At 51.8% G+C, this 281,092-nt stretch overlaps 5 protein-coding genes and 1 long non-coding RNA gene across 12 annotated transcripts; 4 read left to right on the top strand and 2 right to left on the bottom strand.

Annotated features, from left to right (window-relative positions):
* The first annotated feature begins 1,598 nt into the window (after positions 1 to 1,598).
* KIAA0232 lies at positions 1,599 to 85,546 on the top strand. Its single transcript, XM_080797749.1, has 10 exons — positions 1,599 to 1,703; positions 12,759 to 12,883; positions 35,460 to 35,958; positions 50,763 to 50,900; positions 63,377 to 63,443; positions 64,546 to 64,627; positions 66,746 to 70,028; positions 76,217 to 76,325; positions 80,829 to 80,926; positions 83,029 to 85,546. The coding sequence occupies exons 3-10, from the start codon at positions 35,728 to 35,730 to the stop codon at positions 83,206 to 83,208; spliced, it is 4,188 nt and encodes a 1,395-aa protein (XP_080653875.1). The 5' UTR covers positions 1,599 to 1,703; positions 12,759 to 12,883; positions 35,460 to 35,727; the 3' UTR covers positions 83,209 to 85,546.
* A 13,481-nt stretch (positions 85,547 to 99,027) lies between these two features.
* On the top strand, positions 99,028 to 202,703 carry TBC1D14 (TBC1 domain family member 14). 7 transcript variants are annotated; one of them, XM_080795651.1, is made up of 14 exons: positions 99,028 to 99,068; positions 111,190 to 111,928; positions 146,190 to 146,310; positions 171,489 to 171,607; positions 173,358 to 173,440; positions 174,685 to 174,802; positions 176,730 to 176,836; positions 180,050 to 180,130; positions 181,195 to 181,289; positions 184,349 to 184,420; positions 185,086 to 185,214; positions 188,121 to 188,230; positions 196,975 to 197,233; positions 200,350 to 202,703. In XM_080795651.1, exons 2-14 carry the CDS (start codon positions 111,207 to 111,209, stop codon positions 200,413 to 200,415), a joined length of 2,082 nt encoding a protein of 693 aa, XP_080651777.1. In that variant the 5' UTR covers positions 99,028 to 99,068; positions 111,190 to 111,206; the 3' UTR covers positions 200,416 to 202,703. The 7 variants fall into 7 exon arrangements, with proteins under 7 accessions (XP_080651777.1, XP_080651779.1, XP_080651776.1 ...); XM_080795650.1 differs by lacking the exon at positions 99,028 to 99,068 and adding an exon at positions 99,395 to 99,559; XM_080795654.1 differs by lacking the exons at positions 99,028 to 99,068; positions 196,975 to 197,233; positions 200,350 to 202,703 and adding exons at positions 99,395 to 99,559; positions 188,679 to 188,828; positions 189,538 to 189,957.
* Positions 202,704 to 208,384: 5,681 nt separating this feature from the next.
* CFAP184 (cilia and flagella associated protein 184) lies at positions 208,385 to 210,554 on the bottom strand (the record flags this gene model as incomplete). The annotated part of the gene is made up of 2 exons (XM_080796348.1): positions 208,385 to 210,041; positions 210,156 to 210,554. 2 exons carry the CDS (start codon positions 210,552 to 210,554, stop codon positions 208,800 to 208,802), a joined length of 1,641 nt encoding a protein of 546 aa, XP_080652474.1. The 3' UTR covers positions 208,385 to 208,799.
* Positions 210,555 to 211,123: 569 nt separating this feature from the next.
* Positions 211,124 to 225,229, top strand: TADA2B (transcriptional adaptor 2B). The gene is made up of 2 exons (XM_080796272.1): positions 211,124 to 211,412; positions 222,802 to 225,229. The coding sequence occupies exons 1-2, from the start codon at positions 211,143 to 211,145 to the stop codon at positions 223,792 to 223,794; spliced, it is 1,263 nt and encodes a 420-aa protein (XP_080652398.1). The 5' UTR covers positions 211,124 to 211,142; the 3' UTR covers positions 223,795 to 225,229.
* A 1,559-nt stretch (positions 225,230 to 226,788) lies between these two features.
* GRPEL1 (GrpE like 1, mitochondrial) lies at positions 226,789 to 234,964 on the bottom strand (the record flags this gene model as incomplete). Its single annotated transcript, XM_080796183.1, has 4 exons — positions 226,789 to 228,423; positions 230,898 to 230,979; positions 232,205 to 232,367; positions 234,864 to 234,964. The coding sequence occupies 4 exons, from the start codon at positions 234,962 to 234,964 to the stop codon at positions 228,077 to 228,079; spliced, it is 693 nt and encodes a 230-aa protein (XP_080652309.1). The 3' UTR covers positions 226,789 to 228,076.
* A 265-nt stretch (positions 234,965 to 235,229) lies between these two features.
* On the top strand, positions 235,230 to 239,063 carry LOC308338705. Its single transcript, XR_013966426.1, has 5 exons — positions 235,230 to 235,372; positions 237,827 to 237,900; positions 238,078 to 238,218; positions 238,325 to 238,432; positions 238,523 to 239,063. It is a non-coding gene; the product is annotated as an uncharacterized lncRNA (long non-coding RNA).
* Positions 239,064 to 281,092: the final 42,029 nt, after the last annotated feature.

Raw genomic sequence — 281,092 nt, 5'->3', positions numbered from 1 at the left:
CTGGTCATGGGAGATTTCACCCATTTGTGAAATCCCAGGTTTGGGGGCACCTGGCAGCTAAACTTCCAAACTCCTTTACTTGCCTCTGTTCTGCTCAGACCACCCTGGCTTTCCCACACCCTTTCATCCTCTCCCTCCAGTTTTAAAGTGAGCTCCAAGAGGGCAGGGCTACCTCTGCCTGTCATGGAGCCAAACCCAGCACAGGCACTGAGAAGGTGTTGACTGAATGAACACACTGACTTGTGATGAGTAACATTCAACCAAGAGGAACCTCAGAAAATAAAATTGCCAGAAGCTGATGAGAAAGAGCTGCCCAAGGAAAGACCCCAGACTCCAGACTCAGAGTCTGGATGCTAACTCTGCGTCCTCCAAGACCCAGTGTAGTTCCGGGGAGTCAGGAACCTCCCCCCTCCCCCTGCTAGCAGCAAGGCTTAGGAACAATCACTTTCTCTGAGCCTCAGTTTCCTGACCTGTGATATGGGCAGATAATATTCAGGATTCTTCTGAAGAGCAAAAGAAATGTTTGCAGAAAACCACTCTGTAGGTAGCATGTAAATGATAGTTCTCCATGGTCGTCCCTCCAGCAGTCCTCTCGGTATCCAGCTGGCCCCTTCCCAGTCTGTACTTCTGCTTCTCAAGAGCTTGTGAGCTGGTTGCCTTTCAAGTTCTCAACAGAAAAGCCCAGCGCCTGGCACCTGGTGGGTGCTCAATAAATACATCAACGGAACCATGACCCCAGGCAGGGCACTGCCCCTCTGGACAGGTTTCCTCTTTGTAAGTAGGTAATCTCCCGGGCTTCATCCCCTCTGGTGCCAATCATCCTTAGTTATTTGCTTTTTAAGGACGGGACTAGGAATCACATTTAAGGAAGGTGGGTGTGAAGAGAGACGTCGATTAAAAGGTTAGTGCACATTTTTGGTTCCCACTTTCGAATGTTCCAGAATTTATTTTTGCCTACTTAATAAAAAGACCCATGTCACATTTCTTTAGCTTGTCTTCTGGGATTCTTTAAAAAAAAAAAAAAATTAAAGTCTTTATTTTAAACCGCCCACTCCAGCCATCCCAGGACGCGGGTAGGAGGGGGCGCAGACTGGTGGAGCCTGCACCCGGAAAGGCGGGGGCTGCACCGGGCCGCGGGAGTGGCGGTGCAGGGCGAGTCGCGCGACCCCGGTGGTGTCTGGGGTCCGGGGAGGGGCAGCCGCGGAGCTAAGGGGCTCTCGCCTCGTGCCGCCCCGCGCGCCCCTCCGCAGGGGGCGTTTCCCCTCCGACGGCCCTCACGTGGGGTGGACTTCCACCCGCAGCCCTGCACCTCCCGGCGGCCCGCAGCACTCACGCCCCGCCCAGTGGCTCGGCCAGGCCCCGGGCCCCTGCGCGGCCCGCCCAAGGGGCCCGCCGGCCGGAAGGCGGGGCCGGGCGGTCGAAGGGGCGGGCCCGGGCGGGGCGGGCGGGCGCTGATGTAATCCGGCGGCTGGGCGGAAGGATATGGAGCGCGCCCGGCTGGCGGGGCGCTGAGGCCAGTTGCCGGGTAACGGAGCGGAGCGGCCGCGGCGCGCCGCCTCCCGCCCTCCGCCGAGTGGCGCCGGAGCCGCCGCCGCTTTACGTAAGGCGCAGGCCAGGGCCGCCGGCGCTCGGCAGCCGCTCGGAGCCCTCGCCGCGAGAGGAGGCGCCCCCGCCGGCCGCCGCGCCACCCGGCCGCTCGGCAGGTACCGCGGGCCGGGGTCCGGGCGGGTGGGCGCGGGCCGGAGCGGCCGCCGGCGCGGAGGGGGCCGGGGCCGGCCTGAGGGAGGCCGGGCTGCCCCGGCGGGCCCGCGGACTCCGCGGGCACCCCGGCCGGGCCCGGGGCGTGCGGCGGGGCCCGGAGACCCCCCGTCCCGTTCGCCGCGGCCCCGCTCCGCGCCGGGCGCGCCGAGGCCGGACGATGAGTCCGCACAATGGGCCGGTGCAGCCGCGCGGGGAGCGGCTCGCGGCGGGGAGGCGAGGTGGGGCGCGGGCGCGGGGCCCGGGGGCGGCGGGGCTGGCGGCGGGTCTCCCCAGCGGCCGGCGGGTGGGCGCCCGGCGCGCTGCCCTCGGCCCGCGCGTGCCTCCGCCCCTCTCCTCTAGCATTGTCCTTTGGGGGCCCGGGTGGGGAGACCGCCGGCGGGGGAGGGGCCGCGCGGGGCGGGGCGGGCGCTGAGTGACGGGCGCGCGGGCCTGTGGCGCGGGGCGGGCGGGGCGCGGGGTGCCGGGAAGGTTACCGCCGCGGGCGAGAGCTGCGGGCCCGCGGAATCGCCGGCGTCGGCGGGATGCGGCGCTCCCCGCAACTCGCCGGCCCGGGACTCGGGACCGTCGCGTGCGAAGGGCCGTCTGCCGCCCGAGGGGGTAGCGTGCCGCGGGCAGTGCGCAGGTGACAGGCCTGCCGGGCTCCCCGGGATGCGACCCCTGCCCACCCCCTCCACCCGAGTCGTGGCCGAACCCAGTTTTGGTTTCTCAGTTTGGGGCTTCTGGGCGAGGTGTAGAGACAACCTAGAAGAAGGTGTAGGAGATTAGGCGGGGAGGGGACGTGCGCGGTTCCTTGCGATCATTTAATTGTGATTCCTGCTAGTAATGAGCTGGGTGGGATACTTGGATTCATTGTCCCAAGTTTCTAAGAATGGGTTTTACATCTTTGGGCCTTTGCTTGTTTAAAAAAAGAAAAGAAAAAAAAAAAAACAGCCCGGTGGTAGAAGATGGGCGAAGGGGTGCGGGCAGGCAGTTTTGTTAATAGGAGGTGATGTTGTGGATAAAACTAAACAATCAGATCCCCAAGCTAGATTTCTCCTATGCAGTGTGAGACCCGTGCCAGAACTCCTGGACCGTTTCGTAGACTATGCACTTAAAGCTGGGGAAATCTACCAGTCTGCATCCTGAAGGTCAAATATTCTGTCATTGGTTGTTTTGGATGGATCCATTCTTAAATGGGTCTCGGGATCCTTTTTATGCCTTTTCTTTGTGACAAAAACCATTTCCAAAGTTGTGCCTTTGCCTACTTTTAGGTAAGCACTTTGTAATCATGCCTTATTGTATATACTAGATTGAATTGCTGTACGTGCTAAATAACGAATTTTTAATTATTTCAAAAGTGGTTTACTTCTTCAGTTTGGGTACATGGATCAGTTTTCATGTTTGCCCATTTGGCCACTGGAACATTCAGTGGAGGGGAGATTACTACTCTTAAGTATTTAAATCCATGGGAAGTGGAATTAGAGGGTTTTTTGCTTTTTAAAGAATAGTACAGGTCTTTAACATGGCAAAAACAAGAAGCAAATCTGTAATTATTTTAATGGTAATTAGTTTATTTGTTACACAAGCTGACAACATTTCAGAAAATTATGGATTTTTAGCATTTCTCTAATGGTATACCTTTACCTTTGCTTCAGAAGCAGTAGGATTGTTTTTTTTATTTTGCATAGTGTGCCTGCCTTTTCTCCCTGTTTTAGCAGCATTGGATTTGGAGCAGTTAATGGCCTCTGAGTCAGTTTTCTGGTCTGTAATATGGAAGGAATGATGATACCTGTCCCACAGGGTGCTTGGGGTAATCAGGTGAGGGGAGATGTGAAGTAATTCTGTCAAAAGCGCTCTGCTTTTAAAATATAAGATTAGTTAGTGCTAGTTTGTGAAGCCATAGATTCCTCTCTTGGCTGATGCTCTCTTTAGATTCCTCCCCACCCCTTCCTGTGCACACTCTGCCTGGCTGCCAGAGTCCTCTCTCCTAAACACAGATCACATCTTGCCAGTCTCTGGCTCAGAGAGCTAAGACTGCCTTTTGTTTGGAGCCTGGATTCCAGACCCACGAGCATCACATTCAAGGCCCCTCATTCTGGCCCGAATCATCTCTGAACTTTACCTGACCGCTCTGTCACCTTTCTACACTGTCCCACCAAACGGAACTATGCTCCATTCTCTAAGTGTGCCCAGCTACTTCCTTCTTTGCTTATGTCCTTTTCTCTGATGGCAGTGCTCTCAGTCCCGCCCTCTCCCGTTTTTAAAAGTTCACACCCCATTTTATGTCCTCTGGAGCCCTTTAGAAACCCTGTCAAGGGGCGCCTGGGTGGCTCAGTGGGTTAAGCCTCTGCCTTCAGCTCAGGTCATGATCTCAGCGTCCTGGGATCCAGCCCCAGGCTCTGCTCAGCAGGGAGCCTGCTTCCCCCTCTCTTTCTGCCTGCCTCTCTGCCTACTTGTGATCTCTGTCTGTCAAATAAATAAATAAAATCTTTAAAAAAAAAAAAAAAGAAACCCTGTCAATGTGAATTATTCATTGCTGCAGTCATAACCCTCTCTTTTGCTTTCATCATTGCCTGTATCACCTTACATTGTGTATGTGAAACTCTGGCTGTGATGGCCGTACCATTATTTTGCCCCCAACGCCTTGCTCAGGCACTTTAACATAAAAAGTGTTCAAATGTTTGCTAAATAAAGTCAAAGTCTGTCATTCTCCTTATGCAGTATATTATTATTACTAAGTATTTTAATAACAAACATTAGAGTACCAGCCACAATGTTCAAAATAGCTTTATAACAATGAAGATATTTAATAATTAGAATATTTCTTTTCCATTATGTTTGATCTCTCACATAATACCGGATGGGATTTTTATAGAAAGTAGAAACAACCACCTTTCTCTTCTGTGTCTGAACTTCAGGTTCTGTGAGCCTGCACTGCTGACTGGGAAGTAAGTCCCTCTCTTGGGTAGAGGGAACGAGAGCACAAGCCTTAAAATACTTCTTAAGATTTTATTTTTATTTATTTGAGAGAGAGAGAGAGCGCGCGTGCGTGCACAGGAGTGGGGAGAGAGAAGCAGATTCCCGGCTGAGCAGGGAGCCTGACGTGGGACTCAATCCCGGGACCGTGAGACCATGACCTGAGCCTAAGGCAAACGCTTAACCATCTGAGCCACCCAGGTGCCCCCAAAATTTCTTACCTTTGAGATAAAATTGCGCTCCCGGCAGATTAAAGCTCTTTTTTTTTTTTAAGATTTCATTTATTTATTTGACAGAGATCACAAGTAGGCAGAGAGGCAGGCAGAGAGAGAGGAGGAAGCAGGCTCCCTGCTGAGCAGAGAGCCTGATGCAGGGCTTGATCCCAGGACTCTGGGATCATGACCTGACCCAAAGGCAGAGGCTTTAAACCACTGAGCCACCCAAGCGCCCCTAAAGCTCTTTTTTTGAGCATTTTTTGTTTAAAATGCTTTTTTTTTTTTTTTGGACATTTGTTACAATATAAAAACTAACTTGGTTTTTGGGAAGGTTATTTAAAGAACGTTAGGGGACACCTGGGTGGCTCAGTCAGTTGAGTGTCTGCCTTTGGCTCAGGTCCTGATCCCGGCTGGGTTCCTGGGATCGAGTCCCACGTCTGGCTCCTTGCTCAGTGGGGAGCCTGCTTCTCCCTCTGCCTGCTGCTCTTCCTATTTGTGCTTTCTTTCTCTTTGACAAGTAAATAAATAAAATCTTTAAAATAAATAAATTGATTAATTAAATAAAATAAAGAACATTAGGCCTGTATTTGCAAGACTCGGGGTGGTGTCTTGGCTCCTCTTTTTCCCCCTGTGTCATCCTGGGCAAGTCAGTTAAATCTCTCTTGGACCTCAGTGTCTTTATTCTGTGAAATGAGAACAGTCTTGTCTGTACTATTTTTGGTCTGCAGCGTCACTTAAAGTGGCTATACTTTGTGTGTGGCACGTCCTTGTTCAGATAGAAGCTTATAGGATGCCTTTGCCACACATTTGTCTCCCTCATTATCATTCCCAGGCTGGAAACTTGGGTTTTTACGAGGTCTACCCCCCATGTCTCTTTTCTATCAGCGTTTTTCTCAGCAGTTCCCCTAGTGAGCCCTTCCAGTCCTCCTGTAGATTGTAACTGTAGGCCTGCTGATGGCCTCCCTTTCTCTGGTCTCCCTGGTCTTCCTGTGTTCTGTTGCCAGAATTGCTCAGTGGGTAGATCAGATCCCATCATCCCTGCCTCCAGTGTGTGCTGCCGAGGTTCTCAGCACAACCCCCCCACCCCCCGCCATTCTGCCGCACCTGAGATATGGCCTAGTTCTGTTGGTAGGCTTACTTCTACAAAGATTTTCTCCTTAGAGACACTACCACCAGTTGGGTCTTAGTGGTAAAGAAATCACTGTAAGACCAACGCCACCTGGCCTCCTATAACTCTCAGTCCTGTCTCTACTGCCCCTCTCTCACCACCTCCACCTCGTATTTCAGCCCTAGGCTTCTGGCCACTTTTGTGCTTGTTTTGTCCAGTTCCTTTACTCTGGAATGTCCTTTGCGCCTTTCTCTTCCTGTCAGAATCCTTAATACTGGGAGCTTGGCTTAAATGCTTCTGCTTCCATGAAAGAAACTTCTTCCTGGGTTGTCAGAGTTAACTCTTTATCATTCTTCTCCCACACAGTGCTTGACTGATGCCCCCACTCAGTTATTTTTCCTTATGACATTTTGGTGTAGTCTTTACGTGGAGGCCTTTCCTGGATTATAAACTTCTCGAGGGAAGACCGGAAACCTTTTCCACTGCTGATTCCTTCTACTGTGCTGTGTGATCTTTTATGTAGTACCTACTTATTAAATGCTTGTGGGAATTAAGTCAGCCATCCTGCAGTCTCTGATTTCAGCAGAGGGGGAGCAGGGTTGGAATGGTTCTCGGTGAGAGCTTCATGCATGCCCGTGATGCAGAACAGGGCCATCACATAGTAAGTGCTTGGTAAGCAGCAGCTGTTAGCCAGTATTTTAAGCAGGTGTAGAAAACACTAGTGGTTGGCTAAGTTGATAGATTGTATATGCTGGTTTACTGTAACAATGTTCACAGATTGTTCCCAGGGCATCCTTCTAAGTGTGTGTGTAAAGAAAAAGTCCTCTGGGTTTTCCACCTGCAATTCTGTTCTTTCATTAGTTTGATACAAGCAGAAAAGTGAGTACTTCATTGGAGAGGGCTCTTGCACAAGCAGATTAGTGACAGTAGTCCTAAATTATTCTGAGGACAGGCAGACCTATCTGAAGGTGAACCAGGTTTTTTGCTTGTGGCTTAAGAAAGTCAGTGGAAATGGGAATTGTCAAATTTCACACTATGTTATTTTTCAGTAAAGCAAATGTTTTCATTTTAATCTTATATGTCTTGTAATTATTAAGTGATAGAATTTCTCTATTTAGAATTTGGAGTGACTGTTAAAATTCTGATTTTGGTATTCCTTCCAAAGCATAATGGGTCACTAGGCTTTCCCCATAGCTCTGTGTCTCTTCCTTTGTCTGGTCATCACTGTTACCCCTGGCTGGAGAGGGAGAAACTAGGTAAGGAAAACCAGCTATAATTTTGAAACTTTTTTTTAAAGATTTTTTTTTTTTTAAATTTTTGAGACAGAGAAAGAGAAAGCATGTGTGCACAAGCATGGGGGAGGGGCAGAGGGAGAGGGAGAAGCTCACTCCCCACTGAGCAGGGAGCCTGATGTGGGGCTCAGTCGCAGGACCCTGGGGTCATGACCTGAGCCAAAGGCATACGCTTAACCAACTGAGCCACTCAGATGCTCCAATTTTGAAACTTTTTTTTTTTTGTGAAAGATTTTATATATTTATTTGACAGAAAGCACGAGAGTGGGGAGGGTCAGAGGGAGAAGTGGACTGTCCACCTAGCGGGGAGCCTGCCACAGGACTCCAGGATCATGACCCGAGCCGAAGGTAGATGCTTAACTGGTGTCCCGGAAATCTATATATTCCTAATAAATCTCTCTTAAAACCTGCCTCAAAGAATTGTGGATGATAGGGCCATCCCAGTGGATGAACTAGTGTCTGTATTAGAAATAATGGCAGGAAGACGGTAGTTTAATCATTACAGTATGCCTGAGAATGTGCGGCTTTTGTTTCTAGCTAGAAGTGGGAGTTCTGTGAATACAGGCACTGTGGGTGTGTGTTTGTGCGTGCACGCGTGTGCATTTGCTCCTCTCGTGACTGGAAGTGAGCTGGGCACTGTCTGCAGTCTTCATGGTACCTGGCACAGGGGAGTGGTTGCTCAGTACAGAGTGAAATGAGCCCATTATCTGTGGAGAAAAAATTCATGGAGCTAAATAAGTATCAGCAAATGTGGCTTAGTGCATTTTCAGACTTCATTTTTGGTGATGCAGTTATTACCATAGTTCATATGGGGAGGTGGAAAGTGAGGAGGGACTTCTTTTCCTTTTCAACCAGGAGCTAGTTTCTAGTTCAGTTCCATTTTCCAGAGTACCTTTGGAATCTTAATAGCTAGTACACAGCTGTTTCAAAAATTGTTGGCCCAGTTTGGGGATTTATTCAAACCCTTAATTTATTCAGTCACTAGCTTTTTCTTAGGTGTCTGATTAACATTTTGTTTCTTAGCATCTTCTGTGAAGATTTTACTGAAGAGAAAGCTGAAATAGAATAGATGCTTTTTAAAAAATTTAAAAAAAATTTTTAATAAACATATAATGTATTATTAGCCCCAGGGGTATAGGTCTGTTAATCGCCAGGTTTACACACTTCACAGCAATCACCATAGCACATACCCTCCCCAGTGTCCATAACCCCACCACCCTCTCCTGACCCCCCTCCCCCCAGCAACCCTCAGTTTGTTTTGTGAGATTAAGAGTCTCTTACGGGGGGCACCTGGGTGGCTCAGTGGGTTAGAGCCTCTGCCTTCGGCTCGGGTTATGATCCCAGAGTGCTGGGATCGAGCCCCACAATGGGCTCTCTGCTCAGCGGGGAGCCTGCTTCCCTTCCTCTCTCTCTGCCTGCCTTTCTGCCTAATTGTGATCTCTGTCTGTCAAATAAGTAAATAAAATCTTAAAAAAAAAAAAAAAAGAGTCTCTTACGGTTTGTCTCCCTCCCGATCCCATCTTGTTTCATTTATTCTTTACCCACCCCCAAGCCCCCCACATTGCAGCTCCCCTTCCTCATATCAGGGAGATCATATGATAGTTGTCTTTCTCCGATTGACTTACTTTGCTAAGCATAATACCCTCTAGTTCCAACCACATCGTCGCAAATGGCAAGATTTCATTTCTTTTGATGGCTGCATAGTATTCCATTCTGTGTGTGTGTGTGTGTGTGTGTGTGTGTGTGTGTGTGTGTGTGTGTACCATATCTTCTTCATCCATTCATCTGCTGATGGACATCTAGGTTCTTTCCATAGTTTGGCTATTAGAATAGATGCTTTTTTTTTTTTTTTTTTTTTTTTTTTTTTAGAATAGATGCTTTTTTAATTCTTTTTTTGTTGGTGGTGGTTTGCTACCCCTTTATTTGGTTACCACCGTAAATAATTGTGTACTGATTGCATTTTTATTTATTTATTTTTTTTTTGCTGGTACCAGCAAAGGAGTTTTTTGTTTTTATAAATTTAAAAGCTTTATTTAAAACTGTTAAAGTAGGAGTGCATGGCTGGCTCAGTCAGAAGAACATGCGACTCTTGATTGTGCAGCTTGAGTTCAAGCCCCATGTTGGGTGTGGAGATTACTTAAGTGAATAAATATTTTTTAAAAATTAAAAAACTGTTAAAGTGTATTTTGTATGATTCATCAAAACATTGTTCTAAAACAGCAGCAGATTATAAGATGAAAAGTAAGTCGACTTTCACACTCCTACCCTTCCTGTACTCATTCTGTACTGAAGAAAACATTGATAAGTTTCTTGGGTGTCCTAGGCAAAAAATACGCCTATGTTTCTTAAAATGGAGTCCTTGTCGAGAGTGTTTTGTGTTTAAGCAAACCTTGAACTTTGTGTCTTGGGGTGCTCTCCATATCCCCACACACAGGTCTTTATGTTCACGTCTGATTCACTGTGGCTTTTTTATGTGCCTAGTATGCCATTGTATGAATGTGCCAGAATTTATTGAGCTAGTTGATGGGACGGGCTTCTGGGTTGCTGAACACTTTTTTTTTTTTAAGATTTTATTTATTTGACACAGAGAAAGAGATCACAAGTAGGCAGAGAGGCAGGCAGCGGGGCGGGGGAAGCAAGCTCCCTGCTGAGCAGAGAGACGGATGAGGGGCTCAATCTCAGGACCCTGAGATCATGACCTGAGCAGAAGGCAGAGGCTTAACCCACTGAGCCACCCAGGCGCCCTGAACACTTTTTTTTTTTTTTTTAAGATTTTATTTATTTGTCAGGGAGAGAGAGAGCAAGAGAGTACAAGCAGGAGGAGCTGCAGGCAGAGGGAGAAGCAGACTCCCCGCTGAGCAGGGAGACTGATGCAGGACTTGATCCCAGGATCCTGGGATCATGACCTGGGCTGAAGGCAGATGCTTAACTGATTGAGACACCCAGGTGTCCCTGAACATATATATTTTTTTAAGGAATTCTTAAAAAAATATTTATTTGTCAGAGGACATACGCAGGGGGAGCTGCCTTAATGTTTAATAATTTGTTTGTTTAATAATTTTGATAAAGGGGCCTACATTTGCACTTTGCACTGGACCCTGCCAATTATGTCAGTCCTATAAAGGCTTTTTTTTTTTTTTTTTTTAATGGGGATGTGTGTGTGTGGAGGGAGAGGGGAGGAAGAGAGAGAGAATTTTTTTTTTTTTTTTTTAATAAAGACTTCTATTTATTTGACAGAGAGATAGCACAAGTAGAGCAGCAGGGAGAGGGAGAAACAGGCACTCTGTTGATCAGGGAGCCCAATGCAGGGCTTGATCACAGGAGCCTGGGATCATGACCTGAGCTGAAGGCAGATCCTTAACGGGCTGAGCCACCTGGGTGCCCCAGGGAGAGAGAATCTTAAGCAGGTTCCAGAGCCATTGTGGAGCCCGACACAGGGCTTGATCACACAACCCTGAGATCATGACCTGAGCTGAAATCAAGAGTGAGATGCTTAGCCAGCTGACCCCCCTGCCCCCCGCCCCATGCCCTAGTCCGGTAAACACTATTTAAAAGAAGCACCCCTCACCTGCCTCCTTAGCGCAGTAGGCAGCGCGTCAGTCTCATAAAAGAAGCACCCCTCATCCTCATGCCTTCTTATGCTGCTCCCTGTGAGTGACCACCACTAACAGTTTGGTTACCAACTTGGAGACTTTCGGGAATGCATTATATAAATGCACCTACAGCATTCTTTAGTCTTCTTGAAAACTAATTAAGACTATGTGAACTCAGTGTGTATTTTGTTGAAAAACCTCTAATCTAGAATGCTACAAACTGAAAAAGTCTTTAAAGGAGCTGTGAAAACAGCAGTAGGAAGTTGGTACTGAACTGCAGTTTTAGATTTTGTATTGGTTTGTTTTTTTAAGGTGTACTTTACTGAAGCTTTAGGGAAACAGTTTAAGTTTCAGACCTATCCCTGGGATTTCATTTTCTAAAATCTAGTAAAATGAATCCTAAGCCCATCACAGGCAAGTCAGTAATGAAAATAAAATCGAACCATCAGTCAGGCTCAGTTGAACAGAGCACCACTAGTGGGTGTGTAGGATTACTTGGGGCTTTATTTACTTAAAAAGTGGGCACTGTGAGGACTCTGAATGTGCAGCAGCGGGTGGCTGTGGGTCCGCTGGCCCTGCACCAGGTTCTCCTGAGGGCCCCTGTTCCCCGCACACACGCAGCCCTGTTCTGTCCTGACCATATGAGTAAGCGAATGGGTACAACTGTCAAGCGACAGCTCCAGCTAAGAGGAAAAATAAAGTAGGAGACGAGGGTCGTGTTGTATGGGGCGGACAGGGAAGGGCTCTCTGATCAGATGCCACTTGAGCTGAGACCCGAAGGACGTGAGGGGGAGAGATAGGAGCTCTCTGAGGAGCTGAGCATCGTCCAGAGGGAGAGCAGAACAGGCGAAGGACCCTGATTCTGGATGTGTTAGTAAGGGAGAACTAGGGATTTGCTGGTGGGTTGGGTATGGGATTTGAGAGGAGGATGAGGGGTCTGGATGATGCCAAAGTTTTTGCCTCGAGCAGAGGAAGCAGGAGGTCACCTTGGCTGACATTGGGAAGGTCTCAGCAAGATTGTTGGTGGTGAGAATTCAGTTTTTGTGTTTTTTTTAAAAGACCTATTACAAGTTCAGAAGCCAGTTAGACACCTAACTGTGTTGTAGCTTGATGGCTCTAGAATTCCTGGATCTTGAGAGAAAGAGTACAGTTTGGAGTAATTGCTACATAGATGGTATTAAATTCATAGGACTGGAGATCAGCGAGGACTGTGCTGTTCAGTTAGCTAGCCGTGAGCCACATATGGCTTTTGAGTGCTTGAATTGTGGCTAGTTTGATTTGAGATGTGCTGTGTCAAAAATATACCAGATTTCCAAGACTCAATGTGGGGGAAAAATATAAAATATTTTTATGTTTTTATATATTTTAATATATTTATATATTTATGTTTGGATTGATAATATTTTGAATCTGTTGAGTTAAAATAGAAATATAAATAAAATATATTACTAAATTATTACTAAAATTAATTTTACCCATTTCCTTTTTACTGTGGCTACTGGGAAATTTGAAATTGCATACTGGTGACTTCCATCTTGCAGCTGGGTGGTGCTAATGGAGGAAGCGAGTGTTGGTAGGGAAGTCCAAGGACAGTCTGGAGAACTGGCGGAAGAGGGGAGCTGGAGAAGAGAGGGGGTGATAACAGTTGTGGTCTGTGGGCAAGTGAGCCTCACTAAAATTTCTCTAGAACTCATGGAAAAGAATCAGAGCAGCTAGGCCTGGCCACTGTATGGTAGGTGGGCCGGACTCTTTAGACAGGAACAGCTCTCAGAGATAGTCGGGAGGATCAGGATCTTTCCCTGTAACTTCTCTTGTTTTTGGTTTTGTTTTAAAGTGAGTTCCATCCAGACGGGGATGCAGCCTGTTCGGTGAGAGCTGTGCTGTAACGTGGCCTTTGCCAAAGAACCACAGTCGGAGAAGGTGCACGTGTAAGAGCTTTGACGCAGTTAACGCCGGCAGGTGACTCCCGTGACCCTCAGAACCTCGGTCTCAGGCACCCTCCCACCTGCAGCCTTTGCCTGCTGCAACACCTATAAGAATGTCTTCCCTTCCTTCTCCTTCCAAACTGCGCAGAGTACCTGTCAACACTCACTTAGGCCCCGGGAGTGGGCTCAGCTACACGGAGGGAGGACTTTGTTATCATCCCTCTTGTCATTCAGTTCCTTCCGTCAGTGCGATCTCGTGCCCAGGCCGCGCCTGCCCTGAGTGCCTCCTGGAGACCAGGAGCTGGGCCCAGGTGGTACCACTGGCAGGATGTTGCTCGCCTCGCTGGGGCTGCATCGATCAGCGTCAGGCAAACATTCCGCCCCTTACACGGTATCCTTGCTGCCCCTGCGTTTCGTGCGCCCATTTCCAAACACACATGTGCACATTGAGGAACTGTGTTTGTAACCATTTTTCCCCTAGCTGTGGGGTTGAAACTGTCATGGAAATGGCAACTCCTCCAGTAGACGTGCCCAAGCCTTGCCAGGGCAGGCAGGGGGAAGCTTCGAGAGGGATCGGGTAGCACCCTGCAGTCCGCCCTTGGCTGAAGTGGGGTCAGAGCTGGTCTCACTCTCCCTCTGACGCACAGTTTAGGTCCGTCGGCTTCTCAAAGTGTCTCTAGGGCTGTGGGGCTGGTGAACACTCGTGGCCAAACCGAAAGGTTTGATTAAGAAAGATAGGCTTAATGCAAAGTAAAAAGGTTTTGCCTTGATCCTTCAGAACTGTATGACAGCAAGGCTGCAGGTTAGGTGAGGGGTGGACGGTGTGGTGGAAGCAGCAGCAGCTTCCCAGCTGGACCACGGGGGCCCTGGGCTGCACCCACTGCGGGCCCCGGGGATGCATCTGTAAAATGCAGAGGTTTGGTTTAGCTCCGTGTTTTTCCATGCTGTGAAAGCCATGCTTGGCACAGAGCAGGTGCTCAGATGTTCATTGAATGAACAGATGAATAAAAGGATTCTAGGCGTGAGGCAGGGGTGGATGGGGAGAGGGGACTTTCAGCACTTCCCGTGCTCCTCACCTGTGCCCGCATAAGCTGTTTCAGGTGTAGATTGGGGTTTGCTTCTTTGAGAGAGTTTGAGCAGCCCTAGGTCAGGCCATGTCTTGGAGTAAAAGTCAGCATGCTCCTGACACTGACGCCTGCCTGTTCCTTTCTCCTCCTGTCCCATCCTGTACACTTTCCAGGAGGCAGGATCGCAGGAGCGGAAATGTGCCTTCGGCCAGTGTCAGGTAGGAAGTGCTGCAGGAGTTTCCCAGGGCTGCTGTGAGGAGTGCCAGGGCTTGGGCGGTGGACAGAGATCCTTGCAGTTCTGGAGGCTGTGGGTCTAAAGGCTGGCGTCAGGAGGCTGGGGTCCTGAGGAGGTGCTGTGGAAAGGCCTGTCTGTGCCTCTGTCTCAGCTTCTGGTGTTCCTCAGCTTGTATGCATCTCATTCCTGTCCACCTCTGGCTGCCCGTGGCCGCCTCCTCGGGTCTCTGTCCCCGTTTCCCTCATCTTGTAAGGGCATCAGTCATTGGGTTAGGGGCTGAACAGAGGTAGCTTGACCAGTGTTTAGAAGAGAGTGGAAAGGAGCTACTAGTTGGAAGTGACTCTCGTTCCTCAGACTTGGATCAGCATATCCACGTTCCTAAACCTGGAACATAGAGTTTCCACGGAGTGGAAATGTGGATTCTGGGTCATCGCAGAGCAGATGGATGACGTGGGCCATTGAGGATGATTTTTTTGAGCATGCAATGAAATGACATTCTCCTAGCTTTAAAATTACTAGAGAACACTGCCCCCCCCCAGATTAAACTGCTTTGTCACCCCCACTGTGTCTTGCAGAGTCACCAAATGGTGGTGGCTTCTGATATTTAGATACAATTAAGGGTCACTTGAATCTGATGGGGCAGCCAGTTCCTTTCTTAGTGTCACAAGGTGGGGTCTTTGGAAAATGGGTTCTTTGGAAAACAGTCGTAGACTGTTCAGCATGCTGATATTGATTAAGGACCCACAGGGGCGGTGCCTGGTGGTGCTGTCAGTTAAGTGTCTGAGCACAGTTTGCCTCAGGTCATGAGATCAAGCCCCATGTCAGGCTCTGCATTTATGATTCTCTCTCCCTCTGCTCCGCACCCCCCTCCCGTCACTGGCATGTTCTCTCTTTCTTTTTCCTTATAAAACATTTTGAAACTTCTTTGTTTCTTTCTTTTTCTTTTTTTTTTTTTAAGATTTTTTATTTATTTGACAGAGAGACATCGAGAGAGGGAATACAAGTAGGGCAGAGGGAGAGGCAGAAGCCGGCTCCCCGCTGACAAGGGACCCCGACATAGGACTCCATCCCAGGACCCTGAGATCATGACCTGAGCTGAAGGCAGACGCTTAATGACTGAGCCACCCACGTGCCCCATCTTTCTCTCTTAAAAAGGGTCCCTGGAACAATAGCTCAGTCTCCAAATTTTGGGACCTATTTCATGTGAATTTAAAATTCTTTAAAATTTAATCCTACCTTCCTTTCCCCCCTGTTTTTTTTTTTTTTAAAGGTTTTATTTATTTATTTGACAGAGAGAGAGATCACAAGCAGACAGAGAGAGGGGGGAGCAGGCTCCCCGCTGAGCAGAGAGCCCAATGTGGGGCTCGATCCCGGGACACTGAGACCATGACCTGAGCCGAAGGCAGAGGCTTTAACCCACTGAGCCACCCAGGTGCCCCTCCCCCCTGTTTGATGTCCTGCTTTGTTGATTTGAAGGACTCCTGAAGGCGGATCCTTGGTCAGGTGGGACTGCTCGCAGAACGTACCTCCTGGACAGCCCGAGTTAGGTGCAGACCATTGCTGTGCACGTCCTGCCCTCTGGGGCTGGAAGGACCCTTGGGGTAGCTGCAGGTTATTACCAGACAGTCTGCAGCGGTGAGGAGCTTCACTCTAGGGTTAGCTTAGTCTGCTTTCAGATCCCAGCTCTTCCTCTTACTTGCTGTTTGGAGAAATGAAGTTTCTGTTCTAAGTTTCTGTGTCATCATCTGTACAAAGGGAATAATTACATGTCTTCCTCATGGGGTGTTGGAATGCAGTGAGCATGCATGTAGAACCACTTTGGTAGTAAATTCCAGAAACATAATCCGCTTCTGCTGTTGCTGAAGGAAAACCACATTTATGCTATGAGAAAGGAAGTACCTTTAGTTCACTGACTCTAGACACGGGTGACTGAGCAGCTATAGCTACGATCTTAGCAAACTGCAAGTAGAAGGCAGTGTTCCTAGCCTAGTAAAGGATGTCTACAGAAAACCTACGGACGACATCAGTTTTAATGAGGAAGAGTGGACCCATTTCCTGTATAGCCGGGTACAGGACAGAGGACACCCTGCTGAGGCCGTTTCTCTTCATTGTCCCACCGAGGTGACAGTGGGCCAGCACAGCCAGAGGATGGCCTTGCCCTCTCCAAGGATTGCTGCACTAGAAACAGAAAATTGTTGTCATCTGCAGGTGATGATTCTGTATAAAACCTAGGAGAGTCTGTGGCCTAGCATCTAGGAATAAATGTGTGTGCTGAACATGGGCACTTACTTGAAAGATCTAGGGGGAGACCTAGATAAATGGAGAAATGGTCCTTGTTCATAAATGGGAAGACTCCGTAGTATAAAGTGGTCTGTTTTCCTCAAATTGATCTATATATTTAATGTATCTCTAATTAAAACCCCAGCAGGGTTTCTCACAGAATGTGGTGGTAGATCCTAAAATTGTAAGAGTGAACACAGGGCCAGGCACAGAGAAGACACTCCCAAGGAGGAGTCTCGACACTCGTGTAGAAGTCCAGTAGCTCCAACGGTGTGGTGTAGGCATGGGGGTGGGTGTGCTGAGCACAGAAGAGAGCCCCTGAGAGATGTGTGGTTATGCTGAGCTTGCATCTGGGAGAAAAGTGCAGTTACCGATGGGGATGGAGGGCTGATCCGTCAGGGACACAGGTGCAGCTGGGTTTCCACGTAGAAAAACATGCAATTAGGGGCCTCCTTCACTAATCCTAGATACAGGTAACTCACAGGTGGATTAAGAATGTGATTGTGTTACTAGATTTTACAGGGTTGCACTGCGGTGACTGAACCCCCGAATCTCAGTGGCTTAAGCACCGGACAGTTCTTCAAGGCTCACATTACGCATTGGCAGCTGCCAGTTATAGCTATGGTGCCCTTCCAGGTGTCTGTCCCCTTGTCTTGAGACCCATGCTGAGGAAGCAGTCTCATCTGGGACATGTTCTTCCTTTCATAGCAGAAGAAGCCAGTCCTAATCCCATGATCACTTTTAAAACTGCTTGGACATGGTGTAGGTCATGTCCACTGTGGTCCACTGGCTGCACCAGTCACAGGGGGCAATGCAGGGACATGTTCTCAGCCTGAGGGAGGCACTGCCAGTCCATCCCATGGCAACAATGGTGGGGACTTGCTGTGGAATGGGATGAATGGAACACAAAGGGTTGGTTGGAAACAATGATTCAATTTGCTACAATATGAGAAGAAAAACTTGAATACTTTAGAAGAAAGTACAGACTAGCCTCTTTCTGACCTTGAGGTAGGGAAAGAGGTCTAAGGACTGTGTTCTCAAATTTTAAAGTACATGGCGGGGGTGGGGGAGTCGGGTTGGTGGGAAGGCGCCTTGGTGGCTCAGTCGTTAAGTGGCTGCCTTCCGCTCGGGTCATGATCTCTGAGTCCTGGGATCCAGCCCTGGGCTCCCTGCTCCGCCGGAAGCCTGCTTCTCCCTCTCCCACTCCCCCTGCTTTTGTTCCCTCTTCCACTGTGTCTTTTTCTTTCTCTGTCAAGTAAATAAATAAAATCTTTTTTAAAAATAAAAAAAAAATTAAGTACATTTGGAAGTGCCTGGGTGGCTTGGTCCGTACACATGTGACTCTTGTTCTCAGGGTCATGAGTTCAAGCCCCGCATTGGGCCTAGAGCTTACTTAAAGAAAATGAGTACATTTGTCACTTGGGGAACTTGGTAAAACGGAGATTCTGATTCACTGGGTCTGAGCAAGATCTAACAAAGTCTACCACCACAGTGACCATCTCTTCTCTTAAACCCTACCCTCAATTGCTCTTATAGTAAAGTTCTCAGACCCTTGGGTAGGGAGTGGGGTGGAGAACGGGTCTGTAGGTAGTGAGTTCTGCATAAACTACACAGGTCTTTGACTTTCAGTGAGGGGTTGAAACAGGGATCTATAACACAGCTCTGCCCAAATCACTCCTGTGGTTCTAGTTACTGGTCCTTAGGTAGCACCTGAAAGATGCATCTGGATAAGATTACCCTTATTTATCAAATATTTCTAGGGATTATTACCTTTTTTTCCAGAGGTGTCTGATTTCATATTCACCAGAGTAGAAAACTTACTGCCAATCCCCGAATTAAATATTTCACGTGATAGAAAACTTGACCAGAATCTATACAAAAAGCGTAATCAACTTCATATGTAACAGGAGTCATTTGAAAGGTGACTTTATGTTCAGTGTTTGGATACTTAACCGTTCTTGTTTATATCCTTTTCATAGCTGTGCATGTATATTGCTGTTGTGTTTGTGAGTATACATGTCTGCTACTTTTTATTTTACAGTTAATCTTTGTAATGTTTATGATTTGAACATATCAGTGAAATTTAAAAAACATTTTTAAAAAGATTTTATATATTTTTTTAACAGTGAGACAATGAGAGAGGGAATACAAGCAGGGGGAATGGGAGGGGGAGAAGCAGGCTTCTTGCTAGCAGGGAGCCCAATGTGGGGCTAACATGACCTGAGCAGAAGGCAGACAGTTAACCAACTGAGTCACCCAGGTACCATCAGTGAAATTTTAGAGTTTTGACATCTCTAGAGCTCTACAGATGGTCATGCCCAGTCTGTTCTTTGAGGAGAAGGGTCTTTTCTTTTTTCTAAGATTTTAAAATTTGAGGGCACCTGGGTGGCTCAGTTGGTTGAGCGTCTGCCTTCAGCTCATTTCATGGTCTCAGGATCCTGGGATTGAGCTTCACTTCGGGCTCTCTGCTCAGTAGAGAGCCTGCTTCTCCCTCTTCCTCTGCTGCTCCCCCTGCTTGTACTTGCTCTCACTCTCTGTCAAATGAATGAATAAAATCTTAAAAACACTTTTTTTAAAATTTAAAATTTATATTTATTTGGGGGAGCGGTGGAGAGAGACCAGCAGACTCCTCACCCTGAGCGTGGAGCCCAGCATGGAGCTCAGTCTCACGACCCTGAGATCATGACCTGAGCTGAAACCCAGGAGTTGGATGCTTAATGGGCTGAACCACCTAGGTGCCCTCAAAAGGTTGTTTTTTGTTTGTTTGTTTAAGATTTATTTATTTCATTTGAGAGAGAGAGTGTGAGCACGAGTGGGAGGGGCGGGGGGAGAGGGAGAGAATCCCAAGCAGACTCCCCACTGAGTGTGGAGCCTGATGCAGGGCTCGATTCCACAACCTCGAGGTCATGACCTGAGGTGAAACCAAGAGTTGGACACTTAACCAACTGTGCCACTGAGGCACCCTGAGAAGGGTTTTAATTAGTGTAAAATTCCAACCCCAAATCTTTCACTCTTGTGTCTTACATTGCTGTGCATTTTATTTTATTTTATTTTTTGAAACTGTCATTATTGTTAAGGGATCCACTTCTGTGACTGTCATGAAACCGAGGCCTGATTAACAGTCAGGAATCCTGGAGGTAACTGCACCTGACTCTGAACTTCCCGCTGTGAGCACCGTCTTCTCTAACTCAACTGAAACCCAGGCTCCTGAGCTCTCAACCCCTGCCTCCCTATTCCTGGAAGGTGCTAAAGCCAGCTCTGTAGGAGTCTTTCTCAGAGGAGAAGACAAACCCTCTCCTTTGCTTTACGAGGCAGAAACCCCAGACCGCAGGCAGGTTGGGACCTGTGCAGGCTGCTGGGTATTTTAAAGATTTTGTTTATTTTTAGAGAGCCAGGGAGTATGGGCGTGGGGGAGGTGGGGAGGGTAGAGGGAGAGAGAGGCCCTAGCAGACTCTGTGCTGAGTGTGGGGTTCGATTTCATGGCCTCAAGATCATGACCTGAGTGGAAATCAGAAAGTAGATACCTAACTAACTGTGCCACCCAGGTGTCCCGGCCACTGGCCATTTTAAATATATTTTCGATGATATGGCATTGTCTGTAAAGTATTTTCTGTTTTAGGTCTTAAGAATTATCACTGATGGATGGAGAATTCCAGAGATAAACAGTCATATTAATGCCAGTCCACTGGGCCTCCCAGAGTAGTGGAGCTTCTCAGCATCTTTCCCAGATTCAGGGATGCCTCAGAATACACTAAAAATTGGTAGCATTTCTTTTTTTTTTTTTTTTTTAAGATTTATTTATTTATTTATTTGACAGAGAGAGATCACAGTAGACAGAGGCAGGCAGAGAGAGAGAGGGAAGCAGCTCCCGGCTGAGCAGAGAGCCCGATGCGGGACTCGATCCCAGGACCCTGAGATCATGACCTGAGCCGAAGGCAGCGGCTTAACCCACTGAGCCACCCAGGCGCCCCAAATTGGTAGCATTTCTAAATTCTTTAGCAGCTGTACTTGACCCCAGCAAATGTTTATGAATGACAGGTGCTTCTCCATCATCTTGCCCTTCCACCAGCCCCTGGAGCGTGGCCTCTGCACTGCACTTGGCCTTCGGTGTTGCAGAGCCACTGGCCAGTTGAGCTCCGTCCTAGTGGTGGCTCTGCCATGAGCATCCTATTGCACCTCTGTCTTTAGAGCCACGAAAACCCAACTTGGTGGCTCTGTGCAGTGGAAATAAACCCAGGATCATTTCAGGGGCTGTAAGTACCCCGACATGTCAGGTGCCTGCTTTGCTGCTGGGCCTGGAGTGTGTGCTGCAGGGAAGTGCTGTGTGTGGAAGGCATTGAACGTAGGCCCAGCTCATTTAGTGTGGGTATTCCAAGATTGCAAATGAGGACTGAGTCGTGCCTGGGGGAGAGGGAGGGATTGGGAAATTTCGATCCCATGGAGTTCTGATTGATTTACTGTATAGCACAATATAATTTATGTGATTCTTATTTTTTAAAAAATATTTTTATTTATGTATTTATTTATTTTAAGAGTTTTTATTTATCTGACGGAGATAGAGAGCACCAGTAGGCAGAGCAGCAGACAGAGGGAAAGGGAGAAGCAGGCTCTTGGCTGAGCAGGGAGCCTGACGTGGCGCTCGATCCCACAGGATAGGAGCCAAAGGATGCTGCTTAACCAACTGAGCCACCCAGGTGCCCCTTTATGCAGATTTTTAAAGGATAATAAATATACTCATTTATATACTTAAAATCTTATTTCTAAATGGTATCTTCAGTTTAACTTTTCAACCCTAGGAAATTAAGGATATAAGGACCCTGGATGGTCTAGGTCTACCTGATACCTTGGCCCTTAGGGAAAATGGTAAGTCTATTTTAAAAGGTCATATTTCCCAAAGTGTGTTCTCAGGAACACAGAAGAAATCTATAATTAAGTGAATATGGAAAACGCTGTCTACTTTGTTTTCTTCCTGGAGGGTCCAGATGCACATTACCTACCATATTAAAAGTTATAATAATAATAAGTAAACCTACTTTTGTTTCAGCTCTGGTATTTCCCTAATTCATGCAAGAGGAAGAATTTCTACAGCAAAATAATAAATATTATATCACCTAGAATAAATACACTTTAGGGGGACTGTAGCAGCTTTTACTTTAAATGATGACACTATTCATTTAAATAGCTTCCTAGGGACTGTAGCTACATAGTTATCCTCAGAGTCACAGCTAAAGACTTGATTTAATCTTTGAAGCATGTAATTAATGGATAAAAAATACAGGTACTTTGAACCTATTCTGAGTTCTCAAATGTATATCTTTTTGCAAAATCAAAGAATTTTATTCTGATCTTTTAAAATTTCTAATAGGATATGTATCAGATAATCATCTAAAATTTTTTATTGAATTAGGTATCTCTTATTGAGAGATGCCAAATCTTACCAAAATATTGCTTATTACCCAGTTTCATTTTGGAGAACTGTCATATGTATCACTTAGCTTATGGCTTTATTTTAGTATTTTTTTAAAATGCACAGTCTTACCGGTGAGCCTCAGAATTTCACACCACTTCACCCCCCCACCTACTGAAACTCAGAAGACAGATCACTGTAATTTTGAGGTCAGTAGTTGAAAGCTGTAGAGTTTAAAAAAATTTTTTGAAAGAGTGTGTGCGCGGGGCTGGGGGTAGGGTGAGGGGGTGCAGAGTGAGAGGGAGGGAATCTCGAGGCTCCACTCTGAGCAAGGAACCCAGTGACACAGGGCTTGATCTCACAACTCTGAGATCATGACCTGAGCTGAAATCAAGAGTTGGATGCTTAACAGACTGAGCCCCCCCCCCCCCAGGCGCCCCAGGAGCTGTAGAATTTTTATGCACAGATAGATGTTGGACAAGCAACAGTATCGCTCAGAGAAACTATTTTGATACACCGTCGTGATCTAGTATTTGATAAATGTTTCATCCTTGACTAAATGGTTTTCATCATGGTAGAGCCTTTTGTATTTTCGGAATTCTAAAAATCTGCTTGTTTAGATTTTTTGTTTCTAAAAAAGTTGTTTAGTGTTGAAAATTTTTCTTGGAGTTGAAGGTCCATATAGTTTCTCCTAATTGAAATTTCTAAATTTCTGAAATTTAGTTTCATTACTTTCCAGCAGTTTTTAGGATTTCATAATGATGAACTTTGTTTTAACGTTTGGCTTTTGTTTGGTAGCTGTATTGTCGTTCACAGGAGGATGCTTTCAGATGTCAGTGTGTGCACTTAACTGCCTGCCCTCTGACCCAAAGGGCTTTCTGCATGGTTTTTCATTCTGTAAAGTGCCTGACATGTGGTTTGCCCTTTCTAGGGAAAAACGACATTTTTGTAAGTCTCCAATAAGGACTTTTTTGAAGGTACAAAAGCTGCCATTTTGCAGCCCTGCTGATGAATTCTGGTGTCTAATAGCTCTAGATGAGTGATAAATGCTGGTTATTGTAATGAAACTTGCAAAGAGATTTCAGTCTGGGAAAATCAGCCCAGCTTTCAAACCAGAAATATTAACAGATGAGAATGAATCATCTAATAACTGGCCTCGGAGTAAAAGTTAGAAATAAAACAATGTTACTTTGCATAAGTAGTTTATCTCCCTCTGGTTAGCCCCTTTAGGACTCTAAGAACTTAGAGGCTGGCCCAGACTTTGGGTTCTGTAAGCACTGGCCAGCAGCACACCAGGGGGAGAGTTTCTCCAGGCTGGACTGAAAAGCTCTTCCCTTTTATTTAGTCTCATTACACACGTGGTACAGTTCCCGTTTGTTTTGCTTTTGGAAGTCTATCTTGTGCTTCTGATTCTCTGTGCGACCAGGTCCTTTCATTTCACCTGCCCTCATTATCTAGCTGTTCTTCCTTTTTCTTATCTTTTCAGCTTAGAGATTAACCAGGTCTGTTATGTGTGTGCAATTTAGTAAGACCTTTGCTATTTCCTGTTACTCTGGAGTAATACTTTCAGCGATAAGAACAACCCTACGTTCATGAAAATAATTCATTTTCGTTGTCACTGGAGAATATATATTGGTCAGTGTATTTCTGATAGCCTGGCTAGTAAAAATGGAATTTAATCTTTATGCAGTTCTTCCTATTTGCGTGGAAAGCGCTCATGTCCCACACTAGTCTCATTGCTTATATTGTCTTAGAAGCCTTATTCACTTCCTAGGACTTGGCACGTTTCTAAATGGGGAAGCAGTTGTAGGTCCGACTCTCCCTGTCTCCATAGTTTTTCAGATACAGAAGCTTAACCAGGTGCATATGACCAGCTTTTAGCCTGTCATTTTTTCAGTGATAAGAGTTCTGGTTTAGGCTGATTTCTATGGATTTTCTCTTCTGGCCATAGATTAGCTCTGAAGGCCTGCTACCTACTAAAGAAAATGAGTGATCCCTTATGTTCCAAATCGATGCACTGAGATTATGTACATGTGTGTAATTAGCTCATTATAAATGTGCACTCTCTGATATGCCGGGCAAATATTTAGGATCTTTGTGAAAAGTAGTAGAATCTAAAAGCTTAGTTCAAACATCTACTTTCTTTGTTCTGTTTTCTTCTACTTATATTTTTTATATCCTTTATTCTTCCCCTTCAAAGGCTTTTGTGTGTGTGTGAAAGTTGTATTGATACAGAAATTGGGGAATTATGAAAAGACCATTTCAGGTAATTCAGGCCCTTGAATATTGAGCACTTTGTCAAATTTATTGTGAAATTTGTAGTGTAGAAGACCAGGTAAAATATGAAGGCATAAATTGCAAAAGTACCAAACTAGATCAAGGAAGGTGGAAGACAGTGGGTTTCAGCAGGAAGAAGTACAAGTTGATTACCTCAGGATGAAGCCCAAAGCCCATTAACATAGGATGGTAAATACAGAAGGAACGAATCTGAGGGTCGTTGATTTTTTATCACTAACAGCGTGCCCTGTACCTGGCGTATGCAAAGCCTCTAGCACACGTGTGAGTGGTGGAAGAGTGAACTAGGGCTCTTGGGCTAGAGTTGTTCCCCACCTGGCAGCTGAGAACTTGACTGGGGCCCAGTAGTTTCCCATACATGCTAGCATTAGGAATATTGTATTTTTCAAGGCTGTCTCTCAGAATTTATTCCCCTATTTAGATGTGGAAAGTGTTTAGTTTGACAGTTTTGCTCACCTGCCAAGGCCTAAGTATTTTGCTAATTAGCATGTGGAACATCTCACAGTTTGGCTTTGGGGAGCTTTCAGCCTTGCTTGTGAAGGAACCCACATGCAGGAGGCCGTTGGGAGAATAGTGTGAATGCGTGTCATTGAGAAGCAGAGAGCAGGGAGGACAGCGAGTGCCCCCAGTGTCACAGAAAGTGAGTAGTGTGGCCTTAAGTAGTCAGGGATGGCTTCTTAGAGGAGATAGGGCAGGGGTTGGCTGTTGCCATTTAAGTGTTAATGTTTCAGCAGTGCTCACGCCTTCAGAAACTTTCCTGAGCATGTTACTTTAGTCTCTTTTGTGGGGTGTTTTTGTTTTGTTTTGTTTTGTTTTTGCAGTGTTTTAATTTATCTCCTTCAGACAGTCCAGCCAAGTTGACCGGAAGCTAGTTTTCAATAGTGTTAGACTTTAGAGTTGTTTCCTATCAAGAGTCCCATATTTTGGGGCGCCTGGGTGGCTCAGTTGGTTAAGCGGCTGCCTTTGGCTCGGGTCATGATCCCAGCATCCCTGGGATCGAGTCCCACATTGGGCTCCTTGCTCAGCAGGGAGCCTGCTTCTCCCTCCTCCTCTGCCTGCAACTCTGTCTGCCTGTGCTCGCTCTCTCGCTCCTCGCTCTCTCTCTCTCTGACAAATAAATAAATACAATCTTAAAAAAAAAAAAAGAGTCCCATATTTTGCCCCTTAAAGTAGTCCTTAGGGCTGTCGACACCTGTTACTGCTCTCCCCTCCTCCCCGGCATGGGAGAGGCGAGCTCTCCCTGAGCCCTGCTTGGAATGATGCCATGAGACTTGCTTTAACTGGGGAGATGGGGACTCACTCCCAGGAGGGAGTTTCCAAAGCACTGGTGCATGCTTTGACATAGATTTTCTTTGCCCCTGGTTTCTGAACTAGCAGGGTTCAAGGTTGGTGACCGCGCTGTCATCTTGTGTGCGGAGTCCCAGGTTGTGCTGTGATTATGCTGAGCGTTCCTGCCAGTCCAGTATGGACCTGACTACTGTGATTTGGGGATTGCTTGTTTCTGCAGCATAATCCACCCTGTTTTGACTAAATAACCTTTCTTCCTGAATTTTGAACCTTGAAATTTGGCCCCCAGGGTTAGTGTTAGTTTTCTTTTTGCTTTGTCAGTAAGCATCGTGGTCCTTGCTGTTCTGTATACAGTTTGACATTGTCTCTGAATCTTCCATGATTACTTTCTGCTGCAATGCCATTTGACCTGATGACATTTGAGACCCACCAAACACAAAGGCAGGTGTTTTCCACTTCCCTCAGACCATCCCTCTGGTACTCTGTGCTGTCTCAAGAGTGGCTCTGCTTAGCATCCCATCTTGCAGGTGTAAAGGGGAGTGTCTCGTACAGTCCATAGGTACAGGGAGGAGGGGGTGTGGGTTCTGCTGAGCCTGTGACTCTGCTTAGTCCAACGTAGGAGAGAATCTAAGCCAGTATTGTTTAGCAGAACTTCTGCAGTGACAGAAATGTCCTATATTTGCACAACAGCCACTAGCTACACATGGCCTTGAGCTCTTGAAATGTGACTGGTGTGGCCGATTTTTTTTTTTTTTTAAGATTTTATTTGTTTATTTGACAGAGATCACAAGTAGGCAGAGAGGCAGGCAGAGAGAGAGGGGGAAGCAGGTTCTCCGCCAAGCAGAGAGCCTGATGCGGGACTGGATCCCAGGATCCTGGGATCACAACCTGAGCCGAAGGCAGAGGCTTAACCCACTGAGCCACCCAGGCGCCCACGTGTGGCCGATTTTTAATTAAAATGTTAAATAGCCATATTGGACCCTACCACAGCACTGGGAAGATGTAATGTTAGGTGAAAAGCAGAGAATACAGAAGTATGTATTAGTATTTAACCTGTTGAAATAAGAAAACATTTTAAGTTCTATGAAAAGGAAAAATAACCACTGAAAATGACCACATGGAAATAGTGTGAATTATATTAAGGTGGAGAAATTGTGTATGGGTGTCCTTCTGTTTTCATATTTAGAAAAATACTTTAACCAACTTTTGTAATGAAAGTAGATGTGATCCACTTGAGCAGAAAAGCAGAAGTGCTTGGAGAGTAAAAGAGCGAGGCCATCGGTTAAACATATTTCCATGTACAAGACCTGCGCTTTGCACTATGTGCTGAGAAGCACCGTTTGGAATGGTTGACGGGTGTTCTGTGACTGGTTGTGCTGCCATACAAGCCAGTGGAGACTGTGCCACAGATGATAGCTGTGAGCCATGTCAGAAAGGGATGATGCTTTTGAAATAGTCGTAATGTGTTTTCAGCAGATCTAAAAATACATGGGCCCTACTACAAAAGAAGAAGGAAACCCTTTGACATTTAAATTCCACTGGTCACTTGTCCTCTTGGCTTGAGCTCTAAGGAATGGACTACAGGATGTCTGTTTCTTCGAGCTTCTAGGAGTCACTGCTGCTTGCACCCGAGATGACTCTGTAGGCACACAAATGGAGCTGTAATTTGAATTACTTCTAGGAATGTGTGTGGTGTTACAGAGAGGACAGAAAGACACCATTTTATTTCTTGAAACTTTGTTACACAAGGAAAGAGATTTTGGAAGATCAGTTAACTCCTTCAGAATGACCCTTTATCCCACTGTAAAAAAGAGCCTTCATTATTCTGTCACTCATTTGAAACTTGTGGCCTTACCATGTCTTAATTATTTGTTGAAAAAGTACTTAGTAATAACTTAAGTTCTAAATCTGTTTTCTTTTTTTCTTAGTGGACAGATCATTTGGGACTAATTATATGACTCAGAAAACATATAGACTAGATAGTTAAAGAATTAAATGCTTTTATTTTATTTTTTAATTAACACATAATGTATTATTTGTTTCAGGGGAACAGGTCTGTGATTCATCAGTCTTTTTTTTTTTTTTATAGATTTTATTTATTCATCTGACAGACAGATCACAAGCAGGCAGAGAGGCAGGCAGAGAGAGAGGACGAAAAGCCGGCCTCCCGCTGAGCAGAGAGCCCGATGTGGGGCTCAGATTCATCAGTCTTATACAACACCCAGTGCTCACCACCACACATACCTCCCCAGCATCCATCACCTGGCCACCCCATCACCCCACCCTCCTCCCCTCGGTGCTTTTATTTTTAAAATTCAGTTTGTTATGCTAGTCCCAGATCTAATCCTAAATGTCCCAGGCCCCAGGGCCCTGACTCCTGGAGACCCAGCATGGTGTGAGGTTTCCGGTGGTGGTGGTGGGGTATCTTGAGAGGGAGCAGGGGGCATGATGTGTATTCCTCCTGCCCTCTGCACTTTGACTTCCAGGCTCAGACTAATATTAAGCCTGGAGGCTTTGCTTGATCCCCAAGCCTGCACAGAGTTGCCCCAGTCTTGGGGGAAGATTTTCATTCATCACCAGGGCTATTTTTGTTTTATTTTATTTTTTTTTTAATTTTTATTTATTTATTTGACAGACAGAGACCACAAGTAGACAGAGAGGCAGGCAGAGAGAGAGGAGGAAGCAGGCTCCCCAGTGAGCAGAGAGCCTGATGCGGGGCTCGATCCCAGGACCCTGAGATCATGACCCGAGCCGAAGGCAGAGGCTTTAACCCACTGAGCCACCCAGGCACCCCAGAGCTATTTTTAATCCGTGATTAGAAATAGCATTTCTAGAAGTTGTACACTGGGCTGCAGAAAAAGCACCCAGGGTGTGCTGAGGTCCTCTGGATCTGTGCTGTTTGGGGCTGGTGTGGCTTCTCTGCAGAGACGGCTCTGCAGGTGTGCACATTTCAAAACAAATAGAAAACTGGGCAGCAAAGGGGGTCATTGTATTTCTGTGTACATCCTCTGCACCTTAACCACCTTCAGTTCTTTGCAGTGTCACATTTGAATTTGTAGCAGAGAATAACATGTTAACAAGAGGGAAGACTAGAAACTAGGTTCTTATCAGTGAAGGAGATTGCATAGTTTTTTGTTTGTTTTAAGGATAGTAAGGAAGTCGAGAATTTTTTGTTCCAGAAGAGTAGTATTTTTTACACACATACTGTTCTCATAATCTGGTCACTGAAGGGACGTGTAAAATAAAGCAGGTATAAACAGTTTGAGGGGTGCAGTTTGTAACAATACCTTCCATTTGTGTGACAGTTTATGAAATGCAAAGGCCACAAAAACATAAATGTGCTTCTCCTTTGCTCTTGGCAACGACCTTATGAGACATTAAAGTGTAGAGAGAGCTTGTATTTATTATTCTGTTTTACAGATGAGAAAACAAAGACCCCAAGAAGTCATGGGCACAAAACCAGCTATTAAGTAGCAGAGATGAGACTGACTACAAAAACCTAGATGTTATGACTGCTAGGCTCGTGAACTTTCCACTCTCCCGTGCTACCTGCAAGAATTAAAGAAGACCTAAGTGGTATAGAAACTTCCATAGGCATTTAATTATACCTGTATATATTTTTTGCATCCTTAATGGAAACCATTTAAAGTTTGATGTAAAAAAGACAGAAAAATCTAAAATAAGTGTGTTATAATGGGACTTTTTTTTTTTAAAGACTATTTGAGAGAGCGACTGAGCGAGAGCAAGAGTGGCGGGGAGGAGCAGAGGGAGAGGGAGAAACAGACTCCCCGCTGAGCTGGGAGCCAGATGCGGGGCTTGTTCCCAGGTCTCTGGGATCATGATCTGAGCCAAAGGCAGACACCTAACGAACTGAGACACCCAGGCCCCCCCCTTATTGTGAGAACTTTTAAATTGTCATTTATGCAGCCCGGTCTTTAGGATAATTTGGGTTAGTTTTGTGTGGAAGAAAGATACTCAAGATGATCCAAAGGTCCTCTTTTTTCTGTAAACCTCTGGAGAATCAGATGTTGAAAAATGAAGTGAAGCAAGACAAAAAGCCTTTGATTATATACAGTGGTGCTCTTCCTTTAAAACTCTTCTGGAGGAGCACCTGGGTGACCCAGTCTGTTATACATACGACTGTGGCTCAGGTCATGATCTCAGGGTCCTAAGATGGAGCCCTTATCAGGCTTCCCGCTCAGTGGGGAGTCTGCTTATCCCTTTGCCTCTACCCCCACTTGTTCTCTCTCTCTCTCTCATTAAAAAAAAGTCTTGAAAAACTTTTGGAGAATTTAGTTAAACCCAAATGAAATTTAACTTCATACTGACTAAATTTCACATTTAGAATGAGCGTAACAGTTTGAAATTTGGGTGTTTGCCAGCTGTGTTCTTGAACTTGTCAGGCAGACGTTAGATGGGTTTTGCCTCGGTTTCTCAGACCCTTCCACTGTTTTGACCATGTGGTAGATTGTAACCCAAAATAAATTTTAATTAAGAATCATGAGCCAACATACCTAGGAGTCTCCTTTCAGTTCAGAACTGGAAATAGAGTCTCTCATTTAGTCAAATGTTCATCCCTCTATCAGAGGCTTGCTTCTTAGGGAGAAGTGGCTTAGTTATGGCCCAGTATTCTGTACCGGGGTCCTCTGGTTACAGTTGTTCAAAATACAAAGAATGGACACTGGCTCCAAAAATATTTAGACCTGCCATTACAGTGCAGGGAGAGCCATCTTGTACTATTTCTGTCTCAGACCCTGTTACTGGGATCCACTCAGAGTTCTTGCACAGACAGCTGCCAGATAGCCTGTCAGCAGCAGACTTACCAGTGTCCGCTCTTCTCCGTGGTCCTCTGCAGTCTGAACTAGAGAGAGTGAAAAAAAAGATCATAACTGCTAGTGACTCTAGGGATCTGGCCCATTATTTAAAAATGATAGATCAGCTATTGGACAGGTTCGAGGAAGAGTTCTCATAGGGTTTTAACCAGCTCTGAGGAGAGCTTGGGAGTTTAGTGTACTTCATTTTGCATTTGTATGCTGATTTTTTTTCTCACTCACTTCTTGAATCCTTGCACTTGGCTAAAGAAGTGTGAAATCTCTTAGTGACAACAGAGAGAATCCTGTGGTTGGTTGGGTTGAAACCTTTTTTTTTCTTTTTTTCTTTTAGAGAGAGAGAGCTGGGAAGATGCGAGGTACAGAGGGAGAGAGAAAATCTCAAGCAGGTTCCATGCCTGTCATGGAGCCTGACACGGGGCTCGATCTCACAACCCTGAGATCATGACCTGAACTGAAATCAAGAGTTGGGCACCCAACAGACTGAGCCACCCAGGTGCCTCTGATTAGTTTATAATTTAGTTCCATGTGGTTAGGGAATGTATTTTCTATGATTTGAATCCTTTTAAGTTTGTTGCAACCTTCTTTAGAGCCCAGAATTCGGTCTTCTGTCTGATTGATGATAATGTTGCTCTAGTTTTCTAAATCCTTATTGATTTTCTGTTTACTTTCAGTGATTGAGAGAGGGATTTTGAAATCTAGTACAGTCATGGATTTGTTTATTTCTCCTGTCAGTTTTCACGCATTTGGAAACTCTGCAACCAGGTATATAATAAATAGGACTGTTACATCCTCTTGGTAATTGACCTCTTTATCATTACAAAATGACCTTTACTTCTGTTAATGCTCTGTTCTGAAATCTGCCAGATATTAATGTGGACATTCCACCCTGTACTTGTTCTAAAAAAAAAAGATGTACTTATTTATTTGAGAGAGAGTGTTTGAGAGGGCCAGCTAGAGGAAGGGCAGAGAGAGAGGGAGAGGGAATCCCCAAGCCGACCCCCTGCCAAACACAGAGCCCAACGCAGAGCCCTAGCCCAGGATCCCAAGATCCCAACCTGAGACAACATCAAGAGTCAGCTGCCATCTGACTGAGCCACTGGGACCCATTCCACCTTGCTTTTGTCAGTGTTGGCATGGTGTATCATTTTCCATCCTTTTACTCTGAACCTATCCATGCCTTTATATTTAATGTGGGTATTTTTATAAGCAGCATGTATCTGGGTCTTGCAGTTTTAAAGTCCGTTCTGATTTTCTCTGCTTTTTAATTGGTTGGTTCGACCGTTTACATTTGTTATGATTATTAATCTCTATCATATCACAGCCTATCTCCAAGTGGTGTTCTACCATTGCGGGTAGTAGTAGTAGATTTCCCCCCTCCAGCCTTTGTGCTCTGTTGCTCTCCATTTTGCTTCTACAGATATTGCAGACCTCATAAGAAATTGTTACTATTTTTGTTTCAATAGTGGAATTATCTTTGAAAGGTACTGAAATAATAAGAAGAATGTAGTTATACTGTTTCCGCTACTCTTTGTTCCTTTGAGTGGATGCACCTTTTGTTCTGGTGTCATTTTACTTCTGCTCCAACATTTCTGATGGCTGTCTGCTGCTGCTGCTGCTGCTGGAACCCTCCAGCTTTGGCAAGTCTGAAAAAGTTTGTTTTACCTTTGTTTTGGAAGATTTTGTGATGAGTATAGAATTCTAAGTTGATGGGTTTTTCTTCCAGTCCTTAAACTTTTTTTGCCTAATTATCTTCTCCTTTGCATGTTTCTGACAAGAAGGTTGGTGTCCTTATTCATCCTTTTCTGTGTTCTATGTAGTGTGTCTCTTCCCAGCAGTTTTGAGCTTCTTCCCTTTACTATTTGTTTGGACAGTTTTGCTGCAGGAAGCCTAGGTGTCAATTTCTTTATGTTTCTTGTGTTTAGATTTTAGTGAACTTCTTGGATCTGTGCTTTTAGTTGTCATCAATTTTGGGGAAAATGTTGGTCATTATTTTCTCAAATATTTCTTGACCCCTTCTCTTTCTCTTTCAACTAAACATATGTTAGATTTCTGAAAATTGTCACCCAGCTTGCTGAAGCTGTGTTATTTTATTCCTTTTCTCTCTGTGTTTCACATTGTATGGTTTCTTTTGCAGTTTAAGACTCTGGACTCTTGGGGCGCCTGGGTGGCTCAGTGGGTTAAAGCCTCTGCCTTCGGCTCAGGTCATCATCTCAGGGTCCTGGGATTGAGGCCCACATCTGGCTCTCTGCTCAGCAGGGAGCCTGCTTCCTCCTCTCTCTCTCTGCCTACCTCTCTGCCTACTTGTGATCTCTGTCAAATAAATAAATAAAATCTTAAAAAAAAAAAAAAGACTCTGGACTCTTTCCTTCTGAAGTGACTGATCTGCCATTACCCCATGCTGCCTTCTTTTCCTCTCTGATATTGTAGTTTTCATTTGTAGATGTTTGACTTTCAATCTTCTATATTTTCTGTTCATCACATGTATGGCTTTTTGTCATAGTAACTGCTTCAGAGTCCTTCTTAGTCCTTTCTGCTAATCTGACATTTGTATCAGTTCTTAGTTGGTTTTAGTGAGTTTATTTTTCTCTTAATTTCTGCTTCTGCTTTGCATGTCTGCTAATTTTTTATTAGGTGCCAACCATTATAAATTTTACTTTTTAAAAAAAGATTTTACTTGTTTGAAAGAGCACGAATGAGGAGAGGAGTAGAGGGGGAAGGAGAAAGAGGGGGAAAAAATCTCCAAGCTTGGAGCCCGATGTGGGGCTCGATCCCATGACCCTGAGATCGGGACCTGAGCCAAAACCAAGAGGCAGACACTAAACCGACTGAGCCATCCAGGCACCTCTAAATTTCACTTTGTTAGGTGCTAGGTATTTTTGTGTTCCTATAAACTTCTTGAGGTTTTTTCTGGGACCATAGTGAAATTAGAAATAGTTTGGTCCTTTCAGGTCTTTCTTTCAGGATGTTAGGCACACACTGTTTTCTGTCTAGGGCTAGTTGCTTCCCCTTTTAAAATTAGGAGCCTTCCGAGTACCCAGTGTCCCTGAACTTAGGAGGTTTTCTGGTCTGGCTGGTGGGAAACGGCGCTGTTCCTGGCGATGCTGAGCATCAAGTCCTGTTTCCTCCCAGGCTTCGTGATGACCTTTCCTGTGCTCAGGGAGTTTCCTCCCGTGCATGCCCTGATTAAATGATGAGTTCTTGAGGGCTGCCCTCTGCTGAGCTCTGGTGCTGTGTGCTGTGAGCTCAGGCTGCTGTTTGTCTTTGACCCAGCTGCTTTGGCTGTTGCTTCGTCTGCCCTCAGTCTTGTTTGATCTTCACTGAATGAGTACCAGCTTGTCACCTTGCTTTAGGGGATGTCCCCAGAATTCAGTGTATTGTTTAATTGATAATCTGTATGGCATCCCAAGATTCAAACATATTAAAGAATTAATGAAAAATGTTTTAATTTTGAGAGTCAGCTGGAAAATTTCAGCAGGTGAAAATTATAGAAAAATATTTGCTTTATCTATTTTCCATAATTCAAGCTTTTTAAAGTTTTTATTTATTTATTTATTTGACAGAGAGAGAGAGAGGGAGAATAAGAGTGTGTACACAAGCAGGGGGCAGTGGTAGGCAAGGGAGAGGAAGAAACAGGCTCCTGGCTGAGCAGGGAGCCTGATGTGGGGCTCAATCCTCGGGACCCTGAGATCATGACCCAAGCTGAAGGCAGATACTTCACTGACTGAGCCACCCAGGCACCTGTGTTTTCCATAATTCAGGAAAGACAGTACGGTGGAGAAAATTTTTAAAAATAGTATATATACTAATGACAACTTAATGTAATAACTTAGTCATATGGTAGATATAAACATTTTTTCTTTATATTTAATGTAGATAAAACTTACTGTGTAGTTATCATGAAATGCAAGAAATGAAGTCTTAAATCTTTGGTGAAGAGTCTTTCAGACTTCATGTTTTACTAACAATTCTCTTTTAAAGTCACTCTATTTTTTTTTTAAGATTTGTTTATTTGTCAGAGAGAGAGAACGAGCGAGCGTGCGCACAAGAGCACAGCACACACAGGGGGAGCAGCAGGCCGAGGGAGAAGCAGGATCCCCACAGAGCAAGCAGCCTGATGTGAGGCTCGATCCCAGGACCAGGGGTCATGACCTGAGCTGAAGGCAGACGCTTGCTTAACCAACTGAACCACCCAGGCACCCCTAAAATCATTTTTTTAAGGAAAGATTTATTTTATTTTTTAGAGAGGAAGTGCATGAGTGGGGTGAGTGGCAGAGGGAAGGGAAGGGATCTCAACCAGACTCCCTGCTGAGCAGGGAGGGAGCCTGACAAAGGACTGAATCTCATGACCTTGAGACCATGACTGGAGCCTAAATCAGGAGTTGGATGCTTAATGGACTGAGCCACCCAAGTGCCCCTAAAAGTCACTTTTGGTAGCCCTCCTATTGTCTGCTAAAATTCATGCACAATCGATCTGAGATGATGAGATTTCCTGTCGCTGTGGTAGTTTCCATCTTCTTCTGGCATGAATGATTTAACAAGGCCGTTAGATTAGTTTGACATACGAAAGTAGGTTAACTTAAGGGAAAAAGCTATTAAGAGCATGGCATCCTTCATGCAAGTAGGCAGACCGTCATCCGAGGTATAGTAGAATAAAGCAGGTCTAACCATCCAGCCCGGCGTGGCTCTGAGCCAAATCCGTGGTTTACCTTAACTTTTATGAAGTAAGTAGCAAGAAGCCATGCAAATCTTTTAGCCGTATGAGATAATTGACTACAATTATGAGACCTTCAAGTTAAAGGACTACTTTTTAACGATTGTTTAAATGGAATTACTATGCAGCTGCTTGTGCCCGTGAACACTCAAAAATGAACTAGTGATTTGTTACCACGCAAATTCTTTCAGCATTACGGGTGAACAAAATTTTGTTAGCTCAGTCTCTTGAGATAGCAAAATAAGCGTTGGTATGATGGAGCACAAGGACAACAATGTAGATTTTGGAGTTTCCCTTTCTTTTAAATGATATTAAGCTTAAAATTTTGAGATGTCACTTACTTTAAAATGTTAAACATTATAATAAAAAAGAAATCCGTGTTCTAAGACACCAAATTTCAAAAAACAGTTCATTTGTTTTTTTTTCCCCCAAAAGATTGGTAATTTATATCTATATATAATGCATACCTTTTTTTCTCTCTCTCTCATTTTCGTAGGTTCTGCCGGAGACTTCCATTTGGCCTCAATGTGAAAGTAGAGTAGAAAATCACATCTACATGTGTATTGCTATCAGAATGTTGATTCATTGGTCATGCCTGAAGAGGGAAATTCTGTCCTAATGGCTGACTGCCAGCGAAAATAGATGCTTATCCTAGATGTCAAGCATCTCTCCTTTTTACTGGAGTGAAAATCCCCTCCAGATACCAACAGAACATCAACTGCAGAAAATGCTTCACATTTTAAGGATGTCAGCAACCTAAATTCATGCGCCCTGTCTGCACAGTAGCTGTGGATGGTTTACCATCTGAAAGCTCCTCAAGCTCTTATCCAGGCCCCGTATCTGTTTCTGAAATGTCTCTGCTTCATGCTCTGGGCCCAGTGCAGACCTGGCTGGGGCAGGAGCTGGAGAAATGTGGCATCGATGCCATGATTTATACCCGCTATGTCCTCAGTCTTCTGCTGCATGACAGCTACGATTACGACCTGCAGGAACAGGTACTTCCCCCTTGTTGTGCTTTGGGACAATTCCCGGTTGTGTCTGCATGTTTGCATTTCTTTTCCTGGAGTGCTTTTATGCTGTAGGACAGGCTTGTCGGTGTGCCGGCCACACACTTCTGTCCTGTCAGGGGCTTAGGGAAGTGGTCCCAGCGGTTAGTCCAGCTGCTTGCTCTGGGGGGAGACCTCCTCCATGTGGACTGCACCCTGGCTCAGCTCTGGTTGTGGGCAGGGCAGGTTTGGGGACCTGCCTTGGAGAAGCACTGCTCTCTGCTGGTTAGGTGCCTCATATGGGACCGCTGGGCCTGGTGACCCTTGTGTCTGTGATCCTTAACATGCTAGGGGTGAGTATTTCCTTTTCATGTTAAATTGCTGGTTAACCAAAGTGTGCGTTATAAACCAGTGGACTTAGAAAGCTGAGTAAAGCACGTAAGGGTGTAAGTCATTGTAGGTCACCTGTGAGTGGGCCATTATGCGTTTTATCTGATGGCGGGCCGAGTGGAAAGTGAGGAAGTAAGTAAATCTAGGTTCTTGAGAAAAAAGAAAAACCAGTACTAGTCCCACCCTCTGAGAGTTGCTTCTGAAAGTGAGGCCTGCCCAGAGGGCAGCACAGTTGTCACCAGTGACCACAGGGGCTCTGGGTGGCTTTTGTGTACAGAGTTCACGTGAAACCAAGTGGTTTGTGGCTGTTTTTGTTGTTTATGTTGTAAACCATTGTTACTAATGCTGAAAGCAGGAATAAAGTTCCACTGACGGTACAAGTGGCTTCACCTTTCCAAACCACAGCAAAGCCTCCAAGTACTATAAATACATTGTTTCCCCACTGTGTTTAGCGTTCATCACGCCGCATCAGCTATATGGAGTGTGTCCTCTTCTGCTGGTGCTCCTTACCCATCCTAGCTGGACGCGGAGGTGTGTTCCCTGCTTACGGGGTGCTTACTGCCTTGACTGCTGAGAATGAGGTTCGCATTTTCCGGGGGGTTGACTTGTAACCCAATAATCAGAAAACATGTGTTGGTAATCACTATTTTGTATAATTTCCTTACTAAGACTCTACTATTTCCTATCATCTTCCCAGTAAATGTAAAAAACATATATGTTTTTAGGGGCAATAAAATGTTAAACCTACAAACATTAGAATTTTTTATTTCCAGGAATGAGGAAAATACCTCTCTTAACTCAAAAGTCGTGTACTCTTAGGACTGTGTGTTAACAGTATCCGCCTGGAATATTTTATCACCACCAGTAAGTTTATTAACACAAAGTATTGACGTACTGCATGCTGTAGGCATTGAGAAGGGAACAAAACATGGGCCTACCGTACGGGTTATAGTTGACACCTCTCTGATGAGACGTATTTGTGATTCCTCTGGTTCCTTTCTTAGGAGAGCCTGGGGGTCAGGGGCAAGGCAGCTCTCCGTGCCCAACTTGATCCTCCTTCCAGAGTGCTGCTTCATCTTTAGGGAGCAGGACAGATAAAGGTTAGCGAAAACACAATGTGTCTGGAGTTGCAAGGAGAATCCAAAGGGAAATAAAGGCTCCTAAAATACTCTTAACCTCAGCCCAGTGCCGAGTCCCGTGCGGATGGGGAAGGTCGAATTGAAAACAATACTTGTTTTAGTAAGAGGTGGCCTAGGAGGTCAGTTAGCCCTGATGATCTTTTCCCATGACTCTGGGGGAGGATGGGCTCACTGTACCCCCAGAAGGAGAGTTTAGGCTCAGGATCGAGGCCAGTCTCCGGGCCTCACCCACTTCCGTGGTTCAGATGCCAGCCAGTTGTAGTTCTTGATCCCTGGGTCAGACTGGGGGTCAGTAGCCTCGCTCCTCATGTGGAGGCCAGAAGACTCCCCTTTGGGGGTCTGTTTCCTTGAGAGTTTCACACCCTCCGTCCATGAATGAGTCTAATCTTGACTTGCACATGACCAGTTTTAGGGCTATTGGTGCTGCTACGAGCCTTATCTGCCACATTTAATCCCTCATTTTTTCTGATCTTGGTTAAAACAACCCTACAAATTGCTCCTGAGTCCTAAGAAACAGATTATGCACAGGACTTTGGTCTCCGCAGCCCTTGCCCCAGATGATAGGATAGGAGAAAGGCTAACCCGCCGTGGTCCCGTGAAGTGGGATGCCCAGCAGAGTTGCACAGGGTCGTAATCGCAGCAGTGGCATTGCTGGTTCCCGGGCGGCCCTGGAGAGGAGCACCTCTGACGGGTGGACGCTGGGGATGCCCCTCAGTTATTCATTTTTTGTTCTTGTTTTGTTTTTAAGATTTTATTGATTTATTCAATAGAGAGAAAGAGGGAGAGAGAGGATAAGCGGGGGGAGCGGCAGGCAGAGGGGGAAGCAGACTCCCCGCTGAGCAGGGAGCCTGATATGGGGCTTGATCCCAGGACCCTGGGACCATGACCTGAGCTGAAGGCATATGCTTCACCGATTGAGCCCCCCAAGTACCCCTGCAGCCACTTTGTTTCCACAAATTCTTCTTTCTCTTTCTCCTTCCTTCCTTTCTCCTTTGGCTCACGATTACCATGCTCTGGTAAGGGCACTCGCAGCCCCTTAGGAGCTCGCTCCTTGTCACTTTCAGATGTAGGTAGGAACCCCAGTTCTAACCTGCCCTGTGGGGCGAGGCCCCTGCAGCTGCGCCCTGTGAGGCCTCTGCTTGCTCCCCACGTGACTGTGTCCTCTGCTTCCAGACTCAGTGTTTCTGCTGGAGAGTTCGTCTTCACAGCTGTTAGAAAGTATTGTCTTTCCCAGGGGTTTATAAGGTCTTTGAGCACAGAAATCAGATTTTCATCTTCTTCTTTTTTTCAAGGTTTTATTTATTTTGGGAGAGGGAGGGAGAGGGAGAAAAAGCACAAGCAAGGAGTTGGGGGAAGGCAGAGGGAGAAGCAGACTCCCCCACGGAGCAGAGAACCCAACGTGGGGTGATCCCTGGACCCTGAGATCATGACCTGAGCCTAAGGTGGATGCCTCACCAACGGAGCCCCCCAGGCGCCCCCAGATACTCATCTTCTTAAACATTTTTGACTTCTTGTGAAAGAATTCCAAACATCCGAGTGACAAAGCAGGACGAGGAACTCTTGTGTACTCTTTACTCAGTCACCTGTTGCCCATATTTTCCTGCTTTTGCTTTATTTCTCTCATTTTGATACTCACCTTAAATAAATCAGCATATGTTTCTTAAGACTGGACTTTCTCTTAGATAGCCGCGATAGAAAATTCAGGAAAATTAACACCAGTGCGTTAGTATATAACATATGTCCTTGTTCCCATTTTATCCGTTGTCCCATTAATTTCCTGCATCATGGCGTTCCCCTAGTCCAGGATCCAGTTGAAGACCACACACAGACTTCGCTGGTTGCTGGTCTTGACTCCTTTAATCTGGAATAGTTCTGTGTCTTCCTTTAGGGCTCACAGCTTTGACATTTGTGAAGATAGCAGGCCATCTGTTTTGCGGCCTGTCCTTTAACCTTGGGTTCGCCTGATGCTTGCTCCCATTTAGCGTCAGTTTGTGCTGATGGCAGTGACGTTTCATGAGCCTGGGGTTCCCTTCTTTCCCCTGCGCCACAGTGGACGCAGACATTGGTCTGCTTCGTGGTGGCAGTGCTGGCTTTGGTGACGTCTGCCAGGTCTCCAGTGTGAAGCTGACCACTCTTCTCTGTGTAACCATCCGGTGGCCCGGGCGGGAGACTGGCACTTGGGCTGTGCCTGGGTGATTCTGCCAGAATCACTTGTACCTGGTGATTTTTCTAGCTCCATGGTCCCCTCTGCATTCAGTAGCTGGCCTTCCTGGACGAGGGGAACGCTGGCCCCATCATGCAGAGAGCGCTGCAGCAGGCCCAGGGCAGTGCCAGCCGTGTGCCCTGGGGACTGTCGTAGCCTTCGCTCCATAGCTTGCAGGTGAGTAGTAGTATGTTCCTCTCATGTGGACACGGACGTTCAGAGGAGTTTTGGTGATCTGCCTGAGTCCACACAGTACTGAGTCAGAGTGTAGACTTGTGTCTGCCAGACCCAGATCATGTGCCCACTTTTATGTCAGGGAGTGTTTTGTTTTTGTTTGTTTTCATATATTGTTATATAATTATTGAACACTTTCTCATAAAGGCAAGCTTTAGAAACCACGTGGAATTGGTTTAATTTTTTTCTAACATGCTCATGATTTGTAGAGGTGGGGAAAAATCCATTTGTATTAGTTCACATTTGAATTAGGAGTTGAGTCCGTGCAAAGTAAAAGTGAGAGCCATGGCAGCGTGCACTGCCAGGAAACTTGGAGCATCAGGTCTCTGAGTGTTAAACTGGATTTAAGTTAAGTTCTTTAAAAATACACACAAACACACACATTTTAAGTATAAGCAAGTTTCACGCCCAGTGCGCAGCCCAGTGCAGGCTTGAAGCCATGACCCTTAGATCAGGACCTGAGCTGAAATCCAGAGTTGGACGTCTAGCTGACTGAGCCACTCACCTGCCCCTCAGAAATACCAGATAGTCTTACTTAAAATTGGCTAAAAGGGAAGCTTACAGTAAAAACTGTAATTTAAAGGGAGTGGGAATTTCCTTTTCTTGCCTCAAGGTTATGCTGGGTTGATGGTCAACGACAAGTTCCCCATAATCTTTTGTGAGTAGGAAGAGTTATTTTAGGAAGATAGGACTGCCTTTCACTACCCCATTTCTTAGAACTCCACATCTTCTGAATTTTCTTCTATAATTAGTAAATTAAAACTATCATCCAAGAGTTCACTGAAACATTTTTCGTGTCTGTAATATTAATGTTCTCAGCATCATGAAATCTGTATCCGGAGCATGTGATGAGCACAGAGAGCCCAGCTCGCTTGTGCTCACACGGAAGTGGTGGTCTAGACAAGCGTACACGCCCCGCGAGCAGTGAGCCAGCTTCAAGGCGGCACTCACCCTCTGCCTCACCATTGGCGCACAGGAGGGATTTTGACGTGGTGGTGAAGCCACTTGCCTAACATCACAAAGCCAGTCAGTTGGGAGCCTTTATTAATTAAAAACTTGAAATGTCCAGGGATGCCTGGCTGGCTCAGTGAGCCTGCAATTCTTTTTTTTTTTTTTTTTTTAAAGATTTTATTTATTTATCTGTCAGAGAGCGAGAGGGAGAGAGAGTGAGCGAGCACAGGCAGAGGCAGAGGGAGAAGCAGGCTCCCTGCCATCAAGGAGCCCGATGTGGGACTCGATCCCAGGACGCCGGGATCATGACCCGAGCCAAAGGCAGCTTCTTAACCAACTGAGCCACCCAGGCGTCCCGAGCCTGCAATTCTTGATCTCAGGGTTGTAGGTTTGAGCCCCATGTTAGATGTAGAAGTTACTTAAAAATAAAATCTTAAGGGGCGCCTGGGTGGCTCAGGGGGTTAAAGCCTCTGCCTTCGGCTCAGGTTATGGTCCCAGGATCCTGGGATCGAGCCCCGCATTGGGCTCCCTGCTCCGCGGGGAGCCTGCTTCCTCCTCTCTCTCTCTGCCTGCTTCTCTAACTACTTCTGATCTCTGTCTGTCAAATAAATAAATAAAATCTTTAAAAAAATAAAAATAAAATAAAATCTTAAAAAATAAAAAAAAAAAAATAAGAACTTGGAATGTCCAGAGGCTAGGGCTGGCCTCAGTGGCAGCTTGACTCAGAGCCTTCCACAGAATCTGTGCCCACCCCCCCCCCCAGCTGTGAAGCTTGCCTTATCTATTGCCTTTATTCCGAGCCACACCCCTGGCCCTCCCACTCCCCTCTCCACTGACTCCCTCTTCCTGGTAGGGCAGCTTGGTCATGGCACAACTCCTCACCCAGTTACTGGGACGAGGAGACTTTGGCTGAGCTACAAACACCTGGAGCCATAGAAACTAAGAATTGGAGAAGGTTGTGCCCCACAGGTAGTCTGGGGTGATTAGGGTGCTGAGCTGGAAAAACACAGTTCTCCGGGCACCTGGGTGGCACTGTCAGTTAAGTGTGCAGCTCTTGCTTTTAGCTCAATTCTTGATCTCAGGGTGGTGAGTTCAAGCCCCACACTGGGCTCTGTGCTGGGTGTGAGCCTACTTAAAAAGAAAGGAAGAAAGAAAGTAGTCCTCTCAAGAGTACCTGCATACAAATGCTCGTAGGTTTGGGGAGTGCTCACTGGTGGTACTGCATTCTGACATTTGTGTTTCAGATAAATCAACTCTTTGCCGTGTTATCCACTCTTCATGAGTTTGTTCTCCTTGTTTCTTTGAGGGGTTTTACCTTGCATGCCTCCTCTGAGACTGTCCTCCCGTGGTCGTCCCTCCGTCTGTGTGGTTGCTTCAGGCGCTCTTACGATGTTAGACTTTTTGTAGATTCCAGATCGGGAAAAACCAGAGATTCTGTGCAGAAACGTAAGAGGGTTTTTTTCCTTACGCTTTATATTGAGGCCTAAGGTCTGTACTGACCAGGATAGTAATGGGTGGATGGTCACGGAGTTCCCATCTACGGAATGACACACAGACAGACAGCCCATTACCATCAATACAGAAGCCCCTGGGTACCCTGCAGCCTCCCTGCACACCTCGTGTCCAGAGGAGAAGCTGGCAGTGTGGCCCGTTCTCCACTCCCTCTGGGCTACTGGCCCCTGCCTCGCTGATGTGTTCTGTCCAGGCCTGAGAAGCCGCCCCCAGCTCCCCTGGTTTCTCTGTCTCTTAAAGGGCCACCTTTTTCTCTGCCTCTTGCCCTGTGCCTAGAACGGGTACATTTCCCAGAGGAGAAAACAGGCTCAGATGTCCGGCTCAGATGAACCGCCCTTGCCTGGGATGGTCCCCTCACCTGTCTGTTATCAAGGCCTGGATGTTTCAGCACAGGTGTTCATGTTGCTTTGGTTTTGTATTTTATCTAGCTTTTCTGGATAGTCTGGGCAGGGGAGTTGGTCTGCTGCCACTTACCTTTCTTTCTTTTCTTTTTTTTTTTTTTTAGAGTCGTTTTGATTCGCAGTAAATTAAGAAAAAGAGATTTCCTACATACTCCCTGCCGCACACATGCAGAGCCTCCCCCGTTATCAACACCCCGACCCAAGCAGCACCTTTGTTAGTGAACCCGCATTGGTACATAATTGCCCAAAGTCCGTAACTTACGTTAGGATTCACTCTCTGTGTTGAACAGTCTCTGGATTTGGACAGATGCAGAGTGAATGACATGCATCCATCATCACAGTATCCTGCAGGCTAGTTTCCCTGCCCCAAACATCCCCCGTGCTCCACCTGTTCATCTCTCTCTCCCCCAAGCCCTGGCAACCATTGGGCTTTTTACTGCCTCCACAGTTTCACCCTTTACAGAATGTCAGGGAATTGGGATCACACAGTATGTGGCCTTTTCAGACTGGCTTCCTTCACCACTAGGTGAATATGCATTTAAGTTTCTGCATGTTGCAGAATCTCTTCCTTTTAATATTCCATGGTAGGAAAATGTATAATATTCCACAGTAGGAAAATGCCACATTTTGCGTATCCAGCTGTCAGTGGACACTTGGGTTTCTTCCATGTCCTAGCTATTGTGAATGACACTGCCATGAATGGGAAACAGTATCTTTGAGATCCTGCTTTCAATTTGGGGGGTGTGGTTTACATACTCAGAAGTGGAATTGCTGGGTCATATGGTAATTCTGTTTAAAAAAATTTTTAAGGATTTTATTTGAGTGAGAGAATGCATAAATGGGGTAGGGGAAGAGGGAAAGGGTGAAGCAGTCTCTTCTGCTGAACAGGGAGCCCTACTTGAGGTCATGACCTGAGCTGAAGGCAGACACTTAACTGACTAAGCCAGCCAGTCACCCTTCTGTTTTAAATTTTTGGGGGAACTTCCAGCAGCTACACCATTTTACATTCCCACCAATTTCTCTGTAAAGTCACTCACACCTTTTTTTTCTGGTGTTTTGATAGTAGCCATCCTGATGGGTATGAGGTGGTATCTCGCTGTGGCGCCAGGAATCCAGGGCTGACTAGGGACAGTCCTCCAGAGACAGCCGCTAGTTTTGGGATCTGTGAAACACTGGCTGTGCAGAGCTGGGGACACTGGATGGGGGACGGTGGCAGTGGGAGTGACAGAGGAGAGACCTTTGAGCAGTTGAAGGAAGGAGGAAGGGAGAGTGCATGCGAGGTCACAGAAATAGGAAGGGCTGTGCTGGGAGGCCGCAGAAGAGTAGGGTGGAGGTGGGGGAGAGGGGGGAATGAGACTGGGCAGGTGGGCAGACCCATCCTGATGAACTGGTGCTGTAGGGGGGAGTTGCTCGCCAGACCCATTGCTGGAGATGGCCGGCACTGCAGGATGTCGTGTGTGCTGCTGGGTAGACCGGTTTGGCCTCTGAGTGCAGGGAGGCCAGTGAGGAATTGTTCCTGTTGACTGAGGACCTAGCCGGAATTAACCCGAAGTTATGCTTATTTTTTAGAGGCAAGTCTCCATTCTTTTGAGCAACAAGAAGAGGATTTATTATTTAGGCCTTTCCTCAAATTCTAGCTATATCTTCTACTCACAAGCAACCAAAAATTTAGCCTAAGTTGGCTTACGAGGGGGAAAAGTCTCCTATAACTGAATTTCCAGAAGTAGGGCTGGCCCAAGCCTGGTTCAGTTCAGAGCTTTTCCGGTGTCATTAGAGCTGCCCTGCCTCCCTATGGCAGCTTGCTGTTCCCTCCAGCTCCCAGGGGCATGGAGGGCGCGTGAAAGTGAGCATAGGTCTGGCATCTGAGGATGTGTTCCCCTTTTCTTTTTTTTTTGCTCATTTTCAAGTGCCCACGTCTGATTGGTCGCATGCCGGTATGAGCCAATCTTTATGGCCAAAGGAATGAAACACGCGGATTTGTATTAAGTTAGGGCCTGAAGATGGGGGTGGCACCAGTCCCATTCAGACACTTCACGGTTTGGGTTTTTCAGGGTGCTGTTAACAGGAAGGTGTGGGAGGCAGGGGTGGGTGCCGAGCAGCCAGCAGCAGACGTCATCACCCCAGCTGTATTTCAGAATGGCGTGTTCTTTTTCTTCCTCCAGTTCCTAGTGTTTCCGTTTTGACAGAAGGCAGCCAGAGAAAGTCAATCAAAACCCTTGCCTTATGTCACCTCACAGTAGCGTCTGGAAAAGTACTTGGTAATAGATTTCTAAGCCGAGAATGTTCTTTAGCCGTATCTTCTTTTGGTACTTGGTAATGTTTTCTGTTTTTAAGATTACGACTTTGAGAAATCATCCTTGATTTTACTGAGTTTATCAAGGAGATATTTGGCACACAGTCAATATTTTATGTTTGTGCCTGAGTAGATCTGTAATGAGTATAGCATCAGGGACTAAAAATAATAACCTAGAAATATCTTGAAGTGTCTTTTTATACTGTGTTCTTTTAAAAGCTGATTATTAGCTCAGTGCTATTGTTTAAGAAGTCCTAATACATTCACACAGTACAGGAAGCCAGAAAAAAGAGGGAGCTCTCGGATACAGTAAGTGGAAGAGCCAGAAGGCCTGGTGTGTCTGCTACGCTGCTTGTTCACATAGGTTTTTCTACACGCTTGATGATGTTTCTGTGACATCACCCTAAAGTTATAAGGCAAAACAGCACATTATCTGCAAAATGTCTAAAGCCATCCTCACAGCTAACATTGTTTGACTCACAAATAATGGCAAGCTGCTTTGTGCATTTTCATTCTGTCAGAAGGGAAAACAAGAAGCAAGCTCCCCACTCTGGCCCGGCTCAGTGGTGGGACGTTGTGTAGAGTCACACTGCAGTGCAGCTGTGCTTTCCCACTGGCCATGGTGCACGGGGACCGTCTGTATCTTCACATCTGTGTCACTGTTCAGCTGAGAAGCTCCTACCAAACTTTGACTTAGGGGCGACTGGTCTGCACTACAGGGACATGTGGAAAAGCAAATAGGAAGGGAAGAATCTAACAGATTTCATAAATGTCTTCTAGTCGATTAACATGTTTAATTAAACGCATGCCTGTGGTTCATATCAGTATTTGGCAGTATCTGTGTGAAAAGACATTTTCAAAGACAAAATACACCAAGTCTTATTATAGATCAGCATTAGCAGGGCGGCTGGGGAAGGAGAAGAAAAGACTGCCAGCTTGGAAGTGATGGTTCACAGGTACCACAATCTTGTATAGAGAAAACCTTAAGGAATGGAATTAAGAAAAGTCCATTTATAGCAGTATTAAAAAGGATGAAATAACTTTGGAATAAATCTAACAAAAGAAGTGTAAGACTTCCACACTGAAAACGTCACTGAGAGAAACGAAGGAAGACCTCGTACATGGAAGGACCTCCCGTGTTCATGACCAGAAGACTCCATGTTGGTAAGGCAGCGGCATCCCCCGCATTGACCCACACACAGTGCAGCCCCGCCAAAGTCCCCACTGCCTGTGTTGCTGAGATTTTGGCAAGCTTATCCTAAAATCTGTATAGACCTCTAAAGGGACTCAGAGTAGCCAGTGAAATCTTGAAAAGAAGAACAAAGTTGGAGGACTCACACATCTCAGTTTCAGAACTTGCACAAGGCTCTGGTAACCACGGCCACTTGGTCCTGGTGTACGTATGGCTGTAGGAAATGAAACTGAGCATTCAGAAACGAACCTGTGTGTTTATGGTCTAACAAGACCATGTGAGGGGAAAGAATGGTCTTTTCAATGAAAGCTGCCGAAACAGCAGAGTAGCCGCCTGTAAAGGAAGTTGGACTCCTACTTCGTACCACGTGCAAGTATTAACTCCAACTGGTTTCGAGTCATCAGTGAAAGGAACTGAACTATAAAGCTCTTGGAAGAAAACATAGGAGTGAATTGTCACAACTTGGAGGAGGCAGTGATTTCTCAGGACACTAAAAGCAAGCAGTCAAAGACCCCAGTGGATGAGACTTTATCACAATGAGAAACTTCTGTGCCCCAAAGGACATCATCAAGAAAGTGAAGAAGAAAAAAATATATAGAATTGGAGAAAATGTTCCCAAATCCTGTATTTAGTGAGAGATTTGTGTTCAGAATATTAAAAATTTAAAAATATAAAAAATTAAAGAATATTTAAAACGGGCCACTATTTGAATGGCCTGTTGGTGTATCTTTCCTGAACAGAAGACAGCAAGACCATGAGAGGGCATCCCATGTTGTTAGTTGTTAGTCATTCGGGACATAAAGACCGCGATGAGACACCACTTCGTGCTGAGACAGCTAAGATAAAAACCCAGGGGATGGTGAGTGTCAGGATGTGGGGGAGGCAGAACCCTGAGATGCTGCTGGTGTGATGGTGAACGAGAGCTGCTTTGGAAATCGTCTGTTGGTTCTTCAAAGGGTTGAACACACAGATGCCATGTGACCCCACCATTCTACTCCTGAGTGTTCAGTCAGGAGAATGAAAACTGTATGTCCATACGAAAACCTGTATGTGAATGTTGAGAATAGCCAGGAGGTAAAATGATCCAAATGCTCGTTAGTGCGTTCATGGAAGAAACGCGGTGGAGTATTCCTCGGTCAGAAAAGGGAGTGGAGCCCTGGTGCGTGCCACAGCCTGTACGAAGGATGAGCCTTCAAAACCTTGCCCCGAGGGGAAGAAGCCAGATGCAAAAGGAGGTTGATCATATCACTCCATTTATATGAAATTTCCAGAATAGTCGGGTGCATAGAGACAGCAGGCCAGGAGTTCCCAGTGACTTAGGAGAGAGCAGAGTAGTGATGGGAAGGGACTGCTAATGGTATAGGGTCTCCTTTGGGGGCGAGGAATAGGTTTTTAAAAAAATTTTATTTATTTACATACACACACACACACACACACACAGATATATATTTAAAATTTTATTTATTTGACAGACAGCGAGAAAGGGAGCACAAGCAGGGGGAGTAGGAGAGGGAGAAGCAGGCTTCCCGCGGAGCAGGGAGCCCGATGCGGGGCTCGATTCCAGGATGCTGGAATCATGACCTGAGCCAAAGGCAGCCGTTTAACAACTGAGCCACCCAGGTGCACCTACTTATTTATATTTTTAAAATATTTTATTTACTTGTCAGAGATTGAGAGAGCACTAGTTGGGGAGAGGGGCAGGCAGAGGGAAAAGCCTGGTCAACCCGGCCAAGAAAAAGAACATGCCCCTTTTAGGCTTCCTGAATGTGTTCTGCAGACCTTTATAGCAGCAACAGCCATTCTCAGGTGTTGGCCTTTGAGTCTGTATTTCATACCAGACTGGGCACCTCTGGCAGGCAGGGCCTCTGCTGTGTTCATTCTTATGATCCCTAGTGCCCCAGAGCAGACACTGAAGTCACTGCTGGATGAATGGGGGAGTCCACATTCATGGGTAGACCTAGGATGCCAGGTAGGAAACGTGAAGCCCATGCCAGATAACCTATCCTAAATGAAGAGTGGCAGATGCTCTTCCAAGTTTCTCCATTTTTGACTTAGTAAATTTTCTATTAAAACAATATCACAACTTTTTTTATTTAAAAGATTTTACTTATTCAAGAGAGAAAGAGCAAGCGAGAGATCACAAGCAGGAGGTAGCACCAGAGGGAGAGGGAGGAGCAGGCTCTCCACGAGCAGGGAGCCCGATGTGGGGCTTGATCCCCGGACTTCGGGATCATGACCTGAGCCAAAGGCAGACCCTTCATGACTGAGCCACCCAGGTGCCCCAACAACTTTTGACTATTAAACAGTATGACCTAATTATAAGAAAAATCAGAAAATAATATTAGTGTGCTTCTCCTGCTCACTGAGAAATAAGTTCCTCAGTGACCTCTTAGGTCTTTTCTCTGAGACCTTCTAGTGCACGGTAACGTGTGCGCACACGCACAGTCACACGAAATGAGGTTGTACTGCTGTGTAGACTGTTTCTCCTAGTGTATTGCAGATAGTTTTCTTTGTCAGTAAGTGCACTGCATAATCTCCTTAATGGCTGTCATACATATCTCATCGCCTGGATAAACTATAACTTATTTAACCAAGTCTTCCTTATTTGGCATTTAGGTTTCTGGCTGTTTGCCTTGGTTGACAGCATTGTGATCAGTACCACAGCAGCTAAGCCTGTGTGCACAGAGGTGATTATTTTGTTAGGATAAATTCTCAGAAATAGAACTATTAGATTGAAAGTACACGCCTGTGTTTAAGATGTTTGAGATGTTTTGTCAGACTGCCTCCAGAAAGAGCACCTGACCACGTGAACTGAATTTTGAAAGCCCGTTCTGTCTGTGTAATAAAACTTCGTTAGTTTTAGTGTGTGTTGAATGTGTGTTACCTCTGCTGAGCTGTAATATAGCTTCAGTACAGAAACATGTTGATAATCTCAAGAAGGAGAAAGAGCCAGGCTCAGCAGCTCACACAAAAAGGAGTCCTGTGTTCTTCATTACAGAAATAGCTTTTCTACTTTCTTTGTTTTATATACTACGGACAGTAGAATTACAACGTTTCTTTCTGCCTTTGGAAGCTTTGAGTCTGTGTTGTTATGGGTCTGTCTGCTGCTCCTCGTAGAGGACAAACCTGATCACCAGAAGATATCACTGATAAGGAATGTCAGGTTTCAGGTGTTGTCCAGCCAAACCCATCAGATAAATGGAAACATACTGATAGTACTTAACTTGGCCATTAAACACATTTTCCCTTGGAAAATGGGAATTGACACCACTCAGCCAGAAAATATGTTTTTCAGGTTCATGAGATCTGCAGACATGCCCAAGAAATTAAGAAAAGTATGCTAATGATGAGGGGTGTAGAGGGAGGGACTGTTCTCCCACTCTTATCTGGTGACATTAAAGTAATTTTTATGTATTGAATCAAAGTAAAAATTGGGTTACACAGTTGATGGTGTATGATTTGATTTTTAAAATCTTTTTATTATTATGCTTTTCCATCTTTATCTCCTCTTGTACATATATTCGTAGCCATGTCCTGAGGGTCTGCTGTAGGCCACGTCATCTTCTAAGTAATTTTTTAAAATTTTGCCATTGTCTTTTTGGTCCTTTTTTTTTCTTATTGTCTGTTCACTGGTTTTAATCATAATTTATCTAACAGAATGCTTTTTATTTACTTATGTTTAAATTGGGTGAGACAAAGTAGCAAAACAATTAAAAATATTACTTTAAAGTCCTAGCTCAGGGAAATAGCTATAAACTTACATCTTAGAATATTCTATAGCCAAAGAATTTGTGGTAATGTTGAGGTGATGCTTACGGTTTAGTAAGTTAAGTCAAATACAATATTCTATAACTAGCATGAATTCAAGTCTGTGATTTTTAAAGCATACAGAAAAGGCCAAATGAAGCAGACCAAATAATTCAAGTTCTCACTGGGTGGTAGTACCATGAATGATTTTTTGCTTTCTTCCCACTTTCCAAATTTTCTTCAGATTTTGATTATGGGCCTGTGTAACCAAGGGGAAAAATAAACTTATAATGCCAACATAAAATATTTTATATCTGTTGTTTTTTAGACTACAAGGTAAAGAAATAGGAATTGAACCATTTAACTGTTAAATGTTAAAATCTCATAGTAATATATACACTCATTATCAAAGAGTGGGAAGTACAGAAGACATTTAATTGTGTATGCAGTCTGGAATTCATTTATGCTGAACTTGATTTACATACAAATGTCTGAGTTTATTACCACTTCATGTCAGTGGGTCATATTCCTTAAGATCATAAATAAATCATAATATAATGCAAATCTGGGTAATAGGTACCAAACGAATGATTATTCCAAAGCGCTCAGACTGACTGTGTCTGTGGTCTCTGAACTTACTAGCGATGAATGCACTTGGGAGGGGAATATGTTTGAGCATGTGGGAAGGAACAGTGTTTGAAACTTGCTTCTTAGTTCACTGTTCATTGAACTCTGTCTAATCTTATTTTAGGAGAATGACATCTTCCTGGGCTGGGAAAGAGGAGCTTACAAGAAATGGGGAAAGAGTAAGAAAAAGTGCTCAGACCTGACTCTAGAAGAAATGAAAAAACAGGCTGCAGTCCAGTGTCTTCGCTCTGCTTCTGACGAAGTAGGTTCACATTTTATTTCTAATGCTTAAGAGAAGAAAAAAGAGGTGGGGGGGGTGTTTTTTTAAAAGTACACAATTACAACATCTTCACCAAAGAAACTTAGACAAATAAACTGCTCATTATCTTAATGCTGTAATGTGAACAGTATCACTCTTTCCTCTAGGACATTTTTTTTTTAAAGATTTTATTTATTTATTTGACAGACAGAGATCACAAGTAGGCAGAGAGGCAGGCAGAGAGAGAGGAAGGGAAGCAGGCTCCCTTCTGAGCAGAGAGCCCAATGCGGGGCTCGATCCCAGGACCCTGGGATCATGACCTGAGCCGAAGGTAGAGGCTTTAGCCCACTGAGCCACCCAGGCGCCCCCCTCTAGGACATTTTAATGCATGAATGAAGTGGCGTTAAAATATATTCATTTAAAGTACTGTTACAATTAGAGTATACACCAAATTCTATATCCTTGTTTCCCATTAAACATGTTCCATCTTTTTACTACATTATCTTATTCTTTGTAGTGGCTAAGTTCTATTTCATCAAATAATATTCCAACAGCAATATAATACACTCTTTATTAGTGGATATTTACTTAGCTTGCTTTTTTTTTCTTTTTTTAAGTAATTTCTGTGCTCAGTCTCATGACTCCTGAGATCCAGAGTCGCATGCTCTCCTGACTGAGCCAGCCACTCTTTATTTTCTGTTATATTCTCCTGAATATTTTCATATGTGGCTTTTCCATATTCTAGATTATTTCTTTTGGATCCATTCCTAGAAGTGGGATAGTAGTTTAGTATTTTGAGGACACTACATTTGCTTATGATTCATAATTTTTTGTTGGTTTTTACAAAATATTACAAGATTTTTTTTCAAGTAAGTTCTATGCCCAACATGGAGCTTGAACTCATGACCCTGAGATCAAGAGTCACATGCTGTACTGACTGAGCCAGCCAGGCACCCCATATAAGATTATTTTATTATATCAGTCTTCTAATACTTCATATAAAATATTTGTCATGTCCTTTAACATCCTGAAAAAACATGGTTTTAGATATAATCACCCATTTAATTAATACTGTGCAGTTCTTTTCTTTTTCTTTATTTATTTGAGAGAGCGAGCAAGAGAGCACAAGCAGGGGGTAGTGGGAGAGAGAGGGGGAGAAGCAGACTCCCCTCTGAGCAGGGAGCCCAGTGCAGGGCTCAATCCCAGGACCCTGGGGTCATGACATGAAGGCAGACGCTTAACTCACTGAGCCACCCAAGAGCCCCAGTACTATGCAATTTTTATTACTCACTATAAGACGTACTCTCTGAGATCCTACTACTTAGAAAATTATTTTATTTTGCTTTTAGCAGTTATTTGAGATGGTGTGGTTTAAGTACCTTTTATAAAGCAGAGTTGAATTGAAAGGATATTGTCCTCTAGAAACTTTTTAATTTAAATGGGTGATTATATTCTAAAACCATTTTGTTCTTTCAGGATGCTAAGGGACGTAACAAATATTTTATGTAATATTAGAAGATAAAACAGTTACAGGAGTTACCTGATGGCTGATGTTGGGATAACCAGGTTTGCTGCATTGGGTGATCTGTGGAGGAGTCTTCTTTGTGGCCACCGTGTACGCACGGCTCCCCAGGCTTGTTCAGGCCGCCTCCGCTCTGTGTTCTCCCCCTGCCCAGCGCTGTCTCTGAGAGCCAAGCCCTGGCACCATCTTGTTTTGCTTGTGCACACCTTGTGTCCGCTATTGCCGTTGTTCACTTCTGCCTTCCCTTTGTGACTGTGTGCCTTGGGGACTGACACCATGACCTCCCTGGGTGCTGGTCTCCTGGTGCTTGATAGCGTGAGTGCGGTCTTAGGGCAGTCCCCCCTTGTCTTCCCGACCCTTCCTGTCCTCTCCCACTGGGTTACTCTCCCTACCCCTCTGATCTTTGACTTTTGATCTCATGAAAGTGCTGCTTCTTAGACTGTAGGATAGGGATTTGGAAGTTACTGCTCATGTGGCCGTCTTCGGAACTGTTGCGTTACAACAAGGGGGACCATCAGGAACCTAGTTTAAGAAAGAGGGGGAATATACATGAAGGATGTAGGGATAGCTCACTGAAACCAGGTCTGGGAATGCAGGGCCTGAGGAGCGGCCTCAACTGGGAACAAAATAACTGGCAGCCAAAGTCATTTACTCTAATGATCCACATTCTCTCATTTGCTTCTCTCTCTGCTTCTGGGTCGTTTCACCTCTCTCTGAAGTCTGGCTTTCTCTGCTTTAGCCAGCATGCTGAGAAAACCACGCTGCCAGCCCCAGCCCAGCACCACTGCTGAAGGCTGGTATCCAGCACTGTTCAGCTAGGGAGAACTGTAATTGGTCAGACTGGGCCAGACATCGTCCATCCCCCAACCCCTGGTTGGGCGAGCTGCAGGGAGGGGGCAGAGTTGCCTGGGGGTCCACTCCTGGAGCAGGGGCAGTGCTCAGAGAGAAGGGGGTGGTTGGATAGTTTTGCAAAAGGTATTTTCTACCTGACACTGAAGGAAAAATAATTTGGAGTTGAAAAATGGCAGGTGGTTTTTTTAAGGAGAGTTTAGTTCAGGTAAATTCTTTGAGTAAAATCCAAAGCTGCTGAGTCATGCTTGAAAGGAAAATGTGAGTTAGGAGTTTCAGTCTGGGAGAGGATCTTATTTCTGCTTTGGACCAAAAGTTTGGACCAAAGTTGCTGAGAAATGACTCTTGCCTTCGACTCATGGTGAAGGGAAGCCAAGTAGAAAACCAGGGTGCAGGGCGCCTGAGTGGCTCAGTGGGTTAAGCCTCTGCCTTTGGCTCAGGTCATGATCTCATGGTCCTGGGATTGAGCCCCACATTGGGCTCTCTGCTCAGCAGGGAGCCTGCTTCCTCCTTTCTCTCTGCCTGCCTCTCTGCCTGCTTGTGATCTCTCTCTGTGTGTCAAATAAATAAATAAAATACTTAAAAAAAAAAAAAAAAAGGAAAAGAAAACCAGGGTGCCCAACGTGAACCGTGAAAGAGTGAGGAGTACAGGTGCCTTCTCCTAGCCTAACACAAGACCCTGCTCCCCTGCCTCGTGGTGCTCACATCTGGTTCATCCTCGCTGAGTGTGGTGTGTGCTGGAAAGGATTTGGTGTGAAGCAGGAACAGTGCAGGCAGAGGAGAGTGGTTCTTTCCTTTGTTGCTTTGGAAAAAATGCTTTCCTTTGCTGGGAAGTCAAAGGGGGGTTTTTGTTTTCAAGCCCAGTGAAGTCGTCCGATTTGTTCTTCTCATTTTATAAAAAATTGTTGCATTGCTTTTTCCTAATGATGGCTTTTAATCTTACCAAATGAAAATGAGCCAGGTAAGTGAATGTGCAAGGCATGTACCAGGAGCTGCGGTCATGCTTGGGAATGGAGGAAGAGGAAGTAGGACATTCTGGAGCCCCGTGGCCTTTCTCGGAGTGCCTGCTGCTGTGTGTGCATCAGCGCAGAGTCCTTCAGCCAGCGCTCTGGCTTCAGGGAGTCCATGGAAAGAACTGGAAAAAAAATCCCTCTTTCCTTATGGCCTATAACTATAGAAAGAGATTACTGTTGATGTTCATAAACTGTAGGCTCTGCGTCCCTAGGCTTTTCTTTCTAGAATCTGTCTGGCAGCTTCAGTGGAAATAAAGGTACAAAGAGGTCCTATCTAGGAAATTAGAATGCAGAAGTTTTGTTTTTTGTTTTGGTCACAGTGAATGTTCGCATATGGGTATGGTGTTCATTCCCTAAATACTGAGGATGGTGACATCCGTGGTGCTGGGCTTTGCTTTCCCACCCAGTCACTGCCACCTGACCAGAATCCAAGAAGTCTACAATCCAGTTAAAATGTTCCTGACGTAACTACACGACAGCGACATAAATGGGGCTCTTGTATTAGGTGGGTAGGTAGGGGTGCTGGTACGTGTTCTGCATGGGTTCTTCTCTCCTGACGTCCGTGTGTGTGTGTGCATGTGTGACTGTGCCAGGGACAGGGCTAGTTGTTTCTGTATAAGCGTCCACAGCCTCAGACTTCCCTGGGTCGTTTCAGGAGGATGGCCGACTTCCCTGACTCCACTTTACACACTTGGGAAGTGACACTGTGTTTCCTCCCGCTCTCTCCCTGCAGCAGATTGTGCCCCCACATCACAGCACATCTCTTTGACCTGCTCAGCCCAATATTTTGTCTAAGAGATGTCACCAAAACAGTAGGAAACTCCGTTATGTCAAATTTCATGTTAGACATTGAATTAAGTTTGGCAACCTCCGCGAAGACTGTGGGCACTTGGTATCGAGACACATATACACATGCACCCCCGAGGAGTTTGTGACCCTTGTGGGCTTTGCTGTTGGTGAGGCCTGGCCCAAGCTGCCTTTGCGTATGGCCTTCATTTGTACCCACGAGTGACCCGCACTTCCCCGGGCATCTGTCTTCTCCAGCGTGTTTGCATTGTCTCTGCTTGGGTTGTGCCAGGCGTGGCCCCCATGCCCCCCAGGTGGCTAGTTTCGTCAAGGGATGCTCTCCTGAGCAGTTTCATCCGAGGACGGGGCGTGTGCCTGATGTCCCCTATATCCAGACCTTGTCTTGTCCTGTTTTAGTGTTGGAGTTTGCTGACTTGTATTTCGGAATCCTCAAGTTTCCTTGGTTCCGTTTTCTCAGTCCCCGGAGTTGGAGCTTTTTATATTGTTTGGGGTTTTTTTTTTTTTTTTTTCATTTTAATGAGTGATATTTCTGCTTATTCTAATGGGGCTACTGAAAGCTGCTCCGCAGTTGGTGTGTCGTCGCCTAGTTTGGGCGTTCGTGGAAGGCGAGGTGCCGCACCGGGGCCCTGTCTAGAGAGTGAGTTAGGCTCAAGGTGATAACTTGGTGGTGTTTGGGAAGTAGAGCTGCTGGTCATCCTGGGTAGTCGCCTGGCCTGAGGCTGTCACGGAGCCTCACAGGGGCTTGTGGCCATGGCTCGTGTGCCTGCAGTGCCCGCAGCCCCCCAGCAAAAGCGCATTGCGCATCCTTGTATCTGAGTTGGTGTTGTTTCCGTGCTGTCCAGGGCCACACGTACCAAAGCTGTTTTCCCTGGTGGTCTACTGTGGAAGTCAGCTTTGACAATTTGACGATTGTGTCTTTGCGTGCTGACTTTTGACCGTAACTCATTCTGGATGATAATAGCATTGAAACTGTGATAAGTAACACTTAGGGGGGTTCTGAACATTGTAAGCGGTGAGGCTGTGCTGAGTCTGTAGGCCAGACCCCCGAGAAGCTGGTCAGTGTCTAAAGCTGAGTGTGCTCCCGGTGGCTGTGCTGTCACAACCAGCCCGGCCCCGCCCACGCGGCCTCCGCCTTACCCCAGGTTCCATGGAGGGGAGGCATTCAAGGACACCTGTAGGCCTTTGGGAGGATTTTGGCTTTTCAAAACTCTGGGAAGTGGTGAAGTGTTGGTGGGTCTGGAGCAGAGACTAGTGTAACCTGACGTCTCTGCTGCTAGGACCCTGTGGACTGCTGCGCTGACAGGGGGCCAACTCTGAGAAAGTGGCAGTCTGGAAGGGAGAGGACTGCGAGAATTAGTGGGATTCTAAATGCATTTTGAAGGTAGAGCCGACAGGACTCGATTTGGGGTGGAGAAAAGGGAGGAATTGGGGAGGATAGCTATGGTGTTTGGTCTGAGCCACTGCAAGAATACAGTTTTCAGGGATGCCTGGCTGGGAGGTTCAGTCGCTTGAGCATCTGACTCTTGATTTCAGCTCAGGCCATGATCTCAAGGTTGGGACATCAAGCCCTGCATGGGGCTCTGCGCTCAGCAGGGAGTCTGCTGGGGCTCCTCTCCCTCTGCCACTCCCCGTGCTCACGTGCTCACTCTCTCAGATCTTTTTATTTTAAAGATTTTATGTATTTGCCAGAGAGCACACAAGCAGGGAGAGAGTGAGAAGGAGAGGCAGTCTCCCTGCTGAGCAGGGAGCCTGACCACTGGCCTTGGTCCCAGAACCCCGAGTTCGTGACCTGAGCCAGAGGCAGGTGCTTCGCCATCTGAGCCACCCAGGTGCCCCTCAAATAAATCTTCAAAAAAAATAATGCGATTTTTATTTCTGAGGACAGGAAATTAGGGAAAAGACACAAATCTGTGGGTGGAGGTATGAATAGAGCTTTGAACGTGAGCTTGGTGGGAAGAAGGCCACGTGGAGACTGGGAAAGGACAGTTGGGTGTGAGGGGGTTGCTGCTGGGGCCGCATGGTTTGGGGGGAGGTGGAGTAACAGACCGGTGGCTTGACTGTGTGTCTCGCCCAGACCCAGAGAGCTCGTGTCTCTAGGGCCAGGGGGGAAGCTGAGTGAGTAGGACAGTAGAGCGCATGAGGCCTGCCAGGCACAGGCTTGTCTCCACGCTCACTGGTTGTGACTATGGCAGGTGCAGGCCTGATGGGGCTGAGTCTTCTGATCTCTCTTTAGAAAAGGTAGGAAATTGTGGTTTTATAAGAGAGTCCTGAATATCAAATGTCGAGAAGTGAGGGTATGGGAAAGGGAAGAAATGGGAGCTGCTATAAATCTGTGGCAGGGGTGGGGGGCGGGAGGGCCAGCAGGCGACCTGTGAGGGTGGTGGCGTGGGTCGTGAATCCGACTGGGTGCTCGAGGGGGCTGTCGCCCCCCCCCCCCAGCCATAGATGAGGCAGAGTGGAGTTACCTTTTTCGAAGCTTTTGTGAATCACGTTATTCGATTGTTACTTGTAACAGACGCTGCCATCCTCTACTTCTTAGGCCAAATTTTAACTGCTTTTTGTCCATCGTTCTAAGAGGATGTGGGTCTTGTCCTCCCTGGCATGTGATAGGCATTTGGTAGTACCCAGTGGGTATTTCTCTGCTCCCCTCTGCCGTATTCTGGAGAGCAGTTGTAACGAGCTGGAGGCAGCCAGTGGGTGGCTTCTTGTAGCTCGTCCTGTGGTCAAAGTTGGGAGTTGCAGCCCTTGTGCATGTGCCTTGGCAGAAACAACTTTTTGTTTGGGTTGTTTTGTTGTTTTTTTTTTTTGTTGTTTTTTTTTTTTTTAATCTTTGAATGGCTGTAGGCCAGAGATGTCTGTTCTGTCTGCATAGCGCGTGCCCCATCCTCCACTTCCTAATGCATCACAGCTAGCCACGGCATGTGTTTCTGTTCCTTCCCTGGCCACTGAGGCATGAGCCTGGGAACCCTGGTATTGACTCTCCGTTGTCTCACTTGGTGCCCTTTTGTTTATTGGCTTAATGTTAACTTAGTTCTGCATTTTAAAAAGGCTTTTAAAATGGAAGTGATTCTTTACAGTTTATCATCACCAGTAGGTTTCCTGCCACTTATCTTACAACTCTGCTTTAGAAATTCCAAGTCTGAGGGGTGCCTGGGTGGCTCAGTCAGTTAAGTGTCCGTCTCTTGACTTCAGCTCAGGTCGTGATCTCAGGGCTGTGAGACTGAGGCCTTCATGGGGCTGGCTCTGCTCTGGGCATGGAACCTGTTTAAGATTCTCCCTCTCAAAAAAAAAAAAAAAAAAGATTCTCCCTCTCTCCACCACCCCCAGCCCCCCAGCTTGTGAGTGCACTCTCTCACTGTCTCTCTAAAAAAAGGGGGGGGGGCGCCTGGGTGGCTCGGTGGGTTAAGCTTCTGCCTTCGGCTCAGGTCGTGATCCCAGCGTCCTGGGATCGAGCCCCATATCGGGCTCCCTGCTCTGCAGAAAGCCTGCTTCTCTCTCTCCCATTCCCTCTCTCGCTGTGTCTCTCTCTGTCTAATAAATAAATAAAATCTTAAAAAAAAATGAAAATCTGAGATCTGAAAAATTACAAATGAGTTCTATCCATGTGCAGGGTATGGGTATTTGGAAGTGTGTACTTTGGTTATTGGTGCCTGACCAAGTACCCCAAAACTTAATGACTTACACTGATAGCTGTTTTTACTTGCTCACAGCAGTGTGGGTCAGCTAGGGCTCAGCTGGGAGGTTCTGTTTCTGGTCTTGTGCGGGGTCTTATGCTCTTGCAATCATATGGCAGCTGGGACTGGAAGATCCAAGATTGCTCTCCTCACTTGTCTCGTGTTTCTGTGGGGGTCGCTAGCTGTGACCTCCGTGTGGCTAGTACAGGCCTCTGTACAGGCAGGTGGAGCCCAGGAGGTAGCATTCCAGGAGCCCGTGCATCACACCTGCTGTGTCTCACTGTGGGCAGAACCTCCGGTGGGCGGGGTGCCAGGAGATGTGGCCCGTCGGTGTCCCCAAAGTGCTAGGCTTTCCCTGTCCTGATAGGTACTTTCTGGAGTGATGGAACCAGGCAGGACACCAGGCACCCAAGATGAGATGAGATGCCTTAATGGAAATTGCAGAGTAAAAGTCAACAAATTGACGGGTGAATGAATCCCTGTCCCTTTCTTCTGTCCAGCTGCCGTGGTGCCGAAGGTCAGGGGTGCTGTGAAGAAGAGACGTTCAGGGGACAAAATAATGTCTTCAGTTCTAAACATGTAACAGAAATGAAGACGCTCAGTAGAAGGGTTGGCAGGAAGAGAGGAGGGACACCCCCAGTAAGTAGGACAGGAGCATTGCGGGAGTGGTGGGCAGGAGAGAAGTTGGGGCTGGTGTAGGAGATGCAGTAACAGCCTACAGGACGTGCATCAGCCCTGGTGTCATCATTTTCCGGGTGTGGAAAGCCACGGTCACGTGGTGAGCCCTGGGATGACGTGCAGACCAGGTCTTTTTGACTCCTGTGTTCCTGCGTGTGAATGGAACACTTGTGTGTCCTTTTGGTTAGTGACCACAGGGTTGGGGTGGGAGTGCCTGCCCAGCAGTTAGGGAGTATCTGGTTCAAATGATCTCTCCATAGAAGATGAAGCTTTGAGATAGTGATAGAAAGCTTTGAATGTGGAGAGGAGAGATAATGGACTGGGCGTGATTGCCTTTTGTTTCCCTCTTCCCTCATGTTGTGAAGGATGTGCACTGTAGAGAGGATGGAGAAGGACTGAGCATGTTGTGGGAAGGGAGCACATAAAAGAATTTCTCAGAAGCAGTAGGACAGTAGCTGCTGCATCCGACCGAGGCTTGGACTCCAGGGGCACGGCTGTGTCTGCTGCTCCACCTATGGGCTCGGTGAGGGAATGTGGTCGTGCCGGGGTCCTGGAGTTCTGGCAGAATCCAGGGGACTTGGGGTGACCTGGGTCAGGTTAATTATCTTTCTTACTCCTCCAACGTCCAACTCAAAGCAGAGCAAAATTTAAAGGCATTTTAGAAACAGTGAATCCAGTCCATTAATGAGATTTTGGAAAATGGAAAACATACACAAAATCTAGAAATGGCACCAACATTGGTGCCTCACAGGCACGTCCTCCTAATTTGCCCTTGCAGGCCTCGAGGGGAAGGTGTAGTGTCCTCGGCGTCGCAGGTAGAGAGGCACCCACCCTGCCACCCAGTGGGTACAAGGCAGGGTGGGAATTCAGACCCAGCCCCTGGGACCCCAGGGCCAAATACATGCCACTCGGCCCTCTTGTCTGAGCGGCAGGCACTGTTCCAGTGTCTGCTCTGGTAGGACAGGGCCCTGTCTCTCCCGGGGTCACACCTGGCCCCGTGCTCATGACCGTCTGTTGACCAAGTGAGCGCTGACCCTGTGGGTGCCCGTGCATGTGGACACTAGCCAGTCTTCGTGTGTGCTCCCCTGGGTGTGGATCTGGAGGACAGTTGCTTACTGTCCTCCAAATTGCTTGGCATGCTCTTGTTTTTTGGCAGGGTGGGGGTGGGGGTGGCATTTTTACGTGTTCGTTTTATGCTGGGCAGTGACCGTAGGTGATACTGCTCGAAAAAGCAGTTCATGAGTTCAGTGCTAGAAAGGTAACAGTGTTTTCACCTGCAGCATGTTGTTCCTTACAGGTGTCGCTGCTGCTTTATTCCCTTTTTTCTTTTAAGATTTTATTTATTTATTTATTTAGTTAGTTAGTTAGTTAGTTAGTTAATTTGGTGGGGGGAGAGAGAGAGGAGCAGAAGGAGAGGGACAAGCAGACGCAGGGCTTGATCTCACGATCCTGAGATCACGACCCAAGCCAAAACTAAGAGTCAGATGCTTAACTGACCGAGCCACCCAGATGCCCCTGATTTACTTTATTTCTTAAGATCCGGTAGGCTCGGGGCGCCTGGGTGGCTCAGTGGGTTAAACCTCTGCCTTCGGCTCAGTTCATGATCTCAGGGTCCTGGGATCAAGTCCCACATGGGGCTCTCTGCTCAGCAGGGAACCTGTTTCCCCCTCTCTCTCTCTGCCTGCCTCTCTGCCTACTTGTGCGTGCGCGCTCTCTCTCTCTATCAAATAGATAAATAAAATCTTTAAAAAAAAAAAAAACTTAAAAAAAATTTAAAAGATCCAGTAGGCTCTCGGTGTTCTTGAGTGTCCTCGGGATATGCTATACTATGGAAATATTAAAATATCTAATGGTTTATAGCATAATTGGGAAAGTAAATGGCATTTCTCATTCACAGCACCAGATTAACCCAGCAGAATGCCTGCTGGGAGATGACCAGGTACAGTGCTGCTTGGGGTGTACCCCTTTTTGTGTCTCAGTTCTCAGTTATAGCCCCGCCGTCAGATGATTATGTGTAATCTAAGTAGGCTGCTGCAGGAGTCCGGGAAGAAAGGCGGAAGCCCTGGTGGGGAGAACTGGCCTTTCTGTGCAGAGTTAAGGAGTAAACTCACTGGGGGTTTTTTTGCCCTTCACATACGAGAGCAAATAGATTACTTCCATACTGCATTACCGCCCAGAAACAACTCAGCTGGAGAGACGTGTGGATGCAATTTCTGAGACAAATCATGAAACATAGTATCTCATCCCTTGGTTCTCATGATTTTTCCCAGACACTGTGGAACAGCCGGCACCGCAGGGCCCCAAACGGGGCTGAGCAGCGATCCCTGGAGGCTCGGCCTTCCGCGCCGGAGCCTGGCACCAGGTTTAGAAACATGGTGACATAGGCTTGCTGTACTGAGCAGTGTGCAGCAGGTGGCGTGTCAGCTGACTCCGGACTAGGTTCGTGGTCGGGAGGGAATGCAATAAAACAGCCACGTCGAGCACACCTTGCGCGCCATGGTAAGCGGAGGCTTTCTGATGGGATTGTGGCGGCTGAGCAGGGTCTGTGACTAACATTTGCTGCAGGGTTTCTGAGTAGTTTTAAGGGCAGGATGGCTCTTCTGTGGCCCGTTTCCCTGTCACCCTATGGCCTGTTCCCCGCTAAAAGCTGTGGTCTGCCGTGGATAGGGTATAACTGTCCGTGTCTTCCGTTAACCATTCCTTCTGTGCTCCGTTTCTTGCTGTTCAAATTGGAGCTGTGCGCTTTCTTGTTTAGGATATCTCTGAGACTTGTGCTGAGTCATTTTGAGTTGAGTGAATGGGGAAAAGTTCTATTTTTAGCCCCTCCAGGCCCCAGGAGGGCAGCTGCTTGAGCAGAGTCATGGGCACCTGTCTGGGTCGGCCACCTAAGACAGACTCACTTCCAGTTTAAACACGACTTTGACCACTGAATGAAGGGCCTCAGAAATGCATTTGCTCCTCTCGTACCCTGTGAAGGAATTTTCTTTCTTCCTTGAGAAAGGGAAAATTGTTGAAGTTGGAAAGTCTGCATAGTGGAGGATTATTTGATCCTGCCTGTTTCCAGCATTCATTTTTCTTTCAACTTTGGCTCTTTTGGTCATCCTCCCCATTTCAGGCTCTTGCGCGTGGTGTCCTCAGCTGCCCACCCCCCCACCCCGTGTGGAGCCTAATACCCTGTTCGTGACCTTTCAGAGAAAGCAAAGCTTTCACGCTCATGCACGGCTATGAATGCTGTGCACTGCTCTTTCTGTTGCCGTCACCAGTGTTCGCTTCAAAAAAGAAAACACTGGCCTTCTTTTCTCTAGACTGTAAGCTCCTAGAGGAACCACATGAGATTTCTGTGATTTTTCCTCCTGTGTGTTGTGTCTGGTACAGGACCTTGCTCACATAGGTACCGAGTATTGTTCTGGCTGGTGACTGATTTCTAGCCACGCGATGGGTACGAGGGTATGTCGGCTGTACGGCCAGCGAGATGCTAACCCCCCAGGAAGACCGGCCGTCCTGGGAGCCATATTAATGTTTGCACGTTGTATCAGTAAGCCATTGACTGTACTCGGTTAATAAAATATGTATGCTCGAACAGAGCAGCAAACCTGGAGTGTTTCAGCTCTCATATGGTTTATTTATTTATTTTAAAGATTTTATTTATTTGACAGAGAGAGAGCACAGCGGGGGGAGCAGCAGGCAGTGGGAGAGGGAGAATCAGGCTCTCCAAGCAGGGAGCCTGATGTGGGGCCCGATCCCAGGACCCAGGGATCACGACCCGAGCTGAAGCAGATACTTAACAACTGAGCCACCCAGGCAACCCTCTCGTGGGGTTTAAATATTACTAACATATTTCACTTAGAACATGGGAGATTGGTCAAACCTTTATATGAAAATAAGCATGTCCAAGGGCCTGGCAATGAAGTAATGTGTATTTTTGTTGTCACGCAGAGCTCTGGCATCGAGACTTTAGTGGAGGAGCTCTGCTCCAGACTGAAGGACCTTCAGAGCAAGCAAGGTGAGTCCTGTCCACACGCAGTGGGCTGCAGGCCCCGAGGGGTTTGATTCCAGAGGCTCTATAGTCGGCCAGAGACAGACAGCAGGAAGCATGTCTTCGTGTTCAATGTGTTACCTTGCCAGCGTCGCGCTGTGCCTTCAGCTGTTAGGGCTTCCTGGTCACCCTTAGCAGTCACTTATGGATAGATCCCCGCTCTCAAAGGAGTATATTAATTCATAGGTGCCCTCGCTGGGGTCGGGGGCTGGGGAGCACGTTTTGTTTCCCCTTCACATGGAAGCACGGGGATCAGGAGCAATATTTTCTCTTTCCCATCCTGGCCTCCCTGTTGGGATCTGCCTGTTGACATCAAGGCCTCCAGAGGTGTCGTCTCTATTTCAGGTTCTGAAAGGAACTTATGCCTTGACTCGGGTTTTTTTGGAAAGGCAGTCTTGAAGCTCATGAAAGTTATTTTGACGCATGAAGCCTCATAGCTTTTTGTGGATACTTTTCTGCAAGCACTTGGAATGAGAGCTGCATATTGAGGTCAAGGGTCTTGGTTTCGTTGTCCTCTTCATGGCCATTTTTGCTGCCTGCCAAGCCTTGAACCTTGCTGAAGAGTTTGTTTGTAATTGAAGGGCTTCCCAAGGGCTGAGCTAAGAGCTTAGCCTTTTGTTTTAGTTGACTCCATAGCCCTTGCTTACCTAAATGTTGGAACAGAGAGCTGATTATAATGGGCTTTCTTTACAGAGTAGTGTCAGTCCAACATGAGTCCATACAGAATCCATGGGTGCAGAATTTGTGAGGATCTCAACAGATGTTCTCTCCATCTGGCAAAATTAATAGAGGATTTCAGTCTTTAATCTGGTGCCTCTGGGGCACTCAGAGATGAGACAGACAGCTGTCCCCTTACAGCCCACTGTTAGTGTGGTTAAGCTGGAGAATTCCCTCTGGGGCTGTGAAAAAAATGGATTTTTATTAGAAAGACAGATGGGTATAGAGTTCTTTTCCAGCCATAAAGTCTATATAAGTTCTGATTAAAGTTACTTGAGAAACTTAAAAAAAAACAGGAGCATTTATTAACTAGATATAAGACATATTTTTCTGAATTTTTGTTTCATAACAGAAGAGAAGATTCACAAAAAGTTAGAGGGGTCTCCCTCTCCAGAGGCAGAATTATCCCCTACAGCAAAGGATCAAGTGGAAATGTATGTAAGATTGTATTCAGTAATAAAGTGTGCATTTGTTAAAATTAGACTATAACTGCTGCATGGTTTACAGTTTTTGTTCATTGTCTTGTATTTGGTTCCGTATTTGATAATTCAGGAAACACTCATTGAGCGTTTACTATGTGCTTGACACAGAATTCAGATGTGAATAAAATGGTCCTGTGCTTAGCACAGAATCAGTACTTGTGAGATGAATGAATGGAACAAGCAAGGTTATTATTTACAGTCCATTTGCATGCTGTCACTCCAATGCCTGGAGGTGGCTGTGAGAAAATACCCGCATCTTTGTTTTACATACAAGGAGACCACGTTTCTCCGGCTGATTACAGAGGAATGTGGGCAAGTCATTGACCTTTTCAAGCTTGTTTCCTGAAGATACTCTTTGCTGTTTTTTGTAAATAGTTAGTAAAATTGGCTGCACTATAAGCAGAACTTCCTTCTTATACATTTTATTGAATCTTCTGAACTTCTCAAACTTAAGGTGGACATAGCTTTTACTGGCTGGTGGGGACCTGTGCTGTCCCGCGTAGTCTCCGTAAACTGCGTGTGGCTGTGTAGCACTGATATGTGGCTACTACAAATTGAGATGTGTTTTAGGTGTAAGATTCTCACCAGATTTCAAAGACTTGGTTTAAAAAAAAAAAAAAAGAATGTAAAATACTGTGTTAATATTTTTAAGTATCCTATGATTGCTGTGAAGTGTGTAAGCCTGATGTTTCACAGATGTGTAACCCCAGGGCTAATAGTACATTATATGTTAATATAAAAAAATACTTTTAAATATCAATTACATGCTGAAATAATGTTATGGATGTATTTGGTTAAGTAAAATACATAATTGAATTCAGTTTCACCTTTTCTTCTTACACTTTTAATGTGACTCCTAGGACATTAAGAATTCCATGTGAGGCTCACCATGTATATCTGTTAGACAGCTCTGGTAGAGGCTGAAAAGGAGAATCAAGTATAGGCTCTTTGAAAACATGGCCTTTTATCACTTGGTGTATGACCTTGACTGTTGCCTCCAGAATGACAGTCCCATTGGTAGGCAGCCTGACTCCAGGTTCTTGCTTTGGCAGTCTGTCTTGTTCTGAAATCTGCGATGGCTACCAGCTTCTTGGCAGATTGGAAACAAGTTCTTGTTTTCAGTCCTTCTAAAAGCAGCCTCCCCGGCTTTTCCTGCAGTCACTGGTCTCCTCGGATCTTGTGTCCAAACACGGGCGCCCATGCCTCACGAGTAGTGGCCCTAAGCTCCGTTTCCGGAGCGTCCAGGCTGTGCTGTGGGCCACTTGTCCTCAGGATTCTCAGCTACACCAGCATCCTCTTTTTTGACCACTTGAACGCCCTGCATAATCCCTCCTGTTTTCTAAGGGCCTCATGAGAACACGTGGGGACCGACAACCACGTAATATTCCAGCTCCTCTTGTACATTAATTCCTTCACTCCTCCCAGCTCTGTGAGGCAGCTAATAGTATTCCCTGTGTCTCACAGGCCACAGAGAGGTCGTGTCATGGGCCTGAGGTCACACAGCTGGTCAGGGTGGAGTCAGGGTTCACAGTCGGGGAGTGCGGCTTCAGAGCGCATGCTCTCAGCTCTCAGCTCCTTCTGTTTCCCCTGCTCCCAGTGGCCTGGGGAGGTAAGTCCTGTCCTCACCAGTGTGCAGCTGAGAATGTGGACCAACACATCAGATAATGAGCTGAAAGTCACATGTGTAGTAAGTGACGTGAGCTGAGATGCAAGTGCAGGCATTTCTTCTCGAGGTGACGTTCTTTCCACCATATTGCATTTGTCCTTTGTGATTCCTTAATTAAAATGACAACTTGAAAGATAAGAACTGTCCTCTTCCCTATTTTCTAAATATTTCTAAATTAGTGGCGACCTCAGGGATGAACATAAAGGTGCTTGATACACGGGACTAAACATAAAGTATATTTTACTGTATTATTCAATTTTTTTTTTTAAGTTTTAGTCTGTGGATGACATAAATGTTGACTGTTAAAGTGAAATACCCTGTCGCCCCACCTGGGAGGGAATGTTGTTTTGCCCTATCTTGTACATCTAAATGCCTTCTTTTGAACTCTGTCCTCTGTTTTTCAGGTACTATGAAGCATTTCCGCCACTATCTGAGAAACCAGTTTGCCTGCAGGAAATCATGACTGTGTGGAACAAGTCTAAAGTCTGTTCTTACTCTAGCCCTTCTTCATCATCCACAGCCCCAGCAGCTAGCACAGACACATCCTCCCCCAAGGACTGTAACAGCGAGGGCGAAGTCAGCAAGGAAAGAAGCATCGAAGCGCCCGGCACTGTACACACAAAAATCCAGAGCAGAAGTAAAAGTGAGAAGGAGAACAAATTCAGTAATGGTACAATGGAAGAAAAGCCTGCTTTGTACAAAAAGCAGATCCGACATAAACCTGAAGGAAAGATTCGCCCTCGCTCTTGGTCTTCCGGCTCAAGTGAAGCAGGCTCAAGTTCAAGTGGTCATCAGGGAGAACTAAAAGCATCCGTGAAGTGTGTGAAAGTCAGACACAAGACCCGAGAGATTCGCAACAAGAAAGGACGGAACGGGCCAAGCAGGCTCTCGCTGAAGGCTGGCGACAAGGCTGAGAGGGGCGTGCATGCGGGGGGAAGCGGCGGTGGGGGGGCCCCCATCAAGCCGCTGTGCCGGCGTGGGAAGAGGCCCTTGAAGGACCTGGGGAGAAGAGACGCCGGCAGCGCGGAGGGAAGAGATCTGTCCCTGGAGAGCAGAAACGACAGAGAATATAAAGAGGAACCACTGTGGTACACTGAACCGATTGCTGAGTATTTCGTTCCTTTGAGCAGAAAAAGTAAACTGGAGACCACGTACCGAAACCGACAGGATACAAGCGATCTGACATCAGAGGCGGTGGAAGAGTTGTCAGAATCTGTGCACGGTCTTTGTATCAGCAACAATAATATTCATAAAACATACCTCGCAGCAGGTACTTTCATTGATGGTCATTTTGTAGAAATGCCTGCGGTTATCAATGAGGATATTGACCTCACTGGGACCTCGTTCTGTTCTCTCCCAGAGGACAACAAGTATCTGGATGATATTCATCTATCAGAATTAACCCACTTCTATGAAGTGGATATTGATCAATCCATGTTGGATCCTGGTGCCTCAGAAACAATGCAAGGAGAAAGTCGGATTTTGAATATGATTCGACAAAAAAGCAAAGAGAAAACGGATTTTGAGGCAGAATGTTGCATAGTGTTAGATGGAATGGAGTTGCAAGGGGAACGTGCAATATGGACAGATTCCACCAGCACTGTGGGTGCCGAGGGATTCTTCCTGCAAGACCTGGGCAACCTGGCTCAGTTTTGGGAGTGCTGTTCATCCAGCTCGGGCGATGCCGATGGAGAGAGTTTTGGCGGAGACTCTCCAGTTAGACTCTCTCCGATCTTGGACAGCACAGCACTCAGTCCGCATTTGCTTGCTGGCAATCAGGAGCTCTTTTCAGATATTAATGAAGGATCTGGCATAAACTCGTGTTTTTCAGTGTTTGAAGTGCAATGCAGTAATTCTGTTCTACCATTTTCGTTTGAAACTCTCAACTTGGGAAATGAAAATACGGATTCTAGTGCTAATATGCTTGGGAAAACCCAGTCTAGATTGCTAATATGGACCAAAAATAGTGCCTTTGAAGAAAATGAACACTGTTCTAATCTTTCAACAAGAACTTGTAGCCCATGGTCCCATTCAGAAGAAACACGTTCAGACAACGAGACATTAAATATTCAGTTTGAAGAGTCCACTCAGTTTAATGCAGAAGATATTAATTATGTAGTTCCTAGAGTCTCGTCAAATTATGTAGATGAAGAACTTCTAGATTTTTTGCAAGATGAAACTTGCCAGCAAAACAGTAGAACGTTAGGAGAAATTCCTACCTTAGTTTTCAAAAAAAAATCGAAACTAGAATCTGTCTGTGGTATTCAGCTCGAACAAAAGACGGAACACAAAACCGTGGAAACTGCCCGAGGGGGTGGTGAGAGCGGTCCACGTGGCGGCGGCTACAGCTCAGGGGTTATTAAAGACATTTGGACAAAGATGGCAGACGGGGGATCGGCCGCACCGGTGGATGTGGATAGAGTTGATGAGGAGTTGTTCCCAACAGACGTCGGTAACTACTGCTGCTGCCTGGACACCGAGGCTGAGGCCGAGAGCCTGCGGGAGCCCCACAAGGCCGTGCAGAGGTCCGAGTATCGTCTGTGGGAGGGGCAGAAGGAGAGCCTGGAGAAGAGAGCGTTCGTTTCCGGGGCGCTCTCAAAGGTGGATGGGGGCGACTACACTACACCCTCTAAACCCTGGGACGTGGCCCCAGACAAAGAGAACACGTTCATTCTTGGCGGAGTTTACGGAGAGCTCAAGACCTTCAGCAGTGACGGGGAGTGGGCAGTCGTGCCGCCCAGTCACACCAAGGGAAGCCTGTTACAGTGTGCGGCTTCCGACGTCGTGACCATAGCTGGTACAGACGTCTTCATGACCCCAGGAAACAGCTTCGCTCCTGGTCACAGGCAGCTGTGGAAGCCCTTCGTGTCACTCGAACAGAGCGATCAGCCAAGGAGTGGGGAAAATGGATTAAATAAGGGATTTTCTTTTATCTTCCATGAAGACTTACTAGGAGCTTGTGGTAACTTTCAGGTTGAGGATCCTGGGCTGGAATATTCCTTCTCGTCCTTTGACTTAAGCAATCCATTCTCGCAAGTTCTTCACGTGGAGTGTTCGTTTGAACCCGAGGGGATTGCCTCTTTCAGCCCTAGTTTCAAACCGAAGTCAATCCTCTGCTCTGATTCAGACAGCGAAGTTTTTCACCCCAGAATCTGTGGCGTCGACAGAACACAGTACCGGGCGATTCGGATCTCTCCTCGGACTCACTTCCGCCCCATTTCTGCATCCGAGCTGTCCCCGGGAGGAGGAAGTGAGTCAGAATTTGAATCTGAGAAAGATGAAGCAAATATTCCCATTCCTTCTCAGGTTGATACATTTGAAGACCCACAGGCAGATCTCCAACCACTGGAAGAAGATGCCGAGAAAGAAGGCCATTACTACGGAAAATCAGAGCTGGAGTCTGGAAAATTCCTCCCCAGGTTAAAAAAATCTGGCATGGAAAAGAGTGCTCAAACATCACTGGATTCTCAGGAGGAATCAGCTGGGATTCTGCCAGTGGGGAAGCAGGATCAGTGTTTGGAATGTAGCATGAATGAATCTCTGGAAATTGCTTTAGAAAGTTCAGAAGCTAATTGTAAAATAATGGCACAATGTGAGGAAGAAATTAATAATTTTTGCAGTTGCAAAGCAGGTTGTCAGTTTCCTGCTTACGAAGATAATCCAGTTTCTTCGGGACAGCTAGAAGAGGTAGGTGGTTGTCTGTGTGTGCTGGTGCTTGATAGAAGTTGTTAACTAGACTTGAATGCAGGAGCAGCCGGATCAGGCAATGGAAGATAGGGTGAAATTATTGGGAAATTAACTTCAGTGTCTTAAAGCTTACATGCTTACGATTTTACGTCAGGACTTAAAATGGGTTTGATATTTATAAATTGGAACTAGACCGTAGACCTCTTCTGCAGATAAAAGACATTTTTGAATTATAAGATAGTAAGAGTCTGTCTTAATACGCACGTACTGTGCTTCAAACCGAGTACCCTGGCATTCCGGCCTTCGAAGCGGACGGATCACGAAGTGGCTGTTTACCCCGAGGAAGGCCCCATGCTCTTCGGAAGCAGAGACAGAGGGCCTCTTTGAGGTAGCAACCCATCTCACAGTCCCCGAAACACGGATTGGTTTAGGACTTAGCTTTTACAGGTTAAATAAGTTACATCTGTATGGAATTCCCTCAGACAGATGACGGTATATGTAAAAACCCCCAGTCCCTGTGCATCAGAGGAGCCGCTATGGGACCTACAGAGCTGAGACCCGCTGTGTACCAAGGGCACCGTCCTAAAGCACTGTAACTCACACGTTAAAATGAGGCTAATGGTGGTAGTTTTGTGAATGGGAGTCATTGTACCCTCTGATGACTTCTGAGACGTGGTTTGAGGTTAAATTGGGTGTGCAGGAACTATCACTGAAGGTGCTAACCTGTTTCACAGAAAAGCAATCTGCCCATTTCTCGGCCCATACTGTATCAGCAGTGCCTGGCCTCTGTCCAGGAGCAGCTTAGTGAGAAGACAGTTGGAGGTGCTTGAAAGTCGTGCTGCCTGTGGCCGGAGAGCAGCTGAATGTCGTCTCTCCTCTCCACCCCGGTGCTCGTTCCCCCCACCTCTGCTGCTGCTAACTGCTCCCCAGACAGCGAGGCTCTCTTCAGTCCGCCTCCCCTTCTGACCCGCATCCTAATTCTCCTCTCTCCCCTTCCCCGCCCCCTCCCATATCAGAACTAATGCCTCCCTTCTCTTTTCATGCACTGTGCCTCTTTTCCTGTTGCAGTGCCTGTTTCATGAGTCATCACGTACTTTCTCTCGTTGGGTTATAAGCGCCTAATGGAAACGGACTGTGCCTTCGTCGCTTGCAGGGCCAAGTGCCTGGGGGTCCTGAGTGCGTGTGGTGGGAGGAAGCCCCACAGACGACTCGAGGGTCGCTGCTCCGAGGAGCCTGCCCAGAGACCCTTCGGGGGGGTGTCATGCACTGGGTCCCACTGAAACACTGAAGCCGAGCTGCCAGAAATGGGAAGCAATCATGTTGTTATCCTTCACCTGTTTATTGTCCCTGCTTTGTACCCTTGAATATTCCTTTGTGTACCTTTGTATTTCACCTGGTTCCAGATTGGGAAGAAGGAAAAAGAGGGAAGAAGCGAGATTCTACATCATACCACTGCCATATTCCTTCACTTTCTAGTGTGTTGATGGATTTATGTGTTATCAGAATTCCAGGTTGTCTTGGAAGGTCTCAGCGGCTAGAACGGGACGCAGGGACGTTGTGGGGTTGTCAGCCAGCGGCCTCCTCCCATCAGCCCCAGGCTCTGGGCGTCAGTGCTCCGGTGTAGAGCCGGGTGAAGCTCACGTCCTGAGGGACGGGAAGGCTGAGAGCCTGAGCCGGAAGGGGCAGCGTGGGGGCCGGGCGGGGACCAGAGTGACGGTGGTGTCTGCCTTAACACTCTCACACCGCCTGGGCAGTCCAGGCGAGCTCCAGCCAGAGTCGTCTTCCCCCTTTTCCTGAGAGAGGGTCGGTCTGGGAGCCCTGTGGTAAAGGTCACTAGTGCAAGGCCACCTGGCTCAGAGCAAGTGGACCAAAATGTAGGAACTCTAGGGGCGCCTGGCGGGTTCAGTTGGCAGAGCCTTGACCCTTGATTGCAGGGTGGTGAGTTACCAAGCCCCGTTAGGTGTGGAGTTTACTTGAAAAGAGAAAACTTAGAATGTAGGAATTTTAATAGAATTGGTGTCCAGAAGCATGGATTCTTTTCAAAAACTTAGTTCAGTCAGTACAATGAACATTTTCTGAATACCCATTACATGCTCATCATTAAGGTAGGTGTCGTGTACAAACCGGTCCCCGTCCTTACGCTGGAAGAAGTCAGTCTAGTTTCAGAGACTGCTTTGGAAGTAGTCATTTACTTCAACTGAAGTAGGTCATTTATTCACTTGGTTCGAATGCAGATGTTACGGGAGGGTGTGTGTACCGTGAACAGGGCATTCCCATGGCAGCTGCAGGCTTGCGTCCCAGCACGGCTTTCCAAGGCTGTTTATGTGTGTAAAGGCAAAGATACATCCACATACGTTTCCTCTTCTGTTTCTCTTCTCGGAGAAATGGCACTTTATTATAATCAGCCTTTTTGATTTTCTGTGTCCTGTTCCACCGTATGGACAGATGTACTAGGTTTATCGAGCCAGTTCCTTAAATTTCAGGACATCTGGGCAGATGTAGTTGGAGGGAGCAGGGGAGGTGGCGTGGTGGAGGTGACCGCAGAAGGCCTCGGGAGCCCAAGGAAGCCATCTCAGCAGTGAGCATGAGTGTGAGCGCAAGCGTGGAGGGATGCTTGTGGCGCACACCTGGGTGGCTCTCACCTGGGGTTGCGCACATCTGAGCGTCCCGGGGCAGGAGGGTGAGGAGGTGGCAGGGCACTCGAGGCAGAGGGAACAGCATCAGTAAAGGCAAGGGGACATCTGCCAGCGGTCAGTTCTTGGCTTCTGAAATACAAAATGGGAGGTGAGGAGCAGCACTGTGTGCCTCCAGTGTCTATCTGTGTGTGAGTTCGTGGTGTAAGGGTTCTCCTCGTCACTGACCTGTTGCCACTATAGCGGCACGTGTCCAGGAGCACAGAATAGCAGCAGAAAGCTTGGGCTGCCCTCCGGAGTTTGCAGTCTGGTCCCAGGGAGAAGGCCATTTTGCCCACAGATGAAGTGCGGTGGCATCAGAAGGCTCTGATGAGTGGAGGGGCCCATTCTCGGGGTATGGCACCTGGCCCCCCATGCCAAGCGCTGTGCCCATTCTGCCCTGGCACCGTTATCCTGCTGAATGCCCACAGTGACCTTCTGTGATGGGTTTCTGTCCCCCTCCCCGGACTATGAAGGCCACATAGGCCCAGAGGGGTGGAGTCCCTGCCCCTGAGCCCAGCTTCAGGGACAGAGCCTGAGCTCTTTGCTCTGCTTTGCCATGCAGGGTCTCTCATTGGTCTCAGTGGCCCTCTGCAGCTCTTCATCTACACGGGCTGGCTTTTCCTTTTGTGACCCAGGTGGGTGGGAGCGGACCATGGGTGAGGGGCACTTCTCTGTGCTGTTCCCAGAGTAGAACTCGAAGAGGAACAGCAGGGACTTTTGTCTTCCCAAACCCAGGGAAGACCGGGTTACTAAGAGTGCAAGGAGGTGCCCCCTACCCAGCTTCCAGCTTCTAAAGACTTTCTAGTATCCCGTCTTCGCTAGAAAACATTTCTGGTCAGGCTTTCTGGCTTAAATTGTTGTCTTCTCTGTTACTTCACGGTTTCATTCATCATTGAGTATTTTTGGGGAGCATGCCCTGTCTGAGCGCTGGCCTGGGTGTGGGGGACCAGCACAGAGCACCACCCTGGCTGGGTCACATTCAGCGACAGCCCGTGGCCTGTCACTCAGTGCATCGGTGTGCTCGCATCGTGGAGAGGGCAGAGAGCTGGCTCAGGGCTGCAGCACAGTGGGGCACCTGGAGGACTGGGCGCAAGAAGCCGGAGCTCGGGGCTGGCTTCTCGGTGAAGGTGCTGTCTGAAGACAGGCTGGCAGGTGAGAAAGCTAGCCAAGCAGCTGTCGGGGGAGAGGGGGAGCGGCACAGGGACAGCGGAGCCCAGCCCACCCATGGCTGTGGCCTCGTCTGGTTTCCCTGCCTCCATTCCCTGTCAGCCAGAAATGGAATCCGTGCGTCCAGAAGAGGCTATTTAAGCAAAGCATGGTCATTGCTGCTGTGCATCGATGTCCTAAGATGATGCATGTTCATCAGGGGGGTACTCAGTGTAGCACAAAACAGGACAGAGAACTCTGCCTTGGGAACTGACTTTCAAGGGGAGGATCCACAAAATTTCCTAAAGCTAGAGCAGAAACTGGCATGACTTGAACAGGTTGGGGGTAGGGGGTGGTGGAGGATGGTGGGCCACATAATCAGGGACCTGCGTTGGGGGAGAGCCTTTCCTTCAGGCTAGCGGACTCGAGCGTCCACTTTGTGCAGGCCCTGTGCTGGAGACACAGACAATCAAGGCATGGGCTCTGCCCTAACAGGCTTCCTGCCTCTCCCGCTCTGCTCTTGTCTAGCCTCCTCTCCTTTATGCTGACCTCTCCAGCCTGCTCTCCCAGCTGTCTCCCACACCCTGCCATGAGTTCTCTCTCCCTCCCTTTCTTACCCTTGCCCCGACTCCCACGGTCTTGGGACAGGGTCACACGAGTAAACACTAATTGTTGCACAGCTGCTGGGGACATTTTCTTTTTCAGGTGGAAACTTGCTGCCTCCAAAACCACCTGCCTGCAGTGGTGCCTTGGGGAGGAGGGCAGCTCTTCTGTCCAGGGAGCCTTCTTGTTCCTCCCAGATAGTGAGAGTAGGTGCGCCTTGGAGAGAAGGCCTTTCTGGAAAGGTCTAGGGGTTTTGTGAATTATGTGCCAAATGCGGTTAATGTCCTTGAACTAGCCATAGACCTTGGCTGTTGTGGCTTTGCATGAAGCTGAGTCTTGTCCTGCTTACGTAACAGAGGGGTGCTGACTACTGGTTGGAGGAAGCTGGGAGAGAACGTAGTGAAGTTAACTGGCCACGCTGGGTACACGGTACCGTTTTCCTTCAGTGTCTCACTTAAGAATATTTCTTTTTGCAAAATTATGTGAAGTGAAAAAAAATGAAGGTTTGAGGAGTTTCCCATTAGTTAAATAATAAACTCATTGAATCAAAAAATCTTTGACCTGTAAGACAGTTCACATGTAAGAGAAGAGCAAAATCCTGTCAGAGGACTGACAGTCATTGTTTGCTAAGAGCACTCAGGTTTTAAGCTTGAACACATGGTGAGAATGTCTTCTGAAGCAGGGGGCGCAGACAGGGTCCACAGGCCTTCTTTGGCTTGAGTCCCAGCGTCCTCTGGTTCTCAGCAAAGCACATAGTGGAGTTAAAAAGACATGGAGGTTGGTAATTCTGCCTCTTCAGTTTCTTTCATCCCGTGCTGTCGTCTTTGACTCCCTCCTGCCGAGTGTGTGAAGAGGGTCTTCTCTCTTCCCTGGAGCGTCTCATACCAGTGGACACTTAGGGCCGCCCTATTATTTCTCTGCATTTCCCAGATCTAGAAATTTGCCTTGTCTGGGATATTAATCGGAAGGGTTTTGCCTTGGAAGGGTTTTGTCAAGTCTTTTTTTTTTTTTTAAACATTTTTTTTTAGATTTTATTTATTTATTTGACAGAAATCACAGGTGGGCAGAGAGGAGGAAGCAGGCTCCCCACTGAGCAGAGAGCCTGATGCAGGGCTCAATCCCAGGACCCTGGGATCACAACCTGAGCCAAAGGCAGAGGCTTTAGCCCACTGAGCCACCCAGGCTCCCCTTGTCCTCTTTTTTAAAGAGATCTTCATTAAAAAATTAATTAATTAATTAATTAATTAATTAAATAAAGAGATCTTCATTCTCACTTCTACCATAAGTCTTTCTTAAGAAAAACTTCCTTTATATGTTATGAACACTTTTTTTTTTTTTAAGATCTTATTTGAGAGAGAGAGAGAGAGCATGAGTGTGGGGTAGGGGCAGAGGGAGGAGCAGACTCCCCGCTGAGCAGGGAGCCCAGTGCGGGGCTTAATCCTGGGACTCTGGGATTGTGACCTGAGCCACCCAGGTGCCCCAACCGTGAGGCCTTTTGAATTTACCTCGTTGGAGCACCCAGCTGGCTCAGTCAGTGGAGGATGTGACTCTTGATCTCAGGGTTGTGAGTGTGAGACCCACATTGGGTATAGAGATTACTTAAAAGTAACATCTAAAAATAAATTCACCTTGTCTAGAACAATATTAAAAATGAAATTCATCAGTTTAAAAATCCTGGATTTGTAGTTCCTAGTTAATAATTGAATTTTCTCCTTTATTCTGTAAGTTTATAAACTTTTTTTCATATTTGTTTAACCTAAACAGTTTCCCGTATTGAACACTGATGTTCAAGGAATGAATAGGAGTCAAGAAAAGCAGACCTGGTGGGAAAAAGCCTTGTACTCTCCTCTCTTTCCTGCGTCAGAGTGTGAAGGTAAGGAGGCCTATGTTAGGTCATTGGTTCATCATTTGGATTTCTCATCATTAAGAACAATACATTCTTTCACTATGAATAGCAGTCCACCAGGCACTTACCAGGAGCCTTCTGAGTGGTGGCATTGTCAGGCCCCGGAGACGCAGAGATGAGTGAGGACTGGAGCCCGCCCTTAGCCTAATGTGGGGAAAGGCATGGAAATGCATAAAAGCAGGACTGGCCTTTGCCAAGGCCTGTTCAAGATCTCTGTGAATCCTGGGGGAATCACCTGTGGGGGGGGATCTTCAGGAAGCCGCCCAGGTGGGGAAGGTTGGGGAGGGCAGACCCCGTGAAAGGGACAGCTTGCAGGAGGGTAAGAGGGTCTCTGGGCCCAGTGGTCCCAAGTGGGCCCAGCTGGGTGGTAGCTGAGGCCAGAAGGGCAGGCAGGGAAGAAGCCTGGCTGGAGGTGCAGAGTACCACTGGTATGGGTGGAGTGTGGTGTGCAGGAAGGGACGGCCACTGAGAAGACAGCAAATTGGAGGCTGTCAGGTCCATGTGTGTTTTAGGACAGTACTTGCAGCAGAGTGGAGAAGGGGTAGAACAGCTCTGGTACCAGCTGGGGTTCTGGGCCCCTGGCACAGGCTGTCTGGGAGGCCCAGGGTCAAGGCCTGGCCTCAGGCCCTGCAGGGGGTGTATGGGAGGACAGCACGGAGAGGTCTCAGTTGAGGACACCTCGGGGCCTTGGGAGTGACTCTGAGACGTGAGCAGGAGGAGGGGGTGGAGGGGCAGCACCTGCAGGGGGCAGACGGAGCAGGAGCACATTGGGTGAAGGGGATTTGGGTCTGGGAGCCTCCTGGGAGGACATGCCTGGCAGCTATGAAAACTCTGCAAGCCTGGAGGGGAGTGAGGGCTGCGGAGGGCGTGCCGCTGGCCCCGGGCTGCCGTGGGCTGTGCCATCCGACAGTCTCTGCCATCGGAGCTGGAAGGGGCACATACCCCGTTGGTTAGTATTCACACGTGCACATATCCGTCGTGTCTCCCGGTTCACGTAATGACCGTGGAGCCTGTGGCGCCGCTAACTACCTGCCGTGCCTGGCTCGGTCCCGCGCTCGGGCCGCCAGCACTGGCCTCCCTCTGCAGCCTGGCCTTCACCAATGGTGGGGGTGCTGTTTGCTTCTCTCTGTGCTGTGAGCCCCTGAACGCCCTCGCCAGAGCCTGCCTTCCTCCTTTCCAGAGGTTCGCTGGGTCAGAAAGAGCCCAAGGCGGAGTCTTCATTTTTAGCGTCTTTGTTTATTTAACTGCATTTATTAGAGAGCGGTCATTCCGCTTCTGAGCTAGTATCTGGGCTGCCTTCTCTGGTTTACAGTGCTCCCAGGCTTTCCTTTGATGTAGGCCCCACCGTAGCCTTGGGAGGCGGCAGCGCTAGTTCACAGATGAGGAGGCGCTGAGACTCAGGTCTGACGATTTGTCCAGAATCCTGCACTAACTGGCAGGCTCAGGCTCGCATCCAGACCGTCTTCCCTCGGTGCCCAGGGAGGCGCCAGAGTCAGGGGAGCCCAGATCTGGCCGTGGTAGATCCATTCCGTGCACCCGGTGAGTGTCCAGTCGCCGGTGAGTTTAACAGGAATGCAACTAAGGGAGCCCCAGTGTCCCAGAGTGGTGCAGCCAGACGGGCAGAGGGAAGTGGCAGTAGGCAGCGCTGGGGGTCCAGAAGACCAGTCCCTGTGGGGGTTTAGGATGGCTCTCAGATGCTGAGTTCAAGCTTCATTAGTGTGTCAAGGGCGTCTTGGCAGCTTTAGTTTGGTTTCTTGTCGTTAGTTAGGAGTCAGTCCTGACCTTTAGCCTGGGTCCTTAAGGGATGGTTAGTGCACGGCGCTTGTTTTAATGTGAAGTGACAGACAGAGACTCTCAGTGGGTAGGTAATGGCCACCAGGCTTTGGAATGACCTTCGCCTCACAGCTATGCATTAAATGCCTGCACAGGTGCCTTGTCACCGTGACATGACCAGCCTCACTCTTGCAGCCTGTGGGAGTGGGGCGAGCTGTCTGAGGAGCAGGTTGGCCAGGAAAATGGGGAGCCTCTTGCCCTCTCAGCAGGAGTGACTGGAGTCTCTTGTAGTCTGGCTGGGGGTTAATAACAAGCCCCCCGAGTCAGGGGTGATCTGGCAGCTCCCAGCCTCCCTGGAGAGGAGGGGGACCATCTGTTTTTACGGTAAAGCAGGAGGTGGAGACTCGGAGTGAGCCGGCTGGTCCAGGCACCCTGCTGCCGGGGCACCAGTCACCTGTGCCTTCACGGATGTAGCCACATGCCGGTGTGGCTTACGGGCCTGCCTTGTGCCAGGCCATGGGGGCCCTCCTGATGAGCTGATGTCCCAGCATCAGCGGAGGGAGTGAGGACATGAGTCCTGTGACGGTGGGGGCCATCTGCAGTGGGAGGTGCCCGGGCAGCAGCGATGGCTGGTGCTGGAGCAGGATGCGCTTGGTGTACCCTGGTGTGCCTGGCAGAGGGGAGCAATGCGAGAGTGCGGTAGGGACATGGTCTGCCGGAAGCCAGCAGCCAGAGCACGAGGGCCTTGCACACCCCAAGTCATGACGGGTCTGTCCTGAGTGGCGGTTTCCAGAGCTCGTGCGCTGAATTCTGAACCTTTGGAAGGCTCACTCATTGTAAGTGTGTGGGTGTTAGTTCAGTCTTATGGAGAAAGCCCTGCAGGGAAACCATACAGATAACAGTTAAGGGTTCAGGAGACAGAATGGAGTTGGAGCCCAGGGCCTCCATGGCCAGCTGGTAGACCTGGGGCAGTGACCAGACCTCCTGTGTCTCCGTTGTTTGTGTTTGTAGAAAGAGGCTAAAGATAGTTCCTCCCCGAAGGGGTACTTCTGACAAGTAACGTGCGTAGCACAGGCCTGGCATATGGTCCTAACCTGGATCATGGGAGCCATCCATGGGCAGATCACAGAGAACATTGTCCACAGTCACCACTGCCCATTCCTGACGCCTGTGGTGTCACGAGCTCCTTTTGTACATACAGAATGCTAACAGCAGGGCCGGGAAGGGCAGGAGTCAGGGAGGGCTGGCTCCGGCTCCACCCAGGGCATATCCTAGTCCAGGAGACCGTTACTGTCCGTGTGGTGATGAGCTGGTGGGGCGCATGGGGCCCATGGTGCTTGGTCAACCGAGCTGAGTGGGTGAGCCAGCCGGGGTCTTGGTTCAGCAGCCGGCATGCCAGCACTGTTCTTGAGGCTGCCCGCACGTCACCTCTTCTACCGTGCACAGGACCCCAGGCAGGCAGATGGTGACCCTGTTTTCGAGCTGAGGGAGCCGGGGCTCAAAGAGAGCCAGTTACATCGCAGGTGAGTGCAGAAGCAGGGGTCCACTCACATGTGTGTGGTCCTGGTGTCCGGGTTATATTCATGAACCTGAGCTGGTGACTTCGAGGTCCTGAGGCAGGCAGAGAGAGCTAAAGGTCATGGAGAACATGATGTGGCCAACTCCCAATGGTACGAGGGCACAGTGGTCACTGAGCATCAGTCCTGTCCGCTCCCATGTCACGCATGGGGAGCATGTCATTTCCTTGAACTCCTCGTGGTAACTGGACCACAGTCAACAGGAAACGTGCTCCACTGGGGGCATTATAGGACTTACACACGGTGATTTCAAGCCAGGGTCTGCCCTGGGCCTACCAGCTGTCTCCTCTCTCGTCACTGTGTCTCCGCAGCTGTATGGGGGCGCTGGTCTGGATTGAGACCGGCAGCGGTCAGCCATGGCTGCGCATCAGAACCACCTGGCCCCGACCAGATCCGTCAGGATCTCAGGTGGGCGCCTGGGCTGGCGGGCTGGGCTTCAAGCTCCCAGGGCTGAGAACCTTTGCACTAAATGATCTATTTGATTCCTTCTAATTCCATCTTCCAGTTCCATCCCCTTCTGTGGGCTGCTTGCCTACTCAGACCACAAGCCTTCTTTCTCTTCCCTGTCCTGCAGATACAGGGCAGATGAGCTTTAGCGTGATGTTGGCTTGAGAGGGAACAGACAAGGTGGTTGCCGTTCTGTCTTTCCCACTGCACTCCTCCTGTCGGAAGCCCCTTTGTTCATTTGTTAGATGAACACACATGCACTGCATTGTCTGTCTCCCTCTGCACTCCGTATGCTCGTGAGAGCTCAGGCCTTGTTGGTCTTTATCCTGTGTTCCCAGGGCTTACCATAGTACAGGTGTGACTATGTGCTTTGTTGAATGACTGTCTCATGCTGGGATAATAGACATGTCTGGTTATGCCAGCCTGTCTTTTAAAAACTCGATAAACAATTTATTAGAATTTTTAAAGGGACATAGCATTTTGCTCGTGCATACCTGGCTGGCTGGTGTGCGCGTGTCTGCTTTTAGTGACTGCTTAAACTCTCCAGAGGGTTGGTAAACCTAACTGATCTGACTTCAGCAAAAAATGAAACAAAAATGTATGTTTCATAACTGTGTCTTAATGAAATTTCCCCCCTTTCCCTCTTTTCCCTTCTCCATTCAAAATGATTAAGACTGTTATACAAATGCCAAGGGAGAGAATGGTATAGAAGAGTGTCCAGATGGTAAAGACATACCCAGTAACGAAGAGCGTCTGTTAGATTTTAATAGGGTAAGTGGACTGTCCTCCTCCTTACTAACTTACTAACAGCCACATCTCCTTGCCACTCAGGCTGGAGCCTGGGAGCCCTGGGAGCTCCCCCGCCTCCCCCGCCAGTCCCAGGTGACCCAGCTCCCAGGCCCTCAGTCCCCGCCTCCATCTCCTCCCACTTTGTCCGCTTACTACCAAGGCTTCCCACACTCCTGCCCTCGCTACCCCCAGTCTGTCATTCCCAGTGCTGCCACTGGTAATTCCTGTCTACCAGTTGGACCTTGGCACTCCCCCAGATGCCCTTGGGTGGGCAGCACCGGGAGACCCTTCTGGTGAGCTCCAGGGTTGGACCCCACCTTCCTCTGCCCTCACCATGCCCTGTGTGGCACTCTGGCCTCAGCCCTGACCCTGGGCTGCTTTTGGTTTCTATAGCACTGCCTCCCCATCAGGCCTGTGAGCTCTCGCTAGGCAGGCAGGTGGGTGAATAAGGACATGAGTCTCTTTTCTGTGTCAGCGCTGGTCCTGCGAGGACTTTTCCCCCAGGGCACCCTAGGGTATTGGCACCCATGGTCCTATCTTTCCCACCTCTGTGGGGGGTGCCCTGTGGCACCCCCGCTGCCACACCCATGCCTGGGAGCCGCTCTCTGGCCCCTGGCCCTGATCACCCCGCCCTCCCCTTCTCCCACCTCCTGCACCCTGTCCAGGCTGAGCACCCCCTCGATGCTCCTCACGACACCTGATTGGGAGGCTGTCCCTGTGCCATTCTGCACAGACTCGGGACGTCCTGTCTGAGGCCGTGCAGCCTCACCGCAAAGTGCGGACCTGAGCCTCGAGCGTCCGCTGGGACTCAGCCACTCCCGCTCCTAACCAGAATGGCCTTCTATCCCTGCGCCTTGCCCAGAAAGGCCCTGTTGTGCTCTGCCCTCGTGTGCCTCTGGCCTCACATCCTCTCTTCTCTTGTCCTTCCTTGTGGCTGTCTTCTGCTGCTGCCTCGGGGGTCCCAACCAGGGACAGTGCTGCCATTTGGAAATGGGGGAATGCCGGCTACTCTGAGGAGGGGGGTGGTCCTGGGTTCTGTGATGGGGGCTCTTGTGACTGGGGAAGGGGTACTGCTAGCTAGTATGATGGTGGGGTGGTTACTGTTGGAGAAGGGCATTGCTAGCTACCGTGACTGGGGGTGTGCTGGTTACTGTGGGGGAGGGGGGTGGGCGTTGCTCGTTACTGTGACTTGGAGAGGCGGCGGAATGTCGCTGGTTACTATAACTGGCCGGTGGGGGCGGCTTGGTTCCGGCCACTGAGGGACTGGAGCTTTGCTGATCACCTTGGGGCGGGGTGGGGGGGAGCGGCATTGCAGGTGGCCATGGAGGGGGAGGGTGGTGTCACTCATTGTCTGACGGGGTTCGGGGAGCATTGGTAGTTGCTGTGACTAGGGAGGGGCTGCCATTTGCAGTCAGTGTCCTGGGGGACAGAGATGCTGACCATCTGGTGTGTGGGGGACAGTCCCACACAATAGAGAGTTTTTAGAACTCCGGTTTCTGAAGCCCGGCCCCCAGGCAAGCTCTGGCTGTTCCTTACACAAGGCTTGCTTCTCGGCCTTCAGGTGAGGACACTTTTCAGAAGGGCCTCCCCTGTCGCAGCTGTCAGAGAGAGAGAGAGTCTCTGTGTGTGTGTGTGTCCCCTGCCTGTGCCTCCCCTGTTGGCCGCAGCACCCCATTTACAAAAACCGTGGCGTGCCATGCTGTTGCTTGGTCGGCTTGCTGTGGGCTCTCCGGAATGTGAGCCCGGGGACGACACGGCTGTGCCGACCTCCCCGGGTTCCCAGTGCTTGGCCCAGCCCCCAGCGGGGCGGCCCTCAGACCTTGGCTCGTGCCGTCAGTCCTCACACTTGGAATGTTTTGTCCCAGGGACTCAACACACAGAATCAGCCTTTTGTCCGCTTTCCGGATCGCAGAGAAGAGTGTGGTGGTTTTGCCCCAAAGCAGTGCACCTCTTTGTCACCCGTGGGTCTCCCCAGGAAGCCAGCGATTTGCTGTTTGCCCTCTGTATGTCGGGAGTGTTTCATGTAGCCCTTTGGGAAAAAAGTCTGGCTTTTGATCTGTTGAAAACTGTTTCTTTCATCCCAGGTGTCTTCTGTTTATGAAGCAAGATGTGCAGGAGAGAGAGGTGCCGGAGCAAAACCCAGCGGCTTCCGCAGAAAGATCTACTCCAGCGCCAGCTCCGGCTCGGAGGGCTCCGGCTCAGAGGGCGAAGGCGAGTGGGTGGACCCTGGCGAAGAAGAGCTCTTTTCTCGAACTCATCTCTAATCCTGCAGCGTAGTACAAATTATTTTTTGAGAGCGATATGTGATGGCAAATTACCCTTTTGTGAGGCCTGTTAATCTAAAGCAACAACTTAGGTTTCTTCTTCAATTAACTGATTCAGATCAGCAATTATCTTTCTCTTCTTGCTTATTTTAGAGTTGAGGACAGCTATCCTGTTGAAGATTTTTTGTTTTCCAAGCTGTTGAATTCTTGGCTATCTGAAATAGACTAGATTGTGTTGTCAAATCAAGAATGGGTGTGCATGTGCTTGTCTAGAAGCAACCCTGCTTTCCACATCTTGACCGCAGTTGCTGTCTGTCCTTCCAGCTGCAGCCCGGTCACTGTCACCTTAGCGCCGCGGTGTCTGTGGCCACTGCCGCTCTCCAGAGACTTGAGCTTTGAAACCTTTAGCTTTGTTCTCTCAGAACTGGGATATAACACCCACCCCTGCCATGGATCGGGGTCTTTCTCAAGGCAAGAGGGAAGCATGGGTGACTCGTCCACGGGCTTCACAAGGTCAGCTCTCGTGTACATTTGCCGTAGGAGCCACAAGGGTGTGCTTTTAGAGACTTACAAAATACTGTTTTCTCTCTTAGGATTCTCCCCCCTCGAGTATCATGGAAGATACTATGGTTTGTGACTTTCTTGCTAACTGGAGGAGCCAAGGCTTTGAGGTGCGGGGTAGCAGCGGAGGCAGAGCAGGGCAAGGGCGTACCCCCGGCCTGTTTGACGTTGTGGTGACTTTTGCGCCAAACGCCCTTCAGGGTTATTTGTGGTGAGAGTCTTAGTTGCAGATCATGATTTTCTGGTGACCTCCATTGAATCGAAGCCTCCAGAACTCCAAATTATAAACGTCTGACATGCAGTACAGGCCGCCTCGTCACCCCAGAGAAGCCCTGGCTGCTGCAGCTAGCCGCTGTCATGGCTGTGATCGAGTAGAGCTTAGATTTCATTTTGTGTTGGCGAGAATGTTCTGGGCAAGTTCTGTGTGGTGGGTTGGGGGCGGGCAGAGACGTCCTTTCTCCCAGACCTTTGTGATGGCTTCATGGGACTCACTTCCCGCTCTCCGTGGGGGCTGAGCCATCGGTCCGTCTCCTCCAAGTCCTGTCCACTCAGGATGGCCGCCACCTCAAGTTTTCACGCTGGTGGGCAGCAGGTGAAGCTATGAGGAGCAGTGTTTGTAAAACCAAATTGTTTTTCTATTTAAAAAACAAACAAACAAAACCTAATGTGTAAAATCAGTTTAGTGTGTCCGTAACACCAGGAATGGCAGAGAAGTCTGGCGTGGACGAGACTGCTTCACCGCGAGTCTCGGCAGGCAGTGCACACATGCACTTCGCTAGCTGGGAGCTGGAGTGGCTGGGAGACCCCTGGTTTGCTCCGAGCCGCGGGTGCGGTTGCCTGGCTTGTAATTGAGGACACAGATGACTCCAGGGCTGCAGAGCCGCCCTGGCTTCGGTGTCCTCGCTGGGAGAAACCCAGCGGACGGCGGGCTGGGGTCTCACCACACGCCAGGGCTTGTTCGTACTCGGCACATCTTATGACACTTTAAAGAGTGTGTGTGTGTGTGTGCGTGCGCGCGCACGCGTGTGTGTGCGCATGTGTGTGTGTACGTGTGCAGGTGTGTGTGTGTGTGTGTGTGCATGTAAGGTTTATGTTGCTGTTATTTATTTACAGACTTTATAAGGTTTTATGTATTTTTCTTTCTTCCAGAGCTTCCTAAAAAGTGATTAGCATCTGCACTGAAATATAATTTAACAGCAAAGGCAAAAAAGAATTGGAAGTTGTAAATTCCTAAAATCACTACAGTGACGATCATTCTAGAAATCGTTGCTTATGTAGCAGAGACCAAATAAATATATTTCAGATACAACTTTTAGCTCAGTTGATTTTGGACAGCTGCTTTTTATCAAGACAGGGCTCCAGGTGGCCGAGGTGCCGACTTCCTCATGCACTGGCGGGAAGTCAGTGCACCTTCCACGGGGGAACAGGGATGGATTATAAAATGGGCAAGGGGATTAACAGATTATGTAGTTATTTGTTTTCATAGCTAAATGGCTGAAGTCCAGAGGCTTTCAGCGACAGAGTTGAAAGTGTGGTTTTTAGTTTTGTGAATGGATGATCACAAAGAAAAAGCATTTTTTAAAAAGTTGGCAAAACGCTGAGACTCACTGTGGTATGACGCGCATTTGCATATCCATAGCACTGAAGTACCCGTGTTCCATTCCTGGGCTGAGATTTTTTTCCCCGTGGTTGTATTGTTCTGATTTCACGTACACCAGAGTAACTGATTTTTTTGTTTTCTTGTGGAGTTAACACCAAATAAAAATTTCGAAAAACAGTTGGTTGTCTTTGTTTATCGTAGCAGAGGATCTTTTGTAGAGATCCGCAGCCTTAGTGACCTGCGTCAAGAGAAAATAGAAAGCGTCCAGGTCACATCGTTCCAGATGAAGGGCATGCAGCTCTTATGGGCATTTGCTCAGAATGCTGGCGCACTGCTTTGCTGGAAAAGGAGGGTGGGGGGCCTTCTGGTAAACGAGTCGCCCCCTCCCCCCCCCCAAACCCCAGCTCCTACCTGAATCCTGCAAGAAACATGGGATTTTTGTCCGGAGGTGTAGACAAAAGTTCCATCTTTTTGTTATGGGAAAAAAAAATCTCTGTTGACACGATCAACGTTCATTGTAGGAAAATAAATCAGTGCATTTTTAAAGTATAAGAGAAATCTCTGCACTTCCACTGCCAGGCACTGGAAGCTGCTCCCATTTGTGCCCAAAGCCTCTCCAGACAGCTGAGCACCTACAGGGCTGCAGAGAATGTGTGATGTGGCGGGATGGTGCTGTCCCTGCTTCTGCGGACTTCATTTTTTATTTACTTATTTGACAGATAGAAATGACAAGTAGGCAGAGAGGCTGGCAGAGAGAGAGGAGGAAGCAGGCTCCCCGCTGAGCAGAGAGCCCGATGCAGGGCTTGATTCCAGGACCCTAGTGTCATGACCTGAGCCTAAGGCAGAGGCTTTAACCCACTGAGCCACCCAGGCGCCCCTTCTTTGGACATCAGAAGTGGGTTTTCACTCAGACGTCATCCCGTGACTGTGATTGCAGGTGTATGTGGGAGGTTTGGTTTTGGTTTTGGGTTTGTTTTTTTTTTTAAGATTTTACTTACTTGAAAGCGGGACAGCACTAGTGAGGGTTAGAGCAAGAGGGAGAAGCAGGCTCCCTGCTGAGCAGGGAGCTGACTAGGGACTAATTCTGGGGCCCTGGGATCATGACCTGAGCTGAAGGCAGACGCCTAGCTGCCTGAGCCACCCAGGCGCCCTGTACGTAAGTTTTTATAGCTGTGTTATTTTGTTCCAAAGATTTAATAGGTCCCTCACTGATCATCATATGGAATGTTCCATCATGTAGAGTGCTCCGTATTTTGGATAGCACTTCTGCGGATGCCTGGAAACGTGGGTGTCCTTGTACAGTCACTCCTAAGGGGAGAGTCTGGCCTGTGGAGTGCCTGCTGTCCCTGTGGTGTTCCAGCAGCACGTGGGACAGGACATCCTTCAGGCCTCTGCTGGAAGTTGGACAGCCTTTCCCCACCATCTGAAAGCTGAGGATCAGCTTGGGTGATTTGAGGCAAGTACTTTCTCCGGTTCGCATTTGTCTTTCATCTGGGGCAAAGGACAAGATGATTCCATACAGAAGCATTTCAGGGTTGTTTTATCCTTTTTTTTTTTCCAAGATTTTATTTATTTGAGAGAGAGAGCATGAAAAGGGCGAGGGGCAGAGGGAGAAGCTGGCTCCCTGATGAGCAGAGGGCCTGATGTGGGACTTGATCCTGGGACTCCAGGATCATGACCTGAGCCGAAGGCAGTTGCTTAACCAACTGAGCCACCCAGGTGCCCGTTTTATCCTTTTTTTAAAGATTTATTTCTAATGGTTTCTGGGATATGTGGGCATGTTTTTAAATGCTTTCTTCACCTTAAAAGAGTATAGAGATACACTTCTGTGGTTTTTCTAGAACCCATATACCTTATGTAGAGCTGATTTTTTTTTTTTTTTTTTTTAAGTAAGCTGTACACCCAATGTGGGGCCTGAACTCATGGCCTGGAGATCAAGAGTCACCTGCGCTTCCGACTGAGCCAGCCAGGTGGTTTTGGAAGCATGTAAATTACATACAAGGAGTGAGGCTTACGGATTCAGTCTCCATTTTTTTTTCCGGCTTGTTGGCCAGCTACTGCAACTCCGTTTGTTATCGTCACTGACCTGGTGTGGCCCAAGTCTCCCCAGGAATGGCGGCAGTGCCTGGTTGCACTCCCCTCCAGAGGCTGGGCTGGAGGGTGTTTGTGGGGCGAGGTGGCAGTCATCTGTTCCCCTTCGGGAGGTTGTCCGTGGGAAGTGTGCCCTGTGGCCGCCTTGGACTGTCTTCAGCCTGCTTCACCGGGGCCCACACCTGCAAGACCAGCATGCAGGGTCAGGGCTAGACCACTGCTCTGTGCTCATGCTCACCTGGAGATGGGCTGCTCTCCCCAGGAATTGGGACATCTCAGCTAAGTGCTTCTCAACCAAAGGGGTATAAAGCCCTTTAATTTTTTTTTTTTTTAAGATTTTCTTTATTTACCAGAGAGAGAGAGAGTACACACAAGCAGGCAGAGAGGCAGGCAGAGGCAGCGAGAGAAGCAGGCTCCCTGCCGAGCAAGGAACCTGATGCGGGACTCGATCCCAGGACCCTGGGATCATGACCTGAGCCAAAGGCAGCGGCCCAACCAACTGAGCCACCCAGGCGTCCCATCCCTTTAATTTTTTTAAAAAGACTTTAATTTGGAGAGGGGCAGAGGCACAGAGTCTTAGCAGTCTCCCCTCTGAGCACAGAGCCCAGCATGAGGCTCCATGTCACACCCTGAGATCGTGACCTGAGCCGAAATCAAGAGCTGGATGGACACTCAGCCCACTGAGCCACCCAGGCCCCCTGCAGCCCTCTCTCCACATGAAATGTCCTACATGTTCAGCCACTGGCCTTGTGGCTGTGCATGCTGGGGGGGCCTGTGTCTGCTTGGCTGTCCAGGAACAGAAAGGAGGGCCCAGCCCCAGGTTTCTCTTGAAAGCAGGCAGTGGCTGGATGGTATCACAGGCAGGGCACTGTCATGGGCACAGAGGCCAGGAAAGGCACTCCCACTTGAGAGCCCATCACTGGTGTGGGGAAGGAGGTTCGCCAGGGACAGTTGCATCACTTGACCGAACTAGCAGGGACCAGCAGTGACCTCCCCACCGAACCCTTGGATGGGGTCCACGTGTGTGCTAGTAACAGGAACAGCGGGCATCTTTCCAGGCATTGGTTGTGTTAACCGACAATGCTGTGACGTAGGTGCCTTTGCCCCATTTGATGGGTGAGAAGACTGAGGCCTCGCACCTGCCGCATGGTGCAGCCAGGATCCGAAGTCCGCTAGGCAGAGATCTTAGCAGTGCGTCCCGTGGGTAGTTTGTAAGGTTAAAACAACACAGTGGGGCAGCCAGAAGGCGGAGTCGGGGGGACACTGTCCCGTCCTGGAGGTGCGGCCAGGAAAGAAGCCGGGAGCTTAGAGAAGAAGCTGCTGCACCCCGGTCTGGTAACTTTTGAGGAAATCACATCCTCGGGCTGCCCCTTCCTTCCCTCTTCTCCTCCCTCCGGCCCCCAGGGGGCTGGTGAGCGGTGGGTAGCAGGTAGCAAGGCCCTTGCCTAGGGAGCCGGCCCTGCAGAGGCCATGTGGCTTCGTGTCATATGTGATGGCAGTCAGCCTGCTCTCCCCCTGCTGCTGTCTCAGCCGGAGCACATCTGCCGCGAGCCCGTCTCCGGGTCCTCCCGCTGTCTGGCCTCAGACCCCAGGCCAAGTCTAGGGCCCACCTTCCCACCACTGTGGCTTCTCCCTCGCTCAGGCCCCCCGGGCAGAGGGAAGAGCCCCCACAGGACCTCTGGCTCACTGTGGGCCCAGCCTGCTGAGAGAGGCCACTAGCCCAGCCCCGGGGTAGCTTCGTGGTGCCTTCTCCCCTTGCTGAGGGGACCCAGCCTGGAAGGATTCTCATTCCGAGTGCCCTAAACCCCAGGCTCAAGCGACCCCAGGGTTCCTGAGGGCCTTGAGCAAGTCCTGGCCCCCTCCTGGGCTTGACTCTAGCTCTTCTCCCAGGCCTGGGGCCCCAGTTCCTGCTAGGCACAAAGGTCAAGCATGTCCCCGGCATCCTCCCACAGACTGCAAGCTGCAAGCCGGCGATAACAGACAGCCCAGGGGGTGGCTCCCCTGCCGGGCCACGGGTCATGCCAAAGCTCTCAGGCCCCACTCCCACCCGGCGATCACAGACCTGGGAACTGCTCAGAGACATAAGGGACCTCAGCTGACAGCTTGGCGGGGGCAGACCTGGCCCTTGGCTCCTGCTGCCGGTCCCTCCCCAACACCTGCACCTGGCTCAATGCCCCACCCGTGGGAACCTGCCTTTGCTTGGCAGCTCCCCCACTACACAGGGCCCCAGCCAGGATGCAGGGTGAGCCTCTTCCCGCTTAGTCCAGTGGTCCCGGGCTCCTCCCGCCCCGCCTCTCCCTCCAACCCCACCGGCGCTTTCCCTTCCTGAGGAGGGGAGGAAGTGAGAGGCCCCGGGCCTCCAGGTTACTTTCCCCACTCGCACCTGCTTCCCACAGCCTTACTGCCGTCACATGTGACGGTGTTGTCTGGACAAGGCGGCGAGCTGCGGGGCTTCATTACCTACCGATCTGTTATGCCTCAACCTGACTGAGTTCTCACGGTGGAAACGGCGGCTGCATGTTGAGGTCTTTTGGGTGCTGGGGTGTCTTTCTGTTGGCACGAAGCTGACAATTAGGGAGAAAAGAGGTCTCTGGGCCTTGGTCATAAGTAGGGCTTGGAAACGTTCGTTCATTCAACAGACAGTATCCAGATCCTACTATGTACTAGGCCTGAACCCCGATGTTGGTCATAAGCTTAATTTTTCTCTTATCAGTAAAACTCCCGCAGCCCTGGTTCTGGTTAGAAACCTCTCTCAACATCCCCTTCCATCTCTCCAGCCTGCCTGAGCCACGACCATTCTCCGGGGCTCAGAAGGAAGGCGTGCAGATGCCTTTCCTCGTCTTAGCTCTCGGATTTCCCTGCCTTGCGGGCCCTCAGCCCTCAGGCCCTCACCCAACTTGGGGAGCCACGGGAAGACCACAGGCTGGGGGGAGGGGCAAGGTGAAGTGGCCTTGCCAAGGTCATGGGCATCTCTGGGCAGGGCACAGGGAGGAGGGAGGCGCACAGTCAGGGGTCGTGGCCCTTTCTGCAGAACAGTTAACTCATTTCATCCCGGAGAGAACTCAGAGCCTCTGTCTCCACCCATCACCACAGATGGGCCGCTGGCGACAGTGTGGTTTCTTCCAGGGTACGGTCTGGCTTTCTGGCCTGGCTACAGACCCCAGGAAGCTGGGGCAAGCCGCTGTCCAGGCACGGCCTCCTGGGGCCTGAAAAGCCAGATGGAGTGTGCCGTGGGGAGCCTCTACCTCCTAGGCCTGTGCAGGGAGGCTGCGTGGGCAGCTGGGGGGGCCAAGGGCGGGGGAACGAGGGCCAGACTGCCTGGCTCTCCAGTAGTTATGACTTCCGCCATGTGGCCTTCCACAAATCATTCACCCTCTCGAGCCTCAGTTTCCTCCCCCCTACAACTGGCAAAGTGAGGCCGACTGCTAGGCTGAGCAGGAAGAATGTGCCTGCATGAATGGGGTGAGGGATAGGGGCTGATTCCCTCCGCAGTGGCCACCCAAGCCACCTGGTCAGACCACCCCAGAATCTCTGGTTAGTCTGTCAGAGAGTCTAGTCTGACAGAGTTAGTCCGTCAGAGTCTGGGTGAGTGTGGCTGGGGTGGGCACGTTCGTTCGGGAGGAGATGGAAGTAGGGAGGTGGAAGGGGTCAGTCTGTGAGGGACCTTGAGTGTCTCTTGGGAAAGGTTGGTCTTGGAGGTAGCAGGGAGCGTCGAGGGGTATGAACAGGGCAAGGTTTGTGTCGTTCAACAGTGGTCTCCAAGGCTGGATAGGGATTTCAGAATCAGCTGGTGCACAGTACTCTTCTAGAACATTTATAGCTTTTCAGAGGGGCTCACCGTGGCATATCCTCCCTTCCTCACCCCTGGGTGAGCCCCGTATACTCCTGTGAATGGGGCTCTGGGCAGGTGACCATGCCTGGGCTTAGCCAGGTGCTGTTGCTGACCTCGGGGTCTTATGCAGGCCACTTCCCCGCTCTGACCCATCTCCTTGTCTGCGGAAAATCATTCCGAGATTGCCCAGCCTGCCTCCAGCACAGCGGTGAGTTTGGGTAGTCCATCCTGGATAGAAAAGGGCTTTTCTATCTACCTTTGTAAACAGTGTGTGATGAAGCATTAAGGTCATAACTGCGTTATGCTAAAAATAGTGGGTCTCACCATTCTGTGGCCCTAGTGATGACATAAGCCAGCAAGGTGACCTTGTTCAAGGTGAGGCGAGCCACCCTCCTGATGGAACCTGGAGGAAGTAAACATTTGGACTCTGGAAGTGACCCCGAGATGGGCCCCTGCCTCCATCCCCCACTCAGAGCTTCCTAAGGATTCCGTTCAGAGGACTTGGCCACATGTCCCCTGGAGGCAAAGTTGTCCTTGGCTGAGAACCACTGCTTGAGTTTATAGGAAATAGGGGTTGGGGGAGAGCTCGTCTAACCGCCAGGCTACAGCCAGCCAAATCCATGATGTGGAAATTTCTACAAGATAAGCAATTCCGGGTCACCCACAAGTATACAGCACAGGAAAAAGAGAGGGGGAACTATTTCGATTAGAAGAGGTGTAAGAGATTGGTCTACCAAGTGCAGTTTGGTATGATAAACTGTATGATAAAAAGAAATTTTTATTTTTTAAAGTTTTTTTTTTTTTAATTAGAGAGAACAAGCAGTGGTGAGGGGTGGAGGGAGAGAGAGAAGGGGGAGAAGCAGGCTTCCCACAGAGCAGGGCACCCAACATGGAGCTCCATCCTAGGACCCTGAGATCATGACCTGAGCCGACAGCAGACACTTCCCTGACTGAGCCACCCAGGCACCCCAAAAAGACATTTTTAAAGATAATAGGGGGGCACCTAGGTGGCTCAGTCGTTAGGCCTCTGCCTTCAGCTCAGGTCACAATCCCAGAGTCCTGGGATAGAGCCCCGCGTCGGGCTCCCCACTTGGTGGGAAGCCTGCTTCTCCCTCTCCCACTCCCCTTGCTTATGTTCCCTCTTTCGCTGTGTCTCACTGTCAAATAAATAAATAAAATCTTAAAAAAGAAATAATTGGGGATACCGAGGAATTCTTATTCATTGTGTCCGGTCTGCACCCATTATGGTACTTTGTTTTTTTGTTTTGTTTTGTTTTTTGTTTTTAAGATTTTATTTATCTATTTGACACAGGAAGAGAGATCACAAGTAGGCAGAGAGGCAGGCAAAGAGAGGAGGAAGCAGGCTCCCTGCTGAGCAGAGAGCCTGATGCAGGGCTTGATCCCAGGACCCTGAGACCATGGCATGAGCTGAAGGCAGAGGCTTAACCTGCTGAGCCACCCAGGCGCCCCCATTACGGTACTTTGGCTTCAGAAAGGATCGACCAGGCCATCTCTGGTCACGCAGGCCCTGTCAGCAGGGTGACACAGATGGGGACCATGCTGGGGTTCCCTGTCCCTCCACCGACCTCCACCATTGGCTACGCAGGGACTGAAACAGAGGGATGACGGGGAGAACAGTGCCAGAGATGGGCACCAGATAGGCTGGATGGGAGCCACACCTGACCCAGAGGTGGGACTGGGGAGCAGCAAGACACCAACCATGCCTACCCCCGGTGCTCTGCTTTGTACACATTTGATATTTTTCATCATTAAAACTGTTTGAAAGATGAAAGCCAGGTTTTTGCCCCGCAGTGGGGCCTCATTCTGCAGGGCCTGACAGGTCAGAAGGGAAGGAGGTGGCACAGCCTGGGGCCTTGCCCACTACCAGGAGCAGGCTCCCTTCTGGACACAGCAGACCCCAGAGAGCAAGGCTCCCGTGCTCCCTCCACTCCAGGTTAGGGTTAGGGTTCCAGGCCTTGCTAAGCTTCATTCCCCGGGGCCAGGTGGATGCAGGGGAGATGGGGGACATTTCCACCCCTCAGATCTGGGGCCTCCCACCGGGCGTGTTCAGTGCACCACCCCCATCATCACTCAGTGTCCTGAATCTCTTCCCTCACCTGTTTCCAGCTCAGACATCCACTTGGAGCCCTGACAGGGAGATGAGCAAGCTGGGGGGCCTCTGTGTCCCCCAGAATATGGACCTGAGTCCATGCGCCCTCGGAGTGATGCTGCAGGAGCCCCCTTCTACACCTACACTCCCGCCTGTTCCTCCCAGATCCCACTGCAGCACCCCCTCTCTCCAGGGGCCGCATCTCCCCAAGTCCTCCCAAGAGCCCAAGGACGCGGCGAGCGATCCGTGGGCATCTCCATTTTACAGATGAACAAACTAAGGCTCAGGGGTTGGGGGTGAGTCCTGTGGGTGGGGCCTCCTCCCCCTACCCGCCCCCAACCACCACAAGGGACAGGAGGTGAATCCACCACACAGTAGAGCAGCCCAGAACAGGGCTCTGGAGCTGGAGGGCCTGGGTTCAAATCCTGCCTGTGTACTTGGTTGGAAGGTCCCACTGCCTGAGCCTCAGTTTCCTCGAGGCCACACGGGCAGGTGCTAGGATGAAGGGCATGGACACATCCATGGTGCACTCCTCAGTGTGGGTCCCACGCTGTCTGCTAGGGATCCGAGGACTGTGCAGAGACCCTACAAGGCAAAAGGTTATCTGGGAGGGTGGCCCGGAGATCATAATGGGGAGCATAAACGGGGTGGGGGTGGAGTGGGTCTGGTAGCCGCTGGGGCAATGTTGGGAGGAATTCGAGCAAGAAGGGAGTCTGGGAGTTCCGGGTAGAGGGCAGGGCAGGGACCAAGGCTGATTTGTGAGGACAACCCCGGTAGTTCTGTGAACTCAGAGAGACCTCAGGCGCAGTGACAGAGCCTCACGGGTGGCCGGGAGGGGTGCCCTGCAGAGGATCGTTGCATGTGGAAAGGAGCTGCCCTCCTGCCCCCTTCTGCCCTCTGCACCCTCCTCGTGCAGCTCCCATGTGGGACCTGACCCCACAGCTTCTGAACCAGGCTTTGTTTTCTGAGGGTGACAGTAGCAGGCAACAGGATGATGCCTTTAAAAAAACGAGGTTATTTGGAAAATTCCACTGGGGTGTTCAGGAACGGGGAGCCCCGCCCCCAGGAACTCTGCTTCCCTCACACCCAGACCCTTCCAGGCCTCTTGCTCCTCTGAATATTCAGGAAGCCAAGGCCACAGGGGGTCCCCCTGCGTCTCCCCCACTCCCCCAGCAAGGCCATGCATTCCCTAATTCGGAGGGTCTGTTGGTTTCATTATAACTCTTTTTTTTTTTTTTTTCCAGGCAATTACTTGTGATGCTCTGGGAAGGGATGAGCTTTGATTCTGGGCCAGATCCACCTGGATTCAAGTGTTCCCGTGAAAAGGGGCAATGGGTATGGCATCACAGGGTCACTAGGGCAGCTAGAGACACTGTGACAGAGGGTGGGCCACACAGACCAGTCTTGGGGCTCTGTTGCGCTACCTGGTTGTGCATAGATCCCTAACCTCTTGGGGCGTGAGCACGGAATGGGGCTTGCTTTGCTTAAAGTTCTTGGTAAGGAGGGCTCTGGACACAGAGCTCTCACAGGACTGTTTACGATGCTTCTCGAAGTCTGCTGGTCACCCATCAGCGAGCATCCTTGCCCATCTTTAAAAACAGCATATACTTTCCGTGGGGAATTCTGAGTTTCAAAACATAGGGACAGACCATCAAGTGTGTTCTGAGACTCATTTCAGTGTTTCTGCCTGTTCATGCCTGTGAATGATGCATATTCTGTTTTCTTTGCTTATACTTTATTTAAAATGCAATATTACTCTTAAGACTTAAGGATATCTTCTGTCTTATAATAAACATTTTCTTAACGGCTGCATATGAGTCTCTCCATTTAATCTCCCCTGTGATCAGACATCTACATCATGTCCATTTCACTATTGCAAATAACACTGGTGAACATCTTTTTACACTAGTCTTTGCCTGAATTTGGGGGTAACTAAGGATAGCTCCTTTCAAGCGTATGCACAGACCGGAGAGATCCTGTGTGTTACACTTTCTTCTTTCCCTTCCTTCTCTGCTGGAGCCATGGCTTCTCTCATTGATGAAAGTCTTGCTACTAGGACATCTGCCTCCCTGCATTCATCGAGTTTAACCTAGTGCAGGTAGAAAACCAGTAAGTGCACCTGCTAAGACTGGAAGGAAAATGCCAGTTGATGGCCCTGGTGTGAGGGTCTGAGGGCCACTTCTTGCAGCCAAGTGCAGAGGCTGTGGTGTCTTCTCTGCTGGTTCTGACACTCTTCCATCTCTGTGTCTCTGGCTGTCTTCTTTGGACTGAGGTTGTGGGAAGACTGACCTGCAGCTCTCCCTGCCCCTGTTTTTATTTTTTTTTATTTGTTACTTTTATGATATTGCTCAATTTCCAGGAGCAGCAAGAGAACCCCAAATTCCAGGCATTGTTTCTGAAAAGTAAGCACTCCCGTGTCCTTGGGGAAGGAGGTAACCCTCCCGGGACTCAAGGCAGAAAGGATGAGTTTTCTGGTGGATTCTGGAAAATGCTTGGGCTGAGGGGAAGCTCTTTTGAGATCAGTGAGGGCTGTGCAATCTGCCTCTGCCCCGTGGGAATGGTCTGGCCCTGGGGGCTCAAACAGAGGCTGGGGACAAGGAGGATGAGCAGGAGGATGGCAAATGGGTGAGGGCTTCCAGACCGTGGAAAGCATGCTGTGAGCCCTGGACCCGGGAGCCTCACTGCCCGGTGCCTATCTCCTTACCTGCAAAATTCAAGTCACTGTGCGAGCTCGGCAGGTTTTGGGGACAGATGTAGCTGTGAGCAGCATTTATTCATCCATTCAACAGAAATTTATGGAGCTCCCATTGGGGGCTGGGTGGGGGAGGGTTGGGGCAGAATGGGTGTTTGGGAGACTAGATCCTCATATCTCCTGAGAAGAGATGCGAAGGGGTTTTGCAGGGCAAGAGGCCTCTGGCCTCATCCTGTGCCCACTGCCTATACCCCCTACTCTTTGGGCCTGTTTCCCCTCTGAGGAATGGGCTGGAGGATCCTGATGCTGTGCTTATGACCCTCCTGAGGTCTGCCTCTGGTCAGTGAACCATTTTCCTTGCAAGGAGATGGGGCTGAATTGGTGAATGTCCACCTGTCTCTCGAGACTGGGGATCTGTGAGGGCAGGAATTGTCAGAGGGGCTGTCAGTCCCTCAGGTGTGGCCAAGGCCCAGCATGGGGCTGGCACCGGAGTGGTTCCCATGGGTACCAGGCGCCCACTCCTGCTTGTAAGCCCATCGAGGCTCAGGGGTCAGGCCTGAGGTCCCTCTGTGGGCTCTCTGAGGAGGCCCACATTCCCCCTCCCCTCGGCAGGCTGACCAACACACTTTTTCTATGCCGTATTACTGGGGGGGGGGGTGCCAAGAGCTTCCCAAACAGGCCTGAAAATGACAAAGCCAGACAGTTTTTTACATTTAACTTCTCTGCCACTTACTTGGTCTCTAATCCTTGCACAACTTGGGAGGTGGAGGTGTTGGGAGTCTGGTAGACAGGGAAAGCCTTATGGACACAGTCTAGGATGGGTCAGCCAGTCCTGGGCCCGGAACTGAGCCACGGGAGCTGACAGCCCATGCCTGTCTTCCTCTAGCAACAGCTTTGCAGCCAGCCCTCAAAGGAACAACTTGGATGAGAACCATTCTGGGGGGCTCGGGGTTCGGTCTGCGTGGGGGAGGCTGGATGGCTTTGCCAAGGCAGTCAGCAGTGAGCAGCAGAGCTCACTGGCATGAGCACAGGCCCCCCTTACAGAGTTGTCTCCCTATTACAGAGGGGTGCTGGGAGGCGCCGAGGTTCTCAAACAGGTGATGGGAGTACAAACGCCCACATAGCTTATCTCACTCTTCTTATTTTTAATTGTTAGGCTCACTGAGGCTGTAAGTGACTGATGGGCCCCGAGGAAGGGCTCTTGGCTGGGGCAGAGAGCTGGGCGTGGGTGGCAGGATGGGGGAGAGGGTGAGGAAAAGGCAGATAGAGGGCGCCATGTGTAAATCTGAGGGCCAAAAAATATATATATATATTTTTTGGTTCTGGATTCAGAACAATGGCTCCTAGTCATTATGGGGTTTTAAAACCCTAAGACTCAGAATGACGGCGGGAGGGGATTTGGGGGAGTGGCCAGGAGCACTGGGAAGGTGGACTTATTAATCCTATTTATTACATTGCTGATTAAGTAAGCAAGTCTGCATTTTCCTGTTAGTGTTTTCTTAAAATAAGCAGGGGGAAGGCATGCTGGGGTTTGAAGGAGGGTCAGCATTTTTCCTTAAAACCACCCAGAAGTGTAAGCATTTGTAAAACTTCTATTATGCACCAAGCACCATAAGGGGTGTTAATATATTCTCTTAAGAGACTGCTTTTAAAAAATTTCTCACCCTTCCTGTCATCATAACGAATAGGTGTTAGGAGTTTTTTTTTTGTTTGTTTTTTGTTTAAGATTTTATTTGACACAGAGAGAGCACAAGTAGGGGAAGAGGAAGAAGGAGAAGCAGGGAGCCAGAAGCAGGGACTATCCCAGGACCCTGGGCAGACCCTGAATCAACGGAACCACCCAGGCGGCCCATGGGAGTTTTTATTTTTTTATTTTTATTTTTTAAAGATTTTATTTATTTATTTGACAAAGAGCACAAGTAGGCAGAGAGGCAAGCAGAGAGAGAGAGGGAGAAGCAGGCTCCCTGCCGAGCAGAGAGCCCAATGCGGGGCTCGATCCCAGGACCCTGGGATCGTGACCTGAGCTGAAAGCAGAGGCTTTAACCCGCTGAGCCACCCAGGTGCCCCAGCCATGGGAGTTTTTAGACCTAGGACGCAGACAGTAGAAACAAGCCAGGGGTTCCTTGGCCCAACACTAAAGACCATGGCTCGGACAAGTTCATCTTCCGCGGCAGGCTTCCGGATACTCTGTGAAGGAGACATTCCCCTTCCCTGACTGCTCTGCCAATTCGCAGCGGACCCGACTCTCTGACGTCTCCTCTCTGGTCATTCTGGCCAGGGACAGCCCCAAGGGCTCCAAGCCTTGTGTGGACCCCAGGCCTCCGGGGGTCCCAGCCACTGAACTCTTTCCTCTGCCCTGATGTCCCCAGAATAGAACAGTTCAGCGACTACTGAAGTGCCGACTCCCTGCCAGGACCAGGGAACAGACACAGCAGCACACAAGTTAAATTCGCGTTGGCCCCGGGAGCCTGGATCCCCCAATGAAGCTTCGCCTCGTCTCAGAAGGCGGCTCCCCGCGGGGCACCTGGCTTCTGACCCGTCTCTGCTCCGGCTGGTCCTGGGATCCGGGCCAGCGACCTCATCCCCCACTCCGCAGGGCGGCTTTTACCGACCAGACTGTATCCCCCTGCGGAGGCTGTGATTTAACAGGGCTGGGGCGCGGCACGGGCGTCCGAATTTCCAAAAACCCTCCAGCGCGGCTCAGTGCGGGAACCACGGCGCTGGCCCCGCGGAACACCTCGGCAAAGGACTCCTAGCAGAGCCCGTTTTACAGATCAAGAGACTTAGGCCGGACCGGACTGACGGCCACTGGACGTCCCGGGGCGCATTCGCCCCGCACACCTGCCGGGAGGCAGGGGCGCCTATCGATGCGCTCCGCCGCTCGGCTCCCCACGCCTGGTCCCTGCCCGCGCGCGCCCCTTCCCCCTCCCGGCCGCTTCCCACTTCCAAGATGGCCGCGGGTGGAGCTGACCAGGTACGGAGGCCCCTGGCGGGTGTCCACGGGGGCCGGGCGCACCCGAAGATCCCCTCAGGACTCCCCTCGCGGTCCCACTGGGCCCTCGGAAGAGAAAAGGGCCAGCGACGCCGCTTCGAAGCCCGCGGCGGGCGGGCGAGCGGCCGAGGAGTGGTAGCGGGGCGAGCGTCTAGCTCCAGGAGCTGCGGCGGCGCGGCGGGGGGCGGCAGCCGGGCGGAAGAGCAGCGGCAGCCGGCAGGGGGCGGGGCGAGGGCGCGCGGGGCGGGGCGGGGCAGGGGGCGGGGTAGGGGCTCGCTGGGCGGGGGCAGGGCGCATGGGGCGGGGCGAGGGCGCGCGCCGCTGTTGGCCGCGGGCGGCTCGCGCGCACCTGCCCGCCCGGCCCACCGCCTGCGGCGCGCCCAGCGTCCTCGCAGCGCAAGTTGCGGCTCCCGGGGGGCCTGGGCTGCGGGCCCGCGGGCCCCGGGGATGGCGTCGGAGCCGCGCTGACTCCGGTACTGAGGGGCTCCGGCGGGGGTCGGGCCGCGAGGGAGGGAGGGGGGCCGGGGCGCGCGGGGCCGCTGCCACCTGCTGCTGCGTCGGCGGGCGCGGGAGGCGGGCCGGGCTGGGGCGCGCCGATTAGGGACTGGCCTGTGTACCTTCGGGGCCGCGCGGCCGCTGCTTCCCCCCGCACCCGGGGAGCGCGTGAGGCCCGGGTGACCTCGCGGGGCCGGGGGCGCTCACTCCTCCGCCTCTTGGAGACGCGCGCGCTGACACGCTTCTTTTCCGGAACTTGACGAAAAGTTTTGTTCTTGAGGCGCTGGGCTCCTCAGCCCGAGAGGAGCTAGCTCGGCGCGCGCAGCCGCCCCGCGGGGTCCCCGCCACCTCCGGGGTCTCTGACCCCCGACCCCCAGGACCATAGAACCCCCCCATCCCCCTCCACTTTGGGGCCCCGACCACCGGAACCCTCTCCACCTTGGGATCACCTCCATCTCTGCTCCCTCCCCCACAGGTTCTTGTCCACCTGGGGGGAGGGCGACCCCTGGCCCCTACCACCCCAGGAATCATTGAAAGTGGCCTCCACTTAGGGGCCACTGGCATCTGGGGTCTCCGACTCCCGGGACTCCCCTCTACCTTGGAGTTACCGACCCCTTTTCTTTTTGGAACCGCTGTCGCCAGACCGCAGAACCCCACATTCTCAGACCTCCTGTCCCGGAGCTAGGGGCTCCGGTAACCTCAGGGACCCCCCCTTTCCTGGGCCACAAAACTCCTCTGTGCAGGAGAGACCAGAGAGAGTGGGCTTGGGGATCCTTCCCACCGGGCTGACAGAGGGGCTAGAGCTGGGGTGTTGGCGCATAGGTGGCCTCCCTGGGCACAGAGCTGCCAGGAGGAAGCTTGGGGGTGAGGCCATGATGTGGAAGCCTCAGGAAGCTGCAGGACTGGCCACACAGACTCCAGGCTCCTGGCTTGGGCAGTGGGCATTTAGTGGCCAGAGCCCTCCTGGGCTACCCCCCACCCCTTTGTTTTTTTGTTTTGTTTTATCTTGAAATTGCACAGCACCGTTTTCCCCAGTAGAGAATTGAAAGCTTTGCTTTGGGAAGTTCAGTATGCAGGAGGGTCCTGAGCATTCACTTATTTTATTTCCTGAGGCTAGTTGAGGAGGGTGGTGTCTTTGGGACCCTATCAGCAGATGTTTGTACCTCTTTGTTGTCTTGACTTCCTTTATTTTTTGTTTTTTAAAGATTTTATTTATTTATTTATTTGAGAGAGAGAGGGATGGAGAGTGCGGGACAGAACACACGCAGGCACACGGGCACCGCCGGGCAGAGGGAGAGATAGAATCTCAAGCAGACCCCACTGAGTGTGGAGCCAGGTGGGGCTCGATCCCAGGACCCTGAGATCATGTTCTGAGCCGAAGCTAAGAGGCAGGTGCTCAACCAGCTGAACCACCCCTTTCCCCCCTTTTACAGCTGGGTTACATCTGCACACTATTAGGTGCTTTGCCTGGACCCAGCTGGTCTTACAGCGGTGTTGGAACACTGCCTGTGGCCCAGTTTCCCTGGCCAGTACCACCCCTGCCTCAAGTGTGGCAATGACTTCTTCCTGACTCCTTCTTAACTCCCTGTCCAGCCCGGGTTGCTCTTTCCCCCTCCACCGCCTGCAGGCTGTCTTAGTTGTATATATTTGATCCCTGTAGATTGTGGGCTCCACCTGATCCCCAGCCCGAATGAGAACATGGTTATTGAGTGAGTATTTTCTTTGGGAAACATTGAAGGAGGTAACGTAACTGATCCACGGTCCCCCAGCGGGGTGAGAGGCATGGGTGGGATTCAGATGGCCTTGGGTCGCTCGGCCAGGTTTACCTCACCTTGGTTTTCAGCCCGGTCCCAGTTCCTGTCCCAGTTCCTGCTTAGCACTTTGCTATGTGCTGAGCTGGGCTTGCTTCCTCCTGTTGAAACAGTTTTCACAGTGTGCCCCCAGTCCACCCTCTCACATTCAGCATCAGTGCTGCCCTGCCTGGCCTCCGTTGATCCTGCCGTTCCTCTCCACTCCTCTGTCACTCCTCTGGCCCACTGCCCTAGTCCCCTCTGTCCAGTGGGCCAAGTTCTGTCTTTCAGGCCTGCACTTCCTCTCATCTGTGCTCTGATGAAGTCCTCTCTAACCCTGAGGACCTGCTTATCAGAGCAGCTTAGTTTGGAATCTGTCTCCCTGTTGGTCAGAGCTTCTGACCGTCATGTCCCCAGCCTTAACACAGGGGTTGCCTGCCCAGCCTATAGTGGGTGCTTGTGGAGCTCTGGGACCTTGGAGAAGATTTGCTATGAAAATAGGCATTTATACATAATATGGAAGAGAAGGTTTTAGGAAAATGAGTGGGTGTCATCTGTTAATGTTTGTTTTAGGACGGTTATGAAATTTCTAGGGCCTGAATTGTTAAGAATTCTAGGTTGCCCAGCTGGAAGGACCTCAGGTAGATCAGCTGGACTTATCACTTCATTTGACAGATGGGTAGTTGAGGCCCAGAGCTTAGTGCCACAGAGCAGGTGTGAGGAGAGATGTCAGTGACAGGAAGAAACCAGAGGGTGAGGCTTGCCAGCACAAAGTGGCTGAGTCTGGGCTTTGTTTATGCAAATGAGTTGCTAAAATGGTGGGCCAGAGCTGGCTGGCCCTATCTGCCCAGGAAGAAGTAACACCAGCATCTGAGGTTTAACTCGTGCCAGGCATGATCTAAACGTTTTATATTTGGGGGTGCCTGGCTGGCTCAGTTGCTGGGCGTCTATCTTAGGCTCAGGTCATGGCCCCGGGGTCCTGGGATCGAGCCCCGCCTCGGGCTCCCCGCTCAGCGGGAAGCCTGTTTCTCCCTCTCATACTCCCCCTGCTTGTGTTCCTTCTCTTGCTGTGTCTCTCTCTGTCAAATAAATAAATAAAATCTTAAAAAAAAAAATCGAAATGCTTTATTTGCCTAAGGAGATAGGAGCTATTATTGTTCCCATTTTACTACATGGAAATTTGGGCACAGGGGTGTTAAACGAGTTCAAGGTCACACAGCTTGTAAGTGGAGGAGCTAGGCTTTGAACCCCAGGCAGCCTGCCTCCCGAGCCTGCATTATTTTTCCCCCTTGTGTGTTTCGTTTTTAAAGGCCCTTTCCCTGAATTCTAACATACAGAGGCCTGTAAAAATTGTTAAGCATTTAGTTTATCGAGCATTGCAAAACTTCAGCAAGCTGGTGTGTGCTTTGATGTCAGACCTGGTGTGAATCCAGTTTCTGTCACCGTGTGACCTTAGGTGACTTACTCAGCCTCAGTTTCTCCACCGAGCTTGGCAGCCTTGTGATGAGTGGAGTGTGTGATTACATGTAGCAGGTTTGCTGCCTGGCGAGTGTTTAATCAATGGTTTTCTCTTCTTAATAATTAAGACTGTAAGTTGTGCTGGTTTTGCTAAGTGGTCTAAATACCTTCCTCTTCTGTCAGTTACATGTCGGTCATCTTGAGATACTTAAGCTGAGTCACTTTGCTAAGTCACTGTATGTAGCTGAAACATTTGGGGGTAGTGGGGGGGACAAAGCCCCCGCCCCCTCTGCCCGCCCCCTCTGCCCGTGCAGTGAAAGTCCTTAATTTAAAATGTCCCACCTGTGCCTTTTTTTTTTTTTTTTTAAAACATAACTGCTTTGGGGCAGTGAAAGTTACATGTCTTCTCCTTTGGGTTGTGAAGGAGCCTTTGGGGACCCTCAACAGCTTACCCCCAGTTTCTGCCTGGCTTGCTGATGGGCCTAAACTTATTTAAACAACATTCTGTTACGTTCTAGGCACCTGAAAGCTGCTGTTCACCTCCCAGAGGAATATATTGAACTTCTAGGAAATCCTTTTTTGGGATTGTTTTTATCCTGAAGAAGAACCCATTTAAAAATCAAAGTACTTTTATGGTTGAAGTTTCCATTCTGCATAATGCAAATTGAGCCATTATTCTTGGCCCTGGTGCAGTGGGAAGAGCGAGCCTATGGGAGCCCTCCCCAGGTTGGACCATGCACAGAGCGCATCATTACACAAGCCCCTTGAGCCTTGCCTCCTTGTCTGCGAGGTGGTAATGATGGTGCCGGGAACTCCCGGGGTTGTCATGAAGGTTACAGAGATGGCGGGTATGAACTTTGAACACTGTGCCAAACATACAAGGCAGACCCGGGGAGCAGAGGCAGCTGCTCATGTTAATTGTTGACGCCAAAGCACCCGAGTTCCAGAACGGCCTGTGCCTTTCTCTCCCGGGTCCTTTTTGTCTCGGCCACAACCTTAGAGAAAGTGACTCAGCATGGTTGGTGTCGTGGAGCCCTCTACAAAGCCAGCTGATTCATGTGGGCGATGCCCCGGATATCAGGGGGCTTTCCTGGATGGTAGGACCTTATTTCAGAGGCTTAACTAGCCGGTTTCTCCTGACTGGTCCTGTCCTCCAGGGTCAAGATGAAGGCCTGCCAGGAGGCTGGTGGTCTCACCAGAATTCTCCCCAGGAGGCATGAAGGACCCCGAGGGGCTTCGTGAGGAATGACATGGGTGTTGGAGAGAGAGAACAGGTAGGGCCTCGCCTGTACCATCATGGGCAGGTCACTGTACCGGGCTCAAGCCGGCTTTGTTCCCATCTGGGAAATGGCAGAAGACAGTCTGCTTTTTCACAGGAAGAATGAGGATTTAGGGAGGTTCTTGATGTCTGTTAGGGCTGCGTGAATAGCCCAGTTGTCCGAGGGGCCTTGGAGTCACGAACTTGGGTTCAGGCCCCCGTTGCTGCCACATAAAAGTGGAGCCCTTGGGTAAGCCATGGACATCAGTGTCCTCCTCTGTACAGTGCGGACAATACCTAGCATGTAGAGCTGTGAGGGCTGTAAAGCAGGAGACCATTTTAGGAGCTTAGCACAGGGCCTGGTACTTATTAAATTGTAGCTTTATGGTGATGTTCTGGGGTCTTTGGTGTTGCAGACCTCGTCCTATCCTCTTGAAGCTTTGGCTCTGTGACAGGTGGCTTCTGAGGCTGTGGCTGACAGAAAGGAGCAGTATCTGTCTTCTCTTAAGATTAAGGGTACGGGGGCGCCTGGGTGGCTCAGTGGGTTAAAGCCTCTGCCTTCGGCTCGTGTCATGATCCCAGGGTCCTGGCATCGAACCCCGCATCAGGCTCTCTGCTCAGCGGGGAGCCTGCTTTCTCCTCTCTCTCTGCCTCTCTGCCTACTTGTGATTTCTGTCTGTCGAATAAATAAATAAAATCTTAAAAAAAAAAAAGATTAAGGGTACGGAGGGGCGCCTGGTGGCTCAGGTGTTGAAGCATCCGACTCTTGGTTTCAGTTCATGTCATGATCTCAGGGTCTTGGGATCGAGCCTCGTGGTGGGCTCCACACTCAGTGTGGAATCTGCTGGAGATTCTCTCTCCACGCGTTTGCGTGTGCGCTCTCTCACTATCCCTTTCTCTCTCTTACTCTCTCTAAAATAAATCTGTTAAAAAAAAAAAGATTAAGGGGGTACGGAAATCAGTGGCAGAGCTGGGCTGATGGGATGCTTGGCAGCAAAGGCAGGCGCATCCTCTGTGGAGGCTCGGGGAGAGGCACGGTGTCACTGGTGCTCGTGGGGGTGTGAGGAAGCAGCCCCCAGCAGCAGCCAGTGAGGACCCTGGATGGGGAGGGCCCCGGGGAGTGAATGCCCATAGGCAGGAAGCAGCTGCAAGCAGGTGAGCACCAGAGGATGTCTGCATGGGTGGGCAGCACCCTTTCTCCCCGAAGCTGCCCGCGAGTGGAGGTGTGCCAGCTGGGGACATAACTAAGTCATTTGGGTTTGGCCTTATAAACTGTTTGTTTGCAAAGGCATGGTCAAGACCTTGTCACTGCTTTTTAAAGAGAAGCAAATTAAACTGTTGTTCAGGACGGACTTGTTTTCCAAAGTCTCATTCAGAGTCACTGTCAGAGCTGCCATGGGCTTTCTGACTTGTCTGGAAGGCCTAGCCCCGGTGGGGTGAGAGGTGCAGGTCTGGCCCCGGGCGGGGTAAGAGGTGTGCTGTCTCTTGGGGCAGTAAATAAGATGCAGATTCGTCTTGCTGCCTGGAGGGAAAAAGCCTTCCTCTGATCTGTACTTGATGTCTTATATGTTTTTCCTTTGTCTGGGAGGTGACGGCTAGTCATCCTTGAACTTGTATCCCATGGCTGGCCACCTGGGTCTAGAGGAGATGGAGGGCCTGCGGGGGCTGCCGTGGCCCTGCTGGGGGGGATTGTCCCAGGCTTCGGGAAGCCAGTGTAGAGGGAGGAACTCTCTCACTTTGACCGTTCCTCCCAGAGTGGTGGGCAGCCAATGGGGCATGGGATGGTCATGCCCGGCTTGCTGCCAGGAACTTGATGGTGGGGGGGGCATTTCTTTCTCATCTCCTTATGTCCAGGGCTCACCTTGTTCTTGAAGCAGAACCCACTCGCCATAGATGTTTCTTGGACGGACTGTCCCGGAAACCTGCCCTCTTAGAACCTAGTTGTTAGTAATAATTAACTTAGCAAATAGATTTTTGAATCCTTAATCCATGCAAGGCACTTGGCCAGACCATGGTTTCTGGAACCTGTTAGCCCTGTGCCTGCCTGAGCTTAGAAACCCTCGGAGGACCAGGGTGGCAGCGGAGGGCCAAGGGGAGCAGTGGACGGGGAGCAGCAGAGGTCCAGGGAAGCAGCGGGATAGACAGTTGTCTCAGGTGTGGCCAAAAGGAGCCTCAGAGAAGGGAGGACCTGCAGCCTCTTGGGAGAGCAGGGGAAAGCTTCTCAGGGGAGGTGGCCTTGGGAATGTGCTGTGTCTTCTTGTGGCACCTGCTGCCACATCCCCAGGGATGCTGGTGGCCCAGGCCGTGGGGTTTTGAGAGAGGCAAGGGTGACCATGTGAGGCTGCCGAGGCTGTCAAGGCCAGGGTGGGAGGGCTCTGTGCCAGCTCAGGGAATTTAGGCTGATCCTGTCTTTAGAAAACGTGTGACTTGGAGGCAGGCCATCTGCATCTGGCCTCCTGGCAGGCGTCCAACAGTCACCCTGCAGCCTCTCTGAGAAGCGAGCGCTTTGTGCATGCAGCCCCCTTTGGGGCATGCTTGGAAGGCAGGTGCTCTGGCCAGGGGCTTCTGGTTTCCTAGGACTGGTGGCCCCAGGCGGAGGGGTTTGAGGACAGGTGGCCTGGGCCCTTGCGGGATTTGGTTTGTGAGTCTGCTGCAAGCAGAAGGACATGTTTGCTTTTTTTTTTTTTTTTTTTTTTTTTTTTTTTTTTTAAAGATTTTATTTATTTTATTTGACAGAGAGAGAGATCACAAGTAGGCAGAGAAGCAGGCAGAGAGAAGGGGGAAGCAGGCTCCCTGCTGAGCAGAGAGCCCGATGCGGGGCTCGATCCCAGGACTCTGAGATCATGACCTGAGCCGAAGGCAGAGGCTTAACCCACTGAGCCACCCAGGCGCCCCGACATGTTTGCTTTTAAGCTTATTTCCCTGCAGGCTGCCAGCCTTGTTTGTGGGGTTTAAGGAACTTCACTTGGACTTGGACCGAGGGAGGTGTCAAAGGTCATTCATCTTCTCCCTGGAAGAGGCCCTTGTTCTGCAGGCCAGGGCCCCAGCAGAGAGGAGAGAGGGGTGCAGAGGAGGCCATGGCCAGGCGGCTTTGGACCCTGTCACCCCAGGTTCGGCGCCCTCGTGCTCTTGTGGTGGTGGTTCTGGGAAGGGCTCCCTGCATTCACTCGGCATACGTTTTGTGTTCCGAGACTTCTCGTCTCAGAATTGCTGTCTGTGGGCACCTGTGCAGGTCCTGCAGCTCCTCGCACGACTGCGGGGGAGGGAATTCCTGTCTACTGGGCCTAGACTGTGGCTGGACGGGGGAGAGCAGGTGCCCCCCTGAGCCCTCTCGTTGTCTGTATCCCTGTATCCCTGTATCGCCCGCTTTCCTGCCGGCTGGGAGGGAAGCTGAGGCCCAGCCTTCCTGTAACCAGGAAGGTTACACTTTCTCCCTGTGGTAAGCGGCAGAACCAGAATGTCAGCCGGTCCAGGCACCCAGGTTCCAGCGCCATGTGTGGTGAGGGTTTCCTTCGGCGTTTCTGGCTTTTTGCCAGTTTGACCTGTCAGACTATTGATGGCTTTTTGATGATTCTAATAACTCTCAACATTGCAAGAGATTAGCTCTTCACTGTGTGCTAGAAATGTTTCTTGCTGTATTTTCCTTTTAATTAAAAAAATGTCGAAGTCTCGGGCGCCTGGGTGGCTCAGTGGTTTAAGCCTCTGCCTTCGGCTCAGGTCATGGTCTCAGGGTCCTGAGATGGAGCCCCGCATTGGGCTCTCTGCTCAGCGGGGAGCCTGCTTTCCCCTCTCTCTCTCTGCCTGCCTCTCTGCCTGCTTGTGATCTCTGTCTGTCAAATAAATAAATAAAACCTTAAAAAAAAAAGTCGAAGTCTCAAGTGTATGTGCATTTGACTCTCCCCGTGTCTCCCTGTTGGGACTCCTGTTGTTCCACTTCATGGCTGGGTTCAGGGATTTCCTAGGGCAGGGGCCCCGATATTGGCAGCGGCTTTGGCTGGAGGAGCCCAGGCCTGGGGACTCGGGGTGGTGGCTGCAGCCCAGGAAACCAAGGGCAGTGGGAACTGGGGCCTGAAAATGTGTTCATGTGTGCTGAGGTGGTGCCCAGAGTCTTCCGGAGGACAAACTGAGGTTTTGCTCAGTAGGTTAGAGAAGCAATTGATGGAATACATTTATAATTTTGTTTCTGTATTTAATCCTAATTTTGTGTTTTTGTTTTGGTGTAGTGCAGTGTGGTTCTACCTTGTAAGAAAAAAATCGATAATGGATCAGTGCAACATCATGGTTTAATAACCCTCCCTCAGTCACCGGGTCATATTTCAAGTTTTTATTTATTTATTTATTTATTTAAAGATTTTATTCATTTATTTGACAGAGAGAGATCACAAGTAGGTAGAGAGGCAGGCTGAGAGAGAGAGAGGGAAGCAGGCTCCCCACTGAGCAGAGAGCCCGATGTGGGACTCGATCCCAGGACCCCAAGATCTTGACCTGAGCCGAAGGCTTAACCCACTGAGCCACCCAGGTGCCCCTATTTCAAGTTTTTATACTTAGTTCTGTCTGTTTCTGAATTCTGCATTTTGATTCATTCCTTCATATTTTTTTATTTTTTATTTTAAAGATTTTATTTATTTGAGAGACAGAGAGAGAGAATGAACCAGGGGGAGGGGCAGAGGGAGAGGGAGAATCAGACTCCCCGCTGAGCAGGGAGCCTGATGTGGGGCTCGATCCCAGGATCCTGAGATGATGACCTGAGCCGAAGGCAGATGCTTAACAGACTGAGCCACCCAGGCGCCCACATTCCTTCATATTTTTATTTTCCTTCAGTGCTGCACTGTCTGGCTGGTTGCTTCGAATTCTGGGAGGGAGGGAAATGACTCCCTCCCTGGTTCTTCTAATGAATTTGCTTTTGCTGTGTTGACTGGAGAAGGGCCAGGCTTCCTGAAGGGGAGTGGGAAGGCTCAGTGACACCCGAAAGGGAGTGGCTATCATTGTTCCCAGTGTGCTTCAGAACCTTCCCCCACTGACTCTTTGATGATGGCGGCCACCAGCGGAGCGCTTACTGGGGCCTCTGCCTTTAGATGCTTTTCTCATGGTAGTGGACTTAATTCTCCCTGGGCAGTCAGTACAGTGCCCAGGAAAAGTCCCATTAAAACCCAAGAAAGTGGGGTGACTGGTGGCTTAGTTGATTAAGTGTCTGACTTCAGCTCAGGTCATGATCTCTGGGTCGTGAGATCAAGCCGTGCACTAGTGTCCATGCTGGGTGTGGAGCTTACTTAAAAAACAAAAAACCAAAAAACAACCCAAAGTACCATTCTTTATGTTGTTCTACACTGTGGATCAGATTTCTTTTTTCTTTTTTAAGATGATTTATTTGTCATCGAGAGAGCACAAGCAGGGGAGCGGCAGGCAGAGGGAGAAGCAGGCTCCCCACTGAGCAGAGAGCCCGATGCAGGACTCGATTCCAGGACCTGAGATCATGACCTGAGCCGAAGGCTGCTGCCTAACAGACTGAGCCACCCAGGCGTCCCCATGGAGCAGATTTCAATAACCCCACCAGATTTCTTTAGTTTTGATGTTTTGAAGGACAGTGGAAGGTGGCTTAACCTACTCCAGGGTTCTCTGTCTGCTGGGGGCTGTGCTGTCCAGGCTGTGTGCTTCCTACGCCATCAAGTCCACCCGTGTCTTAGGCCAGAGAACCATAGGCAGGGGGGTGTGTGTGTGTGTGTGTCACTGACAGCTTTGAGTCTTGTCACTCAAGTCTTTATTGTAGGTTTATGGTCTTTATTTTTCCTTTTTAAATTTTATTTATTTATTTACTTATTTGGAAAGAATGAATAGGGAGCAGCAGGCAGAGGGAGAAGCAGACTCCCTGTTGAGCAGGGAGCCTGACACGGGGCTGGATCCCAGGACCCCAGGTTCATGACCTGAGCCCAAGGCAGATGCTTAACTGATTGAGCCACCCAGGTGACCCATTATTTTTCCTTTATTATTTGCCTTCCTGAGGCAGCCTTCTACCTGGATTTTTATGATTCCACACTAAGCTGTTTATCCACCGGGGATGGCCTGTTTTTGGGGTCAGTCCCATACATCCTGGCTGTGCTGCTAAATAACACTATGATCTTGGGGCTATTTCTTGACCTCTCTGAGGTTTCCTCCACGGTAATAGGGGTGATATGCCCCGCCTTGTGGACATGTGGGGGGCCGTGGCTGACTTGGATGTGGTTGGGGCCATCTCACGGCACATGGCATACACAATGTATCTTAAAACACCTGGGTTTTAATGCTTTCTTGGAACAGGTAGCACTTGACTTACATGTGGGTTATAAATTGACGTACTTTTGACAGAGGTGTTCGGTTATTTATTTATTTTTAAGATTTTATTTATTTGACAGAGAGAGAGATCACAAGTAGGCAGAGAGGCAGGCAGAGAGAGACAGGGAAGCAGGCTCCCCACTGAGCAGAGAGCCTGATGCGGGGCTCGATCCCAGGACCCTGAGACCATGACCTGAGCTGAAGGCAGAGGCTCAACCCACTGAGCCACCCAGGCGCCCCAGGTGTTCTGTTATTTTATTTTATTTTATTTTTTAAGTAGGCTCCACGCCCAGCGCGGAGCCCAGTGTGGGACCCAAACTCACCACCGTGAGCTCAAGACCCGAGCTCAGATCAAGAGTTGGCTGCTCAACCCACTGAGCCACCGTGGTGCTCCTTCTGTTTATCATTTTTCAAAAACCGTGAAAAACAACCCTTTCTCTCCCTGGGTCTGTCCTCACACCCGCTGTACCAGCCCAGGGGGTCAGACACGTGACTGGTGGGGTGCTGGTGATGAAGAGCAAGGTGATTGTTGAAGTACTGTTTTACCCTACCTGTAGCCTTTGTTGGGGTTATTGTCCCATTATTTTTTATTTTTTAAAAGATTATATTTCATATTGTGGTGATACATGCTAGAACTGTAGCTTCTGGTTCTGCATTAAAACTTGGCTATGTAGGACTTTTTTCAAGGATTTGTCCCTAAAAGGCATCAGAACATTCGAGCTCTATGGCAGAGGAGTGTGTCTTAGGCTTTTATAGCTACTGTCTTAATTTCCATCTTTGTGTTTTTTTCTAGTTCCTCCTCGGACCAAGATGACTGATGGAAACCTGTCCACCTCTACAAATGGCATAGCCTTGATGGGCGTTCTGGGTGGTCGGCCGGGAAACCATATTCAGAACCTGCAGCACTTGACTCTCAAGGCCCCCCGATCCCTCTCGTTGCCAGAGTATGGGCCCAGGCTGAAGCTTGGTCCTGTAGACGATCGGCACAGCCTCAAGTCTGTGGACTCCGGCATTCCCACCCTCGAGATCAGTAACCCGGAACCCGTCCCCTGCAGCGCGGTCCACGTGAAGAGGAAGCCATCGGAGCCGGAGATTGTCCCTGAGCGAGCTTGCCAGAGTGCTTGCCCACTGCCATCCTACACGCCCCCGGCTACTGGCAGTGCCGAGTGGGAGCAGAGTGTGCGGAAGTCGTCCACATTCCCCAGGACAGGCTATGACTCGGTGAAGCTCTACAGCCCCGCCTCCAAAGCCCTGAGCCGCAGCGATGATGTGTCCGTGTGCAGCGTGTCCAGTCTCGGCACGGAGCTGTCAACCACGCTGTCCATCAGCAATGAGGACATCTTGGACCTCGTGGTCACGAGCAGCTCCAGTGCCATCGTGACCCTGGAGAGCGACGATGACCCGCAGTTCACGGATGTCACCTTGAGCTCCGTCAAAGAAACCCGTGAGCTGTGCCAGCAGGACTGTGCAGATGGAACCGAGGATGGGAGTAAACTGAAAATTTTGGGACCACTTAGCAGCTTCTTTACCAGGTAACGCCGTCTTTGTCTCTGCGAGAGTTAGGTTCTCCGAACCGGCTGCTCTGTTCTCGTCTGAAATGTGCTGTGTGCTTCCTGCCTTGCCAAGCAGGCCCTAAGTCCTACGGGCGACCGTGATTTCTGCCCGGAGCCTGGAGTCAGGTGCAGTGGTGGGTAGGACTGGTTTGGAGGTGACCCTACTGTCTGAGCCCTCACCGCTCGTCGTCACCTCTGTGTCCTTCCCTGGCTCCCTCATACACTTTGTTGTAATTTCCCGGCTTCTGAGTGGCTGTGGTGGAGGGCGACCCATAAGTGGCCAGTGCTGACAGATCGGCAGCCTTACTCTGTCAGCCTTGTCCTCTGAAGGGCCCTTTATGCTCAGGGTTAAGCTCAGGGTTAGGAACCGACGTCCCACCTCCGGACCCTGCCGGCCTAACATAGTTCTGGTGTTGCCAGGCAGCCCTGGCCCCATGCCCCCACAGGGCTGTGTCCCGGGCCCGTGTTCTGATGCTGGCGCTGCCCTGCGGCTTCTGCTGTCCCTCCGGGCTGGCACCAGGCCACTCGGTTGCCAAACCAGGGCCTGTGGGGCCCCTGTGTCTCACCTTTAGCCCTGGGGTGCACAGCTACCCCAGGGCCTGCTTCTTACCTGTGCTCTTGTGCTTTCATTCAACAAGTGTGTGTGTCCCCGGCTCTGCTCTTAGCAAGGGACTGTGGGAGGGGTGTGTGCATCGAAGTGTTACAGGAACTGACTTTGGGTCGGGCGCATGGGTGGGGGACACATCAGTCAGTCATATAAGCAGCCGAGGATCTCTGGGCCGTGCCATGCTGTGGGGAGGGGCACAGGGGGTGTGAGTCGCTGTGCAGGAAAGTGGTGACCTGTCCCTAACTGCTTGTTGGGGGACCCACTGCTGTGGTCGGCGCAGCTGTCCCCGCATGTGTGTACTGTAGCAAAGCCCAGGGAGGGCACTTTGTGGTACTGGGTGTCCCCATTTTCCTTTTTAAAGATTTATTTATTTATTTGGGAGAGAGAGAGCACAAGTGAGGGAAGGGGCAAAGGGACGAGGAGAATCTCCAGCAGACTCCCTGTTGAGTGTGGAGCCTGAACTGGGGCTTGATCCCACAACCCTGAGCTGAAATCAAGAGTCAGATGCTTAACTGACCGAGCCAGCCAGGTGCACCCGGTTGTCCATTAGAGGTGGTGTGCTGCGCTGGTGGGCATCCACTGGAGACATCTGTAGCTGTGGGCTTGAAGCCTAACTCACCACAGCCCCAGCTGCTTCACCGTCTGAATGTGGACATTGTCCCGAGTGAGCCTGAGACCAGTTTTGAGTGAAAAGATGTCCAGTGCAGGCTGTGGTTCGTGGGGGATCTCTTCTCTCCAATGTGCTGACAGTGTGAGGCCTCTGTGGTACCGGAGCTCTGTAACCCAGGACGGCCTTCAGTGGGGGGCGCCCAGGAGCTCTGGGGGTAACAGTCACTGTCCCTTCTGCGGCCATAGCCCCAGAATAGGTGGTTATGGTTCTGATTAGCATGGCTGAGCTGTTCTCTTTTTTCAGGTCAGTGTTTTCAGCATTCTGGGTCTGTAGATCCCACCTGGGTGCCTAGGACACGTGGTTCTGATTAGCATGGCTGAGCTGTTCTCTTTTTTCAGGTCAGTGTTTTCAGCATTCTGGGTCTGTAGATCCCACCTGGGTGCCTAGGACACGTGGGGTCCTCAGGATCCGTCCCAGAACTCCAGAATCCGAATCTCAGGGGAAGGGCTGGGGAGGCCCTGTGGGGGTTCTTGGCAAATTTGGAAACGTGGCTCAGAGTGGGAGTGGATGGGAAGCAGCCTAGAGGAAAGAGCTGAGCTTTGGACTGAACACACCTGCACCTGAGTCCTCGCTGTGTGACCTTGAACAGATCACTTCACCTGAGTTGGCTCTCTCACCTCTCAGATCGCATTGAGTAAGTGCCAAGCCCAAGGTGCCCATTACGTTGTTGATATACAAGGTCCGCTTCTGGGACCTACTTCGTGTGGCAGTCACGGGAATGAAGTGGGTCCACGTGTGTGACTGTCACGGCTGCGCCTGGCTCTGGCCGCTGCCTTGTCTCACCGGGATGGAGCCTTCTCTCCCTTTGGAAGGAAACACCGCCAGTTACTTGGATCGTTGTTGAGCCTATTGTTCTTTTTTAATTGACACGTAGTGGACTACGCTGTTATGCTGGTTTCAGGTGTAAGACAGTGTGACTGGACTTTCACATGTGTTCCTAAATGATCTTCGAGCTGGATCTCAGTACCGTCTGTTACCATTCAAAGCTGTTACCTGGTGTCGACTACATTGTGTTCCCTGTGTTGTGCACTGTGTTCTTTTGTCTTATTTAGTTTATAACTGGAAGTTTGTACCTCTAGATCCCCCTCCCCTATTCGGCCCGTCCTCCTTTGCTCTTCATTTTGCAGTCTGTTCTTGTGTTGTTCTGTATTTTAGAGTCTGCATGTAAGGAAAATTATATAGTATGGTAAAGCTTCTGTTTCTTGAAAATCTTTCGTAGCTTTGTGCCGCAGAAATGAAACGTCTCCTCTTTGTTTTATTCTCTGGTTCTTGTCTCCTTAGCCCTTTCATAAAACATTTAAAAAAATTTTTTTTTAATTCTATTTATTTATTTAAGGAATCTCTACACCCAACATGGGGCTGGAACTCCCGACCCTGGGATCAACAGTTGCGTGCTCCACTGACTGAGCTGGTCAGACACCCCCTCGTTTACCCTTTTAATGGCTATGACATTATTGTGAGCCATAATTAAGCACTTTGGGGAAGCAGGTGGAATGTTAATGGCAAGTGGATCAAAGTTTGTGATCTCATGGGCTGAGTCTTTTTGAGTTTTTTGTCCTAGAGTCTTAAAGTGTTAGAGGAGCTTTCCATCTCAAATTCCTTTGAGGGGGAAGAGGGTTCTGTGGCAAGGGTGTTTGGAACCCACTACATGTTTTACAGGTGAGTCACACAGGGGACCCTGCTCACAGTAAGGCCTGTATGAGTTTTGTCGAGGGCAGGGCTGGGGCTAGAGCTGGGCTCTGGGGTTTCTGGCCCAGCCTTCTGAGTCCTCCTATTTCTCTGCTTCATCCCCTGACCCAGGCGACTTCCTTTACCCTTGTGCTTCTCTGTTCTCCTTGTCCTCACTGAGTCAATTTCTAGGAAATTGTAGGAGGAAGTGTGGGCAGTAGTGGAAGGCTCATCTGGGAGAATGGGGCTCAGAGGAGGGGCTGGACACAGTCACGAAACGAACTTGTGGCCCGAGGGGGCAGACTGGTTCGTGGCCCTGGCTGCTTGATGACGGTGGTCTGGGAGAGACAGGAGCAGAGAAGGGACAGGATGGCAGGCTGGGCCTGACCACTGTGGACCCAGCTCCCTCTGTCCCTTTGACCTGCTCTCCATCTGGGCTGTCGGAAGCCCTGTGGTACTGATGCTGCCTTGAGCTGAGAGGTGGTCCTGGGCCTTCAGGGACTCACGGCTGGTGTGGGGAACAGAGCAGGCATGGCGAGGGTTGGGGGCATGAGTGCAGTCATGGGGGTGTGAGCCTATGAGCCTTTGGCTCTCCTGCTTAGTAGCTGTGTGACTTTGGGCAAGTCATTTTACTCTCCTCTGAGCTGTTAAATGGGGGCATGAAACTATAAGGTTAGAGATCAAATCAGTAAGCCTTTAGCACACTCCCTGAGAAGTAGTAAGTAGTGGCTCTCTGTGATGCTAACAGAAATGTTACCATTTCTAGGAAATAAGTTTTTCTGAAGCTTTCTCTGGTTCTTATCCTAATATGGTGCTTACTTTGATCAAAAGTTGTGATGGAAAAAGTTAAATCAGGATGTCTGCACTGTTGACATTTTGGGGTGGATGAATCTTTGTGGTGGGGGCCGTCCTGTCTAACAGCCTCCCTGGTTTACGTCCCCAAGATGCCAGGAGCCCTTCACAGGGGCGTACTGGGTGCCGCCTTCTGTCCCGGGCAGGGAGGGCTGGGAGGGTTGGGAGGGGCGGGCAGGATCACCCAGCCTGTGAGAACCACCCCGCTGGCAGGTGTAGACGTTGGTGTCTGTTTCCCTGAAGGAAATATATTGATGTCACATAATTGGAGCAGGATCCCCTCTTGTTTGGAGAGAGAGCCTGCGTTGAGGGATTCTGTTTCACCCGTGTAGTTGAACAGTGTTTACGTAGACAAGAGGAATCCAGTAACACACATGTTTTCCACAGGAGACTGCTTGTTTCTGCAAAGCCAGGGTTTCCCGGCTGCTAATCTGCACGGGCCTGGGGGCCTGGAAGGTGATAATCCGCTTTGCCCACTTATGGCTTTTTCAGGCAGCTCTGTATGCCGCTCTCAGCAGAGACTGGGTGTCCTTGCTGAGGAGCCATGCTTGGGCTGTAGTGGAAGCTGATGAAGGAGCTTGCAGGGGGAGGGAGGATGGAGAGCTGCCGGGGCGGGGGAGGCTGGGAGATGTGGTGCCCCGGCTGTGTTCTGAACTGCTCCCACCCCCCAATCACCTCCCCCCACCCTGGTTGAGAGCCCCTGGGGACACAGTCTGCATGGGGCTCACCCCAGCGGCGGGGGCCTGTGACACAGTGAGCAGGGTGCTGGGTGAGCTGGAGCTGCTCCGACCCAGGTTCGAACCTCGGCTCTGCCATTTTTGGCCTGTGTGACCCCAAGAACTCCCCTCTGGTCTGTGGTCCCCCATGTGTACGGCGTGGTGGGGGTTCACTGCCCCTCTGGTAAGGATCGCATGGAGTCTTCAGAGAGAAGCCGCGGGACAAAGTCCAGGCCGAGTGCATCCCCAGTTTGCGGCTTGGCTTTGTGGGCCTGCTGTCTGCTTTTGTTGGGGATTCACATAAGATTCCACTGTTTCATGGGTCTGTGTAAGGACAAAGGTGAAACCGTTGTTTTTTTTTTTTTTTTTTTTAAGATTTTATTTATTTATTTGACAGAGAGAGAGAGAGAGATCACAAGTAGGCAGAGAGGCAGGCAGAGAGAGTGAGAGAGGGAAGCAGGCTCCCCGCCGAGCAGAGAGCCCGATGTGGGACTCGATCCCAGAACCCTGAGATCAGGACCCTGAGATCCCAGGACCCTGAGGCAGCGGCTTAAACCACTGAGCCACCCAGGTGCCCCGAAACCGTTGTTTTGAGAAAATCTTTAAGGCATTTTGACTTGGTGTGAATGCGTTCAACTACAATTCCTCGGCTTTGGGGGTTTGATAACTTGGAAGGAGCTATGGACAGTGCTGAGGAGGAAATGTGCTCCTTGCTTTCTTTTTTCTTTCCTTTTCTTTTTTTTAAAAAGAAACTAATTTTTTTAAGGGGAGAGAGAGGGGCGGGAGGAGGGGCAGAAGGAGAGAGAGAACCCGAAGCTCTGAAGCAGGCTCCCTGCCCCGCGCAGGGCTCGGCCTCACCATCCTGAGATCATGACCTGAACCCAAACCAAGAGTTGGACGCTTAACTGACTGGGCCCCCCAGACCTCCCCCACCGCACTTTCTCTTTGGAGAGGTGGCCATGGCAGCCTTGCTTGATCTTCAGTCCCGTGGGAGACAGCGTGTGTGGGTAGGTGGACTCTGCAGGCGGGCTTGCGCCTCATGCGGGCCACTCTCCTTCCTGTGTGTGCCGTCGGGGTCTCTCAGAGCTGGGGTTCTGGATAGGAGTTGGGTGCTGTCAGCTTCTCCTGGGAGGAGCCAACCGCGGCAGGAGGAGGAGGAGGCAGTTAGGCGGTGTTGTTCCGTAGGGTGGTGTCAGGGCCGTGCGGCTCTCCAGTGTCGGCCCTCCAGTGTCGGCCCTGTGCTTGTCCCCTGGCTAGTGCCAGGCCACTGCGGCGGGGGTGGGGTGGGGCGGGAGGGTCCTGACCCTGACTTCTGAGGGTCGGGGGGCGGCTCTGATGCAGCAGAGGGCCTAGAGGCCCAGGGTAGAGCCCAAGACTTTGGCCCTCACTGGGAGTGTGAAATCACCTCAGTCCTTGCGTTGTTAGATCCTTTCTGCTTAAACTTTTTCGGGTGGTTTCTATAACCTGTGCCGAAAGCTGATGGATTCAGGTAAGTCCTGTGAGTAATTCTTACTCATAGGTGGGGAGACTGAGGCAGGGGGTGATTAAGTAGCCTGCAAGGGATATAGCCGGCACTGGGCACGGGACTCCGAACTTAGGGTTCTCATCTGGAGAACAGGAACAAGTTCGGGTGTCAAAGGGAGGAGGTGTGCATGGGTGTGAAGCACCAGGCACACAGGAGGCACACCGTCTACGTTACTGACTTTTGCCCAGATACGTGTGTGTGGGCGTGCGTGTGTGCGTGCACACACACCTGGGGCACGCACGTGCATGCGCCACATGATACCCGGGAAACAGCCCTGGTGGGTGTTCCCTGGACCTAGCTGTCTGCTGCTGTGTGGGCACGGGTAAGGCAGGCACTCAGCCTCTCTGGGGGCTTCCTGTCCTTGTTTGCAGAAGGGGCTCAGGGCACCTGCCTTATGAAGCTGTGAAAAGAAAAAGCAGCCGTGTGACCCCGGTGCTGGGCTCCAAGCGCCAGGCAGCAAGGGAGGCCCGGTGGCGTGTGAGGATGGTTCCTAGATAGACTTAGAAGTCCAGAAAGAAATACGGACACTCAGAGGCTGGCAGGTCTTTGAGTGTCTTCCGCGTGGACAAGGTCGACACAGTGTCCCGCAGGCGGAAGGATCAGCATGCGTGAAGTCATAGGAGCAGGAGAAAGCCCAGTGTTTCTGGGAAAGTGCTGTGGCCCGAGGTGCCCAGGATGGAGAGCCAACAGGCTCACGTGCCCAACTCCACAGTCCCTGCTCTTTCTACCGGAGACACCACACTACCTCTTTTTAAAAAATTTATTCTTATTTTTAAGTAATCTCTGTGCCGAAGGTGGGGCTCAGATTCAGCACCTGAGCTCCAGAGTCACCTGCTGTATGGACCGAGCCAGTGGGGCAGCCCTGCATGGCCTTTGGGGACATGCATGCCGTGATCAGCTGTGGGGGGGTTGCTGGGAGAGCAAGAGGAGATGTGCTGTGCTTGGGCCAGGCAGGGTCTGCAAGTGTGTGGCTGGGGCCGATGGGGGCACTGCTTGCAGGTCAGGGGGTCTGCTCTGCGGCACCCCCTTGGGGCACAGAAGCGTCTCGGTGCGAAGAGGGCATGGTGTGTGAGCAGGTTGAGAAGGCTGTCCTCACTCACTGAGTCCTGAGGCCTTCCTGGGCTGGCTGTGGGGAGGGGGTGCAGAGCAGAATCAGTGACAGGCCAGGGCGGCCAGGAGCAGGAGAAGCAGAGAAGATTTTGGCAAGGACACCAGGAGGGCAGCTGCTATTGTATTAAGTACACATCCGTGAGGTGTCTCGACTATTCCGAGTACTGTCCTTTGTGCGAGGAGAGTTTTCCCTGGCCCTGTTTGGATGACCCCACTCCCGGGCTTTCAGGCCCTCTAGGACTTCTCGTGCCAGGTGGTTTTTCAGCAGCTCAGCCCCAGTGCTATGGAATGCCTGCCTTTTCCGAGCACCGGCTGACCCGTGAGCTGCCACTGGCCCTTGTTACAGCCCCTGCCAGGTCCTTGATGCCCTGACTCCACCTGACCTTCATTTCCAGGGGTTCTTCCGGGGCGGGGGGTGGAGGGAGCGGCGCGAGGATGGTCCAGCAGCCACAGGCGGCTGGTGTCCATGAGGGGTCCGTTCCAGGAGCTCACTCTGAACAGCCGAGCTAAGGGCGTGCTGCCTGCCCAAGCTTTGCTTCCTGGTGATGGCGGGCCCCGGCATGGTTCCCTGCAGGCCTGGGGGGGTGCTGTGCACTGTGCTCTGCCCTTCACCATGTTTCTCATCAGGGCTTTTTTTTTTTTTTTTTTTTTTTTTAAAGAAACATTTACCAAGGGGCTGCCTGGGTGGCTCAGTGGGTTAAAGCCTCTGCCTTCAGCTCAGGTCATGATCCCAGGGTCCTGGGATTGAGCCCCGCATCGGGCTGTCTGCTCCGCAGGGAGCCTGCTTCCTCTTCTCTCTCTCTCTGCTTGCCTTTCTGCCTACTTGTGATCTCTGTCTGTCAAATAAATAAATAAAATCTTTAAAAAAAAAAAAAAGAAACATTTACCGAGGGGCACCTGGGGGGCTCAGTCTTTAAGCAAGACTTCTGCTGCCTTCCGCTCAGGTCATGATCCCAAGGATGTGCCCCACATCCAGCTCTTTGCTCCATGGGGAGCCTGCATTTCCCTCTCTCTGCTGTTCCCCTGCTTGTGTGCTTGCTCTCTCTCTTTCACAAATAAGTAAATAAAAAACATTAAAAAAAAAAATACTTACCAAGCATTTGCCAAGGCACCATGCTAGGTGCTTGGGATTTGGCTGTGGACAAGACAAAGATCTTTGTCCCTGAGGAGCTTCTGTTCTAGTGGGAGGAGAGGATAATACCCGAAGTAAGTACGGGGAGCACAGATGTTGATGGTGATGGGTCGTGCCATGGGGAGAACAAGGCAGCGGAGGCAGGAGGAGAGACCTGGCCAGGGCGGGCTCTAAAACACACTGGTCAGCAGGGCCCACGGAAGCAGGTCCTGCCTGGTGCACGAGCGGGAGACACTTCAGCAGAGATGAAGGAGGCGGGGAAGTTGACCCCGCAGACTCCTGGTGAAGCTGAGACAGGCTGGGAAGGGCCCGGGTAGGCCTGGTGACTAGAGAAGAGGACGGAAGCTGAGGGGACAGAGTGAGCCATGATGGGGGTGGAGATGAGGTCAGTGGGACCAGGTGCTCTGCGGGCCTACAGGCCGTCAAGAGCTGCCTTTGGCCGAGAGCGAGGGGAAGAACTGCAGAACATGGGGCAGAGGAGGCGTGCTAGTTGTCTACTAGTTTGCCACACAGCAGATGAAAAGTAACCAGATAGCAGATTAAAACATCAGTGGCCCCTGGTCACACGGCCACATTCTCTCTGAGGGTCTCACAAGGATGGAACCCAGGCACTGAGCAGCAGAGAGCAAGGAGCTGTCGCCTTCCTGGCTCAGTTAGATCATTGGCAGTGCTTGGTTTCCCATGGTCTTCGGTTCCTCGATGGCCATCAGCTGGGGCTGCTTCCAGTCCCTAGCTGCTTCTGCTGTGCCTTGTCGTCTGTCCCCGCTGTCTTCAGTGCAGCAACAGGGAACCCCCCTTGTGTACAGTCCTTCTCCCACTTTGACTCTCTCTTGCCAGGGAGAGCCCTGGTTCTTAAGGGCTCACTGATGAGATGAGGCCAACCAAGAATAACCTCCCTTTCCTGAAATTTCTGTGCCATACGACAGCTGACCATGGGAGTGACTGTCCGACACAGTCATGGTTTATACCCACACTGAGGGTTGCTGGAGAGGTGGGGACAGCGGTGTACCCTGGAAACCAGTGTGGGGTGAGTTTGAGAAAGAGTTAGAGGAGGGGACTTGCTATTAGCAAAGGCAGGTGGGAGCAAACACGTGAGGTGACAGCCGGATGAAGACGTGGTATGAGGGGTCTTTCTTTTCTCTAGGGCTGGAGAAACAGGGGTTTCTGTTTACTGTTAAGAATAGCCTAGCAAAAGAGCAGACGCAGATGTAACCAGAGAGAGGAGGCCTTGCAGAGAGGTGTCCTTCAGTGGTCTCCAAAGGAGCCGGGTCTGGTGCTCCCGGGACACATTGGCTTCCGCTGCATGGAATCGTCTAGATTAAGAAGTGGTGAAGCAGAGGATGTTGGCGCCGGGGCCGGAGGACAGATGTGGCCGTGGGGGTCTGTGGGAGTCCTCGCCTTCCTTATTTAGCGAATGTGAACTACTTTATTGTCTTTAGTGCTGTGTCATTGTTTTTCTGTGTGTGAATATAGATTTTTAATTTCAGCATATTTCCTTTTTTAACTGTTTTAGAGCAGTTTTATATCACAGCAAAATTAAGCAGAAAGTGCAGAGTTGGGGCACCTGGGTGGCTCAGTGGTTTAAGCCTCTGCCTTCGGCTCAGGTCATGATCTCAGGGTCCTGGGATGGAGCCCCGAATCGGTCTCTCTGCTCAGCAGGGAGCCTGCTTCCCTCTCTCTCTCTCTCTGCCTGCCTCTCTGCCTTCTTGTGATATCTGTCTGTCAAATAAATAAATAAATAAAATCTTTAAAAAAAAAAGTGCAGAGTTGGGGTGTCTGGCTGGCTCAGTTGGTAGGGCATGCGACTCTTGATCTTGGGGTTGTGAGTTCAAGCCCCAGGTTGGGCGTGGAGCCCACTTAAGAAAAGAGAGAGTGCAGAGTTCCCATAGAATGCCCAGCTGCCAGTCGAGGCACTGCCTCCCCCATCTCAACGTCCTGACCAGAGCGAAACCTTCTTACAGTCAGTAGACACGTCATCGTCTGGGTACCCAGAGTCCACAGTTAGTGGCAAGGTCACGTTCCATGCGGAGTGACCTGTATCCATTGTTACCATGGCACATGAGGTGCTGCCCTGCCCTAGACAGCCTGCTCCCCTCCCTCCCCACACACCCCTGGCGACCACCCATCTTCTTCCTGCCTCCATAATTTCGTCTTTTCCAGAATGTCAGGGAGCTGGAATCCTAACAGTGCAGCCTGTTCAGACTGGCTTCTCTGGCTTGGTAATGTGCATTTAAGGTTCTTCCCTGTCTTTTCATGCCTCGATGAAGCTCATTTCTTCTTAGCACTGAATATTATCTCATTGTCTGGAACGGACCATTTATTTTTTCGTTCATCTCCTGAAGGACATCTTGGTTGCTTCCAAGCTTTGGCAGTTGTGGATAATGTGGCTGTAAATATCCCCATGCGGGTTTTTGTGTCGACAGGAGTTTTCAACTCCTTCGGGAGCCTGATGCTGGATTGAATGTAAGAGTGTGTTTAAGTTCAGCAGAAACTGCCAAACCGCCTTGTGGAGCAGCCATCCTGTTTCTGTGCCCACCCACAGTGAGTGAGGGCTCCTGCGGCTCTAGGAAGCCTGCTTCCTTCTGCCCTAGGAAGGAAGCAGGGTTCTCTGCGGACGGGATGGGCCCCTGGGGTGAAGGAGGGAGTGTGATGAAAGGAGAAGGTGCGAGAGTCATCGTGGGGCATGGGATTGCAGGATCTGGCTTTGTAAGAGAGTGGGCAGCCTGCCCCGGGGGGGTACGTGTGCTGGGCCCAGGCGTGTGTGTGAGCCATGGTTGTGATTATGCTGAGTTGGGATGAAAGGGGAGGCAGGCAAGGGAGTTGAGCGAGCGTGGAAGCTGGGGAAGGGGTGGGGGATGTCAGGAGGGCAAGTGGCAGCAAAGGAGGATGGACCAGTGGGATCTTGGTGGGTGGAGGAATCGGAGGAGCCGGTTGAGGGATCCGGGCCTGAGGGTAGTGGGGAGCCTTCATGGTGTGGATAAATGGGCTTAGGGCAATAGCTAGCTGGCCATGGAGCTTGGAGGGCTCAGCCGCCACCTGGACCCCTGCCCTGCTCAGTCTGACGGTAAGGCTCAACCCCGGAAAGTCACGTGCTGTTCGAGGTGTCTCCTCCATGGGGTTGGAAGGAGGCAGAGCGCCTTCATGGGACCCCTTTCTGGTGCTCAGTGGGGGGAGGGAGGTAGCAGTTCCCTCCCGGGGGGAATGTTGGGATGGGTGCTCCTTCGCTGGGCTGGCCATGGGTTCATGGAAGCTCCCGTTTGTGAGCAGCATCTCCTCCTGCCAGAAAGGCTGGCATGGGGCGCCCTGCTCTGGGTGCTATGATCCTCTGGAGTGGCCCAGGCCAGGATGGCGTGAGGGGAAGGAAATGCCAAGAGGAAATGTCCAGGAGGAGCACGGACCATTGTCATGCAGGGGCCCTCACTTCCTCTTCTTCAGTCCTTGGCCTTCTCTAGGGGACCCTGTCCTCCCTCCAGCTGGCTGCTCACAGCCGATGTCTCTTTGGCATTCCCCACCAGGCACTAGCCTCCCGAGGGCCAGGCCTGCGGAGGTGGGGGCTCGCTCACTCAGGAACACCTCCATGATTCTCTGAGGCTCTGCATCCTTGCATTGTTGCTGTAAATGCTTACCCACCGTTGGAACGGTTCGCTCCAGCCTCCATGTGAGGACCAGCCTCATGGGCCTTCTGTGTCTCCAGGGTGCCCTTGTTCCACCAGAGGGGCACAGAGAAGATGCTGGGGGTGGGTTTGTGTGTGTCCCAGAAGTTGCCTTGCTGCTGTGGCTTTGGCTGCTGTCCTTCTGATGGGCCCGATCTCCCGGGTGTTCAGGTCCTTGGGTCCCTTTCCTGCATCCGTGTCCCCAAGCGACTCTTGGAGCAGGAGCCCCTTGAGGTTAGTGTGGAGTGTGCACAGGGAGGTCCTAGTGGCTGCCGTTGCATCGTGGCTACAGCCCTGTGTGGGGAGGGCTGTGGAGGCCACAGTGAAGCCACAGTGAAGTCGCAGGGGTAAATATCATCTCAGCTCTGCCACTTACTTCCCCCCTGCACTGGCAGCAAGTTGCTGTATCCCACGGGTCAAACGGAGAATTGGGCTGGTGGTCTTCTCCAGCAGGAGGAACATTTCCCGGCTTGGCGCCTCATCTGCCTGCAGCCCTCCTTCCCTCCTCCGCCAGGCTCAGCAACCCCCTTTTGGAGCAGGTGGCACTTCTGCCCTTTGCTGCTGCCCACACTGCGTGAGAGGAGCCCACTGAAGATTCCCAGCAGAGTGGAGTCCCCAGCTCCCCACTCAAGCAGCCCCCCTTGTTCGGTGCCATTGGTGGGTCCCCCTCGAGGGCCTACATCATACCCCCACACTCACACCTAGGAATTCAGTAAACATTTGTCAGATGGGTGAGTGGAGATGGCTTCCATGTCCTTGGTGAACACCTCCCCAGGACTGAGTGCTGAGGACACGGCTGCCACCAGCCCCGTCCCCCCAGTAAATGTAACAGATGCCCCTTGTAGTCTGGTGCGGGCGCACAGCTGCTGGAGATGCTCCAGCTCAGGCTTTCGGTGCCAGTGCTGGGGAGAGATAAACCACAGGGTGTTTGGAGAGGGACGAGGGATGCGGGGGAACCCAACCTCTGTGAGAAGCAGAAACCAGTGGGTTCAGGTCCCTGGTCCCATGATGCCTTGCATGCACTTTGTCTCGCCTCTTCTATCATCTGGGGTCTTTCGTTGGGGTGCTGTTGTCGCCTGAGCTGTCCGGTGTGTCTGCCACTAGCCACACGAAGCAGTTGAGACTGGATTGAAGTTGGTGCTCTGACTCTGCAGCTGCCTGAGCCACATTCCGGGGCCTTTCCATCCCCATGGGAAGCTCCGTTGTTCAGCGCTAGTCTGGTTGGTCTAGGTGTCGAGCTGGCGCTTTACTTTTGGACTTTGTTCTTGTGAAAGAAGCGAATCTGGAGGGAAGTTAATGGAGCCCAGGGAAGCGTGCAGCAGAAAGCACCGGAGGCTAGGACCCCTGGGGGAAGGCAGAGGCTGAGGGAAGGTGGCCTGCTGCTGGGAAGGCTGGCTGGGGTGGGGGGAGGGCCGACCTGCCCTCTGGTCCGGCCTGGGGACAGCAGCTGCCTTGCAGGGTGTTGGGTATCTCACTCAAGGTCCTGTTCAACACTGCCCCTGAGCTCTGGGGCACATTCTAGCATCTGGGGAGCTGCATGCAGGGAGATGGAGGGGTGAGCACCTCGGACTTGCCCTGCGGTGCCTCCAGCCCAGAGACCGGAGAACCCAGAGGGCCTTCAGGGAGTGTGGTCTCAGAGCCAGAGACGGGAGTATCTGTTCTGCCCATCCTGTAGAGTTCTGGGCACCCAGCTGTGTTCTCCTGAACCTTGGTTTCTTTTCTCCCAAATGGCAATAACAAGGCTGAGCATACAGCGTGCTTGGCGTAGTGATTGGTGTTTGCACCCCACCAGAATTCATTGGGGGCCTCTATGTACCCCTGTGGTTGAATGAGTGAATGTTAGCAAGGGCCAACCTGCCCAGGAGGTGAGCACTAGAAAAGGGAGAATGGAGAAAAGAAGGATTTGATCTGTTCCAAAGGGTGAACAGGCTTGACTTCCTCTGTGTGATTGATTGGTGACAGGTCAGAGCGGGCCACCTGCTGGCTTTCCCGTGATCCCGCCAGCTCGAGACCGCATGTTGAACTCCAGGGAACTCGAACAGGTTCTGTGTTCCAGGTTGAGTCTGATGATCTGTTGTCCTTCCCTTGGGGGTTAGGAAACTTCTGTTTGAGGAAGAAACCTTTCAAGTTCAGCCACTTTTTGTTGGATGCAGACCTTGAAATCCCCCTTTGTCTCAGGTGGGGCGGGCAGGCACCTTCGCTGTGGCGTGTCAAGGCAGTGGCGTTCAGGAGTGGTGTGGACTGAACCAGGAAGGGACTTCGCCGGCCTACACATCTGCTTACCCGTCCTGTTCAGGAGCCAGATCCTGTCCTGGTGGACCTCGCAGGCTACACTGATTTCTCTGCAGTGCTTCTGCCCTGGCTTCTGGGAGCTGCGCTGTCCTTAGAAATCTCACAGCCATGAGGCGCTTGGGTGGCTCAATCGGTTACGCGTCTGACTCAGGTCATGATCTCAGGGCTGTTAGTTGGAGCCCTATGTCAGGCTCCCTGCTTGGTGCGGAGTCTGCTTAAGTCATCCTCTCTCTCTCTCTCTCTCAGGTAAATATTTTTTAAAAAAGGAATTTCAGGGGCACTTGGATGGCTCAGTCGGTTGGGCGTCTGCCTTTGGCTGAGGTCATGATCCCAGGGTTCTGGAATCAAGCCCCACGTCTGGCTCTGTGCTCAGCAGGAGGCCTGCTTCTCTCTCTCCCTCTGCCTCTCCCCATTTGTGATTTTTCTGTCTGTCAAATAAATAAATAAAATCTTAAAAAAAAAAAACTTTCATACCTATAAGCAAGATAGGTTTGGGCAGTGGACGAAAGGGGGATGTATTTGTTCCTTGCGAGAGTCATCTGGCTTTCCGCGTGTGTGTGCCACCCTCTGTGCGCTGGCACTATTGGGAAATCACACACTGGGTCTTTATGGGAAGTCCCAGATTTCTGTGTTTAGAGACTTTCCAGTCTGCCTTCTTTCTGTGTGGTGAGGTTATGGTCAGCCTGGGAGGGGGGGATCAGCAGGAAACGCAGGACACTGTGGCGGCATGGCAGTTTGTGGAGTTCGGAGAAACCCAGAGGCCGCCCTGTTCCTACGAAGTGGTTCTCTCGCCACCGGCTGCTTTCTGCTCGCACATTGATCTCCCTTTGCCCGCTTAAGAAAATGTTCACAGAATACCCAAGCAATTAAAGCTGTCCTGCTCTATGTTCTACCCATCAGCGCCCATTCTAAAGTGTTTACGGATTTATTTTGTTTGGAGGACCCTGAATATTTGGCATAGAGAACATCAAATTCTCTTATGCCCTCTGTATTTTTTGTGTGTGCAAGGACCTACCAGATTGCCACATCCAGTCTGCTAGTTCCTGTTGCTGTTAAGTGAGCTGAGTTTGTAACCGAGAGTTGTTTTGATTTCAGTTTTGCTGATTCTTTGTTGTGAGTAGTTGTGGTTTATCTCAGGATTCGTGTAACGTTCTTTAAATGGGAGAGTGATGAGTCATCCAGATTTGCCTAATAGCTGTCCGGGCCTGCAACATCCCGTTTTCCTGTTAATTCCCCTTTGCTTCCAGCTAGAGGCTTTTCAAATCCAGGCTCTGTGTGCACAGTGTTACAGAAATAGTACATGTCTGCAGGACTTGGAAAACTGGGTTTGAATTTTAGTCCTAATTTCTTTCAGGTTTCAGATTAGCATGTGAGACCCGTCTCCCTCCAGGAAGGGAGATTTGGGCAAAGTGGTGCAGAGGTAGAAGGGGCCTGGCCTTGGAGTGGGGGTGGGGGTACTGAGAGGCCAGGTGGACGAGGACACCAGCTTGCTGGGTCAGCCCTTGTCCTAGCTCCTAAGGGGTCTATCCCAGAACGAGCAGGTTTTATTCCTTTTAGTAGTTCCTTTGAAAACAGGTATTTTTAAAGCAGAAGAAATTGACTGGTGGGGAAGATCCATGAATGTACGTTTACTCCTGTGAATGTCAGCTGCTGTAACAAACTTGACACCTGTGTGGTGGCCCAGGTGGATGGAAGTTCATTTGCGGCTGGTGCTCTCCCAGGGTCTTGCCATCTGGTGGCTCTGGAGATTGCTCCCTGAGTTCTGTGGGCTTCTCTGCATCAAGCCAGGAAGGGGCTGGTGGGGGTGCAGTTTCAGGGCCCAGCTGGAACTTTATTGGTTGGAACTTGGTCACGTGAAGCCCACCTGAAAGGGAGGTCGGGAAGTGGGACCAGTACCCAGCACCGGGAGGAGATGGGTTTAGCAATAGCCGGGAGCCTGGGCCCTTTTGGGGATCGTTATTTTTTTTTTCCAAGCCCCCTTCCTCTTTCTCCTTCACTAGGATTAAATGCTTGGAGTTGATAAGGTGAATGCATTGTTATTCTCTTGCCTAAACGGTGGATCCCACCAGTTGTGGGCGGGATTCCAAACTGTGGTGCGACACAAGGAACATTCTGGATCCACCCCTGCGCCCCTCAGACCTCCAGTTCAGTTTGTGCTCTAGCCATACTTGGAGCTCTCCGAACCTGTGTCTTGTCTCTGCATCTCAGCCCATTTTGTTGCCTCTGCCTGGCAAACTCCTGTTTGTCCTTTAGGATTTCACTTAAGGTCACCTCCCCTGGGAGGCCTTCTGTGATCTCTGTAACCCCTTCCAGGGCCTTCATTTGGATCCCGCAGCCCCTGGACTTCTGACACAGCATGGACACCCTTCCCACCCCTGGACCGTGAGCTTCTTGAAGGCAGGGGCCACATCTTACTCCTTGTTTTCCTAGCCGGTGCAGAACCTTAGTAGATGTTTAGTAAATAATCTGAAGTGAAAAGTAGTAAATTTGGCATACTTTAAAATACTTTAAAACCTGAATATTTTCCTTTTCAATTTTATTACTATTCTAGATGCAGAGAGAAGTCTCTTCCCAGCAGTTTGGTCTGCCATGCCAGGTCACCCAGCTTCTGTAGCTTTTGGGTCACATGTACTGCCTCCATACCTGTGCTGTCTGCAGAGCTGGAATGTTCTTCTGAGTTTTTTATTTTAATTTTAATTTAATTTAAATTTTTTTTACTGAGATCTTTGATGTGTTTTGTTATGGTTTTTTTTTTTGGACAATAAATTTTTTTTAATGTTTTTTTTTTTTTAAGATTTTATTTATTTATTTGACAGACAGATCACAAGTAGGCAGAGAGGCAGGCAGAGAGAGAAGGGAGGAAGCAGGCTCCCTGCTGAGCAGAGAACCCGATGCGATGCGGAGCTCCATCCCAGGACGCTGGGATCATGACCTGAGCCGAAGGCAGCGGCTTTAACCCACTGAGCCACCCAGGCGCCCCTTAACATGTGTTTTCTTAATGCTTCTCTTTGTTTAAAAATACACAGGAAAATTGTTTTTTTATGTTCATCCTTCTGTTTTTGTCCTTTCCACTTTTATACCTACTACCGATTTTTCCCTCTTGCCGTATTTCCTTAAAGACTTTTTATGAATTTTAAACTTAAAACTGTGTCTTTTGTAGTTTGGTACCCTCCTTTTCACTTCTAGAAGACATTTCCGCACGTAATTAGACCTTGTTCACCCATTTATTAATGGCCTTGTGGTATTCCGTCCTGTGAATCATTTACTGATCCAACAGTAAGGAAGTAGATTTTGTTCCTGCTTTTGGATAAAATTACCTGTGTGCAAGTCAGCATGCATTATCCACCATTCCCATGATTTCCTGGGACAGGGTTCCAGGTGACCACCGTCCCACTTCCTGCTTCCGTGACCATGTCCCGACCGCTGGTCTGCTTTCCCGTGAGCATGGATGGTGAGGCCGCTGGAGCTGTCTGACCATGGTGTGATTTTACTGGCAGTGAAAATCCAGCCTCTGTTTTATGAATGAGGCTGAGGGACTGTTAGAGTTTGTCATAGCTCCTGCCGCAGGTTACCGTGAACGGCTGTTGGGAGGATATGTCCTTCTGGGGACTCCAGTCTGCACAATGAAGAGATGCCTGTGGTTTTCTTCTCTTCTCCTGCTGGGCCCTTGTTTGGGCTCATGAGACTGACCCTGAGCCCAGCAGTGCTGGGCCACACTTCCCTGCCTTTGCCTGAGATGCCCCCCTCCCCTCTGCCCCATGTCGCCTTGGCCCATTTCTGCACGTGTTTAAGGCCTGTTCTTGCTGACACCTCTTTTCTGCAGCCTTCCTGGCGTCCCCAGGACAGAGGGGACCTCCTCCAGGGGCACTCTCACCGGGCCTACTCTCCTGTGGCCTTACTATAGTCTAGTCTAGCTTTGTATGTCTCGGGGTTACCATGAGCCCCTCAAGGGCAGGGTCTGAATGTGAGTCGTCCCTGATCCCCAGCTCCTGCCCTGCTCAGGTTCCTGATCGGCACTGGCAGATTGGCTGGACGTGCTTCTTCTGTGCACTTGTGTAGCGTGGACTCCTTCCTGGACCCGCGTGTGAGTGGCTTTTTAAATCCACACAGGGCTGGCCTGCTTCGTGCTGCGCTCTGTGCTACGCATATTCTGTATTTGAGAAAACAGGGATCTGCTGGCTTCATGGAGCATGGTCTAGATTTGCTGCATGGAGGGAGAGGGCACACTCCTGGGTTAGGAGTCTCCCCACTGCCTAGATCAGTGGAAAAAGACAGGAAGATACTAGAAGAACTCACACTGTAAGGCAGGTGTTCACAGTGTGGTTTTGCTTTAGTGAGTACGGTTGTTGTAGTAGTTTAAAGCAAAATCTAAAAGGTAGTAATGTGCTGTTCACGGAAGCTGCTGGAAAGGAGTTAATCTCAAATTAACTCCTTTGAGAGTATCAGCTAAAGTATCAGCTAAAGAAACAAGGAAGGGAAACATTTATTAATTAAAGAGCATAGTTTTTGCCACTTTTGCTGCACAATAGAATTGTCCGGAAAACATAAAAAAGAAATTAGCGTCCAGGCCCCACCCTCAGAGATGAGTGGGGTGAGACTTGGGCACTAGGAATTTTTTTCGAAGCTCCCCAGGTTGTTCTCGTGTGCAGTGAGGACTGAGAACCGCCAGTAGAAGGTAGAGATCTCAGGTCGAATCCAAGCCCTGCGGTGTGTCTGGTGACCGTAGGCAAGGGGATGGCTCTGAATTCCCTGTCTGTTAAGATAAGGAAGACCGTGTGAGCCCCTCAGGGGTGAAGTCCTGTGTCTGGTCATCAGGTGACTGCAGTCCGTGTCTTTGGTGCCCGGGGTATAGTGGGTGTCCCGTGTGTACTTGTCAAATGAAAGAAACCAGTGTGTGTGCATGGGATTAGGGTTAGATGAGATGAGATAGTTGGCCCTGTGTGGTGAGTGAATTGGTGCTGGTGGGATTAATAAGCGCACTTTCCGGTCCCAAACCTCACTGAGGGGCGGGGACTCTGTTCCGCAGGTGGGAAAGGGAGAGGTGGTTCGTTTCTTACCCACAGTCAGGCAGCTTGCCATGAAGTTGTCCCTTGAGCCCAGGTCTGCCTGACACTAAATCCCCCGCACACTGTCTGTGCCTTAGGTCAGATCTTACTCCTTCAGGTTCCTAAAACAGGAAGGAAGTCATTCATGCGGCCTCTCCCCTGTCTCCAGTCCCTGGTGGGCTCTTGCTTTGTGATGCTTACACGCCTTCGCTAACCAGCAACTCTTCTTTCCTTCTTTTCCTTTACATTTGGAGATTAATAATAAATTTGTATTTTCCTCCTTACAGGCATTTTCGCCCTGCCTTTTCTCTCCTAAGCGGATGCTAGAGAATGCGTCCTGTCCCTGTGTCACTTCTGCTTCTGTTTGACGGTTGGAGAGCATTTGAAGGAGGTCTCAAGGAGGCTGTGGTGACGCAGGAGAGCCCTGGGGCTTGTTTTGGGCTCGGTGACTTAGTGGTGAGAGGCACACAGTTTCGTGCAGGTCAGGCTTAGTTAATGTTAGGTTAGGTGTCTACCATCCAGATTCGATGCCAGGCCCTGGGGGTATGAAGGCCCAGGAGGCCGTGTCTTCCCCACCCCCCAGCACGGCGGGAAGTGATCCCTGAGCTAGGATTCTCCAGGCCTCCACCCAAGATGATGTACGGGTGCCCAGAGCCCCAAGGACAGACATGGTGGGGATGGGCTTGTCCGCCGGAGAGGCCCCAGGAGTGGTTGAGCTGAGCTGCTGGTGACCGGAGGGAACGCAAAGTTGCGTGTACAGAGGAAGCACATTCAAGCGCTGGCCCCATGGAGAGTGTTGCCCACACCCCCGCAGTCACCGTCCCATGCTGTCCCTGTCAGGACCTCACTCAGCTAGGGCGACCACTGTTCCGAATTCTGTTATTGTAGATCGGTGTGTTGGTTTTTTTTTAGCTTTAGATAGCTGAAGTCCTACAGTATGGCCTTTTGTGTCTGGCTTGCTTTGGTCCCCTTCCAGGGTGGCAGTATTCATTTGCTTTCATCATGTGTGTTTCGGATGTACACATACACCAGCGCGTGTTCTCCACGGGGGGGACACATGACTTGTTTTCGGTTTTGATAACTCAGGAGAACGCTCATCACAGTCCTCTCGCACACGTGTTGTGGTGCACGGGTCCCGGTGGTGGGAGGCTCCCACCGTCAGTCTGCGTCAGTCGCTACCACTGGGTGGTTTCCGGTGCACTGGGCAGGCAGCGTGGTTGTACAGACTTGTAGCGGCGGGTGGGCATTCTGGATGCAGGGTCCTCTCCAAAATCCGCTAGCTTTTTGTTTTTGCCATTCCGGTGATAGATGGAGTAAAGGGTATTGGGTTTTCATTTGCATTTCCCTGATGGCTAATGATTTGGTACATTTTTTCAAATTGTACTGACCATGTGGAATCTGTTGGAGTGTCTGTGGTTGTCTCACTGACTTGTGGGCACCCTTCATGTACTCAGGAGGAGAGGCCTTTGTGAGATGGACATACTGTAAATATATACGACACTGTGGCTTGTCTTTTCACTGTCTCAGTGTTTTTTGTTTTCCAAACGAACAGAAGTTCTTAGCTGTAATGAATTTTAGTTTTTTAGAATCTTTTTTTTATGGTTAGTGCCTTTTGTATCCTGTTTAAGAAATTCTTCGTTCTCTTCCAGAAGCTTTGTTTTGCCAACTATATCCCTGACCCATCGGAATTAATTTTCTGTATGGTGTGAGGTGGTGGTTCATGTTTATTTACTGTGAAGACCATCCTGCTCACTGAACCTTTGAAATAAATCAGGTGACCATATATGTTCCATTTTTCACCAATAATAGCTTATACAATAAGTCTTGATATCTCATAGAGTAAGCCCTTCTATTTCTTTGTTCTTCTTTAGGATTATTTTGACTATTCTAGGTACTTTTCATATCCGTATAAATTTTATTTTATTTTTTAAAATTTATTTTATTTTATTTTAAAAATTTATTCTGTTCTTTTCTATTTTAAGATTTTATTTATTTGACAGAGAGAGAAAAAGCGAGAGAGGGAACACAACCAGGGAAAGTGGGAGAGGGCGAGGGAGAAACATGCTCCCCACTGAGCAGGAAGCCCGATGTGGTGCCGACCCCAGGACCCTGGGATCACAACCTGAGCTGAAGGCAGATGCCTAATGACTGAACCACCCAGGCGCCCCTCCATCTAAATTTTAAAATCACCTTGGCAATTACCACAAAAACATCTGCGGTTTTCTTTGCAATTACATTGAATCCTTTGATCATTTTTTACTATATGAAGACTTCTGATCTCTGAATGTGGTATTTTTTCCATTTATTTAGGTTTCCTATAATTTCTCCACAATATTTTTTAGTTTTTAATGTAAGGTCTTTGTGTGTCTTTCATTATAACTTATTCCAAGATAATTGTTAATTTGATGGTTTTATGGATGCCATTCTATAAATGTTTGCTGGAAATGCAATTACGTTGTGTAGAGAACTTGAATCCTGTAATCTTGCTAAATTCAGTTATTCTAATAGTTTATCTTTGGATTCTTTGGGTTTTCTTTATAGAAGATATGTTGTCTGTGGATGAGCTTTACGTCCTCCATTTCTTACACCTTTCATTTCGTTTTCTCGCCTTATTGCATGGCCAGGAACTCCCAGACGGTGCTGCTCTGAAATGGTGTGGGCAGAAACCCTTGTCTGGCTCCTGGTCTCTGGGAGAGATTTACCATTTCCCCATTAACTGTGGTGTTTGCCCTAGGATCCCTCTTATGAGACACATTACTTTTTGTGAGATACCTGTTATCAGATTAAGGAAGTTCCCTTTGATTCCTGGTTCTATGATTTAAAAAAAAAAAATGACTGTGTTGCATTTTATCAAATGCTTTTTTTTTTCCCTGCATCTGTTGATGTTGCATGTGTGTTCTTCTTTATTTTGCATAGTAAAAACAGTGTATTTTTCTAATGTTAAGTAACTAACTTTGTATTCTTAGGAAAAAATCCCAAAGTTTGTGTTACATCACTCTTTTATACCTATTGTTGGGTTGGTTTGGTAATACTTTATGAATTTCTGTCCATATTTATAAGCATGTGACCTGTAATTTTCCTTAGGTTTTGGTACCAGGATTATGCTGGCTTTCTAAAATGGGTTGAGTGTTCTGCTTTCTGTTTCTCAAAGTTTCTATAAGATTTTTCTCTGGTGGTTGAATGATCCTACCGATATGTTATAACTTACAGAACCAAACACCAAAAGACTCAATTTTATTGTATTTGAATTTTATTTACTTGTGTATGTATTTTTTACTCTTTTTTTTTAAAGATTTTATTTATTTATTTGACAGAGAGAGCTCACAAGTAGGCAGAGAGGCAGGCAGAGAGAGAGGGGGAAGCAGGCTCCCTGCTGAGCAGAGAGCCCAATGCAGGGCTGGATCCCGGGACCCTGAGCTCATGACCTGAGCCCAAGGCAGATCCTTAACCCACTGAGCCACCCAGGCATCCCTATTTTTTACTCTTTAAAGGTAGGCTCCATGCCCATCATGGAGCCCAACGCAGGGCTTGAAATCATGACCCTAAGGTCAAGAGTCATGTGTTTAACCTGAGCCACTCAGGCACCGCTATTGTAGATGAACTTAAAAAATAATAAAAAGGCTTCACAGGAGGGGCGCCTGGGTGGCTCAGTGGGTTAAGCCTCTTCCTTCTGCTCAGGTCATGATCTCTGGGTCCTGGGCTCGAGTCCTGCATCAGGCTGTCTGCTCAGCAAGGAGCCCGCTTCCCCCTCTCCTCCCTGCTCCTCCGCCCTCTCTCTTGCTATCTCCATCACCGTCTCTGCCTCTCAAATAAAGGACTGTTCTGACTAAATGCATGCACTTACAAATTCCTGCTGTGCTGCTGGAGGAGACCTGGTCTGGCACAGCAGCAGGTCTGGGAGGGGGAGTGAGGCCGGGATAGAGCAGGCAAGCCCTCCGGCCCCTCTCCCTGTCACTCTTCTCATGCTGCGCTCTCCTGCACTAGCCACCTGCAGCTTCATGTGCCTGCGTCCCTCCAAATAGTTCCTCAACCTGCGATATGTGGGTTTCTCCACTATACGTCAGCAAAAAAAAAAAAAAAAAAATCCAAAAATATCTGTATTTTAAAAACCCACAAAGAATACTCAGGTCCAAATGGCCTCACTAGTGAATTCTTCCAAATCTTTAAGGAAGAAGTACACAAACTCAGAGAACAAACCTCTTATATTTCCCCCAAGGAAATATAGTAGATCATTCAATAAAAACATTTATAGGCATTATTCACCAAGAAAAATGTATTCAACTAGGACTTTTTGCTGCCCCCGCAAGGACCATTTAACATTGTGGGCGTATGTGTGTCTATCTATATTTTAAAAATTCCACTGTGAAAACCTTTTTTAAAAAATATTTTTAGTCAGAGCAGTCCTTCTCAAACCTGAGTGAGCATCACAGCCACTCGGAGGGGAGGGCTCATTCGGAGCCTGCTGGCCTTATCCCCAAGTTTGATTCAGTCGGTCTGGGCAGGGCTCAAGAATCTGTGTTTCTTGCCCCTTCCCAGGTAATGCGTCCTCCAGTCCAGGTTCCCCACTTTGGGATCCGTGCTGCCAGAGAACATGGGTTAGTTGGCACCTGTCCGTCATCGGCTGCGCTGGGGTCGGTGTGTTGTTTGCCATCCCAGAGCCCGTTCCTGTGCCGTGCTGTCTCGCACATTTGATTGTTTTTGTTTTTTTTTTTTTTCTTTTGGATAGCGAAAGTAATACATGCTCATTTATTGCTGCTGTTGTTTCTCTTTTCTTTTTTAAGCAGTACAGAAATTTGTAAAAGGAGAATTTCTCTCTTTGGCCCTCACTCTCTTCTCCTGCCAGAGCTGGCCACCTGCTGGCTCTCTGCAGTCAGATGTTTCCTGTGCCGTTGTGAACACACACACACACACCCCCCACCCGGGCTGGGGAGTATGGAGGAACTAATTGTTGACACATGACTGAGGGATGCCCTCGTGACGCCCCAGGGAGGCCCGACCTAGAACAACTTCTTGTGGGTTTACATTAGGACATTTTTCCTGACCTTGAAGTTGTTCGTTAGATCTTGTCCTTTTTTTATACCTTGTGGTACTTGAAGTCATGAAGGTGGAAGGAAGCACCCTCTAGTGAGGGTTCTTATGCAAGTTTGTGCCAGGGATTTACGTGAGAGCATTTGGGACCCACCTGCATACCTGATTGTTTTTTCACAAAGGGTGCTGTCTGGCATTCGGGACACCTTGTGCCCAGTGGGATTCTGCTTTTGTCCTTAGTCAGAAGAAGTGGTTGTTGCTGTTGTGGCTGGTTAGCCCACCATGGCTGGCAGGCTGTGGCTCTGGGTCACTGCAGAGATGTGAGGGAAGAGCTGTGTTGGGAACCCGGTCACACAGACTTTGGTTCCCAGACCGCCTACCCTCCCTCCCTCCCTGTGACTAGTTAGGAGTCAGAACCCTGCCCGCCCCACCCCTGCCTTTCCAGCTGGGCCACCCCATCCCTGTGCCTTAACCTTCCAGACTGTGGAGCAGGGCCCCGAATGGTGCCTCCCCAGGACGGGGAGAGTCCGCGCATCTGGGGCTGGCCTTTCAGAGCTGCGTGGCCACTGTCGACACCATGGCAGTCTCCCCGGTGTTCCTGTTGATGGACAGGTTTGTGGTTGCTGTCTTGCCTTTCTTGATTTTGTAAATGGAGGTGTCACTGGAGCTTGGTTCTTGCCTGTGTGTAGGTTTTTGCAGGATTTAGCCATCCCTTCCCTCCCACCCCCCGGGGGGGCAGAGCTGTGTCTTTGGTGTTCCTCAGTTTAAGCTGGTGTGGTCCTGTGTCTCCAGGAGGGTTCCCGTGGGCCAGGAGCTCCCGGGCCCGCCTGTGTATGCAGGCGGTTTCCAGTGCTCACTACATGCCTTTGTGTTGACTGTTGCCTCTGGTTTTAGGGATCGGCTTTTTAGCATCAGATGCTACTTGGGTAACGTTTTCTGAAGGAGGAGAGACGCCAAGTGTTTCTGGCTCTTGGGTACTTTTAATTGTGTGTGGAACTAGGAAGTTTGAGCCCCCTCTTTGGTCACAGTAATAACAACCCCTCAGTGTGTGTCTGACTCACCTTCTATTTCCTGTGTAGGGGGGGTTGTCACACAGAGGCTGCCTTTGTAGAGTGCGGTTTTGTGTTTTGTGTTTCCGTGACAGTGGAGTGGGCTGGTCTTCTCCCCCAGGGCTCTCAGAGCGGAGTCAGAGGCCCTGTGTGAGTGTCTGTAGCAGTGGAGTGTGCCAGTTTTTGAGGGCTGGAGATCTGGAAGAAACACCTAAAAAATGGGCTTTAGAGGAATTGTTGAAGATTTTTGCCTTCTCTTCTCCCCAAAGGAGTGCCAGGATTTCTGTTTCCCTTCAGGAGCAAGCTCCTTGACCTCACAGAGACTCAGTTTCCCATCTGTACCACGTCGACTCTAATACCTCTCCGGTAGGGTTCAAGCCCTGGTGGTGCTTCTGGGTGAGGATGACACGCCAGCAGGGGTGCTAAGTTCCGTCTCTGGCGTGGAACACGTGTGACGTGCCTGGTGCAGCACGAGGCCCCTGACAGGTGCTCTGTGAAAGGTGAGTGTGGCTCAGAAGATGGCGGAGAAGACACCTGTCTGCTGTCCTGGGAACGGAATGCTACACGTGTCAGCTATTTGTGATGACTGTGGAATGAGCTTTGGAATGTCTCTTGTCAGCGGGACAAAAGAGGGAAAGGACCCCCAGGGAACTATTACTGAATTAGAACCAAGAGTTCAAATGTACAGTCTCAGAGGAGAAGGACTTTGGAGGTTTATTTTCCAAAATTCTGAGAGAAGTTTTGAGAAACCCGATGAGTGTTTGTGGCTTGTGGAACCGGCTCCACCGGGTCAGGGCGGACTGCAGCCTTGCACTCCAGCTGCTTTGGCCTTCTGGGCCGGTGCTGCCAGCTGCCAGGGAGCAGCCTCAGAGCTTCAGGTCCAAGGCTTGGCCCTGTGTTGCTCAGCTATGTGTCTCTGGGCGGGACTCCCCCGCCTCCGAATCCTGGCTTCCTCTGTTTTAAGTGGAGAGGAATAGTTCTTGTGTGATCGTTCTGATAATTCCTCCAAAAAGCACACATTCAGTATATGTGTTCTCCTGTGTGCCGGCAACCGTTCTGGACCCTAGAGGCACTGCGGTGAATAGAGACAGAATTCTTGCATCATGGGCTTTACCTTCTGGTGATGAAAGCACAGAAAGTAACAAGTTGATCATTCTCAGCTGGAAATACACTGGAGGCCTTGCTGTCTGTAGGGCGCTGGCTCTAAGTGCTGCCCTTGGCACACACATCAGGAGCTTTGAAATACACGGGTGTGGGGACCCAGAGCCAGCCCCTCATGTCCATCGACAACTGTCATTTTCGATTGCTCCCGGAGTCACCCTGTTTTGACCTCAGTCACGTCTGGAAGTGAAGTTCATGGGGGCAGGGCTGACAGTAACAGCCTCACCACATAGCATCTAGGAAGAAAGGGAGTTGCTCCTTGGATTCTACTGTCTCTTGTCGGAAAACGGAGAGATGGAGCTTTGGGTAGAAGTCCTTGCTGCAGTCCCGTCATGTGGAAGCACGTGGTTTTGGTTTTAAAAGTCAAAACACGACAATGTTGGATTTGTGATGTTAATGACTCTTAGCCTTTAGGACTCCTCACCTGTGCTTAATTTTGTGTTCATAGTTAAAGATAATTTTCTTTCTCAAGAGGATTCCCCGGGGTGCCTGGGTGGCTCAGTCGGTGAAGTGTCTGCCTTCGACTCCAGTCATGATCTCAGGATCCTAGGATCGAGCCCCACATCGGGATCCCTGCTCAGTGGGGAGTCAGCTTCTCCCTCTGCCACCCCCCCCCCCTTATGTTCTCTCGCTTGCACTCTTGGTCTCAAATAAATAAATAAAATCTTTAAAAAAAAAAAAAAAAGGATTCCCCAAAGTGAATGAGCTTCAAGGCCCACTAAAACCCGGATCTGGCCCTGCAGATAGGTGGAGGGCACGCTGCACTGGCCGGTCCTCTGAAGCGAGGACAGCGGAAGGACCAGGTACAGCGTGACCCGCCAGGGATCTGTGGCTTCCCTCTGGCTGGTGGTCGTGCAAGAGCACGTGCCCTGGGGGCCAGATCCTGCAGCCCTTCAGGAGAAGACAGAAACCTAGGTTGTTCTTTGATTTCTTGATCAACACAAAATGTTGACAGATGTTTCAAACTGGAAAACACCGTGTAGGCAGCAAACACAGGCTACGGCATGACCTCTTCCCTGGGAACCCCCGCACACACACCCGGCTTCACCCTCACCGTGGTCCCAGGAAGGTTTGTCCTCTCTGCTTACAGATGAAGAACAGCAGGCCCAGGGCTGCCACCGCTTCCGTGGGGGGAGTGGGTGGGAAGCCCTGATTGGAACCCCGTGGGTTCAGATTTGGGGGCCACTCACTAGGAAGGCCCTGTTCTGCCTCTGCCTGAAGCTGCTGGAGCAAGGGGGTGCCAGCATTGTGAGGGGATAGCAAGGAGCCTGGGCCACTTGGTGGAGCTTTGGAATGTCTCTTTTGGCTATCGTTGCCTTATTGCCTATGCTGGCTCGCAGGAGGCTTGGGAGCGGGACGGGAATGCGTGTGCGCTGCCCCATTAACCACAGTGCAGGCTCGCTGCTCTTCTGGCCGGTGGTTGCCCGCCCGTCTCCTCGGTCTGGGAGGAGGGGACACTGCTGGGAGGCCTGCAAGAGCCGGGTTTTGATTCCCTGGTGGGTGATCTTGAGAACTTGCCTAACCTGTAGGCCATTTTCCGTGGCGCACTGTCCCCAGTCTCTCACTGCCCCCGCTCCCAGCTCAGTGGCCTGAAGTGCCGTGGGGGGAGGCCCGTGCCCCAGCTGCGCTGTCATGTAGGCCATGCGGGCTGAGTGCCCGGATGCCTTCACGGGTGTGTTCTCCGTAGCTCTCCACTTCTCTCTCCCAGAAGGTTTTCATTTTTATACCAGTAGAGCTGAACATTTTCATTTTCTCTTCAGCTTTTTGGTCGTATAAGTCACTTCCCACCTGATGCAGGTGCCCTGTCAATACGGTTTCCTTCTTCTCCCAGGGGCGGTCTGTGCTCTATACTTTTACACAGCTCGCTTTTCTCCTTCAGCAACAGGTAGCTCACAGTCTTTCGAAAGAGTGCCCCCGTATGGGAGTTTCATGAACCCTTGGGCTGTTTTCAGTGTTTTTGTGACATCTTTAAACCCTGCTTTGTTCCAGCTGGCATCTTTGGGCAGGGTGACTTGGGTGACGAGCACATTTCTCACATATTCAGCAGCATCTGTGGCTGGTGGCCCCATCCTGGGTGGCGTAGGCCTGACTCTTTTGTCAGGGGATGAGGGCTGTTGAGGTCACTGGGTTGTGTGCTTCCTCACTCCCTCAGCCCCACTCGGCCCCTTGTCAGGCTTCTGTGTGTGTCCTGCCTACGGGGCTGCACTGGACAAGCGGGGTCTCACAGCTGGAGGAGGTGGGGGAAAGGGAGCTGTGGTCAGGGTCTGAGCAAACCCGTGCTTAGCTATTCTTGGTGAGGACCGGGTCCTGCTGGGCCATTTTGTCCTGGTGAAATGTGTCTGTGCTTGATCTTGCTGCTAGTTGTGATGTGGCACTTTTCTTGAGAGCTGGTGGGCAGAAATTAACACGCCATTATTTTTAGCATGACTTTGTCACTGGTGGCCCATATCTCTTCCTCTGAGTTGTTGCCTCTTGAAATGAAAAGAATTATATTGTAAGCCAGGGGTAAGGACCCCAGTGAAACCCTGCTTCCTTTTTTCCTGCCTAAGGGTATTTTGCCCCCACAGGATGGGAGGGTTAGTCTCTGTCCTTGTAGTTGGGCGTGGCTTAGTCCTCAACCACCCATGTGTTTCCCAAGGACTCTTCAGCATTGTTGTAAAGTGCATCCAGATAGGCCTCACCGACAGATCCCTGGTGGGGCTGGCCCTGCAGGGTCACCTCCCTTCAGCCCACTATTCCCGTAAACCTGGCCTGTGCCCCCCAATCCCTCTGATGCCTCTAGGGTGCAGAGTGCTGGCCCAGCTGCAGGGGATTGAGTGGGGGGCAGGGCTGGCAGTCCTTTAGAAGAGAAGCCCTCCCATGGCAATGGGAATGACGGCGACTGTTCCTATGAACTGAGTTTGTGTGTGAGGCAGCAGGCCAGACCTGTGAGGTCCCTTGCCTCATTTGATCCTCAAAATGTGCCTGTGATCAGGAGCACACTGAGGGTAGGGGGTGAGGCATGTGTGGCGTTGAAGCCGGTGAGAGGATTTGGGGGACAGGGCTGGTGGGATCCGTGTGTGTTCTCAGAAGACCACCCTGTCCGCCGTGTGGAGGAGACTTCTGGGCATCGTGGCAGATACAGGGGGCATTCTGCAAGGCCCCAGGGTCTGCCGGGTCATGTCCTGTGCCTGAGGGACACTTGAAGGAAGCCTGGGGTAGGCATATGTGGGCTGTGACAGGCTGGCTGCAGGCCTGTTGTGTAGGCCCCAAAAAGACACAAGGAGGAGGGCTGGGAAGGGTGGCCAGACCCCTGTCAGATCAGGTGAGAGCTTTGGAGCTAACCTGAGGAGAGATGGAAGGTTTCTGAGCAAATCAGACTGGCTCGTTTGTTGTTCCGTAGAGCTGAGGCCCTCAGAACAATTCCCTGGATGAATGCAGCCTGGTGGGTTGTTGAGCGAGCCTCCTGCCTGAGGGTGCTCCCAGGGCCAGCTCCTGAGGGATTGTGAGGACGCCTCTGGAAGAGTCCTCAGGTGCTTCCCCATCATTACTCACCCCTGCCAGCTGCAGGAGGGTGGACCTGAGCGGGCATCGCAGAAGGGGCAGTAGTCAGGAGGAAAGCCAGGCCCACTCCCAGGTGGGGTGCATGCAGGTCAGAGGTGCCAAGTAGGTTGGCTTGTGGGTGCAGCTGGGTGGGGCCGCCGTCCCATTACGCACCTCACAGCCCTGCACCTGCGTCCCCTGCAGACATGTGCGGTGTCTGCTCCGTTTGCTGGCTAACAGGTGTGGCACACCTGCTGCGTGCTGGCTGGGATTGTGGGGATGCAGAGGCGACTCTGCCCTGCCCTCCTGGCAGCCCCACCCCAAGGAGGAGCTGTGTGGAGAGGAGCCAGGGGCCCTCTAGCAAGTGCAGGGTAACTGGCTGCATGCTGTGGGAGCTGAGGCCCAGCTAGGGCTGGTGGTAGCCGGTGGGCAAAGGCTTTGCAGAACCTGGGCAGATGTGAGGGCTTCCTGGAACTGCTGGTGGCACGGGTGCATTTGAAACAGTTGATGAAACAGGAAGCTTGAATCAAGTGGTCCCTATGTTCTGCCCCTGGTGAAATGTCACAGATGGTAGCAATGGCGGCAGGGGGTGCTAACTTGCTGAGGACCCATAGCTGTGGCTCTGGTCTCTCCTGGACTGGGGAGAGTGGCACCAGTGTGTAACTCTCATCCAGGATGACCCCAAGAGTGCCTCCGGGCCAGCCAGACAGCACAGGGTTTAAAGGGCGAAGTCAGGGCTCCTGGGCTCTCCCCGCCCCTTGGCGCACCTGGCCCCGGGTATGGGGCTTGGGCACGTCAGGGCCAGAGGCAGGGGCTTGGCTCCAGCTGGCCTCCTGGGCTCAGCGGCCAGCTCTGTGCCAGGCTTCCAGGGACCCACCAACCTGAAAGGGAAGCCGGAGGCCGGAACCTCTATGGCCAGCTCCCTGTTCCCTGTGCTGAGGACACAAAGAGCTCGGGTGGGATTTCCTGTTCTTTCAGAGCTCCTCGGCCTCTCATCCATGACAAATAACTCAACCAAGGATACGTTTCAGAAGTCGTGGCCTATCATGTATCGTGATTTTTTTTTAAAGATTTTTTTTTAAGATTTTATTTATTTATTTGACAGACAGAGATCACAAGTAGGCAGAGAGGCAGGCAGAGAGAGAGGGGGAGGCAGGCTCCCCGCTGAGCAGAGAGCCTCATGCGGGGCTCGATCCCAGGACCCTGGGATCATGACCTGAGCCTAAGGCAGAGGCTTTAACCCATTGAGCCACCCAGGCGCCCCATAAAGATTTTTTATTTATTTACTGGACAGAGAGAGATCATAAGCAGGCAGAGAGAGAGGGGGAAGCAGGCTCCCCACTGAGCAGGGAGCCCAGTGCAGGGCTCGATCCCAGGACCCGGAGGTCATGACCTGAGCCGAAGGCAGAGGTTTAACCCACTGAGCCACCCAGGTGTCCCTTGTATGGTGAATTTTGGTAAGTTCTCTCTGTACTATGTTTGTACAGACTTACAGAGCCTTCGCAGGGGATGGAGAAAACAAGGTTTCTGTTCCTCCTGCTGCTTTTGCTGGGTGTCTGTGCGACTAGCTCCACCGGTCTAGTCTGGCTCCCGGATCCCAGTCACCGGTCGCTTCTGTGTGGTTCTCTGTCCCAGTCCTTACTACTCCAGACCCTCGGCGACCCGCATCTGTCTAGAATAGGGTAAGGTTTCATCACCAGGTGTATACCTCACTCCCGGCCTCTCCCCTTCCAGGAGCATTTGGGTTCCTCACTATTTGTACCTTGTGCCCTGATCCCTTCTCCAGAGGCAATGCCTCTTTAGCAAAATGTAGACTGTTAGTGAGCTGAGAGTTCTGGAAGCTGAGGTTTTCGCTCCGTTTGAATCGTGTGTCCTCCACTGTTGGCCGAATCTTCGATGTTAAACAGGTTGGACCTGGGGACAGCTCAGAGTTTGTTTCTTACAAAGGTGTATAGAATTGCCTTGGCCTATGAAGTGGTTTCTATTATAACCACAATAGAAAAGCAAGGAAGAGTACGTGAAACCGTTTGTTTCCTTTTGGGAAGTTTTTATAACTTTATTTTGATTGATTTCGAATTTGTTGAAAAGTTGCAAGAAAAATAAGGAACTTCCAAGTATCCTTTACCCAGATTCACTATTTGTGTCTCACTTCGTGTGTTGTTTGTGTGTGTTGTTTTGTTTTGTTTTATTTTAAGATTTTATGTATTTATATGAGTGAGAGAGCAGGAACAGGGAGAGAGGGAGATGCAGGCTCCCCACTGAGCAGGGAGCCCAGCCAGGGGCTTGATCCCAGAACCTGGAGATCATGACCTGAGCCAAAGGCAGATGCTTAACTGGCAGAGCCACCCAGCTGCCCCTCACTTCATGTGTTTTATCTGGTCTGTGACTGTGGTATCTATGCCATATAAGCAAGTAAGTATTTCTTGGAAGCATTAGAAGAACCCGTGGGGAGTACGAGTACCTTCCCTAAGAGCAAGGGCACTGTCTTACATAAGTGCTGTGCGGTTACAAGATCAGCAAATTTAACATAAATCTTGCGCTCTTTCCTAGTCCACAGTGTGTATTCACTTCCCGTTAGTTGTTTCAGGAATCTTCTCCGATAGTCGGTCGGCCCGTCGCCATCATCTGCGTGGTGGGCTGTTGTTGGGGCCCTGGAGCAGGAGGCATGTGCCAGCTCCTCTGTGCTGGGAACGCAGGCTCTGAGCACCTGCCCAAGCAGGCTTGCCTTTGTACTGACAAGGAATTTGTGGGAGATGCTTTCAGAATCGGTGGAAACCATCATTGTCAGCTGTCAGCTGCCAGGCTGAGCGCCCACTGGTCCTTTCCCATGTCCACGCGCCCGCCTGTGCTTCTGAGGCTGCATCCCTCCTCCTCTGCTTCTTTGTGCTTGCTCAGATCCATGTGGGCTCTTGGATTCTTGTTTTATTCAGTGGATTATAATCCCTTGCCCTCATTATTTATTTCAACGGCTAGATTGTTCCCGATTTAGCCAGGGGGAGTCTGTGTTTCACATTGGCTTCTGTTTCCTTTAGATGCGTCCCCGTATTTCTCTGAGCACTTTCTTCCTTTCTGGCATAGGAGATGCTGCGGGGTCATTTTACACTTTCCAGTGAGCCCTGGAAACCGTTTGTTTTGAATGAATGCACCAGCATGTACATTCCAAAATGTAGTTTATTTTGTACTACCAGTGGGGGCTGATCTGTGGTCTTCGGGACTTTTGTTTACATGTTGTTGGGAGGCAAGACCTCATGACTGCTGGCTGAGTGGCTTTCTTTTCATGGCCGTGGAGACGATTTCTGAAGAGATAATGCAGATTTACCTTATAGATAACTTCAACTAAACTAGAGGTTAATTATTAAAGCAACTTCTATTTTTTTTAAGATTTTATTTCTTTATTTAGAGAGCACATGAGAGTGGGGGAGGGGGAGAGGGAGAGAATCTCAAGGACGCTTCACACTGAGCACAAAGCCTGACACGGGGCTCGATCTCTCGGCCCTGAGATGATAACCTGAGCCGAAACCAAGAGTCCTACGCTCAGCCCACTGAGCCCCCAGCGCCTAGCAGCTCTTATTTATTAAGCACTATGTACCTGTCATTTTTTTCCAACAAAGACCCTTGTTAAACATAAGGAAACTGAGGCTCAGAGAGATGAATATACTGGTCAAAGTCACACAGTAGTGAGTAATTGGGCCAGGGTTTCAATTCACTTCAGTCTGACTTTAAAACTCACTTTTTCTGGGGGCGCCTGGGTGGCTCAGTGGGTTGAGACTCAGCCTTTGGCTCGGGTCGTGATCTTAGGGTCCTGGGATCGAGCCCCGCATCGGGCTCTCTGCTTGGCGGGGAGCCTGCTTCCCCCACTCTCTGCCTACTTGTGATCTCTCTCTCTCAAATAAATTAAAAAAAAAAAAACAAACCCTCACTTTTTCTGAGATATTTTGTTGTGATACAAGGTATTTCCTTACTCCAAATTATAGAATTTGTACATGTCACAGTTGAGCAACAAAAAGCTTATTTGTGGTTATGGGACTTTTTCCCAGTTGCATAATCCTGTGTCTTCTCTGATGACAGGTCTGCAGAATTAAAACTTGTGGTTCCTCATGGTGTTCTCTCAAAGGAAGGTCTACTTGTTTTCATTAGAGAGTGACTTGGCGGTCTTGGTGTTTCTGTGAATACCCAGAAGTTCCCTAACCCTCTTATTTTCTTCCTATAGGAATTTGCTTGCTAGAAAACAGAATGCAAGACTTGACAAACAAAATGACTTGGGATGGAAGTTATTTGGAAAAGTACCACTTCGAGAGAATGCTCAGAAAGATTCAAAGAAAATACAAAAGGTATACGAGACCCAAAAACGCAGAAATATGCTGTGCAGCGCTATTTATGAACCTTGCGAAAATGACCTTTCTGGAGGCTTTGAAATTGGAAAACTTTGTGTTGATCTGCATGCCCACTTCCTAAAATCTGAGTCTGTCATCAGAAAGTTGATGCCTTTAACCTTTTCCATTCCTCGTCGCTTCCTGCATGAGCACAGGGGAGAGCTGGCTTCGCTCTGTGTAATGTCACTTGATTGGTTTTTCCAGTACTAGTTGCAGATGTGTTTATTGTCAAACTTTTATTAATTGTGTTCCTTATTAAAGCACTCTCCCCTCCGGTCCCATGGGTTTCTTGGAGTGTAATCCTTCCGTTGCTGATTTGGCCAGGAATGCAGGGGCCATCACTCATCCGCCTCATCCCCCCTGTAGGAGGACCCCTTCCCCTTGCTGGCTTGGGAACTGCTCCCTTTTCTGAGCAGGGGGAGGGAGTGGGGTACAAGGGCCGGGCCAGGCCTGTCGTATCTCATCACTGGGATGCCGACAGCTGGAGGCATGTGCTCATCTTTTCAAAGAAGGCTCGTGCACAGACTCTGCGAGGCCAGGGGTGTCTGTGGCTTGGACTTTGACTGTTACCGGCTGCGTCCTCCCCTGGACTCTGAGTTCCAGCCATCCTCACAGACTGCCATTTGCCCAATACCGTGACACTGCCCCCCAGCAGGCTGCCTCCTTCCACCTCAGTTTTGTATTCACTGACAGTTGTTCAGTGAATACTTTTGAGGACCTACTAAGTGCCTGGCCTCAGGTGTGGCGCTGGGCTGAGAGAAGTGACCGCAGCATTTGCTCTAGAGCGCCCCTCTGATAAGGAGAGGACTCCAGGGCAGGTAGGAGGAGGAGAACCGTAGGTGTGTGTGGGGGCGGCCCAGCAGGCCCAGGCCTCATACATGGTTGAGTTCAGAGGTGTGGCAGAGTTACTAAGACGGGGGAATCCTGAATTGAGTGCTTCCTCTGTGCCAGTTTCAGATGAGTCAGCACTTGGGTTTCTAGTTCATTTAAAGCTTGTAACTGCCTTCTGCAGAAGGTACCATTATTATCTTACCAAAGAAGCACTTAAGAGACGGGCTGAGTGACTTGGGCAGAGCTAGACCCTACCCTAGGGCTCTTGCTGCTCCTCTGAGTCTCTGCAAGGAAGGGGCGGGAGAAAGTGGGGGCGGCCTGTGCCAGGGCTGAGGGGCCGGGGCTGTGTGTGGCCTGCACCCGGGGAGCAGTGGGAGGGGCTGTCCCTGGGGCCTGTGTCATGTGCAGGGCCTGGAACCTGTCTCTGACCTGAAGGTTTGGGGGAGTCCCAGAGGATTTTACTTACCTAAGGTGTGAAAAGGCCTCCTGGCAAGAATGTGGCTCTTGGACTAGTCCAGAGGAGTAAAGTGGGGTCTGGCCCAGCACTGTGGTTCTTGTGGGTTGAGGGTACCAGATGTGCTGGGTAGAGGGGCATGGCATGTGTGGGAGGCAGTGAGGGCATGCCGGGGCTCTGGCTTGAACAGCATGGGGGATCTGCACGCATTTCATGTGTTTCTGCCTCAGCAAACTGAAGGTCTGAAGGTGTTCTGAAGGTTGTCTGACATTCCTTATCGCGATTGTCTGGGCCCAGGGAACTTACCAAATACACCGGTGTTGGAATTCGTTTTTATAGATTGTTATATTTTGAATTGGAATCAATTTTTGTGTAGGCTTAGTATAATAGCATACAATTAAAAGGTGAGGCATTTATATGCAAAGCTCAGGTATAAATTTCTTAGAAACTAAATAGCCAAGCTGAATTTTTAAAGAAATCCACACTTTGAAAAAAAGTAACCATTGTCCTTCTATAGATTTTCCCATGACTCTTAGTATCACTTGCATCATGTTTGAATTTCTTTGTTATCTTTGTTGAACCTTTTTTTTTTTTTAAGGTGAACATGGATTATGTTCTTGAACCTAAAGGATTTTTGTGAACTGAAATGTCTAGGTCTGCTAATCATGTGGTAACACAGTACTGCAGAGAAGAGGGCCAACTGGCTTCAAGCATCAATAATAAAGGATGTAATTGTACCTGCATGAGTCACACAATCTGGCCTGCCTCCTATTCGCTCCTGCTTTGTGTCTCTGGCCCTCGATCCCATGCCTCCCTCCTGGGGCTGGCAAGGCACGTGGGGGATCCCAGGCCGGGGACCTGGTGCGGTGGAGAGGCCCCCGGGCATCGGGCTGGAGCTGGCTGCCATCACAGGTGTCAGCTCCCACTCTCTAGAGAGCCTGGAGCGGGGGCTTAGTTTCGGGGCCTGTGAGCCCAAGCAGTGTCAACAACTCCCATTAGAGCCGGAGCAGCAAGAAGGGCTTAGGAGACTCGAGTTCCTTTTCCTGCTCTTTTTGGAATGTGTTTATCGCACAGTGATTTAAGAGCATGGACTTTGGAGTCAGAGTGCAGGAGTCGGTATCTCGGCTCTGCCACAGCCAGCTAGGTGGGCAACTCCCATAACCCTTTTGAGCCTCATTCCCTCCTCTCCAGAATCTGGAGAGCCATAGGATCAGCCTTGGAGGGGCAAGGATTCAGTGTGTGAGTGGACATCACATGCTCGGAACAGCGCAGAATGTCTTAAGTGCTGGCAGATGTTTGCTGTTATTATTGTCCCCTTCTTGTGACATGCAAGAAACAGAACACAGTGTGAGAGGATGAGCCTGACGCCTCCATGCATCCCTTCACTTACACGTTCAGGAAACACCGCCCTTTGCCGAGGCCAGGCCTGTGGCTGGGTCGGGACACCTCAAGGAGCCTGCGGTGCAGCCGAGGGGACAGGTGCGCACACCAGCCAAGGTCTTTGGACTTGCCGACCTGCGTGTGATTTCCAGCCTCACCTCCCCTTATCTGTATAACCTTGGGCCAGTTACTCCTGGGCAAGGGTATTCTGAGTCCTACTCACTAGATTGTTATAAGAGATCACATATGTGGAATATTTTTGTCCCATGTTTTCCACAGCCCATGGCCCAGAGTTAGTACTCAAGGAGGGGCGGTTGTGACTTTTCATTAATAGGTCCAGCAAGTGGCAGGTGCTACCTCTGATTTGCCCAGGGCGCCCTGGGACGCATTGGACTTCCTCGTAACTGGGCCAGAGTCTCTTAACATGAGACGTATGGGTACATGGCTGCCATTTTTAGGAAATGTTACTTTCAGATATCTTTTCAAATTTCATAAAGGTTTTGAAAAGTAATTTTCTCTCTGCTTACATTATTTCAGAGAGATTTTCTAAACAGGGGAAACAAAAATGACCAAGGATAGCTATAAGAATGACCCTAAAGCATGGTTCTCAAAGTATGGTCCGCAGACTAATATTGTCACCATCTGGGTGTTTGTTAGAAACCCACGTTCTCAGGCCTCATCTCAGACCCACTGAAAAAACTGTGGGGCTGGGGGCACCCCAAGTAGTGTTCTAGCAAATGTTCCAGGTAATGGTCACACGCACTCATATTGCAGAAACACTGCTGTTAGAGAAGGGGTTGTTGGGTATAGGAGGCAAATAGCCATCTTTGCCCACAGCAGGTTAAATAAGTGGTCCTGAATATACCAGATGCCCATCGTGGCAGCTGCTGGTGAACTGGAGAGGCCCCTGAGAATAAAGGTGTGGAGAATGCATTTGAACACAGCTGTCTTGGGGTCTCCTATCCTTGAGTTTGTACGGGGCAGGGCTCTGGCCACATTGGCCCCTCGGGGCGGCGCATCCTTTGCCTTGTGAAGAAAGAGAAACCTTGCTTCTTGGATTCAGTGGTCCTTTGCCCCGTAAAGTTGAGCCACCGTGGGGGTCCCTCCTGGGATTACAGTGAAGGGCAAGACTAACATGGCCCCTGTCTTCGTTGGACCTTACCGTAGATTGGGGACACACAGCTTGAAGCACAATAACTCTGCAGGTCATTGCAGCTGTGATAAGCCTGTGAAGAGAAGTGGCGTGCAGAAACGGTGTGATGGAAACCCATCCTAGGGTTTCCGCACCACTGGTTTTTCAAGTGACCCCCATTCCCAGGTCCAGGGGTCATTCCTCAGCCCACGTCTTATGAAACTCTCTTCTGCTCCTTGCGAGCCTTTTGACCTTGACTTCCGGGTCACTGCACTCTCCTCTGCGGGGTGCCCTTTGGATTTTAGAGGGACTCTCAGGTGCTTCTCTGTCTGTGGTCACCCCCTAGGGGACCTCAGTGGGACTCAAGGCTCCACCAGCGCCCCCACATTTGTTCCCAGCCAGGACCTCATCCTTGAACTGTAGACCTTGCCTGCGTGTTCCACTGGGTATCCACCAGCCACTTCCTGTCTGACTCTTACTTTGCTTTTTCTGTACCATGGGGCCTGTTCCCTTTGCATCTTTCCCCATTTTGGAAAGTGATAGCCTTCTTTTTCAGGCCTAAGACTTGAGAGTTGTTCTTGACTTCTCTCTTCCCATAGCCCCCTTCCAGCCTGACTGGTGTTTTGCTTTTGTTTGCGTTCTGCCCCTGACTCTGATGTGTAGCCGGGTTTGAGAAGCAGTGACTTGCTGGGGAATTTGGGTACTCTGGTGAAGTTGTGCAGATGAAATCTTATTAAAAGATCTCACTGCCATCGCCTGGCATGCCGGAGTTGTGGTTTACTGTCTCTCAGTTGCTCGAACTATCAGAAACGGGGGTTGGATTTATAAAGATAAATTAGCAATACTTACTATCCTGGTTCTGTTAATTGGTAGAAGATGTATAAGATGTTAACCTATTAAGGAAAAGAATACACCTGGGCATCTTATCGCCCCAAAATAACCACTGTTTGCATTTTGGTATTGTTCCTTTCAATAATTTCCTCATGCGCAGTCTTTTGATTTTTATTTATTTACTTATTTATTTTGAGGAAAAGACCACTTAAAAAGTCAAAGCGAGTCTCTGTAATCTGAGCTCAGGGCTGCCCACATTTAGAGAGATGCTTCCAAGCAGAGTTTGTAAATCCTTGAGACCTTACAGCAGGTACATAGACTCGGGGATTCAGACAGCGTCCTGTTTGAGCTCCAAGGCAGCTGCCGACGGGTAGGGACTGCCACGGGCAGTGTGGGCTTGTGGGCTCTCATGTCCTGGATAAGACATGTCATTTGAGCAGAGAAGCATACACGTGTTTGGGCATGTGTAACCTGGAACGACTTGGATGGCCTTCTGGAATTTCCAGTCAGCTCTTAGATGTGAAAGAGAGAATCCCAGAAGGTGGCAAATCCAGAACAGCTGAAAGCAATATTCATTCTCCTCACTTCTGGGTTCTGTGAAGTCTGGGTGGTCAGAAAAACATAAACCATCACAAACTGCAGAAAAGACAAAGCCTGGATGGTCAGTGCAGGGGGCTGGTGATGGGCCTGCAGGTAATTCTAAAACAACTTGAGAAAACTTCCTTTATCTTCAAAATAGGGTTGAACCCATTTACAAAAAAGAGCAGGTCCTAGTTGTGGGTAAGGAGTAAACACACTCTAACCTGTCTACTAATGAGCACAGCTGTAAAACTGGAACATAATATGTCATACGTAGAGTAGCTTTTCGAGCCTTCTGGAAAGTAAACGGTAGCAGGTGGACCGCGGGAAAAGACCACAGCTCAGAGTACTGCTGACTCCATTGACCCTACCATTTTTTTCTCCTCTGATATTCCACAGCTCAAACTCAAGGTATCCTAAGACCCAGAGATGGGTGTTAATAAGCACTAGGTATTAGAGACGGGTTAGATCAGAGTTAGCACTAGGAAAGCCTTTCTAGTTCTGGATGAGGAGTGGTACTCTCACACTCAGAATGCAGAAACCCTACTTTTCATTTTTTCCTTTTTTCTGTTTTCTCACACCCCGTGCAGTCTCCCGACAGTAGAAACGGGCCAGCAGGAGCCTGAAACTCTCAGGAAGAGGACCTGATAAGAGGAGGTTTATTCCCAAGATGGTGGGGGAGACCCCTGATGCCCTCTTTTCTCTCCTCCTACCACTTGGCCCAAGGTTGTGGGAGGTGCGTGTGTGGCTAGAGAACCAGAGAAGGGGTGACCCAGGGAATCTGTAAGTTCTGGAGACATTGTGGAGAGGAGGAGCTCAGGAAAGTGGCTTTGAAGGTTATTCTGAACTCCTGGGCTGACTCCCAAGTTGTGGATACATGGAAATGACCGTAACTAGCAACAGTAGACTTGAGAACTGGACTTCAGGAACAGACCGGCACCTGGGTCCCATGCTGGCCACTGGGCGATGCACATGGTGGGGATTGTAGCCAACAGGCGCCGTAAAGGCTTTGAAAAGTCAGCTGACTTTGGAGCCACAACCCAGGAGCCCCTACACAGAACTTTTAAATGAAAAATAACAATAACATGTTATTTTTTATTTATTATATTGCCTAGGTGGCTCAGTAGGTTAAGTGTCTGCCTTCAGCTCGGGTCATGATCTCAGGGTGCTGGGATGGAGACCCGCATCAGGCTTCCTGCTTAGCGGGAAGCCTGCTTCTCTCTCTGTCTCTGCCTATGCTCTCTCTCTGACAGATGGATGAGTAATATCTTTAAAAAGAAAAAAAAATAACCGTAACAATAAAAAGCTAATAAACAACAAAAAGCTAACTGGATAGTCTTAGTAGCAGAGCAAAGATGATAGCAGAAAGAGTGCGTAAACTTTGAGATCGGTCCATAGAAACCATTCCATCTGAACAATACAGAGAAAAAAGATTGGAGAAAGTGACTAAGCTTTAGGGACATGTAGGACAGTACTGACAGGCTGAACAGTGGTGCTTTTGGGGTTTTGGAAAGAGAGGAGAAAGACGGGGTGCAGAAAACATATTGGACTAGATAGTGTCTGAATATGGCTTAAATCCGACAAAAGGTCTAAGCTTATAGACTTGGGGAGGGGGGCTCGGTGAACTCCGGACAGGAGGAAGCCACAGAGGACCATGCTGAGACAAATCATAATCGAACTGCTGAAAATAAAGACAAAAACTATCTTACAAGCAGCCGGAGAAAATGGATTATTTACTGGGGAATGACAATTTGAATGACTTTGATTGTTCACATCAGAAACCAGGTTTTTAAAAAGTACTGGAGGAAAAGAGCCATCAGTTCCAAATTCTGTGTCGGGCACAAAACCCTGCAGGATTGCAGGTGAAACACGGGTCGCAGATGAAGGAAGCATGGGAGAATTTGTTGCCAGCAGATCTGAGTTGCTGAAGGACGTTTTTCAGATGGAAGGGTCATTATACCTGAAGGAGACTTGGAACATTCGGAAGGAAGAGGAGGGGAAGAGTGAGGCTCTAGGTAGGTACAACAGACCCCTGTTCTCTTCATGAGCTCTTTCTAACGTGTTCCATTGAAGCAAAGACTAGAACATCATCGGGGTTCTCAGTGTCTGTAGATGTCACATAAAGGGATATGGTGGCAAGAGGCTAAAACAATTAAATGTGCATTATAATCCCTAGGTCAACTGCCAAATTATAACAAAGAGAGAGTGAAAAACACAAGACATTAAAATGAAATTCTAAGAAGTTAAAAAAATGAAACCAAGGCAGGAAGGAGGAAATAGAGGAAGGAAAAACAAAACAGACAAGATAATAAACTGAAACATATCAGTTATTATATTAATATAAATGGTCTGAACACACCAGTTGTGTGTCTGAGGGCCTAATCCTGACAGATTGTCAGAATGGGTGAGAAAATTAAAAAGACTCAAAGAAACTAAAAGAAACTCACTTCACATGTAAAATACGTAGGTTAAAATGAAAGGATGGGAAAAGATATACCAGGAAAGCACTAATTGGAATGAAGATGGAGTAGATAGAGTAGCATAAGAAAAATTAGATTTCAGAGGATGGGAAGTTCCCAGGGACGAGGCAGAATGTCACCTGATGAAGACAGAATGACTCTGAATGTGTGTGTACCCACGAGAGCTGTGGAATGCATGAAGCAGAGACGGGCAGAGCTGGAACACGTGTACAAGTCCACAGTTATTACTGGGTTGTCGACTCTAAACGGTGACCCATAGACCACTGACAGAATCAGCCAGGACTCTGAAGGACTGACTATGGGCCGGCTGGACTGATGGGTGTTTGGAGAACGCTCCGGCCTCCCGCAGGAGCACAGCACACATTCTTGACAAGCACGCATACAGCGTGCACCAGGATAGACTATAACCTGTGTTATAAAAGCAACCATAAAGCTGATTAAAATGACACAAAATAGGTTCTCTAACCACAATGGAATTAGATCACAAAGCCGTGACACAAAGATAGCAAGAACCCACCCCGAAACTTGGAAATTAAATAAGTAACACACTCCTAGATAAATCATGGGACAATGAGGAGGTCACAAAGAAAGTTAGAGAATATTTTGGACTGAATGAAAATAGAACATACCAAAATTTGTGGGATATAATGCTTAGAAGGAAATGTAAAGTGTTAAAAGGCTCATGTTAGAAAAGAACAAAGTTCTCTGATTAGTAATCTGATTTTCTACACTAAGAACCATAAAAGAAGCAAATAAACCCAGAGCAAGCCAAGGGGAGGGGAATAATAAACATAAGAGCAGAAATCAGTGAAACTGAAAATGAAAAATAACAGTGAAACCAAAAGCTGATTCTTTGAAATGATGAAGAACATTGATCAAACGCTAGCAAAATTGACAAAAGAAGAGGTAATCAATAAGAGTGAGAGAGGGGATACCACAGAAATTAAAACAACAATGAGAATGTCACGGATAACTCCACATTCATAAGTTTGAGAATTTAGATGAAATGGTCCATTTCTTCGAAAATCACAAGTCACCAAATCTCATCCAAGATGACTAGATGACCTGAATCACCCTCTAATTATTAAAGAAATGGAAATCTGCAAGCCCAGGGAGTGTCCTTCGTGAGTTCTGCCAGTATTTAAAGAAAAATAACACCAGTTTTAGAAGCGAGCCCAGCTCCTGACACATTTTACGAGGCCTCTATTACCCTGATAAGGAGACAAGTGCAGTACAGAAAAATCTGGTTGCAGACCTGTCTCTCTTATGAAGAAGCATGTAATCCCCAATAGAATACTGGCAAGTTGAATCCATTAATACTTTAAAAAAAAAAAAGAAAGGTCATACCCCACAACTAAGTGGCGTTTTTGCCAGGAATGCAAGGCTGGTTTAGCATTTGAAGATCGGTCGGTGTAATCCACCATACTAACAATCTTGGGTGAGCCTCGGGGGTTTTATCTGAGTGTAGGAACCTAGTTTCAAAAGTTGACAGGCTATACGATTCCGTACATGTGACATATTGGAAATGACAGCCATAGTTCCAGGGATGGCGTGGGGTGTGAGGAGCAGGGAGGAGGTCTTGGGGCTGGTAGAATTTCTCCGCATCTTGGTTGTGATGGTGATGGCTGGAAGAAAGATGTAGAACTTTCTGTTCTGTGGTGGCGGTGGCTGTTAGAAGTCATAGAACTATGTATATCAAAAATATTTTAATTTAAAAAAATAACAAACAATGAATGAATCCATCAGGGCACCTTTGACCCACGTTTCCATTTCTAGGGATTCATCCTAGAGATGAATCAGTATATAAGTAATCAGTATGTAAGTAAAATGATGGTTGCTAAGGGTATCGATTCCAGCGCCAAAGGTTGGAAGCAAGCTCAATGCCTGGCAGTAGGGAATTGGTTAAATCCCTAAGTGGAATAAAGTGCAGATCCTAAAAAGCAAAATGAATAACCATTCTCTGAGTGTGCTCTGTACATGTAAAGATACGTGCATATCTTTGTAGATGCAGTGACTCTGCTGGAAGGACAGTTACACAGCTGATCATGATCGAATTGCTTTGGAGAGGGGAATGCACTGGATATGTGGGAGATAGGGAGGAGGGTGACCTGCTTTCTCTGTATATCCTTTTGTATCTTTTGAATTTTGTTCTGTGTGCATGTCTACTCTAAAAAATATATTTTTAAAGATTTTATTTATTGGGGTGCCTGGGTGGCTCAGTGGGTTAAAGCCTCTGCCTTCAGCTCAGATCATGGTCCCAGGGTCCTGGGATCGAGCCCCGCATCAGGCTCTCTGCTTGGCAGGGAGCCTGCTTCCTCTTCTCTCCCTGCCTGCCTCTCTGCCTACTTGTGATCTTTGTCTGTCAAATAAATAAATAAAATCTTTTTAAAAAAAGAAAAAGATTTTATTTATTTATTTAAGAGAGAGAGAACAAGAGAGATAGAGGGTGAGCTCAGGCAGGGAACGGGGCAGAAGCAGAGGGAGAAGCAGGCTCCTCCCTGAGCAGGGAGCCTGATGCAGGACTTGATCCCAGGACCCCAGGGATCATGACCCGAGCTGAAGGCAGATGCTTAATAGACTGAGCCCCCCAGCCATCCCAGTCTAAGAAATAATTTTTTTTAAAGAAGTCTTTTTTTTTAAGATTTTTTTTAGTTATTTATTTGACAGAGATCACAAGTAGGCAAAGAGGCAGGCACAGAGCCAGAGGGGGAAGCAGGCTCCCCGCTGAGCAGAGAGCCCGATGCAGCCTCGATCCCAGGACCCTGGGGTCATGACCTGAGCCGAAGTTAGAGGCTTTAACTCACTGAGCCACCCAGGTGCCCCTAAGAAATATTTTTTTAAAAAAAGATTTTATTTATTTATTTGACAGACAGAGATCACAAGTAGGCAGAGAGGCAGGCAGAGAGAGAGGAGAGAGGAGGAAGCAGGCTCCCTGCTGAGAAGAGAGCCCAAGGCGGGGCTCGATCCCAGGACATGACCTGAGCTGAAGGCAGAGGCCTCAACCCACTGAGCCACCCAGGTGTCCCCCTAAGAAATATTTTTTAAAAAATCTGTGTAGGGGGCATCTGGCTGGCTCCTTTGGTAGAACATACAACTCTTGATCTTGAGGTTGTCTGTTCGAGCCCTACATTGGTGGAGAGATTACTTAAGAATTTAAAAAAATTTAAAAAAAAAGAATTAAAAAAATCTTTTTTTAAAAAAGAAACAGTTAAAACAATATAAAAAGGGGCACCTGGGGGGCTCAGTTGGTTAGGCAACTGCATTAGGCTTGGGTCACGATCCCGGGGTCCTGGGATCAATCCCCTTATCGGGCTCCCTGCTCAGTGGGGAGCCTGTTTATTCCTCTCCCTCTGCTGCTCTGCCTGCTTGTGCTTTTTCGCTCTCTCTGTCAAATAAATAAATAAAATCTTTAAAAAAACAAAAAACAAAACAAAACAAAAAATGCGTGCAGAATGAGAGAGGAAAAATTTGAGGAGTTTTGGGTCCAGGATAGCAAGATGAAGCCAGAGGTGGATGGGTGTCCCCAAACACAACCCATGTCCCTCCAGAGGGATGCTGCAGATTGGACACTGAGCTGCCCAGTGGCCAGAGCAAAGAGGGCTACGTTCAACAGCTGTGGCGGTACCTTATCGGAAGCTGAACTTGTTCTGGAAGTTCGGGCTTGTCAAGGTGCTAGGCAGCGTGTGTTTGTGTGCAATAGGGACCTTTCGGTAGAGTCTCAGGAGGCGATCGCACAAAATTTCCAGTCCCACTTAATTTGGGTTTTTGGAGAAGGAGCAGGTTAATTATTTATCAGACTTGTACATGAGGCCTTTCTGGAGGAGAAGGGAGAGCAGTGATGGGAAGTTTCTGTAGGGAAAATGACAAGGTTATTGAATTTGACCTCTGTGTTTATTCTTTGGATAGATTGTCTCCCACTGTTGTGGTAATGGTTAATTTATTCTGAGAAGTATAGCTCTTGTACTTCAAGTGCCTTTCAGGGATATAAACTGAAATTCCAGTACATAGTACCTCTTATGGTTTGCTTATTTTTCCTGATGTGGAAGTGATAAATTCCCCATCTGTCTGCCCATGTGGCTCCCAGGAAGAGAGAGGGATTTGGGAACAGAAGCTCACATATTAGTTCCCTCAGATCTTCCTGGGGGCCTCTGACAGGGCAGGGGTGAGAGGTCTGCAGTTTGGGAAGGCAGGGGGGCCACGAGAGGATTCTGACTAGAATCAGGCCCCAAGTCTTGTCTTGGTTCTGTCATCCACAGTCAGTTGTGTGGCCCTGGGCCAGCGACTTTATCTGCCCTAACTGCAGTGTCCCACTCTCCAAAGGTCCTATGCACCTTGCCTGTGCTTGGGAGGGTCAAGTAGGCTGAAAGCACTCCCGGGGCAGCGGCTGGCGTCCAGTGGGAGCTCAGTAAAGGTCAGTGGCTCCTCCTGTTCCAGTCTAACCTCATGGCTAGTACTTCGCTGTCGTGGGTGGGTAAATTTAAAAAAGACCAAAACAGGGGCGCCTGGGTGGCTCAGTGGGTTAAGGCCTCTGCCTTCGGCTCAAGTCATGATCCCAGGGTCCTGGGATCGAGCCCCGCATCGGGCTCTCTGCTCAGGAGGGAGCCTGCTTCCTCCTCTCTCTCTGCCTGCCTCTCTGCCTACTTGTGATCTCTGTCTGTCAAATAAATAAATAAAATCTTAAAAAAAAAAAAGGGCCAAAACACGTAAAAACCAAAAACCAAACACCAAACCAGCTTTGCTGCAGGAATGTTCAGTGTGGTTTGGAAATTGCAATTGGCAAATCAGCCTTGGATTCCATCTGAAATGGCTTAAAAAATGTTTTGTTTTGTTTCAAATTCAAAATAATTTATGAAAAAAGACACAAATGATCGATGTAGGTAGGGTAAAACAGGAACGCCCTCTTCACCCCAAGACTTCTGAGCCCCTCCTGGTAGGAGTCTCTGACAGATTAGTGCTCACCCGCCCACACTGCTTGCATACACATTTCGACCACATAAATACAGTCGTTGTGGAATCGTAGTCTGTGTGAGCTGCGCACACTCTCTTTGGCATGCGCATGCCAGGTATTGGGGAAACTGGAACAAAGAAACGACTCAAAGCTACAGTAGGCTTGTGCTGAGCCAGAGAGGGCCACTCATGTTTTGCAGTCAAATGCTCTACCCCTGAGCTATATACCCCCAACCACTCACATTCTGAAGCTGGTTTCCCACTGACCTTGGGCTCTGGCAATGGTGTCTGCATTCTGGTGGCCCGTCCTGTCACTAGAACCAGAAAGATGCATTTCATGGTAGCAGCAGAATGGAGGCAGCTTCCTAGGAAGACTCGGACAGATGGCCGTTGGGAGCTTTCAAATGCTTTTGCCCTTGTCTGGGCAGTTTAATGTGTTGACATGGAAAGAGTGACAGCCGAAGAACACCACTTTTCCATTGATCTAATTCGCAGTGGAAGACTGAAATTCTCAGGTATTTTATAGTCTCTCAAACACTATTGGAGCAGCGGGAAGACACTTCCAGTGAGCGAGGGTCCTAGGGCTGGCTGGCTTGTCTTGCGTGTCCAGCCTGGAGTGCAGGGCCCAATGCACGGCAGGCGGCCTGAGGAGGCCTGATCAGCCGGCTGGGGGGGGGGGGGGGATTTTCCCTTCTCCCCTCTAGGTTCCATTGCCCGTCCTGTAATGAAACATAAGACAGATTAACAGGAGAAAAACTAATTTTGTATGTATGGGAGACTTGGGTTTGGACTTGGGGTAGTAGATTAGTGAAGACATAATAAGGTTTTTTGACGCAGCCTTCTTGGCCCTGAGTTCTCAGTCTCTGGTGGCAAGGACACCTCTGTCCCTCCTGATGCAGGGAGGGTACCTCTCACACAGGAGACTTATTCCTGCTTTCAGGGGGACAGAGGAAGGTCAGAGTGTCCTTGCACTTACTGTTTATTGAGAAACTTTAACTCAGAATAGTGTGCCAAAGTGGCATGTTTGCAGTGTTATATTCTGTGCTCCTTCATAGGCGACTGCGTAGGACTCTGAGAAACCTCAGATTGGTGGAGAGTGAGGCATTTTCCACACCTCTCTGTGACTTGTCTAACTTGAACTCAGAGTGTTACTTTTAAAAAAACGCTCGTCGGCGTGGAAGCACTTTGGATGGGGCCTTTGCATTGTAGAAGGTAGTGGAAACTACCCATGGTGTTTCCGGAAGTAATAGGCAAGTGCTCTGTTTGTTCCTTGGTCTCATGGCTGAGTCTAATCGTTAATGTGGCTGTGGGCGCGTGAAGGGAGCGCCAGTGTAGGAAACTGAAATCTTAGTTCAAGGGCAGACCCCCAGAGAATTCGGCTCTGGAGTTGGACAGCCTGGGTTCAGATTGGACCTTGCCACCTCCCATCTGCTGCTTTTCCGAGGAGGCCACTCAGAGCCTCAGGTGCCATGTTTGGGGACAGAGAGGTGGGGGAGGGGACACTGGCATTGCCTGTGTTAGTATCCTGGGGCCACTGTGACAGTGCCATGGACTTGGGGGTTGAAAACAGCCCACATTTATTCTCCTACAGCTTTGGAGGTCAGAAATCTGAAATGTGTCTTCCAGGCCAAAATCAAGGTGTTGGCCAGGCTGGTCTTTCTAGAGGCTCTAGGAGGGAGTCCCTTCTTTCCCTTCCAGCTTCTGGAGGCTGCTAGCATTCCTTGGCATGTGGCTACCTCACTCCAACCTCTGATCCTTTTGTCTCCCTCTCTTCCATAGTCACATCCCCCTCTGCCTCCCCCTTTTAAGGATACCTATGGTTATTTTGGGTCCCTGCAGATAATCCAGGATAATCTCCCCCATCTCAGGGTCCATAACCTTAATCACATCTGCAAAGCCCCTTCTTCCATAGAAGGTCACATTCACAGGTGCTGGGGATTCCAACATAGTTTTAAGTGGGGGCCATGACTCAGCCTAACACAGTCTCTACCTCATGGGATCATTAGGACTGAATGAGACTCACTGGGTCTCAGCCCAGTGCTCCCTCCTAGATAGTGTTCCGAGAGGTCTCCCCTGCCCTCCCTGTCTGGATGACCTTCCTGGCCCCCATCAGTCAGCACGGTCACAGACTTCGCTATTTCCCATCTAAGTTCTTGCTCGGTTGTTTCTTTACAGCCTGCCTCTCAACCCCTGCTAGACTTCGAGCCCACGGAAGCAAGGTCTAGAACTTGTTTGCTCAACTCTTCTTTATCTCCAGGATCTGGAACTGCGCCAAGATTTAGTGGGTAGTTAATACATATTTGTTAAGTGGATGAATGAGTGTCAAAATTCAAAACATACCACTTTGTGGGTGTTTTTCTTCTTATTTTTATGACAACATAGGCATTTTCCCGTATCCTTAGGTATTCTTTCATAATCTCATTTTTTACTAAGTAGTGGCATTCTGTGTAACATGATTTACTTAACCAAATCTCCAGGACTGAAAGTTGTTCCTTCAGTAATCTTTTGATCCCTGTGAGATCCAGGGTCTGGTTTCTAAAGTGTATGCAGCCCTGGGTGTTGTAGGAGGCGTGGAAGGCTGAGAACCCATTTGTCTGTGGGAAGGGAACTTGACAGTGTTAGCCCTTTCTGGCTCCAGGAAGTCCTTCCAGAAAGCCCGCAGTTAGCCCGAAGGCCAGTCAGCTGCCTCCGGGGGCTCTGGAAATCTGGGAGGTGTCTTGGGCACGCCTGTGGTTTAGCAGTCGTCTCCTTGCTGGTCTGGGATGATATGAGGGCAGGGACTGTGCTCTTCTGTGTTCGTCTGTGTTCCTGGGGCCAGTCCCCAGAAGTGCGTGGATGGAGGGATGGAAGGGAGGGAGGGGAAATGACTGCCACTGCTCTCAGAAGTTTTATGGTCCCCTGAGGGAAACACATCTTTTTTTTTTTCCCCCAAAGATTTTATTCATTCATTTGAGAGGGAGGGAAAGAGAGCACAAGCAGGGGGAGATGCAGGCAGAGGGAGAGGGAGAAGCAGGCTCCCTACTGAGCTGGGACCCTAATGCGGGGCTCGATCCCAGGATCTGGGATCATGACCTGAGCCAAAGGCAGATGCTTAACCCACTGAGCTCCCCAGGCACCCCAAGGGAAATACATTTTAAATAAACATGTAATTACAAGTGTGATCAGTGCTGTGAGCAACAGAAGCTGATGCTGGGAGAGAATGATGGGCCTTGTTCTGGTCCTGGAGGGCAGGACAGGGGGTGCATTTCTGCTGTTTGTGACAAGATCTGAAGGACAGTCACCAGACATTGCATAGTCCCTTTCACTTGTGAAGAAAAACTCTAAACCTACAGAAGGATTCCAGGAATAATTCAGTAAGCACCATATATGGTCCGCTGAGATGGAACAGTCGCTGACATTAGGATATTCATATTATCGTGCCTCTATTTTTTTTTTTTAATGGAACCATTTGAAAGTAAGTTGCAGGTATCGTGACATCTTACCCCTTAATATGCCAGCTTACAGGTCTACAGAGTGGAAGCTGTCCTTCGGTCAGCATGAGGCTGTTATCACACCTAGGGGTATGGTCAGTAATTCCATGTGACTGTGACCATGTTCACGACCAGACCACGTTCTGCTTTTCCCCAGTTGCACCACACTGTTCTTGTGAACCAGAATCCAGTCAGGCTTGTGTATTGCCCTTAGCTTGTTTGTCCCTTTATTCTCTTGGTATAAAACAGTTATTCTGCGGTTTTCTTGTGACATTTACCTTTTCTTTTTTCCCTTCCCTCCTCCCTCCCTCCCTCCTCTCCCTCCTTCCTTCCCTCTTCCTTTCTTTCTTTCATTCATTCATTCATGACCATAGGTCAAAAATTCATTTAAAACATGGAGAAGTTGAGTGAGATGGTAAAATTGATAAGGGCATTTGAAGAACTAGGTATTTATTGGCATAAAAACAAAAGAAGAATTAGAACAAGATTATTAGGTTGGATTTAAACCTACAGACTGGTGGGAACAAGAAAATATACAACCTCTGGGGTTCTTTCTACTGGACATCAGTCTACAAGTTAGTGTGTCTGTCACATTTTCTGGGCTCTAATAAAGTAATAAATAGCAAGGGCACACCCTCCTGAAGGACTGAATAAACTGGCTGATATGTTAAAAGTGCCCAGGGATGAAGTGAAAGGACACCCCACCCTCCAATGCTTTTGTCTTCCAAATTTCAAGTAATTTCTCTTAAGGCTTTCCCTAATCCTTCTTCCAGAATCACCCTCTCTCCCTTGATCCTCCTGTTACTTTTTGAAACAGCTTTATTGAAGTATAATTACTATACAATTTCTTACTGTCCATGTTCAGTGATTTTTAGGGAATTTATGCAGCTGTGCAGCTATCAGTGCACTCCAGTAGTAGGATGTTTTCCTCATTCCAGAAAGTTCCCTCAGGCCTGTTGTCAGTTCCCTCCTCATGCTCCAGGTAAACAGTAATTTGCTTTCTCTCTAGAGATTTGTCTTTTAAAGAAACTTCATAGAAACGGAATCTTGCAGATGACCTTAGGTCATGTTTTGGGGTTCGCCTGTCCAGTAGCCTGTGTGCACCAAGCCTTCCTGCCCATCCCATGTCCTCAGTTAATGTGAGTTCATGTTGTGAGTATTTGCATCAGGTCTCTTTGTGGAGGGACGTTTTGTTTCTCTTGGGCAGGTTCCCAGGGGTGTGGTCGGTGTATTGGCCTCTGAGGGATGCCAGACTGCCCTCCAAAATGGCTGCACCTGCCAGTGACCTGTGGCAATTCCCGTGTCTGCACGTGCTCCCCGTTACTCCTCCATCTTCTTGAGTACAGCTGGGTGGAAGTCCTAGGCTTCTTCCCAGTGAAGAAGTTTCTGGTGGCAATTTGGGAATGCTGGTCTCCAGCAAGTCAGCTGGGGAAACCTCGTTGTCCTAGTCCCGAGACTTGTGCATTTCCATTCCGGGGAGTCTTGGCATTGGCCCAGATCCAGTCTGTCCACCCCTGGACATTGGACCCATGGGCTGCCGGGAAGGAATTTTGCCCCTGCACCGATTTTAAAGATTCCTGTAAGCTGGGGTATGGTTTGTAGTGAGATGCTCCCATCTGAGATGCACTGTGCGGCTGGCTTCAGTGAGTGCGTAAGGGCAGGGCAGTGGTGTTGCCCGCTCAGATCCTAACGCCCCTCCCAGCTGCCCCCCTCGGGAGCAGTCGTCCGTCAGGTTCCCATCGGGATGGGCTTCGCTGTGCACCCTGACCTTGGACTGGACGCACCTTCCTGCGGAAGAAAGATGTGCAACCGTGTGCTCTCAGCCCGCTACGCAGAGTGGAGGCGCACGGACACGTTCTGCAGCTCCGTTCGGTGACACGTTTCTTATTCCAGGACGCGCTAGGGAGCGGAGCTCCGCGTGCTCGGGGTCTCGCCGCTGCCTATGGGGAGCGCGCGTTTCCCAGTGCTGTGCCGCTCTGCTGAGGGAGCGGGCCGCCGTCCGGGGGGGCGGGGGGCGGACCCCAGGGAGGTGGAGGGAGCTGGGAGCCCCGCCCCTCCCCTCCCCTCGCCCCGCCCACCGCCCGCGAGTCAGGCCTGACGCGCCGACGCGGAGCGCGCGATCCCATCGGCGGCGCGGCATCTGCGCGCCACTGAGCGGCCTGCTGCCCCCGCCCGCGCGCGCGCGCGCGCCGAGCCGCCGCCCGAGGTCCCCGGAGCCGTCCGCCGGAGCCCGCCCGGGCATGGAGCCGCCGGCCGCGCTCCCCTAAGCCCCGCGGTGTTCATGGTGAGTGCGGCCGGCCCGCCCACCGGCCGGGCGCCTAGCGTGGGTGCGCCCGGGTGCGTGTGCATGTGTGTGTGTTGCACACGACTGCTCCAGTGAGCCGAGGCTTGCACGCGGCCGCCGTGTTCCCCGTGCGCCTCCCCGCAGGCTTTGTGTGTGCGGCTCCGCGAGATTTTCCCCCAGGGGTCGGCCTCGGCGGAGGCAGTGAGAGATTTTCCTCCGGGGGTCGGCCTCGGCGGAGGCAGTGAGAGACCGAAGGGTGAGCCGCCGCGTCCTGATTGTTGTCGCCCCGCGGGGGACTGCAGCCTGTTCTCCGATCCGGGCCAGGCCCGGCCCCCTCTCCCCGGCCAGGGGGCCTTGCCCGGGATGCTGGGGGAAGCCTGCGCCCTGTTGGGTCAGACGGCAGCAGCGGCCAGGCTTGCTGGAAGCCCCGGTTCGTCTTTAAGACATTGCATTACCCAGGCCGCCTATTAACTCGGTGTTCTGCGTGTTTTGTAAGGAGCACGGCCTTGAACGGAGGTTCCCCATAGTTGCTTTCCCAAATGCCATTTCCGGTGAGGAGGGGGATGCTCTTCTGGGAACCGCGCTGCGGGCAAGCAGCCCCGGAGGTCCTCAGGGGGCCTTCTCGCTGTGAGGTCAGGCGGGTGGTCACCAGGACAGCCTCCCGGAACGCTGAGCCCTTGGGAGACCTGGACAGGCCACTGAACGTCCCAACAGACCAGAGCCGCCCCCCCCCCCAACTGCGTGTCACCGATGGCAAGGTGTGAAGCCAGCTGTGGCTTTCCAGGCTCTTCCTTGCTCTGCGTTTTCCCACGGCCCTGCTGGGGAAATATACTGAAAACGGTGATTTTGTAGTGACCCGGCAATGGAAAGAACTTCTGGCCATTTTCTGGACACCTGCGGTGGCTGTCGTCTGGTAATCCATTCTCAGGGGAAGGGCGAAGGAATGCGCTCAAGGTCACCACGCTGCTGGTGGTGGTCATTGAGGAGGTTGAGATTGAAACCTGGGCCTGCTGGCCCCCTGGTGCTTTCCCTGCAGGCTGCCTGGGCTTTTGGCCTGTGAAGGTGTGGCCATTGTGGTGCCCTGGACAGTGGGTCTTCTGGGGACCACGCGTGATGACCCGCCTTGCTTTGTTGCCGAGGTCCCTGCAGCACTAGCTCTCTTGTGGGAAGAGGCTGATCTTGCCACAGTGTAGAGTTGAGTCAGGGACTGGAGCACAGGTCTTGTCTCTTTCCAGCCTGAGGAGTTTTCCAGGCAGCCTGGGGGCCTCCCCTGCTGCTGTCCTGCCCGGAATGCTTTCTTTTCATCATTCAAGAAGCTTGATCTTTTTTTCCTCCTCTCAGACAAATGTTTGTCCCGCTGTCTTTTGTTTTTCCTTTTTAATGGCAAGTTAAAGGCGTACCTGAGGAGTCTGTCACCCTTATCCTCGCCCTCAGCGCTGTCCCGATCACACGACCACATGGGGACTGTGGCTCCTGTGGTGGGGCGCATCAGACGGGCTTCTCTCACAGTTCACTTTCCAGCTCGCCCCAAGTCCAGCTCCTCTCTCGAGACTCATCCCTCCGTCTCCAGGGAGCTTGCTGTTGGCACTTGGACTCAGCACCATTCCCCACGTAACGCGCTGGTCCTGACCCGCGGACGAGCCTGCTCCTGTGTGTCCCTTGGCTGTGGCTGGTGCCGGCAGGATGCCCCTCCAGTGTCCAGCCCCGATCTGCCCTGTCCTGTGTCCTCTCGGGTGGCACCCTCGATGAGATGCTGTCCTGGATTCCCGCTGCTGTAGACACCCAGTCCTCCAGCCTTGCTCTCTTGCGGCAGTTTTCATGATCTGCATGCACTCCTCGGCTCTGCGGCTTACTGCCCCTCCCAGAGCCCTTCAGGGCTGAGGTCTGGGTCTCCTCCAGGGCTGGCCCCGTGTGGTCCCTTTGCAGATGAGGGCCCTTTCCATTTTCTTCCTGCCTGCTACAGCTGTTTGTCTCTCGGCCCCTGCATGGAGTTGGGACCCTGCTCCGTTGTCCTGGCTTTTAACCCTGACCCTTTGCTGGGTCATTAGACCACACCGACAGCTCAGCCCCTGGTTTGTTTGTTGCTGCTCTTGGTCTGGTCTTCCCAGCAGGATGTGGGGTAAACTCCTCAGGGCAGGGGCTGGGACCTCCCATGCTGACTAATGAGTGGCCTGTAAACCTTTTTGACAATCCCCTGCACCCCCATCCCCCATGCCTTGCACAATTTAAGTTGAGACTCTGGACGGAGATAAAACTAGGTATAGAACTGAAAAAAGCTGTCCTTATTATGTGGACTCTGCTTTTTTTTTTTTTTTTCTTATTGTTTGATTTTAAAGAAAATGTTGCCATGACCACTTAAACTGATTTATCCCTGGAACTTTGAAGAACCCCGTTCTCTGTTTTCCTCTGGGGCTGGGCAGTGTTGGGCAGGGTGATCTGTACTGAGCAGCCTGAGAGCTAATCAAAACTTGATCCCCCCCACCCCCCAAAAAAACTTGATCCCATAGGGGTCCCAGCAAGAGAAGAAACTTTGTGAGGAGAGACTGGCCTAAGGTGGGCCTGGCCCCCAGAAGGGGCTCACGCTCTAGTAGCTCTGGAACGGGCCTCACCTCCCCTCCTCCTTGGGTGCCTTCCCGGAGATGAGGAGGTGGGTTGAGTGAGGACAAAGAGGACTTGCCCGGGTAAAAACCAGGCTTCCGACTCACTGTTTGCTTCTCACTGTCCCCGTCCCCATGGCGTGCCTAACACTGGTAAGTCATGGCAGAACATTGTTTCTTCAGGGATTTTTTTTGTAGCCCTCCTCCCTCTGTGCCCCCCAAGGAGCCTTGGAGTGAATAGTTGCCTTTTTTTTTTTCTGGTTAAACAATAATTTTATTGCTGAGTGCTTAGACAAATTTATGCAATCAGGGCAAACAGAGGCTGAGGGTGACTCGGATTTCCAACTGAGGGGAGGGGACAAGACTTTCTTGGTCTTAGGAATATGGAGCCAACTGGTAAACCCGGCTCTGGGTCAGAGTGGGCAGAATTCGGCATCCTTATCTTTTCTGTTCCCAGGATGCTTTCAGACAGCCACAGCTTTCTCAGTTAAATGGTTGGGATCCTCAGGAGGATCAGGAGCAAGTCCTTTGGACTTTAGAATTCTCCAGGTTTTATGTGTCTGTCACAGAATCCACTTGGGCAAGGTCACATGAGCCTCTCGGGACCACCCTGGTTCCTGAGGGAGTCAGGCCCTTCTTGGCCAGTGTGTACATCTGTCCCTCTGTACCCTCAGCCAGGTGGGGACACTGGGCAGTGAGCAGGGTGGGTGGGGACGGGCCCTTCTCAGGAGCAGGCGTGTGGCCCGTGGTGGTGACGGTCAGGCGGCAGAAAAGGGCAGTTAGTCCTTTCTGGTTTCTAAAGTCAGTTTGTCACATTGGGAAAATGAGCTAATTGTTGACACCTCCGTGTGATGCTTGGAAGAATTAGATGTGGAGCAAGACCTGTGACCGTCCAACGTTCCAACGACATTCACACCGGCAGTGCTGTTTGGAGTTCTGGAAAGGCTTTCCCTGCAATTTCAAGTATGGGCAGGACAAGCCACCTCTTTTTTTTTTTTTTTTCCTTAAATTATGCAGTGCTTTATGTGGTTAAAACAAAAGTATTTGCCCTACCTCTGCCCTTAATTCAGTATTACAGGTTTCTGTCATGGTTGAAAGCTTTTCTTAGACAGAATGTGAATGACTGAATTACTTCTGCATGGTGTCTGTGAGCGGCTCTCGTGCATTCTAGAGTCCTGGAAAGTGTTGCTGCTTGCGTGTCTCCTGACCCCAGGTCCCCTGCTCCCCAGCAGGCTGGTCACTGACAGCTGGGCCTGCACCTTCCATCTGCGACGTGGGGACAGAGGCGGCTCCTGGCTCAGAGGGCTGGCGGGAAGGCGAAGTCACGCTGACGTGTGTGTCAGGTTCTCGCAAAGCTCTCGGCTCGTTCGTGGTGCGGTGGTGCGTGTTGTGACAGTTTCTGAGCGCTAACTGAAGGGATCTGATATTTTTGGTTACGAATTAAGGCATTTGATTACTTTTACCCCTTTCTGTATTTGTGCTGTTTGCAGACTTTGCAGGGCTCCAGATTGTTTGGCCCTAGGGCTGGTGGCCTGCTTGCTTTCTCTTTCATTCTGTTTCCTTTTCTTTTTCTTTTTTTATACGCTTGTTTCAGGCCTAAGGGTAATGGCATTCAGCAGCCAGGGCTACCCTTTATTGAGAACTTTCTGTGCCCAAAGCTTCTCCCTGTTCCTTAGATAGTCCCCTCTGGTTTGTACGGCTTCCTTCCCGTTCTGCACGTGTGGACATGAAGCTCAGAGATTCCGAGTAAGGGCTTTGCTGGAGGCCACAGCTGGTTCTTGGTGGATCTGAATTTGTTCCCACCCCCATCTGGCTCCAGTGGCTGCAGTTAACCCGTGTAGAACTGGGCCTTTTCCCTCTAAAACTGCATACCTGTTTGAGTGTAATCACAAAGAGATTGGGCTGGTGCAGAGTGGCGGAATGGCCAACCCCACCCCCTTGTTGGCTGTGTACTTGGGGGTAAGGCACTTCACTCTAAGCCTCAGTTACCCTGTCTGTAGAGTGGGGTGAGACTTGCCATGGAGATTGCCACAGAGCTAGAATGAGACTGTGTGTGTAAAGCGCACAAAAGCAAATGGAAATGGGTGTCCATGTTTTGGGACATTTAACTTGGGCTTGCCGTCTTCGGCCTCTGTGGTCAGCAGGTGAGTAACACCTCACAGGGCATTCGGGACTAATTCTTGTTAAAATCCAGCATGTCTCAGAATCTTTCTTAACACACAGCTTTGGGTAGATTGTCTCTAAAATTCAAGACTCTGACATCCTGGTGCTAGATGTGAAGCTTCCAGTGGCTCGATGGCCATGTGAAGTTACAGCTGAGTGCCTGAAACTGTGTGTGCTCGGATGTTGACTCCATGAAGGAGGGAGTCTGTTTTCTCAGTTTCAGGTAGGTAGGAGTCATTTTGGTGTTTTAGTGGGACCATTTCAGGGTAGACGGTGATGGCAGGTAATCTGCACACCCAGATGCACAGAAACTGCCCCACCCCCCTGCTTCTTGGAGTGCCCCGTCTTGCAGCCTGTGTATTTTGAGGAAACAAATGCGCCTTTCTACTTTTTAGAGGCTTCTATAGGCTCTTCTGGCTGAGGGAATAATTGCTGGCCAAATAATGTTACCAGTAACAGCCCCTTGGCAGCTAGTGTCGATTTAATTCCTTTAGCAGTTAATGGCTTTCCGCTTGTGATATTGCTTCTATTATCTGGAATGGTTATTTAAATCGTGGGTTAACTGTTCATTTGTTTGTCCTTTCTTGGCAGTTAGATGGTCTTACCTTGAGCAGGAGAGTCCCAAGAGCCTTCTCTGTAACATAGGCAATAAAAAAGTATTGTTTTGTTTTTCTCTTTGTCAGAGGGCTAAGGGCACGCACATACGTGCGTGTGCGCACACATGCACGTTACACACACGCATGGGCACACAACGCACATGCTCTTGCAGAAGCCAGACTCTTTGGTGCCAACTTGCTTGACTCCCCGAACTCCTCTGGTTGGGCATTGGGAATGTGGGTCACCAGGTGTGACCAAACCTTTGGCTACAGTCTGTGGAACACATCAGTGACCCAGTGCTAGTGAGTCTGCTTGTAGCACCAGCATTTACATAACCACTTGCAGTGACAGCTTCATACAAAGATGTTAAAGAATTTTTTTTTTATGTTCCTGCTCTTAAGAAAATGGAACCGCATTTGCAACATCATGGATGGACCTGGAGTGTGTTATGCTGAGTGAAATAAATCAGACTGAGAAAGACAAATACCATCTGATCTCATTGAGATGTGGAATGTAAAAACCAAAACAAATGAATAAACAAAAAGCAGAATCAGACCCATAAGTACAGAGAACTCACTGATACTTGCCATGGGGGAGGTGGAGGCGGAGGGACTGAGTGGGAGACACATGCTCCCAGTTAGGGCACGAGTAAGTCATGGGAACAAAAGACCCAGCACAGGGAACATCGTGATGTTGTTGTAGCATTCATGGTGAGACGTGGCAACCACACTGGCTGAATCACTATGTAGTGCACCTGACACTAACGTAACATTGAGTCAGCTGTACTTAAAAAATACATCTACGAAAAGAAACACTTCTAATCATTTTCTGCAAAAAACGAAAAAATACATCTACGAAAAGAAACACTTCTAATCATTTTCTGCAAAAAACGTTTAACCTTTTCCTCATGTCGGAAACTGTTGGAAGGGCTAACAAAAATATATAAAATGCCATGAGATAAAAGGAAAGGGGTTTGAAATTTGGGTTAGAAGCGTGTAGGGGATGAAGCCAGGGGTCAGATGAATGCTATGGCTCTGAGTTTCCCAGTGGCCACTGCAATAACCAGTAGAAGTTGGCATCATCCAGAAGCCAGAAAACAGCTCTTATCCCAGAGAAGCACAGAGCCTGAGGGGGGGCTGCTGGGATGGCGGTCCTCAGTGACTGCCCCCCCAAGCCCCCAGCAGCAGGGGCAGCCGCAGTCCTCACCGCAGAGCTATACGACCGACCCCTCTAGTTGGCAGTATTTCCTTCCAAAAAGGAAATATTTTCAATGTGCTACCCTCAAAATGACTTAAAGGACCTCATTACAAAACAGCTCTCTTGTGCTTGGAAGGGCTTCATAATATCAGAACTGGCTAGGCCCAGAGTTATCCATTGTTTCTTTGTCCCAGGAATATGAAGACAAGGCTGGACGACCTAGCAAGCCACCCTCTCCAAAGCAGAATGTGAGGAAGAATCTTGATTTTGAGCCACTGTCCACTACCGCTCTCATCCTGGAAGACAGACCAGCGTGAGTCTTCAAAAGATTCTTAGAATCTCTAGAACGTTTGCTTTAGTAGATAAGCACAATTTGTTGATCACATTTGTGTTAGAATAAGAGCTCGGGTCACTCGAGGGAAGAAGAGTAATCTCTGATACATATTAAAATCCTCAGTTCCTCGTTATTCCCTATGTTAATGTGTGTTCTATGATAATAATAATAACCAGTTTGCAAAACTGTCCTTTAACACAGAAGTTTTGACTGAGGTTTTCCATTCAGGTGGTTTTTCATTGTAATTTAGCATTTAGAAATACTTCAGTAGCCACTGTAAATTATGGGCTGACTGGTAATGGCAAGAAACACAGGGAAGTGTTCTGCAAAGGGGGTGTTGCAGGGACACCCCAGCATGGTGGGTCAGCTCCTGGCCTGGCCTGCTGGCTTCTTGGAGGTCTGCTGTACACGGGCCCACCTCTGGTGTCCCGGGGCCTCTAGTGTCCGTCGGCAGATGAGATGGGCTTTGATGACTGGTTTACAGATCACGTTTGGAGGCATCAGTGAGGTAGAGACTGCTGCATTGTCCCAGGCCACAGCCAGTCTCCTTTTAAGTACTGAGCTTCTGTGAACATTGTGTTTGAATACGATGATCCCGCAGCTTTAGAAAGAGGGAGAAAGCGAGCTTGTTAAGACAGTGGTCTCTTAGGTCCCTGCCCACCCTAAAATCTGCAGAAGTGGGTCATAGTCTTTTGGGGGGGGTAAGATTTTATTTTTCTATTTATTTACTTATTTAGATAGTGTGCACACGTGTGAGTGGGGGGGAGAGAGGGAGAGAAAGGATCCCAAGCAGACTCCATGCCAAGAGCAGTGCCCAATGTGAGGCTCAATCTCATGACCCCGAGATCACGTCCTTGAGCCGAAATCAAGAGTCGGATGCCCAGCTAACTGAGCCACCCAGAAATGGGTCTTGTAATGTTAACTTTTGGGCCTTGGGCCTGGTGAATGTGTGGTGGTTGGGGAGAGAGTCCCTTCAGTGCCGGGTTAGAAGGATGGAGAGGGACCTGGGAAGAGCCCATTCGGGACCACCCTCCCAGCACTGTCAGAAACGGGGCCTGTGGGAGAAGGTGCCATGCCTTCTGGCAGAAAGGTGGGCAGTCATTCAGAATATACCAGAACACAGGCTGTGCTGTGTGGGGAGCATACCAGCCCGACCTTGCTGCCCCCAGCTGTCAAGCGCCTGCAGATTGACCTGAAGGAGCCCGTGCGTTTGAGGTTTTCACCCAGGATTCGAAGTTGCACACCCCATTTACATGCTCAGAACTGTAACACACATTTTATGTAAAAGAACACAGATGAGCCAGTAGCTGATAGGAAGCTTGCGCCCTGGAGAAACTGGTCGGAGAGCGGATTCGTCCGTATGTGCAACACCTGCCCTTGGGGTCCCTGCTTCTCAGAAAGTGTGACAGCTGTCTGGGTGATGTGCTCAGCTCGCAGTTGTTCTGGAGACTGGGGTGAAAAATACCAGAAGATCAAGTGTTTATGGGCAGCTGTTCCTTTCCTTCTACTAACTTTGTACTTCAGATTTTTTAAAATAATGAGCTTGTTTTACTTCTGTAATTAAATCTTTTTAGTTTAAGAAGTTGCTGTGCCTTGGGTCATCTTAACAAATGTAGTTTTTTGGTCTTTTGAGTTTTTCATTTTTTTTAGTAAGTAATTCTCAAATTTTGTTTTTCAAAGACTTTTATTTGATGTTTGTAATAGTAGAAATCCTTTGTTTTCTGTCAAGAAATCTCCCAGCAAAGCCAGCTGAAGAAGCCCAGAAACACAGGCAGCAGTACGAGGAAATGGTGGTTCAGGCCAAGAAACGAGGTAACGGCTCTCATGCGTGTTGCTTATGTCAGACGCCACGAGATTGCGTGTCTTTCCGGAGATTTTTTTACCCCCTGGAGCCCTAGATCCTGAACTTTGGTGAATGCCTAAATATTTTGAAATTTAATATTTTTCATCAAAAGTATATGTTTCCACTGACTGTGCATTCCCAGTAGCTTTCTCCAAGGTGATAACACCATGAATTTACATGAGAAAAGAGACCCTTTAGGACAGAAGTGCTAGGCTGGGGAAAGCTTCAGTCCGAGGTGATGAGCAAACTTCCTCCCCTCTCTGGCCTCCACTTTCCTCATTTACAAGACAATGTCATTGGATTTGATGAAATCCCCAGCAGCACTTAAAAACCCTAAGACACCAGCATGTTTAAAAAAGTATATCTAGTAAACACAGTGTGGCCCATCCCACAACGAGTATTAATTCAACGTAAACTGGAAGGATGTTCTGCCACCTACTAGAGCATGGACAGACCTGGAGGGCTCAGCGACATAAGCTACTCACTAAAGGATGCGTATTGTAAGATTTTGCTGACCTGAAGCCCCAGAGCAGTGAGAATCATAGAGGTGGAGAGTAGAGCGGTGGTGAGTTTCTGTCAGGGAAGGTGAGAAAGTTCTGGAGGGGCGGGTGGTGCACAACCATGTGAACGTACCCCATGCTGCCGGTTGTACATGCAGAATGGCTAAGATGCTGCATGTTGTTTTAGTAAAAGAAATAGCACGATAAATTGCCAAATAGTGCGATAAACTGCCAAATAGTGCAGTAAAAGAAATAGCAAGAAGCACGTGTAGTTTAAGATGCGTGAGATTTCTCCAAGTTGCTCCTCCCACGCTATGACTTGTGCCTGAGCTGTGAGAGGTGAGGCTAGAGGCTCAATGGGGAAGGGGACCGGGCAGGGGGCCCCAGGGGCGTCTGGTGGTCAGCAGTGTTCCAGGTTGGCTGGGCAGGGAGTTTCTTGGGTTTCTCTCCTGGGGTAGCTGAACCCTGTTCTCACTTGCATGCCCTTCCGTCTGCGCATTCTCCTTAAAAAGCTTAGTGAGAGGTGGACAAGGCCTAAATGTTCCGCACCCCGAGAGGCCCAGAACGGAAGTTGGGAGGGTGGCGTCACGGCTCCACTTCGGTGGCGTCTTCTGGGTGTTTCGCAGCGTGACTCTGAGCCAAGTCACCCTGTGTGCGAGCGGCAGGTGTCAGTTAACCGATGCTCTGTCCTCGTTTGCCATCGCGGTTTGCAGAGCTGAAGGAGGCCCAGCGGAAGAGAAGGCAGCTGGAGGAGAGGTGCCGCCTGGAGGAGAGCATCGGCAACGCCGTCCTCACCTGGAACAACGAGATTTTGCCTAACTGGGAAACAATGTAAGCTGTCGTGTGGCGGGTACTGCTAGATGGCTTGGCAGTTCCCTCTAGAACCTGCCATTAGCAGCAGTGTGAACTGGAGCTCCCATCACAGCCTTCGGTGAATTTACCCTTTACATTTATGTGGTGTGGGGTCTCCCTCCCCACCTCAGTTCACCCCTGCTGTTCCCTGCCGGGACACTGGGACTGCCCTCATCTGACCCCCAGGTTGACTTTGCTTCATATCCTGAGGAACCTTCTAAAGCCCAGGTCTGTGTCATCTCCTGCCCCTTAGTGTAGAATGTCCGTGACTTCCTGCTGCTCTGTATACAGTGTGAGTTCCTTTGCTTACCTGGTGGGAACTTTTGTGAGATAACCCTTCCCATCTAGGCTCACCTTCTAGCTCTCCCGCCTTGATGACCCCTCTTTTTAGGCAGCCGCAGGACCTTTGCATGTTCCATGCCCTCTGCTTAGAGTGCCCTTGTCCTGTAACACCTCCTCCAGCTAACTCTTCGTTCTTTAAAGCTCGTACTTCCTTGGGGAAGACATTCCTGCCCAGGGGACTGTGACTGGCCCCTGGGTACACTGCACCCATCTGCTCCAGCATCTGATGTCTTCTGTCTAGGGCTGGGGCTGGGGTCTTTGATGACATTTCCCAGTGGCCAGTACCCAGCAGAGCCTGACACCTGCTGTCATCTTAACACCCGTGGACAGCGAGAGATCTGTCTTCCTTGCACGTTCAGAATGGGGAGGGCAGTGTGCAGACAGTGGTCCCTAGGGCCACGCGCAGAGGCGGGTGGCTTTTTCTGGGTCTCGGTCCGTTAGCGGGCGCCACCGGGGAGCCTGGATGGGAGTTTCCCTGCAGGCTTGTCCCTTTCCACCTAAACCGGATGTCAGGATGTTGGGGACTTGCTTCTGGCACTTTCCTCGCTCTGGTGTTCCCCGCTCTCGTTACAGGGGTCAGATGGCCCTGTTGAGGATCTCTGCGGGAAAACAAGCTATTCCTGAAGCCCACTTTTCTAGGTGTCTTTAATAGGCTGGACATGCTAGGGAAATATTTTCTCTCAAAGGGGACCCAGGAAGAGAATGGGGGTGCTCAGAACCCCTGGGCTGTCTCCCTGTGTCGCTGCAAAATGCCTCCTGCCCCTCCACTCCTGGTGCCTCCTGCCCTGCCCGACCCTTGGTGTGAGCTAGATGTGGGCACTTACATAGCAGCCCATGTTCAGGGCTCCGGCCAGGCGCCCCTGTGCTCTGTCCCACTTGACCTTCATAATACCTCCTGGGGGAGGGTCTCAGCAGCTGCAGGGCAGAGGGGAGAAGGAATCTGCTCTGGGTTCCATAGGTAAGGGCAGAATCAGGATACAGCCCTGGTTTCTGCCGTAGCAGCCTGTGCTCTTCCCCCCGCACTGTGCCGAGAAGCCCCAGCCGAGCCTGGGCCCCTTTACGTTAGCCTCGGCTGGCGGCGGTCCCTGCTGTGGGCTGTGCATGTGCCTCGTGGTCCACAGGCCTCCGCAGCTCCACTGCTGGTGGGGCTCATTTTCCAGTGACCAGCCTGCGTGCAGAGTGTGGTGGCCAGCCACTGCGCTCTTGGGGCTCCCTGCGCTGTGCCCAGCTGTCTATAGTTCCTGCGGCAGCCCAGGCTATTTCTCATTCCCTGCCTTCTGCTCAGAAAGCCTTTCCCTTTACCTTCTTAAACTGGGGCCAGTCACACAGGATTCAGCTTCAGAACAGCGCCCTCCCTGCTCACACGGGGCCCTTGGTGTCCCTGTTAAGCTGCTGTCGTTGATCTCCTGGCCTCTGGAGTGCGGGGCTGCGGCTCCCTGAGGGTGGGGACTGTACGTGCAAGACTCTGTCCCCTGATTTTCTGGTCTGGGGCTAGGCGCACAGGTGGTCGGATGTTTCTTCACTGAGAACAAACTCATAAATCCATGCTTCTGTTTTTGTGCAGGTGGTGCTCTAGGAAAGTTCGAGATCTCTGGTGGCAGGGGATCCCTCCCAGTGTGAGAGGCAAAGTCTGGAGCTTAGCCATTGGCAATGAGTTAAACATCACCCATGGTGAGTAGCTTGCCTGATTCCAGGCTTGGAGAATGGATCCTTTCCCCCTGCCACCTTCCAGCCCCTGTCCTCTGGCTTCCCCCATACCCTCTGCCCTGTGAGGAAGAGAGGCAGCCGTTGCCCTGAAGTTGTGTCTTTGAGAGGCCTGGTCACTGGGTCCTCCAGGAGGGAGAGACAGCGGGGCAGCCAGGGTCACTCCTCCCTGCTTCTGTTAACCGGGAGTTCCGAGCAGACGCCTGCCTTCCTCCTGATACCTGTCCTCTTCCCAGAACAGACAAGGGGGCACAGAGAGGTTTCAGAGCAGCGGTGGGCTGGGTCATGTCAGGATCTCTCCTCCAGGTGCTGTGGAAAGCCAGCTTGGTGGGGACGTGGGAGTGGAAGAAAGGCAGGTGTTCTTTCTGGAGGCCTCATGGTTGGGGTGCGGTGGGGTTTTTGGTGGCGTTTTGTTCCAGGTGGTTGATCTGTAAGCGCCGTAGAAGGACAGCTCCCATGCCAGGCCGGGGTCCCTGAGTCCTGGTAGCTGCCGTCCAGGGGGAGGTGGAGATATGTAGGTATTCCTCTTTCTTTGGGCTCTTGGTCTCCCCGGATGCCCTGTGCGGCGTGCCGGTGGTCATACCCTAGTAGCTGTGCACCCCGGACTGGCTTCCTACTCCACGCCCCACAGCCCACGAGGCTGTGTGCCCAGAGGGAGCAGGACACCAGGAGCTGAGACACTTCTCTGCCCGGCCGTGGTCTCGGCTGCTGAGACAGGAGCCTCTTCCTCCCGCCCTTCATGCTCCTGCCATGGGTAGGGGCAGTTTTCCCCCCACGGAAGGCATTCAAGTGGAAAACTGATTTGTATCTTCTCTTTGTAGGTAGGATTCGTGTTTTTATTACTGTTACTTTTTTTTTTTCCTTAATTTTACAAGACTTTGACCTTACCCCACAATGGCGGCCTTGTCCAGGCAGCGTTCTCTGTCTTGAGTAAGGTCAGCTGGTTGTGTGGATGGTTTCTGGTTTCTGTTTCTAGTGACTGCCTCCAGGCTCCATTTTAGTTTCTGTACCTTAGAGGATTATATGTAACATTTAACTTTTGAAATCGTTTGTAGAAGTTTGAAGAAATCGCCGAGTATTTACCTCAGTCCTTGTTCTTGAAAATGTTCTAAACTCTAGCAGCAGCTGAACATCGTGCTGAGTACTGTGTATGTCTGTGTGGTTCTCACTGATGCCTGCGTTGATTTTAGGGGAATTAGAATCTTCTGTGAACTATGTCAGAGAAGATGGGGCTCAACAGCCCCGATTACATATCTTGAAAGTTTGTCTTGATGCTGATATCGGTTCATTTTACTTACGTCGCATCGTTCTTGTATGATTGTCTGCCTGGAGTCCATTTCCCCCACGAGAGCACGTGTCCTGGAGGCTGTGGTCCCAGCTGTCCTGCTCTCCGCTCCGTCACTGGGCCCAGCCCAGCCCTCTGCACGTGGCAGGCTCTCAGGAAGTATCCATGGGATGCATGCCTGTGCCACCTTCTTGGGTTCTCCTTAATCTCAGTTTTACTGAATATTTAAGCCAGCATAAGAACGTGAGGCCGGGCATTGTGTTCTGTTGCTTACTTAGATGTCTTTAACATCGACAACCCTCCTGAGAAGGTTCGGGACTGCCCCACACCCTGGTGCGGGCTGGAGTCAGGATTCTTTGCTACCCCTGGCTGGGTCGGAAGCCTGTGTTCCAACTTGGGAACCCCTGGAGATTAGCTCTTGAAGGTTGTGCTTGTAAGATTGGAAACTTCTAGAAAGTCGGTGTAGTACATTACTGAGCCTTCGTTCTCAGGGAAGTTCTCAGGGAACCCCGGTCTGGGAGGAAGGTGTGTTTGCTGCCCCCTCATCACTGCAGACACCACAGTAAAGCACAGAGACACCTGTGGGACTTGACGCTTCAACTCGTTTTTGTCTGAGGCTGCTGGCTTCTGTGCTTGAACCATCGTGTACCTTTTCTGGCCAGTGGTTCCCAGTGGTTGGGGGTCAGGCGGTGCTTTCCTTCCATCTTCAAGCCAAGCCCACCTCCTGCAAAGAGAGCGGGCAGAGGTTCCCCAGACCCTCTTGTTCAGAGATAATAGTATGAAGTTACATTTCACAGTCATACCCTCTTCTGCCCCGGCTGACCCGCGTGTTGTGACTCAGATCTTTAACAAGGCTGGAAAAGGTAATTAATCAAGATTTCCCTTGTTGGATCATAATACGGTGCCCACAACTTGGCTGTTGTTTTAATAAAACAGAGTGAACTCTCTGGAAGGCAGGGTGCTCTGTTGTATATTCCAGAAGTAATGGTGGGAAAAATACAGTGACAGAAATTCTCTGGGTAGCTGCAGTTAAAGTCCTCGTGATTCGTCGGTGCTCGTCAGCGACGCCGATGTGGATGAGGGACCCAGGGCTGGGGTGAACGGCCAGGGGGCTGGGGAGGTCTCCGTGGGTGGAGCCCTCATGGGGGTTCCTTCAGGAATGAGGCATGGACATACCCACACAGGGCTGGCTATGACAGCAGAATTTGTGAGCGTGAGCTCTTACTTCACTGTTCTAAGCTCCTCAAAGAGAAGACTTACTGAAAAAAAAAGTTGTAGGGGTGGGGGAGGTTGGGAGCCAGCCTTCTGGGGGCTCCTCCCGGGAATTGGCGGCCAGCAAGAGCCCCAGTGTCGTGAAGCCTCTGCCCGCTGTGCTTGGCCCCCTTCCTGTGTCTGGCAGCGAGCTGAGGGAGGCTGGGCCCCTGTGGTAGCAGCCACCTCCTGTCTTTCTCTGGAGCCACATGGGTCTGTGCTGGGCTCTGCTTCCCTCCATCATCCATCATCTGGTGTTCATCGATTGTGTCGTTCTGTGTTGTCCCTGTGCCGATCACCCTCGCTGCGTAGGCGAGGGAGAAACCTTTACGTCTCACCCCCCCAGGGGCTCACAGTCTAGTGAGGCAGTAAACTCAGACACGAGTCAGAACAGAAGTGTGGTAGGGGCATGTTGTGTTGTTGAAGCATGCACCCAGCATCGTGCTAATACTTTGTGACTTCTTCCTTAGTATGTGCTGACATCCTCGGAAGCCGCGTTGGGGGACTTGCTCACGTGGCTTCCTGAGTGTGCAGTCTGAGGCCAATCTATAAGCATTGGAACGAGTTGGTCGTGTGCTCGCCGGGGCTTTGGGGACACAGACTCCCATGTGCCCATGGTACTCACCCTGAGGTTTTTCTTCCAGAGCTCTTTGACATCTGTCTTGCCCGAGCCAAGGAGAGGTGGCGGTCCTTCAGCACAGGAGGCTCTGAGGCGGAAAACGAAGGTACACACCATGCTAAACCTGGGAGGCTACGTGGGTCCGTCGTGTGTCACTGTTTATGACACAGCCAACTTTCTGGCACTGAAATAGTGGTTGGTGCTCATTTATAAAAAGGTTCATGAGAAAAGGGATTTTTTTTCTTTTTTTTAAAAGAGTTTATTTATTATTTGACAGAGAGAACGTGGGCAAAGGAGCATCAGGCAGAGGGAAAGGGAGTGGAAGAGGGAGAAGCAGACTACCTCCTGAACAGGGAGCCCGATGCGGGACTCGATCCCGGTATCCTGAGAATCATGACCCAAGCTGAAGGCAGATGCTTAATGGCTGAGCCACCAAGGCACGCCGGATTTTTTTTTCTTAGAAGAAACCAGTTGAAGAGAAGCTTATGAGAAAAACCAATTCCTGAGATGCATTTGTGTGCAGACAGGCCGGAGGGCCAGTCGTAACTGCTGTGGTTTCACGGTTCCTGTGATTTTAGCGGCCTAGCCCCCAGGACTGGTCGAGTGTTGGCTCTGACAGGAGCTTGGGAACTTCTGTAGGGAGACAGGAGCCCCACACATTTGCTATGTGATGCTTTTAGAATGCCCCACAATGCCCAGGAATGATTATTGCTGGTGCTTAATGGTGTTGTGTTTGCTGATCTGTGTTTAAACTGTCCGTGTCATATTGGAATTCCAAAATTCAAAACCAGTTATTTGTGAAAATTAGTCAGAAATAGTATGCAGGACTGTTTCCCTGCGGTAACTACCACACATTCTGAGTTCACACCGCTAATGTTTCGTAGCCAAGGAAGGTGTGTTTCATATATATTCCCTTCCTTGTCCATCCTTCCACGGACTCTTGCTGCTGTCCGGTAACATCGGGTGACATTTGAACTTTAGATGCTGGGAAATCCCTGACGACGGTCCGGCCTCAGCTGTGCCGTGCGGTTTTGCTCTTCAGAAGCCCACGGTGCGCCGTGTTGGCTCCCATGTAATTGGGCCTGTGACCACCCCTGTCACACTTAGAGCCTTGGTGTGGTTGTGCGTGCCTGCCTCTGAGACGTGTCCCGATTCCCCACCTTTTGATAGATGCCGGGTTTTCCGCCGCAGACCGAGAAGCCAGCTTGGAGCTTATTAAACTGGACATCTCTAGGACCTTTCCTAATCTCTGCATTTTCCAGCAGGTAGGTGGCGGTCCTTTGTTGCTTTAAGTGTGTTTTGTCTAAACATCATAGATGCCAAGCTGCCTGTGTTTGTAACCAAGTTTGAAAAGCACTGGAGTTTGGGGGTTGTGGGTGGGAGAGGGCAGTCTTCTGTCATCACATTTAGACGTTTACGGATGAGGGTATCTCACACTTCTGCTCTCAGGCAGCTCTGGCTCCTCTTACGGTGCATATAGCCAGGCCCCAGTAGGTCTGGCCCAGGAAGGGCCTCGTGTGCTGCTCCACCCGACTGGGCGTCCCTGGCCACGGCTTCGTGTTCAGGGCTGCACACACAGCCCTCCCTCAGAAGACGATCTGGGTGGGGAGCCTGGGGCACTGGAGGGGGCGTGCGGAAGTCCTTGGCAGCTGTGGGCTGGAATGAGAGTGGGCTTCTGAGCAGATGGCCCAGGAGAGAGTGGTGACACCCCTGGGTGCAGAACCAGCCATGGGAGATGGGATGGAGTAGCCTCTTGGATGGCAGTAAAGAGAAATGTGGCCTCTCCTGTGGGACTCTGAGCTGGCCCAGGAGGGGCTCAGGGCTGCTGGCCGTGGATTTTGGAGTCATCAGAGCAGAGGGGTGTGGAGACCTCTTCTTCTGGCAGCAGACGTTTACCCCGGGGGTCTTGTTTGACCCCTCCTGCACCCAGTCTGTAATGGTTTTTGCCAGGTCTGCTTGTGAAGAAGTGCCCTTAAGCCTGTCCTTGCCCTGTTCCCACTGCCCTTACTTGGTTCAGATTCCCATCTTTTTGTGGATCGCTGTGCCAGCCCCCGCACAGGTCCCCGGCCTCCTCCGTGCACTCACCTCGGTGCTTGCCAAGCAACCTTGGGATCCCCGACCTGATTCTGTCAGGCCCGTGTTTCTGGTGTCACGCTGTGCGCACACTGGATAACCAGTAAAAGGATAGTGGAATGAACCAGAACGGAGAGTTCACCGGCCACGTGGAAGGACCCAGGCACGCAGATGCACCTGTTAGACGCACGTGGGCTTGGCAGAAATATAGGTGTGTCCCAGCACAGAGGAGCTGCAGCCACTGTGCTGGGCTTCCAGCGGGGGTTGGGGGGTGTCAGGAATGGGGTCACTAAGGAAGGGGCCCTCAAGCTGCACTTGGACTGGGTTTGAATGACAGTCTGACCAGACAATGGGAAAAACCCTCCAGGCGGAAGGAGGACTGGAACAGAAGCATCAGATGGTGGGTGGTGCGGGGGATCCCCCTTCCCTCTGAAGGAATGAGCAGAGAGCGTGGAATTCAGTACTGTGGCCCCGCTTACCACCCCCAGGCCACGGTGGCTGCCCTGGGAGCCTGTGTGCTTCAGCCATGCTCTAGAGGAAGGACAATATCAGGACGTGCTTCGAGGCACACCTGCCGTGTAGCTGACCAGGGCAGTCTGGGAACTGCAACGTGGCCCGAAAGGGTGCTGGCCTCTTCCCAACGCTGACGACCAGTGTTCCCAAACCAGGGACCCAGAGGGGTCTCTGTACTGTCTCTCCCAGGGACTCAGCCTCGTTGACTTCGAGATTCACTGGGCAGTTATCTCGGCGCAGGGAGATGTGTTCAGAAGAGGAGGGCTCTTGGGGTCTCTTGGGTGCGGTTTGAGACAGATGGCAGAGAAGTTGGCTTTTCTTCTTCCCTCTAGGTTCCTCTGGGTGTGTCCCTCAGTCCGTGGTGCCCTCAGCGCTGACTTCCTAAGTGGGTAGTACCAAGAAACAGCACAGCGGGAGGGGAGAATGTGGGGAGATGTCCGAAGCAAGAGTTCTGAAACGGGGCCGCCATCCACTGGCACCGTCTTTTCTTCAGAGAAAAGACATTTAGCGTGTAGAAGGCTGGAGCATCTTTGGAGTTAAAAGCATTTACCGTTAAGAGAAGTTGAGCATGATGCTCTTGTCTTTCCCATTGTGTGACGGTCAGCGGTAGTGTTCAGGCAGGCCTCTGGCACTCTGCCCCCGAGCTCCTTGCCCATCCTCCTTCTCCTACCCTCGTGGCACTGGATCCTGTCTCTTTTACTTTCCTATGTGGGGTTTCTTTCTTTTTTCCCTCTGATGTAGAGTGTCTCTTCTTTCTCTTCTCGGACATACCAGAACGTGACGGTTTGGGCCGTGGCGTTCTTTCATAAGCCACACATGGTCACCTGCAGAGTGACTTCCTCATCACACACCATGTACGCTTTTCATTTCCTAAGTTGGCTGTGGCCACACAGTAGCTGTGGCTGGGGACTATGGGGTCTGGACCCTGATGGTCCTTTCACAGTGTCTCTAGACATGCTGACATGGCGGGAGGCCCTGTGTGCCTGCCACTGTGCCCACTTAGAAAACAGGAAATTCCAGGGGCGCCTGGGTGGCTCAGTGGGTTAAGCCTCTGCCTTCGGCTCAGGTCATGATCCTAGGGTCCTGGGATCGAGCCCCGCATCGGACTCTCTGCTCAGCAGGGAGCCTGCTTCCGCCTCTCTCTCTCTGCCTGCCTCTCTGCCTACTTGTGCTCTTTGTCAAATAAATAAATAAAATCTTAAAAAAAAAAAAAAGAAAAGAAAACAGGAAATTCCAGCTCAGGTCTTGGGTGGACAGGACTGGGAGAGCGTCAATTAAATGATTCCTCCCAGGACTCGACGCTCACGGGGTATTTCTTAAACCCACCATGCTGAAACGCATAGAAGAAACAGACGATCATTGGGGCGGGGGCAGGGGGGACGGGTGGGTCACCTGCTCTGAAGAGCCCAGGGGTGGCTGGCTGGCTTGTGGGACCTTGAAGGGGAGACAGTCACACAGCAGAGCCAGACAGGATGCTTTCCGAGCAGGGTGTTAACGCCTGACCCATCCGCTTTTTCCCAAGCAGCTTTGTGGGTTGAGCTGCAGGCTCTGATTAACCGTGCATTGGCCGTTAACTCGTCGAACCATGCAGGACGTGTAGAGCTGCAAGAGTAATGCTTGGTCCCTGGTCTGCCCCCCAAGAGCAGCTGATGTGGCTGGCGGTGGCAGCATCCTGTGTCATCCTGAGTACTAACCAGACTTACACACATGTTGTTTTTTGGTGTGTTGATCCTTTTAGGGTGGTCCGTATCATGACATGTTGCACAGTATTTTGGGCGCTTATACTTGTTACCGACCGGATGTGGGTTATGTAAGTGAATCTTCAATATTTTATAATGTTACCATTTAAAGAGAAAGTCAGAATATTGCCCAGCACAACTTAGCTGCAAATGTCAGGTTGAGTGCCTTCATTTTTTTGTTGTTGTTGTCAGGGGTGGGGTGTGGTTCAGGGCTTCGTGGTCCGTGAGTCGCCTCCGCTTTCTCTTAAAGGGGCTGAGCTGACATGGCCGCTCTGTGGCACTAATCACATTGTAACCGATTTGACTTTCATTTTTTTGCATGTGATTTTTTTTTCTTAGCATTAAATCAGAAAAGCCTTTAAGCATAACCGTTGATGCACTGTGCTGCTGTCCCCATGGCTTACAGCTGTGTGCACGTGACAGTAGACTAATGGGGTTAGACCCCAGCTCCGCAGCCCCGACACTGTCCGTGCTGGAGGGCGGGCCGTCAGGTGCCAGATGTGCTCATGGTTTTCCATGCAGCGGGTTGGAGGGGGGTGGGCCGCCGGGCTGCGAGGGAGAGCAGGCAGGGATGGCCCATGTGGCCGAGCAGCCTGAGGGAGTGGGTGGGGGTGGGTGGGGGGGTGTGTGGGCCCTGTGAGCTTGGGGGTGTCTTGGTGCCTCTTTGAACCCGTGAAAGAGCAGTTCGGACCACAGTGGCTGCTGTGAGTTTAACCCCCCTTCTCTCCTCCCTCAGGTCCAGGGCATGTCATTTATCGCGGCCGTGCTGATCTTGAACCTAGATACTGCAGATGCCTTCATTGCTTTTTCTAATCTTTTGAATAAACCCTGCCAGATGGCGTTTTTCCGAGTGGACCATGGCCTTGTGAGTATCCCCAGGATGTGTGTTTTTACACAGTCAGGTTGCTGATCGTTCTGTCTTTTCAGAGGGAAAAGGAGTCTGTTTTCCAAATACACGGTTCAGAGCCATTTGTATGTATTTCTTAACACATTCTTTCAGAAGTATTTCTGAACACTTTTTCAAGGAGGAAGGAGGCGGAGGGCCGGCTGCTACCCGAGCATGCACGCCCTGTGTCCCAGCAAAAGCTCAGGGGGACTGTCCACGTTTGGGTCCATCGTGGAGAGCTTGGTATCACCCACCTCTATGGCTGCTCACTGTCACCCTGGGGCTCTGCCTCACGTGTTGCGCCCCACACAGGACAGGGGACGTGGTTAGACACAGACCGGATGCAAGGAGCAGACAGGAGTTGCCGTGGGGCAGCCCCTCACGTGCTCCCAGAGGTGGGTCTCCTGCAGGGCACCAATGAAGAACCAAGGCCCAGATAATGTGACCCATCCAGGCACATAGCTGGTGCATGGAAGAGCAGGGAGCCTAACCTATTCGGCTCCCTAAGCCCATGGGCTCCCTACACCCTGAGAGCCATCCACCCAGGGGCCCAGTGGCTGGATTTGCTGATGATTTGCTGATAAGGGTCACTGGTACTATAGGATCTCGGGCATGTTTCTTCCCGAATGTCCTAAGGCCTCCAGAGTATGTCTTGCTCAGGTAGTACTTATATTTAAAAAAAAAAAAAAAAAAAGGAAGTATTTTAACACTGCCCGTGAACATGGTGGCTGTTGGGGGGCTGTAATAACTTAAAATTATTTTTCATTGTGAAGATGAAAACATTTTAAAATGAGTGTTTCAGGGAGGCAGATGGTTACTTAAAATCCAGTGGTAGAAACAACAGGTGTTGGCGAGGTTGTGGAGAGAAAGGGGAACCGTCTTCCACTGCTGGTGGGAATGCAGGCTGGTGCAGCCACTCTGGAGAACAGTGTGGAGGTTCCTCAAGGTCCTGAAAATAGAGCTGCCCTATGACCCAGTAATTGTGCTACAGGGTATTTACCCAGAGAACGAGACGGCGCTGATTCAGAAGACCGTGTGTGCGCCGGTATTCACAGGGTCATTAGCTACAGCAGCTGAACTGTGGAAGCAGCCCACATGTCCATCCACTGATGAACGGTTAAGGAAGGGGGTGTGTGTGTGTGTGTGTGACACGTACAGTGGGATATTACTCAGCTGTGAAAAGGAATGAAATCTTGCCATTTGCAACAACATGGATGAAGTTAGGGAGTATTGTGCGAGGTGAGATAAGTCAGTCAGAGGAAGACAGCAACCATATGATTTTTCTTATATGTGGACTTGAAAAAACAAACGATGAAAGGGAAAAAAGAGACAAATCAACAGACAAACTCCTGATTCTAGAAAACAAGATGGTGTTTCCCCAGGGGAGGTGGGCCGGGGGCTGGGGGTTAGGAGCACACTGAGCACCAAGCAATGAGTGGAACTGCTGAATCCCTCACAACATCATACATCTGGAAATATAGGTCTGAAAATAAGGTTATCGCTGCGTGCTAATGTACTGCAGTTAAAATAAGAAAAAATAATAATGTCTGGCAGCATAGCTGATGCAGTCCTGAGGTTTGCAAAGCATCGTATCCTGGAAAAGTATTTAAGATTAAAAAGTTGATTATTTTTTCAAAAGTGTCTGAAACAGACCACTTTCCGTAACAGCTACCATATTTAACAATAAAAGGAAGTGAACAGTATTAGTAGTATTTACAGACGACCTGTTTTGTTTCTGTACTACTTAAGTGTTCTATAGGCAACATCTACAGGCTTCCAGAGTCAGGAAAGTACCTGTTGTATATAATAAAATGATCATCATCTCCATATCTCCTATTGGTGAAGATAAGACCCCCTCTTTCTCTTTAGATGCCTGTGATAAAAACCGAGCTTAGGCGTTTCTGTGTATATTTTTAAGGAGAGATCAGAGAATCACGGTGTGAAACAGGGCCTTCTTGACAGTGGGGTCTTCCGGCAGTAGCACTATGGATGTGGGGGGCCGATAGCCTCAGGGGAGGCCCGCAGTGCCCACTGCCTCTAACTCCCTGAATGCGAGTAGCACCGCCCCATTAGCAGACCCATCAGAAACGTCCTCTGAGGTGGTCAGGTGTCCCCCTAAGGAGCGGAGTCCTCCCCACACCCCCGCCGAGACCCCCTGGTTTATAGTACGTCCCTTTGTTGGGTCGGAGAGTGGCTGGTTGCCCGCGTGTAGCTAGGGGTGGATGGCCCAGAAGCGAGCCACCTCTCTGATGCACATCATGGTTAATCCCGCCCTCGCTATTGGTCCCCTTCCATAAGTGCTCCCCCTCTCATGGCGTGCTGTTGTCCCATAAACCCTCCAGGAGGTGGAAATACATGCCGAGGGACAAGGCTCTGACTGCTTGCTTTTCCTTGACGTCTTCTCCCTTGGCTGCATTAAAAGGGCTGCATTCTTGAGCCAGCCTGGTGTGCCTGTGCCCCACCCGTCAGTGTCACACTCCCTCCTGTCGGGCCAGGGTTGTGCATGGGGGTGGGGGTGGGGCATGCTTTCTCAGGTTCTTCTTTCCTGGTTCTTGGAGTAGAGCCAGCCCACAAACACTCAGCCTTTGCTGAGGGGGTCAGGCATGGTTCCTCTCCCAGCCTTGCCGCACTCCTGTGGGCCTCTGCTGTCTTCCTTATAAGCTGGGGAAATAGGACGATGGAGCTGGTGATGCTGGTATGGGGAGCAGAGAAAGGGCTTTGGTAGAAAGTGCCTGAGCCAAGCGAGGGGTGCTGGTCAGGACATATTAGCAACTACGGACAACGATTGTCCTGTCCTACAAGTATCCATATGTGGCCTTTCTTCTGGAGAATGGAAACCTGTGCTGATAATTGCTTTATTGGTCTGTCTCACATTATCTCCCCAGATGTTGACCTATTTTGCTGCATTTGAGGTATTCTTTGAAGAAAATTTGCCAAAATTATTTGCTCATTTCAAGAAAAACAACTTAACCCCAGACATCTACCTAATTGATTGGTAAGACTGAATTTTCTATGTGTTTTCTCCTCTCCCTGCCTCTTTTTCCACTGTCCTCACTGCCGGCTTCTTTCTGGGCTCAGCCAAACTCCATCCTACGTCTTGTCTTACCATCTTCCCCACTGCCCTGTGTCGGAGGTGCCTTCAGCTTTTCGAGCTCTGTGTCTGCCGGGTGCTGGGAGATCTGTTTGGTTACTGTGACTCTAATTGTCCTTCTTCATTCCCTTGAGGAAAGAAATGGCGTCTTGGACCTACTTGTTTTCAGAGTGCCATTTATCCGTGCACTGAGCAAGAGGTCACTAAGCACCGGGTCTGTGCGGGGCTCTCTGCTAGGGTCTTGTGACGCATGGTGTGCAGGACACGGTGCCTGCCTGTCCAGAGCTCTGTCCCAAGGGAAGAGCTGCATCCATGGACAGCTGTACGGTGTGTCATACGTGTTGTCTCTTAGGAAGGGAAGATGGACAGAGCCCTGGACCCCGGCTCAGGGGTCAGAGTATGCAGAGTTGATCCTCGAGTTTGAGCCGAGACATGATGTGAGCACGTGGAGGCCCAGAATTGGCGGGCTGTAGTCGTCGGCCTGGGGATGCTGGAGCCTTTGGTGAGGGGGTGAGAGGTTGTGTGGGACTTCGGTCCCATGCCAGGGAGCTTGGGCAGGATTGCAGGACGCAGAGGGAGTGGTTGCAGGCTTCTGCTCAGGGTGCCGAGGGAGATGCGCTCTATCCAGAAGTGAGCTTTAGGTTCTGTGGGAGCCCGGGGAGCCTGGGGGCAGGGACATGTGAAGGCCAAAAGACCAGGGCTTGAACTGAGGTGTGGGGAGCTGGTGGGCGGGCGGGGGCTGGGAGGCCCAGGGAGAGGAGAGCTGCGGGTCCCTGAAGGAGTTTGTGGGTGTGTGAGGGAAGGCCGAGAATCATCTGCACTCCACCATCTAGCTAGTGAGGGGCTCGTGGGTACCCCTGGCTGGGATCAGATTTGGTGGCGTGCTTAAGGGACTTGGTTTTGGACACTGCTTTGGAAGTACCTACTAGACATCTAAGTAGACATACATACGGGGGGCTCCAGAGAGTTCTGGGTGGAGTGGAGCAGCAAGCCAGGCAGATCTTTATGCAGAGGTGGATGTGGTCGTCGGAGCAAGGGGTGGGATGTCACCTCTGAGAACACGGTGTTTGGGGGCAGGAGAGCAGACGGTGGCAGGAGGAGTGTGGTTCTGGAACCCTCAGACCTGGTCTGGCCTCTCTGCTACTTGTTTCATGGCTTCGGGGAAGGGTATTAACCCTCTCTCCATACGTTTTCTCCTCTGTCACCTGCAGTGATGAACCTTGTTGGGCCTTAAGAGGTGATGCCCCCAGTGCCTGCCACCCGGCTCACAGAGGGACTCTGCAGAGAAAAAAGATGTCATTCAGCCAGAAGCCCCGTTTGGGCTTCAGCACAGTGCCGACCGTGACTTTGCATGGGGTAGGGGAGGGTCAGACTGCACCACAGTCTGCTTCTGCCTCACCCGTATTAGGCCTCCAACTCCAATTCTTAGGTTTTTGGCCTAAAGCTGAGGGTGGAGAACACTGTCTGGAATGGCGTCTTTGACACTCTTTCCCCGGCTCATAAAAGAAAAGGGATTCTGTGTTGTGATCGGTGTGTGGCTGTATGTGCAGAAACTTCCTCTGCGTACCTGACCGGAGCAAGTTTCAGACAATACCTAGCACTTGCTTTGTGGTAAAGCATTCTGAAATTTCCTGTTCTGTTCTGTTTATTTAAAAACCACTGGTGGTCCTCCACTCGGATTGATTTCACAGTGCCATCGTCTTGACTGGGTCGTGAGGGGCAGCACCGAGAGCACCGTCCTAGAGGACCAGCTCGTCTCTGTTCTCGTCTGGAGACAGTTTCCGTCCAGATGAGGTTAGAGGCCAAGGGCACCTGTGTTTATTGACTCCAGTGCTGCTCACACAGGACCTCCTGTAACCTCAGAGCAATCCCTTGGCGTGAACCCTCACACCTCCGTCTCATAGATGGTGAGACTGAGGCTCGGGGAGGCCGCGAGTGGCTCTCCCGAGGTCACAGGGCTCACGTGTCCTGCCCACGGAGCCCTTCTGGGGGAGTAGGTGAGACAGTGTAACCCGGGAGCTGCCTCCCAGAACTCGGGCTTCAAAGGTCGCGTCTGCACGCCGATGGTGCTCCTGGGAGCTTGAACCCCGGACCAGACTTGTCCGTGATGGAAACTGACGCAGCATACAGGGTGTCTACGGGACAAGGAAGCTCCAGGGGTCGTGGCTGGTCCCCGATGCCTCGTGGACGCTGCCCCCTGCGCTCTGGGGAGGCCTCTGTTGTCTGGAGTAAGGACTGAGGAGAACATCATCTCCATTTACAGTAGCAGTGGGCAGCCGGCGAAGACGCCTCGGGCCCAGCCAAGCCCCATGATCCCGACGTACTCCTTGCAGTTGTGTTTAGGGACGCTACATTGACTTGGATTCTTGGTGGGGTGCTCCCGGGGAACAGCTCCGGTGGGGAGCAGGTCGGGTGGCAGGGAGGAAGCCGGGAAAGAGCCTGGAAGCCGACCACGCAGAGTTTTGTCTTCACTGAGGAGCCAATTGCCCGGTCACACCCGGAGCCAGCGGCTGGGGCCCGTCAGACACCAGAGCCCTGGCTTTCTTGCTGGGCTTCCCCACCTCCCCAAAGCCGTGTCCACACCCTCAGCAGGGCGCTGCCGCAGAGGGGCTGTGTGCCGGGAGACGAGGCAGATCTTGGCGGCCTCCGGATGAAGTCTCGTTCCTGCCCCCTGTCCTCTCCGAGGGTCGACGGGCGCCCTGTGGCTTGGCTGGCTGAGTGTCCTGGGTGACCTCCGTGGGCACAAAGATGACAACATCTCCTTTCCGGCTGCGCCGTCTGTCCACCGGAGGCCGGCTGGGAATGGTTCCTGCTTCGTTCCCAGGATGGTTCCCCTGCCCCATGGAGGATGACAGGGTGCGCTGTCAGTCCTTACCTAGCACAGTCGGAGAGAGATTCCTGGCTGATGTGCTTGTCCTTCTCCGCCTTGGGGCGCGAGCTTGTCTTCGTCACAGCACTGATCCGCTCCCAGGGCATCTCTGTTTCTTACTGTCCCTGGTGTCCAGCCCCATGGGTGGCTTTGAATCCTAGAGCAGGGCTTACGTCTACTCCCAAGGGGCCCGTGCCAGAACCCGATGTGGGGCTTGTCAGTCCACGTGCACTCGGGACACTGGCGCAGGAGCTCACGGTGCAGAGTCAGATTCACCTGCCACTGCTGCCTTCCTGGAAAGAGGGGGTCTTCTCTGGGGTGGCATGTCGCCCTTCTCTGTACGCATGGACACATGAGGGCCAGAACATGGTTCGCCGGCAGCGTTGGTCTGCCTGCAGAGTTTTGGGTGCTCAGTTGGGTATCATGTCCTGTGGGAGGATCAGTGCGCTCGCTGGACTCCTTGGACTCCTGCCCGATGCCGTGGAATGGCAGAATTGTCTGGAGGCGTAAACGAATGTTGTAATAAACAGTCTGGGATTAGTAAAAGAATCCGGCAGGATGTTCCCTGGCATGAGTGGTATTTGTTGAAGTGAGGTTGGAGGTCCTTGGGATCCCACCGCTTCGCTGAATCTCCACCTTGGAGGAGAGGTTCAGGGTGAGGTTGTTGGCAGATTTCAGTTTCTGTTGCATCCTGTGCTCATTCCATTTGTGGGTTTTAATGTCGGGGTGACAGGTCCGCCTATGAGCTACTCAGGAGCAGGGGCTTGTCCTGCCGAGCTCCCACGCACCTGGGCTAGTGGCTGGCATGCCCTGGGGCCCTCGTTTTTTGCAGGGGGACAGGGAGGGTTGCAAGCCCCCTTGCAGGAAGGGCCTGCTCAGCTTGGCTGCACCTGGGGCCTACCCTGCAGTGCTGGGGCCCTGAGCTGTCCCTGCCACCTGCCGGCCCTGCTGTGGGCTGTGGCACGAGGGCCCAGTGAGAAGGAGCTCTGAGGGCATAGAGCGGGATCTGACTGCTTCCAGGCCTGGGGCAGGGGCTAGACTTGGGAACTGAGTTGGAACTGAGTCTTATAACTACCTCCCTGTCTTTTGTCTTTTTTTTTTTTTTTTAAGGTTTTATTTGTTTGAAAGAACAAGCAAGCACGAGTTGGGAGGGAGGGGCAGAGGGAGAAGCAGACTCCCCGCTGAGCAGGGAGCTGGATGTAGGACTCCATCCCAGGACCCCGAGATCATGACCTGAGCTGAAGGCAAACGCTTTGCCGACTGAGCCCCCAAGGTGTCCCACTACCTCCCAGTCTTTGCACACATGCAGTTTGTGTTTGACATTTAATGTTTCCATAGCTCTTACGAAATCTGATCATCTCATTTAGCAGCATCTATTCTAATGGCTCATCTCAGTTTGTGGGGAACACGGGGAGCACCTGGTGAGGTTGAGGGCTCGGGGACACTTCCTGAACCAGCTCTGGGGGACAGAGGCTTGCAACCTTGGGAAAGTGGGTCATGGCTGGGGGTCGGTGGCATCGGGCCTCGAAGGTCCCATCCGAAAATCTGACTGTGGCTTCTCTACGGGGGCCTGCTGGATGGCACCTGCACCCCAGGCTCAAACCCACTTCCCACAGCCTCCCTGTGTTTGCACCTTCCTCGCTTATAAAGCGGAGATGAGTGTACATGCTCGTGGAGTTGCAGTGGGGAGAAATGGGATAAGCTGGGCAGGTGGCAGGAAGCGGTGCTCAGCATGGAGCCGGTGCTCCCTGCAGCCCTGTTACCTGCTCAGGGAGTGGACTGGGGAAGGGTTGGCTTCTGAGAGTGAGCCTTGGCCTCCGTGGAGGCTTTGGGAGCCGTGGAGCCCCCTTCTCCCCCTGCCTGTACCCCCCATGTGTCTGCAAGCCAAGACCAGCGGTTAGAGCAGACATTGCTGGTTGGGATATTTTCTGGAAGTTGGGGGCGCTTGGCGGGAAGAATCCGACCTGCTCTTCCCATACACATCACGAGGGGAGCAGAGGCACACTAAGGTGTGTGTGATGCCTTCTATAAGCCCATGGCTGCCTCTTTAGTTATGCAGTGTGGAAATAGAGTATTTTGCATTAGTTGAATGTGTACCTGAAGTGACCTTTTTTTTTTAATTTTTTTTTTAAATTTATTTATTTGTTAGCGAGAGAGAGCGAGCGAGCACAGGCAGACAGAGTGGTAGGCAGAGGCAGAGGGAGAAGCAGGCTCCCCACCAAGCAAGGAGCCCGATGTGGGACTCGATCCCAGGACGCTGGGATCATGACCTGAGCCGAAGGCAGCTGCTTAACCAACTGAGCCACCCAGGCGTCCCTGAAGTGACCATTTTTGACGTCCAGTGCAATAACGTGCAGCGGTACGGGGAAGAGCGGCCTGGAATTCTGTCTTGCTGCCATGGGGAGAAACCTGTAGCATCCTGGGCAGGCCTTGGGGCCCTGCTACTCCCACACTCACGGGCCAAGCAGGAGGCAGCCGAGTGCACTGGGCGCGGTGAGAGCGCCTGAAGGGCTGGAAACAGGAAAGGACAGAGCTCTCTAGTTCTGCTGCTCCAGCGGGAGCCGCCCCCATCCCCATCCCCGGGGATGAAGTACGTGTTGGTAATCCAGTCAGCATTTGCCTCTCTCCCTCTCTGATCCTGGGATACGGCCTCTGTTCGGTACCATCCACACTGTCGCCAGCCCAGAGCCCTCCCTGATCTCCGGGTCACATGCAAGTGATGAGTTCATGCAGCCACTTGGACGTCTGGCTCTCAGACAGCAGGTCTTCGCACTCAACTCTGGACTTCTCTGTCCCAACCAGAGATGCCACATGTCTTTACGTGACCACTGTATCCAACCTAGTGTCCCTGAGATCAGTCCACCACGGAGTCCAGGGTCCCTCTCCGGCTGCCTCCACTGGCCTCCCTGCTCCGACCTTGCCTGGGCTGTTGCAGTGGCCAACCAGGGAAGCCTGTGTCTGCGAGGTGGGCAGGACACCCCACTGGTTTTCCACCACACGTAGAATAAAACCTAGAGACCTGACAGCCTGTGAGGCCCGCCTTTGTGGGGACCCGGTCCCCACAGGCACGTTTGTGTGTTCTGTCCTTCACTCTTCTTATCTTTAGCTTGGTGACCTCCTTGTTCCTCCTTGGCTGTGTCCCGTTCACTCCTGCCTTGGAGCTTGGGAACTCCTTGCCTCCTCTGTCTGGATGCTGTTCCGACCCCTTCTCTTGGCCTGCAGCCTCTTTTCGGGGCCTTAATGCCACTTCACAGTGTTCCATTCCTAGACTGTCCTTTTAGAAGTATGTGTGTGCACGTGCATATGCTTGCATGCCCAGGCTCGCAGGCCCTGCCTCCTACCCCTGCTCGTGGTCTGTCACCCTCTGACCTACCGTGCACATTGTCCCGGAGGGCAGGGACTCTGTCTCACCACACAGCGCTGGTAAGCCCATGGCGGTGGGCTTCCGCAGGTGGTTTTGGTGGGACTGACCTGTGGGCCATCGGAGGGACTCCAGCCTGGGCAGTTGTCTCACGGAGAAGTGGTAGGTGCCTCGATGGCTGTGAGGGCCGAGCAGGGGTATGTCACAGGCACAGACTGACACTCTTTTTTAATTTTACAAAGCTCAGGACATCTAGAGTGATTTGTGGAGACACACATGTGAGTCTGAACGCAGGAGCTTCACGTCACAGACATTTCTTCTGTCATTTCTCTCCCTTTTCTTTGCCTGTAGCTGGGTCTGTTTTCTGGGTTTGCAGGGCACTGGATTGGCCCATTCAGTTATGCGTCCAACTCTTGGTTTTGGCTCAGATCGTGATCTCAGGGTCGGGAGTTTGAGCCCCAAGCTGGGCGTAGAGATTACAAATAAATAAAAATAAACTTTTAAGAAAAATCCCTCAGATCCCTTGAACTGTGTTTTCTAGGCCGAATAATGACATAAATGGTTTTCCATCTATGAGATAACAAGCGGCTCGGGCCGAAGGCTTGTTGTGACTTGTAGAGATAAAGTGTCTAACAGGGTCAGAGTGGTGGGTCCCCCAACTCCTCAGAGCGGGCCTACATTTGGGGCCTGAGCTTTGGAGTCAGGGTCACAGCCTGGCTCTGCCTCTTGCGGGTGGCAGGACCTGGGGCTCAGTTCCCTTGGTTCCCATTTATGTCAAAGTGAGTTAGAGGAAACACCTCCCACAGCTGCCCTGGCTCCTGGCGTGCCCGGCCGATGGGGGCGGGGGGGCATGCAGAGTGCATAGTAGGGCCCTAGTTGAAGCGCAGCTGTCGTCTTCATGACGTAGGGGCATTCTGTGACGCTCATCTCCCCATGTCATCATCTGAGCTGAATGGAATCTAAGTTGGCTTGCCTTCCTAAAGTCTCTCGCATGGGTGGGGGTCTCAGCCTGCTGCTGTGATCAGTATGTGCCCTTGACTGCGTGACCCATTCCTCTGCATCCCGGATGGAAGGCTGGGGCAGGGCACACTGCCTGGTGAGCATTTGGAGTTCACAGCAAACAGAAAAGCCCGTGCGCTGGACCCTCGTGAGCACATCGGCCTTCATGGCGGGCACTCTGGTAGCATCTCTTCTAGGAAGCTGGGAGTCCCGCTGTTGAAGGCGGGAGGACACTCAGCCCTGTAGTCGGGGTCTGACAGCTGAGGCTGGGTGCCATCACACCTGTCTGTAGAGCTGGGACCGGCCCTAGGCAGTGCTGGAACTGGACAGGTGATTTTCCAGGAGGGAGGGGGCTGTCCCCCAGCTGCTGAGAATCCCCACTTCTCATGAACGCTGCCACCGGTGCGGAGGTGGTGAGAACTGCCAATGTCCAGGACTCCTGGAGCAGCTCTGCGGGGCGTCTGCCCATCTCCTTCCTCAGCAGAGATCTCCAGGTGCTGTGCTAGGTGCCGAGGGGGCAGGTGGGAGGGAATCAGGCAGGGTCCCAGCTCTCGGGCCTCTCTGTGGGGAGGACTGAAGCAAACACGTGCTCTGAGAGGAATCAGGGTCTGGGGAGCATCTGGCTGGTCCTGGGGGTCAGCAGATGCCCAGGGATGGCACCCAGGCTGTGTCTCTGAGCCGAGGAAGGAGGATGGGGTCACAGAGAATCCGCTCGGCCTGCGGCCCAAACTGGCTTTGCTCGCTCTGCAGCACAGACACGTTCCAGATCAGAAACGCTTCAACCTGGTAATGTAGTCGATCACCCAAGGTTGTGTTTGTTGGATAGTTTGGATGGCGATTATCACGTCATTTTAAGATCGTGCATATCTGCATTTCACTTTTTCATCCGATCGTTTGCATTAAGTATAAGTTCCATTTCTTACCTACATTCAGATTATTTCGAAAGTTTTTCTTTGTTCCTGTGCAGACCTCTAGTGGGAGAAAAGGATGCAGTGTTTATCAGAAGTGGGGAGTATGTGTGTACACGGATTATATTGTTGACTGTTACTGTTCGCCTCAGACTCTGAGCTCTGTCCACCTTACTAACCTTGTGTCCAGCGCCTCCTACAGAGGAAGCACGTAGTGGATTCTCGATAAATATTTGTCCCGTATGGATGTAATCAGAATCAGCGATTCAGAAACTGTATAGTGTTTAGGATTCTGCGTGAAAGCTGAGATGTTTTCTTATAAAATTGGCCTTTGGAATCAACGCATGCCTTGGGCCTGTCGCACCCCCCCCACCACCACCACCGATCCCCAATCGTGTCTTAAGTATGAAAGTGACCGAGTCAGGGAGCATTTTAGCGGATTTGACCTGAATTCAGAGCTGTTTCTTTGTGCCATCCAAAATCTGAAAAACTCAAAACTTTTTTCCCCCAGGATTTTTACCTTGTATAGTAAATCTTTGCCCCTGGACCTGGCCTGTCGTGTCTGGGATGTGTTCTGTCGTGACGGGGAAGGGTTTCTGTTCCGGACGGCCCTGGGCATCCTGAAGCTATTTGAGGACATCCTGACCAAGATGGACTTCATTCACATAGCCCAGTTCCTGACGAGGCTGCCGGACGACCTGCCTGCAGAGGAGGTGTTTGCGTCCATAGCTACGATTCAGATGCAGAGTCGGAACAGGAAGTGGGCTCAGGTAAGCAGATCTGTTCTCTTCTTTCCTGCAGGTAGCCTGGCTCAGCAGCCTCCCCGAGGAAGTCGTTACTCCAGCTGCCTTCTGAGAAAATGGCCCTCTCTAAATAAAGTTCTTCTTGGACTGGACCTGAGGAGCCTGGGTTTGAGGCTTGGCTCTGCTGCGCAGGGTCTGGGACAGTCCTTCGGTCCCTGAGAGTCTGTCAGACGGAGGGTGGATAACAGAAGCCTCCTGCCCATTCCTCGGGCGGTCTGGGGCCTGGGTGGTGGGATTGTCTCCCATTGCTGGTAAACAGAAGTGAGGAGGGGCAGACAGGAGGGCTGAGGGATGGTTCCCCTGGGACGGGTCACGCTGGCCCTCTGGTGGCTGAGTCAGGCGAGTCCAGCCTGGACCTCCTTCTGGATTTCTCTAGGCCCTCTGGGTGTCCTGCCTAGCTAGGCCTTGGCCCCTGTGGGACTGGCCGGTATTAGCTGGCTCTGAGTGCTGCTAGTACGAGAAAGGAAAAATAAAGCCTTGCTTCTTGACCCTCTATGGGCTCCTAGCTTGTCCAAGCAACAGACCATGGTTGGAGACTATCTGTGGAGGTTCGTACTCTCCTGTGACCCTTTGTATTAGTGGGAGATTGCAAATGCATACTAAAATAGAGTAAGTAGTTAACGGATCCTGTGCCCTTGTTAAATATGAAGGTGTTTTTATATTTCTAACTGTCTCAGCTGTCGGCAGCTTTCTAGCTTGTTTGAACCAAGGTCCAAATAAGGTTCACACCGTCGTTAGTTGAAAGATCTTTTTACTGTCTTTTTAATACGTAGGTCACCCCTCCTCTCTTTGTATCCCTCGATCTCTGTCAGCTGAAGAAACGAGCTTAAGTGTACTGCAGCGTCTCCCAGAGTCTGGATCTTGCCGGGTATATCCTGGTGGTGGTGTTCGGCCCGACCCTCAAAGCTGTATTTCCCATGAGGTGACTGTTAGAGCTAAAGGTTACTTCACGGGCAACCAGGCTGTCTGCCTTTGTTTTTATAGCAGTAATAGTTTTATTGAGATGTAATTCATATACCATAAAATTCATCCCTTTGAAAGTGTACAGTTCTGTGCATTTATTAACTGGAGCATTTACTAATCACCTGGGTCCTTCATCCTGGCCTTCAAGCTGGTCCTTCCTGGCCTTCCTGGCCTGTTACACGATGCTCTCTTTGGCTGGCAGACTCCCTCCCTGTGTGTGTCTTTCGGGAAGAAGCACGACTGCAGTGTGGACCTGGGGTAATACTGGCGGGGTGGGGAGGGCACTGTTTTGTGCTTGGGTGATAGGATTTGCATTTCTGAAATATTATTAAATACATTCTGTTGATAAAAAGGAATGACGTCCTGACACACACTACAGCTTGTGTGATCCTTGAGAATGTCACGTGAAGGGACAAAGCCAGACCCTAAGGATGGCACGCTCTGTGATTCTGCTTATAGGCAAGTCCAGAACAGGGTCCCCTGTGGAGACAGGAAGTCAGTGACTGGGCGCCCAGCAGTGGGCGGGGGTAGCTGGAGGATACGGGGTTCCCTGACACAGACCATGGTAGTATCGCACACATCCACAGATACACTAAAAACCCTTGAACTGTATACTCTAAAGGGACAAATTATATGGTAAGGAATCATATCTCAGGAAAACTTAGAGAATACCCTCAGCTCATGCACGAGCAGGACTGGCTGTGTGATTATCCGGGATCTGCCAGGAGGGAGAAAGAGACTTTTTCTGGTTAGGATGTCAGTGGACAGTGCACAGTGGAAATCTGCAACCACTGTTCAGAATTACTGAGAGTTTCAGGAAGGGAACTGCAGACCGTCCGGCTATGTAGGCCTTTCTGATTGGGGCCCAGTGTGGCTGGTGTGGGAGGGCACACTGTGGTCTCCATGGCTCACTGGCTGGCGGGGTTCCTCAGGTCCCTGCGGAGAGCCCAGGTCTTTCCTGATGGTCTTTGTCCCACACGTAGTTCGGTTAGGCCTGACTTCACGCCCCACCTGCCCCATGCAGCCCCCATGCAGGCACTCAGAGGGCAGGGGTAAACCCGCGTCTGTTGTTTCCCTTTTTGTGTTGTAGAGACAAAGTAAAAAGGTTTGCTCAAAACTAGGTCAGTTGTTTGATACTAGGGCATTTTCTAATCACGGGATCACGATGGGAGTCCACCTGATGGGGAACTCGGGGGGCATCGTCAAGTTCGTATGGTGCTAGGCTCCACGGGAACTGTGGTCTGTACACATCCTCTTACATGCTCCACTTTAGGCCCTGGAGAGCTCGCAAACACGTAAACATGTCTGTCTGCTCAGCGGTCCTATCGACTTAGAGGTAGAGAGGGGAAGCTTTTTTCTGTGCAATTCATTTGAAACCTACGCAAAGTGTTTCTGCTTAGCTCCTCGTCATTTGTAATTCAGTTCAATGACATAGTGCCTGACCAGTCGATTAGGCCCTGGTTTTGAATTCCCACCAGTCTAGGTCTGAATGGGTACAGGCTATTTGAATGGCCGCTCTTGTGAGTGTCTGTGCCCAACCATGGGGGTCTGACCTTCCCGAGCTGCTTGTTTGTCCTTACAACTGCTGTGCGGGAGGTCCCCGGAGACGTGCCCCACTCGGGTGGCCAGTAAATGGGGCCTCTGTTAGCCCTGCGGCTGGTACTAAGCGGTCAGAATGGAATGTGGTGTCTCTGAAAATGAAGGTGTTAACCAGGAGCTGGGAGAGCATGGAGTTGGGAGCTCAGTCACTTTGGGAAAGCCCGGGAGGGTGTTGAGAGCCCAGGCGTGCTTGTTAGTGTCCGGGAGCGGGGAGCCTGGCTTGGGGGTGGAGCGCGCCAGGGCCGGAGCCAGATGGTGGAAGGAGAGCCCTGTAACTGGGTCCTGACAGTACTGTGGCTGCTGGGACGTGGTTGTAGGATGTTAGCCCAGAGATGGCACGGTTGCACTCCACATGAGGAGGAGGGCTGTGGTGCGGGCGTAGGGGGTGAAATGGGGGAGCGGTGGAAGTGGGGGGCCAGAGCCACTGGCCAGGAGGCTGCACAGCCTGTCGCTACGCTTGGCAGGACCTGTGTTCAGTGTCTTCGCAGATCACCCACGGATGTCTCCCCTGTGATTCCCAGGTGCTGACCGCCTTACAGAAGGACAGCCGCGACACGGAGAAAGGCAGCCCATCTCTCAGACACTGAGCGCTCGGCGCTGGAGCAGATCTCCAGGTGGCGCCTGCGTTTCTGATGGACACTGACAGCCAAGACGAACAGGCTCTTTGCACGTTTGATCCTAACCCTGGAGTTGGCCTTAAAACAAACAACTTTTAAAGAACTCAGCCAAGGCTTAGCCTTAAGCAGCTCAGTGGGGTGATGAGCTAGTGTTGACGCGGCCAACGCTGCGTATTCTGCATGGTGTAAAAATGAGATGGTGGCTAATCCCCCCCCCCCGATTTCACAAAAGTTAATTAAATTGTCATGCTCCTATGTCAACTGATGGAAAATACATTACAGTCTTCCTTAGCCAAGGTGCGGGAGAAATGTACATAGGTGGCCTCAGAGCCATTCCTGGCTACTGACCTACTTGAGCGAGGAAGGAGTTGTGGAGCTAGTTAACTGAGAGAACCGTTCCAGGGCTGGAGGGCCTGCTTTTAAAGCCCACCTACCAAAGACAGCAGGAAAACGGGCTCTCACAGGTGGTCACCTAGCGTGCCTGTGGGCAACCTGGGATTTGACCTGACCTTCAGGTTGGCCTTTCTCCATTGTCACCTTGACAGAATCACAGCATGAGGGCTGAAAAGGGCCACTTGGGTTCTGGGGAACCCCTGCTCTCCCCCGCAAGATAGCTCCCTCCATCTCCTGAGCAGGAAGGGCTGCTCACCCAGGAGCCCCGAGACCACCTTCAGCCCCACACCTCCTATGTGCAGAGGCCGGGCTGGCGGGGGCAGCCTGCGCCCTTGCTCCCCCGGAACGCTGGTCTTCCCTGTGTCCCCCGAGCAGCAGGATCGTCCTGAGTACCAGTGCTTCCCTCCTTGCGCGTCTGGCTGAAAGCTAGAGCCTTGTGAGGGCTGAGGCACGGACCCACATAGATGGCCTTGCAGGGGCTCCTGGTGTTTGTCCCATCGGCCTCTCCCCACATAGGTGGTCCCCCCACCAAGTTCATCAGCAACTTTCCCGCTGGAACCTCTCCTTAACTAAGAATTTTGTTAAAAGCGCTTTGGTCATGGTCACGCACATTCGAAGACAGGAATGGTTTTCACACAGAAGAGCCCAGAGGACAGGCAGGTCTGTGGAGACAGGTCCTCGCGCGGACCCAGCTGTGTGCAGGTGTCCACAAGGGCTTGGGAGACTGGGTCTGAGGGCTCCGCTGCCCCCTCAGCCACACTCCCCCCGGCTGCCCTCAGTGCAGCCCTGGGGAGCGCCCTGGGCTCCGAGAGCAGGCTTGCCACGAGGCGGCCTGGCTCTCCGGGGCCTTTTCTATCTGCCATGTTCACGGCCAGCATGAGCAGGAGCACGGGCAGGGGGCCGCACCATGGCCATGGGTCCCGTTTCCTGGAGTAGTTGCCTTCATCCCCTGTCTTCTTAACTGAAGTCTCCAGGGAGGTTGCGGAGCGTCTCGGACCCACTCTCTGCCTCAGCCTGGAAGTGCTGGCCTGGCTGTCCTCTCGGGGGAAGCGTCCCGTCTTCACTGAGGGCTCGTACTTCCAGACGTAGCCCCGCCGTCCATCGTGCTGCCAATTGTCACCTTGCCGGCCCCGGGCCTCCGCCCACACAGGCCGAGTGTCGCTCCTGGATGTGAGCTTTCTGTTCTGAAAGGTGTATATATTTTCTTAATGTACATACAGACGTTCCTCAGTTGGGACAGGAAGCACCGCTGCTGCAGGGTGTGCTTGCCGCTCATCCACGCCTTCAGACCCAGCCCTCAATCTCCGTTGGACAGGCTGACGTCCGTCTCTCGGGACTCATGGCACCACATAGGCATTACGTTTTTAAACGGGTTCCGAGCTGATGCAGAATACTTAACCAAATTTCTAGCTCACAGAGGTTTCTGTGGCCCGTTCAGGGGCTGCCTGGGGCCTTTCCGTGTCTGCCCCAGAGGCCGGGAGCTCGGGCTGCATGGCCCATCTGTGGGGTCAGGCTGCTCTGTCGGATGCCATTGTTTAGGAAAACGGGGAGCCCACCGGAAGGCTGCGCCCCCTGCGCATCTGCACTTTCCCGGCCCAGCTGCCGGCTGTCCAGATCTGAGACTTGGGGTTCGGCCCCTTGTGCATCTGGCCCTTTAGAGTCGAAAGCCGTGTCCCCACCTGTCCCTGAAAGCCCATCTAGAAGCAATGTTCACTTTCAAAGGTACTTTTTAACTGCTCAGTTTTTGACTATTTGAACAGTTTGCTGATAGAAATGTCCTGATAATACTTGCTACATACCATGTTTTAACTGCTTGTACAGTTAACCTTTAATTTTATTTAGTAAAGTCTATCAAATTAAGACTTTTTGAATTGTAAATAATGTGGTTTTATTAAATAAAAGTCATGTAAAATTGTTACTTATGTTCACTGTAGTTTGGTTTACAATTGAAGTTCTCACCTTCAAGTGTGGAACAATTTGACTTCGAACATTGTGTTATTTTTTCTTAAAGATTTTTATTTGAGAGAACATAGGGAACAGCAGAAGGCGAGGGAGAAGCAGGCTCCCCTCTGAGCAGGGTGCCCAACACGGGGACACCAGGCTTGATTCCAGGGCTTTGAGACCATGACCTGAGCTGAAGGCGGACGCCCCGCCTGAACCACCCCAGCGCCCCGAGCATCCCGTTATTTTAGAACCCGCTTACTATGCTCAGTTACGTTAAAAAGGTGGTGCTTGTGTTAATTCGGTGCAGGGATTTGGGAGCTGAGTGTGTCCTTTGCACATCGAAGGGGGACCTCTGACTCACTGACCCCTTCCCTGCCCCCGATCCCAGCTCCCGAGGTGAGCACGCGCTCCCCCTGCACCTGGTAGGCCACAGGCTGCCTGCAGCACCCTATCCAGCCTGCGGGTACCCGGGGGTGCCTTTGTTCCCAGCTCCGGGGCGGACGTCACTCTGGCTGTCCCAGCTCGGTGGCAGTGAGCACGACCCGGTCTGAGGTCACTTGGCACCAGTCAGAACCAGTGCTCGTGTGCACTTGTGTGTCACCTATGCTCATGCCAGCCGTTCAGCCAAGTGCAGGAGGCCCGGCCAAGAGGGGGCCTTCAGGGCTGCTCCCTCTCTTGTCCCCTGGTTCCCCGGGAGAAGTGGACAGTGCTGCCCTCCTGTGTCAGCGAGGCTGGCCGTCTGCGCTGGGCCACTCAGTACCATTGAGCCCGTGACTGGTCTCCCCGCTTCTCTCCCCCAGAGACTGTGCAGCTCTGCTCTGGGCGTTTAGCTCCCAGCACGAGGCTCCTGTCTGTCTCACCAGGGGATCCCGAGGCTGCTCTCCAGCTGGCACCGGCCAAGAGGTGCTATGGCTGGCAAGGGTGGCCGTGCTGGACAGCGGTCGTGTCCTGGGGCTCGCTGCCTACTGCACCCACACCAGGCCCCAGGCTGAGTTCTGTGAATGGCCTCATTTCTCTCCACAGTAGCTCTGTCACTGTCTCCATTCCAAAGGTGTGACGCAGAAAGCAGATCTGCTTGGGCTCCTGTGGCCAGTTAGCCACGGGGCTGGGAATCTGATGCTTCCCCTGTGGCTCCTGAGCCCTGGCTGACCCCCTCCCCAGGGAACAGGTGTGCTCTGGGGCCTTTGGAAGCCTTTCTCCTCTCTTGGTCCTCAGCCGCCAAGTACAAGGTTTGGGGCAAGGCCTGGATTCACTCACCTGAATGCCTCCTGTGTGCGAGGCATGAGCCTGATGGCCAGCTTGGGGAGGACCTCGGGGAAGCCCCAGCTTTGGGGGTGGAAGCTGCGGACCATTTTCCCAAGAGAAACCAGGGAGCCAGCGGTTCAAAAACCCATCTCCCAAGATGTGGAGCCGGCCACAAAGGCCCAGAGAGGGGAGGAAATCTCACAGTCCTAGAGGGCAGGGACCAAGTTGGACCTTGAGAGCAGCCACTGGTCATCAGAGGATGGGCGTGGCCAGCAGAGGGAAGCCTCAGAGCCCCGGCAAGTCCTCAGTCGGGTCCACGTGGGAGCTCGCTGTCCCCAGGTCTTTCTGAGAGGCCCGCATCGCTGGGCTGGCCCAGGAGCTCAGGGTCCTCCATGAGCACTGCCACGCCTGCAGCCAGCTGGCTCGAGGGGGCGGCTGCTCCACGGGGCACGGCAACGCCAAGGCCCCTTCTCTCAGAATGCCTGAGCTTGTGGAGGGAGGGGCAGGAGCCTTCTCCCCAGGCAGCACGAGTCACCCACACCCCAGCCTGTCCCTGGTCCCTGCGGCTTTTTGACCTCACTCCAGAGCACCCGGTAGAAACTGCTCCAGCCAAAAATAACTCCCGTTTCAGGTGTCGTTTAGTTACAGGTCAGATCAGGAGTATTTAAATTCTCTGAGCCTTCCATTTCTTTTCTGTAGCCAGACCTTAAAACAGGTACCAGCATCCATCCACTGGCTTGTGAGGATTAAAAGAAGATGCTGAATTGTGTCATTAAGAGAAACTCCTCACTAGAGATAGAGTCATACCCTTGACATGTGAGCTTTTAGTATCCGAACTCTTGAGGAACTTAGGGATTTTGAAAATTGGTATTTTTTCCCCTAGTTATTACAACTGCATGTTCATTGTATACAATTTGGAAATACGAAAAATAGAAGTCATGGTTTCACCACCTAGGGAAGAGATACTTTTTCCATATAATGAATAAATTTTTCACCCCATTTTACAAGGGAGCACGTGGAGGTTTAAAGAGGTGGAGTGTTGGGGCGCCTGGGTGGCTCAGTGGGTTAAAGCCTCTGCCTTCGGCTCAGGTCGTGATCCCAGGGTCCTGGGGCTCTCTGCTCTTCGGGGAGCCTGCTTCTTCCTCTCTCTCTGCCTGCTTCTCTGCCTACTTGTGATCTCCGCCTGTCAAATAAATAAATAAATAAAATCTTTTTAAATAAATAAATAAATAAAAAGGTGGAGTGTGTGTCCCAGGTCACAATCAGAAGAGATCAGAATCCGAGTCAGCCTGATTCCAAGGCCTTATTTGCAAGCACGACACTGTGTATTCCCCCTAGAGGCACCTTTGTATTCAACTTTGGCATCCTTTGGGCAAAATATTAGAAGCCAGCATCAGTTAAAAAGCTGGGCCATGTATAAGTGTATTCATTCAAACCCACGCCTGTGTAGACAGGGTTCCAGCAGGAGCGGGCATGGCGGGCAAGCAGGAGGTGTGGACCAGGAGCGGTGCCCAGCCTGCGGGTCCCTGTGCCCACCAGCCACTCAGCTCAGCTGCAGGCCCGCCTGGAGTCCTTGCCGATCATGCCCCTTGTGTGACTCTTCCTTCTCCCATGAAGACAGTCCTCAGGTTTAAAACCCACGTTGCGGATCAGGGTGCATTAACTCCAATAGGATTTGATCAGATAGGCATCCCTGACCAATGGCAAACACCTAAATTATGGCTGCAGACCCACTTACAAAAAAAGAAGGTATGTTTCTCAGCTTATGTCGTTGAAAAACCTCAAATGCAGTTTGAAGCCACCAGCAAGGACGAACCCCTACGCATGAAAAGTATTTCCTTTTTGATGCCTTGGGCTCTACGCACAGGTAGTGCCTGATTCCCTCCTGCCTGTGCTGCCCAACCACCCAAGCCACCTGTGACACGGAAGGGGACACTTCCGACCCCAACCCATTTAGAAAGAAGTCGTGTTGCATAACATCTCAGATTGTATTGTGCCTGCATTTTCCAGGCCCTCCTTTTTGACAAGCTCTTTATTTTTTTATTTTTTTAAAGATTTCATTTATTTGACAGAGATCACAAGTTGGCAGAGAAGCAGGCAGAGAGAGGAGGAAGCAGGTTCCTCACTGAGCAGAGAGCCCAACGAGGGGCTTGATCCCAGGCCCCCGGGATCACCACCCGAGCCAAAGGCAGAGGCCTTAACCCACTGAGCCGCCCAGGAACCCCTTGACAAGCTCTTTAAAAGCCTTTGAGGTCAGAGGTCTCTGGTCCAGCCGGGGCACCCCCTCTTCATCTTCCTAGAGGGAGGGAGGCTGCCTGGAGGTGGTCTCCGTCCCCTGCTAGAAAGGACCGTTATGTTCAATGCTTCTACTTCTAGAAAGCTCCTCTTTCTGGCCTCTGCTTATTTTCAAGTCTGCCATAGGACTTAGCATCTGCTTCTCCTAGGCATCTGAGCAACACTTATTGCCCGAAAATGAGAATGCTGTGATGTTGATGCACTAATAACCCAACAGACTGAGCATCGATTATGGGCTAGGTAGGCATCGTGCTGGCTCCAAGGGAGGATGACAGTCTCCCTGGGGTCCAGAGAACTAGAGGTGGGGGTCAGGGACTGGAATGGGGCCCGTCAGTAAGACTTGGGGGGGGTGGTCTGTGGCTTTCTTCCTCGGAGGCGAGCTGAAGAAACACGCCCTGGATGGGTTGCTATTTCGTGATCAAGAGCTCTCCTGTAATTCAATTAGAAGGAACCTTGTTGTGAAGTCATCAGCAGAAGATTATTTATCTTCTAACGAACTATAACATCTCTAGAGGGGGAGAGTATAATTTGCAAGAACATGGGCAACTTTGCAGCTTAAAGCAACACTAGCACCATCAATCTGCATCTTGTGCTCTCAAGAGGCCTGTCTACCCGGTTCAATGCTGGTGAGGGAGTGCTTGGTGCAGCCTGGGGAACTGCCAGTGGATCAAAGTCAGCTGAAAATACCCACGCTCCCGCTGGGGAGCCGAAGGGACACTCTGGCCACGAAAGCTGCTTAGCTGAGGGAGGCACGGAACACAGGGTGTCAGGTTCACTCGGAAGCTTTCCCAACCACCGAAGACACCAGGGGTCCTGTGCTGCTCTTGGCACGAGGCACAAAGAGAACGAAGTTGTGCTTGCTGGTGGTGGACTAACCCTCTCTGGCCTTGATGAATGGGGCAGAGGGAAGACAACAAGTGTAGAAGGTAAGGAGGATTGCAAGAGGAAGCAGGAAGTGAATGCTTTTTACTCCCCTGATTGTTACGTTTGTTTGGTTTGACAAGTATGGTCTTACAAGAGTGTATCCAAGCTGTAAAAGTTAGAAAAGGAATTTTAATTGACCTTTATTAGCTTCAAAGGGAACACACATTAGAAAACAGCCGCACCCCCAAAAGTTAAAATCATCGTGACCTTCTTGTGACCAACTGAGTCATCTGCCTTAGAGGGAGGGGTTTCTACCCTTCCTTATGGGTATTCGGCACCAATACCTTTTTTTAAAGGGCTATTTATTTATTTATTTATTTATTTGACAGAGATCACAGGTAGGCAGAGAGGCGGGCGGGGACAGGCTCCCTGCTGAGCAGAGAGCCTGATGTGGGGCTCGATTCCAGGACCCTGGGATCATGACCTGGGCTGAAGGCAGAGGCTTTAACCCACTGAGCCACCCAGTCACCCCCTAACTCATCCTTCTTATGACCTACTTAAACTTGGGGACGGGAGGATACTTCTAACCCCAAATACGCACATCTCAAAACTCAATCTAAAATTAAGAAGAAATAAAACCAAGCCCCTAGCTTCAAAACCACCAAAGAAAGTTGGAAATGGAATCCCCAATTCTGGATGAAAGAGGTAGGCCTATCAGGTGTTTCTTACATTAACACAAAGAATAGCAGACACTTTTATATTTGACACAGAAAAATCACATGCACAGTAAGGGTCCTCTTGCCAAGATCCAAAAATACCTTGCCGAGAACAAAAGGCTTACGGGCATTCTGGCCAGACACACTGTGCAATTATCATTTTGTCCTCACTGGAAAACAAAATTTCATGTTTTTGTATTTCTTTGAGGATTCCAGGAAACATTTCATTAGAATTGCAGACTGTTGTTGAGCCAGAAGGAATCGTTAATGGTCAAGCAGACTGAGCCTCCTCTCATGCAAAGAGGAAAGAGGACAGAACGTCAGCTCCTTCTCCTAGTTACCATTTCTCCTGTTTCCCTCCTCTTGTTTATTACCCAGAAGCCTGTGCTGCTTACATACGAAACAAGTTTAGATTCATTGAAGGAAACTAGTGAGCTTCATGTTGAGGATGTGACTCAGAATGACACAGTTTAATATATTCAAAGGGGATTTAATAATTAGCTTATATAAGCACAGGACATTTCTTGCTCCCCCACCTGTTTGTTGAGCCCTCTGATATATGGAAGAGGAACAGTTTTCCACAGGATCAAGTCATTGAAATTATGGACTTGCTCAGATACAACAAGGCTTCTGACAGCTTTTTTATGAGAAGTCAGGTACAGTAAGTCATTACGTCTCTGGGCCTGACTTCACCCCGTGTAAAATGGACGGCTAACCCGATTGTGCTCAGGACTAATTTAGGAGCTGACAATGATGAGATTAATACAAAATACAGCTTCATCCCCAATACCGGAAGCCTTTTAAAGAATGGCCGCAAGCGGAGACTTAAGAATTAATGAAGGCTAGAAAAAGTTGCTGACATTAAAGATGTCCTGCGGATACTTCCTGTCGTGGGGGTTAAGATGGGAGAAAGGCTTTGGCTTCCCTGATCTTCTGCCTCACGCCTCTGCAGGACATAGCAAGGCCAGCGTGATGCCGCTTCAGGGACTCGATACGCTGGTTGAGGGCTTCTGTCCTATCCACTTTCTCCTCCATGTCCCGGAGCAGGAGCTCCTTGCCCAGGAGCCCGCACTTCTGATTCAGCTTGATGTTGTCAGCCCGCAGGCTGTCCCGGGCCTGCTTCGTCCTGGTCAGGATGTCCCTCTTCAGGGCCACCTGAGCCTCAGTTTCCAAAAGCTGTGTCTTTTTGCACATGTTTTCTATGTCTACGAAGTGTAACTTCTCCTTCACATGGGTTATGACCTGCACATTGTTGGTCACTTTGTTGTGCAGTTTTAAAAGTTCCTCGTTCCGCTCCTCCACTTTTTCGTTGAAGGTCTGGTTCTCGATCTTCAGCTGTTCAAAATCGATGAGCAGCAGCCCCTCCGTCAGGTCCTCCTGGGCCTTCATCCGCGTCTCAAAGTGCACCAAGCTCTGCTTCAGCTGCACGTTCTCTAGCCTCACGGCGCTCATCTCCTTCTCCTTCTTATCCTCCAGCGCCTGGATCTGCTCCACCTCTCGTAGGGCAGCCTGGCGGCCGCCACGCACCCAACAGGTACCCATGGCCTGCATCACCACCTGCTTCTTGAGTGCCTGGAAGCTGGCCCACTCCTTCTCCACCCTGGACAACACCTCCCTGCACTGCTCCTGCAGCTGCTCCAGCTCCTGGTGGTACCACTCCAGGTCGTCCGCCTGCTGCTTCCTCAGCTCCTCCAGCAAGGCCAAATGGCGGAGGTATGCTTGCTCCTTCTCGGGGGCATCGGGCTCCGGGCCCTTGTCGAGCACCTCGGCGGCGTCCAGGCCCTTCTTCTTGCGCAGCACCTCGGAGATCTTGTGCTGCAGGTAGTTGTTGTAGCGCTGGTAGTTGCTGCGCTCGACAACCAGCGACCGGTACTGTTCCAGGAGCTCCTCGCGCAGCTGCTGCTCCTGCAGCTTCTGCATCTCCTCCGTCCATTCCTCGTCCTCGAGGTCCTGTCGCTCGCCTTCCTCCCTTTGCTGGCTTTCCGCTGGGCTTCCTTGCGCACCCCTCTCCTTGATTTCCTCGCTCTCCTCCCCCTCCCCCTCCTCCCCCTGCTCAGCCTCCCGTGTCGGCGGAGCCTCTTCCCGGCCGGGGGTGGACGGCCGCCCCGAGGCGTCCGAGGGCGCTTTCTTCCTCCTCCACTTGAGCGCGGCTGCCGTGGCCGCCGCCTCCTCCTCCGCCTCCTCCTCCTCCTCCGCCTCCTCCTCCTCCTCCTCCTCCCCCTCTTCTTCCTCCTCGTCCTCCTCGTCCTTCGCCTCCGCCCGCTCCTCCTCCGCCCGCTCCTCCGGTTCCGCGGACCCGCCTTCGGGCTCCGGCGGGGCGGCCTCCTCAGGCCCGGCGTCGGCCGCCTCCCGGGGTTCCGGCTGGGTCTCAGCCTCGGTCGGCGGCTCCGGCTCCCCGGATCCCGCCTGGTCCACAGCCTCGGGGACCTCCGGCGCTTCCCGGGCCTCGGCGGTCTCGTCCCCGGCGGCGCCTCCCTCCGAAGACTCTACGGCCCCCTGCTCGGGCTCTACGGCCTCCGGCTCCGGCTCGAGCGGTTCGGCCGGGGAGTGGGGGCCGGAGGAGGCCTTGATCCCGGACAGCTTGGAGGACAGGTTGGTCCCATCTCCGTCTTCCTCCTCGGGGTCCCCACGGTGCTCGGAGCTGCCGTCCATGTCTCTCGGGGTCAGCTGGCGCGGCGGAGCCGGGACGCCGGCTGTTGGGTTTCCAGGGGCAACCAGGGGCGCGCGCGGTGGGCCCGGCAATTGGCCGAGAGGCACGCAGACGCCCAGCCCCTTCTCCCCGCCTCCGGGGAGAGCGAACCAATGGGAAGCCGCTATCGGGAGACGGGCGGCACTGATTGGAAGGGGGCGCGGGCTCGCGCCGCGAGGCCTTCCCGCCCATTTCCAGGCGCAGGGCCTGGGGCGGGGTGGCCGGGAGGCGCTAGGAGGGACGGGCGGCCGGCGGGAGCAGCGCGCAGGCGCAGGGCGGCGGGCCGGGCCCCCGCGAGGTGGCGCGCGCGGAGCGCCTGCGCGGTGCGGCCGGCGGCGGTGGCGGCGGCAGCGGCGGCGGCGGCAGCCGGGCCGGGCCCGAGGGCGCCTGCGTGTTGAGGCGGGACGCGGCCCGGCTGGCCGGCTCCGGCGGCGCCTGGGCGGGGCGGCGCGGTGGCGGCGGGCGCGGGCGGCGGTTGCTCGAGCGCGGCGGCGGGCGCGGGCGGCGGCGCGCTGACGGCGGGCGCGGGCGCGGGCGGCGGGCGGGGGAAGATGGCGGAGCTCGGTAAGAAGTACTGCGTGTACTGCCTGGCCGAGGTGAGCCCGCTGCGCTTCCGCTGCACCGAGTGCCAGGACATCGAGCTGTGCCCCGAGTGCTTCTCGGCCGGCGCCGAGATCGGCCACCACCGGCGCTATCACGGCTACCAGCTGGTGGACGGCGGGCGCTTCACGCTGTGGGGGCCCGAGGCCGAGGGCGGCTGGACTAGCCGCGAGGAGCAGCTGCTGCTGGATGCCATCGAGCAGTTCGGCTTCGGAAACTGGGTGAGCGGCCGGCTCGACGCGCACCTGCTCGCCCCGGGCCCGCGGCGGCGGGGAGGCGGGTGCGGTCGGCGCCGGGTGGGTTCCGCGCCGGGTGGGCTCCGCGAGCTGGAGCGATGTGCCCAAGGGCACACAGCCGGGAAGTAGCCAGGTGGGGCTCGGGGCTGCGGCTCGGCGCCCCCGGGGCCCTCGTCCCGGCCTCAGGAGCCGTTGCATGGTGTTTGCCGAGTGCAGGCGCTTTGGGCAGGAGCGCGCTGAGCCCGAGTGGCCTTGCTGGACGGTGGCAGGTCCGCAGACTTGACAGAGGCGCCCTGAGGAACGACTTGGCTCTGCCGGGGGCACAGGGGTGCTGAAGGCCAGGCAGGCTTCCCACGCGCCCTCTGGCCGCTCCGCCGTCTCCGTGCGCCTGGCTTTGTATGCGGCCCAGTGGGCTCTGCGCTCTTGTGCCCTGGGTCCCCTGGCAGGGGCCTGTTTATCGTGGGGTCCGCGCAAGGCCCAGGAGGTGGTGTGAGGAGTGCTGGGTAAGTACTGAACAAAGGAGCACAGACCCGGAGGCGTTGGTCCTGGGCACTTGCTCTTATCAGAAGGGTTGTGTGGAGACTGAGCTGAGTGGAGAAGGTGAGAGCCAGGGTCCCTTTAGGCTTGAGGGCCCCTCTGGGGAGAGTGGGTGCTCTGCTCTGGACAGCCTCTGGGGAGCTCTCTTTCCACTGGGGAGCAAGAAGCTTTCCTCTGTGTTAGAAAGGTCTCTGGCTGGATTCTGGGCCGTCTCTGCCAAGAGCTTCTGTCCACCTGCAGGCATCCTGGGAAGCAGGGAGGGGACACATGACCCCAGCTCCCTCATCTTTCTAGACCCTTCTGCGTGAGGTCCTCCTACTTCCCTGAACCAGTATTACATCTTGCTGCCATTTCTCCAGCAGTACACTTCTCCTGGGCTTCTCCTCTCATTCCCAAACCTGGCCTGCTTTCCTTTCCATAAAGTGAGGCAGCCTTCAGGGACCAACACTCATGCTGCATCCCAGGGAATCCTTACTCCTTAGAGATGCACTGCTCCCCAGAGTCTCACCTAAGAGCCAACATGGTGATCACCATCTTCTGAAAACCTCATTTTGTCTTGAAGTGCACTGATGTGCACTGAGCTTCTGCTCTCTGCCGAAGGACTTTGTAGGAGGGAAAGGCCTCTCTCTGTCTTCAAGGGTCTTAAAGTGTTCTAATCCTTTGAGCCTGAGCCAGGACCTCTTGCCTAAGTTTCAGTGAGTCGATGGTGAGCCGCTGGCAGACCTCCTCGCTGTTTATCTCGTGGACATCTTGACCCTCCGTCGTGACCCAGATCTCCTACCACCTCACTCTGTTCCTTAGGCTGTTGGAACTTGGTCCTTGGTCCTTGTAGGCCCAGTCCAGCCGCAGCTGCATGTCCAACATATTTTTAGAATCTAACCACTGGTCGCAACCTTAGTCTAGGCTGGTGCTTATCTCTCGCCTTGACCACCTCTGGGGCCTCCCGGCTGGTCTTCCTGTTTCATTCTTGTGCCCTCCAGCCCATTCCGTACGCCATCATCAGAGTGATCTTTGCAGAAATGCCGCGTGTCATCAGCCTCCAGTGGCTTCCAGGCCTACTTAGATTCAATTTCATGGCCAAAGGGGAATCTCAGCTGCTACCCCCTCGATCATTTTTTATTTCTACTGCTCAGAGCACTCTTCCTCCAGATCCCGCGTCGTGACTGGTCTTTCTGCTTCCATGTCAGTGCTCCAAGAGACTTCTCCCCTCTCCACTCCATTCCCAGAGCACTTATCTCCACAGCCGTTGCTAAAAATAGCCGAGGTGGACCCCGAGCCTTGCCGAGTGCCAGGCACTGTGCTGAGGACTTTGTTTCCCGGGATCTCTCCCAGCAGCCCTGTGCAGTCGGCTTTGAGCTGGAGAGTTTGATGTCCGAGTTTGTGCTCTGGGCAGCGCTGCTTCCAAGTGTGCATCGCCTTCTCTGCCACACTGTGGGGGACACACGAGGACCAGGCCACCTGGAGTGTGTTGGAGGAAGCATGGGGGCAGGAAGCGGGCTGTTTTCTAAAGCAGTGCTTTAGAAGCTGGCGTGTGCCCAGGAATCACCTGGGCAGCTTGTTCCTATGCAGATTCCTGCTCCAAGCAGCCAGCAGTCTCAGCTGTTACAGGAGACAAAGCCGCAGGAGGAGGGGTGCCGAGGGTCCTCTTCCTGCTGAACCCCTTGTGGGGGCAGGAGGGGGCCAGGGATTTTGCATCCTAACCACGCCTGGCGCACAGCCAGGCTGCAGGCACTAGTGTCTCTCGGGCCACCTGCTCTGCCCACTAGACTTCCCCATGCTTCACCTGAGGCTCTCCGCAGCTCCGAGACGTGCAGTGTCCTTCTGAGCAGACTCCATGGCTGTGTGCACAGAAGGGATGTGCCCCATGTATGCCCCATCCCGCCTGTGCCAGCTTGGATGGAGTGCACACCTGATCTCGGGCTCTTCCCCACAGCTCCAGGGCTGGGTCTGCAGTTTACAGCTGCAGAACAGCGGCTCGGAGGGTTTCAGATGCTTGTGGGGGCTGCCTCGGCTTTTCTCATGGTGAAGCCAGGGTCAGATGCAGGCCCAGCTGACTGCAGAGTCTGGGCCTTAACCTCTGGGTATAAGAGCATTAAGTGCTGCAGGGCAGGGGCTGGGAGCTTAGGGCTGCGGCTAAAGGCATGGCTGGCCTGCAGAGCTTCTCGGAGGGGCAGGGTCTTGACCTGGCTCAGCGGGAAGCGGGGAGAGGACCAGGGGAGGGCGGGAGCTCGGTGTCACGGGCTGGGCTGCAGCGTGGGGAGTGGCAGCACACACATCAGTGGCAGCGATGCAGTCGAAGGTGAGGCGGTCGCTGTCATTTTTCAGATGGCACGTGTGATCTGTCACCTCCGGGTGGCACTGCTTTGTGTGGGATTCAAGGGGTGAGGTGATAGTGGCCAACCTGTTGGGGGAGGCTGCTCCTGAAGTCTGGCGCTGTTACTCCCATTCGTTCTGGCTGCGGGGTGCTCACTGTGATGCTGGGGGGGGGGGGGTTGGGGGCGAGCTGTGTAGCTAGGCTTGGACACTGGGCCCCGGCCTTCGAGGGTGGGTGGGGAGGTGCCTGGGAATGTGACAGCAGGGAAGGGGGGCAGGTGGTTGGTGTGCCAGAGTGCTGTCACCAGGGGCTTCCAGAGCCTCGAAGCAGCCGGTTTTGTGGTGGGTGCTAGTTGTGTTCCGAGTCAGCAGACACAGATCTTGCTGGAAGCCGCTGTGGCTGATGAAGGAATGTGGCAGAGCTGGAAGCTGACCGAGGTATTCCGACTCCATGCCCTGAACCTCACTGAGCATGGGCAGAGTCCTGGATTCCGTGGGGTCCAGGAATCCCAGGGTCCCCCAGATTTCCTGAACTGGCATCTGTATGGGGGAGGTCTGGAAATAGATGTTGCTGGAGTGAGTTCCGGTGTGGCTCACAGGGCCACATTGGGGAACCGCGGGAATGGCCAGTTCTCACCGAGGCAGAGGCCCTTGTGTGTGTTGGTGGGAATGGGTAAGCCCATCCCTTGAGCATCCTGTTGGTGGGTTCTTACCTGCCGTTGAGGATGGAGAGGCTGAGGGAGGAGCCTGGATGGAGAAGGCTGCCAGAAGTGATGGGGTGTGCAGGGTGGTGGTTCCAGAACACCCTGGAGGGCTTGTTAAAACACACATGCCCTGGGGCACCTGGGTGGCTCAGTGGGTTAAAGCCTCTGCCTTCGGCTCAGGTCATGATCCCAGGGTCCTGGGATCGAGTCGCGCATCGGGCTCTCTGCTCGTCCGTCAGGAGTCTGCTTCCTCCTCTCTCTCTTCCTGCCTCTCTGCCTACTTGTGATCTCTGTCTGTCAAATAAATAAATAAAATCTTAAAACATACACACACACACACACATGCCTAGCACCCACTCCGGCTCTGCATCTGTAGGTCCCCTCTGGGGTCTGGATAGAATTTGCATTTTTAACAACTTCTTAGGTGATGCCGATGAGGCTGGGGGTTCATATCCACGACCCGAGATCGAGTTGCAGGCTCTGCTGACCGAGCCAGCCAGGCACCCCCGGTTTTAGCCATCTTTAAGTGCCCAGTTCAGTGACATTAAGTACGTTCATGTCATTGGGTGACATCACCACCATCCATCTCCAGAACTTTCCCATCACAGACAGAAACTGCCTGTTACGTAACACATCCGGGCTTCCCCCCACCCCAGCTCTGGACACCCACCATCCTGCTTTCCATCTCTGTGAATTTGACTACTCTGGGGACCTCTTAGAGAGAAACGCTGCAACATTTGTCCTTTTATGACTAGTTCATGTCCCTCAGCGTAACCCTCTTGAAGTTCGTTCACGTAGCAGGTGTCACCATGTCCTGCGAGTGTAAGGCTGACGGCCATCCTGCTGTCCATCTGTCTGGTCGGGCACCTGGGCCGCTCCCACTGTTGGCTGCTGGGGGTCCTCCGCAGTGAACGTAGGTGTGCAGACCTCTGTTGAAGTCCGCACTTGTCATCCTTTTATTTATTTTAATTTTTATTTTTTTAAAGATTTTATTTATTTATTTGACAGAGAAATATCAGAAGTAGGCAGAGAGGCAGGCAAAGAGAGAGGGGGAAGCAGGCTCCTCGCTGAGCAGAGAGCCCGATGCGGGGCTCGATCCCAGGACCTTGAGATCATGACCTGAGCCGAAGGCAGAGGCTTAACCCACTGAGCCACCCAGGTGCCCCTAGTCATCCTTTTAGATCAATACCTTGTGGCAGGGCAGGGTCACCTGGTTATGTTTTGAGGTCATGTGCTGTTGTTAGCCCCCTGTGAGGCTTTGCTCTCAGGTTTACTTGATCCGGAAGTCTCCATCCCCTTGAAGGCCGGTCACAGCTGTGTGGGCTGCTTAGTTCTCTTGAGTGGAGACCGGAGGACGGGGCATCTGGAACTGAGGCCTGTGGAACTTTCCGTGTGTACGAATCAGTGAACAGGAGCAGGGGCCAAGGGAAATAGGGTCCCTGGAATGGCTGGGGATCTTGTAAGTACAGACGGCAAGCCGCTGTTAGTTCCTCGGCCTCTGATGTGGGCGGTAGCTCCGACCACCAGCTTGTCTGCGGGAGAGGGGGCCGCGCTGGGGGTGGCAGCAGAGTTTGCTCCAGACCGGCGAGTGCCCCATCCTTCCGGCCCCTGTGAGGCAGGCGGCCCTTCTGTTCCCTTGGAGGATGACAGAAATGGGCTGGAGCAGGGAGGCCCAAACCACACCCAAAGCCATGTGGGCTCAGCTGGAAGCAGAGGCCCTGGGTAGCCAGGGCAGCAAAGGGCGAGGTGACGCTGGGCCCGAGGGTGCACGTGCCCAGCTCAGGAGGAGCAGGCGGGTATCCTGCTGTATGGGCTTTCCCTCCTCTTTCCTCTGGGCCTGAGAAGTCCCTCCTTGTCCCTTAGGTGAAAGCTCATCTGTCAGCCCTTCATCCTTCCCTGGCCCTGTGCAGGCCTTTGCTCCTTCCTGCTGCTCCTGGGGACTCTGCTCCCTGGGTGGCTCTGCCTGCACAGCCTGCTCCTCCGGGGCGCCCCAGGTTTGTGAGCTGGGCCTTCGGGCTGCTTCTATCCCTTTGAAGCTTTTTGCCTTGAGGAAGAAGGAAGCCCTGCCTCGGAGTCTGGCTCCCCAGTGCTGGGGAGGAAAGAGCCCTGGCCTCCTGGGGTGGTGCTTGGTTCTCTTGGGGAAGGTGAGAGCCACCCGAGTTCTGGGGGAGGAGCTGGTTTGGCCGTGGGCCCCAGAGGCTGGAGGGGGACTGGCCCAGCCAAGGTGTCAGGGGCGTGGGTCCTATGGTCTGGCCCCGTTCTGCCTTTTTAAAGGGCCAGGAAGCATTTGACTGCAAAGGTCTCCCCGCAGTGTGTACTGAGCCAGCACCCCGCCAGAGGCCCCATGGTGACAGGGCTGCGTGCCCCGGAGCGGGACTGTCTGCTGCGGGAGCCCTGGGGGGCCTCTGGGGGACCACGCCAGATGCTACATGCTGAAGCACTTACCTGTCACTGTGATGGGCCTTATGTTGTCCTGACGACCCCTGAGAGGGGAGGGACCACAGGCCCAGAAGCAGGAGGGGAGAGGATGAGGATTGCAGTCCGGGGGTGGTAGAGCTACAACCTGCACCCCGCTCGGGGTGTGGGGGCTGCCGCAGGCTCCGGAAGGGACGAGCTGGGCGTGGGGTAAGAACACGTGGGAGTGACACCCACAACTTTCCCGTGGTGGTGATCGTGTATGCGTGTCCTCTCTGCTGTGACCTGTCGTGGTGTAGGGACCAGCGCTTGTGTGACTCAAGTGAGGAGCCAGAGGCAGAGAGGTGAAGTCACTTGTCTAGGGTCCTTGGCCATGAGGGGTGGAGCCAGGTCTGGGACCCAAGCCTGTGCACACAGAGAAAGGGAGCATCCGGCAAGGGTTTGGGGCTGTTGGCCCGGATGGCGGGGCGGGTCATGTGGGGTCTGGTGGGGGCCAGGCAGGGGTCTGAGACTCCGTGTCATGGACCCCCGACAGGTCAGGCCTCCCACACACTCAGACTTTGGAGACTAGTGCTGTTGAAAACGGTATATCAAAGGCTAACGCAGAGTTGCTGATTTTAAGTCTGCCAAATAAGGATATTAATATCTGATCCGATTAATACTCTCTCACCATTTTCCAGAAAGAAAGACTGTCTTTGTACTCTGCAAACAAGAACGACATCATCTGGGAATGAAGGACTGTCCTTTAAATGGAAAAGTTTAGCTCTAAGGGAAAGCCTTAGTTGTCCCGAGGTTTTCAGAGTTTCCCCTCGATCATGGGCCAATCTGGTGGGAGCTGTAGTGGACTCACTGATAGGAGCCGTTGAAGGTTTGTCATCGGTGGGAGTGAACCCGTGGGGCTTGCACCTGTCAGGGGTACGTGCGCACAGAGCAGTGGGTGGGCAGCCATTCTGGGGGAAAGGGGGAGATGGCTGAGGGTGCCCACAGGCCACGGCACAGGGGCGGGGTAGGGGGTGGCTGATGCTGTGGATGGTTGCTCTGACTGCCCTCCCCTTCCCGTCCCTGCTCCTGGGCTGGAGGCCTCTCCGTGAGCCATGGGCAGGTCGGAAGGAGACCAGACCACCACAGAAGGCCGCGGAGTCCTGACTCACTAGGGTGCTCACTTCCTGTCCCTGAGAGCCAGCACCCTGGGGGGCATCTGGTGACCTTGGACTGTAGACTTGAGGGCTGTTTAGTGTCCTAGAGGTGTGTTTTCCTTTATTTCTCTAGGGACTCTGAGGAAGCAGCATATCTAGCCTTACCTTTTTCCAGGGGTGGGTGTCCTTTTCTTAGTGAGGATGAAGGGGCAGAACCTGGGATTCTGTCTCTGCTGACTGTGGGCTCCTCACCCCTGTGCTGCCCTGTGTCAGGGAACACCAGCTGCAGGTACACTTGTGTCCCTTGTTTATTGTCGGTGTACTTGAGTTGTCTTTGTCTCTCCAGATCTGTCCCCCCAGACCCACTTTTGTTGCTTCTTCCTGCCCATCTTTGTGTCTGTCCGTCCCTCCATCCATCCGTCATCTAGATTAAGCAGAAACTTTGACCTTGAGCATGTGCGCAGCAGCTGTTGCAGGTGACACCAGGGCGGTGACAGGACACTCGTGCCCCTCATGGGAGGTGGGCAGGTTTCACGAGACTGCTGATGCGTGCGGATGGGAGAGGACAGTGTGGCGGGCAGGTGCCAGCCTGGGGTGGGGTGCTGCAGCTCCCGCTGTTTTTAGTCATCTTGTAAAGTGTGTTCCTCACTGTCACCTAGTGCCATGGAACCTGTCTGCTCTCTGTGGATTCTGTTTAGAGCCAGAGCTGTGTCATCTCTCCCTTGCAGATGGTTCTCTTGTGATCTTCCTCTGTGTCCAGGGCTTTGAGAAATGAGGGTTTTGTGTGTTTTCCTGGGCCTTTCTCAATGGTCATGAAACGAACACGGCGGTCCAGGGGCAGGATTCTCTCTCAGCAGCAGCTGCCGGCCGGTGTTGTGTTGGCCGTGGCCTTTGAGCTGTTGTCAGGCATCGGGTAAGGGTGATTAGTGACAGATTCCTGGGCTCCTGATGATGAGGTGCTAGCCACTCTGATTTGGTTCTCTGATTTTGGCTTTGTAAGTACTCATCGCCTGGGTCTGTCCGAGAGCCAGAGTCTGCCTCTCGATGTGAAGAGGGTCCGTGCACCCAAAGTGCCCGCGCAGCCGGCTGGCCTGCTCCCTGGCTGGCCCAGGGCCCCAGGAGGGTGCTTGTCTGCCGAGTGGACGTTGCCCTTGTCACGGGCCTGTGACCACAGAGCCACACTGCACCCGCCGTGGACAGGGCAGCTTTCCCACGTGACAGAACAGCCTTCTCTTGAACGCTCTGTGTTTTCTTTTCTAATATTTGGATGTCAATCTTAGACCGCTAAACAAAATTGCAAGGCAGAATTTAACTTTACTTTTTGGCGGCTCGTGGATGGGCTCAGTCAGTGAAGTGTTCGATTCTTGATTTTGGCTCTGGTTGCCCTGATTTCAGGGCCATGAGGTCGAGCCCCGTGCCGGGCTCTATGCTCAGCGTGCAGTTGGCCTGAGAGCCTCTCTCCCCCCGCACTGCCTCTCCCCCACCCCACTCACTCTCCCTCTTTCTCTCTCTCTCTCTAAAAAAAGAAAAAAGGATTTAATTTTATTTTTTAAAAATAACTTTTATTTTTGATTTACCCAAAAAAGTGAAATAGTAGTATGCAGAGTTCTCACGTATGTTCCTCTCATAACCCTCCCGAAACAGCGGCATCTCGCAGAGGTGTGGTGTGGCTCCAGAAAGCAGGGTGCTGACCTTGACTCAGAGCCACTCACTCATGCATAGACTGGCCTGGGGTCCCACCCAGGACACCCCAGTGATGTCGCTGATGGGTCTCTTCAGGTCACAGTTCTTTCCTTGTCTCGTGACTGTGACGCGCTGGAGGGGTGCTGGCTGGTGTTTTGTAGAATGTTCCGTAATTCGGGTCTGGCTGCTATACTCTGGTGCTGAGGCTGAGATGCCTGGGCTGGGCCATGGGACAGCGTGGGACAGGGTCACTCTTCAGACTCTCTCTTCTCCCCCTCTGCGGGATTTCTCCTTATGACTTAGAATTGGACACAGTGTTCTTGAGGATCACAGTGGTCAGGCCAGAAGCCGGTGTCCGGTGGAGTGGCTCCCTCCCCAGCCCTTCTGCCCCGGGTGTCCTCCAGCCCTTTGGATGACAGCAGCGGCATGCACACACTCTTCTGTTGTGTTGCCAGCTGCTGGGCGTGTGAGAGGGAACACTAGCTGGGGACGGGAGGTCCTGTATGGCCCTGCTCCGGCCAAGAGCTTTGAAGGCCCTCTGTGGTTTCCATCCCCTGCTCTCGCTACCACAGTGTCAGAGTTGATGGCAAGAACCTCTAACCAATAACACACCTTGGTCTGGTCAAGTTAGTCAACTTACTACTCAGAATTTTTCTGTTTTTCAGGATTTCAGTTTTCTCCGAAACACGGGGGCTCTGCCATCCATTCGTTTTTGAAAGGCAGATTGCTGAGTTTCAGGCTGAGGGGACTTTTGGTAGGGGGGTAGCTGGTGCTTCTGGATGCTGGCTGGGTAGCCCGCTGTGCAGGTCTCACTGGGCTAGGCTGGGGGCGAGGCCTGGGGCCCGACTTCCAACCAGGTGAGCTTGGATGTGTGGCCCAGACCCCCCGAGCCTCTGCTGAAGTGGTCCCCCAGGTGCCTCACCCAGGAGGCTCCCTGGATGCTGGACTCGGAAATTTGTAGCGGCTGCAGGCCCTCACCGAGGCTGTGGTGAGGGATGGTGAAGACCCTGGGCCCGTACAACCTCCGGCTGTGCGGCTGGGCCCTGGAATCTCGGACCGGGAGCGTGTGGGCATTTCTGCTGTCTGGACACCCTTGTGAGGCTGTGTTTCTCTCCTGAACGGGCAGGTGTCAGGGCTGGTATTCTTATGGCGTAGCTCATCAGGGTGGAAGAATGCCCACTGGCCAGCTCACAGCTCTGTGCGGGACGTGAGCTGGGCCCCTCACAGGGGCGCCAAGCCTCTGGGCGCTCTGTCCGCAGTGCCCTTGGCAGGTGCAGGGTGGGTGCTGGGGCTGACTCCTGTCTCCTTACTGGAAGGAACCCAAGGCCCAGAGATGGGAAGTGACCAGCTTGGGTCATATGGTGGTCGTAGATGCTTGGGGTGGTTGTGACTTGGTTTGTTTTTTGGGTTTTTTTCTTTTTGGGGGGCCGGGTGAGGTAAGTGTTTTCTGGGGAAATATAAACAGATTTGATGCAAACAGTAACATTTTAAAGAAGTTAATCATGGACAGAGTTCTTCCCCAAAAGACCAGAATCTGGTGTTTGCTCTAATCTTCCCTTTTCTCTTAGATTCTCAGAAAGGGTCCTCCCACATTAGGCCCCAGCATTGTCCTCTCCCCCCGCCTTGGAGCCCTGCCCTTGGGACTCAGGCCCCACGCAGGTTCTTTTCCCTCCCAAGGAGCGCTTCCCTCCCATGGTGCCCAGTGTGTCCTCAGTCCTCAGCCCGAGTGGACTGGCTGGTTTCTTGGAGTCCAGTTTGGCCTTTGGGTCTGCAGGGACCAACCTGATCTCACAGGACTGAGGGGCAAGGGCAAAGAGCAGTGGCGTTGGGCCCCGGCGGCTGCTAGAGCGGCAAAGCCGGGTGCAGGGTGAGTGGAGGCTGGAGGCAGGGGCTGAGCAGCTGCCGGTGAATGAGTGCGCATTTTGGGCAGCTCCTTTGTGAAGTGGCTTTAGTGGTTGACTGAGGAAGAGGCCTCTTGGCAGAAGGAAAGGATTGGGGGAGTTGTATAATTTCCTCTCATTAATAACCCTCGTGTTCATAGGTCACCTCCTGCAGGCTTGTGTGCTCACAGCCCATGGCAGATTCCAGCTACCTAACTGTGGAGCCTGTCACCACTGACGGCCCCTTGTAAAGGCACAGCTGGTCCCTGGCACCATCACCCAGGAAGGGGATAGGCTGCCACTCCACTACACTCCCAGGGGCCGGGTCCTTTTGGTTCCTGGAGGCAGGCAGCACCATACAGCAGGGTCCGTCTTGTGCTGGGAGCTGTGGTTGGGGAGCCCTGGTGGGCCTGGGAAGAGGCGGGGCAGCTGGGGTGCACAGAGTGCAGGGTTTGACGAGGCCACTACAGGTGGGCCCCAGGAGCGAGAAGTCCAAGGGGCGATGTGGGCCCGGTGTTAGCGTGCTGGCAGGCGGCGCCTCTGGATCGTCCCCGTTCGGCCCGTCTAGTGTCCGCAGCCGCGTGCTGAGCCCGGCTGCAAAGAGCACGCCGCCTGGGGCCCCTTGGGGGCGGGGGTGACACAGGCCGGAAGTGGGCACGCATGCCATGCCGACCGCCGCTTTAACCTGTGGCCCCTGTCGTTGCAGGAGGACATGGCCGCACACGTGGGAGCTTCCCGTACGCCGCAGGAGGTGATGGAGCATTACGTAAGCATGTACATCCACGGCAACTTGGGGAGAGCCTGCATCCCCGACACCATCCCCAACCGGGTGACCGACCACACGTGCCCCGGCGGAGGGCCCCTGTCCCCCAGCCTCACCACCCCCTTGCCTCCCCTAGACATCTCGGTGGCTGAGCAGCAGCAGCTGGGCTACATGCCGCTGCGTGACGACTACGAGATCGAGTATGACCAGGATGCCGAGACGCTCATCAGCGGGCTCTCGGTCAACTACGACGACGAGGACGTGGAGATCGAGCTCAAGCGCGCGCACGTGGACATGTACGTGCGCAAGCTGCGGGAGAGGCAGCGGCGCAAGAACATTGCGCGCGACTACAACCTGGTGCCTGCTTTCCTGGGCAAGGACAAGAAGGACAAGGAGCGGCCGGCCAAGCGCAAGGTCACAAAGGAGGAGAAGGAGCTGCGGCTCAAGCTGCGCCCGCTCTACCAGTTCATGTCGTGCAAGGAGTTTGACGACCTGTTCGAGGGCATGCACAAGGAGAAGATGCTGCGCGCCAAGATCCGTGAGCTGCAGCGCTACCGGCGCAACGGCATCACCAAGCTGGAGGAGTCGGCCGAGTACGAGGCGGCGCGCCACAAGCGTGAGAAGAGGAAGGAGAACAAGAGCGCGGCCGGCGCCAGGCGGGGCAAGGAGGACGGCAGGGATGGCGAGTTCGCAGCCATCGAGCACCTGCCGGGCTTTGAGCTGCTGTCGGACCGCGAGAAGGTGCTCTGCAGCTCCTTGAACCTGAGCCCAGCGCGCTACGTGACGGTGAAGACCATCATCATCAAGGACCACCTCCAGAAGCGGCAGGGCATCCCCTCCAAAAGCCGCCTTCCGAGCTACTTGGACAAAGTCCTAAAGAAAAGGATTTTAAACTTCCTCACGGAGAGCGGGTGGATATCCAGGGAGGCCTCCTGAAAGCCCGTGGCTCTGCAGGGAGCCTAGAGGACTGGGGGTGTGGGAGGGGAAGGAGGTGCTCTTTTTTAAGCAGATTGAGTTCCTTTCTTTTAGGCTATAAATTCTGCTCGTGGTCCTCTGAAAGAAGCAATAGTAACGATTTTATGCCGGATCATGGGGGAAGCTGACACATGTATATTTTAACTTAGTCCTAAAGTCACACCTCCAGATGACGATTTGCCTTTCCATGTTCAGTTTGGGGAATATTATGAGATTGGGTCATTTCCTTTTGTGTCTTCCCTTTGGTACGCAACTCGGGCTGTGGGTGAAAGGAGCAGCTTTCTGCTGGGCCCTCCAGCCACCAGCTTGGCCTTGTGATGTGACCTCTGGCTGGCTGCCGGGGATGCCCTTGGGGGGCCCACTGCCAACCCTGCAGACACCCCAGCACAGCCCCAGCACACGGCACTTTACGTTGGGGGCCAGGGTGGGGCATGTGGGAGGTGAGGCTGGAGACCACAGGAAGTTTCCTTGGGAGCTTTAGAGGAAGAGTGGGTGGGACATGATGTCCAAAGGAGCTTCCCCTTAACCCCTGCAGCTAGGGTCACAGCTCGTGATGCCAGAGCCCTGAAAGGGCCCCTGGCCTCTTTCGGGGAGGGGGGCGGCGGAGCCTGTGTGTGTGGGGAGGGGTGCTCTGGAGGAGCTGGGAGGACTAGTGTGGGTGCCAGAACTCTGAGCCAGCTTTTGGGGTGCTGCTGCTTGCTCTTGTACTTGCAGTACTAAGCACCCCATTTACTTGGAAGAACTCATAGTGGAGGGCTCTGAGTTCTGCAGTCCATTTCCTCCAGAATTCTCATGGTGGTTGCAATAACCTTTTTCACGGAAACTCTGACCTTGACCGCGCTAGCCAGGCTAAGCGTCCTACTGCAGGTGGCCCCCAACACTCTGCAGACCGGCCAGGATGGACAGGGTTGCGCCCACAGCAGGCTCTGTAAGAGCAGGAGGGACCCCTCAGGGCGAGGCCCCGCGGGGCTTCTCTGGGTCCTACTCTTGGACCGCCCAGCTTCTGCCCAGCCCTGCTGTCTCCTCAGGGGCCCCGCTTCTGTGGATGGACACAGTGCCTTCCTTTGGGAACTTGAGTGTTTCATCTGTCTTCCTGCTGCTCAGCGCTACTTCTCATGGCCAAGGCCCTGCTCTAGGGCCGGGGTGACTGCAGACCCCAGCGCTCCGTTCTTCCTGGCGCTCATCCTGCCTCTCCTGCCCCATAGCTCCCAAGAGACTGTTGACCTCCCAGAATGTTCAGGCTTGCAGTTACATTAAAGTGAAGTTATTTGAAAGACAAAAGAAAAAAAGACCCTCATCATTTCCAAGGACTTAATTACGGTGCCTTTTCCTTTCTTTTTACATCCTTCTATCCCCCAGGGTAAATTTTTCAGCATTAAATAAAACATTTCAAATATATTGTACGTGGCTTTAGTTGTACGGTGCATGCTGGCTGGTAGTGCTCCCCGTTAGCCAAGCCTCGGGCTTTTGTGACTGTAGAAGAAACAGCGAGCAGGGGTGGTACTCACGAGGCCCCCTCCCTGTTGTCCGCTCTGTGGGCTCACTGCGGGGACAGTTGCACAGCAGAGCGCAGGTTTGGTCTGCCCCTGAGCAATGATGGGGATGTTGCCTCTCACTTGCGCTTCTGGCCTCTGGGAACCTTCTAGAACCGTGGACCCTCAGGCCTTAGGGGCAAGGCCCTGAGACCAGTCAGGCAGGGCCCTGCCGCCGGCAGGCAAGCTGGTTGGGCAGCTCAGGCTGCAGCTCCTCTCACCTTGAGATTTACTCATTTCCTGTACCAGGTTCCTGGTCGGGTGAGGCTCTAAATTTGCTATTATTTTGATATGAAATGGTTGGCAGACTTAAGCGGGAGAAGCAAAAGCCTGTGTCAGCATGTGGCCCAGGCCAGCCGGGCTGTCCAGCGGGCAATTCTGTGCTTAAGCAGGTTTTCAGGATGTGTATCTTTCTTGGTGGTAAGAAGAACTTGCTTAGTTAGGCTTGGCTGTTTTAAAACTGTAAACGTGTGACTGACGTTACAGCATCAGGCTGTGCCAAGAAGACGGCCTGTCCTCACTGGCTGCCTCTGAGCCCATCCCCGCAGGCTGTGCAGCCTGTCAGTCCTCACTGTGGCCGCCAGCACAGGGCCCTTGAACTTCAACATGTCAAATTCATCCCCGCATCCCATGAAATCAGGGTTTTTCCAAATTGAAACTGACTTTTGAGTCCAAAAAGTTAATTCAGCCATTCAAAATAATGCCCTCTGGATGGCCCATATCCCAAGGATGTGTAAAAAACAGAAACTCTACAATTTTTAGCACTTTTTACACTTTCAACAAGTGGGGAACAAAGTGGTGTCACGGCTGCCCCCCGAGCTGGGGAAGGCATGCTCGGGACGTGTCTGAGCTCAGCACTCCGTCAGACCGGTTTTCCCTCCCAGTTAGGAGTTAAACTGGCTACGAAGCAGAACCCCTCATACCTGCTCCCCCGGCTGCCAGCAGTGGATCCCAGGGACCGTGCGTGCGTCTCAGGCAGATCCTGGCCACAAAGGACCTCAGGAGCAAATGGCGCCGCCCGGTCGGTCGTGTCTGGCCTGCAGTCCTGCACCCCTGGGTGGGATGCTGTCAGCAGGTCTTACCTCCAGTGTAGAGAGGCACTTCCCTATTAGGGGCAATGCAGGGTGATGGGAACCCACAGCGGAGCCACAGCCCATCCCCACAGTCTCCTGGGGTGCACCCCCCAAGTGGTCGTGCCCCAGCTGACAAGGGAGGGGCTACACACACGTGTAGAAATTCGTTTGAAAATTCCTCATGCAGCTTTCAGTTTATAGAAGTACCAGGAAGGTGATGCAAGATTCTTGCAGAGCTCTGACCCTGGTGGGTTTTTTCAGTGCACTACACTGCCTGCGGTTCTGGGGCAAGTTTGTGACCAACAAACTTATTAAGACTGCTTCGTAGAAAAGAGGAAAATACTTTGAAATAGTATAAATTAAATTTTTAATTATGGGAACACTACCTACATTTTTCAAAATTACAAGCAAAGTCAACCGCCCCACCTTTCTTACATAGTAAATGAATTAATAGTGTTGACCTTCGGTCCTAGACATAGCTCTCTGCAGCACACACAGCGGGAGGCTGGATTTTGTCTGGTCTGTAACCGCTCACTCTCTCAACACCCCGTGTGAATGAGCAACGGAGGGACCTACGGAATGGTGCAGACCCGTCCCCAGTCCCCTCCCCAGGGCCGTGGATGGCGACATCTGCCCCCAGCCAAGGCCCTGTTCCTCCTGCTCTCCCTTCCCACAGGGAAGCTACTGCGTGTGCCATGTCTGAGTGTCAAGCACAAGGCTCTGGGATTTGAGCTGAGAGCGGGAAAGTGGAATCCTGCTCAGTGTAGGTGGATCTCCTCCACCAAAGTACACAAAACAGTTTCCAGAAAGTAGGAAAATAAACACATTAGGGCTTTAATCCTCTTAAATAAAATTTGAAAATTAAACATTGACATTTAAAATGTACGAAGCACGCAATCCTCGGATTTTGAGCAAGTCCGTCTTTCTATGGAAAAGACCTTCCGGTCATCAGTAAGTGGCTACTAGAGATCTGAAGATTTCTGCAAATAGATGAACAAAAGGCAAAAGTGACTGATTTTGTCAAATTCAGTAATGGGCAGAATAAGCTGGTGAGACCTGTTCAGGCCCATGTGCTCACTTCCCATCTCCAGAAGGAAGCCGGAAGTCAGGTATTTTCATTGCTAGACCGTAACGAATTACGAATGAACTCGTATGTTCTTCAGTAAGGGCATGGCGAAACTTTTCTGAGCAGGAAGAACACGCTCAAGCTCTCACCTTCCCTTCTGCACAAGAAGGTTCGGGCTGAGCGCCCGGGACCTGGTGAGCCACAGCCCGCAGCCCAAGTGAGGTTCCCGAAGGCATCGACCCATTTATGGTACCTGGACGTCGCTAGGCTTTAACCAGCTAGAGCATGATTCGTGACCCTCCAGGGTCCAGTCGTGTCCCGCTGGCCTGTTCTCTAAGCATGTGGAGCGATTAAAGGAGTATTAAAAATCAACGAACAGACTCCCGAATTTAAGTTCATTCACGCATCTGTGCAACCGGCTTCATTTTCTGTTTAGCCACTGGTTACTAAAGCTTTCCAACAAGGACAGGGAAAGGGTCAAAGGTATTCACAAAGATGAACCAGCTTTTCAAGAGCTACAGCAGGGGATCGCAAAGAACCCACGGAAGCCCCACGGGAGCCTCACAAGGCCACTAAGCTGCCTTCACCACCCCCACCAGCGCGGGTCTCAGGGTGCGCCCGTGCAGCTTGTACCCCACTTTGCTGACCAGCGCCACCGTGCCGGGCTCCTTGCCCTCCACCGGCGTGTGGAACAGGGCCTCGTGCTCATAGGGGTCGAACCTGGCACCCACAGGGTTTAGCCGCAGCAAGCCGTGTTTGGTGAACACCTTCTGGATCTGGACCTCCGTCATCAGGAGCCCCTCGTAGAGGTTCTTGAGGTGAGGATTGTCGTCTCTGACCTCCTCCTTCGGGACACTCTGCGTCGCCTTCTCCAAGATATCTGCGACCTCCAGCAAGTCCTTACAGAAGCCCTGGATGCCTAAACGAAGGGAAGGACACGGTCACCTGCACCCCCATCGCCATGGGGCACCCCAAGGGCCGGAAGCCTGCCAGCCGCATGCACAGCCTCCCCAACGGTAACCTTTCAAACCATTCACTTGTCCTTGGATTCCAATGGCGTGTTAAAAAACAAAACCCCCACAAACCCCCCCACAACTTCTGGGTTTAGAACGAGAGCTCACTAGGCATGAAGATAAACAGCTCTCGAGGCGCAGAATCATCTCCCCATCAGCCCTCCCCTGGGCTAAGGAACTGCGCTTGCCACCCAACAGAACACCGCATCCCTCGGACATGAGGCCAGGGAGGGGCTGCCACGCTGAGTTCCCAGGACACACCTGAGCTTCAACCTTAATCTAACAAAAGAAATCATGGTAGGAGAAAAGTCCCTCAAAATTCAAGGCAGTGTATTACATCGAACTGTTTGTGGTTTCAAGAGAGTGCTTCAGATGCTGAATGGAAGTCTGGGCCTGACCGGACACAAGGGTACCAGCCGCTCCCCACCCCCACCCCCACAGGAGGCAGCACCTGTGGGCAACTTCTCACAACACTTTCCCCTCCTGCTGGAAAATGAAATAAAAAACTCTCTACCTATCTGCTAAAAACACGGCATCTATCACAGATTAAGCTTGTGCTGATTCTTGCAGGGCGGTCTGCCCTCAGGGAACATAGAGACAAGGCATCCAAGAACTACAAGTGACAAAATTACAGGTCCCACCTCCAAGAGGGAGCTTTCCTCAGTGCCGAGGAACGATTATACTAAGGGACTTCATCGAGACTGGAGAGTCAGAGCAGAGGTCTGTGAACCAAGGCCTCAAGAGTCATCCAAACATTTGAGGACTGACGGGCAGCCAGAGCACAGGAAGAGGCAGACTCAGGTGAGCTGAAGGTTCAAGATGGGGCAGCCAAAGGGGCGGATGGCGTGGTCACACTGTCTGGGCATCTGGCACAGATACGGTGGTTCAAGCTGCGGACTGCCCCGAAAGGGTAAGGAGCTCAGTAAATGGAGTCAAATGGGTTTTTGGGGTTCTCAATGCATGTAGAAATTATGTTTATGCTGAATCTATGATGTGTGCAATAGTATTATGTGTAAAACACACATACCTTAAAAAATACGTTTTGCTCAAAAATGCTAACCATTTGAGATTCCAACGAGGTGTGGTCACAGGCCACAACAAACACAGTGACAATGAAGTGTTGGAACTGCTGTGAGACTCGCTGAAATGTGACAGAGACAGGAAATGAGCAGATGCTGGTGGAAAAATGCTTGCACGACAGAGCGTTGCCATAAACCTTCAACTGGCAAAGACTGCATCATCCGTGAAGTGCGGTAAAGTGAGGAATGACTGTATCTTATCGCTTTGGCCCAGGGTGTGGTGCTGTGAGCGCCAAAGCTGGCCAGGATCCGTCCAGGTAAATGGACAGCCGGGAGGCCAGCCACTCAGTGCCCTTGAGATGGGAGAAGAGAACTTGATTCCTGCCCTTAATAAACACCGGGCAAGATCACAGGATCATTTAGCAGAATGAGGAAGGACAGCACAAATAAAGGGAAAATGGAGTTTAAAGCAACCGTGAGACACCCAGGTGAAGATGCGGGGTAAACAAAAGGACACACAGGACCAGAGCTCTGAACAAACATCTGAGCCACAAAGAACCTGTGTGTGGGCCTGCGGGAGGGCGAGTCGCTCGGGGAGGATATCAAGAGGAGGGGAGGCCTGACCCCAATTCCTGAAGGACCCAGACTTCTGGAGGCCAGGCAGATGAGAAGCCAACGAAGGGCGTTACTAGGAAGAGGAATAAACAGAATTTCAAGAAGAGACTGTTAGCTGCAGCCTATGGATGAGACTGGATCCTGGCTTCCACCAGGCCGTGCACCTGCCTTCTGTCCTTGGGCAAAGCAGCTCACGTTTGTGAGCCCAAGGTGGCTCTTCCAGAACGAGGGGGAATGGTGCCTGCCGGTCTGTACAGAAGGTCCCACGAGTGCTCAAACTGTACCGACATTTAGCAGACACCAGTCGGGGGCACCGGCCTCAGCACGGCCACCGTGACTTCCCAGCCTTGTGAAGCCTCAATGATCTCACATGTAAAATGCAAAGGACAGTGACAAAAACATCCCAATGCTGACAGCGCAGAGAGCATCTTCGATCTCTGGCTTGTGCGACTGCTGAGGGAGCCACGGAAATGCCCATCCAGAGGCTGGCCTGTGGGAACCATCTGCAGGCTCAGACGGCCTCAGGTTAATGGAGGTCCACGTGGGGATAGCAATGCACACACACTCCTCACCAAAGGAGTGACACCTGCCATCCTAAGTGCGGGTCACAGCTGCAGCTTCGGCTCCTTGTGGACTCCTCCCCGATGAAAGGAATGCCCCCCACCCCCACCAGCCTCCTCATCCTGGCCCCCCACCCGCCTGCCCCATACTTTTCTAGGATCAGTGCAAGCAGTGTCAAAAGTTACCGTATAATTTTGCCTCCTCCACCAATTTCTGGCTCCTCTGCCTCAAGTTCTCAGTGTCTGCCAAAGCTCGCTTATACTTTTCCTAAAAGAAAAAGAAAGGGCAAAGAGGAAATGCGCACGAATAAAAAAGGGAACAGATTTGTAAGAAAACAAATGCGATACGAACAAATTCCAAGTCAAAGTACAAGTAACACGTGTCATTACGTCTGTCGTTTTAGACAGCAGGCAGCGCCGCTTCCTGAGCAGAAAGAAGGTCCACCCGTGTCACCATTTCCAAGGAATGACGTCAAGGGGTCACGAATCTGTACAGCCCCCAGAAAGCAGCTGGATAAGGATAAGGAAAAGTCTCATGGTTTTACGGTCTCATCGCCCCTCTAGGACGGCCTGCTCACTCGCATAGAATTTCCAACTTCAGGGAATCCCAGAACTCTGGTTGTGGCAGATGCACCCAGAGCCCACAGCTCTGGGAGGGGTTTAGAACCACAAGCCCACTGAGTGGAGAAAATCCCATCCGTGAACCTCGTCTTTCAACTTCTGCCCAATGGCCCCATCCCAACACTGACTGGGTACCAATGAGCAAATGCTGCCCCCCTGTTTCTCACCAACTATCCTGCCAGGCTGAGCATCTGCGCACTTCAGCTCCAGGGCCTCTGCCTTCCACCTGTCCTCCAGTTCCAGGTGATTCTAGAACAAGGCTCCCGAGGCTCAAACCTGGGTTCCACCGATTAGTAGCTAAGCAACCTGGGGAAAGTTACCCAACCTTCCCGTGCCTCAGTTTCCTCATCTGTAACCGGGGCTCTAACAGGTGACCCATGAGTGTTGTGAGGATTAATGTAAATAACGTGGTTGAAACAGAGCCAGTACAGAGTGTCTGATAGGACCGTGTTTTCAATTCTTAAAGAACCTGATTTGTGCCACCTACGCCTTTTCATGTGGAGCAATGATCTGTCCTTCCAACTAGTTCACCGAACTCCTCCCTCCCGGGAGCGCACCGAAGAACCCGCCTCTGGCCCCGGCCCTTGCCTTCCCATCAGACCCCGTGTAAGTGCCAGGTGCGTGTTCCTCACTTGTAAAGACCCCCTCACATCTTAACTCGGTATCATCTATGCAGCATGTAAAGAGGATTCTCATGACGGAATTGGAGCCACAGAGGATTTGAGTTCTAGTCCCTTCTTCAGCGGGAACTTGCTATAGGAGCCGACCATAGTTTTTGGAAAATGACCCACCTCCTCTGGCCAGAGGTCCTCTGGAGAACCCCACCTGAGCTCAACAGATCACACTTCCCACAAGAGCTCACATGACCTTACCACAGTCTCCTTCAGCTGCTCTTCTAGCTTGACCTTCTCGTCCAGGAGTATCTTCTCTGGGGAAGGAGTATCTGTCTTCTGTTCATTCTGACCCACGTCCTCTTCCAGGTTCTGGCCACTGTTCTTCTGTTTCGTAGCTGTGCACAGCAGCCGAGGAGATGGTCTAAGGCAAATGCATAGCACTGGGAATTAAGACTGGACTTTTGGATTAAAAGTCTGATTTATCAGTTTAGAAACTTGAGATAATTTAAAACTATTTGCTACTGACCTGTGAGGGGGAATGAATTTATCTTAGATCTAATAAAGCTAGACAGTATATTGTGTATAGAAGGTACTAACTTACATACAACCTTCTATGTGTAAACTAGTTTATCAATGTACCAAGGCCGTGGAACTAACCTCTTCTTCGCGTTCCAAACACCTCCTTCTGAGGTATGGTCATCCACACCCATCACATATTGAGAGAGTAGCTACTAGGAGAAGTGAGGTCCCGTGCTGATGTTGAGGACAAGGACAGATTGGGCAGAGATCCTGCCCATAGGGTACTTACTGTCAAAAAAGGCATCTACAGACAAAGTATTACAATTTTGGGTTTAAAAGTGATAAAGAAGGAATCACGCTTTAGGAGGCTCAGAGTAGAATGTTTATAACTTTGGGGAAATGGAAGACCATGAAAGGCTTTGTACAGAGGGGCTCTGAAGGATAGGTAAGAGTTACACATAAGGAGTCCACATTGGAGACAGGAAAGCAGGGGGATATATAGAGGGAAACAAGGAGCTCTAAACCCAGTACTGGAAGTACTCAAAACCTTATCCAATCTGATCCTCACGTGAAAAAGGTTAAGTGATAAGCCCAAGGTCACAAAGTTATTGATGAATGGCAGAATGGTCTTAAACTCAGACTTCTTCACCAGGACCAGATTTCTCCTCTAAGCTTAAAACTCAGATTTCTTCTAAGAGTTCTTCTTCCTCTTTTTTTTTTTTTTTTAAAGATTTTATTTATTTGACAGAGAAAGAGTGACAGTGAGAGAAGGAACACAAGCAGGGGGGTGGGAGAGGGAGAAGCAGTCTCCCAAAGGAGCAGGGAGCCTGATGTGGGACTTGATCCCAGGATTCTGGGATCATGACCTGAGCCGCAGGCAGACGCTTAAGGACTGAGCCACCCAGGCACCCTGCTAAGAGTTCTTCTTAATGGCACCACATTTCAATCTGAAAATAAAGTACAATCTTCTTTCCAGAATAAAGGGAACCTCCTCAAAGAACAGGAGAGCTATCAGTACACAGACTATGTGTACAAGAATGTTTATGGCAACACAATACAGCAATAAGCTGGGGACACTGCTGAACACACTGTCACTTCCACAATCTGGAATATTCTGTGGCTGTGAAAAAGAATGTCAAACTCTCACCTCTGGGATACACTACAGATGTACTGGGAGGTACGAAATGCAATTTAGAGAAATAGACAAAACATGAAGCCTCTTCTGTCAGGACAAACCAGAAATCCTGTGTATGTATACCTGTGTCTTAGGCCTGGAGAAGAATGGAAGTATCCACTAGTCTGCGGAGTGGAGTGCATTAAGCCTTTTATTGTATTTTATTTCTGTGATTTAAAGAAGCTGGTAATTTAACAACTGCATATGTTGTTGTGAGGCCGGTCGTCTTTCACAGCAGTGCTGATTCCTGGATATGACAGTCACAGCCTCTGTACCTAAGCCCGAAGGGGATGCAGCCAGGCAGTCAGAGCTTAGCCCCCTCTCAGAGTTAGGACTAGGACTCCACCTGACTCCCCGTTAGAGCCTCTTTCCACAATCAGCTAGTTCTCAAGGGCAGAAATTATTGCTATCTTTGTGACTGCTTTCCAATTAATTCAGATATAAAAACTACAGACTACCTGAGCAACCCCGGGAATGCGGGTGCTCAAGGCTCTGTCCGCATGTGTTGCTTTCTGTAATTTCCGAGGCTGGCAATCACAGGGTGACCCCCCCCAACCATCGGAAGTCATCCTCGCCCCACCCGCCGGGTCTCCCGGTCCACGCAAGCAAGCGCGTTCGAAGAGCAAGCGCGTCGGAAGAGAAGTCCAGCTCCTGGCTCCGCCTGGCTGCTACCCAAAGTTTGGCCCGAGCAGCTCCTCCGTGAAGTAGACGGTTCAGAGCCGTTCCTCCGGCAAAGGCGACGATAAGACTTGCCAAATTACTTTTCGAGCTAGGACTTCGAATGGCAAAGGACGCCGGCTAAAAGAACAAACAGGGGGAGGGCCCTGGACGGTCCACCTAAACTGCTCCCTCCATGGCGGGGCGGCCCTTGCCACGCCTCTGGCCTGCAGTTGTAAAGTAACCGGGCCGAGGTTCGGGACGAGCCCGAACGCCCGGCGGACCAAGCCTGGCGCTGCCCGAGCACGCGCACCCGCTCCCGCGCGCGACCTGGCCTTGGGCGGGCCGCCAGATCCCGGGCGCGAGCGCGCGTGGGCCGGTACGCGGGGCCACTCAGCCCCAGCAGCGGGCCAGGCCCCGGGCGGGGGGTCCGCGTGCCGCGTCGGCGAACCGCGGGGCCCACGACGCCCCTCTCGGGGCCGGACCCCCGCCGCGGCCTCGGTCTGAGTGGAAGCCGCACTGAGGACAACGTCCTTCTTCCGCCACGGGCAGCCGAGCGCGCCTTACCTGAGAGACAGGTAAGCTGGGAGACTTTGCCGCGCCAGCCTAACACACCGAGCCGCCATGACTGCCGCCGCCGCCGCCGCCACTGCGCACGCAATGGGCATGCGCTTAGACCGCTGGCCCGCCCCCTCGGGGGCGTGGCCACTCGCGCCGACTCTGTGCTCCCCCCCGTCCCCGCCCAACCACTTCCCTTCAGCCAGTCCGTAACCGCCGCGGCTTTCAGCTCTTTCCCCCCCTGGTGGGCGGGGTCGGAGGCTTCCGGGGCTCGGAAGGTGAGGAGGTGAAAGGTGAAGGGAGCCGTGGAAGGAGACGCTCGCGGGCGGGGCGCGGTCCAGGAAGAACCAATGGGGACGAAGCGTGGGGGGGCGGGGCGCCGGAAGTGCGGCTCTCGGCCTGGGAGACTCGCGTCCGGCCAACCCTTCAGCGCTTGCAGCACCTTTCGGTGTGGGAGCGCGTTCGGCACGCGGTGTGTGCGCGCTGGGGCGTTGCGGGCTCACGGGACGCCGGGCGCGGTGAGAGGCCGTGTGCGGGGTCGGGTCCGCGGTGGGGACCGAGGGGGGCTCCTGTCAGAGCCGGGTCGGGAACCCAGTGGCGGATGGGCCCACGTGGACGCTGGAGGGTGGATGGAGACGCGGGCCGACACTGGTTCTCTGCGCTGTGCCCTCGCTTCTCCGAGTAAAACACATACTGTGGCGACGAGCTCGGCGCCTATGGGGCTCTGGGGACACAGCTGAAGGTCATGAACCCAAGTGACAACGGCCACTGCTGCTCGATCACAGGCCCCGAGGCCGAGGTACTAACCCTCGGCTACCGTCCGTCCGGCGAGGGCCCCGGAGCTCTGACCCGGCTCCTCCTCCAGCGCGCTTGGCCGCAGCCCCGTGGGCCCCTCGCCGCCGGGGCTGCAGGGGCTGGAGCTGTAGCCTCCGCGAGGCGCAGGGCTGCCCGCACGTCACGTCGGGGAGGACCTGCTTTTCTCCGCTCGCAGCAGAAGTAGTGACGGTGTTGAACGGTAGTCTGCGACACCTGCAGGGGGAGGCCAGCCGCCAGATCCGGGATGGGAGCTGTTCTGGGGGAGAATGACCCAGTTTATTAATTAGTTAAGGGGCTGGAGGAAAAGAAAAGAAGTAGGACTGTCTGACAATTAAAGCTTAAAAGACACAATTAAATGGATGTGAGGACCTTATGTGGATCATGATGGAAAAAACCAACTGCACAAAAGGCATTTGTGACACGGTGAGGGGAAATTTGGATACAAACTGAATGGTAAAGGAGGTCGTGACACTTTTACAGAGAGAGAAATGCCCCATTTGGGGGCGCCTGGCTGGCTCAGTGGGTTAAGCCTCTGCCTTCGGCTCAGGTCATGATCCCAGGGTCCTGGAATCAAGCCCCGCATCAGGCTCTCTGCTCAGCAGGGAGCCTGCTTCCTCCCTCTCTCTCTGCCTGCCTCTCTGCCTACTTGTGATCTCTATCAAATAAATAAATAAATAAATAAAATCTTTAAAAAAAAATGCCCCATTTGTTGAGGGATGCAGACGGAGTATTTACACTATATTGCCATAGTGTTTGGAATTTGCCTTATAAATACTCTTGTAAAAAAAAAAGATAGGAGAAAATGGCAGAATGTTGAAAATGGTTGAGGCTGGATGGTGAATACCGTCCAAATTGTAACTCTTCTTTTGTATATTTGAAATTTCCTTTAATAAAATGTAGCATGATAATGCCCTTGTTTCTCACTGGCCTTGGGCAAGCCACAATTCTTGATCTGCTCACCTGTAAAACTGAGATCATTTCTTTAAAAAGATTTTTTAATTTTTTCAGGGGAAGAGGCAGAAGGAGAGGGAGAAACAGGCTCCCTGCCAAGCAGTGAGCCCGATGCGGGGCTCAGTCCCAGGACCCTGGACCATGATCTGAGCCAAAAGGACACGCTTAACCGACTGAGGCACCCAGGCACCCAAAAACTGGGATTGTATTTATTGTGGAGTTTAAAAAACAAATACTCATTTTCTAACATATTTGGGCTCAGAGGGAGTCCGGGCACCCCAAATAGCTTACAATGCAGCATGAGGACAGTCAGGAGAGAGTTATAGCCACCAGGTCCCGAGACAGAGACGAGCTTGTCACGATGCGAGGCCACACTGGGGACAGTGAACCACCAGTTGGTCCAGGCTTGCCAGGAAGCCATAATCCTGACTAGTGTCCCACCCCTTGCAATCTCCCTGAACAGGGATCTGCCTGTGCTGCCACCTCGTGGCCACATTGGAAACTTCCAAAAGGGAGCTGGAGTGTCCCATACGAAAGGGTCATTTTGCCACTGCTCTTGGGAACCTGCTCAGGTAGTTAGTTCCTTGAGGTCTTCATGAACTTGGTGCAAGTCCTCTCCACATGGAGAGGAAGCTGCTTGTATGGGAAGACTCCTGGATCAGCCCACTGAACACACTTCACAAAGGGCGTGGGTGGCCCTAGGCGGGGATGCAGGAAAAGCAAGCTCAACAGCACATGGTGCCCCTGACAAGGAGGGGGTGACGTTTAAGAAGGTGTCCCTGGATGAAGGTTGTGCAGATGGCTCAAAGGCATGCAGGCCATGGGTGTGAGCCTCCTAACTACTGAGTGCTGGTGGCTGCCAGGCTCTGGGTGGATGTCCTTTTGGGTCAGCACACAATAAGGTGATGAAGGGCCAGAGCCCCGCCAGGTTAGGTGACTTGTTCAAGGTCTCGAAGGCAGAAAAAGGCAGAACTTTCCCTTGTTTTCCTCAACTAATCTCAGCTTCCACCTGACGGTCAGAGGGGAAGCCAGCAGCTGTGTCCCTCTCCCCAGAGTGTTGGCTGCCACCACAAACTGCATTATTATTGTCCCTCAGCACAGATGTGGGTTTTCCCCTTTAATCCAACTCTGAAATAAGCCAATTAAAAAAATGGGAGGGGTGTCTGGATGGCTCAGTTGGTTAAACGTCTGACTCTCAATTTCAGCTCCGGTCATGATCTCAGGATTGTGGGATCGAGTCCTGCATCGGGCTCCTCACTGAGCATGGAGTCTGCTTAAGGTTCTCTCTTTCCCTCTCCCTCTGCCCTTCCCCTGCTTTCCCTCTCTCTCTCTCTAAAAAAAAGAGGGGGCATAATGGGTGTGGTAGACAGAATTCTAAAGCTGGGCCTCAAGATACCCATCCTCTGATTATCCAATCCAACACAAATCCCAGTGCTGATCTGAAGGCCCTTTGCAGATGTAATGAAAAGCCCAAGGCAGTTGGCCTTCATGGAGATTATCCGCTGGGCTTGACCTTGGTGAGTGGAGAGGTTCCTCCAGCAAGCCACCTCAGAGAGCTTCCACGCGTGAGAACATGGCCACAGCCACTTTGGAGATGGTAGGGTTGTGGGAGAGGGACGGCAGTGTGTGGCCTCCGGGAGCAGAGGGCAGCCTTTAGCTGATGGTCAGCAAGGAAATGAAGATCTCCGACTTGCTGTTGCCAGGATCCAGACTCCACCAGCAACCTAAAGGAGTCCCCTGGGAGCCCAGCCTGCCGGCACCTGCCCCTGTGAGACCTGGAGGGGCACTGAGACCCCGAAGAATCCCGTGAGGTGGGCCTTACATTTACCGGCTTTATTGGATCATGTTTTGGATCTCAGCACATGGAATAGATTGATCCTAGCCCTTGCTCCCTTTTTCAGCACCACCACTCATTCTTGGTCCACTTTGGATTGTTCCTTTGTTTGGTGGCCGACTCCTCCACCAAGAGGAAACCAGGGTTCCCAGGCTGGGAGACCTGCCTGGATGGGGGACCTGAGGTCTAGCAGCAGATCTCACCACAACTCGTCTCTGGCACACTGGCTCCAAGCAGAAAGGATATTCTTGGTAAGAAAATGCCGCCAGAAGGGGCCACAGATGTTCCTGTTGAAATTACCTTCTGCAAAAAGAGTCCCATCTGTTGCACAGGGAGACACGAATACAACAGAACTTACAGCATGTCCCTGAGAACTTTGGGAAGACAGCGGTTAGAACCAGCTGTTCCAGGTGCGGTAAAGGGCCCTCCATGGGCGCAGTCTTCTCTTCCCGCAGAGCTGGGAAGACAGTGGCCTTGGCTTGCCCGAAGGATGGGGAAGGAGGGAGGAGGCGGCAAGCCCCTTGCACCCTGGGGAGAGCTTCTTATGAAGCCTGTGGACATGAGAGATAATTTGAATCTAAGGCTGATTAAATTGTTCCCCACCAGTCCCCTGCGTTTCGAGCCCTCCTGTGTGTTGGTAGAAGTCATCATCGGCCAGAAAAAAGTCAGAACCATGAAAAGCGCTGTGGGAGAGGATTGGCAGGAGGGATGGTTTCTCATTAGAAAAACAACAGAGATTATTACAGAGGCGTTGGAGGGCACGAACTGTAGGGAACCCCTGGCGCATCAGCCTTCCCCTACCTTCTGCAGCTCTCGATCCCTGTGATGAAGATGGGTTCTTTGTTTTCCCTCGGCTCTGCGCTTGGATGGGTCCCGAGCCTAGAACCAGAGCCAGAGGCATCTCAAGGTGATGGCTGTGATCCTGCAGGACCACGGTGAACAGGGGTGAGGTGGGGCTCTCCCCTGAGTAATGAGGCTAGGGACACTCGTGGTATCCTGAGGAGCACGTGGCTGTGCTGTCCATCCCCCAGACGATGACCTGTAGCCACCGGAAGCAGTGGATGCCCTTGCTCTTGTGCCTAAGCCCTCCTGGGGTCAGGGAACCAAGCAACAGTCGCCGAAGCCAAAGACACTAATTTCCCCCTGTGCAAACGTCTAGGGGACGGGCAGTCCACAGCTCCCAGGCTGGCTCTGTGGTCCCAGGTTATCAGGGGCCCAGACCTCTTCCCACTTCGGGCTCTGCCCTCCCTCAGTGGTGGCGCTCGCCCTCACTATAAAGATGGAGCTCCGGCCATCACAGCAGCATCCCTAGCATTCAACCCACAGAGCTGGGGGAAGGGAAAACCACACCGTAGCAATCTTCAGGGAAGTTCTGTGCAGGGGGGCTGTGAGCTGGGAAGCGGGGTCGCTGTGTGCCCAGCCTGCGAGCTCACCCCTTCACATTCTGTTCTGCCCTCGCCTCCGTCTGCATTCACCGATTGGACTGCTCTTCCCTTAGATGTGAAAACTTGTTAAACACCTTCTCCAAAGGGAGTTTCTAAAATGAAAGATGTTCCTTCCAGAAACAAAGCCAGTGATCTGAGGCCATAGGAAAGCAGACTGGAGCTTGGCCACTGCCGGGGACCCTGGGGAGGTGCCCAGCCATGCCCCTGCCAGGTGAATCCCCTCTCCTGCCGCAGCTCCGTCTGCCCACACCTTGAGCCGCCAAACAGCATCCGAGGAGCCCCACTTGGTGCTACAGATGGCTGGTGCTGAGCTTTGTTTCTGGAACAAGCAGCATCTGAGTAGGAAGCAAATGCACTTCGGTCCGGAATCTGCTCCAAAATTGGGTTTCAAAACACGCATAATGTTTTCAAGAGGTTTTTCAGGATGATTCCTGTTGCTGGTGCTGCTGGTGATGGGGGAAGGGGATCTGCTTTGCTTGTCCTCTCTCAGGACCTTGTCTGGGGTCCTGCCCACCTCGTTCCAGGGGACTGACCAGCAGAGACACAGGAAGGGGGGCTGGAGACACAGATCCCCATCCCAGAGCCTAAATCCTCCCCCGGAAGCCCTTTCTTCACTCCTGAGGCACGCCAGCACCCATCCCCGCGCGAGGAACCAGGTTCGGAGTGGCTCTGTTTGCTTACGTTGCTTTGCATTGGTCTTCCGTCACTTAACGCTAAGGTGGTCACCGCAGTGTCCCTTCCTAGTCACATCAGGGATAGATGTCGCCGTAACCCCAGTAGACGGAGAAGGGGGCTGCTTGGCGTCCAGGGTCCAGGTCCTACCCTCTCACGCTCTGGACCTCACGCTCTTTCCAGCACCCACTGTTCCAACCTCCAGGAAGTCCCTCATGGCCCCTGCACTGTGGCTGTTTTGCCACCACCTCGATGATGAACGCGGGGCCCAGGCTTAAGTCAGAGCTGTGTTTGTGTGTCTGCATGTCTGTGTGTGTTCCAGCTCTGGGAGCCTCAATCCCTGTGTTATTTCATTTTCAGATACAACGGACATCTGACCCCCACTGTGATTTTTGCTGTCCCTGTTACCCCAGGGTCCTTTCCCCAATGTGCTCATGCTGGGCTTTTATTCCAGTGGAGTCTAGCGGGCACTCAGGCAGTGTGAGTGAGTCCTAATGTCCGTCTGACCATGAGACCGTGGGCCTCCCGGATGCAAAACCTCCAGCCCGCCCCCAACCACGAGCGCGTCACTTGGGAGCATCACGGGCTCTGTTTCCCCACCTCCCGGCGGCTCGGAGGCAGAGTGGGTGAAGCCTAGGAGGGAGGCTGGACGCCAGGCCTCGGCCTTGTCCTTCCTCCCCTCCCCCTGGAGAACTATTGAGTTTCCCTCCAGAAATCCGTGGCGGGATGTTTTGGTTTCTACCAACTTATTAGACCATCAGGTAAGATGCAAGTGCGTCATCCTAAAGACTTCTGAAAGTCAGCGTTTCCAGGTGAGAAATGGTACCTGCGGGTCTTTCCCCGAAGGCATCGAGAGCAGGAACCTGGAGACGTCTGTATGCTCATGTCCGTGACAGCACTGTCCCCAGGATCCGAGAGGTCGGAAGTGGTCCTCAGGCCCTCAGATGGAGGAACAGACACAAGGTGTGGCCCATCTGTGCGATGCGATGTCATTCAGCCTTAAAAAGGAAGAAGATTCCAACACCTGCTGCAACGCGGATGAGACTTAAAAACCTTGTTCTCCGTGAAATAAGCCAGACAACAAAAGGTTTGGATTGGGAGACAGGGTCTCTACAGGGTAATTAAGGTAAAATGAGGTCATCAGGGTGGGCCTGGGCTGCCATCCAGTGTCCTTATGGAGAGGGGCCATTTGGACACACAGGTGCATGGGGAGATGCAGAGATCTGTAGCCTGTTTCTGAGCCAGAGAGAGCGGAGGATGCCGGTAAACCCCGGAGGCTGGGGGAGAGGCAGGGAACGGATTCTCTGCCAGGGCCCCAGAAGGAGCCAACCTTGCCGAGACCTTGACCTTGGGCTGCCAGCCTCCAGAACTATGAGACTGTATATTCCTGTTGTGTAAGCAAGCCAGTCTGTGGTGCCCTATTACATCCCTAGGAAACTCAGGTGGTGGCTGGCTTTACGACAACAGACATGATTTCTTGTTGCTATGTCTGTGTTCAAAATTCTCTCTTCTTTGAAGGGCACCCAGTCGTATCAGAGTAGAGCCCCCTCGACTCCATTATGGCCTCAGCTGCACTAATTACATCTGCAAAGACTTCATTCCCACAAAGGTCTCATTGACGGGCCATGGGGTTTAGGACATCAACATGCCTTTCGAGGGAATACCCCTTAACCCCTGACAGTCTGCCCTCTGGTCCCCCAAATTTATGTCTTTCTCAGAGGCAAAGTACATTCACATTATCCTGAGAGCCCCCCAAAGTCTTAACCATTCCAGCATTGAAATACCATCAGGTCGGACTCAGATCTTGACTCCTCTCTGTGTCTGTGGCCTGCGCGGGGGACACACTCAGGGAACTCAGGGAACGTTGGACAGGATCCCTGAGGCTGGGGGGAAGCCCAAGACAGAAACTCGTGATCAGAATAAAAGGCCTTCCATCAAGACGCTCATAACGCTGTTTTGTGATTATATACCTAAAGTGACCTGAAAAAGCTCACGAGATTGCATTTTTGTAAAACAAAGGGAAACTGTTTTTACTGACTTTTTTGTTTCTTCTGGCAGAGACTTCGCGTCTGTCCCCCAGGACAAACAGGTCTTTTGCCTTCTCAGAGCTCAGGGCCTGTCTCTTCCGGCTCGGCCTCCTCCTCTTCTCTCTCCTGATGGCTGGGCTCTCTGGGATCCTTCCTGCTGGTCGCCCGTGGAGGGGGCCCCAAATCTCTTCTCCTTTATCATGTGCTGTGCATGCCAGGGCGAGGCCTGGCCACTTCTTTAGGGGAACAACTAAGGAAATGGGCCATTCAAATGCAGGCCACCATCCCAGATGGTGGGAAGGGAGGAAACAGAAAGAGAAGGTTCTGGAAGGAAGAGCATGCAATGCATGCAAGGCAGTTGTTGGGGAAGCCAGCGAGAAGACGGGCTCGGAGGGGTAGATGTCTGTTTCTGCCTCTACGAGATGTGCTCTCTGAAGGGGCAATGGTCTCCGTGGAAGGGGGCAGCGCCCCTGGTCTCCAGGGCAACACTCTCCTGACTCTCTGGGCCTCAGTTTCCTCATCTGTGAAACGGGATGAGGAGAACCCACAAAGACATCACACAGTTGCTGTGGCTCATTCGTCATGTGCTGAGCCATTCCAGGGCCCAGGTGGGTATCAGATGCAGGGAGGCCGCCATAGGAGGAAAGCAAGGCTCTCAGTCTGTGGTGAATAGCCATAGTCATCAGGCCACGTTGTGCCTTTCAAGTCAAGCTTGCATCATGAACCAGGGCCTGTGGGTAGAAGGGAGGGATTTGGGACCCGCATAAAGAACGTGATCACCGTAGGTAGTGAGCTTGCTGTCAGTGGAGGAAATCAAGCAGCTGCTTGCAGCCCTGGCAATTACAACCAAGGTGATGCAGCTCGTGATGAAGATGTGGAGGGGTCAGGTGACAAAGGGGTCACCTGGATCGGACTCTAATTCTGCCCCAAAGTAGTGGGGATCTAGAGAGCCACGTGGGCAGACCTCCGGAGTCATCAGGAGGCAGGAAGGTTTTGCAAGGGGGCGGGGGCAGGTGGCAGTGGCCTGCAGGGCCCTTTGGAGGGAGAAGAGGCTGCCTTCAGGCTGGGGGAAGGCAGTCCTGGTGGCCTGGTGATGCCTGTTGCCGTGGTGGGAGGGGGTGACAGCCCCCAATGACAGTGTTCCCAGAGGGAAGGACTAAACCGTGTGTTCCACTGGATGGTGGGGTCCTTGAAGGCAGGGATCAGGTCTTCTGTGTTCATTTCTGTATCCCTAACAGGAGAGGGCTGGGCCCACGTGAGGTCTTGGGCGTGGTTCTCTGTGATAGAATCATAGCTAGAACCTTGTGATGGCCAGTTTTCTGGTTCAGCGTGGCTGGGCTCAGGGATGCCACAGAGCTGGTGGAACATTCTGGGTGCTTCTGCGAGGGCATCTCTGGAAGAGATGAGCGTTGCCAGCAGGTGTGTGCTCCCCCATGTGGGGGGTTCCACCCTGTCCACTGGGGGCCGGAAGAGGACACACCCGTGTGGACGGGCAAATTCATACTCTGTGCTTGAGCTGAGACCTCCAACCTGTGCCCCTGCAGCGCGCACGAATCCCCAGGGTGTGCAAATCCTCAGGGACAGCTGCAGGTGGAAAGTGCTGCGGCAGGGATAGAGCTGTGGGTGGGGAGTCGGGACCTGCGTTCCCCACTGGCCCTGTCCCTGACTCACTGTGTGATGAGCACGGCGTCTGTTTCTCTCTGGTCCTGTTTCCTGTGCTCTAAAACACGGCCCTGGCTTACATGCTGGAGGGAGCCCATTGTCACTCTTGACAACACACGAGCCCCCGGCATGGTAGGGCAGACCCTAACCCTGGGAGGCTCTCACCTCAGTCCTCCACCCAGCCTGCCAGCTCTTCCACGACTTAGCAGCCGATGCCACCCCCTCCTGATGTGTCCTTCTCTGGGGGAGGGGCCTCTGGCACTCTCTGGCCAGCCTCCCTCCTGCTCAGGGGAAGAGAGCTCATGGGGGAGGTCTGCTAGCAGGGACCCCACATTCTTCTCTGGGCCCTGTGGCCAAGGCCTGCCCATGCTGGGGAGGCTCAGGGTTCAGTGTCTGGAGATCCGTTGGCCGGCAGATAGAAACCACATTTTCCAAAATCAACTTCCCCAGCCATAAAGGGAATATTCTGATTTCTCATTGGGGTTTTCCTGGTTTGTCTCCTTGTTCAGAACAGAGAGGAGCCATGGGCTGGCAGGGCCCCAGCTGACGTCTGATCACTCAGTTCCTCCTTGCTGCCTCCAGGCGGCTCTCTGCTGCTGCCAGGATCAGTGCCAGGAAGGCTGGCCCCAGGGACCCCTGTCCTCAGTCCCCCAGCCCCCATAAGCACACTGAACATCTTGCACACCCTCTGTTGTCTAGAATCTCAGCCTAGAACATTCCTTCTTTTTCTCCTGAATTCCCTGCCCCCAAGTCCTTTTGCCTGGCTAATAGCTATCTTTTGACTCATGCTCTAACCTGGCTGTCCCCTCCTCCAGGAAGATTTCCTGGATTGCCCCAAGCTACTTTATCCTTCCTCCATCAGGGCCCTGGCCACACTGGGAGGTCTTTGCTCTTGTCTGGCTGATGATGAGAGTTGGGCTTGTCTCTTCTCCGGGCTGTTGAGCAGAACAGAGTGACCAGAGATAGCAGCTGCCCTGGGAAGTCTGAAGGCACTGTTTCCCCCTCCATCCTTCCCTCATCACTATTCCCTTCTGGTCCCTTCCTTCACTTTTCGGATTCCCCCACGCACTGGGATAGAGATAGCAATGCAAGGAGGCCTCCTTCTGGGCCCCTGACACCTCCTCCTGGAGGCCAGGCTTCTCTGTGGGCTGCCCCCACCTCCAGTCCCCTGTGTCCACCTTGATTTACTGGACATGTGGGGCCTGCTTGCCAGGTGTCTGGCCCTGTCTGGAAGTAAGGGTCTACTTCCAGGTGATAAATGGGGCTCACTGGGCCTGGACCTCCAGCGAGTACTCCTGGACCAGTCCCCTGCTGCCCTGCTGTTTTCCCCAACTCTGCTGAGTTCAGCCAAAAGAGATGATTTAAATAAGTTGTCCCCGATTTTTCTTTGTTCATTCCTGGAAATATCTTGAACACACTATTTGTGTTTTGAAAAAAATCAATGCAACAAATGGCATTCAGTATGCTCCGTCACCGGGAAGGCTGGAATCCTTTCTGTCCCTGCGTTTCTATTCCTGCGGATAGAGAAGGCATCTGCGGCAGATAGGTCCCCGAAGGAGAATGCTGGAGGCGTTTGGAATTTGTCCTCACAAAGCTGGGAGGAGCAGGGGCTCTAATCCTTTTGTGTGACTGTGGGAAATATCTGTGTCCCTAGCAAAACTCTAACTTTGTGGAAACTCGAGCGATGAGATTTGCATGCTGCTTGGGGTCCCGAGCCGAGGGCTCCACCTGGAAGGCCCGGGGTCTCCAGCCGTGCCCCTGGTGCCAGCCTGGCTTCCAGCTGCCCACACCTGTGTCTCTTTGCCTGGCCAGCTGTCTACGTGCACAGTGGCTGTGAATGAGAATCAGGCCATCCCCGGGCCTGCCCTGACCCAGCAGCCATGTGACTTGCCAGCTCCATGCCCGGCGCTGCCGTGGGCCCTGGCGCTGGAGGTCAGCCTGCTTCATCCTTCAACGTGCTGACCACGCACGGGTGAGACCATTGGAACAGCAGTTTGTAAGGGAGAAACCTTCCCCCGGAAGACCTCCTCTCCAGGGTCATCCATCACCGGTAGGGCCTGCCCCCTTTGTGGACTCATTCCCCAGCCGGCCCCATCTACACAACTATCTTTTCTCTACCCTCTCCCTCCCCACCCCTGCCCCTGGTGTCCTGATGTCCAGGCCCCGAAGACTGGCCTCCAGGGCCTTCACAGTTTATGGTGCTCTGGGTTTGCTATCCGAGGGAAACACCCATTCCTTTTGCTTGGGTGCCTTACTCATCCTTTAAGATGTGGTTCTGGTACTACCCCCTCCACGAAGCCCTCCTGGGCACCCCCTCTATGGGTCACGTGCCTCTTGGGCCTTCCCCGACCACAGTATTTCTCTGGCCCAGCCCCACCAACCTTGATCAGTGTTGTCTTGTTGCATTTCTGTTTCTATTGGCCTGAGCTGCAGCTGCTGCTTCTTCTTTTTTGTTTTTTTTTTCGAAGATTTTATTTATTTATTTGACAGAGAGAGACACAGAGAGAGCAGGGGGAGTGGGAGAGGGAGAAGCAGGTTTCCTGCCAAACAGGGAGCCCGATGCGAGACCCTGGGATTGTGACCTGAGCCGAAGGCAGACGCTTAATGACTGAGCCACCAGGCGCCCCCGGCCTGAGGTCCTTGAGGATGGCTCTCAGCACAGAGGAGATGCCTAGTGTAGTAAGTTTTTATGGAGAGAACAGATGGTGCATAGCTGGATGGATGGACGGACGGATGAATGGATGGGCAGACAGTGAATGGATAAATGATGGCTGAGTGGTTGGTGGATGGAAGGATGGATGGATGAATGAATGGACAGGGATGCATGGATGGATGCTTGGCTGTATGGATGAATGGATGGAAGGATGCTTGAAACCACATTTCTGAGCGAATGTGCTCTCTTTAGTCTCAAGTTTGCATCCTGTCTAGCTGAGCCATCCCATACTTCCCCTACTTCAGCCCCCCTCTTCCTTTGAACACCCAAGTCGGGGATTCCTGGGGGCTTTCCTGGACAGGGCAAGTCCTCTTCTCTGGCTGTCCCAGGAGGCCCTGTTCTGCAGGCCTGGAGTTAGCAGGGTGGGCAGGCAGGGGTGCTGGTGGACTCCTGTACTGTTAGCCCCCGTGTTTGGTGACCCACTGAGTCTGGGGGTGCAGTAGAGACAGTGAGGAGGCTGGCTCAGCCCATTTTATTTGAAACATGCTGTTTCTTTCTAATGGCAGCCCTGGGGTCTTGGGACAGGCATGGGGGTGGAATGGTCATCCCGTTGGAGTGGTAGAGGGAGATGATGGAAACAGGAGGGAGGCCGGGAAGGAGGAAAGAAGGAAGCACCATGACATGGACACAGGGAGGACCTCTCAGTCCCTGGGGAGACCAGATGGCATGTGGACAATGGACATTCAGCTGGGAAAGTCCTTGGCATCATCCATCCCCTGGCCACGTGTGCAGAGAAAGAGCTTAGAGAAGTGTGGCCTGGAAACCTGCCCAGCTGCCTGGGGGCCAGGAGGTCGGATTGTCCAGACCCAGCTTTCGAGTGGTTACAGAGAACATCTCTGCCATGCTCCCTTCCCCTGGCCCCCAGGCTCATCCTTGACCCATGGCTGTAAGGGATGAATAAGATCTAAGTCAGAACACCTCCCTCCCTCTCTCTCTTCTCCCTCTCTTTAGAGCTATGGGAGATACTAAAAAAACACCTTGAGAATTTCCAGGGCCTGCATGGGCTGCCAAGAAAACTATAGACTCTGGGAAACAAACAGATGGCAATGATCCTTCAGCCAACCGAGGATGGTCTGAGGATGGAATCAGCCTCTGCCTCCTCCCTGACTCCCCACCAAAGATAGAACCTGGCCCCAGGAAGGTCCCAAGGGGGCTGGGCACCAAGGCTTTTCTCAGTGGGGTGCTTGTGGGCTGAGGCTGCCGGCTTTCCCTGGCCCCAGGTGCCTGGGAAAAGCCATATTGCTCCATGGGGAGGGACCATGAACACCAGAGGAAAGTGTCATCCTTCCCAGCCTCTGGGCCCCTGGGTCTGATTGCAGGTGGACTGAGGGGTGGCCAGGAGGTGGGCAGAGGCCCACAGAATGTCCCAGAGCCAGTTCACAATGTGGACAGGAGCATGGACTGTGACCACATCCCCTGGTGGTCCTTTAAGGCTGAGCGGGGACACCTTCCCCCTTCCCTCCTCCCTGCATCACAGAGTGAATGGTGCAGTGGGACAGCTCTGGGAGCCCCTCCTTGTCTGCCACTTAGCTCCCTGAGCCTTATGTCCTCTTCTCCACATGGGATTATGTTCCCAGTTTAGCGAAATGATGCTATTGTGACCAAGGGCTGCCCAACCCCAGGGGCCTGAAGCAAAGGTTGATTCCTGTTCGTATCCCATGCCCCTCATGGGCCAGCTGACAGCTATGTGTGAAGTCTTTCTCATCCTGTGTCTCATATCGGGTTCCCCAAAAGTTGGTCTTGAGATAAAGCTTTGACCTCGGTCGTCACCTGCCTAAACCCTTCCAGGCCTCTGCCCTGTCCTACTCCCTCAATGCCAGGCGCATGGGAGGGCCTTGGGCTCTGCCCCAGGAACCCTTCCCCTCCCTCTTCCTGCCAGATGGGATCCAGCCCCTCTGTGCGTGGCTCTGGCCGGCCTTGTGTGCCCATGAGAGGTGATACAGTAGCACGGGGCTGAGACGGGGGGCTTTGGAGCTGGGCTGCTGGCACCTGGACCCCAGCTCTGCAAGAGGTCGAGCTGAGACTTGTCTGCTCCCCTGGTGTGGCCAGAGCCCAGGGAGCCTGTGGGAAGGAGGAGGGACTGTGTTGTTCACATTGGGGCATCCCTGCACGACTGTTGCTGGAGGATAGGACTCCCCCCCCGCCGCCACCGCCCCGCGACTGCACTGGGCTCACTTCATTCTCCTGCCGCCACCGCAAACCAGTACTTTTGAGGACAACTTGCTTTTGCCTCGAAGACTAGCAGTTAGTGGTGGATATACAAAGCCCCTGCTGGGGTGGCCCGCCCGCCCAGTCTCTCCTGGGTCAATACCATGCTGATCATCACCCCCCCATCTCGCCCTCTCCCCGTGCTTTGTCCCACCTTCCCCACCCCTCTTTACTTTCCATATTTATTTAAGCCCTGGTTTTGGTGTTTGGGGTCCGGGGTCCAGGGGTGGAGGAGACACAGCCCTGCCCCTAGACTGTGGTCTTCCAGGACAGTGAGTCACAGAGAAGTCGTCCCCACTGGCTTCCGACGCAGACACCGCGTGGTGTGATGGTGCCGGTGAGAGTGGACCATGGAGGCTGGGAAGGGGAGAGGCGGGAGGGGGCGGGGAGAGGCCAGGCTCAGGGAATTAGGAAGAACAGGTGCTCAGCGGGGTCCAGGCTCTGCTGAACGTGGGTTGCAGACCCTGGGTTGTGCCAGATTCATCCTGTACTGGTTGGATGGTAACCTAGGTCTCATCAGCACCCCCTTTCTCATCTCCTGTGTGCCTCCAGGGGTCATTCTGAAGGTCAAAGAAACCAGTGGGCGGGTAAGGTCTCTCTAAATACAAAGGCTTGTACCCATTTTTGATCTTTAGAATCCTACCTTCCCATGTAAATGAAATTTTATTGTTTAAACATGTTTTTCAGTGGCAGAACTAAAACCCACGACTGAAAATAAGTTGAGTCACACGCTGATGAAATGTGGAATGTGGAGCGTGAAGGGTCTCCCTCGATTTCCAAGTTCACCGCTGTGAACATTGTATATGCTGTCAACGCAGAAACACCTAGAAGGTAAGAAAGCTCCAGCCAGAGGGGCTGGGCTTGGCTGTGCCCTGCTGCCACTCGCTGGCCTAGTGTCCCTGGCGGGTCCCAGAGCTCAGTTTTGCCAAGTTCACACGTTGGGAGGAGAATTGTCTCTACCTCCCTGTGTTTGTTTGGGGATTAATGGTCTTCACCAGGCCCTGCCTGGCTGCAGCCACTGTCAGCTGGGCCCGCGGCCGCTGTCCAAAGCCAGGGCAAGCGTTTAGCAGAGCAGGCTTGTGAGGGGACTAGGGCGTTGCAAACGCCAAAAAAATATCATGACTCCTGTCACAATTCCAAGAGCGATTTTCACGGCTGGTGGACAAGCTGTGTTGTTGGGCTTCCTTGTTTGGTTTGTGGAAGCCCTTTGACGCATCCCATTCAGCAGAATTCAAGTCACGCTTCCCAGGTTTTAAAAAACATTGTAAAATCCACATCACCTAAAACCATCCGAGCCAGGGCCGAGCAGCCCGTCCAGCGGCACGGAGGGCATTCAAAGCCAAGTGTCATGCAGCCGTGCCCACCCTCGAGCTTTCCAAACTGATACCCCGTCCCTAGGGAGCACAGGCTCCCCGCGCCCCCTCCACGGTCCTGGCAGCCACCCCCCTTCCCGCTCTGCCAGCTCCGGAACTCAGAACTGGTCCTTCCGACAGGCTGATGTCACTGGGCTCAGCAGTTCAGCCGTGGGGTGTCGTGGGGCAGGGTCGCCTTCCTTTACGACTGCGTGATATTCTGTTGTCTGGCGGGACAGTGTTGCATTTGCCCGTCTGTCCGCATCGAGGGGCCCCGGGGCTTCTCCCACCCTTGGCTCTCAGAGCTCTCCTTGGTCCTCTTCTCTCCCCATTTCCTGGGTCTGGCTTTCCTCCTGGCCTTGGCTTCCCTCTGTGGTCCTTCCAGGCAGCTCAGGAAGCTGAGTGCCTGAGATCCAGGCTTCTGTGTCCTCAGAACTCAGGTCCCAGGGCAAGAGAGAGCACCCCCCCCCCCCAACCTGTCCTGGGTCCAGGCAGCCCATCCGTGGAGTCCTTCCAGGCCCAGTGCTGGGCCAGGAGATGGGCTGGGTCCGCGTTCAGATGGCCCAGAGGTCCCAGGAGCAGGTGGGCAGGAGAGGCTTGAATGTCCTCATGGGGCACAGAGGGCTTTGATGGCAGAGCCCAGACAAAATGGAAACCAAGTACAAAACACAGACCCCTGCTGTGGGCTGTGGAGGCCCACGGGCTCTTCATCTGGGGGCACTGAACCCAGTCCGAGGATGGGCCGCAGTAGAGCCTTTTGGAGCGCCTCGCTGAAGCTGATCATCCAGAGGGATTTCTGTATGAAAACCTTTCATGTTTTTGGTACAATATTTTAACTTTGGTTCTTCGGTGTGCAGATACGGAATTCTGCCAACTTTTCTCTGAGCAGAAGGGGCCTCCTACTTCCTTTAGGGAACGTCCCAGCGGGCTGGGCTGGCCTTCCTCCCAGGCAGCTTGCGGCCTGGGGCCCGGCTGGCGTCCGGCCCCCAGCCAGGCCTGGAGCCGGATCTGTGCCCAGGCGGCCGGCCCGCCTCTGACGTGGGGCTCCTGGTGCTCAGCTCCCTGGGTGAGGTTTAAATCGGACGCCAGTGAGAATCCTTTCTAACTGGAAGGCAGTGGGGCTGTAGGGGCTGCCCATGATCCTTCTCTTTTCCTTCTTCCAGCAGGGGTCCCCCCACCCCTCCAGGGGCTCTGGCTCTGGTAAACCCCTAGTTGCTGGCGCGAGGAGAGGACTTGGGGGGGTGGCAGGGATGTTGCGGGCGTGCATGGAGGGAGGTCTCATCTGGGTACCAGGTTAGGGTTGCTATGGTTTAGAGGATGGGTGAGGCAGAACCCCGGGGATGGTGGTGGCTTGCCTGAGCCACATGGGGGAAGGGGTGGGAAGCAGGTGGAGGGGAGGGTACAGATGCCTCTTTCTGAGCTGCCCAGGCCAAGTTTGGACGCCCGTGAGGAGCCAAAGGGACCATCGGATCTCTGAGCTCCTCTGTTTTATTTCTGGGGCTTTCAGACATTCCTAGTCATTGCCCTGCTCCTTTTTGGGGATGGGGCTCAGGAACCTCCCCCATCTTCTTCATGCCCCAAATAGGTTTCAAGGTCCCAGTAGGTAGCAGGCACTGTCATAGGTGCTGGGGACCCATCCGTGTGACGCCCGCCATGTGGTGTGCATGGTCCAGTGGGGAGAAGGGACAACCAACAGCAGGGGAAGGGAGTGAGCACATCCCACCCATTGTCTGGGAGAAGGCTGGGCAGAAGGGAACATGGAGGAAGGTTGGCTGGGCTAACAGGAGGACCTGGGACAAGGCCCCCCCTTCCCCTGCCGGGGTGGGGGTGTGAAAAGGAGCTAGAAAGCCTGGGGGTGGGGCAGGAGGCCACCACCGGGGTGGGGGTGGGGGGAAGCTCAGTCCAGGAGGGGGATAGGTGGTGGGCTAAACGAGGCCGGGGGGAGGGGCTGGGTGGCCAGAACACACAGCCCCTCCCAGGACCTCTGCGATACCCACTCCGGGTGACACAGGGACCATGGCATCTTTAAGATAATGAACAACTTTGCTGAGGTGTATTTCTCATGCCCCATAACTTGCCCACTTTATAGGCAATTAAATACATTTCAGCACATTCAGAGCCACAACAATGACCTCGGGCCATTCTCGAACATTTTCATCTTGTCAGGAGGTAACCTGGTACTTTGAGCTGTTGCCCGTGTCTCTCCTGTTCCCTGGCTGCGACCATAAGCAGCCACGAGCCTCCTTTCTGTCCCTCTGGATAGCCGTTCCAGATGTTTCCCACGGACAGAATCACACAGAATGGTCTTTTGTGGTTGGTTCCTTCCACTGAGGGTTGTGTTCTCGGGGCTTGTCCGGCCGAGGTGTGGATCGGGCTCCGTCCTTTCCCAGGGCTGCGGCAGTGTTCTAACGGGAAGACAGACACGTCAGCGGTTCTTGTTAAAGCTCGTACTTTCATCACGTTGGTGAAGGAGAAAGGGAGTGTCAGCCCTAAATTTGAAAGTGGAAGCCAGTGGCTGGCTGGGTGCAGGGAGCTCCGGCACCTGTCGCCCGGCACGCGGAGCTCCCTGGGTAACTTGGAAAACAGTTTTAGGAAAGAGCTGAACATCAGCTTTCCCTGATGTTAACATTGAGTCTCATTTTTCAGAATAATTATTTTAGAAATTAAGTAAGTAACTGATGGACACAGCACAAAATTCAGAAGGCACAAAGGGTGTGTCCCGAGAGGCAGGCCTCCCTTCTAGCCTGCCTGGCCGTGGGGCTTCCGGGCTCTTCTCAGGTCACCGGCATGGCTGGTCCCAGCTCTTCCGCTGACCCCGCACTCTTGCCCTTGCCTGGGAATAGGATTACCAGGTAAGACACCTAATTACACCTGAATTCCAGACAGTGAATACTTTTTAGTGTAAGTATATCTCAAATAACATATGGGATATACTTACAGTAAAAAAATTAATTTGTTGTTTAATCTGAAATCCACATTTCACTGGGTGTCCTCTATTTTTGTTTGCTATAACTGGCAAGCCTGCCAGGGATGGAAAAAGAATAAGATGGCTTTGAGAAATTGAGAGTAAAATTTGGCTTTGAGAGTAAAACAAGTGACTCACATGCAAAGCTGCTTCTGGGCAGCAGCTGTGTCCCTGAGGATTTTGTTTGGGTTGTTTTATTCACATCTAGCAAATTGTTTCTAAGCGGCCCATCTTATTTTCCGTTTGTTCATTCCTTCTTTCAACCCTAGAAACCTGCTGTGTGCTGGCCGTGGGAAATGTGAGCTAGCGAGGCAGGTACTGAGAGTGCCCCCTCCCAGATGCCCTTGCTACTTCCCCCAAAGTGTCAGTCCCTGAGAGCCAGCCCCATGTGCCAGGCACTGCCGCAGCACCATGGCCCAGGGCAAGGTCTAGGACCCAGGAAGTTGTCAGTCAATATCTGTGAGCGTGAAAATGTGCACCAGGTGTTAACTGGGTCATGTGACCCTCAGCATGGTGATGGGGGAATGCTGCAACATGCAGAGCACCCCTTTCTTGGGGAAGTTTGTAGGACACCCTTGCAGGGCGATGTGTTTCTGACGGCTTGCCTCTCAGTGATATGACAACAGCTCGGGTTCCCTTGCCATTTTATCCCTAAACATGGTTGGCTGTACCCCGGGGGGATTCCGGAATCTCTTCCAGGCAAATTTGTCCTCGTGGGGCCTCCTAAAGGTGTTATACCTCCCAGGCGATCCCCTTCCCTCCCTTCCCGGGAGCAGTGGCCTCCACACGGAGTCCTGGGTTCTGAAGGCAAGCGCTTGCCTCACATGTCCAGGTGCATGGGCCATGAAGAAGGGCAGAGTGGGAGCAGGTGGAGTGACCTTTCTCGGCATTTGCATGGAGCATGAGATTGGCGCGGGGACGCGGACTGTGCCATGGGCAGGACACAAGGTAACAGCCAGCACTAAGCCTCTGTGTGAGGTCATTACTAGCAGGCGACCCTCCCTGTGCTGTGTGCTTGTGCAGCCGCCGTATCCTCGGCCAGAACTTGGCAAACATCACCTCCGAGTGTGTGGGCAAGGTGAGCTTTCGGGGGAAATGAGAATTTGGCAGTAATGTGGCCGGGTGGGAATTTATTAGGGTGTCCCCAGTGGGGCCCCTGCTGCGCCTTCTGCAGGCCAGCGAGCCCTCTCTAGGCCTGTTTCCCTCCACTCTGTCCACATTTCCTTTGACGCCTGGGTTCAGAAACCAGTCTCTCTGGAGACTGAACACCTGGAGGCGTGCCGCCAGCTGCCAGCCTGGGGCCGTGGTAAGGGCTTTTCTTTGGGAGGGGGTGGCTGTGGTTCTTTCAGAGAAGTGGAGAACCTACATGGTGCTCACGATCTCGCTCTACAGGCAGGTCACAGTTATCCCTGTGACCCCCATGCCAGGGAAACGGGCTCATATGCTCCCTGTTTTGTCTTCCCAGCATCCCTGACTCTTGGGAATTCCCGCACCCTTCTACGTGACCCCAGTGGGGCTGTCAGTTGAGGGACTGACACAGGTAGGTCTGAGCGCCTGTTGTCCCGCGTGCAGTGTGACTGGGCCAAGGCCAAGGACAGGACCAAGCAGGGCCCAGCATCCTTGTCCTGAGAGGTGGATGTTGAGGCCCAGAGAGGTTAAGTGACCTGCCTTAGGGCATAGAGCTAGACCAGAAGCCCGGAGGCCCCCAAGGCTGTGGCATTTACAGGGGAAAAGCCAGAGGCTGAACCCTGGGCCCACGAGCAATGATGGGGTTCTGACTCTGACCTAAGGGCCCTGGAAGTGGGAGATGCGAGCGGGACCCCAAACACAACTGGAACCTTCGGTGAGAGACAGAGGTAGCCCGACAGCTCCCACGGGCTGAGGAGGGTTTGGGTTGCATGGGGGTTGCTGGCGCGGAGTCACTGCCTGGGGAGGCCGATGGGGTCACTGGCCGGGACCCCTGTCCCTGCATAGGGAGAAGGGCCCACGGAAGGGGACTCCATGGGAGAGGAGCGGCCGGCCCTTCCCCGTCCTGCCTCTCCCCTCCCCTTCCCTGCCGGGTCTTGTGCGAGGAGATGGCTGTGGAGTGTGGCCACAGCAGGACCACTGGGCCACTGCCAGGATGTCCTGGCTGGGTGGAGATGGGTGCGGGAGCATGTGCGGAAGAGGGTGTGTGAGCGTGTGCAGTGTGTGGGTACACGTGCACACGTGTGTGAGTTGTGTGTGAGTGTGTGTCCTTCAGGACTGGGCACGCAGAGGCCTGGATACGGTGGGGCTGCAGGCGAGATCCTGGAGGGGTAATGGGGGACAGGACAGAGAAGGAAACTGAGGCAGGCTCAGGCAAGTGCCCATGTTAGGATCTCACTGATGGTGGCATGGGAGGGGCAGGGACAGGGCTCTGGATGGAGAAGACTGATCAGCTGTCTCCCTGTGGGTGTGGGCACCACCAGCCACCCAGGCAACACCACAGGGAGCAGGAGCTGCCTGGGGGCCGGGGTAGTGGGAAGTGCTAAGAATCTCCCCACTGGGCGGCTCCTGCGGTGGAGGTCTTGGCACACGCCTGCCTGGAATTTAAACCTGGGAGGAGATCAGAGAGACAGCCCACACACCGCAGCCCTCCAGCCAGAGCTGCTCTAAACCCCGACCGCAGTGAAGGGAGCCGGTGGGATTTCTGCCCAAGGAACGTTTCCCGGCACCAACCACAGGGCCCGCTCTGCCTCCCTGGACGGTCCTGCTCAGCCTTCCCCACGGGACCCCTCCTCCCGGCTGGACCTAGGCTGGGCACCACTCAGGGAGGCAGCGGCGGGGAGGACAGTGGACCCAGGGGGGTCTGGGAGAGGCTGCTGTGACGGGCCCATGGTCCCAAAGGCTTGGCCCAAGGTTTGGGGCTTTGGGACGTCGGACAGCTCGGCTGGGTGGGTGCTTTGTCCAGCCTGCTCCTCGCATAGACCAGGAGGCGGGTGGCCTGGTGGTGGGGTGTGCCAGCCTCTCCTTCTGCCCTGAGGCTCTCTCAGTTCTCCCTAGGACCATTGCCCAGCCCCCTCCCCGGCCTCCTGCCTCCAACCTGATCCTCTCATCCATGGCCATGCAGCTGTGAGAGGAGGAGTTGCCTAGCCAATATTCCCTTCCCATCCTACATCGGCCAGAACCCTGATTTGGTGTCAGGTGACATTCGTCCCAATAAAGGACAGATACCAGGCATGCTTGCAGTTTGGGTGGCCATGAGACCCAGTGCTGTCCTTGAAATCTGAGTGCATTTCTGGGACCTGCTTAGACTTTGCCTTCTTGCCTGGAATGGTGATGTGGTGCCTGGTGTTCTGGCAACCAGTTTGTGAATATAAGGAAAGAAACTACGTGCTGAGGATCTTAAAGCAAGAAGATAAGAAAAAAGCCTGGGTCCCTGAACAAATTCTGAAACTTTTCAATGAACTCTGGACTGTTGCTGTCTAGCCTGCTTGTTGAAAGGTTGGTGGGAGAGTCTTCTAGAACCTTCCAGCAGAGGGAATAGCTATGAAAAGGAATGGCAATCAGAACATAGCTGGAGGGTCCGGGGGCTGGGATGCATTCTCTTATTCTTTCTGGTTCTTTGCCTGAGTCTTTCTGCTCTGTTCCATCTGGTCCTTGTTCTCCCTGATGGAGCCCTATCTCTGTGCCAACTGCTCCCTCCTCTCCCTCCCTGCACTGCCAGCCTTGCATGGCCCCGGGACCTATCCTTCCTGGTCTGGTCTGGTCCATGAGACCTTCTGGTCCCTTGTGTAGCCCTCGCACTTCTTTCCAAGTCTGTATTGAGACCCGGCCTCATTCCCCAAGTGTTCACAACGGATGGCTTCCACCACATTTCTTGGTGTGCAAATGACACATCTTGGTGTCCCAGGCTTGGCTTCCCAGGAAGCCAACTCCAAGGTGAAATGTATTATGCCGGGGGTAGGGGATGGGTTTAGGGAGGACCCTTGGGACCCAGCTCCTGGGAAAGGAGGGGAAGGAAGCAGATTCAGCTGAGGAAGGCGTCCAGCTGAGATGCAGGTCCAAGGCCAGGCCTGCTCGGCCCTCTGGAGAGCTCTGGAGCCAAAAGACCCTTCAGGTTGTGAAACATTAAGTCAAAATGATTGGGTCCTTCTACCCCAGGCTGGATCACATTTCAGATGCCGCTCCCCCTGGAAGGGTGTGGCCCAGGCACAGAGCCTCCCCACAGAGGCCATCCCTGAAGGGGTTGGGGATTGAAGGCCACCCACCCCCTTCCTTGTTGGTGTGTCTGGGAGGTGCATCTCCATTCCATCCCGTGGGTCAGCTCTCCAGGCATGGCTCTTGGAACCCCATCCCCTGATGGGAGCAGAAGGTTCACATATTCCCCAAGTGCCCATCCAGGGGCCCTTCCTCCTCCCAGTGAGGTTCCCAAGGGCCTAGGGATGTCCAGTGGGAGCAGTGGCCAGCGCAGTGGAGGCCCGTTTGGGGGCTCTGAGCGTGGAAGATGAGGTAGGCTTCTGTGCACTCCCGTGAAGACCTGGTAGCAGCGGACTTCGGTGCCCAGAGGCAGGATGCCGTAAGGGACACCACCAGAAATGGGAACTTGGGAGAACGGGAAAGAGAGCCAGGGTGATGTTTAGCGTGGACTCGTGGCAGGTGGGAGAACTGGTGACCCGTGTTGTGCTGCGGCGAGACGTTCTAACTGTCCTCTGCTCGGCTTTGGGACGGTGACTGGGGTTGGACAGTGAGGGGCATGGAGGAAAGGTTCCGAATATTGGCATATGCGGGTTCCTCGTGGAGAAGTTCCACAGGAGATGGCTGAGCTGAGGCTGGATCCAGCCTGTCTCCGAGGTCACAGAGCAAGAGGCCCTGCTGGCATCGCCTGTGACCAAGCACTCTGCCCCCTGGGGCTCTCCAGAGGGAGCCTGGGTTTTTCAACCCCAGCCCGACACGGAGGTGAGCAGCTCACTGGGCTGCTGCCCCCTCCTTGTCCAGGGCCCTTGAGAGAACCCCACCAGTCACAGCCCAGTTGAGGAGGGAGATACTTCTCTCCGGAACATGGTGTCTTGAATTTCCCCAGGACAAAGGGGACTGGGCCCTGGGGCCAGGGCAGTGGGCGTGGCCCAGGGCAGGAGGCACTTGGAATCTTCCGGCTTTGAGTCACAGTGTAGACAAGACTGCTGGGGGTGGAGGCAGGCGCATAGACTGGACTGGAGCTTTCTAGATTCTTGAGGGAATTAGATTTCGAAGAAGCCCTGGACCTGTCTGTTCAACCCCCAAGGCCATCCCCAACTCCCCAGGTGGACCCCGCAGGTTTTTTAGCAGGCTTGACCCCTGAAAGGCCCGTGGGGCCTCAAGCGTCCTTGGGTTCAGGCAGGCCACCCGCGGCCAGTGCCCAGTGTGTGTGCACGTGGCTGGCACTCCGTGGCGCCACTCCCCTTCCTTCTGGTGGCGCCCCTCAGAGCAGAACCCTTCCCAGGCCCCCCTTCCCCATTTCCCTCTCCACTCCCACCCAGCTGGCTCACCCCCGCCCTGGCCTCCTTCCCTGCGGGCGGCCGCACGCCTTCCTTCTGAGTGCATCACTTCTCCTGAATGCCGAGACCCGGCGAACGATGTTGCCAAAAACGCAAGCTGGAAACCAGAGATGTATTTTTTTTTTTTTTTTTTCAAGAGGGAAGAGGATTTAAAAATCTTGGCCCGAGTGTTTTGTTCAAGGAGAAAGTGAATAGCAAGTCTTCCTTTGGAATGTAGCCCCCTCCACCTCCGCTGTTTGAGACGGGTTTAAAAGGGAGGTTTGTGGGGGGGCGTGAAGGGACTCTGCTTTGACCTGCAGCTTTGCCCTCACCTCTGAGCCTTAGCTCACGCTTTTCCCCTTGCAGGGAAAGACCTTTCCCTGCTCTAAATGCTCCTGGCTCCTACTTACCCTTCAATGCCTCCTCCTCCACGAAGCCTCCCTGATCACTTCAGCTTCTCTCTGTCCTCACTGCTCACTGGTGAGGGGCAAGTGAGTGAACTTAGACAGTGCTGGGTTTAATCCAGGCCCTGCCAGCCTGCTTTTGCTGCAGCCACATGCGGAAGCAGAAGTTTCTGGACTCTGCCTCCCTGGCCGGGGTCTAAGATCTACCTTGCGTTTCCAAGACCCTGACAAAGTGCGACCTTTCTCCCCGCTCCCACAGAGCGGTAAGATTTCTTCAGCTTACTTTATTACACACAGACAGAGATTGTCATCTGAAAAAGGCTTTATTTAAATTAATGTAGCATAAAAAGATGGAATGTCACTTATCAGCCTTGGCAGCCGGGAGACAAGATAGCTTTAAAGCTAGTGACCCAGTTGCTGGGTTTCAAGAACTACAGGAGCATTTTTTGGTTTGTTTAGAGGTCTCCCCCTTCCTGGAGCAGTGTGGGTGATCCTGGGGGGATCACACCGGTGTGCTAACTCCTAATGCTTGGGGTGTCAGGATGCAGCAAAACAGCCTGGGGTTGGTATCCTCTGAATTCCTGCTGTGCTCCTGACCACCTGGGGGCTACAGCAGTCCCTTCCCTGATTCGTGCCCCAGGACTCATCTAGAAAAGAGAGCACTTGCTCCCTTGGACGGGCGCTGTGGGGACCGGCTGAGATGGGGCGGGCCCTGGCTGGCCCATGGTAGAAGCTTGGAGGATGCCAGGCCTCCCTCTGGGACTCTGAACTACCATATCCAGGCAAACTCCCTGAAGTGCCAATTTCGCTAGATAACTCTTTTGGTCAAAGTCTCGTGACGTTAATTATTTTTTATTTTTTTAAGTAGGCTCTATGACAAATGTGGAGCCCAACACGGGGCTTGAACTCATGACCCGGAGATCAAGACCTGGCTGAGATTAAGAGGCAGATGCTCAGCTGACTGAGCCACCCAGGTGCCCCCAAACCTTGTGACTTTAAAAATACTGTCAACAGGGGCACCTGGGTGGCTCAGTGGGTTGAGGCCTCTGCCTTCGGCTCCGGTCATGATCTCAGGGTCCTGGGATCAAGCCCCATATCGGGCTCTCTGCTCAAGGGGAGCCTGCTTCCCCCTTTCTCTGTCTGCCTTTCTGCCTACTTGTGTTCTCTCTCTCTGTCAAATAAATAAAAATTAAAAAAAAAATAGTCAACATTCTTCTGCTTGGCATTCAAGTCCCTCTGGGATCTGAGCCCCTCCATGCTCCTGCTCTGTGACCTCCGGATCTGACCCTGCCATGCTCCTGCCCTGTGACCTCTGGATCTGACCCCGCCGTGCTCCTGCTCTGTGACCTCCCGATCTGACCCCGCTGTGCTCCTGCTCTGTGACTTCCAGATCTGACCCCACTATGCTCCTGCACTGTCACCTCCGGATCTGAGCCTGCCATGTTCCTGTGCTGTGACCTCCTGAGCCCTGCTGGGACCTTGGTGTTCCCACCCATGAGGGGTGGTTATGTCTTGGAGCCCCAGCCCCTGCTCTACCTTCTCTCTCATCTCTGACTCTAAACATTCCCTCATTCCTGTTTTAGCACCATTACTCATTGTCAGGCAGGCCTGAGTTCAGGCTCTCCTTTCTTATCAGGAGAGGAGAATCTGATGCAAGAAACTGAAACCAACTCTGGCTGTTTTTGTTTTTTTTTTGTATCATTTAAAATTGTATTCATTTATTTGAGAGAGAAAGAGTGAGTGAACACGAGGGGGGAGAAGGGCAGAGGGAGAAGCAGGCTCCCCGCTGAACAGGGAGCGCAACTAGGGGCTCCATCCCAGGACCCTGCGATCATGACCTGAGCGGAAGGCAGACGCCTAACTCGCTGAGCCCCCCAGACACCCCTCAACTCTGGCTGATTATAGCAGAAAATAAGTTTGCTCAAAAGACTGAGCTGCCACGGACTTACTGGAGAACTAGCTGGGAGGCAGTCAGGGCACATTTGGCTGAAGAGCAACAGCAAATACAACTCAGAATGACTAAGTAAGGAAACTCACAGTTCCCTGGAATGATCTTCAGACCAAGGGCAGGGCAGCCCTGAGGGTGGTTCATTCAGGGGCTCTGTGACCGAAGCCCAGGGACCGGGCTTTCCATCTCGCTGCCCTGTCTGGCCTGCTGGTGGGCGCATGGTGGCTGGCGCACTGTGTGCAGACGCAGAGCAGAGCCCGTCAGTCCTGGGAGTCAGGGTGTGGGTGAGGGGTGAGGGCCAGGAGTCAGGGTGAGGGGTGAGGGCCAGGGCTCATCAGTTCTGGCCTTTAGAGCAGGGGCCGTCATCTCCCCCCGCCCCCGGGTAGCTCTCTTCTCATTGGTCAGATGGGCATCACATGCTTGCACACTGACCAATCACCGGCGGGATGTGGGCCAATCAGAAGACTCGTGTGTAGCAGGTGAGATTGCGGAAGGGTGTCGCCCCCGGGGAGACCTGCGGCAGGTGGGCGACGGTGGGTCCTCCCCGCCCAGCCCCCGCGGTAGGGACCACGTGGCCGAGCGTCCTAGCGGCTCCTGGATCTCAGATGTCACCCCAGGGGCCCTTGGCCGGGCAGTGGGGGAGCCCGTGCGCTGGCCAGATGCACCTCGCGGCTCCGCGCCGAGTGGGTGACCTCAGCAGCGTGCTATTCGGAGACAAGGTATGTTTAAAGGACCGTCAAGAGCTGGAGCGTGTTTACTTCTTACACATCTAAAGACAAAAATGGACCTTCCGGCAGTGCCTGCGAGTCTCTCTGCGAAGGAAAGCCGGGCAGTGCTGCACCCGCGGGTTCAGGTGGGACAGACCCTCCCTGTTGGGCTCCCACTTCCGTGCTGCGAAATGGAGCGGAGGGCGCCCCAGCTTGGGGTGGGTGTGAGGAGCCAGGGAGGCCGAGTGTGTCCTCCTGGCCAGGGTCAGACTCTCCCAGCTCCCCTCTGGTTTGGCTCCACTGGGCTCCCACCTCCAGACCCATGAGGGGTGATTACTCCTGCTTGCCGCCTCTCCTCCAGGTGACACACCCTCCAGCCAGGCAGGAACCCTCTGGGGAAGGGCCTTGCTCCCCAGGACAAACCCTTCCCCATCCTTCGAGACTCAACTGAAAGGTCATATTCTCTGAGAGAGACTTGTAAGGACGGGGCTTGCGATGGGAGGGTCAGGTCTGACTTTGGGTTTCCAGGGATCGCTTTGGCTGCTCAGTTGAGGATAGACTGTCAGGGGCAGTTAGGAGGTGAGGATGAAGTCAAGTCTTGGCCCGGGACTCATGGCCTTGCCGCTGCCAGGCCCCACATCCCTCTCCAGCATCACCTCTTGCCTTCAGCATCTGCACACACTGAGTGTGGATAGAAAGTGCCAGGAATGGGTCACAGTGACCGTGCCTTTGGTGTCCCAGCGCAGGGAGAGCCTTCCATGAGCCGATGCCAGGCCCAGAGGGGCCATGGGAGACAGAGAACGTACGAAGGAGGGAATGACTGAGTGTCGTGCTTGGGCGGATGGCATCACCGGTGGCAGAGTGTGGCAGAGTTAACGGGAAAGGGGCCGCCTCCCCGTACTGCTCAGCCCCCTGCAGTGGCACTGAGGGGCCTGGGGCATGATGCCAGGAGAGATTAACCAGGCAGAGAAAAGACAAGCCCTGTACAGTGTTACTTGTACGAGGAATCAGAAACCAAGTCAAACTCCTGGAAACAGAGGGAAGGTGGTTGGGTGGGCTGGGGGCCGTGGAGAGGGGGGAGGTGGGTCTGAGGGCACGAGCTCTGTGCTGTAAGATGAGTAAGGCCTGAAGGGCTCATGTGAAAACTATGATTGGAGCAGATGACTCCATAGTGGGACACCGTGTTGTGGGACTGATCTTTGCTGAGAGTGGGACTTTGGGGTTCTTGCACACACACACACACACAAGGTGAGATCATGGTTGTATTAGCTGGTCTCACTGGGGAGACACGGGGGACAGGGGGTGGAGGGAGGCATTTATCACATCTCACCAGGGCGCATGCTTTAAATAGCTTACATGTTGTCCGTTCTTTCTCAACAAACCGGAACAAACCCCCACATTAAGGGGTGGTTCCTGGGGGAACGCTAGCGAGTAAATCCCGGGGGGGGGTTGGACCCACCTGTTTGGGGCAAAGCCCACTGCACCCCGGCTGGAGGCGCTGGGCCCCTCGCAGAGAGCCGCCTCGCTGCTCTGCACTCCTTGACAGGTTCTGGGAGACAGGCTGCCGGCCATCTCAATCACCATGGGGCCTGATTTGAAATTCAGATCCTGGCTAAACAGAACATTAATATGAATTTCATATCTTGTTCTTCTCACAGGCCCAGCTGTGTGTGTGTTGGGCCGGCCCGGGGTGCTGCAGGCTTCCGGGCGCAGGACTCCCACAGCTGCCTCCATGCCCCGCCGTGACCCTGCCTGAGCCCCAGAGCCAAGGGCGCTGGGGGAGAATGGCTGGTCTCTCTGGATGTTTCTCCTGCAGGGAAACAAAAAGAAGGAATAGAGAAGCGACTGGGGCCAGCCTCCACTGGCAAAAGTAAAATGGGGACCTCTGGGATGGGGGGGTCCCGGGTGGTGTCAGCAATACTCTTGGCATTTCGAGGCTGCCTGGAGACCTGGCTTTGAACTTGGGTGGGGGCTCTGGGGAACAAGGAAGAAGTGTGGCAACAGAGCTGGGCAGTGCAGTGGGCCTGGGGGCTGCCTGTCCTCATGAGGTCCTCTTGGATGCCCCCCCCATCTCAAGGTTGGCCTGTCCTCCACCATCACTGCAGAACCCGGGTGTGGCCCAGCTCTGTGGTCCCTGGGCCGCTCCTTCCTGCAGCGGGCCAGGCTGTGCCCAGGACTCCACCCCCAGCCTCATCCTCCCCCCTTTCCACCCAGCCCCCCACAGACCAGCCCCTCCCAAACTCAGTAACCTCCCATGGCTCCCTGGTGCCAGAGAGGCATTAAGGCCTGGGCTTGGTGGGGGCGAGAGGGGGGTGTCAAATCCTGGCTCAATCAGGACAGTAGCCTGGGGGTCTTAGACGAGTTTCTTAGCCTCTTGTGCCTCAGTTTCTCCCTCTGTACAGGGTGGTAAGATCACTTACCTCCCAGGGTTGTTGGAGGCTCAGGTGCATGTGTGGGAAGCACCAGGACCCTGCTGGGCCTCACCTGGGGTCTGCCCACCTCCCCAGCGTCCATGCATGGCCCACCTCCTCGCACTCTGCATGGAGCCAAGGACCTCTGCCCCTGCTCTTCCCCTGCGCTCAGCTCCGCCTGGCCTTCCCACCTGCTGTTCCCTCTGCCTGCTTTCTCCGGGTACCCCTCAGCCAGATGCAGCCTTCCAGCATCTGTCCCAGGAAGTGTCCCATCCGTGTCTGTCCGGCTGTGGGCTCCCTTGGGGCTGGGCTGGCCCATCTCTTCTTTACTGTCTCTGCCCCTAGCCCGGCCCTCCACTGCTCGGTGAATCTCTGGACTTGTGCCTCTGAGCTTGGCTCAGCCCTGCCGACCTTCAGGGGGCACCCACCAAGAGTGGGGTGTCTCTGAGTCTCCTGGAAGCCCACTGGCATTCCCAGTGCCACCCACCCCCAGCCAGGGGATTTGGGCTGGGAACCCATGGCTAAGATTTTCCATGCTGACCTTGCTTTCTGGGCCCAGCGGCAGAAGGTGGGGTGTCCTCTTGGGGTCCACATGTGACTCTGGGCTCCATCCTGGGCTCTGTGGTGCAAGCTACAGCCTTTCCCAGAGCTGACGGGCTGTGGTTGCCATCATCACCATCGTTAGGCCACATCGGTGCACGTGAGGAGGGTCGTGCCTGGAGCGGTGCTTGTTGGTATGCTCTGTGAAGCAGTGTCTGTCCCCACTGTGTGCCCATTGCCTGCCCGGTGCCAGACACACAGTAGGTGCTCATGGACAGAGGGCTGAAGGAGTCAGCGGGCTTTTCCCGGAAGTTGTCCTTGCTGAGTCTTACCCTGCCTGAGCACCCCGCCCTACCGCCCAGCTGGTGTCTGGGCCCTGTGGGGTGGGCAGAGCTGGCACGTGGCTGCTTCCAAGCTGGAGGGCCCAGACCCTGGCACGTGGGTACAAAGTCGGCTCCATTCTGGTGTGGTCCCCTCTCCCCTCTGTTGTGCCTCTGTGCTGGGACTGCTGCCTCGGGGCCCATGCATCTCAAATTCAGGACCCGGAGACCTGCCTCCCTGGGGCTGGCCACCTGCTGTCTGGCCAGTGCTTCGGGCTGCGGCTGCCAGCGGGCAGCAAGGGGCAGCTGGCCATCTGCTGCTCACCTGTCTGCCCCAGCACCTTGTCCAGTTCCCCCTACCCCCGAGTTATTTACAGCCCTCCAGAGGGGCTTGCTAAACCCTTCCTGGATCAGGCTTCTTTTATCAACTTCAAATGACGGGGCCCGACTGGGGCCTCATCACGCTCCTTTCCTGGCTTCCCTCCTCCCTGCCTTCCTCCTCCAGTCTTTCCAGGGAAGGAAGGGGAGATGGAGGGGAAGGAAGGTTATTTTTATTAATGGTTGGACTAGTGGTGACTTCTTGAGGGCTCATTGTGCACCTTCTGGCGTCATCTCTTTCCACCCACTACGGCCCTACGGGGCGGCCATGAGCATATCCATCCTGTATAGGCAGGTTGCTGGCCTCGCCGATATCATATGGCAAGGAGTCAGGGGCTTGGAGATTTGAGCCCAGGTGGCCTTGTCCACTGTCTGCCTTTCAGCATCTCTGCTCTGCAACTCGTTCCCAGACTGAGGCCATGGCAAGGTGACAGAGGGCAGAATCCCTCCCCTGGGCTGTCATTCGGCAGGTGTCTCTGAGACCCTGGGCAGTGGGGACATGGAGATGATACAGTCCATTAGTCTTCTAAAGTAAAATGCACATGAGTAAGGTGCTATGCCCAGCCCCATTTTACAAATATTACAAATGAGGACAAAAAAATTTTACAAATGAGGACAGAGGCCCAGAGATGTTTGGAGACCTGCTTAAGGTCACACAGCAAGGAATTGGGGAAGACAGGGTTTGGGCCCAGCTGTCTCCCAACTTGGAGACACTTGCCCTTTAGTTGGGAAGAGAGGAAGAGTCTGTCTGTCACCACAGGGCTGTGGGATCCCAGGGAGCACCGAGGAATCTGAACACATACCCTGACAGGCCGACCTGAGGAGAGATGGCCATCCCGAGAGGCGAGGGTGGAAAGTTCCCTGCATGGAGGCCCGAGGGTGCCTAGTCCCCACCAGTGACACACACACCCTGCAGACAGGTTCATGGGCCACCGGGGATTCAGGGTGAGTGGTCTTGACCCTTGACCTCTGGGGCTCTTCTGAGACCAGGACAGCAGGAAGGGCAGGCCCTGTGGAGCACTGGGCCTGGAGTCCTCCATTACCCCCAAGGACTATCTGTTTCCCTGGTGGAGTGGGCTGGGAACCAGTTACCCCTGCTGTTGGGGACGTGGGTGCTTTGGGGGCAGAGCCTGGGACTGAGGCCAAGAAAGTGTGGCCAAGTCTTTGATGTCCCCACCCCAGCACCTTGTCCAGCCCCAGGCTTTCCCATGGTTCCCGTTTCTGCTCACTCTAGCTGCTATGGATTTGCTACCTTTAATATTGTGTCTGATAGAATTCAGATGTGCCATCGGATGCCTTATTTCTCTGAACTGTTTCAAAGTCATTCTTCACTGTTATGTGATTTCAACCCTCCCCGCCCCTCCCCTCCCCTCCCTTATTACCCTCTGTTCATGTCCAGGGCTCTGGGTTGAAGAGAAAGATGGGGAAGAAGAGTTCATGCTGGGGAGAAGGTGTTTGACTTTTGCCACCCATGTGCTGTGTGACTCTAGACACATAACTTGACCTCTCTGTGCACCAGGGCTCTGGGTTGGAGAAAGCAATGGGTGTGGGGAAGGTTGTTGGCCTCGCTGTACAGAAACATCCTGACTTCTCTGTGCTTGAGAACCCGTGTTGGTTTTTATCCAGTAGGGTCACATTAGCATGTCAGTGGAACATCTCTCATCTACCCTTGCCTCTGTGACCACTCACCCTGCCCCCTAGCTCAGTGTTTTCCCAAGTATCATGCACATCCTACTGGATACGCAGGATGCGGAACCGAAGCCGACAGCTTCAGGGACACAGGGAAAATACTTGGGACGATGGAACTGGTCTCTATCTTGGCTGTGGAGGTGGTTGCATGACAAGTATTTGTTAAAATTTGTACAAATACGCTAAAAAGGGTGAGTTTAACCATATGCGTGTTATACCTCAGTTAAAAATATTTTCCTTCAAAAGTCTTGTGCACAATTATTAGAGTTATTTCTAGGTAGTTAACATTTTTTGTTGATATTATGCATGGTATCTTTTTAAAATTACATTTTATGTTTGTTGCTGATATATAGAAATATAACTGATTTTTTAACATATACTTTTGGATTCCCTTAGTACTTTTAATAGTTTGATTGTAGATCTCCTTTGGGTTTTCTATGCAGATATTTGTGAATAATGAGAGTTATACCATGTTATACTTTCTTTCTTTTCCTTTCCTCATTGCACTGGCTAGGATCTCTAGTACAACGTAACAGGAGCAGGGAGTATCGATTTCTTGTTTTTGGTGCCTACTAGCATTTCTAGTTTTCATCCAGGAAGATGACATTCATTGTAGGCTTTTGGTAGATACACTTTTTCAAGTTAAGAAACCGTCTTTCCATTTCTAGTTTACCAAAATTTTTTATTTTGCTTTGTTTTGTTTCAAATCATCTTGTTGAATTTCATCAGATTTTCGTCTGCGTTATTGAGATGACTGTGCTTCCTTTAACCTGATGGCACGGTGATGCACACTCAGGATTCGTATCCTAAAATCATCCGTGCATCCCCAGGGTCACTCCATCCTGCTTGTGATGTGGTCACATTTCAGCTTTCTACTTACTTCGTACAAAACGCTGAATCTGGCTGCCTGGATTTTGTGGCGGGTCTTTCCACCTTTGCTCAAGTGTGCGATGGGCTGCATTTTCTTTCTCATACAGTTTGTCTCTGGTTTGGGCATCAGTGTTATAGCAGCCTCAGGGACGAGCGTTGTGGGGGAAGACGAAGCATCTAGGGTGAGCGAGGATTGCTTCTTACTTTGCGTTTTAAATCGCGGGGCCCTTCAAGTGTTCATTTCTTCTGCTGCAAGCTCAGTAAGGAGTGTGTCTATTTCATTTCGTCTTTAGAAGTTCTGTCGTTAAGATTTATTTTATGAGCATTTCAGTCGGGGGCATAACTGTAGTCACACCCATTCTTTATTCCAAATACCGTTTGTGCACGTGCTCTGTTTTTCTTGATCGTTCTTGTCGGAGGTTAGCGGAGGTCGGCTTGGTTGAGTATTTGCCCCGTTGCTTTGTTTTCTGGTTCCTTCACTCTTCCTCTTCTGCTTCCATTGGGTTTATTCAGCTGTGAGCAGCATATTCGTTTTCAGCCCCCTTTTCCAGTGTAGAAGGTTGAGAGTACCCATGTTGCTCCAGGCACAACTTCTGCTGTCCTTTGCAGTTGTTCCTAGGTGGCATTTTCATTGCCACGCGATTCCAGGAATCAAGACCAGGATTCCTGGTTTTTCCCTGGGTCCAGAACGAAGTCTGTTTTCCCGAAGACAGGATGTGGGGGAATGCTGTGCTCAGTGCAGGCGATGCGCAGGCGCTGTGGGTTTTCCAGAGGCCCTCCAAGGAGGGGTGGTGGCGTTTTGTCTTGTGTTTTAATTCGGTTTAAGGCAGTAGTTGGGAAGGAGTGAGTTGCAGAGTTAGGCTTTAGATCATTCACATACATTTTGAAAACACAAAGCATTATTAAAGCACATTCTGTTTGAAAACACAAAATTCCCTATTTTTTTTTTTTTTTAATGGTTGCATAAGCAATGAGAGTGAAAACACGGGGTGGGCGTGTACCAGCTTCTTGGTCACCGCGCCGGTGCCCTGCCACAGGGAGAAGGACAGGCCCTGGGGAGGGGCTCAATGGAAGGCCGTCGTATGTTCTTTCTTGTAACAAGAAGGCTCAAACCATGACAATAACAATTATAAAAAACTGTAAAAATATAAGAGCTAGGAGAACCTTTCTCGAACTGCAAAGAAACAACCATTTTTGACATTTAAACCGTTGAGGTGCTACCCGTCTCTGCCTGTGACCAGAAGTTGTCAAAACCCCAGCTTGGTGGGAATCAGAGTGGAGGGAAAACAAAGACCAGAGCCAGAGACCAGCGCCTAGAGCGGCCCCTGTGGAGCAACCAGTGGGCTCCCTGGTGGTGGTGGTGGTGGGCGTGGCCAGCACCCAGCATCAGGCAGCCCAATTCCCCGCAAGATTTTGGGAAGTGACTTGTCCCTGTTTGTCAAGTGCCTTCCTGCTTGGCTTGGGAATTCCGCACTGGGGGATGGAGGCAAGGAAAAGAATTTGGACAAAGAGGTAAATAGATGAGAAAATATTTATCAGAATCGTTTATAGAAAAAAAAATTTGGAGATAGAGGACAATCAGTAAGTTCTGTATTTGCATGTTAAAAGGCTTTGTTAACAAAAATGATAGTGATGAAAACGTGTAATAATAGAGTAAAATGCTTGTGGTTAACATTTTAAGTGACCCAAAAAAAAAAAAAAAGCAAAAGGCAACATTGTGCATCTCACTTGATGTGTCTGTATGGAAAAACTATAAATTAAAAACACCCAGAAGAAATAGACCAGAATGTTATCAGGAGAGTCTCCAGCTGGCACTCCTTGCTGCTGCGTATGTCCCCAAATGGAATATTTTAGGTGTAACGTAGGGAAAGAAGAGCTGTGTCACGGGTGGTCTGGTGACGCAGCAGGACAGGTTACTGGTTTCCAGCGAGGTGAGCTCCAGGTGCTTGTGTGAGCTGGTCTTGTTTGAGCCACACACCATCTCCCCTGGCTCGAGCTGGTGTTGTCCTATTTACAGATGAGACACTGAGGTCCACAGCAGTTTGGCGACTTGCCCACCTAGTAAGTGGCAGAGTCGGGATCTAAATCTGAGTCAGGGGGAGAGAGCCATCAGGGTACCTGGCCCCACATCTGAGCCCCACTTCTCCTGGCCTGGCCGTTCCGTGCTGGGGCCAGGGTCTGCCTGTGGGGCTGGACTTTGTCCCATGCCCCTGGAGCCCACCCTGTCCCGAGGGGTCACTCGTCTGCAAGCCCCCACCCCTCCCATTCCTGCCTGTGCTGTGGGCTGGGGCACCCACCTCCTGCGGGAGACCCTTCTGGCTCCCTGCCACGGCTCCCTGGTGGGGATGGGGGGCACCTTTCCCCACACTCCTGCCATCCTCTATCACCGGGCAGTATCTGCAGCACAGAGACCGTGGCCATGGCCATCCCTGAGCTCCCCGAAGGTGGGCATTTGCCTCGATCCGCTTTGAGGAGGGTTCCCTACTCCCATTTTATGGGGGAGGAAACAGGATCAGCCATGTCACGTGCCAGGTCTCTTGGTCTCGAGCTGGCCCATTTGCTGGGTGGGCCCTCTGCTCCTCCAGGGGTCCACGCACCGACTCTGATGTCACTCTCTGTGGAAGTCCCTTCTGGTCCTCCTCACTGAAGCGAAGTACATAGGGTTAGGGGTGAGCGCCCCACAGCCTGTGTCCGAATTCCAGCTGCATCGCTGCTGCAACCCCCCACCTCGGTTTACCCACCTGGGAGATGGGTGTTGTATGGCTGAGAGCTCTCAGTGAGTTGTCTGTATGGCATATAGGATGGTGCTGGCTGGCAGTGGCTCCCGTTCCTGCTCTTTTGGACCTGTCTGTCTGTCTGTGTGCCCAGAGAGCGGGAGAACACTTGGGACCGCGCCCCGCCTTTGGAGTGGGTATGGGGCCTGAGGTTGTTCGGGCCTCCTGAAACTCGAGACTCGGGAGTGAGCTTCGTTCTGAGGTCTCATCATGGCTTAGTCATGATAGAGCCCACATTCTCGGGGAGGCGTGCCTAATCCCTGCATCCGGCTCCCCGTTTGGTCTTGGAGAAGGGGCTATCTGTTGATTTTTGCCCCACTTCCCGGCAGGGGCTCTGTGGGGGCAGGGACTGTGTTCTCTTCCGCCATGTCCCCTGGGATGGCTAGGCACACTTGGGGTGGGGGGACTGAGAACAGATGTGCAGACAGGGACCCTATGGTGGTTCATGTTGTAGCTGCTGGGCTGGTGGCACTCGGGTATTTGGTGGAACACCAGGCCAGACGTTGCTGTGACAATATTTAAAAAATGAATTAATGTTTAAATCAGCAGATGAGGGCGGGGTCACAGAACCACCTGTCATCTCCAATAGGACGTGTCCCACCCCACTATCCGCCCCAACACGACCCTGGCTTCCTCCACCAGGAAAGCGCATGGCCAGTCCTTGTGTTGATGGAACGTTCCAAGCATGGGCCACAGGTCTCTTGTGTGTGAGTCTCTGTGACGTGGTAGGAAAGTCCATCTCCAGAAAGTTCCCTCTTCCTTTCAGACTGAGAACTCAGCTTTTTTCCTGGTTCCACCCCAGAGATCAGCCTCCAGTGGGGCTCCCGGGTCCTAGCATTCCCCTGTGCCCTGGGCCCCCTTCTGATGCTTTCACTCCTCTGGCCCTCCAGATTCAGGTTTTTTTAAAGATTTTATTTATTTATTTGACAGACAGAGATCACAAGTAGGCAGAGAGGCAGGCAGAGAGAGAGAGGAGGAAGCAGTTTCCCTACTGAGCAGAGAGTCCCATGCGGGGCTCAATCCTAGGACCCTGGGATCATGATCTGAGCTGAAGGCAGGGGCTTTAACCCACTGAGCCACCCAGGTGCCCCACAGATTCGGGTTTTTTTAATCTTTCCTCATAAATCGAAGCCCCTGGCTATTACTCCTGCCTGTGTCTCAGAGCAGTCCTTCCATCTCTGACATGCAGGTAACAGGGCTCACCCCCGTTCCCACCCCAGATGGAGACTGACAACCCTCACTTGTGGCAGGGAGCCTCCATGCCGTGGCTCATGTGGACCGTGCAGGGTTGGGTGCTGGCCCGGCTTTCGTGTCCGTGGCTGGTAGTGACCTCATATGGCAGGGCCTGAGCACCCCGCTGGGTCGGGACTGTCCCCGCAGACACTGTGGACTGTGAAGGATGGTGTTACCATGCCCATGGCCCCGTGGCCTCACTGCGCCCACCTTAGCAGGCGCTTGTTCTTGCTGTCTCTCTCTCTCTCTCTCAGATGGCTTTTGTCTCTGTGGCAACCTCCCTCTGTACCTGCCGGGCCTAGGTTCCCACTGTCCCCTACGGAGATCCTCAGAGCCTCCGCTTCCTCGTCCACCTCTCCCATCCCAGCGTGTCCTTCACACTTTAGTTAGAGTGAGTCCCCTCACAGGCAAATCTGACTCTGCAGTCTGTCCCAAACCCCGCTGCACTCAGAAGGGCTTCATCCTTCCTTGACTCGGAAGGACTGTCTTCGTCACGCTCACCCATGCACCCTGCTGCAGCCGGGTCCAGCCCCTGCGGTCTTAAGGGTGCTGCTTCTCCCCCTTGCCTCTGGGCCTTTGCACCTGAGGATTCCTGTTCCTGGTTCAAGTTTCTACTTAGAATCAGCAGTGATGACAGTGATGGCTGAGACTCACTGCTTTCTTTCCCTGGGCTAGGAGCTGTGCCTACTGACCACTTTCTGTTCATCTCCTTTGCCTCTCGTGCAACCTCACAGCTTTGGTGCTGCTTTGGGCCCCATTTCACAGGTGAGGAAACTGAGGCTCTGAGGGTTTAGTGAATTGACCTGGGTCTCATGGCTGGTGTAAGGAGAGCTGAGGTTTCCAACCAGTCTGCCTGGACCTGGAGTCTACCTTCTTGACCAGCGCATCTGGGGAGCCCCCCTGATGCCGGGGCCAGGACGGGACCCTTCCTGAGCTTCTGTCTGTCGCAGGCCCCGCCATGCCTGTGCCCTTGCCTGTTTACTTTACTTGTTTGCTGGTCTTCGAGCTTGCTCAGCTGCAGAACCTGGCGTGTCTCAGTGGACTCAGTAAATACGGTCCACTGTGGGCGTCCTGGCGGGCCGCTTTCCAGGCAGTGACCCAGGCTCTGGGCTCTGTCCACCGCTGAATTCCACCATCTTCCACAAGATGAAGGACGGAGGGGATGGGGAGGGTGGACACCTCTGGAGCATTCCTTGGCCAGGTAAACAGTGCTTGTCACATCTCCCCACACCGCCCTGCCATCCCCAGGGCCTGCTGTGTACTGGGCCAAATGCAAAAGATGAGATCCCAGGAGGCCTTGGGATTCGCCAAACACACTAAACCTACAGGGGATAAAGTCACCTGCCATGGGCTGAGGTCGCCCCCAATTCCTGTGTTGAAGCTCCAGCCCCATGCGGCTATGTTTGGAGACAGGACCTTTGCAGAGGTGGTGAAGGTTAGAGGAGGTCATGGGCTGGGGGCTGACGGAAGAGACACCAGACTCGCTCACTCTCCACCGTGCGAGCACAGAGCCAGCAGACAGCTGTCTGGGTACGGCCTACAGCAGGACCTCTGTCAGACGCACCCCCGACACCCGGATCTCAGACCCCAGCCTCCGGGGCTGTGAGGAGTGAAAGTCTGTTGTTTGAGCCTACTGCTGTGGCCCTTGCTACTCCTGGCTAGGCAGACCAAGACCCGGGGGTGGAGTGATGGGCCAGGAGGTACACACCTGAAGAAAGCCGGGCCCAACCTCGAGGAGACGGAGCACCAGCTGTGTTTTCTCAGGGCAGAACCGTGCTTTTGCCAAATTGTGCTGTGTGTCTCCAGCGGTAGCTTCATGCTGCTCTGAGCCACAGAAGACGGGGCCCTGGGGACGCAAGAGTGGGTGTCCTGGCTTGGGCCCAGAACCTCCTGTCCCTGGGTTGTGGCTGGAGGGGCTGATGGGTCACTGAATGGCCACTGGCAGCAGGTGGCTCCATGGGGCTCCCGGGGTCGCTGGTGCAGGGCTGTGGACAGAGGACATGAGCTCGTGGCCCTCCGGTGGAGTGTGGACAACTGCAGGGAATCTGAGACCGACCCGTGGGTCCCTTTGCTGCTCAACACCTGTGGGGCTCCACCTTCTGGAGACAGAGTCCTTTCAGTTATGTGTCTGTCCTTTGTCACCTCTTAAACTCAGGACGGTCTTGTTACAAGGTCCCTAACCCAAGGACATCTGCAAAGACCTGTTTCCAAGAAGGTCACCATGACCGGTTCCAGGGGTTAGGCTGTGGGCGTGCCTTTCTGGGGCCGTCATCTGACCCACTCACTGCAGAGGCATGGCCGCCAGAAAGCATTACTGAAGTCCCCATTGATGGAGCCGGGGTGGGGGACCCACAGGGCAGGCGAGGCCCCGGGAGCCACAGGAAGCCGCTACTGTCTGCAGTGGCTGAGGGCAGGAGGCTGGGCCCCGAACAGGTCGTGGCTGTGGCCACGGAAGAGGGGCTGCCCCCTGCCCACCTGGAGCCGAAGCCACGGAGTGAAGGGCAATGACCCCGGTCCCAGCATGCCCCCCACTCAGCTTTCTTCCCTCCATCTCCCACTGGGTGAGCCCTCCTGGAAGCCAGAGGGCAGGGGAGGTGGGGGTGGGGTCCTTGGATGGGGTCCAGCCCCTGTACCCAGGGCGGGGCAGAAAGGGTGGTTGGGACAATCAGCAACTCACCAGTAGGAACTCAGAGGGAAGCAAGAGAATTCTACCAGGGGCAATGGGGCCCAGCTGTGCCCCTGTTACCTGTCAGGTAGCCTCCCACCTGTCCCTGCCCCTTCTCTCTGCTCTCGTCCTCCTCCCTTTCCTCCCCTCCCCCTCTTTTCTCCCCTCCCCTTTTTATTCTTCCCTCCTTTCCCTTCCCACCTTCCCTCCTTTCCTTCAAGGACCACATCTGAGTGCTAATTTAGCCCGATGAGGCAACACATTACAAATCTGGGGCTGGGGGTGGGTTGGGGGGCACTTCACCGGATCCATGGGTGTAACAGAGAAGTGACCCAGTTTTGACCCAGATACGTGAGGGCCAGAGGGGCGGTTTGTGGGTGGGGGCAGGCTCTTCCCGTGACCCTGGGTCACTGGGGGTCTGTCAGCAGCCTGTGGGGCCAGCCGGCAGGGCTCCGGGCCCTCGGGAGTGGCCTGTCCTGCCCCCATCAGTCTGTTGCCCAGGGATGGCTCATCCATCCCTGGGCCTTGCCCAAGTCCGTGCGTGTGCCAGTGCTGGTCAGGTGATGATTTTTCTAATGAGGCCATACTGACCGATCTCCCGAAGAGAGCAGCTTTCCCTCCCCTGCCCCACCCCCAACGTACGGACCGCTCCCCCATCATCCGTCATTGTAATGGTTCATTTCGGGGATCAAATTATCCCAGATTTAGCCAGTGGGAGCCCCTGTTTTTCTGACATCTCCCCGACATTTAATGACATTCTTTGTCAATGACTCCTTATCACTCTCGAGTGTTGCTGACCCACACTTCCCGGTGTTTGTCCCGCATCTGGAATTCCCTTTTCTCCCCGCTGCAGCCTTGGTCCTTGTAGGTGATGGTTTTTTTGAAACCAAGGTCTTGGTGTTAGGTGAGCTTCTTTATCAGAAGATGTTAATCTCCAGTGATTGATCTGTTATTGATGGATCCCTCCTTCCTCCCACCAGAGCGCCAGAACGAGAACACTTGGTCATCCTTCCGACAGCTATTTCTAGTTGGCCAGGCCCCCAGCAAACCCTCCGCTTCTCCCCAGGGAGTCTTCCTTAAAAAAGCAGGCTCCCCTCATCCTGGCAGCGAGGTTGCTGGATTCAAGCCGTCTGTCTGTCGTTGGGCTTCCCGTCTGCTCCTTCTGGCATCCTCAGCGAGTAGAGACGGGCCTTGGTTAGGCTCTAGCCATGCAGGGGCGCCTGGATGGAGTCTGGAGGCTTCCAGGACTCCCAGGCCATATGAGGGGGTCCCACCTGGTCTCTGTCCCTGGGCAGGTCACCTCTTCCTTGCTTGGGGAAGGAAGGAGGGGTTTCGTGTGAGCAGGTTCCGGGAACTCCTGGAAGGAAGAGTTCTTTCCAAAGGTGGGTGGAAGCATCCTGTGTCTGCGATGGGCTCCCCTGGGCCAGGGCGAGCCAGCAATGAGGCTGGGAGGGGGCAGGATTTAAAATGAGGTAGCCTGGTTCCCTGCACACTCACCAGTCGCCTCGCTCAGGCCTCCCGCGTATGGGCTCCAGGCACAGAATGGGGAAGCAGGAAGGCTTTGGAGTCAGGAATGTTCACGTTCACAGCATCGCTTATGTACTTATGTACTTATGTACTTATCGCTTATGTACTGCTCATGTACTGTGCTGTCCCTGGGCAGGTCATCCACACTCTCTGGGCCTTGGTTTCTCCAGCTCACGGTGACGATGGTGGTCCTCAAATGTTGGGGTCTGCGTGAGCGTTAGAAGTGACAATAATCAGGAATCTGTTGTCTAGTTTGTCAATAATAACTAGTGGCGGAGCACCTGGTGGCTCAGTGGGTTAAAGCCTTTGCCTTCAGCTCAGGTCATGATCTCAGGGTCCTGGGATCGAGCCCTGCATCGGGCTCTCTGCTCAGCGGGAGCCTGCTTCCCCCTATCTCTCTGCCTGCCTCTCTGCCTGCTTGTGATCTCTGTCTGTCAAATAAAAAATAAGTAATCTTTAAAAAAAATAATAACTAATGGCCATAAGTGTTCCTAAATGGAATGCTTCCTACCAATTGTGAAGTGCTCTATAATTGTGAAGAGTTGATAATCTTAAAATCAAGGGTCAGGGGACCTGTAGGAGTCTGCTGTCCATAGGGCACATGGAAAACCCACCTCCCAGCCCTGGGGGGCTCTCACCTGGGGCCTGATCCTGCCCACTGTCTGATCATCATAGAACATGATAAACTTCTCTTCCGGAAGTTAGGCGGAAGAACTAACCCTTTCATGAGGACAATTAGGAATGCGGCAGTAATAACAGTGCTTGTGGGTTTCAGAGAAGCAACCAGATCAGGAGTGTTGGGTGAGATCTCAGAGCGGGATGGTGGGGGACAGCAGACAGAGGCTCGGGCAGCGGAGCACAGCATTTGGGGCCACAGGGATCTAGCATGCTTTCCGAGATGCTGAGTCGTGCCTGTGGCCAGGGGACAAGAGCCCAGGGCTGTGATAAACCCAACCATAGCTGGATCCAACCATAGTTGGTACCCAACTTGACTGTCCCCAAGGATAGCTAGTACTAATCCCAGAGGCTGTGAGTGTTTCCCTTCATCGCAAAGGGAGTTGGCAGGTATGATTAAGGGTCTTAAGATGGGGAGGTGATTCCGGCTTAGCTAGCTGGGCCCTAAACGTAATCCCAGAGGGAGATTTGATGCAGAAGATGGAGGCCTTATGACCACTGATGTAGGATGCTAGACTTCCGGTTTTGGAGATAGGAGGAGGAGCCGCAGGTCAAGAAACGTGGGCACCTCTAGAAGCTGGAAAAGGCCAGGATTCTCTCCTAGACTCTACAGAGGATGGGCAGCCTGGCTGACCACTTGCCTTTGTCCTAGTAAAAGTAAGTTCAGACTTCCGGTCCCCAGAACCGTAAGAAAATCAGTATGTGTTGTTTTCAGCTACCGAGTTGGTGGTAATTTGTTAGAGCAGCCCCAGGAAACTAATGCAAGGATGCGCCCAGGGATCCTGTCCTGGCAAGCCGGCCTTGTTCTGAATTAGGACCACAGAAGGCAGACCTTATCCGTGAAGGCATCAGCAGCAGACCATGTGGATACAGCATTTCAGCTCCGTGTAGTCGGAACTGCTGAAATTGTGGAGATACCATATGGGATGCCTGGTGCCCTGGACAGCCGGCAGACACGAACGTAGATCCTTTCTGGATGGCGTGACACCATCCTGAATGTCTACACCAGAAATCCAGTGTTTGTGCACAATAACGACTACTGGGCACACGAGATGGCGTCCTGGGAGCTCAGCAGGAACGACGGACCACAGACGCAGACCCTCAGGACATCTAGGAAAGGAGTTACCAGACAAGAACTTCGAGGGGACTGTTTTCTGGGCTCCAAGAGATGACACGATGGGATTGAGAGTTTCAAGAACTGGGAGCTGTAAAGAGCAGCGAAGTGGAAATGACCGATCTCAGATGCTCAGTAAGTGAAACACACAGCTGGAGAGAGAACCGGGGGCTTGGAGGAAGGGTCAAAAGGGAAAACCAGAATGAGGCACAGGGTTAAAGGGTAGAAAACACCAGAAAGAGGTTACGATCTATAGAAGGGGGGATCCAATGAGATCGGAGTTCCGGAAGAAGAGGCAAAGAAATGGGCCAGAAGCAATCATGGTTGGGTCTGGGACGAGACTGCCTTCCTTTGCTGCATCCATCATGACAAAATCCCACAGCCAGCCCGGCGTGAACAACAGAAATCTACTTTATCGTGGCTCTGAGGCCAGAAGCCTGAGATCCAACTGTTGGCAGGTTTGGTCTCTCCTGGGTCTTCCATCCTCGGTCTGCAGGGGACAACTTCTCGCTGCGTCCTCATGTGGCCTCCATGCGCACGTGTCCTGGTGTCTCTGTGCGTCTACATCTCCGCTTAGAAGGACATCAGGTTGGGTTAGGGTCCTCCCCAAAGCTCAATTTCACGTAATCACCTTTTTTTTTTTTTAAATTTATTTATTTGAGAGAGAATGAGTGAGAGAGAGCATGAGAGAGAAGGTCAGAGGGAGAAGCGGACTCCCCAAGGAGCTGGGAGCCCGATGCGGGACTTGATCCTGGAAGTCCGGAATCATGACCTGAGCCGAAGGCAGTCGCTCAACCAACTGAGCTGCGCAGGCGCCCACGTAATCACCTCTTTAAAGATACGATCTCCAAGCAGTCATATCCAGAGGTGCTGGGACATAAAGCTTCAACAAGTGCCCTTTTTGGGAGGCGGAGCGGGGAAGACACAGTTAGGCTGTAGCGATGATAGTCAGCCATGGATTCAGGAATGTCCAGGAGCCCTGAGCAGGACAAGGAGAACAAAACCGCATCTCTCCACCCCATGCCAACACTGCCAAATGCTAAAGATAGAAGAAGCCTTCCAAGCAGCCAGAAAGAAAGGACAGGTCACCTTTGGGGAATGACTGCTAGAGCGTCAGCTAACTTCTTATCCAAAACAATGGAAGCCAGGAGGTAGTGAGCGATATCCTTAATGAGCAGGAAGAAGGAAATGCCAGCCCAGACCCTGCGTCAAGGATGTCCTTCCAGAGTCTGTGTGGCAGCCTGGGGTCCCTGTGGGTAAGATGGGAAGGGTCGTGGGAAGGACCCATGAGCTCTGGTGTGTGGCTGTAACGTGTAAGGGCTCTACATGGTACCCTGGGCCGAGAGACAGAAGGCAAGCAGGAAGGAGTGTGGAGGGGGCCTCCCTAGGCGGGTCCGGACTTTCGTGGAGGAGGTGTGGTCCAGCCTGTTGGACAGTGGGGAATCTTGTCAGGTTTCCCAGGTGGGAGCCAGTCTGCAGTCCTTGGGCAGGTGGCCCCCCTCCTGTGTGCGGTCACGGCCCAGTGGTCAGCAGTGAGGGGGCGCTGTCCAGAGAGGGTGTGGGTCTGCGGTGCAGGTGAGCTATGTTGGGGCCTGTGGAGGGACAGTGGCCTGGAGGAACCCTCCGTGGAAAGCCGATCAGTGGCTTCCAGGGAGAAGAGGGGATGGGGAGGAGGGGGAAACACATATGTATACAGCGTCAGAACTTACCAGATTTTACACCTTGAATAAGGGCGATTTGTTGCCTGTCAGTAATGCTGTTGAAGGAAAGGGTTTAAGGACGCAGGCTTGGTGGGAACTCTGTAAAGAAGGGGAAGTGTTTCACATGGAAATCAGGATAGTGTGTTAACTTTGGGAGGGGTTGGACTGGGGGGGGATTCCTGGCTTGCGGGGGGGCTCCCAGAGTCCTTGCTAATGTCCTGATTCTTGACCTGGATTGTGGTTTTGTGGCTATTTACTTTGTGAGGAATTTTTGATCTTTGGTACCTGGAAAAAGTAGGGTCTGGTGTCTCAGAGGAGACGTCTGTGCTCAGCTCCCTTCCCAGCTGCTCCCTAAGTGCAGGCCTGGGGGTGCCACGAAAGACCTCCCACTCCCCCCTCCCCACTGCCCACAGCAGGACAGGCACGGGGGGAGTGTGAGCTGAGAGCAGGACCAGGGGTAGTGTGGATGGGCTTCTCCCCCACGGAAGCACAGGGGTGAACAGGAAACCAGAGTCTCAGGGCTGTGGAGGGTCACTTACAGCAGGACCCTGGTCCCCAGAGGAGGGTCAAGGGCAAGCCCCCAAGATGGGCAGGGATGTCTCAGGTCAGAGGTGAGGGCCGATGACAGGGAGGGGCGTGTGAGAAGCAAGCTGACTTCCCCGTGTCGTGGAACTCGTCTGAGTTTCAATCCCTTCATCTTTAAAATGGGGACAAGGAACATTGCAGGCTGAGCAGGTGACCCAGTGTCCTGGCTGCCTGAGCCAATTCCGGTTGATGCCTGTGCTCATGGCTTAGTTACCGACGGTGCTGGCGTTCATCTCTATGGCGGCCCCGTTTGGTTTGGGTGGAGGTTACAGTCATCCCAGTCACAGGGATGTCATGATGATCGGCAATGTGACGAGGGCCTCGCTCACCAGCCTGCACACAGTTCGTGCTCCACTAGTGTGGGTTCTGACCCAGCTGCCTCCGGGACCATCCGAGAGCCATGAGGGTGACCAGTGACCTTTCCTGGACCTTCCCGTATTCGGGAAGTATCTACTCAGCCCGGCATCCAGTCCGCCAAGGGTCATTTACCTTAGTACCCGTCCCTTCAACCATCCGTCCATCCGACCATCCCCATCCATTCTGACCCCCGTGCTTCCATCTGTCCAAGAAATACCC

Source organism: Martes martes, assembly GCF_963455335.1.
Source record: "Martes martes genome assembly, chromosome: 2".
Lineage (NCBI taxonomy): Eukaryota > Metazoa > Chordata > Mammalia > Carnivora > Mustelidae > Martes > Martes martes.
This window is presented reverse-complemented; position numbering and strand designations above follow the sequence as displayed.

What these genes read in the sequence shown, in the direction of transcription:
- KIAA0232 (XM_080797749.1), top strand. Translation starts at nt 35,728, where the DNA reads ATGCGCCCTGTCTGCACAGTAGCTGTGGATGGTTTACCATCTGAAAGC. An exon ending in GCAAAGGATCAAGTGGAAAT is followed by an intron (nt 64,628 to 66,745) that starts GTATGTAAGATT and finishes TCTGTTTTTCAG; the next exon opens with GTACTATGAAGCATTTCCGC. An exon ending in CTTCGGGACAGCTAGAAGAG is followed by an intron (nt 70,029 to 76,216) that starts GTAGGTGGTTGT and finishes TAACCTAAACAG; the next exon opens with TTTCCCGTATTGAACACTGA.
- TADA2B (XM_080796272.1), top strand. Translation starts at nt 211,143, where the DNA reads ATGGCGGAGCTCGGTAAGAAGTACTGCGTGTACTGCCTGGCCGAGGTG. An exon ending in AGTTCGGCTTCGGAAACTGG is followed by an intron (nt 211,413 to 222,801) that starts GTGAGCGGCCGG and finishes CTGTCGTTGCAG; the next exon opens with GAGGACATGGCCGCACACGT.
- TBC1D14 (XM_080795651.1), top strand. Translation starts at nt 111,207, where the DNA reads ATGACTGATGGAAACCTGTCCACCTCTACAAATGGCATAGCCTTGATG. An exon ending in ATCCTGGAAGACAGACCAGC is followed by an intron (nt 171,608 to 173,357) that starts GTGAGTCTTCAA and finishes TTTTCTGTCAAG; the next exon opens with AAATCTCCCAGCAAAGCCAG. An exon ending in CTCTGAGGCGGAAAACGAAG is followed by an intron (nt 180,131 to 181,194) that starts GTACACACCATG and finishes ACCTTTTGATAG; the next exon opens with ATGCCGGGTTTTCCGCCGCA.